The sequence below is a fragment of the Gouania willdenowi genome, chromosome 14 (genome assembly GCF_900634775.1).
Source record: "Gouania willdenowi chromosome 14, fGouWil2.1, whole genome shotgun sequence".
Taxonomy (NCBI): Eukaryota; Metazoa; Chordata; class Actinopteri; order Blenniiformes; family Gobiesocidae; genus Gouania; species Gouania willdenowi.
In genome coordinates, this window is record NC_041057.1 from 28,101,053 (window position 1) to 28,389,410 (window position 288,358).

General features: G+C 37.4%; 9 protein-coding genes across 18 annotated transcripts in view; 4 read left to right on the plus strand and 5 right to left on the minus strand.

Annotated features, from left to right (window-relative positions):
• Nucleotides 1-6,029: 6,029 nt before the first annotated feature.
• Nucleotides 6,030-15,192, plus strand: ftr83 (finTRIM family, member 83). Its single transcript, XM_028467121.1, has 7 exons — nucleotides 6,030-6,722; nucleotides 7,606-7,701; nucleotides 7,866-8,099; nucleotides 9,155-9,314; nucleotides 9,394-9,450; nucleotides 10,572-10,643; nucleotides 14,156-15,192. The coding sequence occupies exons 1-7, from the start codon at nucleotides 6,123-6,125 to the stop codon at nucleotides 14,680-14,682; spliced, it is 1,746 nt and encodes a 581-aa protein (XP_028322922.1). The 5' UTR covers nucleotides 6,030-6,122; the 3' UTR covers nucleotides 14,683-15,192.
• Nucleotides 15,193-24,835: 9,643 nt separating this feature from the next.
• Nucleotides 24,836-27,744, minus strand: LOC114476159 (uncharacterized). Its single transcript, XM_028467477.1, has 2 exons — nucleotides 27,589-27,744; nucleotides 24,836-25,613 (listed from the first exon to the last, which is right to left on the minus strand). The coding sequence occupies exons 1-2, from the start codon at nucleotides 27,615-27,617 to the stop codon at nucleotides 24,914-24,916; spliced, it is 729 nt and encodes a 242-aa protein (XP_028323278.1). The 5' UTR covers nucleotides 27,618-27,744; the 3' UTR covers nucleotides 24,836-24,913.
• A 3,196-nt stretch (nucleotides 27,745-30,940) lies between these two features.
• LOC114475868 (olfactory receptor 11H2-like) lies at nucleotides 30,941-31,777 on the minus strand. Its single transcript, XM_028467028.1, has one exon. The coding sequence runs from the start codon at nucleotides 31,775-31,777 to the stop codon at nucleotides 30,941-30,943; it is 837 nt and encodes a 278-aa protein (XP_028322829.1).
• Nucleotides 31,778-35,991: 4,214 nt separating this feature from the next.
• On the plus strand, nucleotides 35,992-53,577 carry ruvbl2 (RuvB-like AAA ATPase 2). The gene is made up of 14 exons (XM_028466728.1): nucleotides 35,992-36,087; nucleotides 36,954-37,008; nucleotides 37,319-37,374; nucleotides 39,044-39,185; nucleotides 39,267-39,396; nucleotides 40,052-40,118; nucleotides 40,222-40,328; nucleotides 40,422-40,515; nucleotides 44,510-44,728; nucleotides 44,803-44,921; nucleotides 45,774-45,893; nucleotides 52,111-52,240; nucleotides 52,321-52,435; nucleotides 53,438-53,577. Exons 2-14 carry the CDS (start codon nucleotides 36,954-36,956, stop codon nucleotides 53,464-53,466), a joined length of 1,383 nt encoding a protein of 460 aa, XP_028322529.1. The 5' UTR covers nucleotides 35,992-36,087; the 3' UTR covers nucleotides 53,467-53,577.
• A 22,532-nt stretch (nucleotides 53,578-76,109) lies between these two features.
• On the minus strand, nucleotides 76,110-199,877 carry spns2 (SPNS lysolipid transporter 2, sphingosine-1-phosphate). 2 transcript variants are annotated; one of them, XM_028467431.1, is made up of 13 exons: nucleotides 199,435-199,877; nucleotides 161,268-161,333; nucleotides 130,550-130,686; nucleotides 124,414-124,565; nucleotides 119,208-119,274; nucleotides 112,908-113,050; nucleotides 111,237-111,389; nucleotides 109,909-110,098; nucleotides 105,198-105,263; nucleotides 104,421-104,519; nucleotides 93,217-93,380; nucleotides 87,763-87,809; nucleotides 76,110-77,200 (listed from the first exon to the last, which is right to left on the minus strand). In XM_028467431.1, the coding sequence occupies exons 1-12, from the start codon at nucleotides 199,664-199,666 to the stop codon at nucleotides 87,767-87,769; spliced, it is 1,512 nt and encodes a 503-aa protein (XP_028323232.1). In that variant the 5' UTR covers nucleotides 199,667-199,877; the 3' UTR covers nucleotides 76,110-77,200; nucleotides 87,763-87,766. The 2 variants fall into 2 exon arrangements, with proteins under 2 accessions (XP_028323232.1, XP_028323233.1); XM_028467432.1 differs by lacking the exon at nucleotides 87,763-87,809.
• Nucleotides 199,878-222,031: 22,154 nt separating this feature from the next.
• On the minus strand, nucleotides 222,032-239,673 carry spns3 (SPNS lysolipid transporter 3, sphingosine-1-phosphate (putative)). 7 transcript variants are annotated; one of them, XM_028466717.1, is made up of 14 exons: nucleotides 239,576-239,673; nucleotides 235,737-235,795; nucleotides 234,450-234,695; nucleotides 234,268-234,333; nucleotides 232,839-232,975; nucleotides 230,773-230,924; nucleotides 229,851-229,917; nucleotides 228,089-228,231; nucleotides 227,228-227,380; nucleotides 226,942-227,131; nucleotides 224,395-224,460; nucleotides 223,942-224,040; nucleotides 223,702-223,873; nucleotides 222,032-222,309 (listed from the first exon to the last, which is right to left on the minus strand). In XM_028466717.1, the coding sequence occupies exons 3-14, from the start codon at nucleotides 234,673-234,675 to the stop codon at nucleotides 222,221-222,223; spliced, it is 1,560 nt and encodes a 519-aa protein (XP_028322518.1). In that variant the 5' UTR covers nucleotides 234,676-234,695; nucleotides 235,737-235,795; nucleotides 239,576-239,673; the 3' UTR covers nucleotides 222,032-222,220. The 7 variants fall into 7 exon arrangements, with proteins under 7 accessions (XP_028322518.1, XP_028322517.1, XP_028322516.1 ...); XM_028466716.1 differs by having other exon boundaries at nucleotides 235,737-235,798; nucleotides 239,576-239,648; XM_028466715.1 differs by having other exon boundaries at nucleotides 239,257-239,604.
• Nucleotides 238,605-247,139, plus strand: ube2g1a (ubiquitin-conjugating enzyme E2G 1a (UBC7 homolog, yeast)). Of its 2 annotated transcripts, none has more exons than XM_028466719.1 (6): nucleotides 238,605-238,821; nucleotides 242,887-242,989; nucleotides 243,098-243,195; nucleotides 244,110-244,288; nucleotides 244,434-244,550; nucleotides 245,940-247,139. In XM_028466719.1, the coding sequence occupies exons 1-5, from the start codon at nucleotides 238,776-238,778 to the stop codon at nucleotides 244,518-244,520; spliced, it is 513 nt and encodes a 170-aa protein (XP_028322520.1). In that variant the 5' UTR covers nucleotides 238,605-238,775; the 3' UTR covers nucleotides 244,521-244,550; nucleotides 245,940-247,139. The 2 variants fall into 2 exon arrangements, with proteins under 2 accessions (XP_028322520.1, XP_028322521.1); XM_028466720.1 differs by lacking the exon at nucleotides 238,605-238,821 and adding an exon at nucleotides 242,062-242,186.
• A 2,268-nt stretch (nucleotides 247,140-249,407) lies between these two features.
• On the plus strand, nucleotides 249,408-283,727 carry ankfy1 (ankyrin repeat and FYVE domain containing 1). The gene is made up of 25 exons (XM_028466812.1): nucleotides 249,408-249,460; nucleotides 255,446-255,662; nucleotides 257,983-258,101; nucleotides 258,362-258,497; nucleotides 258,618-258,741; nucleotides 259,607-259,756; nucleotides 261,644-261,809; nucleotides 264,007-264,211; nucleotides 266,149-266,217; nucleotides 266,301-266,503; nucleotides 266,583-266,680; nucleotides 268,361-268,562; nucleotides 268,632-268,730; nucleotides 269,624-269,777; nucleotides 269,860-270,028; nucleotides 271,024-271,142; nucleotides 271,287-271,443; nucleotides 271,528-271,728; nucleotides 273,525-273,701; nucleotides 273,802-273,949; nucleotides 274,240-274,330; nucleotides 277,510-277,634; nucleotides 277,729-277,875; nucleotides 278,661-278,751; nucleotides 282,507-283,727. The coding sequence occupies exons 1-25, from the start codon at nucleotides 249,451-249,453 to the stop codon at nucleotides 282,637-282,639; spliced, it is 3,510 nt and encodes a 1,169-aa protein (XP_028322613.1). The 5' UTR covers nucleotides 249,408-249,450; the 3' UTR covers nucleotides 282,640-283,727.
• Nucleotides 283,728-284,631: 904 nt separating this feature from the next.
• Nucleotides 284,632-288,358, minus strand: part of cyb5d2 (cytochrome b5 domain containing 2) — a 10,171-nt gene continuing 6,444 nt past the window's right edge. For both annotated transcript variants that reach the window (XM_028467017.1, XM_028467016.1), the window contains 2 exons: nucleotides 286,847-287,033; nucleotides 284,632-285,004 (listed from right to left, as the gene is read on the minus strand). In XM_028467017.1, the coding sequence (XP_028322818.1) occupies nucleotides 284,830-285,004; nucleotides 286,847-287,033 (362 nt within the window). In that variant the 3' untranslated portion in view covers nucleotides 284,632-284,829. The remainder of the gene's footprint in view (nucleotides 285,005-286,846; nucleotides 287,034-288,358) is intronic.

A 288,358-nucleotide genomic window follows, 5' to 3' on the forward strand; every position in this document is an offset into this window, starting at 1 on the left:
AAAATCAAAGTAACTTGACACTTAAATGTCACATTTGTTGGATTAAGAGTTTGGTGGAGGTTAAAAATCAGAAAGTCATGCTGATGAATGGTAAATTCCTGATTCTCAGACACTCCTGCTGAGAGGCGTGCCGCTTACATGAAAGCCTCAAACTTGCGACATGTTTGTTTGATCTAGTTTCCTGTCCGTCCTCTGTGTTCGTTATGAAACACATGAGTGGGTACGTGCTGGCAATAACAGAGTGGGTTATGTTGGTAGTATGAGGAGGATTTCTTTGAGCTAAAAGAAGGAAAACAAAGTCCATCACTTCATCTCTTGACTGTGAAAATAGAGGGAAAATTTGTGAGTGAGGATGCAAAAGTATCACCTTCCTTGTAGAGCTCACAATATTGTATAAAGTGTTCGCTGAAACAATAAATAAAATTGAAATATAAATTAACAAATTGATAAACGTGCATTTTCTGCTTCATCGAATATTTGTGATTTTATTTTGAAATTACAAAAGTTATTCCAAATGAAATAACAGGCTTCATAGAGCTCAGATTATTGTATAAAGTGTTAAATAAAATAAAAATGACAAAAGTACATGTTCTATTTCATCAAAAATCTTGATGTGTGCCTTTGGGGTGCCTCCGTCCCCGCGGTGGGGATCGCCGGTTGCTCGCGGGCCGGTGGGTGGCGCTGCTCCGTGGCTGGCGCTGCCCGGGGGGCGGCGGGCCCTGGGCTGCTGGCCTTGGGCTGTCCGGGGCTGTGCGGTCCTGCTGGGCTGTGGCCGGGTCCTGGGCGGGGGTGGGGGGTGCGTCCCGGGGGGCTTGGCCCGGGGACTTGCCCTTGGGGGGTCCTGGTCCCGGGGGGTGCTCCTGGGGCCCGGGGTGATTGGCTGGCTGGCCGGGCCGGTCCTGGCGGGGGTCTTTCGGGGCGGGTGCCGCGTGCCGCGCCCTTGCATACCTAATGGTACGGCCCCTGCTTGGGCAGTGCCCCGTGAGGCAGGGTGCTGGGGATGCACAAGGCGGTCTGGCTTGGCCCTTGGAGGGGGCCCTGGCTTTTAAAAAAAAAAAAATAAATAAATAAAAAAAAACTAAAGCCCGTGGCGCGGGCGACATCAACAATAGGTGATTTGGGGCGCCATGGGGGGCTAGGTTGGGGTGCCTGGGGGCCGACGGGGAGACTCCCGGCGGCCCCCTGGTGCCTTATGCGGCTTGGGGTGTGGTCGTCCTCCCTGGGCGGGCTGCTCCTGGTGCTGCGTTCATTCCGGGTCCCTCTGGCCTGGGGTCGGGTCCCTGCTGGCTCTGGGCCCGGCGGCGGGTGCCCGCCGGCTGCCCGTTCGGCGTGGCTCTGGTCGTCTGCTGGGCGTGGGCTTTGGCTCCGCTGGGGTCTCGGGCGGGGAGCTCTCTGGGCCCTCCCCTCGGGGGGTTGGGCGCGGGGGTGTGGGGGGGGTGGGGGGGGATGGGGTGGGGGGTCTGGGGGTTGGGGGTTGGATTGGTGGCGTGGTGCGCTGGGTCCTTGGCTCCTTGGGGCTTTCTCGGGTGTGTATGGGGGGGGCGATGGTTGCCTCTCGGTTTGGGATCTTGGGGGCGTTCGGGGGGCTGCTTGGCCGTGTGGTGTGGTCGCCGGGGGCCCCCGGGTTGCCCGCTCTTGCTGCTGGCCTGGCTGCTTCCGGGGCCCGGGGGCGGCTCGTGGGTTTTGCAGTGGCGGTTCTTGGAAATACATTTGTCATGGATGCACTGGCCTTGGGCTGTGGGATAACACTCATACTGGGCTCAACCACAGACACGTTGTTCCCAAATACCTGTTCTATGGAATTTCCACTCACTTCTTCCTCTGCTCACAGCCACCACCATTATTCCTAAGCCGCACACTGGTCACCAAACTGGCTTGATAACTCAACAATAAGCACAATATACACAACCACAATTTCACATCACATCACTTGAAATCTATCGACTACTCCCCACCCATTCCATTTCCTATCTTGTATTCCTCTTCCCTGTTAACTTCCCCACCCCTCTCCAACCCCTCACCTTGGTGTAACACTGCCCTCTCTTTTTTTACATCCTCCCTTTAATAAAGTATTTCTTACCCTTCCCTAGGGAGGGCTGGTGATGGTCACAATTATGCAATGAAATAAATAAATTTATTTAATTGCAATAACAAAATATGCATTGCTGTTAAAAGATTGCACTTCTTGTAGTGTTAACCTTTGACAGAATGTGCAGACAAGAGAAAAAAAAAAAAAAAAAAAAAGAAATTACAAAAGTTATTCCAAATGAAATAACAGGCTTCATAGAGCTCAGATTATTGTATAAAGTGTTAAATAAAATAAAAATGACAAAAGTACATGTTCTATTTCATCAAAAATCTATTATTTTATTTTCAAATTACAAAAGTTATTCCAAATGAAAGAAATAACCATGTCACTACAACTACTCTTATGTAATTACCCTTTCTTGTTTATATTTTAAATATTTGTGCCTAAAATATCTCAACCTAAAGATAAACTCTTGGCTTTATTTTCAAGCCAGGCAATGTGTTTGGCCAAATAGTGTAGATTTGAAAAGAAGACCCAAACCTTCAAAATAAGATGACTGTTTGTTATTTGTAGCTATAGTTTTCCTTATCATATATCAATTCATTTGCATTTCCTCTATGTTCTCTTGTTTCGTTCCAGAAGTAAAAACAAAACAAAAAAGAAAAATGTATGATTTATTAGAGTTTCAAAACTGACCAAAGAGAGAAAATATGTGAAGGATCAGGAAACAAACGTTAACCTAGGCTGATAATATACAATTTAATAATATATGACGTCTTTAAAGGACACATGAGTTTTTGGCGGCGCGGTGGCCGCTGCCTAGTTTTGTGCATCCCCCAAATTTTACACACAAAATGACACAAAAATACACAAAACAACCACAAAGATACATACAATGGCTCCAATCCTTTATTTATCCCTCATCCTTTATATTTATCATCATTATTATTATTATTATTATTATTATTATTATTATTATTGTTGCTGGGTTGTTCTTTGTTTTTTGTTGTTGTTTGTTTTGTGCACCAACCACCAAGACAAATTCCTTGTACTGTCCTTAAAACTGTACATGGCCATTAAAAACATTTCTGATTCTGATTCTGAAAACATAGAATATTAGAAAAGAAATGCATAAACAACTGCAATAAAAGGCACAAAATGACTTAAAAACAAGACAATATTAAAGGACAATATTGTAACACAGGACAAAGAAAATGCACAGAAATGACTACAATACACATAACGACAACAAAAACAGACAAAACAACAAAAAAATACTGGGAAAATCTACAAAAAGACAACAAAACCACACAATTCTTCTTTCCTGTATTAATGCTCAGAATCTGTGAAAATGATAAAGCACACTTTTAATTTGAAAAGCCTTCATTGATAAACATTGTAACCAGTTGATTTGATCAGATTATTGATCAGATTATTGCAGGGTGAAGATCGGACACATTTTTCTGTCAGAGCCACAGTTAAAATCGCTATTTTTCCCCTCATATTAACGCCAGATTATCGTTTGTTTGTGTGGAAAACCTGGTTTTATTAACTTCTTACATTCCTGCATTCAGAAATGATCAGCACGCATTAGTTGTCATCATCATCATCATCATCTGTCATAAGTGTTTCACTCGTTATTTACTCTTGTATTGGATGAAACTGTGGCTTTACATTGTACACAGTGTTAAAATAGTTTAATCAGTCTGACTCAGAGTTTCATTGTACCGAGCTGTAGCAGCTGACGTGCGTAACGCGGCACGCAAACAGCTGATCAGATTCGCAACGCACCCCCTTTCCAGGACAAGAAGTGGATGGCGCAGATAAAATATAAATAAATGTAACACATTTTGTCCCGTTTAGAACTGGTAAATGTGAACATTAGAAATGCTGATGGTCAATCCTTTGTTGTGCTTGTGTGACTCCCCCCACCCCCATGACAGCATCAGTTTGGATAGAGTCTCTTCTGCAATTTTATGGAGAAGTATCCAGCTGCAGCCCAGGAGTGGAAGCCCTTGACGTGACACAAGCCTCTGGCTAGACAAAAGTGACGTAGAATACCAGTAACCCTATCCACTGTTCTGGCAATTTGGAACTTTGCAATACTTACCTTTCTTTTTTACTAACCTAACCCTAGCCCTAACCACTACCGCCTCCACTTCCTGGCTAAATTTGAGTTTGTCGCATTGAAAAATAGCTTCCGCTGTCACGTCAGGGGCACTTCCGTCCAGCTAGAGGCTTGTGTCACGTCAGGGGCTTCCGCTCCGGGACTGCAACTGGATACTATTGGTATTATGAGTCTGTGTGGCTTCAATTGTAACTAAGTCCATATTTCTAGTGCAATATAATGTTTCACCTTCTTGGGGTGCTGCTCTTATTCCAGGTTCAGAAGTGCGTAAGAGGAAAAGAACCTAAGCAGACGGTAGAATACGCGTAAGACCAGATTTGAATGACCACATTGCAGGGCCGCTCCACCCCGAGTGTGCATAACCGGGATGGAGGTGCGGAGTGACTGATTTAAGTACAGGTGGAGAATAGCACGCAGCCAAACACAGAGCTGCTGCACAGCTTTTTTTGACTTATGCGCATGGGAGAAAAGACCCCGATATGAATGGCATTATTGTGGATCAGACAAACACATTTTTGTGGCTCCCGCTGTGATAACAGTTGGCCATCTCTGCATTAAAGGGTTGTTCACAGGATACAAAAAATATATTTCTTATCTTCGTGTCACTATCAAGTCACAACGCTCAGATTTTCACTCAGTTTATTTATGTGAAAGTTCTGCTTCGTTTTGCGTATCGTTATCACTCCATTGTTGACACTGGCAGACTACAGCGACGATGATGATTGGCCAGTCAATGGAATCTTTAACCCAGGCTTTATCAGTCCTCTTGTTATCTGGACTATCAAGTGTAGTGGCATTCCTATCTCCATTTCTGTTGTCCTGAAACTCAATTTTGACTGTGGGGAGGGGGGGTGGTGGGGGGTTGTTTTCACTTTAAGATGAAATATCCAGAGGACTCACAAGAGGAAACCGTATAGTTGCTTTGAGAATTCAACAATAAACCTTTTCTCACTTGGTCTAGGTTGTCGTTGATTTTCTGCACTAGAAGAAAAGTCTTTGTGTTTTTATGAAACACAGCAGGGTTCCTGTCAGAGCAAATCACCAGTAATAAAACGCAAAGTAAACTGGGCTGATGATTAACTGGGTTCAGGTGTAGTGAAGGCCAAAAGATTAAAACGACCAAACAACTGAGTTCAACCAAAAGCAGCAAGTGTTTTAGACTCATGCCTCCAATAGAACTGTCCAAAAAACTTTCCTCTTTCTTCCTCATTGGTTCATCAATGATCCCTCGTTGATATTTGTTGATTCTTTGTTGGTTCCTCATTAATTCCTCATTGTTTCCTTATTGATTCCTCATTGGGTCCTCAATGATTCCTTATTGATTCCTCATTGGTCTTGGTCATGGCCATGGTTCCTCATTGTGTGACCAAACAGAATGTATCACCAGTGATGCCATCAGTTGTTTGATCAACTCTCCAAAAGGAAAAAAATATCAAAATCTCTGTCAGACTCGCTGCCTGCAATGTCAGCTATGATACCTCAAGTTTACACCTCTTGACCTTTGACCACACGCACGAGATCTGGACGAGAGCAAGATTTCTGAGCGTGAAAATGCTTATTAAAAAAAATGAGAGAAATTACTAGGTTTCATTCGTCACCACATACAGTTGCAGCAACTCTTAGATCAATGTGTTGTGTTTAAGTTTTAACACTATAACATATCTAGATTTAACATAAGTTTAATTAGGTATAACATCAGAAATGTCAATCATGTTTTGATAATCACACACATGCATGCATTTCATTCATTCCCTTCCTCTTCTGTAACAGTGCTCACTGTGTTCTTTTATCATACCCCACCCTTGTTTTACTGGTTTCGGCTTAACCAGTTCAGCCTCCCTCTCTGTTTACTCTATATAATCTGCACCCGTAGCACCTGTAGGATCACTTTGCCACTGTGCAGACACAAGCCAGTAGCTGCCCTTGACTGAACACAACAGGAGCAGAGTGAGGTATATAGTGACCATGTCTGACCAGGAAGACTGCTACCTGTGTAAGGAGTACATCAGGGAGCCTGTGTCCATCCCATGTGGCCACAGCTTCTGCTCTGTTTGCCTGAAGACATACTGGGATCATGCTGACCACACGGGTTCTTACATCTGCCCTGAGTGCAGGGTCACCTATTCCAAGAGACCCACTCCAAGACGCATGGGGGGTGCCCGGCAGTCCAGCTCTCGGCATTCCACCTCCAGCATGCAACGCAACAATGAACCCTTTCCACCTCCGCCGCCATCGCCCGACTACAACGAGACCTACGCAGGACCCCAGGATGTAGGCTGTGACATCTGTGTCGGGAAGAAGCAAAGAGCAGTGAAGAGTTGCCTGATGTGCTTGGCTTCGTACTGCGACAAACATCTCAAGCCCCACTACGAGTCTGCCACATTTAAAAGGCACAAGCTGGTGGATGAGATCGGACACCTGGACAGGGAGATCTGCCCTCAGCATCAGAAGGGACTGGAGCTGTTCTGTCGCACGGACCAGATGTGCATCTGTGTGCTATGCACAGTGAAGGAGCACAAAGGCCACGACATGGTGTCGGCTGAGCAGGAGAGAGCTGACGAACAGGTAAGAGACGCAACTGGAAACACGCTATGTTTCATATCTGTGGCTCCAGTACTTCCAAGCCATGATAAAATGAAATAAAATTACTTTCCTCATAAAAATAAAAGATTACAATGATAATTTTTAAAGATTTACACTTAATGGCATTGGCAGAGTAAGTCTCTTACACTTTTGGATTGTAGTCCTCCAATCAGAACCATGAACAGTGCTCTATCACAAACAATCCATGCATGAAAACTAATGTGATTTGTATTTCTAAATACACCAAATCCAACATCTGAAGACTTTAAACATGTTTGTCAAAACTGGATTTAAAAAGCAATGTTTTTTTATTACTACAGTGGAACCATTTCTATCTATTGCTGTATTTGGAGTGATTATGAGGGCTGCCAATTTAGGTGAAAAAAGGCTAATATGATAGCTTTTTGCACCCTTCTTGCTCGACGACTGCCACCCACGTATGTAGGCTGGGTCAAAGAGATCATGTACTTTATTAATTAGAGAAGATTAGACTCTACAAAGGGATCAATACAATTTTGTTATGAAGTCTGGCAACCTTTTTTGACTTATTTGGAAAATATGAATTCAGATGACATTTGTTGATGTGATATAATTGTACTTCTATTAATGTATTGTATTGATAATCATGGTGGGGGGGTTGGTGTGTGTGTGTCTTGTGAACTATAATTCTTAAGTTATTTGGCTCTCTGTAATAGGGTGGGATGGGGAGGGGAAAAAGAAAATGTATGTTTTGAATGATGAATTGATCTCTGTTATTTGACAATAAAGAAAGACCTTGATTATTTGAGAAAAAAAGAAAAGAAAAGAAAAGCAATGGTTTTTAAGTTTGAGTTGCTTATTTAAAGATCTATTGTTGATGTCATAGCAACGGCTGGGCGCCACCCAAGCTGAGATCCAGGAAAGGATTCATGACCGCTTCAAGCAGATGGAGGAGCTAAAGCAGGCTGTGGAGTCCCTCAGGGTATGTTTCACACACACCATGACTAACCCTGAACATGAATGCAAAGGTTGCATCAGTGGCAGCATTCCTCTCTGTGGGAGTGACACCATTCTTTATGGTGCAGGTAAAACCGGTGTGACTCTGATAGATGATTAATGATCTACCCTCCGTCTCCACCCGTGCAGAGCTCAGCTCAGAGAGCCATGCAGGAATGTGAGAAGACGTTCACTGACATGATGAGATCCATCGAGAGGCTGCAGCAGGAGATGGCCAAGCTGATTTCCTCCAATAAGAGAGCGGCGCTGAACAACGCAGAGAGCCACCTGGAGCGTCTGAGCCACGAGATCGCCGACCTGAAAAGGAGAGACAACGAGATCACTCAGCTGTCCAGAACCGAGGACCACATTCACTTCATCCAGGTGGGAGACACAGAGCATCACCGTACTGACATCATCAGTGGCCACGGTTACATGAGAGCTTCAAGAAATAGACATTAGACAACATACAGTAAATACACAAAGTGACTCCAAAAACACACAAAACCGCAACAAAACAAAACTAATTACAAAATTACAAAATGAGAACAAAAATGCAGAAAACGAATGCACAAAAAATCCTCAAAAAATCACAAAAATACACAAATTGGCTCATAACACACCAAACAACAACCAAAAAAAATGAAGTGAGAGGAATACTCTAAATGACTTCAAAAACACACAAAGCGACAGTAAAAACACTCAAGACAACACCAGAAAGCGCAAAATGAGAAAAAAAATACACAAAACGACTAAAAACACATGAAATTACAACACAAACTCATTGTTCTTGCCTATATTAATGCTCAGGTCCCTCATTATTTTAAATGTTGACATGAATCGTGGCCCCACTGTGATAAAAGTTACCCACCTCTGTTGTAAACACTTAACTCGGAATGAAAATGGTACGAGTTAGACTTAAATCCGAATTAGGCTGCTGGTTTATTCTGACTTTAATTCCAAAGTAAATAATTCCTTGATTCCGCTTTAAGTTATTTCCGGTCGTTCTGCACATGCTCGTGATTCATAATCCAAGATGGCCGCCCAGACTTGTGCCGAGACTATTTATTTAATCAGAGCCTCAGGAGACATGGGTATAATGAAAAGAGTGGAAATAAAAGTGAAAACCGTTCTTATTATGTGGTCTTCTATGTTGTAGCCGAAAAGAAAAGGTTTGTTGTGTGCTTGCTCCCGATAGGTGTGATACATCACGTTCTTCTCCTGTCCAATCAGAACCTTTCCCACCCCCAGACCTAAATGAAGTCAAATAAACCTGTTTTCCATGTAAACCCCAATTCATAATTACTATGTCCATGTAAACACAAAGCAGAACACTTTAATTCAGAATAATTAATTCCGAATTAAAAAACCTCATGTAACCGTGACCGGTGTGTGTTTGTGTGACTGAGCTGATCAAAGCTTGTGTTCCTCCTCCACAGAGCTACCACACGCTGATAGCTCAAACCGAGGCTGAGGAGCTGCCTTCAGTGAGCGTGAACCCATACTACTCCTTTGACCCAGTGACCAAGGCCGTCTCTGAGCTCAAACAGCACATGAATGAATTCAGCAACGAAGAACTGGTGAAAGTGGCCAAAACAGGTGATGCTCCACCTTCATTAAAAGCCTTACTCAACCAAATGCTGCATCGATTATAAAACTTGACTTTTCTCTTTCACAGTGAACAAAATGACCTTCTGTGAGCTGGAGGACTCAATGAAGAAAAAATCAATGAAAGGTGAATTATTCAAGAGAATGAATGTAACAAATGCTAATGTTAGCGACTAAAGACGCCACAGGGACGTCTCAGCCATTCAGCAACTCATAGTGAAAGTTTGCATTATTCATCCAAACATCCTGAATAATGTTCCTGTTTAAGGTCAGAGTGCGCTGAAGCTTATTTTAGAAGAATCATTACATGGTAAACCCAAGACAGGTCATCAATCCATCACAGAAAGACACAAACACATTCTGAGGGCCACATTATCAACATTCATGTCAGCATTTAAAATAATGACCAATTAGTGGAGCAATAGAACAGGAAAGAACAAAGTTCTATTCTAGTGGTCGTTTTGTCTATTTTCCCATCATTTATTTTGTCTATTTTTGTTGCCGTTTTGTATGTTTTTTCTGTTATTTTGTGTATATTTGTTGTCATTTTGTGTGTTTCTTGAGTCGTTTTGTTTGTATTGGTTGTCCTTTTGTGTGCTTTGAGTCATTTTGGTCATTTTTATAGTAATTTTTTGTGTTTTTGGAGTCATTTTAGTATTTGTGTTGTTGTTTAGTATGTTTTCTGTTACTTTTTGTGTATTTGTGGCCATTTTGTTTTTTTCTTGACTTTGTATTGGTTGTCATTTTGTGTGTTTTGAGTCATTTTGGGATTTTTTTGTAGCCATTTTTGTTTTTTGTTGCTGTTTTGCATGGTTTCTGTTATTTTTTGCACCAGTATATCTGTTGAGATTTTGTGCATTTTTTTTTTTTATTAATTTGGTGTATATTTGTGGCCATTTTGTGTGTTTCTTGAGTCGTTTTGTTTGCATTAGTTGTCATTTTGTGTGTTTTGAATCATTTTTGGTGTTTTTGCCATTTTATGCATTTTTGTTGTCGTTTTGTATACCAATCTGTATATTTTTCTGTCATTTTTTTGTGTGTTTTTGGATTGATTTTTCTGCATTCACTTTGACTGATGGCCACATGTGGCCCCCGGGCTGCCAGTTGTCTGTGTCTGTAGTACATTATCTCACTCAGACAGACACAATTATTTAGTTTACATGGTGGAGTTTATTGACGTCTACATCTGTGGAATGAAAGCATCTATCGACTATCGCTAACACTGTGTAAACATTTTGTTTTCTTCAGCTGAGGAAGCTGCTCCCATGTATAAGACCCCCCCAGTGCAGGAACCCAGGTACAGGGACGACTTCCTGAGATGTGAGTGAACCAAACTCTTCTTATTGCTCTCTTTGCATAATCCAGAGTTTAGAGGTGTCTGTGTTTGCTGATCAGCTTCTCTGACAGACCCTGTGGCTGACCAAACAGATTTTAGCAGTTACTGTACGTCCTGCAGTGTTGACAGAGCACGACTGACTCATGTTGTGCATCATTGGGGTTTTCACTTGAAGTGCACTTCTCATTGATCCCTCTCTTTTCTTCTGAGTGCTTGGAAAAGCTGATGATAACCTGCTCCTCACTTGTCAGAACAAAACAATCTAGACTTTGCAGTAACATGCATTTTTAACACCATGAGTCTGCGCTTTTTTTTCTCTCATTCTAATAAAAAACTTAAGATAAGTCTGGCAGGAAGTGAAGATTTTAAAGCTTATAGCAAAGTTCCTCTTTCCTCTTCTATGGGGTGGCAAATGTAAAAACTTGGTCACTGTTTCATAGCCGACATATATATATATATATATATATATATAAATGTTAAATCTAAATCTAAATATTAAATCTAAATCTTTAAATGTTAAACATAAATCCAAATGTCAAATCTACATGTTAAACCTAAATCCAAATGTAAAAATCTAAATCTAAATGCTTGGAAACTATACAAAGTGTGCAGGTCAGCACCTATTGATCACGCAGCCCTGCCCACACTCAACACACCCCACCCACCAAGATCTTCTATATCTTTGACATACAGCATGCCAGTACCCTCAGCGAATCTACGTCTATTAAACTGTGTGAGGGCAGTTGTACACACCAGTTATTACCGCTCTTTAGAGTTCGTCAATTTGGAGTGATCCCGCCATGTCTCGCTCTTCCCTTTTCCTCACTCACTGAGTTGCAGTCAGTGGTGTGGGCGGGTCCTCATGATTGACAGGTGCTGACCTACCCACTTTGCATAGTTTTGAAATATATAGCTTTACACTTGGTGACCAATTTAACATTTACATTTAGACTTTAGATTTAACATTTAGACTTGGTGGTGGATTTCACTGCTAATCTGATTTAGATTTAACATTTAGATTTAGAATTAACATTTAGATTTAGATTTGACTTTTAGATTTAGATTTCACATTTAAACTTTAACATTTAAGTTTAACACTTACTTAGATTTAACATTTAGATTTATATTTAACTTTTAGATTTAGATTTAAAATTTAGAACTAACATTTAGATTTAGGTTTAATTTTTGGATTTAGATTAAACAATTAGATTTAGATTGAACATTTACATTTAGATTTGTGTACACATTTTTAACAATGATGTAGAACATGCTGTTTTACATGAATTTCTGTCTCAAATAAAAGAAAAATTAGCTAAATGTTCAAAATATGTCAGCTATGAAAAAGTGATTTTTTACATTCAGCATCACATACTCTTCTTTTGCTTTGGTCTTCTTCTAAAACCATTTATTGATTATTGGCTGGCAGGCTGATAAGTGAAGGTGTTTGGGTATAAAACAGTCAGAAAAAAGCAGAAAATGACTCCAAATCAACATAGCATTTAGATTACAGCGTTCACTAATTGTGCGTCTCACTTTGCAGCTGCACATTAAGTTTTTGTCTCACTTCTGTTTGTGGCCTAACTCACAAACAGTGTTAATACCTCTGGCGTTCCAGATGAGAGGCCGAGCAGATCTAGGCGAGTTTACCGGGTTGCCCACCAACTGTGACCTGCAGAGGTGAAGGTGCACAGCAGGCAGGTGACATTTAAACCCTGTGGTGTGTGTGCAGCCAGAGGGTCTCCTTCATGTTATGGCAGAAGTTAGCTAAACATCTAACAGGCCTGCATGTGGTGGTGGATTTCACTGCTAATCTGGGATCTGGGAGCAGCTGGTGGAGGGTCAGTGGTGACGGACCTTTTCTAATCAACCCAATCTAATGCAGATGTTTTCTGATGTTTAATGACATGGTGAATGTGAGGAACTAACAGGAACTTTTTTTTTAGCATGAGTTTGAAAGATAACTCTGAGCGCTGAGTTGTACAATTACACGTTACACATTAACTTTGTCTTCAGGAGTTTTTGGGCGTGGCAGAAACTATAGCCTAAATATGTCACTAAACTACCCTTAGCACGTAGACTTTCCCTCCTTTAAAAGCTTAAATATGTGTTATTTATCTACTGTCTTGTATTTTACGTTGAAGCTTTTTACCTGTAATAATAAAAAAGCGTTTTAGGACCACGTTGAGGATTTAAATTTTTAGATTTCAAGAATGTTGTCATAATAGTATGAAAATATTTTTTTGTAATATTACAAGAATACATTTGTAATATTAAGAAAATCTGTTTTTTTTTCTTAAAATGATGATTTTATACTCATAAAATTATGACCGTATTCTTAAAATAGCATGACACTATTGTATATGACTTTATTCTGGTAGTTACATGTTTATTTTTGTAATATTTCAAATTTATTCTTGTAATATTATGACATTATACTGGTAATATTACAAGTGTATTTTAGTAACATTACAAATGTTTTCCACATAAGAATATAATTTTGTCCATTGTAGTATTATTACTTTTTTGTGATGGTCATTATGAGTTTATTCTGGGAATGTTACAACTTTAATTTAGTAATATTATGAGTTTATTCTTGCAATATTATACATTTATTCTGGTAATATCACAAGTTTTGTTTTTTTGTTATAATATTACAAGTTTTTTCTCATAAAAGTACAACATTTTCATTCTAGTATGACTTTTTTTGTGACAGTAGGACTTAATTTTCATAATATTATGAGGCCCGAGAAGCCATCATAGTAACATACTACCAAGGTCACATTATCAGTGATCCAATACCTATACCTTATTAAATATTAAATAAACATGTAATATTACCAGAATAATGTCATATCACAAAAAAAACAAAAACTTGTGATATTACAAGAATACATTTGTTAATTACAAAATAAACTCATAATATAACCAGAATAAAGTCTTAGTTTTGTAGTATGACTTTTTCATTGTAGTACTATGACTTTTTTTGTGTGACAGTAAAACTTTATTCTCATAACTCTCAAACTCATAATATTATGAAAACAAACTTGTACTATTACCAAAATAAAGTGACATGATTACAAGAATAAAAACTTGTATATTTAAAAGAATAAGAATGTGTAACATTACAAGAATAAAAACTTGTAATATTACAAGAATAAACAAGTAATTGTACTAAAATAAAGTCATAATATTACACGAAAAGTTTTTTTTCTTCTTAAAACGATAAATTTATTCTCATAAAATTATGATTTGTACATTCCAAGTTTTTTTTCCTCATAAAAGTACAACTTTTTCATTGTATTGTCCTGACTTTTTTTGTGACAGTAGGACTTTATTTTCCATAATATTATGATTTTTTATTTTTTTTAATCATAAATGTTGCCTTCATTCTGGTATTCAGCTTTATTCTCCTCTCAATGTGGCCCTAGAACGCCATCATAGTAACATCCTACCCAGGTCACATTATCAGTAATACCCATGTGTTATTGTGTTGCAGATGCATGCCAGCTGACCATGGACCAAAGCACAGCCTACAGACAGATACATCTGTCCAGAGGGAACAGGAAAGCATCTCTGAAGAGAGACCCCCAGGCCTACAGTGACAGCAGTGGCAGGTTTGACTCCCTCCCTCAGGTCCTGTGTAAGGAGCCCCTCTCTGGAAGGGCCTTCTACTGGGAGGTAGACTGGAGCGGGGAGGGGGCCTCCATGGGAATCACCTACAAGGGCATCAAGAGAACGGGCTACGGGGACAACTGCCGCATCGGCTACAACCGTAAGTCTTGGAGCCTGTTCTGCTCTGACTCCAGCTACTCAGCACGACACAACAAGGACCAGATCGAGATCAGCGCCCCCTACTCCTCCCGCATCGGGGTCTTCCTGGATCACTCGGGGGGGACCCTCTCATTCTACACCATAGGGGACACCATGGATCTCATCCACCGCTTCAAGGCCTCCTTCAGTGAGCCTGTGTACGCAGGGTTCTGGGTCTGGTATGACTCAGCTGTCACCATCATCCAGCTGTGATTCAGTGATTCATCAGTAGAGAAATCACATGCTTACACACTGTCTGACAGGGTTGGGGTCAATTACCTTTTTTAGTTACAATTACTTTTTTATGTTCAATTATAATTCAATTCTGATTACTGTGATCAGCATTTTTTCCAATTACAATTAGATTCCAATAGTTTTTTACCCTCAGAAAGTCAAGTACAATTACATTTTCAATTATCCACGTTCAATTACAACAATTCCGATTACAGTGATGAGCATTTTTTCCCAATTACAATTAACTTACAGTAGTTTTTTATCCTCAGAAAGTCAATTACAATTACGTTCTTTATTACTGCAGTTCATTTACAATTACATTTTCAATTATCCATGTTCATTTATAACAGGTCCGATTACAGTGATCAGCATTTTTTCCCAATTTAATTAAATTACAGTAGTTTTTTTATTTTCAGAAAGTCAATTACAATTATGTTCTTAATTACTGAAGTTCAATTACAATTACATTTCCAATTATCCAAGTTCAATTACAACAATTCCGATTACAGTGATCAACATTTTTTCCAATTCCAAGTAAATTACAATAATTTTTTTTATCCTCAGATAGTCAATTACAATTACCTTTCCAATGATCCAAGTTCAATTACAACAATTCCGATTACAGTGATCAACATTTTTTCCAATTACAATTAAATTACAAATATGTTTTATCCTCCGAAAGTCAATTACAATTAAGTTTTCAATTATCCATTTTCAATTCCAATTTAATTCCAATTACAGTGATCAGCATTTTTTCCAATGATATATTTATAATTAAAACATATTCTAATAGTTGTTAACTACATATGTGTCGTATACTGTACATACAACTTTAACATGGTTACCTAGTTTTGCGTTAAATTATTATTGACATTTTTTACAGGATTTTCATGGCAATTACAATTACAAAGTCAATTATCTGAACTCAATTACAATTGAATTTCGATGATGGCAGCAACATATTTTTTATTACAATTATAATTACACCATATTTGTAATGAATTGTTAACTATGCGATTACAATAATAATTGAACCAACCCTGTTGTCTGATAGCATGTACAGTACAACAATAGGCCACAATCAGTTGTGTTGTGTGTTTTTGTGTGTCTTGATAAGGGGAACTTTTCTCAATCAATTGATTGATTGATTGATTTATGTCTTTATTTTAAGCATGTAATAATAACAGAACACAAATAAAAAAAGATGAATTATAACAGCAGAAATAGACAATTGATTCCATCCACAAACACTTAAACCTTTCAATTTACATGTGCTTATTTAATCCTTCCCCTTTATTCACTAACTATTTTGTCTTCTTGAAATACAACTAACAATACAATCAATTACCAATATACTATGTATAGTATATAAATAATGTATATGTTCACAAGTAGTTAATCAATATTACTCAAAACAAAGCAAAACCCGTGCTGATTAATAAAGCTCCTCATCACTTTGTTAAATCATTACTTTATACCTGTTTTTAAAGTGAATTATGTTTGCACTTATTTACTCCAAAGATTGATAAACAAAAGCTTTTCAATGTTGTTCGCACACTTAATATTTTTACATTTAACTTTCCCTTTAAATAATAACTCCCCTCTTTTTCTAAGATTTTCTCGCAGTTGTTTATTTTCTTGCTTTGTATAAAATTTGTGCAGTTTTTAATTCTTCAAGGTCACAGAATTCTAAAGTTTTAGGAATTATGAATTTATAATTATTTTGATGGCTGTTTTCTGAAGAAGGTACTAGTGTCTGTCAATAAAAACAATATTCTGCAAATCAGCAATGAGCCAATAATTTGACTTGTAAAACCCTAAAAGCTGTGTATATTTTATATGATGACGGTTTATGTGTGTGTGTTGTGATGATGTCATTCTTGTTTCAATAAACATTTGATGGAGTCCAAAGTTGTGCAGCTTTTGTCACAGCAGGGGCCACAGTTTGTATGATTGTTTGATTCAAGGGCCACATTATCAACATTCATGTCATCATTTAGAATAAATACCAAACTGATCATTGATACGAGAAAACGTTTTGTGTATTTTTGTTTTGTGTTGTGATTTTTTGTTTTTGGTGTCACTTTTTGTGTTTTTTTATTGTAATTTTTGTTGTCATTTTGCGTATTCTATCCAAATGTTGTGTTTTTTGTGTGTTTTGGAGTAATGTTTGTTGTCATTTTGTATAGATTACCCTCATTTTTTTCTTGTTTCGTACTGTTTCCTCTTATTTTGTGTGTATTTTATGTCATTTTGTGTTGTAATTTTGTGTTTTTGGAGTAATTTTAGTGTCTTTGTTGTTTTGTGTATTTTTGTTGTCATTTTCCATATATTGTAATACCCTCATTTTGTTTGTTTTTGGAGTCATTCTGTGTATGTTTTTTGTGTTTTTGTTGTCCGATATTTTGTTGTTTTGTGTATTTTTTATTGCCATTTTGCATATTTTACCCTATGTTTGTTTTGTTATGTTTTTTGTTGTCACTTTGCATATATTACCTTCATTTTGTGTGTTTTTATGTTATTTTGTGTTGCCATTTTTTGTTTTTGGTATTTTTGTTGTCCCATCTTGTTGTGTGTTTTTTTATTGTAATTTTTGTCATCATTTTGCATATTCTATCCAAATGTTGTGTTTTTTGTGTGTTTTGGAGTAATGTTTGTTGTCATTTTGCATAAATTACCCTCATTTTTTGGGTTTTTGGAGTCTTTCTGTGTATTTTTTTCTTATTTCGTACAGTTTCTTCTTATTTTGTGTGTATTTTATGCCATTTTGTGTTGTAATTTTGTGTTTTTGGAGTAATGTTAGTGTCTTTGTTGTTTTGTGTATTTTTGTTGTCATTTTCCATAAATGGTAATACCCTCATTTTGATTGTTTTTGGAGTCATTCTGTGTATTTTTTTCTTATTTTGTACAGTTTCCTCTTATTTTGTGTGTATTTTATGTTGGTTTGTGTTTTTGGAGTCATTTTAGTGTCTTTGTTGTTTTGTGTATTTTTGTTGTAATTTTCCATAAATGGTAATACCCTAATTTTTATTGTTTTTGGAGACATTCTGTGTATTTTTCTAACAATTTTTGTGTTTTTGTTGTCCAATATTTTGCTGTTTTGTGTATTTTTTATTGCCATTTTGCATATGTAATCCTATTTTTATGTAATGTTTATTTTGTTATGTTTTTTGTTGTCACTTTGCATATATTACCTTCATTTTGTGTGTTTTTATTTTGTTTTGTTTTTCTGTCACTTTTCAAGTTGTTTAAAGTGTGTGCCTCTATTATGTAGTCTGCAGGGCTTTAAATTAACTTTTTAGATCACCAGCCAGCATGTCTAGTAGATTCTTAAAGTTACCAGCCAACCAGATTTGCCACCAACCAGATTTTTTTCCCAGCGAAAATAAACTTAAATAAAGATTTAAGCATTCCTGTTTTTTTTTTGTTTTTTTTAAAAAAAAAAAAAAAAAAAATTGTAATTTAGTTGATTGCAAAAATACAATAAAATGGTTAAAAAAAATAAATAATTAAATCATATGTATATATTTTTACTAAAAATATGTACATTTAATTTAAAAACAATGTTGTAACAATGCCTAAAAGGTGCAATATGGAACTGTGGGTGTGTCAGAGAAGTAAACCTTTTATAAAGTATATTCGCAAAACATAATAAAACGCAACTCCGATGAACGCGAACGTAAGCACGTAGCCAATTGTTGTATGAAACGTCACAACATAGTGTTCATGGGAAATGTGCCAGCGGTGTCCGACAGCGAAGGAGACGTAAACGGTGTGATCGGAGGCAGGAGCGGGGCTAGCACCCAAGCTAAAAGCTAAGCTCAGAGAACGCCGCCTCCTTCCATCCTGTGTTCTCCCTGGAGAACAAACTGAACTACCTGAAGCTGGATTTAAATGCAAGGAGATGAGGCAGTGTTTGCATATACATCAATAACAACTGGTGCAACAACAGTGAGCTAGTCTCATGTCACTGCTCTCCTGATGTAGAACTACTGACTATAAAATACAGACATTGTTTTTCCATGATCTGTTGTAACTTTTGGCAGTCTATAAAACTCCATATGTTTTTCATGGTCTGAAAGGTTAATACAGCCAAAAACACGTTCACCATTTCCTCTCAAATTCGGGATGAGCTTGTTTGTGTGCTGTTTGGAAACCGGCTGCTTACCTCCAAAATGGCGACTTCCGGATTGATGATGCGGTTGATGACCCTCTATACTTTACCATTATGTTAGAAATCAAGCAGCTGAGTAAGATTCAAGTTGCAGATTTTTCGAAAACAAGCGCTACAGTGGACATTTATTTAATTAGAGATGTGATTTGAGTTAATCCTGTGTGTAAACACAGCTCCATCCTTATTGTACAATGAAAAGGTTTAGAATTCTGGTCTCTACTGTGAATTAATTCCAGAAAACACAAGTGGTGGTCATTCATTCCCTGCTCTGTTCTCCTGCTGTGGTCAAGGAAAGTTTTATTAATATTATTTTTGTTTGTTTTTTGTTAAGCCAAAGCCGAAAGGGTGAACTTTGAAGTAACATAGAGCAGAGAATATGACAAAAACTCTTCCAAGCCGTGTTTGGCTTGGAAATAAAGGATTTTGTGCTGTATTTCTGATTTTTTTAAATTTATTTATTTTTTTATCTCTTGACACTAAAACAAACCGTTCCCGACTGTTACAGTTGCTCGTAGGAACAGAATGTGCACATCAAAAACAAATACAATGTGTTGCTTGATAAGCATGAGTGCATGGTTACTGTGGGGCGTTGTTGCTTCATGCAGTGTATTATTTATTTTTAAATCCAAATGGTTATGTTGGATCTCAGCAGCCTCTGGTGGAGAAATTAATTGTGGCGTTGAACCAACTTAAGAAACTTAATGTCGGAGTTCCAAAACCAACAACAAGATTTACAATGTGTTCTTTTTGCTCGTCTTTCTGTGAATGAGATGGGTCTCTTTTCTAATGGCTAACCCCATAGTTAAAGGATCATCTTTTAATTTGAAAAAAACTGTCCGAAAACTTTATGCCACTGTGAAATATTGAACACACAATGTTATAATATAACACAGTTTAATGTATAGTTTGTTTTAAATCCAACTTTTTTTTTATGTGCTTATGACGATAAGATGAGTATTCTTTAATTAGGAAAGGAAGATCACATTCCTACTCTTTATTGAAAATACTTTGATCCATATTATTTTACCCATTCTTTTTTAATAATTTCCATATGACGCAGTGATTGTCAATTTTATTTTTGGATCGTGACCCCATTTTGATATCAAGAATTTCTGGCGACCCCAAAGACATTTGTTTTTCTAGAATTAGTTCTTGATCAAGTTTTTATACCGTATTTCAAATACAGAGTAGACAGGATTAGTGATAGTAGTTTTTTTTAAACTGTATTTTAGTTGAACTAGATTTCAATTGACAAAGTGAAAGTATGGAATACAGTTGTTCAACACATTTAAAAAACAATTAAAAAATGTATTTTCATTTTTCAGAAATTTCAGGTGACCCCACACGGGTCCCAACCCCAAGGTTGAAAAACACCGATACAAAGTCAGCAAAATTTCCAACTTGTTCAATCATGAAAGACATGAAAAAGGGAAATGGATGAAAAAAAAATCCTTCACAGACTCACATCTTGTTGTAAAGTAAACCCATATATGCTAATATGCTAATACAAGCACTGCTATTTGGTTCAATGTGTAACAAAACACCAAAGTCTTAATTTATTCATCTTTAAATATTTTTTTAGACCTTTATCATACAGATTATTATTAGACATACAGGCTTATGTCTAATAATAATCTGCTTAAGTGTGCTATAATACACATTTAGTCATTAAGTACAGCTTTGCAGAACAGCACAATGTTGATAGGTAGTCATGGTTACTCAGGCCAAGTTGAAAGCTGCATAGTGACTGCACAAAGGGCTTTTAGAAATGACTTATGTGGGTTAATATAAAAAAAATAAAAAAATAAAACAAAACAAACATAAATATTGACCAGCAGGTGTCCTCAGTTAGCAACGTTTGTGACCAAGGTGAATTTCTTGTATTATTGTAAATAATGTAAAATAACAAATAGAACTAAACATAAACGTGTACCTTTTTCAGCACGTTCAGGATCTAATTTAATGTGTACACACGAAGATGCCCTTTAAATTAACATGCAAGTGTGGGGATTTGAAAAAAATCCTGAGATTAAATCAGTTGTCATGTTTCATTTACAAGTAGTGCAAATTTAGTAAACGCCCAAAACTTGGCATGTAGAGTCTTCAGTTGGACTTGATCTAAAGTTGATAAAATAATTTTGTTGGCTCAAAATATGCGTGAATATTTACTGAGTAAATTTTTCTAGCTAGCTATAAAAATGCATAACTGTTGCATATCTCGGTCAAAATAAATGCTAACAACACCAAGTCTGAGATCCTTTGTTGGCATGTGACTATAAGGGTATAAGCAATATTTTAATCAATTACGCCACTAGAGGGCGCTGCAATAATGGAATATATGTATTTCTTAAATGGCAATACCAATTTTTTACCAAATTTGGTGGGTATGATCTTGGCTGCCTCCTGAGGCCATATCTCAAATTTATTTGCGACTGGTCAAAGTGGGCATGGCTTATTACATCATAACATATAAACAAACAATCCCTTATTTCAGCTTAAGTAATATGTTGAGGGCTGTGAAATTTACAGGGTAAAGGAGCACACAGATCACCCATACCAAAAAGTGCACCACTAGGTGGCGCTAAAATGTTTGCAAACGCATTTTGCTTTGTCACTTTCACACTTTAAATCACATCTTCCGAGTCAAGCCGCTCGCCACGAGCCCGTCAACCTTTGTGACGTACTTCCACGGTATCCACGAAACCTGTGGGCCGAGTCGTGCGGGAAGGATTGGCCCCCTTTCATAACTGCTTGCAGTTCTAGTTTTAATTGTAATTGGAAAAAATGCCCATCAACGTAATCATAATTGTGTTGTAATTGAACATGGATAATTGAATGCGTAATTGTAATTTTAAAATGTAATTGACTCCAACCCTGATTCAAGCTAAAGTTTACTTGCACTAGATTTACAACCTTTTAAAATGAGTGCAGTAACAAAAGTGGTGAAGGGGTATAGAAGATTTATTGAAAAGATAAAACTAACCTGAAAAAAAAAACCAGCAAGACACACTGTATTTATTACACAATATTTATTAACAGCAATTCTAATTAGAAAATCAACTTTTTACACAAGAATGAGAATGAAGGAGATGGAAATAAAGTTTTCTCAGAGATTTCATCATCAGAGTCATCCCTCTGTTTAGTTCCCTCTGTGCAGATGTTGAGCAAAAGATGGAAAGGAGGTCTTGTATCTCGGGGATGAAAGCTATGTAGATTTGTATGGGGGTACCAAGTGTAAAAATGTAGTATAAAAGTTGTAGCTAACACATTTTCATTATTTATCTCACTTTTCTCATATTTAGCACGTGTTCCTACATTTAACAACATTTAACCACTTAGAGGTAAAAAAAAAGCATTAAATCTAAATATTTAAATCTAAATGGTATATGTTATATCTAAATGTTAACTCTATATCTAAATTAAATTCAACTTTATTTATATAGCGCAAAATACAACAAAGTCATCTCAAAGCGCCGAACAAAATACAAAGTCCATAGTAAAAAAGAAGAAAGAACCCAACAAGATCCACATGAACAAGCATTTAGCGACAGTGGGAAGAAAAAACTCCCTTTTTTTATAGGAAGAAATCTCCAGCGGAACCAGGTTCAGAGGTGGCAGCCATCCGCTTCGACTGGTTGGGGTTAGTGAACAGAAGGAGAAACAGAATAGGATAGAAGGATAGTCCATCCGAGTGTTCCAGACTAGTTGAGCCGCAAAATCTTATATCTAAATGTTAAATCTAAATCTAAATCTAAATATTAAATCTAAATCTAAATGTTAAATCTAAATCTAAATCTAAATGTTAAATCTAAATCTAAATGTTAAATCTAAATCTAAATGTTAAATCTAAATCTAAATATTAAATCTAACTAACTGGGCAGTAGTATTTTAACAGCCAATCTTCAGCACGCCGTCCAGCATTTCCCACATGAATGACTATTTACAAAGCACACACCGTCTCCTTCACCTTACTCTACTTTGCCCCACCAAAGCGCCTCCTCCTGCCACAGCTCTTCCTACAGGCTCCACCCGTTACTACATTCCTCTGCTCACACCTTTCCCATTCAGTCCATAATCACAGCCAGGCGCCCTAAACCCTACAAAAATGACACTAAACGCATAAAACGGCCCAATCCCATCCTCCGTCCACTCCCTCGTTCCGCACAGCCACCCTCAACGCTGAAAATACTGAAACTGGCTCTCCTTAACACTCGTTCACTGAACAATAAAGCACTCATCCTACATGAATTCATAACTGACAATAACCTGGACTTCCTCTGCATCACTGAAACCTGGCATAAACCTCTGGACTATTTCTCACTAAACAAAGCCACTCCCCCTGGTTACACTTACATTGAACAGCCCCGTCTCACTGGCCGGGGCGGTGGCGTAGCCTCAGTCCATAAAAAAGCCCTCAACATCAGCACCATATCCACAACATCCTTTCAGTCATTCTGAATCCCTTGCTCTACTGGACTGCCACAACTTCACTCAGCAAGTCAACTTCCCCTTACACACCCATGGCCACACCCTAGATTTAGTCTGCTCCACCGGTCTCACCATCCAGCAACTTTCCAGTACTTACCTCTGTATCTCCGATCATCTGGCTATCACCATGGACCTCCACCTCCCCCTCCCCACCCTCCACCCCAACGACAAGCAAACCATTTGTTTTAGAAACCTGAAATCCATCTCTCCTCATGATTTTTCCACTTCTCTTCTTAACCTTCTGTCTGCCTCCCCCCCGCTCTCTGACGACCCCAAGGACCTTGTTTCGACCAACTTGCCCCCTCCAAAACCAAATTAGTCTCATTTACACACACCGCCCCCTGGTACACCCCCGACCTCAGAAAACTAAAAACCCACAAATGCCAACTTGAACGTCTCCACATAAAAACGGTTTAATCTCCAAGCCTACTCTGATCACCTTCAACTATACAAAACTGCCCTCAACACTGCCCGCTCTAACTACTACTCTAACCTTAACCTAAATGTTTCACACATAGGGTAATTGACCCCCCCTTGGAACCTCAACCAATACACAAGCAGAGACACACACAGCAGCTCCCACCCGCCTCTTCACCGATGCCTGCCTGGGTGATCTGTATGGCTGGTTCTCTCCCGGCGGTGGAGATCGGGTGCATATCACCCAGGCAGGCATTGGTGAAAGGGCATGTGGGAGCGGCTGTGTGTCTCTCTGCTTGTGTAATGGTTGAGGTTACAAGGGGTGGGGTCAATTAGCATAAGTGTGAAATATTTAGGTTCAACATTTAGATTTAGATTTAATATTTAGATATAAGATTAAGCATTTAGATATGATATATAACATTTAGATTTAGATTTAAACATTTCGATTTAACATAGGGGTGGGCGATATGGGAAAAATATCATATCACGATTTTTTCTTTGTGAAATCACGATCACGATTTTATCACAATTTTTTTCACTCAAATCATTTAGACTATTTTAAAGTTATTTTAATAAAACCTTCTTAAAATCATCGCCCTAAATGAAAAAAAGGAATAAAAGATAATTTAGGACAAGGTTATTACAAAACAAGTTATTTTAGTCCCAGTCTTTTTACTTTGTTTAACTAAAGTGGTGTAGCATTAGCATTAGCAACACTTGCTACATAACAAGGCAGCATATCAGTCTAGTGATTTATATTTGTTATTGAAGTAACACAATCATATTAATAAAATCCTACTTTAAGCAGTGTTTGAACGCCTCATTTCACACAGTTTAGACAATCATATTCTTTACAAGATAAAATGTTACTGCTTTGGTTACATTAGGCCTGTGTGATATGGACCAATATTCATCTCTATTTTTTTTTTTCAATATGGCAATAGGTGATATAAATTCCATTATTGTTATTTTTTTTCAATAGCTTTACAAGAAAAACAATAATGGGTCATTTTTACACTTGGCACCTCATAGATTTGGGTGGGCAGTAGATAAGCAGTATTGTAGAAAAGGGGTGGGGGGTGCCACCAGGTGACCACAGCCAGCCCCTCCTCCTCATCATCATCATGCTTAAGGCCAGCTGATTGGTGTAATGTTTTTTTTATGTCCAGAGACGGTTGCTGTACTGCTTTTTGTCACTGAGAATGTCCTTATTGGCATCGTTGCCCCAGAGATGGTCCTTGTTGGTATTTTTGACTCCTTTAGAAAGTTCTGGAGGGTGGAGCGGATGCTTGACAAGAATAATTGGTTTCCCTCATCAGAGAAATGAACTCCGTCTGAAATAAACAGTGATCGTTTGTAGAATCGCAGGAGAGGATGTTCAACAACGTCTCCTTTGAAACAGACTGACGTCCTCTTGACAAAATGATTGATGGTTTTTCTGTCCCTGATGATCTGGGACAGCTTCCCGTACCTCCAGGATCTGCGTTCGTTAATGGAGGAGAAGATGATCTTCATTGCAGGGAATTTAATGTGCAATTTGGTCAAGTCCTCTTTAATAGTGTAGGCCAGACTATTTGCACTGTTTATGCCCAGGTTGTTTCCTCCGGCGTGAACCAGGAGGATGTCAGGGGGTCCCTGGGTGGAAAGCTGACCATAAAAACAAGGCAGAACTCCTTCCCACCTCATCCCTCCTTTTCCAAACCAGTGCACGTTGGCATCCAGTCCCAAATTGGCACCAAAAAACTTTAGTGCAGCCTCCTCGCCCCGCCGGATGTAACTGGAGCCGATTATCCACACCTCCTTGATGAGTTTGTCCTTCCTCTGTGAACTGTAACATAGACATGGAATCAGGTTAGGATTCATGAAAATAAATACAAAAAAAGTACTCATCATTGTCGTTTAGCCTGTCCATGTTTTATCATCATATTAGCTGGAAGTGTGTAGTTCCAGTTACAAGTTAAGCCTCACTTCAGATTGAAGATTCTAATTAAAAGTTTTTCTATACAATGGCTACAGGTCATTACTCCCTACAGTGTAAACCAGTGGTTCTCAAACTTTTTTGACTCAAGTACCCCTTTTCTCTTATTTCTGAATCCAAGTACTCCCTTTTATCTGACTACAACATTTTACTCAGAAGTCTGTGAAAAAACAACTATAAAGCACAATGATGGAAATAATGAGTGATAACACACATTTGAAAGAATCTCATTTTGTAAATAAATAGAATGAAACAGTATTTAGTGCCTCCTGAATAGATTTATTTCTATAGATTTTACCATTTACGATCATCTCCCTCATCACGTGGGACCAAGACTGACCCTTGTATTTTCAGTTCATGTTCTAATGATTAGAACATGAACTGAAAATAATAATAATAATTAATATTAATAACTAATCAATATCATTTCTAACATCATTTTGTGTGTTTTTAGTGTCATTTTGTTGTTGTTTGTCTGTTCTTTTTCATTAATCACTATATTTTTCTCTTATTTTGTGTGTCTTTCAGTGTTGGGAACGTTACTTTAAAATAGTAATATTGCATCGTAATTATAACTATTAATATTAGTTATCGTTTCTCACTACTTGATCCAAAAAGTAACTGAGTTAGTAACTTAATTACTCTATAATAAAAGTAACTCATTAACAAGGAAAGTAAGTATTTGCGATACTTAAAAAAAAAAAAAAAAAAAGCTTTGTGTCATTGTGAGGTGCTTCATTAAATTCTAGTTACTTACAACGGATGTGGACAAAGTCTTCACTCCTGGATATAAAGTACACTTCACATGCACGTTCTTGCCTTTGACCACAATTTAATTAAAGTAGTTTTTTTTTGTTTTTTTTTTTTATTTTTTTTATTTTGCAAACAAAAGTATACAGACAGTTTAATTAAAGTAGTGTTTGTATCGCCACCTTAAAAATGACAACTTTTCATCGGAATGCTCCACGCTCGCCATCTCTGCTTCTTCATCAAATCTGTAGTGGTTGTGTGTGTGCTGCCACATGTGTAAAAACACTGTCTCTGATTGGCTACCATGAAACATGACGCCGCCTTAGCCAATCACAAGCGCTCACCTTGTTTTTAACCCACCCCCTCACTATAGCTGCATATGAAGCCAGGGGAGCTTTCTGATCACAGTTTATTCAATCAATACATGTAACTCACCGCATTTAATGTTCATTAACATTAACGGAGTTGTTTGTAATGGCGTAAAAAGTTAATTAGTTAGATTACCCTGTAACTGAAAAACAAACGCCTCCTCCTAGCGCCGTTATTTTAAACGCCGTTATTTCAAACACTGGTGTATTTGTTGTTGTTTTGTGTGTTAGCTGGTAATAGTAAGTCATTTTCTCTCTTAGTGTGTTTGTTTGTCCTTTGGTATATTTTTCTCATATTTTGTGTGTTATTAATGTCGTTTTGTGAGTTTCCGGTAAAATTTAGTATGATCATTTTTAATTAGAAATAAACCTCATAAAATCCCATATTTTCAAAGCTTTCTATTGTTAATTTTACTCTATCTCTCTCAAGTACTCCCTGTAGTGCCATTGCCTACCCCCTAGGGGTACACGTACCCCCTATTTGAGAAACACTGGTATAAACCATACGTTTTCATTATTTCTCCAACATGTGGAGTCTTTCTGATTGACATAAAACTACAACAAAACATTTGGAAGTGAGGCAGGACCATTTTCTAAATAAATATTTACAAAATTATGAAGGAAATGGTTATAAATATTTGATTTTAGCCCCTCCCAAAAAATAAATATAAATTAAAAAAACGAATTCATAAAAAAAAATGTCTTACCTTTTAAGCTGATGCTGCTGGGCCGTCATTTTTTCATCCAGTTTGTCCAGTTTCTTGTTTCCACTGGTAGAAATGTGGTTTCCCCACAAGATGTCGTCTGATCAACACAGTTTTCGAAAATTTGTCTGAAGAGCTCCACAAAAATGGTGCTGTTACTCACAGAGATGATGAGCAACTGAATATAAAATGGACTGTTAGTAATAGACAGTTAGGCTTTTTCCCAACCTCTCATCTGATTGGTCAACACAGTTTTTTCAGCTCAACAATTGCGTTTAAAGCAAAACAGAACATTTCAGAAAACAAAATGACAAATAATTCATTTTAAACAAACAAAGAACCAAACAAACAACAAAAAACCCCCAAAAATACAGTTATTGCGATTTTACAAAGAAAACATTTTTTTGGAGGGGGAGCAATAAGGAAAAAAAAAAAAAAAAAATCACAATTTCTTTCTTTGTAAAATCGCAATCACTGTTTTTTTTTTTTTTTTCCATTCAGATCATTTAGATTATTTTAAAGTTATTTATCAATAAAACAAACCATTTCACCAACTTAAAATATTGCCCTAAATGGAAAAAATGGATACAAGATAATAAAAAATGATGTAAGCAATTTATCAAACTGGTTCTATGTACAATTTACATCAAACAAAAATGTCGACAAGTTATTTTCAGTGACACAGCCTTTTTACTTAGTTTAACTAAAGAAATGTAGCATTAGCAACACTTGCTACATAACAAGGCAGCATATCAGTCTAGTGATTTTTTTATTCATTTTTTTTTCTTTTTGAGGTAACACTCATGTTAATAAAATCCTGCTTTAAGCCATGTTTTTGACCCCTCATTTCCCACAGTTTGGACAAATACATGCTTTACAAGATAAAACATTACTGCTTTGCTTACATTAGGTCTGGGTGACATAAACCAATATTCATATCTCTATATTTTTCCTCAAAATGGTGATAGGCGATATAAACTTATTTTCATTTTATTTTTCAATATAGTTTTACAAGAGAAACAATAATGGGTGAAAGTCAGTGGATAAAAATGTCACAAAGAGCCTTTTATTAATCACTAGCAGCACAATATCAACATTTTGTGTCACTTTTGACTTTTTCCTTCATTAAGGCTGAAATGTGTGATTTAATATTGTCGTGTTGCTAAACCACATTCAGAACATTGTCTCTTTAAGAAGTGTGTAAACAGTCCCAGAACCCATAAACAAGCCAGAACAAATGTAGTATATACAATGGAGTGAATGAGTGTGTGTCAGGGTCATTATACTTTTTGAAATGTAATTTGTTTTTATTTGATTTGTTTTTCAGATTTTTTATTTTTTTTAATTAGTTTGTTTAACTAATTGAATAAAAATGGAGTGACAAAAGAAGCGGAAAATGAACGTACATCATTTAAGACCTCGTTTACAAAATATGGACTTTTTCAAGATTTGGAAATTATCAAATTTAGTTTGTTCTTAGCTCCTGGTGAGAGTTTTGAGAGTGTTGGACCCCCTCCTTAAGGGGGGATTTGTGTCAGGTTCAGTTTGGTTTTAGTTGTTTTTAGCTCTTGTGGTCCTCTTAGTTTTTCTGTGAGTCTTGGTTTATTCTGTTTAGTTTCAATTCTTGTTCTTGTTGAATGTTTTGTTAACATTTCGTAACATTCGTCTTTGTGTTAACAGGTATTCCTGCTCGTGTCTCCACCTCCCAGTGATGCCAGTGTGTTTGGGTTTTGAGTGATTAGCTTCCTCATGTTTTGCACTCAGGTGTGGTCTGTTCCCAATCAAGCCTTCCCCACTATCTGACCGCTTGTACACAGAATGATTGTTGGTTTATTGTCAAGAGAATCAGTGAACATAAAAGCTCCATCAGATGTGCCAATCCTAACTACTTGTATCCAGTGGCCAGTAATTTAATGCTGCTTCACACCTTATCTCTTCTGTCATTTACAGGGAATTCAGCATGTACAGTTGTCAAGAGGATGAGACACTGACAAAAATAACTATTTTGGATTCACACGCTAGACTCTCAACACCCAAAGAGCTTAAATATAGATTTTGATATGATTTAATATAATATGGATTCTTGTAGGTGAGCCATGGTTTTAGACACTGCATATTGATCGTCTGCCTGATGTGTATGCAGTGTCCTCATCCTTTCATGCCAAGTATTTGTTCTCACACTTTATATATTTGTGTATATAATTAGTTTTCTCACTACAAACTCCTCATTCTCCTTCTGAACTACATCTCCCACATGATCAATAGTGGTGTAGCAAACATGTGACTGATTGTCTTTATTAGATAAGCCTGTTCATTGTACCCATGCTTTTTGTTACCCAGATGAAGAACCTCTGACCGAAAGCTTGGCTATTACATTTTTACATGTATATTACAAACACCTTTTGGCAAATACAACCAAAGGGAAAAAAAAGAACAAATATTGTCAGTAAGGAATAATGACACACAGCAGCTTAAGGACACAGCAGGTTATTTTAATTAACTTTACTTTGCAACATTCAAGACAAATGACAGAAATGGTGCGATACACCCGAAGCGTCATTTACAAATCTTTCATATTACAATAAACTGTGTGTGTGTGTGTGTTTGTAGGCCTCATGTGCAGTGTGTGCACCCCACACATCCAACTATTCACCACAGTTAGGTATGGGGTGCCGAATGTAAAGACTCGATCACTTTTTCATAGCCAACATATTTTGAACATTTAGCTAACTTTCCTCACATTTAGCAATTTTTTTCTTTCATTTGAGACAGAAATTCATGAAAAACAGCATGTTCTATATCATTGTTAAAAAAGTGTACTGATGGAAAACTAATCCAAATGTAAATAATAAATCTGAATGTAAACATTAAATCCTAATGTTAAATCTGAATCTAAAACCCACACTTCACACACCACACCACTGACTGAGCCTCAGTCAGTGGTGGGGTGGTGACCGATTTAACATTTATATTTAACATTTGGATTGATTTTTCATGTTTACACATTTTTACCAATGATATAGAACTTGCAGTTTTACATGAATTTGTCTCAAATGAAAGCAAAATTGAAAAATTTGAGGAAAGTGAGCTAAATGTGTGTGTGTCTAACCTGTGGTCCTATGCATAGGGATGTCTATATCACGTACTGTATATAGTAAATTATCAGTGAAATTGATTTATTTGTACATGTGATGAACACTAACAAGAAAAAGATAGGAAAAAAGTGTTGTATAAATATATTTGTTCAATAGAAATGTAACTATTTCACCTTTGTTATGTACGACCAAACAACTTCTTAAGGCGTTGAAATATTTCTCTCATTTTGAAACCATAAATAATTGGATTAAAGAGAGGATTATATAAAACAACCTGTAAAGTCATGATTAAGTGCACAATTTTGGGAGTTGACGTCGAATCGAACGAAAACGACATCATATTTACCTAAAACAGTAAAACACAATAAAACCAGCAGATGAGGGAAACACGTCTCTGCAGATTTTTGTCTCACATCGTTACTGCTTTTGTAGACAATGAAAAGTATTCTAGCATATGTGAATAAAACAAAAAACACAGGGCAAATACCCAATATAAACATGCAAGACACCAAACCAAATACTGATATCACTTTTGAGTTCACACAGTGTAGCTTAAAGATAGAGTTGGTACAGAAAAATCCTTTTATAACACAATGACAGACTTTCTGCTTGGCACTCAACACAGTGGACACTGACATTTGAGAAGCAGGCACAAACCAGGCAAAAACTAGTACAACAACCACAGTCCTGTTAGTCATGATGTTTGGATATACCAGAGTCTTACATATGGACACATACCTGTCAAAGGCCATGGCTGCCAATAGTAATAAGTCTACAATACCTAAACAGTAACATAGGAAGTACTGAAGAAGGCAGACTGAATAGGATACAGTTTGTTTCTCAGATAGAAAATCAATCAGAAGTTTTGGGTAAATGTTTATACTGACTAAAAGTGAGTTTACTGAGAAAGCTGCAATGAAAATGTACATAAGCTGATGAAGGTTTTGATGTTCCCAGATAATATACACGATAATAGCATTACTGTAAATTGATAAAATGCACAGCGTCAACACAAGGATAAAATAAAGATATCTATAGTTTTCCATGCCTTCAAAGCCCCCAAGTGTTATATACGTCTCATTGAATTCCTCACCCATCTCACAATTGTGACGAATCACAGATTTGTCTCTTGACCTGTAACAAGAACAAATGATTAGGTTTAAAGTGCAACACCTGACATACCAGTCCTCCAAATGACCTCAGGTTCTCATCATCTATGTCGGTCAGACAGAGGGATTAAGTTGGAGCAAAGTTGTTATATAGGATTTCCTTTCTCTCCAAGGATCTCATTAACCTCAGTAACAACTTACAAGGTTAAAGAAAGGCAGAGCTTCATTTGGGCCAAATCTTGCAGCAGATTTTGACCAGCACTTATTTCATTGTAGGTTTTTTGATAACATTTTGAAGTATTTCTAGTGCAGTGCCTATAGGAAGTATGTATTGCTATAGAAAAGTGGGAGGTTAAGTAGATTTTTCATGAATGGCCAAATTAGGTTTCGTTTGAAGGTGGGACGTCAGGGACATTGAGGTTTGTTGTGAAATGTGTAGAGTGATAACTATTGTGTTTTCATATGTGACATCGTTATTAACTGAGATTCTAGCATCTACCACGGGGGAAGGAATGACGTACGTCACCATGAAAAATCAGCCAATCACAAGCTCCACAAATATACACTGCTTTCAAAAAGTGTTAAAGGATGTAAAGTCTGTAATAAATGTGTCTAATAAGTCATTAGTGAATACCAGAAACCACATGAGTGAGGATGAAAAATTAAAATAAAATATGTTATGAAAATAAAATGTACATGTCTAACTTAAAGACAAGCCTTTGGAAATTAACAGTAAATATGCAATGTGTTGACTTGTATATGAACTGTAAGTATATTAAATAAACACGTGCTTAATATATCCATTTATGTTTCAAGATAGGCTGTTTTATCATTTAATTTAGGAATTAGGGCTGGGCCATATATCGAGATTTAAGATGTATCGAGTTTTCTGTTATATATAAAAGTTTATTTTGAATCAAAATACTAGTTTTAAGAGTCACTGCTTTTACTTCTCAGAACAGAGTCCTAACTCAGAGCTTCCCCATAACAAGCCATATTACAGATTACATATCACTCACACATGCTGTCCCTTACAGGGGAAAAAACCAAAAGTGGCACATATTGTGCAGCTGTTTGTTAGTAAATGAGCCTGTTTAGCATTTTGGATCAGCAAATTTAACCCAGAATTATCTTTCTTCTCAGACTTCATTCGAAATAAAATTATCTAGATTTATATCATATATCACCATTTTGAGAAAAAATATTGAGATAAAAGTTTTGGTCCATATTGCCCAGCCCTAGTAGGAATGTTCACAGCATTTTAATGTTAATAAAGATCAACCTACCAGATTCTAATCAGATAATTGTATTTAGTAAGTGGTTGACAAGTGGCTATTTTAGATTTCTTCTACACCTCTCTTAAAATATAAGGAATACTGGAGCTTGCTAATGACTACATTGCCTGGGATGTAGATGAAATTCTCTGGCCAGATCCTTCTAGACGAAGAGACGATGTATAGTTTTTTTTTTGTTTGTTTTTTTTTTTTGGTCACATTTTGTTTCAGTATTATGAACCTCCATGTCAACATTTTGGGCGTGTTGAGAAATAAATGAGTTTCTTCAGTCTGCAACCTTGGTCTTGTGTAGTGTTTAGTGAATTTACATTATATTTGTACTTTGTTGATAGTAGCCTACTCCAATCATAGGGAAGTAGAAGTGCTAAAAGTGTTTTAGGTTTATCACAGCAGAGTGTAACTCGTGCAAACAGAGTACAGTAATGTGAAACGTGTGTTTCATATGGTAACAAAGTGGTTTTTAAAAAGAAGTGTAAAGTTTTTACAAGAGTGTTTAATAATGCAAAGGATCTGTAGTGTTTTGCTAATTGTGTGTGTGGTTTTGCTAATTGTGTGTAGTGTTTTGAAAACACGGGCCCTGTTTTGAAAATTGTGCTTAAGCAATCCAAAAAAACTGTAAGCAAACGAGTGTTTGCACACCTGATGACTGTGTTGAATCAATTGATTGGACGATGTGGTCATTTGAAAGTCAGTGCTTTGGTATTGCATGGAAGTGACTTCATGAAAGAATTTTGTGTGTAATGTATGTTAAGTGTGTTTAGTGTTATGCAAATCACTGTGTGTAGAGTTGTGCAACAAGTGAGAGGTTGATAGTGTGCAAATATGGGCTGATGCTTTGCTTCTTGAGTGTAAGGTTTTGCTAATAGTGTACTACTATTAATTTTAGTGTGGAAGCAATTCAAAAAAACTGTAAACAAACAATCTTCTGATAGGGCAATCTGTTAAAGCTGTAATAATGTAATGAAAAATGAAACATAAAACTGTCACAGATAATAAATGGCAAATGTGGGTGGGCAGGATATCGGCTATGGCACAAAACATAAAAACTCTGTGAAAGAGAATCAGCTCTCACATTAAAATAAGTTAACTACTGAAATGCTTCAAAAAGCCTTAAAAATGACTAAATGTTCAGATAATTCACTTTGCAATTGTAATTGGCGCATAAAAACTGTCATTTACAATTTATCTAAACGCAAAACTGGGGAAGCATTTTACAGTTCTGTGGCTTACACATTTGTAGTTAAAATGATTAAAACATGTTTCATATCATAACCGGTCCTCTTCAGGATCATTTTACTATTAAAAAAAGAAAAGAAAAAGAAAGTCTAGGGCTATATACTGACACAAAAATTCTCAGACGCCCACACCAGAAATATTAATGCTAATATTTTCATGAATAACAAAGCCTAACAAGGTAACCAAGATTTGAGACAGAAAATTAGATAAAAGATAATATTTTTTACTGTATTCTACAGCTGACTTAAGACATGGGCCAAAACCGACCTGGTATCATAACCGATTGTTACAGAAAACTAAAGTTTTATGTGGTTATTAATCATAGACTCAGTAATTGTGATTAATTGTAATTTAGCTTTAGTAATTCGGAACATAAATGTAATTGAAATTCAGCGGAAAATATGTTTCCAATCAGGGGGCCAAGCCTGCGGGGCCAGGGAACCGCGTATGTAAGCATACGCGGTTCCTAGGACCAGCGGTGCTTGGAACCCTATTGTAATCGTTCCGATTATTATTATAGTTACCTTTTATTTTTCCTTGGGTAAAAGTGGTGCTGTAGAATAAACCATGCAAGGTAGGGCGGTGCCCTTTGGTGGTTGGGTCCAAAACCCCCAGGGGACCTTGGACGCAAAAATTCACATATGTCCGCCAACAGGTGGCGCTATAACAAAGGTCAACGCGTTTTGGTCAATAACTCCCACACCGTTTGTTGCAAATTTAAAACCTTCATATCCACAGATTCCTTGAATTGCACTGAATCACCTGGGCTAGGCCACGCCCATTTCCGCCTAAACTTTTCTCGGAGCAAAATCGCAAAAACTGGAAAACGTACTTTTTCAAACTCCTCCTTGGGGTTTTGTCCAATCAGCGTGACACTTGGCACATAGAGTCTTCAGTTGGACTGGATCTAAACTTGAGGAAATAATTTTGTTTTCGGCAAAATAAGCGCAAATTATTAACAAGTACATTTTTCTAGCTAGCTATGAAAATGCGGACTGGCGCATATCTCGGTCAAATTAAAAGCTAACAACAACAAATCTGAGATCCTTCGTTGGCATGTGACTGTGAGGGTTTGCGCCAAATTTGAATAATATAGGCCACTAGGGGGCGCTACAAATAACGAATATTTCTATCTCTTAAATATTTACCAAATTTGGAGGGTAAGATCTTGGGTCCCTCCTGAGGCGATATCTCAAAGGTATTCGTGATTGGTCAAAGTGGGCATGGCTTATTACATCATAACACATAAATAAACAAACATTTATTTCTGCTGAATTATTATGTTGAGGGCAGTGAAATTTACAGGGTAGATTTTGAAGACCACACAGACCACCCATACCAAAAATTGCGCAAAATTATTATTATTATCTTATTTTGTTATTGTTTTCTTGTTATATTATTTTATTTAGTTTTGCACATATTAGTCTAACTACTGTTTATATTTATGTTTATATTTTTTCTAGTTGACTGTTATTATTTAATGTTTACATTGTTCAAGAGAGCACAGTTCACCAAGTCAAATTCCTCGTGGGTATAACATACATTACATGGCCAATAAAGTGAAAAAAACGTGTTCACCTTTTCCTAACTCATTTCCTAACACTTTTCCTTAACCCCGTGACGTCACCCCCGGGGTACTGGAACAGTGGATAGGAAAGCAGATAGGAGGGACCTCACATCACTAGTTTCCACTCGGACATTTTTACTCGGTGCACACATTGGAAGAAGCGCCGCATTTCTCACGTTTTGTTGAGTGTGGCTGCTCAGGTGAGTGCACGCCGTTTAAAGGACATGTTACACATCACCTACCACACAATGTTACCGTGTGTGTGTGTTTTAGTACAATAACGTAATATGTATGAATGTAAAAGTAGACTCGAGTCGCTGAAGTCACAGCGCTATGAATGAAGCTAGCGGATGCGCTAACATAACATTAGCCACATGTTATGAGAAAAAAAACTATAGCTATGATTACATTTTAATTACTTTGATAGACTTCAGTGCACATTTATTAAGTGATACTGACGGATGTTATGTTTTTTTTTGTGTGTTAAACCTTTTGTGTTTCTATAGTGACAATGTTAAAGCCGTTACTATGACGACCGTTTGGACAAAACGCCGTACCGAATGTTAAAAGTTTTGCCTCGTTAAGCTCGTAGATGAGCAGTGCTAAAGTCAAGTATAAAAGCAGAGCAAAAATTAAATTCGACTCCCAATAAACAACTGAAAATATTTATCATTATGGAAAGCTACAAAAATACAGAAATATCAGAAAAATTGTTATTTAATATTGTCGCCATTAAAAAAAAAAAAAACATTAACTTAGTAATGGTTGGGTTTGGAATTGTAACACATTACATATTTTAAAATGTACTTAACTACAAGTGCAATTTCTGATTTAGAAATATACTTAAAAAAGTACAAGTACTACCATAAAAACAACTCAATTTCAGTAGCGTGAGTACTTGTACTTTGTTACTTAGACCTCTGCCTACTACATTGCTGTAGCTAATGATTACAATGGTTTCCAGTTTGTTACACTAGTATTTTATTTCATTACAAAAGTGTATGTATACATAATGCTTTGTGACTGGAATGTGATACTTTTGTGAAAATGCTCTTCCTTTTTACAGATGGCGAATACAAAGGTTCCTGAGGTCCGCGACATCACGCGTATCGAGAGAATTGGTAAGAAAAAGACTGTTAAAAGGATTTTAACAATAGCTGAAAAACAAGTTAAATATGTTTGATAAATAAAACATGACACTTCGAACAATGCACAACACATACAAAAGACTTTCATCCTTAAGTTTTTTTTTGCTATTTATATATTTATCGATGTGTGTTTGAATCCTGATAAAGCTGCAACCATCTGTCAGCACTTAATGAATTACGCAGCTCGTTCACCGCTTTAAATGTTTTTCATGTGCAATGCATATATCACTCTTTATGAATGTCACTAATCCAAATGCGGATTGTTTTTCCATGTTGTGTTCAGGGGCTCATTCTCACATTCGAGGCCTTGGGTTGGACGATGCTTTGGAGGCTAGACAGGTAAAGACAAGCCATTAATTCATAATCTGAATTTTCAACATGTGATGATCGTTGGTAGGGCCTCCGATTTTCAGTGATCACAGAAAACAGACAGGGAAAAAAAAGAATTCAGTTCCTGAAATGGAAATAGCAATATTGTTTATTTATTTATTTTTAAAATTATTTTTCAAGCAAAATGAAGGTGAACAGCAATATAACACTGAATATAGCTTAGTTCTGAAGTAGAAATAGCTGTGTGACACAGACTAAACCCTTATCAACATGTATTGGGACGATATTGTACATATCCACCATATATTTAATCCTAAAACAGAAGTCTAATGTGTAGCAAACAACTGGACACAAAAGTACATTAACCGTGTTAAGCATATTTGGCAAGATTTCGGGAGGTTTAACAGCCTGTAAAGACATCTGATTAGAACAGAAACAAAACGGGAATGTGTAAACTCACAATTTCTACAATGGCAAGGACAGGGTTCTCACCAGGAGTGTTTCATGCGAGCAACAAGCATTGTAGGGGGGTCCGGGGGCATCTCCCCCTGGAAAATTTTGGAATTTATAACCCTCTGAAACACTATTTCCTGCATTTTGAGGGCAAAATTTGTGAGTTAAAGCTAATAGTTTTCCATTTAAAAAAAAAAATGTTTTATCATTGTTCCTGCCTGACTTTCAAGTCAAGAGTTCTTTTTTGAATTGATAAAGTGTCAAGATGAATGAACTTGGAGAGTTACTCATACTTGGTATAGGTCCTCCACTAATAAATACTCACACTGTAGAGAGAAGAAATAAGATTTTTTTCAAAAGACGGATTCCAAGACTCGCTTTAGCTTTAAAACTCCTGCACTCGGCCCTACTACTTTACGGCCAATGGGCGCCATTCGAGTCACGTATACATGGGTGTGGATTACACCCTCTCCTTGACACATTGCCCAGACGGGCATCTTGGCATAAACTGAGATGTTATACATTGTTTTCTCTGAGCTGTTCCTGCTCCAAGAGCAAAGACTAAAAAATAAATAAATTGGGTATTATGCAGGCCCCACCCCAACTCATTTAATTTTTCTATTTTATTTTGTTGATTGTTGATTTTTAGATTACTGTTTACATTGGATGGTGATAATGTGTTACAAAGCGCAGGCTGTACACAGGCAACATCAGGGCAGCTAAGTATCTCCAGGGGTCCTCAGGTAAAGACGGGAGCATCCGAGCAAATTTCCTGTATTAAATAGACGGTGCTGCTGATGTATGTATTTCTCTGTTATGCATATTAAAGAGAGTTAAAACAACCCATGAAGGCCTTGAAGTATTTTTTGTGTGCAACAATTATTACAACGGTACCAATTAAAAAAGGAAAAAACAGAAAATCACAGCGTCTGGGACCCCGAACGGTCAGCTGGAGTACTTTTTCTGTCATTTGGTCGCTCTTGAATGGTTTTCTAGTCATGGATTGTTTGTGTTTACGGCTCTTTTTCTCTAACATTGTGGTGGATAATTAAACTTTAAATTCAGTTTTGTATAAGCTGAAATGAATGAAAAGTCATTTGAACACTGATAAAGGTCTTAAATGATGTGCTTCTACTTTTTGTGGTATTGTGGTTAATTTGTTGGAATTAATTTCCACTACACTTTGCATGAGATGAAGAGTTGAGGTCTTGTGGCTCCTCTGCAGGTGTCTCAGGGGATGGTCGGTCAGTTGGCCCCCCGTCGGGCAGCAGGCGTCATCCTGGAGATGATCAAAGACGGACACATTGCTGGCAGGGCCGTCCTGATCGCGGGCCAGCCCGGCACAGGAAAGACTGCCATCGCAATGGGTGAGCACTTTATCTCCTGTTCCATTTGAAAATGTGATTTGCTTTAAAGATGAATGTTAAATTGTTTGTTTAAACACATAGGGGTCGCCCAGTCGCTCGGCCCCGACACACCCTTCACAGCACTGGCTGGTAGTGAGATCTTTTCTTTGGAAATGAGCAAGACAGAGGCTCTCAGTCAGTCTTTTAGGAAAGCCATGGGAGTCAGGATCAAGTAAGTGAGCATGTGTTATTCCACCTGCTACGGTTACTTTAATTCATTCATCCAAATATTCAAATGTTTGCCTCACAACACGAGAACAATCCAACTCGCCCGTTTAGAGCGCGCTTTTTACAAATATGAAATGACAAGGCAGGGAGGAAACAACTTTGACCCTCTGAATGAGGCTAAAGGAATGTATATCACTGTAGCAAAACCATTATAAAGTTAATTTTTCATAATACTGCCCCTTTAACAATTATTAAAATATGTTTCATCAAGTTTTTCCACTACCTGTCAGTTCTTTTAAGGATCATTTTACCATTTTTTTTTTAAAAAAATCGAGAATACTGACTGAAAAATTGCTCAGAAACCCACACCAAAAAAGTAATACCAATATTTTTATTGATTAAGAAGCCTAACAAAGAGATGAGAAACAAATTAGATAATAGATAACATTTTTTAGTGTATTTTACAGCTGATTAAAGACCGACCCGTTATCATAAAATATGCTAACAGGAAGCTAACACAAGAGGAAGAGGAAGTTTTATGGAGGAAAATAATAATTGTAATTGGAAAAAAAATGCCAAACATCATAATCAAAATTGAGTTGTAATTGAACATGGATGTAATTGAAAATTGACCTCCCAACCCTGCCTGGTGTTTGCAGAGAAGAGACAGAGATCATTGAAGGAGAGGTGGTGGAGATCCAGATTGATAGACCAGCAACTGGAACGGTACTCTGCTTACACATGCATCTGAGACATGCACTCACATTGTGCACATAAAGAATAATTTCACTAATATGAATTTACTGACATTTCTGAATGCTATATCCAGGGCACCAAGGTGGGCAAACTGACTCTGAAGACTACTGAGATGGAGACGATCTACGACCTGGGCAACAAGATGATTGAAAGCCTGAGTAAAGAAAAAGTCCAAGCTGGGTACGCTCACTTCTTCTTTGTTTATGTTTATTTCACTGTAGTAACCATCAGACCTGGTGAACAGACATGAGTGATTGTAACTGTTCTTCTCAGAGATGTCATCACCATTGATAAAGCCACTGGGAAGATCAGCAAACTGGGACGTTCTTTCACCAGAGCCAGAGACTACGATGCTATGGGAGCTCAGGTACAATGTCACATCATTGTTTTACACGCAATACACACACTTACAGTATGATGGTTATCATTGGTGGCTTTTAACACTCACAGTAGAAATTCAAAGTTCTTACTCATTGGTTCTCATTGGTAAGTGTGAGGATGGATTCATTATTTTTATTTAGTTCATTTTCTTTTTCATTGTCTCTTTTATTTAAGATCATCTTTATACATCAGAGTGCACACACTTTTTTGGTTCACAAGCTACTTCTACAGCAGACAGCTCTTCATGATCGACTGTGCTTGGGGGGTGGGATTATAATTTAGGTATTTTTAGGTATTTTCTGGTCCCCAAAGGAGGGGGTCCCGGCATTCACCCTATCCTGGATTTACGGGCTTTGAACAGATTTCTCAGGAAATATAAGTTCAGGATGCTTACGCACGCCTCCCTTTTACGCCTGTTGCGTCAGGGTGATTTGTTCACATCTGAAGGATGCATATTTCCACATTCTGATATATTCTCCTCACAGGAAGTACCTGAGATTTGCTTTCAGGGGGATATCATATGAATACCGTGTGCTCCCTTTCGGCCTCTCACTGAGCCCGAGGGTGTTTGTACGTTGCACGGAGGCTGCGATAGCCCCGCTGATGAGGCGGGGCATCCGCTTGGCCACCTATTTGGACGATTGGCTACTTTTAGCACAATCTGAATCAGAGGCCACAGCGCATACGCACATTCTGTTATGTCACTTATCTGACTTTGTGATAAACGAGTAAAAGAGCATGTTGTCCCAGACACAGGAAACTGTCTTCCTGAGACTCCGTCTGTGCTTGGTGCATTATTTTGGATCCCAACTCGGCCTTTGTGCCGATGGTTGTGGACTCTTTATCTCCCTTTGACCTGTTAGCCTTCCTGCCTCGCAGGATGGGCAGCAGTCTAATTTATCGTGTTCAGTTCATGCATTGCGCACATACTTGGACATGTAGGGGCCCCAGGAGAAGTGATCAGCTGTTTGTCTCCTGGGCTAATTCCCACATGGGGAAGCCTGTTGCTAAGCATCACCTGTCACAGGTGTTGCTTATGGGGCGATGGGGGCCGTTGCTTTGGTACGTCCTGGGCCTTGTTCAGGGGAGTGTCTGTTAAGAACATTTGTGCATCGAGTTGGTCCTCGCCCCTCACGTTTGTCGCGGTTTATATGCTAGACTATTTGCTGTCCTGATGTAAAACAGACTCTGCCTTGCGGGTTGGTTTTTTCGCTCGATAAGCATGTCTGCACTACGGGAGCTGCTATATCCCATAGTGAGACATCTCACGAAATATTATGAAATAGAACTTTAGGTTATGTATATAACCCCGGTTCTATGAGTAATGTGAGTGAGATGTCTCACCAGACAACCCTTCTTACTCGAACGAGTGAGAAGAGATGCTTATTTTGAATGAGGAACTGTACAATCCGCCCTCCCTCTTTTAGAGGGTGGGAGTGTCCCTGGCGGATGGAAAGTTCTTTCCAGCCAATCAGGGCTTGGTGGATTGAGAAAAGTGCTTCTGAGGGCTACAGGGAGTGTTTATCCCATAGTGAGACATTTTACTCATATTACTCGTTGAACCGGGGTTATACACATAACCTAAAGATTACTGCGCGCTATTCTCCCCCTGTACTTAAGTCAGTCACTGCGCGCCTTCATCTCAGTTAAGCACTCTGGGTGTAGCCTCCCTGAAATGTGGGCATTCTCATTGTGTGTATTCTCCCGTCTACTTAAGTTCTTTTCTGCTTATGCGCTTCTGAACCTGGAATAAGTGCAGCGCCCCGAGAAAGTGAAACATTATATTGCACTAGAAGTTTGGACTTAGTTACGTTTCTGTATTTGGACTAATCTGTTTTTTTCTCCAAAATGTTATTTTTATGTATTCAAATTGAAAGGAGTTAAGTGCAGTACATTAACTTGGCAAGAGCCAGATTGATGTGTAGCCCTCCCTCTAACTTCAGTTCTCTACATGGATCTGGGTCTGTGTCTGGCGAATCCTTTCGGAACCAGGGAGGGACATGAACAGAATGCTTGAAGCTGATTGGGCGAACCGCCTGTCCACCATGGTTTGTTTTAGCCAGTCACACGGTAACAAATTATGATGTCGTCATCGGCATGCACCAAAGAGATAAAACAACAAGGCTCCACTGGTGAAAATTATTGTTTGGGATGTTCCTCTCCCCACAACTGCGCATGGCCAGTTTTGATTTGGCGCTTCTTCATTTGTCACACCCGGATATCCCGCCCTAAACCATTACACTGCCCCATGATTGGTTCGAACCGGTTCGGTTTGGATTCGAAAGACAAAGGTGAGAACAGCACAAGATGAATTCTGTTTTTTTTTTTTATCGAGATTTGAATCGCATTGTTGGTTCAGTGTATCCTTACACCCCTACAATATAGAATATAAAAATGGGACCAGGAGTCATACAGAATCTGCTAAAATCTATAAGTTGGTTTTTCTGTTTTCCATATTTCTAGGTTTATTTCAAACTAATCCTGCAATGTTGATGGTGTAGGGTCTGTCCATTTTCTGGTTATACAATTTTTGCTGGTTGTCAATATACACAGATAAAGTTTGTTGAGTTTGAGGGGCATTACCCAAAATATGTGGAAATGATTGTCCGTCCACCATCACATACTGATGTCCTGCTGTGTTTTTTAGGGCGTTTTGAAATATGTAATTATATTTTTCCAGCTACAGTAAGTTTTCTTCAGTCTGTGGAACTGATTAATGACAATGTAGCTGATAGAAATATTGATTATAAGTCTGATTCAACTTTTGACATTTTTTAATGTTGTCAAATTGATATATAAAGTGGTATTTTATTGTAATATTTAGCCAAAATTTGACATACAAACAACTAGTTGATAGTTTGTTAAAAATATACGAAGCTTATTAGATTTTCATAAAATACAAAAGTACTCACTGTCAACGTTACTTTAGTATTAAATACTTGCTTTTAAAAATACTTGATCCACACTAGGGCTGCGCACTTAATCGAATTTTAATCGTGATCCCGATTGTAACTCTGATATGACCAAATGATTATAAATTATTGCTATTTTAACATACATTATTTTCATTTATCGTATTAAGAAACACACATTGTTCCATCTATCAAACATCATACATTTTAAGTGAATAACAAAGACAAAAGTCATCAAACAAGTTATTAGTTATTACAACAAACATTTGTGCTGCATCAGTTTTTTGGCTCTAAGCCTTTGTGAACATACTGTATCCTTCTTCCTTCTTTCTGCATCATTTTTCTCTTCCTGAGCATTTTGGAATTATCTTTAATGAGTCAGATGTGGAAACACTGCAGTCCAGTGGCGGGACGCCATCGCTTCACAGTTTAAAAATTGACATGCATTGTGGGAGATGTAGTTTATGGTCAAATTTTTTTTCTTTAAAGAAGCGTGGACTCTTATTTTTAAGACAATTGTACTCTTTGATCTCTTTTGGGCCATGTTAAAGGACATTGCGGGCCTTGAGTTTCACACATGCCATAGAATAGATAGTTTATTATCAACATTACTAGATGTTATTAGTTCATGCTTTCAGATCTATGTTGAGAATAAGTTGTGAGAACGCAGCATGTGGCTGATTGCATTTTATTTTTAAAAAATTGCTGATTTATGATTCTTTGTAGAAAATGACTTCAACCTTTGACAGGAATGTACTCGAGTGAAAAGTACAGTGTTCGTCTTCAAAATGTACTCAAGTAAACATGTTTTAATTAAAATTATTACACAACTAGAAGCACATAAAAATTACACTCACATTAGGTATTTAAGTAACGTTATCAACAATTATAAATGTTTTTAACTCACCTTCTCTGAAGACACACATATTAAATATCCTTAACCTAGAAGGAAGAAAGGTTTTGGGGTTGAGTAGAAGAATTTGGGGAAGCAGAAAAGTGTTTTCTTTAACGAACCTACAGGGAGCACGGTGTGATTGATAGATTTCTGGTTTCTTTTGCTTTGCACAGACGCAGTTTGTGCAGTGTCCTGAGGGGGAGCTCCAGAAGAGAAAGGAGGTGGTGCACACGGTTTCCCTGCATGAGATTGACGTGATCAACAGCCGCACGCAGGGCTTCCTGGCTCTGTTCTCTGGAGACACCGGAGAGATCAAGCCTGAAGTACGAGAACAGATCAACGCCAAAGTGTGTGAGTGGAGAGAGGAAGGCAAAGCAGAGATCATCCCTGGGGTGCGTATCTACAGGCTTTACTAACCACTGCATTAAACTAATTAAATATATGAATTGACTGTTTGTGGGTGCAGGTGTTGTTTATTGATGAGGTCCACATGCTGGACATGGAGTGTTTCTCCTTTCTGAACCGAGCACTGGAGAGCGACCTGGCCCCGGTCCTCATCATGGCCACCAACAGAGGGATCACCAGGTGAGGAATGGAAGACTAAAACAAGTTTCTGTTAAGGCTGTGAAATTAATTAAAATTCAATTACAATTTAAATTATTACACTCAAAGATTACAAAAATAACCTAATCGAAAAAACAAACAATAAAAAACTTTTCCCCCCAATTGTACATGTTTTTTGCTATTCAAAAATGCAAAAAGAAAGCAGTAAGCAATATTTCACAATTTAGGATAAATACAAAGAATAAAGCTTGTCATACACGAGAAAAAACAACTTTGAGTTGTGTACGAGCATTCCTGAAGCCACATCACGTAAACAGGCTGGTGTTCCTGGCTAAAAATCTATAAAGCATTGGAGTTCAAATGTCCCCCCCACCCTTCTGTTCCTAACTAATACACTTCTAATGCAGTATTGCATTTGTTTACAAAAGTGAACATACTTTTTCAAATTTAAGGGCTCAAAGTGTTCATATCTTACAGTGTTTAATACTACAGTGAACATACTTGAATTCATAATTTGCAGTTCCCTTGAAATAATTTTTTATGCTACAGTTCTGTGGCAATTTATAGAACTCCGTAGCAGTTCAGTAAGTTTCACTACATTTGTTTACAAATGGAACATACTTGAATAATATTTTAATTAATACTTTGCACCTTTTTCTTTATTGCATTCAAATAATATATATTTTTGTATTTTTGTTTTTGTGCAAAAGTGAACATAGTTAATTTTAGTGTTTAAAGAATGTATATTACATTGTTGTGTACAAAAAAACAATCATTTGAATAATTGTGATTTCAATCTTTATTTTTTCTATAATCGAGCAGCCCTACTTACTATCCAACACGACATTTGATTCTTTATTCCTCCTTCTGCAGAATCCGTGGCACTAACTATCAGAGCCCCCACGGCATCCCCATCGACCTGCTGGATCGCCTCCTCATCATCGTCACCTCCCCGTACACTGAGAAAGAAACCAGACAGATCCTGAAGATCCGGTTAGTGCCGACACGTCCGCATTTCCACAGCATTCTGCATGTGACCTTGGATTACCACTGCATGCATATCTGCTGTCCAACAATCCCCACCATCTCAAATTTTGCTGTGTATTTGTTACCTGTAATTGCGCAATATATATGTGATTCAACTAGGGATAAATGCAACATTTACATGTGAAATACGATTTTAAAAGTGCTCTGATTACGCCAAACGTTCTATCAGCAGAAAAGTCTGGTCCCCCCCCCAAGTCCAAATATGTGCTTGGCTTTCAGGTAGAGTACAAATTGGGCCCGATAAAGCAACATGCACAATTTTTGGGCAAGTCTTCATTTTGTTGAAATGTTATATCAGTGGACAGGTTTTATTCCCCTATGTCTGAATATGCACTCGGTTTTCAGATAATGTTCGAAATGGGTCCGCTGCAGGCCCCGGTACATTGGTGTTCTATTTCATAATATTTCGTGAGATGTCTCATTATGGGATGCAACCTCTGTCTCCGTTCCTCAGAAGCATTTATTTCAATCTGCCAATCCTGATTGGCCGGTGAAGCGCGTCCATCCGCTAGGGGAAGACCCACCTCCTATAAAAAGAGGACGCGGACAGGTGCGAACCATTCAAACACCTCTTCTCTTCTCAGCTATCTCGCATTTTTTTTTGCCAGCTTAACTGTCCACAGGCGGATTCTCTTTATTCCAGTCACCAGACGCAGGCAGAACTAACACCTGCTCTGGACCACAACTGGTCAAGAAGCGGATAAAATACAGATCTTACCTTGCTTTGCTTGGTTGGTGCTGTCCTTCGCTGCCGAAAGGTAGTGAAGCTCCGACTGACGGCTCCTTCCAACGCTATTGATCCGGCACACGTTGGTCCCCGGTGGCTCTTTTACTCTGGTGTTAGCACCACTGCACACACCTTGCTGCAAACCCAGTGCGTTGACCTCAGCACACTTCGCTGTTGTCTTGGTCCCACTGCCCTCGGTGCCTACAGGCCCGTGCGCACGTCGTTTCCCCCCTCTGGGATCTCACGAAAGTGTGCAGCCCAGCTCCAGATACTACGGTATTTGAGCTTTGGATGAAAGCGACAGCCAACGCTGTCCTCGATGTCTCCGACGCTCCAGCACACGTTGGCCTGCATCCCTGCTAGCACCTGTGCTAGCTGCCTCGTGGTAGCGTAAGCTAGCTACCTGCTCTCCTAACTGCATCTCGCGGTGATTGAAACTAGGGCCTCTCTCACCAAGGAAGCGGGATGCTCTGGGGCTCGCTTTTGTCCATGTGGGGGTAAAAGCTCCACTAAGGACAGGCACAAACTCTGCCCCAATTGCCTGGGTCTGGAACATGCCCGCACGGCGATCGAAACTCCGGGCCCGTGTAAGCACTGCGCCGTGTTTAATACACGAAGCCGCAACAGGAGACTGGCATGCCGCCCCCCCCCCCCCCCCCCCCCCCCGCGCACGGTGTCCATGTGGAGGCAGATGAAGTAGATACTCAGTCTAGCTGGGGTTCCCAGCTCGACCTGGCGTCTCCTTCCCCGCATCACGAGGATGTCCTCGTGATTGACCGTTAAGAGTTTGATGTAGACTCCTCTGACCCTCTCTGATCGGGTGGACAAGGAGGACGGATCTTTCATCACCCCGGCTCGGAGTGGGCTTCATGTCGCCTCTGTAGCCTCAAAGGAGGAATTGGAGGGCTTCATGCCCATTTCCTATCCTCCCAGCCTGGACACAGTGGAAGTGTGTAAACGCGCTATGGTTCGGCTGGCCATTCCGTGGCCCGTCGTAGTAGGAAGAAACTCCCCCTTTCGAAGGGCGCTGCAAGACAAATCCTTCCCGTTTTTCCTGAGCTGCTCGTGGAAGTAGCTTGTCCCTGGAAGGACCGTCCGTTCACCGGGAAAACCCCAGTATCGGGTGCCTCATCCCTTGACTGTGAGGCGATGGAGAGCCTCGACTGCTTCGTATGCCGCCGGTGGAGCCTCTCATTGTGGCTCACCTGCTCCCGCAACAGCCCGCTGTGTCCCCTTGGAGACCCGTGTTACCATCCAGAGCGGACTGTCTCCAGTCGGACCTTTCCGCTATGACGAATGCGGTCGCTGCCCTTTCAGTCAGGGTGCTGAATGTCCTCTCTCTCCTCACTGCCTATCAGGCTGAACTCTATCAGGATTTTCTCAGGACCCTTCGATGATGGAGGAAATATCCACGGTTGCTGATGTGTCTCCGCACCCAACGCTGCTCCGTGCAGGCTATGGGAAAGGTGATGAGCAACATGGTTGTTCAGCAGCGAGCCCATTGGCTCGACCGCGCTAAATTGTCTGACGCAGAAAAGACAGACATCCTGGATGCCCCCGTTGTTCCCCAGGGGATTTTCGGCTCTACTTTGTCCTCCATCCAGCGGCACTGCAAGGAGAAAGAGAGACGATGAGGCTCTCTGTCTCTGTCTCCCCAGGAAACCTCCGTGACAAAGGGCTTTTCCCCAGACTCCTCTCCAGGGTCCGCAATTTAAGGCAGTGGGACCTTCCGTTCCCCGGCCAGCCCCACCACGGCCTCTACGCAGCCCGCCTACTTGGTCCGGTATTCTTGCAGCTCCGGCGGCTGCTGCTGCTCCAGCACAGCCTGCTCAGCGCGCGCAGACGAGGAGAAAGAAAAGACTGCCTGACAGCTTTCTTTTTCTCTGATGACGAAACTGACGTTCCCTCATTTTCCAGCTTCGTGCTTTCACCCGTGCATTCTCGGGCTGTTCACACCCCGTCATCCCTTTTGCCAAGGCTCGGCCCTCTGCTGTTTGGGAGAGAGACTGGTTCCGCAGGTCGCTCGGCTGTTACCCCCTCCTGCATGTCCACAAGCACACATGTTCAAAACAGAGTGATGTTCATCGCTCGCTCCCCTAGGCCAAAGGCCAAGGCTGCATCATGTGATAGCAATGTCTGCCACTATAAGCAGGGTGATGACGGGTCCCGTTATTCCCACTCGCAGGGAGGCTCCGGCACCCTGCTGGTCGGGAATGACTGTTTCCCCGTCGTCACCCTGTCCCCTGGTGCGAGCGGTGTGTGCTCGCTCCGGGGGGTGTTGCCCTGTTCTACCGGCAGGGGGCGCTTTTGCTGTGCAGGAGGCTCCTCTGTTGTTGGTTGGACGGTTGGTGACGTACGGCCTACTGCCGCGATGGGGCTCCACTGTTGTGCGGTTAGGCTTCCTCGGTCTACGTGGGCGGGCGGCCTCCGACAAGAGGTGCCATCACGACATTTTTTGGGCTCACCGGTCTTTTACGGTCTGTATTTCCACGTTCCAGTTTATTCCCCTCACAGAAAGTACCTATGGTGTGTTACGAGTACAGCGTTCTGCTGTTCTGCCTCTCTTTGAGCTCGAGGGTGTTTGTGCGTGGCACTGATGCTGCGATCGCTTCGCTAAGGAGGCGGGGCATTCATCTGGCTACGTACGGTTGGCTGCTTTTAGCACACTCAGAGGCGGAGGCCAGGGCGCACACGCGCCTTCTGCTGGATCACCTGTCAAATCTGGGATTTGTGGTGTATGCGGAAAAGAGCGTGTTGTCCCGTACACAGGAAATAATTTTTCTGGATTTGTCCCTGCGCTCAGTACTGTTCACTGCACGTCTTTCACTGGAGCCGGTGAAGACGTTCGGGCGTGTCTCGGGTTGTTTCGGGCGGGCACGTCTGTTTGGTTCACAACTGTGTCTTCATTTACTCGGGTTGATGGCTTTGACCTAGTGCTTATGGGCATCGTTACGTCCAGGAAGGTGGTCTCCACGGAGGCCAGCTTAACAGTCTGGGGTGGAACCCACGACGGCGGGGCTGTGAGAGATCGCTGGAATGCGGTTCTCCAGCGCGCTCACATAAATTACTTGGAGCTCAGCGGTGTTCCTCTTGCTGATCTATTTCCTTCCGTCTCTCAGGGGACATCATGTCCTGGTCAGGATGGACAATACCACGGCGGTGACATACATCAACCGTCAGGGCAGGTTGAAGCACTCTCGTTGATTGCTGTCATTGGCACGCAGACTGATCCTGTGGAATGTTGGGTGTCTGCTCTCGTTGAGAGCGACGCACGTTCCTGTTATCCAGGTGCGTGCCGCGTTACATGGGATGGATGCAGCACCCAGAGGTGGTGCGGCAGCTGTGGGCCCGTTACGATCGGGCCGAGGTGGACCTGTTCACAGGTGAAGAGAACGCGCAGTGCGCAATGTTCTTCTCCCTGCGCAGCACGGAGGCTCCCCTTGGTGTAGACGCACTAGCGCAAGTTTGGCCGCGCGTGCTTATTTACGCATTCCCCCCGCTGGCTCTGATTCTCTCCTCTTTGTCCAGGGTGAGGGAATGCGGACACACTGATCCTGGTGGCTCCAATGTTGCCGGCCATGCATTGGCTGGCGGAGATTTACTGGCTGCTCTGTGCACGTCCCTGGCAGCTCCTGCTGTGCAGGGACCTGTTGTCACAGAAGAGGGACACAGGTTTTCACCCGCGTCCAGACCACCTGGCGCTGTGGGCTTGGCCCCTGAGTGGCTCAATCTGTCAGCCGTGGGATTGTCACGGAGTGTGATTTCCACCATACAGAGTGTCCAAGCTCCCTCCACTAGGTCTCTTTATGACTCTAGGTGGAGGCTGTTTGAGGGGTGGTGCCTCCAGAGGAACCACATCCCTTTTCAGTGCTCGGTGGGAGTGATTTTGTCATTTCTACAAGAACAAAAACAAAGCCTTTTCCACTGTGAAGGTATATTTGGCCTCTCACGTTTGTCCGTTTTTACATGCGTGGCACGGGCGGTTTTACTGTCCTGATGTATTCAGACTTCTGCTCGGGTGCTGGTACCGCTCGATAAGCATGTCTGCACTACAGGAGTTTTCATATCTCACAGTGAGACATCTCATGAAATATTATGAAATAGAACATTGGGTTATGTATATAACCTCGGTTCTATGAGTAATGAGTGAGATGTCTCACCAGACTACCCTTCTTGCTTGAACGAGGAGAAGAGGTGCTTATTTTGAATAGTGTCCACGTCCTCCTTTTATAGGAGGTGGGTCTCCCCCTAGTGAACGGACGCGCTTCACCGGCCAATCAGGATTGCCAGATTGAAATAAATGCTTCTGAGGAATGCAGACAAAGGTTGCATCCCACAGTGAGACATCTCACTCATATTACTTATAGAACCGGGGTTATATACATAACTCAAAGTTTTCAGCTTGTCAGGGGTAACCTCCGTCAATGGATTGAATAACGATCTGCCTTGAGTGTTTTACTTCCTGTCCCGCACAGGCTTATTTTTGTTAAATAGCTGCAGCTCAGCTCTGGCATCCGGCAACAATAGGTCTGTGTATTTGCTGCAGATTACTCAGCATGACACAGCAGTTACTGAGCTGTGCTACAGTAGATTTTAGGGATTTAACGATTCACTCAACTCCCGATACGATTCGATTCACGATACTGGGTTCACGATACGATTTTCTCACGATTTATTTTGCAAAATGGGAATGTTGACAAATGACTGAAAAATATTCCTTTATTTTTTGGGGGAAAATACTATACTATTTTTCATTGTCAAAAGAATCCCTTGATAAACTATGCAAAATGATGCAATTTAACTAAAAATAAATCTTGAATGAAATACATAAAGGAATAATACAAATGAAGAAGAAACCTATTAATTTAAATTCTGGTTCTATAGTAAACAATTCAAAACTGCATAATAGTTCTTTTTCTTTTTAAAAGTGCAACTGAAAATGTATTTTGTGCCTTAACAATTGGACTTTAAAAAAAAAAAAAACAGTCATTTTACTGTATTTACGTCAGATATTTGTTTAGACCAGCAGAGGGCGCTCGTAACCCAGTGGTCGGTTGGCATGCAGTTATTCCACCAGTGAAGAAGAGATACTATGCACTAGCAGACAGAGCTAATAGAAAAACGTGACTTACAGATATTCACGTAATATTACAGATATTCTTTAGGTGCTAAAGGGGTAAAGAATCATTTATGAGAATGTTTAACAGTAAATGGCGGCCAGAAAGAAAATAGTAGCAGATTCTGCCCGTCAGGTCCGCTTCTGGAAGGATTAATATATTGCGCCCTCTGCTGTTTAAAAAAAGTACTGCGATTCAATTTTCAGAGCATCGATGTGAACCATGGTACCTATGAATCGATTTTTAACTGCCTTACGATTAATCGTTACATCCCTAGTAGATTTCGATAGTGTGAACCTGTTGCGTGCTTGTATCTTAGATGTCAGGAGGAGGACGTGGAGCTGAGCGAGGAAGCTCACACGGTCCTCACTCGTATCGGGATGGAGACGTCGCTGCGCTACGCCATCCAGCTGATCAGCACCGCAGGACTGGTGTGTCGGAAACGCAAGGTATCCCCACTGTTCCCTGCACACTTTTAGAATCCTAAGTAGGGATGATCAGTAACCTTGTGTGCGTGTGGCGTTCTCAGGGGACCGAGGTGCAGGTGGAGGACATTAAGAGGGTTTACTCACTGTTCCTGGACGAGGCCCGGTCCTCTCAGTACATGAAGGAATATCAGGATTCCTTCCTCTTCAATGAAACACGTAAGTCAGCTGATCACCTGAACCTGTCATAGATCTCTGAACATTCCTCTCCTCGGGGTTAGTTACAGTAGTTCACAGTAGAAAAGAGGAACATCATAAACATATACAGGGATACTGACATTTTTACAAATTGTTCCATAATTATTTCATAGGTACACTGTAAATTTTTAGTTTGATCGAATTAATACATTTTGAGATGTGGACAATTTAGTGAGGGGGTTACGTTTTGATTTTTGGGCGTTCTTATTTTTCTTCCGTTTTCAGCTTCCAACATCTCAGGAACTACATCACATAGGAAACTGAAATTTGGTATAGTAATACAGCTCCACCTACTCTCTCAGAATATACAGAAATATCTGCTATACATCCTATCTGGTGGACGTGCCAGACTCTCAAAATTGGAATTAAGTTTGTTTGGGTTTGGAGCTCCAACATGTTTGGACCTTCAGTAAACAGCTTTGCATATGCCTCAACTCCCTGTAAGTTTAAAATACTTTTTTCATTTTAATTTGGCCCATAACTGCATGTGGCAATGTAAGAAAAAATTTAATCTGTTTAAATTTATAGTATAAAAGTGACTCTTTCTTGGGATATAATACAATGTTTCTTATTGCCACGACTTAATTTTTATTTTTCACCATTTGTGAATATTGAAAATCCTTTCCATGAGGCCATCATAGCTTGTCTCTGTGTCTTATAATTATTTATTGTTTATTAGTTTTTTACTAGTAAAAAAAACCATGATATTTGTTATGAACACACATCTTGTGTTCTACATTTTCTCTCTTTCCCTCAATAAATTGGCCAAAAAGTATTAATCCGATCAAACTAATAATGTACAGTGTACCTATTGAATAATCACAGGAAAATTCATACAAATTTTCGATTTTTTTGTAGACCAAAGTGCGTGGATCATTGTTAAAGTGACCCTTACATTTATTGATCTAATGATTTCCATTACAAAGTGATCACTGGGGAATGAAAATGTTTGGTTTGTTTCAGAATCTACTTCCATGGACACCTCCCAGTGAAGATTTCTGTTTTTATGTGGTTGTCGTTGCGCCCCGACATTGCCTGATCAGTTGAAACCACGTGTGAATTCAGCCTTCAGTTCTTTTTGAGGAACTTGTTACTGTTTCATAAAAACATCTCTCATGAATTGTACTTTGAATGAATAATTTTTTTTGCTTACTTAAAATTTGTTTAATTTGGTATTAATTCCCTTCCTTTGTCCATTTATTTTTATTTGTTTTGTTGACTTTTACATGTTTTATTTTTCAGAATAAAAAATAAAGTGGCTTCCACAAGTTTACTTTTTCTAGCTTTTTTCTTTCTACGTGTTACACTGATTCTTAGCAGGTTTCACTCCTTCAGCATTTGATTTATAATATAAAAAAAACTAAAATACGACTAATATTATGTATTCTTTAATAAGTGAAAAAAGTTTTGAGATATTGTGGTTTCCGTGTCTACCACATGATGGTGCTGTAAGATATCTATACACCGCGTGCGTGTGTGTGTTCTCTCATTGTTACACAGCTTGTATTATTGTGTGTGGAACCACAGGAAGCAGCTGATGTGAAACATAGTTGGAATTTTTATTAGATTTGTTAAAGTTGTCTTTCAGGCCCCTCCAATTTATTTTTTAAGGTTGAAATGTCTGTAACCCATTGGTTAATAATAAATGGGTCAGTTTTTCTCTATTTTCTGGGTGAGTAATATCTTTTAATCAAGCCTTTTCTAACGTTCCACTTTACAAATTATGTAAAAAGTGTGTTTGATTCAATTTCAGGCCCATATCGTATCAGATTATTGTTGGTGTCGGCCAACACACAAGGCGATGATATCGGTATCGTATCGGAAGTGAGAAAATTGCATTTTTAAGCTCGACCTCATTCATGCTCCAGATTTTTTGCTCATATTTTCCGCAAAATTTGTCAGTTCTGCTGCAGTTTGATCTCTGTCTGTCTTATTTGTATTTATACAGTGGAAGTATATAATAGTGTTTAAGATCGTTTTTTTAATTAAATGTATATAATAAGAATTTAATAATAAAATGCTTTAATCAGTACATGTATTAATGAATTACTAGATATTTCAGGTGACCCCAAATGGGATCATGACCCCATGGTTGAAAAACAGCACTGTGCCATAGAGCAATGTTTCTCAACATTTTGCTCAGAATACAATTAACAAATTTAAAAAAAAAGGAATGTATGACATTTAAAAGAATTTAAATTTGTAAAAAAAAAAAAAAAAAAAAGGAATGAAATGGTGTTTGAATAGATTTAAATATTTCTACAGTTTTTATCGTTTCTGGTGGGAGATGACCAGAAATTACACTAACCCTTGAATTTTCAGATCATGTACATGATTATAATTTTTAACCAAAAATATACATTTTTAAATTCCCATGTTTTTAATTGTGTTATTTGTGATTTTCCTCTGTCTCTCTCTCTCGCAATGGCACTACCTCCTGTAGTACCATTGCGTACCCCTAGGGGTACCCATAGGGGAGTGGTGGCCTAGTGGTTAAGGACGCTGGGCTTGTAATCGGAGGGTTGCCGGTTCAAGCCTCACCGGGGCCGTCACTGTGGGATGTTGAGCAAGTCCCTTAACCCCGAACTGCTCCCCAGGCGCCGCAAAATGGCTGCCGACTGCTCCTCAGGGATGGGTTAAGTGCAGAAGACAAATTCCAATAATGTACTAACATTACATGGCCAATTAAAGGCGAAAGCCCGATTTAATACCTTTATTTGAGAAACTGCCATTGAGCACAAGTGTCAAACTCGAGGCCCGAGGGCCAAATCCGGCCATTAGACCATCCAACGTGGCTCACAACAGAAAGCAAAGGAGAAAAAAAGAGAAATAAATATGATCTTAGCACTTCCAAGTACATAAAATCAATGAAACTCCACAGTATTTGCAGGCCTCAAAGGCCTTGAATCTATAAACCCTGGACTGTTCATCCTTTTATGAACCTCATCTACTGCTCTGCACTCAGTTGATACATTATGGCATCAAAGTAGATCTTTTTCATTTACTGCTTGTAGATAAAAGACAAATGTATTCATTTATTTTACGCTTTGTGTGGTGAGATTTGATTCAGTCAAGCACCAAATTACCAGCGCTAAGGAATTTAATCATCTATTTCACACACACGTTTTAGTTTAGATTCAATTATAAATCCATTATCGTTGCATCTTGATGCACATTTTTACACCATTCTTTTGCTTCTCACTGTGACCAATGTTGAATTGAAAACATAGCATTAGCATTTGGGTACAGGAGACCAATGTACCTTTTTTATCTTTTATTATAAGCAGAGGATATCTATAGTGCTGTGATCAGTTAGAACTGCATGATGAAATATTAAAGTAGCAGCATCCTTGCTTGTAACAACTCAATACAATAAACAAACAGGATACAAAGAGGGACAGTTTATTATATACGATAAACTAAATCAGCAGCTCCACCATGTAAATGATTGATTATTGGAAATGTATGCTTTGAATAGGGTCAGGGTTTGTATCATAATGACGCTGCAGTGATTATTTCTCCCACACCTACATATTGGAACGACTGTCTTATATTGTGATGAATATTTCATGTTTTCTCATAGTAGGAGGGGTTACTCTGCTCTTACATCACATCAATCCTCAGCCCCACTAGACCCCCACAAAATTTGATGGATTTTCTGCTTTGTGTGTGCGCACGCATGTGTGTGTGTGTGTGTGTGGACATGCTTACATGACTGTTTTAACACACATTGTGATGGGCGAGTTGTAAAACTGTTCAAACGAGTTAAAAGGCTGATTTTACTATCCCCACAAAACATATATTAAGCAAGAGAAAACGTGTTTTTGATCAATATTTCTACTCAGAATACATTTTTTTATACGTAGTCATAGGTTCTCAACCTTGGGGTCAGAACCCCATTTGGGGTTGTGAGGTACTGAGCGGGGGTCGCCAGATGCCTTCAAGAAACTAAGAATATATTTTTTTTTTTTTACAATTTGAGCCCATTTTTGCTTATTTTGACCCTTTTTCTGCAACTACACCAAACTTGCCATATTTTAACCTATTTTTAATCACTTTATTGACATAATTGTACTCCTTCTAATACAATTTTGCTGCATTATTCCCTTTTCTGCATATTTTTTATCCACTTTCAAGACAATTTCAGCACTTATAAACTTTTTCCACCTCATGTCACACATGACCCATTATTGTCACTTTTAACCTCTTTCACCATATTGCATGCTTCTTTTAACCACATTCATGATTTGCCATGTGCATTATTTGGCAGTTGAAACTAATTGTTCCTACTAATTATTCCAATATTGACACTTTGAACCCCTTTTCTGTTTGTTTTTGGCCACTGTCATTTTCAACTTTTAACTAATTTCTGAGGTTTTTAAAATCCAATTTCACCACCTTTTTCACCATTTTTGGTCACTTTTTAAGCATTTTTTTCAGATTAAAACAAGGATTTACATATTTAAGATGACTATATCCAACAGCACAAATAATAATAAAGTAAGTAAATTGATGTGGTTATCCCAGATTTATAGAACAATGGACCATCATTTTGCTGACTTTATGGATGGACCCCAGAAAGCTCTCCCCTGTATTACCCCTTGTAGAGTATTGTGATAAAATCGAATGACGACTAAAGCATGTCGTCCCAGCACTAATATATATAATACATATGCATTGCACGAAAGGACATTTCTTTGTCGGTTGAAGTTTATTTGTGATCTGTCATGTTCTCTGTCACTGTGTCCTAGCAGAGTTTTTAGACCTGTTTTCTGCTCTGCATCACCACACCAGTGCCCACAGGCTACAAAGCTGCACTGCATGCTAATATGTTGTGGCATTTAGCCTGCTGCTCACATTTGGGAGCCATTTTTCCCTCTAGTCTACATTCTCTCATTCTGAAACTCTCCCCATCACTACATCATAAGGCCTCCTCCTCTCTGATAAACAGAATATTCTTCGATAAGATGCATGCATCAGTCGTCTGAGTGTAACAGCCTTTTGGTCCTCTGTATGTCCTGTACATACTGTAGTATTTACAATAAAGTTGACTTTGACTTAAAATGTATTTACATATATAGATTAGAGATGAGCAACTACAGCAGGGCCAGAAATATGTGACCATGTGGCCACATGATCAACATTCATGTCAGGATTTAGAATAATGAGCAATCTGACCAATAACACACCAAGGGATTGTATGTTTCAGTTGTTGTTTTTCTCCTGTATTCATTGTAGTCATTTTGTGTATTTTTGTTGTCATTTGTGTATTTAATTTTGTATGTATAAATTCAATAAAAATGAAAGGTCAAATAAACACTGGATTAAAACGAACTGACTGCGCCCCTCAAAGTAAAAAAAAAATTAAAAAAATGACCTAAGAACACAAAATTCCAGAAAATAACACAAATGAACAGCAAAAATGTACAAAATAACAATAGAAATATATAAAGTGACTCCAAAAATGCAATATGACAATAATACACATTACCAAAGGTAAATACACAAAATAGCAGAAGAATATACAAAATCATTCACAAAACAAACAAGATGACAAAAAATTACACAAAACAACTGCATAAATACACAAAAAGATAAAAAAAAAAAAAAAGAGACAATAAAATTACACACAATTACTCCAAAAACACAATACAACAACAAAAATGCTCACAAAACAAACAAGATCAAACAAAAATACGCAAAATAACTCTGAAAACACAAAACATGACAGAAAAATATTCAAAATGACACAAAAATACTTCAAAAATCATTATAGGCAACAAAAATAGACAAAATTATTCACTGTATATTTTTATTGTCATTTTAATATTTTCTCTAATTCTGTTTTTTGTGTGTTATGAGTTATTTTGTATATATGTGTTATCATGTAATGTTTGTGTATTATTCAGTCATTTTTTTTGTTTGTTTTTTGCAGACCAAACACAATAAGACTTGGCCCTCTGTTTGCCAGTTGCCTGTGTCTGATATAGATGATTATAAATGAGGTGTGAGAGAAAGGATGGATTTACAAGCTATCGACAGAGTCAGAGGTCATGAGATTATCGTGACATTCAATAAGCTTTCAGGGTTCAATGGCGTTAACTAAACATAGAACGGTTCCGTCACTCATGAATCTCATTGACTTGAGGATCAATTTTATCGATCAGAGGAATTGTCACCTTATTATAAAATTTGTAGGAAAATTATAACAATCCATTTTATTTCCCTTTTTAATATAAAATAATAATTCTTATTATTCTGTCTTACTCTAACTTGTCTAACTTGTTTTTAACCAATTTAGACAGTAACGTATCAATTATTATTATTATTCCACCTTTTCATTTTCCTTTTTCCCATCCTCTTCATCACACAGTAATGGCTGATGGGTATTTAATGTTTGTCACCAGCCAATCAGGAGCCAGCAGAGGGAAACGCTCTCCTTTGATGTTTGTCAACATCACTTACCTAGTTACAGTTACATAGCGACAGTTACTTTGTTACAGTTATTTAATTACATTCGCTACAGTTACTTAGTTACAGTTACATAGTTACTAATGGATGACGTCAGATACTTCTATCTTTTTTTTTTTCCAGCAGCCAAATATTGGCGTGTTTCAGCTATTCGTCTTCACTCGCATTTCCTTGCAGAATATCCTAGTTATTTACTTGTAAGTATGTTGATCTGATTTGATCACTGTTTTGTCTTGTTAATGAATGACGTGGTTACTTTTTTTGCTGGCCCTTTGTATCCACAGAGTATAAGTCATAAGATAGATGGGATCAGCCACAGCTGGGAGCCTCCAAGACAATGAAGCAGAATAAAGAATGTTGCCTTTTTTTAACCATAAAAATATGAAAAATCCATGTTTACACACGTCATCTCTGCCAGATGTTATATGATTATTTACCTTGCATCGGTCGTGTACGTTTTCTTTGAATTGTTTGGATTGTGGTATTTACTATTTATGAATGGCTAAGGCGAGAGTCTTTTCTGAAGCCTCTGAGAAGAGGAAAGACTTGATCCTCTGCTCACTGCCATATGTGAAGAGCGGAGCACGTGACTGACTGAGGTCAGTGGGAGTGCACCATGCAGTGCATCCTTTCACATGTTAAAGAGTGCATTTACTGTTTAAAGCTGCAGGTACTGTGGTGTGAAAAAGTGTTTGCCCCCTTCCTGATTTCTTAGGGCTAGGGTTAGGTATCCCTTTTTTGCATGTTGTCCACACTTACATGTTTCAGATCATCAAACAAATTTAAACAATAGTTAAATATAGCAGTTTTTAAATGAATGGTTTTATTAATGAGGAAACATGAGTGTGGTTGATCACACCTGAGTTCAATTTTTGTAGCCACACCCAGACCTGATTACTGCAAACCTGTTCTCAATCTAGAAATCACTTAAATAAGACCTACCTGACAAAGTGAAGTAGACCTATCCTCAAAAGCTATAGACATCATGCTGAGATCCAAAGACATTCAGGAACAAATGATAAAAAAGTAATATTAATCTGTCAGTCTGGAAAAGGTTATGAAGCCATTTCTAAAGCTTTGGGACTCCAGCGAACCACAGTGAGCCATTATCCACAAATGGCCAAAACACAGAACAGTGGTGAACTTTCCCAGGAGTGGCCGGCCGACCAAAACTATCCCAAGAGCGCAGCGACAACTCATCCAAGAGGTGACAAAAGACCCCACAACAACATCTAAAGAACTGCAGGCATCACTTGCCTCAGTTAAGGTCAGTGTTCATGACTCCACCATAAGAAAGAGACTGGGCAAAAATGGCTTGTATGGCAGCGTTCCATGACCAAAACCACTACTAAGCAAAAATAACATTAAGGCTCATCTCGTTTTGGCCAGAAAACATCTTGATGATCCCCAAGAATTTTAGGAAAATATTCTGTGGACTGACTAAGGTCTACTCTGTGTCCCTTTACATCTAACACCGCATTTCAGAAAAAGAACATCACACCAACAGTAAAATATGGTGGTGGCAGTGTGATGGTCTGGGGCTGTTGTGCTGCTTCAGGACCTGGAAGCCTCCCTATGATAAATGGAAGCATAAATTCTGCTGTCTACCAAAAAATACTGAAGGACAATGTCTGGCCATCTGTTCATGACCTCAAGCTGAAGCTGACTTGGGTTCTACAGCAGGACAATGATCCAAAACACACCAACAAGTCCACCTTTGAATGGCTGAAGAAAAACAGAATGAAGACTTTGGAGTGGCCTAGTCAAAGTCCTGACCTCAATCCTACTGAGATGCTGTGGCATGACCTTAAAAAGGTGGTTCATGCTAGAAAACCCTCCAATGTGGCTGGATTATAACAAATCTGCAAAGATAAGTGGGCCAAAATTCCTCCACAGCGTTGTAAAAGACTCATTGCAAGTTTTCGCAAACTCTTGATTGCAGTAGTTGCTGCTAAGGGTGGCCCAGCCAGTTATTAGGTTTAGGAGGCAAACACTTTTTCACACAGGGCCATGTAGCTTTGGATTTTTTTCTTCCTCATTAATAAAACCCTTCATTTAAAAACTTTAGGTTATGTATATAACCCGGTTCTATGAGTAATATGAGTGAGATGTCTCACTATGGGTTGCAACCTTTCTCTGCATTCCTCAGAAGCATCATTTCAATCTGCCAATCTTGATTGGCCGGTGAAGCGCATCCCTGGATAACAGGTCGGCGCCTACGTTCATGATCTCCGGGATGTGCATCACTCTCAGCGAGAGGAGACGCCCAACACTCCACAGGATCAGTTTGCGTGCCTGTGACAGCAACCGACGTGAGCAGGGGTTTCCTGGGGAGACAGAGGCGGAGAGCCTCACCGTCTCTCTTTTTTTCCTTTATAGAAGATAAAGCGGAGCCGAAAATCCCCTGGGGAACAACAGGGGCATCCAGGATGTTGCTTTTTTTCTGCGTCAGAAAGTTTGGCAAGGTCGAGCTAGCGGGCTTGCTCCTTAACAACCATATTGCTCATCACCCTTCCTTTCCCACTTCTCGACCTGTTGTGGTCTAGAGCAGGCGCTAGTTCTGTCAGCGTCCATCGACTGGAAAGGAAATCCACCTGTGGACAGTTAAAATGGCAAAAAACTCAAGATAGCTGAGAGGAGAAGAGGTGTTTGAATGGTGCGCGTCGTCCGTGTCCTCCCTTTATAGGAGGTGAGTGGCCTTCACCGCCCAATCAGGATTGGCAGATTGAAATAATGCTTCTGAAGAATGCAGACAGAGGTTGTATCCCATAGTGAGACATCTCACAAAATATTATGAAATAGAACTGCATTTTGTGTTTACTTCTTATCTTTGACTAATTTGTTTGATGATCTAAAACGTTTACATGTGGAAAACATGCAAAAAAGTAAGAAATCAGGAAGGGGGCAAACACTTTTTCACACCACTGTACATGGTTAGATTTATGGGACATTAATTTGAACTCTTATCCAGTTTGCAAAGTAAAATACATGTGATCACATTAGCATAAAGACATGTAAATTAGGATTACTTATCGTTCGTCCATGTTTTCCCAGAGTGCACAGATTGTGTTTTTCTCCCACTCTTCAAATCCATATATACAAGGTTAGTTACCAGTCTCTGTTTTAAGCTTGTTAGAGCTGGCTATTGTTGATGTGCTTGGTATATCCCAGTTTCTGCACACGTGAAACGAATAAAACCCCCTGGGCGGTGACTCCCCAAATAAAAGATGGGTAACTTTTATCGCACTGGGGGCCACAAAAATGTGATTGTATTTGATCCAGTAACATCATTTATGTCATCATTTAGAATAATGACCAATCTGAGCATTAATACAGTGAAGAGCAAAGGGTTTGTGTTTGTTTTTTTACTGTAATTTATGTATTTTTGCTGTTTTGTGTATTTTGCTGTCAACGTATTGTTTCTCATGTCATTTCATGTATTTTTGTTATTTTGTGTATTGTTGTGGTAATTTTTTATATTTTCTGTCATTTTTGTATGCTTTTGTTGTATTTTTGCTGTGTGTATTTTGTTTACACAAAATTACAGAAAAAGGGATAAAAGAACAGCAAAAATATACAAAATAACAATATGAATATACAAAATTACTCTAAAAACACAATTTGACAACAAAAATACAAATAATTACTCACAAAACACACACGCACACAAACAACAGAAAAATACACAAAAAAACAACAAAAATATACAAAATCACTGTAATAACACACATTACCAGAGGGAAATACAGAAAATAAAGGAAAAATATTAAAAAACAAACAAACAAACATTCTAAACATTATTAGGAAAACAAATAGATGACAGAAAAATATATGAAACAACTGCATAAATACACAAAAATGCAAAAAAAATATACAAGGCAACAAAAATACACACAATTACTCCAAAAACACAATACGAGAACAATAATGCACAAAATTACTCTCAAAACCAACAAGATGACAGAAAAATACACAGAAACAACAGCAACAATACACACAATTACTTCTAAAACACACCTTACCACAAAAAAGAATCTATACAAAACAACAAAAATGCAAAAAATTACTTGCGAAACAAACAAGATGAAAGAAAAATACACAAAAAATTACAGAAAAACACACAAAACTGCAAAAAAAATCACAAAAGGCATCAAAAATAAACATAGTGAGAGAAAAGAGACAGTGACTTGAAATATACACCATCCCTTTCTTTTTTCCCGTATAAATGCTAAGATTGATCATCATTTTAAAAGCTGACATGAATGTCAATAATGTCACAAGTATGTGTCCTCGACTCACTGTGATAAAATCTGCTATAGATGTTGTGGATGTCTACGATGGATGCACCTGTCTCTAATCCAAACCAGAAACATATTCACCATGTTCCATCTGTCTTCCATTCATGCAGTAATGTTGCTATTCAACAACCCCGTAGTCACAAATCATTCACAAAGCTGCTCTGTCATGGCCTTGTTTCACGTGTGTCACACATGAATTAATGCAGCTGTTGCCGTGCACACACACACGAGCACAAGCAGAACAAAATAGCCTTTGGATGTTTTTTCTGAATCGCTTCATAGTGCAGTGAAAACCTTATTTCTAAAAATAGAACGACACTGGCTAAAAATAGCAACAACATCATTCACTCCAGGCCAAGTTAAGCATAAGCTCATGTTTAATTCAGGAAACTCTGCTATTCATAACTCTCACTGTAAAGTGGCTGCACTGCATAACAAGCAGCACATTGCCTTAACACGGTTCCCCTGTCAATTTACATTAGATCCTTGTTAGCGCGCATGCTAATCTAATCTGATTAATCCCTCATCGCTTGGAGGACCTCACAGGCAGTGAAACGAAGACACCGCTGAAGGCTTTGATGGGAAACGAGGAGCGATCAGTGGAATGGGCTGAAGGGTGAATACGTGGCTACAGCCACTGCAGTGCAGACCCCTCCATTACTAGACCCTTCATTGACACAGCTCAGCCCACCATGAAGTTCATCTCATTCCTTCCACATGGACACACTGCAGAGAGGAAGAGGGCATCTCATGCGTCTCCTGAAGCATGTGTCAGCTTCTTTAATGATGTAGTAACACATGCAGATCCTTACATTAATGCACACTGTGACAGCTGAAGGTTAGTTGGCTCTGCTCTGCAGGCCTAAACACACTTCACACATTAAACGCTCAGAGAAGTGAAGCTGAAGAACAACTGAACTGTGGAGAGTCCAGATCTATCACTAAGAACAGAGAAACTACTCCTTTATTAATATGCTAAGGTTTTTTTTATTCACAGAACTGTTTTTAAGGAAATTTACTTTGATCTCCTGACATGTTTCAACTGTCAGCAGCCAGTCTGCTTCAGAGGCCTCTGCTGATCGCTTTGATGTTTCATTGACCTCTGCGTAATAATTCCAGCAAGTTCTTTTTGAATAATATGTTGAGGTTTCTTTTATTTAGACAAGTTATTTTTCAGGAAATGTACTTCGATCTCCTGACATGTTTTGACTGTCAACTGCCAGTCTTCTTCAGAGGCGTCTGCTGATCGCTTTGATGTTTAATTGACATCTGCGTAATAATTCCAGCAAGTTATTTTTGAATAAAATGTTGAGGTTTCATTTATTCAGACAACTGTTTTTCAGGAAATGTACTTTGATTTCTTGTCATCTGCCAGTCATGTTTCATTTTTATTTAGTTTCACAGAAAATCTGCATGTTCCTATTTCACTAACAACTTTAAATTATTGTGATACACATAACGTACAATTTAACCATTATGTAATGCTTTTTTTCGAAGATCCACTTTGCGTTTTATTTTAAAAACAGATCTTGTTATTACAACCTATATACCAAATCTGCAACACCTAAAAACAGTGTTTTAGGCAAAATAAACATTTAGGGGTTGTACTACGAAGCTAGATTAGTATATCTGGGATATCTTTCCATTAGAAATGGACATGCTTTTTCTTGTATCTCCTGCACATGTCCTAGTTATATGTCTCTTTGTTTCTATTTTTGGTCCATCAAATCAAATGCCTTGTGCATCCCACACCATTCTTCAGCTAAAATGCCAGATGTTTATTTACCAAGTCCTCCTATTTGATTGACGTACATTAAATATGATAGAAAACTCGTGCCACATGTCTAATTTTATGTACTCCCCAAAGTAAATGAACAAAATATAACTACATACTGTATATATTATGCATTTAAATACTTGAAATTACTCAAAAAACAAAGCTATTACAGAAACATAACAACATAATGTACACAAAAAACACAAAATGAAAACAAAAATGCACAATTACTGCAAAAAACATACAATATACAGGAAGAAAACGCAAACGGACAACAGAAATGCAAATAACATTCATGACAACAAAAACTCAAAAAAACTCTTTGTTGTTTCCTGTAATAATGCTCACATTGGTCTTTTTTCTAAATGCTGATATGTTAATAACGTGGCCCCCAATCAGGTACAATCACATTTTTGTGGTTCCTGTGATAAAAGTTTCCAGTTTTTGATATCAAATATGTGGCTCTTTTTATGTTAGGGATATTTGCTACTTCCTGTACACCTACAGCTTTATTAAGGAGGCCAATGCAGGTATACTGTGATAGTGCTTGATTTTATCTGATTATATTACCTAAATCTGCAATAGTGGAGTTTTTGTGTATGTTGGAGTCTTGATGATGCTGATGGTCTGTGTTTATGGGTTAGTCGATATCCATCCCCTCCCTGTGGTCATAAGCCTGAGTCCTGAATGGGAGATCAATGATTGACTTTCCTCTGCAGGACGTCATTAAAGTGCAAACTCAAATATTATAATGCAATAAATATCTAAACTTGAATACACACTGCTTTTTTTTTTATGGGAAGCTTCTTCATTATGAAAAATCCCCTCTAAGCCAGACACTCAGGCATGAAAAACATGAAATCATTTCACCTGTTACAGTGTTTAAATGCTTAATAGTTTCAGATTTTCCCACAAATAGACAACACAGCTACAGCTCGGTAGAAGGAGTCCTGAAAAATGGCAGTTGTGTGTGAGAATTGTGTCTCCTTGAATATTTTCCTCTTTTACTTTGTCAAAAATAACTGTTGGTGTAGTGTGAGGCAGGTTGGAGAAGTCAGTAGGAGCCCAGAGAGAGGTGAGACATTCACAGAGGAGGTGTGATACAGCTCAGCAGAAAGACTATTTATTCTCTGTTAGATGTACTAGTAGGAAAGAGAGGCCATTTAGAAGCTGCACAGAATATATGCTTTTTATTGCATAATATTTAATGCATATAATCAAACACATGCATGTGGAGGTCGACATATTTGACAAAATGACGTAAGGCAAGGAACATGTATTTGTAGAGTAATTTCAATGCCATTCAATGTGCTTTACATGGTTCAAAAGCACAACAGAGAATATGAATAAAAAAAGAAACATTCAAACATTAAACAGGGTTTAAAATACACAATAAAATACAATAATTAATAATAATACAAGAAAATATTTTTTCTTATAAAGATACTTTTATTCTCATAAAAATATGACTTTATTCTTACAATATTATGACATTGTCCTTATAGTATTATGACATTATTTTTATAATATTATGACTTTATTCTTATAATCTTACATGCTTGTGGAGGTCGACATACTGATTGACAAACTGACAGTTTAAGGCAATTGTATTTGTAATAGTGCATTTCATTGTGCTTTACATGATTCAAAAGTGCAACAGAAATTATTACACTGTTTAAAAATAATTAAACAGAACATTTATGTTTATGGTTTAGAATACACAATAAAATGTTAATATAATAATAATACAAGAAAAACAATCTTTTCTTAAAAAATTATTTTATTTTCATAAAATTATGACTTTATTCTTAATAATAATAATAATGCACACTTATGGAGGTCGTAAATTTCTTTGTATCGCGCTTTTCAAGGCAATCCAATGTGTTTTAAATGATTAAAACAGAAAATATTACACTGTTTTAAAAAAACTGAACACATTAGAACATTAAACACCAACAACAAAATGATTAAAAATCTTCCTCTCAGTCATAGGCACTAGAAAAAAATCCACTAGATTTAAAAATGTAGTAATTATTCAAGGAAGCACTCTATTCAAGTAACTCTAACTGGTTTGATGGGGTTAAAGGCATCCATGGTTGCCATGGTATCATAGATATAGCTGAGATATAGAACTAATAATGATGACGAGGTGACAACATGTGGATGCTGATTGGCTGAAATCTCCAAAAATGGCAAGGCTCGCATAAAGAGGGATATTATGTGTTTTTTAGACTAAAGATTGATCTAAATGATTATTAACAATGTTTTATTATTCAGCTCTAGAGCGATCATCTAAAGCAGGGGTGTCAACTAACTTTGATCTGAAGTGGGCTGCAGAGTTTAGCTGGAAAAGGAGCAATTTCATTATTCATGTGCTCTAGTTTGCATTTTCACGTATAAATTATATGTAAAGAATATAAAGCATTGACAATATCAAAGCAATAAGTGACAGGTATCAGTCCCTGCAGGATCTTCACTCAAAACTCTTTGATTTTGTGACCATTTTTTTTTTATTATTAATTTGGGAAAACATTTTGGGAACATTTTAAGAATAATGCATGATTTGGGCTGAGATATCTAAAACTATATTAGTTGGTAATTTTAACAATGATTCACATTTTCTCTGTCATCTTTTCTTTCTCCTGCGGGCTAAATTGGATGATTTAAAGGACCGGATTTGACACGTGTGATCTAAAATATATATATATATATATATATATTAATGGGATGGGTTGGTATCCTATGCCTTGTCTTTTTTTTTATTTATTTTTTTACCAAACCTAAACACTCAGCTTTTTTATTCGTCACAGTTTGAATACAATGCAACATAATAATAATAACAACAGTGGACAGACATTAACAGAAATGTATACTTCAGAGGCATCCCAGTGAAAACCCCAAAAACCCTCAAGAGGCTTGAAGAAGAGTGTTCTCGATATAACAATTAAACTTCAAGTAACGAGAAAAATGAATAAAATAAAGTAAAGACAAATAAAGGAACCTCAAGACAACAAAAAATTGAAATGGAGCAGAAAACACAGGAAAAAGAAAAACAACATTAACATCAAAAGACAAGCATTTTGATAACTAGATTAGTTCATATAAATAATTGATTGTTTCAGATCAAATCACTGTCATATTTTTAGAATATACAGTAATTCATGATATCCAGTGTTACATAAAAGATTGCCTGATGTTGTTTAATTAAACGTGTATCACCTTATATTTGCAGGCAGCTGTTTACCAACCTTAATGTACTCCCATCTCTTTTTTTATGATTCTGCCCTCTGTGAGTTTAGGAGGCAAAGTGCAGATGGAAATTTCAGTGCATGTTAGAATGGTTCCATTTTTCCTGTCGACGCCCCAGTGTTTCCTGCCTGCTGCGTGACTACATGTGTTGATGTCGAGGTTTGGGGTGCACTGGGACCGTGGACTGGGACAAAAGTCTAGCCCTGGCATTTTGTGTCCAGTCCAGCCCACTACATTATCAGTGGACACCATGGATAAGCCGTTATTAAGTCAGTGATGCTCAACATGATGGCTCCTTATGTCTTAATACTAATTATTATTCTCCACAAAAACTTTAAAAGGGGGAAACTTTTTTTTTTTTACCTATTTTTACTTATTTCCTTGGTAATTTTGCAACTTCCTTTGTCCAAATTTTGCCCCTTTTCATAATTTAATTACCTTTTGTCAATAAATGTCCTTTTTTTTTTTGGTCCATTTTTGCAATTTTTGTCCTTTCTTTATTTTTTTTGCCTCTCTTCATCCAAAAAGCTACCTTTTACCCAATAAATACCACTCTTTTCCTTTTTTCCTACATTTTGCCTCTTTCTGTTCCACATTTTTGCCATTTTTTAGTATTGTTTGGCACATTTTACCCTTTTTCACTATTTTTTGCCACATTTTGCCCATTAAAGCTACTCTTTGCCATTACATACTACGCGGTTCCTCTTTAGTTGCCCATTTTTTTGGCCACTCGACAGCATTTTGGCCCATTTAAGTCACTTTTTACTCTTTTTTTGCCACTTTTGGACCATTTTGCGCAACCTTTTACCATGTCGTCGCCTCCACCGGCCCACTGCGGGTCGACGGCCCACTGGGAAGCCACTCCACCTCTGCCACTCACTGATTCTTCTCTCTGACTCCTGTTGTAGTCTTGCTTTGTCCAGCTGAGGATCTCTGACTTCTGTTTAATTAAAGGCCACAGACACCATCAGAAGCCTCTCTTTTGTCACAAACGCAGCTTATACTTACTACTCTTGATGTTTGTGCAGCCTTTTCATCTGCAAGTCCATTATGGCTTTTTACTGCCACGTTGACCAGCAGCTCTTTCTAATCAGCTGCAGCACAAAGGAGTCCTTAAGGTGAGGACTTCCTCACTTCCTGTGAAGGTAAATATTGTGTACATGGAGCCTGTGTCTGTGATGTGTCACTGCATCCATCAGCCTGCACTCAGGGGGACTGCCAGGATACTTTACACACAGAGCCTCACAGAAGCATGCCTGACTGCACCTGAACAATACAGAAGCTCATTCATGGATCAAGCTAGCCGTCTAAAAAACCAAGCCCTTGTAAAGACGAGGAGAGGAGGAACTAATCCTCAATAGCGGTGCTTAGTGCAAAGATGACAAAGTTTAACTGGCTTTGACCCGACTCATTCCTGTGTTTCTTTACTGTAATAGAACTGGACATGGCAGCACTTTCCAATAAAGTCCCAGCATGTGAAGGCACTGACCCTTTAAATCAGGGCCTGTAATCATTTTACAAAACAACCTTTCATGTACACATTAGAGAGTAAAGCAGATCACAGGTCTCAGGTGCTTCAAGGCACACCTAAAATCAGCCTCCAGTTCATCTTACAGTAAGACCGGACCAGCCAATGCAAATGAGATTAAAACATGCTGGGTCGTCCAATTGTTAGTGTCGAAAAGTATGAATTTCACGTTTACAGGTGATTGTGTCTGTAGGCACAGGTGTAAAGAGTACTGATACAGTATCCTCCCTGAAAGTGTACAAGTAAGTCATACATAAAATACTCAAATACAAGTAAAAAGTAGCTCAGTTAAATAGTAGTCAAAGGTACTACGGTAGTTACTTTCTCCCACCACGTTTATTGTTCGTAATAAATCGTACATACAGTAAATATCTCATGTATAGACTTATAAAGGAAGAGACCAAATCATGCACAATTGGAACTTCATAAATTTTTCCCAACTTGTCTGCACATGCTGTCGAAGGTTAATACTATATGTGACAGCAATGCATGTTTTGTTATTGCAATTAAAAAAAAAAAAAAAAAATATTGCATAATTGTGACCATCACCAGCCCTTCCTAAGGAAGGGTAAGAAACACTTTATTAAAGGGAGGATATATAAAAAGAAAGGGCAGTGTTACACCTTGGGTTAACTAGTGCGCTAGTCCACTCTACTACTAGTGAAGTAAAAAGTGTCACTAGTACTACTAATATAAGCCTTATATGCTAATATGGCCGATTCAGGCTAGTAAGGGTTTTTGGTGCACTAGTGCACCATCTTCTTGTAGATACTATACTGTATTTACTAGTAACATATTCTAAGCCTACAAGTTACAAGTCCGTCCTGGGTATGACGTTAAACTGCAACCGCAGGCTGCAGAGAGGTAGAACCTGACCTCATCAAGGGCCCTGGCTAAGGAAAACGTCCCTACTGACAGATCTGGTTCTCCTGCATGCTTGCATGGTACCTACGGTGGTTTCTGTTTCTAGTCGAGCCAACACACCGGACAAGAGAGAGAAGCTCTGATTCCAAACCACCTGCTGTCTGGTAGGTCATTCCTTTTCCGGATCAGGCTAGGAGAAGAGAACTCCGACCCAAAATTCACCTGCTGCCTTGTACGCTGCTATGCTATAGGTGAAACATACACCAAAGAAAAAGCATGTGACAGAACCTGCACCTATATCCAGTGTTGGTCAAATTACTTGGAAATAGTAATTAGTTAGGGCTCTATTCTCCCATCTGGACTTAAGCGCTTTTTTGCGCGCCTGCAGTTACGCACTCCTCTGCTGCGTGTATTCTCACGCCCACCGCGTGTAAGGTAGACCAAAAGCACGTCTGTGTGAATAAAGGCAGGCTGAAGGAAAGGAGCCGCTGTCATTTTTTTGGGCTGTCTAGAAATCACGGAACATGGAGTTTTCCCAATGCTTGTAAATGACATTGAAATCCGTGAAAATGATAAAGTTCACTTTTAATTTGAAACGCCTTCGTTGATAAACAATGTAACAGGTTGATTTGATCAGATCATTGATCAGATTATTGCCATGTGACTGAGTCACAGTTAAAATCTCTCTCCTTGATCATCATCGTCATCGTAATCATCATCGCTGTAAAGCGTGACTGAGTTAGATGCTGAAGATATGAGGAAATAACTCGGCCGCAGAGCGTCCTGCTTTAATACAGAGGGATGTTTGCAGTAAAACAGAACTATTGGCTTCCATAATACACAGTTTTAAATATAAATAGTTAAAAGCGACCTGAGATGTGCCTCATTTAAATATGTGTGGGAACAATTTCTGGTCCATCTTCATCTGCATATGACAACTTGTTTCACTCTGTAGTGGATCAAACTGTGACTTTACGTTGGACATAGTATGAAAATAGTTGAATCACTGTGACCAACGTGGACAGAAGTCTGCGTCTGTCAGAGTTTTAATTAATCGCGCAGCAGCAGCTGAGTGATCACAGCTGCTGCTGCACGCCGCACGAATCCGTGTGGCTTCAAATATAACCAAGTCCATATTTGTAGTACAATATAATGTTTCACCTTATGGGGGCACTGCACTTATTCCAGAGTGTAACTGGGATGAAGGCGCGCAGTGACTGACTTAAGTACAGGTGGAGAATAGCACACAGCCAGAAGCGGCGCTGCTTCACGGCTTTTTGGACTTACGCACATGGGAGAATAGAGCCCTAAGTGAATAGTGATTACTCCACAAAAGAAATTTTTTTTTCCCCCGTTTAATAGCACATTGAACATAATCCATATGTTCTTAGTCGTGTCGTTTCTGATGAAAACCCAGCCACTTTCTTGGGTTTAGGTTGTGGTTTCTATACATTTTATGTTGTTACCCACATGGCACATTTGGCACATAAATGTAGCTATACTAAATTTTGAATTGAATTCATTGGTGTTATTTTATTTTTTTAAATTGCACATTTTGACAAACGTTTTATTTTATACAGATGCCTTTGTCGAAAATAAATTGAGTTCCAATTGTGCAAGATTTGGTCTTTTCCTTTTTAAGTTTCTACATGAGATGTTTACTGTACGCAAGGGAACCATTATTACCAAAAATTAACGTTGGAGGTGAATGTTTTACTTTGAATACTATTTAATTGAGCTACTTTTACTTGAGTATCTTATGTCTGACTTACTTGTACTTGAGTACAATTTCAATCAAGTAACAGTACTTCTACTTGACTAGATATATCAGAACTCTTTACACCTCTGAGTACTACTGACACTTTAATTCTACCAGTGATACTTTTTCCTACTCACGCAGTAGTAAACCAAATCCGAGTAGATCTTAACAGTGGTTGATATTAAATGTGTGGTTCGATGGCTTTCCATAGTAAACAACACATGGCAGTGAATATTAATGAATGATAAATGTTGGTGCAGCAGTTATCTTAGCTCTCAGGTGAAGAACTGAAGTGCTCAGGCTTAGTTATTCTGGCAATCCTGCTTATGGAGGGGCTTTTTCCCCCGTGTGTGTGTGTGTGTGTGTGTGCAGAGAAGCAGTTTTCCATAGGGATCATTCCCTTCATGGTGAACAGAGAGGATGCAGGGAAACCGAGCCAACACAGCGGGTGTGAAGAGATTAAATAGTTTTATTTGTTTTACACAGATTTACATTTGTCAATCACCCCGCCCCCTCATCTGGGAGCATCACAGTTCAGTTACAGAATAACAGCTTTTTTTTTTCAATTTCAACTCTGACGCTTCTCTTCTGTTGACCTGCTCTAGAAAATAAAAATAACCTCTTGTTTTCTGCTCAACATCAGAAATAGGTTTATTTATACACGATTCTTGTATGACAAGAAGTAGCACATCATTCTGAGAAACATCACTTCAGTGATTAAGAACATGGATTTACTAAATGAAACAGACTAAAAGATTGGTGCTAAATCAACTCTGTTTTGGCAAAAGTGAAAGGTGATTCTGACCCGTCTGACCAGAGCCCACTTCCTTCCAACACCATGTCGGCACAGGAGCTCTGTGACGTTGATGCAAAGGCTATGGTTCAAACGAATCCCTGAACATTTAAATGTGCAAAATGGTTTGATCAGTTGTTCTCATACAGGAAAACATGAAAAAAAAAAAAAGGAACGACACATACAAGAGCTACAAAACCTGTACTCCTGCATCCTGACAATGACATTAATGGGCGGCCTTAAAACATCACATTGCATTTGTTGTTGTGTGTGCACATATAGATGAGGTGTGTGTGTGCGATGTCACAGTAAACAGGACGAGTCTTTTAAAAGGTGGGGGGGGGGGGGGAGGTTTGTTTCAATTTGTTACAAAAAACATTTAGAAAGTCACACAAACATCTTATTTACTCAAAGTTTAAACTTCCCTTTATAGTATTCTTCATTATAAAAAAAACCAAATAAATACATTGCATCCAAGCCATCATTTACAATATATTAAAGTTGCTGCGTGATATAGCTTAATATTTATATATATTTATGTATAGATCTCAAAGGTGTTCTCTAAAAACTCTTTTGGTAACATTAGGAAAAAGAAGAAGAAGAAGAAGAAGAAGCTGATTTCATTAAGAGGATGAAGGTGTGTAAACATGTCGGGTCGGGCAGGATCCCATTCAGAGAGTTGGAGGGAAGCTAAAGCTAATGACTTGGCAAGCAGAACACAGCCTACACACACACACACACACACACAGAGCCAGTGAGTCAGGCTCACACATCACATCACCTCCACATTGCTTTCTATTCTTCTGCAGAGCTCAGTCCATCCTCCTCTTCATCTCATCCTCCTCTTCCTCCTCCTGGGTTTGCTTATAACTGGGAGAAAAATCCTGATTTTCAAACAGTGTCTTCATGGTTTGACAGACCTGCAGTTGTTATTGTTGTTGTTCATAAACATCTGAATATAAGGCTCTAATAGCTATTTTCATGAATTTATTGAATTAACATAATCTCAATATATATTAGGGGGGTACGAAAAAATTGATTCGGCAATAGATCGCGATTTATTATTGCGGTCGTGAGTACAACATTATAAATATATTGAAAAACTTTATTCAGATGTATTTAAATATTTAAATACCTTGCACTGTATATATTCCATCTGTAGTCCTTGGGAGGACTACAGATGGAAATGAGCTTTTAAGCTAGTCTGGTACAAACATCTCTGTTTTTATAACTTAATGTATTCATCTTATTAAAGGAATTAATGGCATTTCCCAGTCTACTTTGAATAGAAGGTGCTGTTTATCTTCTAAAAAGAAGGTATTCCAGCTTTCTAACATGAATTCCTCACTCGTCCATTATCCGTGATAATGACTCTCCATCGGTCTGACCTGAGCATAAAGCATTTCCTGCTCCCGTCTAAGGTTTTTGATTCTCTTTCACTAAATAAACAGATGAGTGTGTGTTTCTTCTGCAGGTGGAATGAGATATGTTCAATGGAGGAGGAGGAGGAGGAGGAGGGAGGGCGAGCTCTTTTCACAATGTCGGTGATTGTAACCAGTGACTGAAATCTATCATTAAAGAGATTCCTTTCTGCGTGAGGCTGGAAATCCAACCCTAGCCATCAGCTGCCCTTTAAAGGGAGAGCCAGCGGATAAAGGCAGAGTGGAGACAGGAGGACGGCGGCGGCTTCCTCTAAAAGATTCTTTTTTTCATTTTTTATTTTTTTTTTAAAGTGCCACTCCTTTAAAGTCTGAAGAGCAGCAAATCATATACTTTTGGGAAAAAAAAATCATGTCTGCAATAACTTATGAAAAGAAATAATCCAGTGTTTGCTTTAAAATGCCTGGATTGCATCAACACTCTGGCAGCAACCTCCAGTTTTAAATCACACATACACAGAAACACACACAACTCACAAGGATCCTCGTGAAGATCAATAATGTGCAGAAATCTCTCATCTCTGTCATCTTCTCTTATGTACTGTCGACACTGATTTAAGTGCTAAAAGCTAAACGTATGAACCCACGCCGGGTCAAAGGAAACATCTGTGTGGATGTGAAAGCTCTAAACGTTAAGGCGGACTCACTGACCTTTAGACAGTAGCACCTTTTTGGCTCTCGTGTGTTTGTCTACATGCACAGCACAGCTTTAGTGTGTAGAGCGCAGTCATTCTGTTGGAGTTCAATGGTTATGCCTTAAAGCTGCTGGAGTTAAATGTCACGTAGGTCACAGGTTTTGTGCATTTTTGCAGTCGTTTTGTATATTTTGTTGTCATTTCTATACTTTTCTGTAATTTTTGTGACTTTTTTTTTGTACTTTTGCTGTTATGTGTATTTCTTTGTCATGTGGCCCCCAGTGCACCAGTTTGCAGAGGGGAAAGTAACCGTTTACTAAGTACTCACGTTACTGTAACTGAGTTGCTTTTTTGAGTATATTTCTAAATCAGTAATTTTACTTGTACTTAAGCACGTTTTTTAGTAATTCATTACATTTCTATACCCGACCGTTACTGAGTAAATTATTATTTTGGATTCTAAAATGATCAATGGACAGTGTGAAACTATAAAAAAATGCATCACATCATGGCCGAACAACCAAATTAAACGTAATGCACGGCGGCAAAACAGCATTGAATGACGGTTATTTATTTAGTTTAACAAATTTATTGATACTTTTGTTTTGAATTGAATTCATTGGTGTAATTTTATTTAAAAATGAATTTTACATTTTGACAAACCTTTTATTTTATACAGATGTCTTTGAGGAAAATAAATGAAGGTCCAATTGTGCAAGATATGGTCTCTTCCTTTTTAAGTTTGTACATGAGATATTTACTGTATGTAAGGGAACCATGACAAGATTGATTATCAACAATAAACATGGAACAAGTAATTAGTATCTTTTACTTTGAGTACGATTTAATTGGGCTACTTTTTACTTGAACTTGAGTATTTTATGTATGATTTACTTGTACTTGAGTACAATTTCAATCAAGTAACAGTACTTTGAGTAGGACATATCAATACTCTACACCTCTGCCGGTTTGGCCTGCTAACTGGTTCACTAAGATCTGTACTTTGCTGGTAAGTTTAATTACTGGTGCACTGGTTACTATATTACCACTGTTTAAATGTCTATGCAGCTCAGACTAAAACAAACAAGAGTTAAATGAATTACTGTCCCCCTTGTGTAGCAAAAACCACAAAAAAATTGCAGTAAGAATGAAGGAAAAACACGTATTTGCATCTACCAGACTCCACATCCCACAATGCAACGTGCAAAACTTTTCTGAAAATGTCTAAACAAAGTGTTTACGGTGGAGATTCCAATTTCAACCTTTTACATATTTTATGGGGAGGAAACGACCTGCTACACTAGTGATTTATCTGATGAACTTTCATCTCCAGCAGCTTTAATAGTTGACATTATGAGCAGATCTAGTTCTGCAGCTCATTTCTATGATGATGAGTCATTTTACAGCCTGTCTGTGTAGAGGTGCAATGAAACGAGACACTGATGAAACAGCTGGAATATCTTCTACAGCTAAAGTGTGCTGTGCACGTAAACACATGAAGTCATGAGGGTTTGTTGGTGGTCAGTGCAAAAAATCTAAAGGAATGTAATGATGCTCTGGCACTTGGTGCAGACTGACAGCCAACAAGAGGCGGACAGACATGTAGGAGACACGCTGCGGGACGGACGGACAGACAGACAGACAGACAGACAGACAGGACAGGTGGTGGTCATTCAGTAGTATATGGCATCAGGAGGTGAAAGGGTCATGTCACCAGCCCTGCTGATCCTTCAAACACAGAGTAGTAGAGGAGCAGGCGTGGAGGTGTATAGAGGCTGAGCAGCAGGAGCCAGAGAAGGACGAGCTTAGCGGTGACCACCAGCTAGCTGGAAGAGCTTTTTAAGAAGGCGCCGTTGCTTTTTGTTCACCGTCATCTCCTCCTTGTTGGTTTAGCCGTCAGATTTACTTCACACCTGTAACAGACGATAAGGAAGGTCCTGTTAGCAGGTGAACCTCTGCTCAGCACAGTCACATGTAATTAATGTGGAGGTTGGAAGCTCTCAGGCCATCTGCTCAGACCAGGGTTGGGGTTCATTCTAATTGTAATTGCGTAGTTAAGTGTTTCTCAAATGAAAGTTATTAGTACGGTTGCCATACGGACCACCTCCAGTGCTATTGGTACGGTTACCGAAGTACACGTACGTAGCATCTTAGGGTTAGGGTTAGGTTATAACCCAATATCGCAACAATTTTTAGGGTTAGGGTAAGGTTTAGTCTTAGTCACGTGACCTAAACTGGCCAATTAGGGGCGCTGCGTATGGATAAAATGTCAATATATTGATACGGCAACCGCACGGATAGCCACTACCTTCTCAAATGGGGGTACGCATGTACCCCTAGGGGTACGCAATGGCCCTTCAGGGGGTACTTGAGAGAGAGAGAGTGGAAAGTGAACAAATAAAGTGTCAGTCTTGGTCCCACCCCAGGCATGAGATGGCCAAACATGATAAAATCTATAGAAATAAATCTATTCAGTGTTTTTTCAATCTTGGGGTCAGGACCCCATGTGGGACTGCCTGAAATTTCAGAATAAATAAAACAGACTTTGAAGTTTTTTTAAATTATTATTCTTAACACACAATTGTATTTCTATACTTTCAGTTTGTGAAATTAAAATCAAGTTCAACTAAGATGCAGTAAAAAAAAAAAAAAATCTGAGCTCCAACATGATCAAAAACTAATTCTAGTTGTGAATTACTGCACTAAATACTGATTCTTTCCACTTATTTACAAAATGAGATTCTTTAAAACGCGTGTTATCACTTGTTTATTCCATCATTATGATCTATGGTTGTTTTTAAATCGTTTACTAAGTGGGACAAAGGGGGGGACTTGGAGTCAGAAATAAGAGAAAAGAGGTACTAGAGCCAAAAAAGTTTGAGAACCACTAGCATAATTGATAAATAATTACAACTATGGTGTAATTCCAATTGTAATTGTAATTTAAAAAAATCTGTTGCTGTCGTGATTGTAATTAAATTGTATTTGAGTTTAGATAATTGACTTTGTAATTGTAATTGCCATGAAAATTCTATAAAACATGTCAATTAGAATTTAATTCAAAACTTGGGAACCATGTTACAGTTCTATGTACAGTTCTCCACATATGTAGTTAACGATTATTAAAACTTGTTTCATATCAACCTTTCCCGCATTTTAATGTTAAAAAATGTAAATCTAGGGCTTTAGGCTCACACCAAAAATATTAAAACCTATATTTTCATTGATTAAGAAGCCTAACAAGGTAAATTAGGACCGTAAGAGATGCTAAAAGAAGATAAATTAACTTTTATTAGGTTATTTATCTCAGGCTCAGTAATTGTGATTAATTGTAATTGAACTTTAATAATTAGGAAAGTCATTGTAATTGACTTCCTCAGGATAAAAACATTCTAACAATTTAATTGTGATTGGAAAAAATGCTGGTCACTGTAATCGTAATTGAACATGGGTAATTGAAAAAATAATTGTAACTGAAAAATGTAATTGAACCCAACCCTAGCTCATATTGAACACCATCAGGACCACCCTGTGACCCCAATACCATATTTTACACAGCGTAGCCACACATTTCCCTTTTATTTTAAGCAAATCCCTTTAAACCTGGTAAAAACCCTGCAGCTCTGCTTCCAGATGGAGCTTTACAGCAGAAACACCTCAGACAACAAAACCACACAGTAACCATGGAGACGGCTTAGAAATGACAAAACAGAAAACACACTATATTCACTTAGAGTCAAATGTAACATTAGCAACAAAACATACATCAAGTAATACGTCTTATTAATAAATTCTATGCATTCAGAGGACTGGAACTCTTATCATTTTTACATTAATATATTTGGTATATGTTTACTCTAAAGCAAAGAATAGAACTAAGGGTTAAATATGTTTAATTGTTGTTTTATAAGAATTTATTTAAATACAAGAAGAAAAAAACAACAACAATGTGTTTAAATTAATTCTTATAGAATAAAAAGAGCCACAATTAATAAAAATATTATATGAATTATTAGTGAGGACGTTATATATTCTTGTAATAATTCCAGCAAGTTAATTTTGTCTTCTTTTAGAAAAATATCTTAATGTTTTCTTTTATTCAGACAACTTTATTTGGGAAATTTATTTTGATCTCCTGATATGTTTTGATTGTCAACTGCCAGTCTTCCTCAGAGGTGTCTGCAAAGCCCGCCATAATGTGTCCTTATGAGTTCTTTCTGGGTGTGGCCAACTTGACAGTTCTGTCTTTTTCAATGTACTTATTATAATTTTTAAAAATACTTTATTTTAATTTTGGTGTTTTATATTTTAATGTACTTATTATTAATAATAATCAAAATATTTATTATTATTATTATTATAGAACATATTTAATGGTTATTTATGAATTAGCATAGTTTAAATTTAAATGTAAACTATTGGAACAGTTAGTCATTGTAATACAGTTTACTGTTTTAATAATACTGGCTCTGAGAAGATATACTGACTCCGAGGGGCTCAGCTTATGCATCTTCTTTGGGAAATTCAGTTTTATAATTATATTTAAATATCTTATTCTCATCTTTTATCCATCAGAGAATTTGATTTTTGTTGGATTTATTTTGATTTGTTTTTTTGGAAGTTAAACTCTACACTTGGGCCTTTGTGTTGTGATACAATGCAATAATGCTAACAATACGCTACTATTCTGCTTTTTAAAATAATTAATATGTATATAATTATGTTTATGAAGTACATATTTCATTAAAGTTAAACATCCTTTTTATTTGGCCGGTTTAAATCCTGGTTTAAAACATGTATGACATTTTCCAACAGATGAAATAAATCAACAGATGCAGTAATATTCATCGTGACTTTGTGAAATCCCCTCCAGCTGGAGAAACACACACGAGCAGAGCTTACGTGTGAGAGAATGTGGCGCCGTGGGGGAAAGCGTCACAGATTAGATCATTAATAGTCTGTGGAGCCACACGTTGGATCTGTGTAGAACTGGATCACAGTGGAATGTCAGAGGCTGTCTGTTGTTTATTACGCTCTGTCAGTACGTTGCCCTCAGTGCAGAGCTGCTGCTAATGTGACTGTCATAGCATTAGTGCAGCACACACACACACATACTACACACTGTGGGCTACATCCTAATTAATATGTTCCAGAGCTAAAATCACCTCTTTCAAAGAGGTTAAATGGTCCTTAAAGACTGATTATTTCAGATCAGTTGTAGAAAGACTTTTAAAGCTTTGTGAGGTATGGGTGGTGCGCTATGGGGGACAACATGTTTTTACATAATTACAAATAAATAAGTAATAATAAAAAAAAGAAGCTGAATTAAATAAATAAATAAATATATGCTTGAATAAATAAATAATTGCAAAAAAAAATACAAAAATGAATTAAAAAAACAAAATACTTCTTTTAATGTTTTTTTTAAACATGTATTTATTTATTTATTTACAATATTATTTACTTATTTATTTTGAGCAATTTAATACAAACAGAAAAAAACTTTCGCTGTATTTGTAAATTAATTTACCCACTTGTAGCCTAAATGGCTAATACAGTATACATAATATGTATATATGTATGTATATGTAATATAAATACTGTAGATAAACATAAATACACTGCTCGAAAGGGATGAAGTAGCACTTATTATTTCATTTAGTTTTTAAATCTTATGTTCCAGACATTTTCAACATTACAGACCTAACGAAAAATAAAGAATACTAAAAAATGTATATCTTATCGCTTTTCTTCAGGTCTATACTTTGGGAACATAGATTGTTTGTACATTGATTTAAATATACAAAAACCTTTGCATTGCTTGTGTTCATATTATATATATATATATATATATATATATATATATATATATATATGCATACATTTCCCACTTTTTTATATTAATTTTATATCACAAATTTCTGGCAATCCCAAAGAATCTTCTCTAAAATTAGTTTTTGATCATGTGTGTTATAGTGCGTCACAAAATCAGAGTAGCCAGGATTTGTGCACAAAGTGACACAATGTGCCAGCTCAGATATCTTCATACTGTATTTTTTTTCTTTTTCTTATTTTGTGTATACTGGATTTTATTTGAACTAGATTTCTATTTAAGAAACTGAAAACATAGAATACAGTTGTTTAAGACTGTGTTGCGTTTTAATTAGAAAAATAAATACATGATTAAAACAGTTAAATCATATATATTTAATCAGTAATTAACATATTCCAGGTGACCACATTTAAATTTCAGGCGACCCCACATGGGGTCACGGTCCTGAGTTTGAAAAACACTGCCATAGTGAGCAGATTAAATTTCAATTACATTTCTGCACATTTTGTCCACTTTTAAAACATTTTCAGCTTATAAACCAGTTTCACCACTTTCCCACCTAATGTTGCATATGTTGACCCATTATTGTCACTTTTGACCTTTTTTCACCATATTTCATGCTTATTTTTGCCAATTTAACCACATTTACAATTTGTCATGCCCATTATTTGCCAGTTTAAAATAATTGTTCCAATATTATCACTTTTTTCCACTTTTTCTGTCCGTTTTTTGCCCTCTAATTTCCAACTTTTAACCATTTTTTGCAGTTTTCAAAATCCTATTTCACCACCTTTTCCACCCTTTTTTGGTCACTTTTAACCAAGATTTATGCACAAAATGACACGACGTGCCAGCTCAGATATTTTCATACTGTATTTTTCTTGTTTTCTTTATACTGCATTTTATTTGAACGTGTTTTCTTCTTTGAGAAACTGAACTTATAGAATACAGTTGTTTAAGATTGTGTTGTGTTTTAATTTAAAAAATGGTTTTTTAAATAATTTAAAGAAAAATATTTAATCAGTAATTAACACATTTCAGGCGACCACGTTTGAATTTCAGGCAATCCCAAGGTTGAAAAACACTTCTCTAGTGAGCGTGCTCACAGTTCTACTGTGTGTGTGTGTGTGTGTGTGTGTGTGTGTGTGTGTGTGGTCTGCGTTGGCCCACCCTGACCCAACACTCTGAATCTACTCAGCACTGTTGACTGAGACCTCATAGATAGGAATATGGAAAAGGATAGTGTATAGGTATATGTCCATGCGAGCAGCCGCAGCTGAGTAAACACACGTACCACGGTTTGGGAACCATTGACTACATCACAGTTTTGCCTGGTGATATAAACTTCCCTCCCTGACGAAGTCACACTGCCGTTAACTGAATAAATCAGTCTGGATAGCCATCTTTTTAGGATGTGCTGGTGATGTGGGAGGAGTAAAAAGCGACCAATAGGAGCCGCTAGTTAATTGGATCCCAGAGTAGCTGATCACCTCTTGGGGATTACTTGATGAATATTGTGCGATGTATAACAGCTTTAATGATTACAGCTTCTCTTCATCCTCATTATTTCAGTGTCGCCGTCTTCTCTCTCGTTCTATACATGCCATTAATAACCCACTGTCAATGCGTTTGGATGCAATTATCATCATCTCACTACAGATCCACGAACAAGGTGGTCTATGCCAGGGGGTCACCAGGGGGTCGCCAGATGCTTTTAACAAACAAAGAATATTTTCTGAACAATTTGAGCCCATTTTTGCTTATTTTTTACCCTTTTTTGCAACTACACCAAACTTGCCATAATTCTACATTTTAATAATAATAATAATAATTAATAATGGCTTGGATTTATATGGTCCTTTTTTCAAGGAGACTCAAAGCACATACAGAAACCATTATTCATTCACACACTCCGGTGGTGGTAAGCTGCAATGCAGCCACAGCTGCATTGGGGCATACTGACAGAAACATGACAGCCATTTCACGCCTACTGCCCCTCTGACCACCACCAACATTCATCTACAATTCATACCATTTATACAAGGCAATGTGGGTAAAGCGCCTCGCCTAAGGACACAACAACGAGCAGGGTTTGAACCCCTCACCCAGTGGTAGAGTGGTTATGGATGACCCACTCTACCACTGGGTTGGGGTTTCAAACCCTGCTCTAGCCGAGTCATCGTCGTTGTGTCCTGAGGCAAGGCTCTTTACATTTGACCACTGAGCCACGGTCGTCCATTTTGATACATTTCTCCCATTTTGCCACTTTCAAATTTCAGTGCCTTTTTTTCCACTTTCAAAACATTTTCGTAACTTTTAAACCCTTTTCATCACTTTTCCCAATTAATGATGCACATGTTGACCCATTATTGTCACTTTAAACCTCTTTTCACCATATTTCATGCTTATTTTTGTTAATTTAACCACATTCACAATTTCTCACCCATTATTTCCCAGTTTTGCGATTTTCTTGTTTTGTGTGTTTTTATAATAACTGTGGGGGCCACAAAAATGAGGGCACACATTATTATATCAACATTCATGCCACTATTTAGAATAATGACCAATCAGGGCATTAATACAATAGAAAAAAGGGTTTTGTTCATTTTTGTTGTCGTTTCAAGTGTTTTTGGAGTCACGTTTTATGTTATTCTTGGTGTCATGTTATTTGTCACATTTTTTATTTAAAACACTTTTAATCATTTTAAGGTAATAAAGTGTACCAAAGGCAAAATAATCACCAATAATATTCTTTTTTAAGATTTCAGTTGGTTTCTTGAACATAATAATAGAGACTGTAATCTAGTATGAACTGTTTCATATCAAATGAACGTTTTCAATCACAAGTTTTTGCGGGATCTACTTTGGGGGGCCACACAAAATTAGACAGAGAGCCACATGTGGCTCCTGGGCCACCAGTTAACCATCACTCAAATCTTTTCTTACAACAACCCAATAAATTGCTCAAAACTGCACCCTGAACTCTAAAGCTAGGCTGACACGAATGATCAGGTGGATCATTTCCCTTTAATCATCTACATCGGGGATGTCAAACTCATTTTAGTTTTGAACAGTTTGATCTCAAGTGGGCCACACGTTTAATGCAGGAAAACGAGTAATTTCAACGTTATTGTGCCCTAGTTTGTACTTCTACGTATACATAAAATACAAAATATGTAAGAAACCCACAATATCCAATTAATAAGTGATAAAAATCAGTTCCAACATGTTCTTTACTTTAAATCTCTTTGATTTTCTTTCCAGTTTTTATTTAATTAAAGGCACACCGTGGACTATTTGACCTAAAGAGTCGTTATTTTAAATGATTCCTCAGGTCAATATACAGCGCTTGACAGTATCAATGCTCCGAGCGAGGCTTCCCTCTTGAAATAACGACCGTGTTTGGAGGAGACGGACCGTCTTTCTCCAGGTCATGTTACGGCAGTCATGTGACTACAGGCTCAAATAAATATAGTTCCCACGTGACGTCACAACATACGGGCATTTCCCGACCCGGCACAATTGCTGTGGGCAGCTGAAACGTGTTTAGCCTCTGTTTACAGCTAAAAGAGCACAATATGGTCGTTTTGTGTTAGGTTAATGGTGCTCTAATCGTCGTGATAGTTCAGATGAATGTGGATTCTTTAGTAAGGGAGGTCGGCAAGTCAGATCTGTAACTTTGGGAGGATTGGCTCTCAGGGCTGGGCTCACGCCGCAGCTATACAGTCTGAGGAGATGGAGGGGATGGCTGCCGGGCCGACGACGCGGGCCGAGCACTGGGTCTGCGGCGGCGGCGGCTGCTTCTCCAGCCCATAGACTGTAGCTGCGGCGTGAGCCCAGCCCTGAGAGCCAGTCCTTACCCTGAAGTATAGGTCAACTACTGTCTGCATACACAATCAAAAGACGAAGTGAGGCTGGCCCGACTGATGTTTGTTGATTTTTGCGACAGTGCTGCGGTGCTTGTGGCCACTAGGGGCGCTTGCATGAAATGTACCGGTCTAGCGCCCCTAGTGGCCAAAAGTTACACAGTGCGCCTTTAAGGGAAATGTTATGTAGTAATTTTGAGGAAAATTAAAAGATATTGTAAGAATTTCTTGTTTTTTCAACAGTAAAACTAAAAGAGTAATGTTAAAAATGACTGCTATCATGCAATAGAGGCACCGGGATGATCCAAAGGGCTGGATTTGGCCCCCGGACCTTCAGTTTGACACATATGATCTACGTTCTTTCTCTGCTCACTTTGCTTCTGTTTTGCAGCCTTTACGTTTTATGTCCAATCATTGTGAGACGTGAGAGATTTGGTGATCTGTGAGTTTTATTGATCCGTCAGACTGAGGGGAGGGACTGGTGCCTCTTTCTGATTGGATTACAGTCCAAAATGTTTGGTTAAAATCAATCATTAATCGTCCAACTTCAGGATGAATTCACAGGAGCATTTGTCTGTGACCTGGTGTGGCTGTAATCACTGCTCTCTATAATTAGCTCAGTTTGACAGCAGCAGGGCCAAGAGTCTTTGGCTGCTGATGAAACCCTCGGCCCCGGGGCCACAAACCGCCACGGAAACCTGAGACGTGCGGCAGCGATAGGGGCGCCTTTAATGTCACTTGTCATTAGCTGTGCATGCTAATGTCACCCTGCCAATGGTAATGACACTGCAGCATTTAAGTCAAGGACAATGAGGGTTATTATTTTCAATATTAACAACTGTACAAGTCTTATCTTGCCACTGGTATGTTTTTCATAGAGCACTTAAAAAAACGATTTCCAGCTATCAAAGCAGCCATTGTTTGCTTTGATTCATTAGGTAACTGTGTAAATTACTTTACTGGAAATTTCAACATCAATCACAGATTCCTCTGGATTGTTTGACAGTCATAAGATACATATTCACAGAATCTCTTCTTATATATTTCCATGGAGTCGATCTTTTCTCTCAAATACTGCAGGGAGTTGCAAATCTGGCAAAAGATTCATCCAGGATTTTCATCCTGTCAAAAACCTCCCCACTTTGCATTTTGGTGTAACTGTATCAGGCTGAATTTAGATAAAAATATTACACCCGACCTACGCAATCAGTCTTGTCTTTCCGCACAGATCAGGAGTAAAAATGATCGGAATTTTTTCCAAGGAAACAGCAACTGACCATAATAGAAGGAAGCGATGCTTCCTGAAAGACTGCGATGTTGTGATACGGGGCCGTGGTGGTGGAACAAAGCTGGAAATATGTGTATTAACGGTCAACACTGAAGCTTAGATAAGGCTACAAAGCAAAGAGTAAAACCTTGACCTTATGTCTGAACATGATAACCTTTATTAATAAGTCACACAAAGATCCTTGTCCCTCTAATCAGTCAGAGAGGCACGGTCCAGCCTTGTTATTCTTTCTTTGCGTATACATACAGTAGCTCCCTATTGTTCTGTTGAGCAATCAGCTGTATATACTGTGCATTTCTAATGGCTGAGTTTATGATTAATGAACACTGTAAGTGTGTTTGCACTTCAGATAAGACGCTAAAGAGAGTCGGGAAAATATCTACAATTTCAAGAATGTCAAGTCACTCCCTAATAACTACAGTATGTGTTTAGAGAATAATCTACTGCCTCCCATGTGTTTTTACCTCTTTTTCAATAAATAACTCAGGGGTCAAAGTGCTTTTCAACCCTTTGGAAATGTAGTTTCATGTTCTTCACCCTCTAATGCAGGGGTGTCAAACTCTTTTTAGTTCAGGGGGCAAATATCTTAAGTGGGATATTTTAGACATAAAGTATATAAGAGACCGACAATATCCAAGCATTAAGTGACCTTAAACACAAATTCACTTATATTTCCTTGATATTATGAGCAATTGTTATATCACTTTTAGTAGAGTAATTTGAAGGAATTTACAGGATTTAGAAAAAAATGTAGTTTTTTCATCAATTTGAGATTAAAAAAATAAATAAATAAATAACTGTAATCATGTGATAGCATGGGGACATTTGTAGATTTATATCTGTATATATTTGGAAGGGCTGAGACATCTACACCTAAATTATTTTGTAATTTACACAATAATCCACATTTTTCTGTCATTTTTACTTTCTCCTGCAGGCTGTATTAGATGCTCTAAAGCACATGTGTCAAACTAAAGGGCCAGGGGCCAAATCCGGCCCTTTGGAGCATCCAATTTGGCCCGCAGGAGAAAGTAAAAATGACACAGAAAACATGAATCATTGTTTAAATGAAACGTAACAATATTTGCAGATGCTGACAGTTTCCTGGTGCTTATATCATGATGGCACTCATTTTTATCATTTAAAAACTCAAGATTCTTACAAAATCTTTTCATTTTCTTCAACTTATTACACAACATTTTCCTTAATTGAATAGAAACTGGTCACAAATCTAGGAAATTTAAAATGAAGATCCTGTTGGGACTGATATCTATCACTTATTGCTTGGATATTGACGGTTTTTTACATATTTTGTATTTTATGGATATGTACAAGTGCAAACTGGGGCACAAAAATGTTGAAATTACTTGTTTTCTTGCATAAAATCTGTGGCCCACTACAGATCAAACTGCTCCGTATTTGGCCACTGTTTAAAAATGTTAATGAAGGGGCAGTCTCTTTAACTGTAAGAGAGGAAAGGTGAATTACCTGGTCATACCCGCACGGTGGAGGTTGGTCGTGTCAGCTGGTTCAACCTGGACACAGAAACATGTGCTCGTCATCAGTCATGTGTCCACATATTATCGTCTTTTTGTATTTGTCTCCCTCAGCCAACCATGACTCTCACTTAGTCTGTCTTAGCCAGGGTTGGAGTCAATTACAGTATATTATGATCATGTAACTGGTAATTCATTACAATTATAACATAATTATAATTGTAATCGTAACTGAAAAAATATGTTGCTGTTGTAATCATAATTGAATTGTAATTGAGTTTGGCTAATTTACTGTAATTGTAATTGGCATAAAAATTATATAAAAACTGTCACAAAACTGATGTTATAGTTCTATGGATTACACATACAATTATTAAAATATGTTTAATATCAAGTATGCCATTTAAAAAAACAAAGGGAGGGGTTTACTGACATACAGTTATTTGTACTTTTGTATATTTGTATTATTTTTTTATTTGTTCTACTGTAATGTGTGCCCCTGTATTTATTCCTTGTTTAATTAACAGTCTTTAACTTAACTATGTATGTTTTCTTTTTTCTATTTCTTTCTTTGTTTAGTGTTTATTCTTTTCATTTGTAATATTGCTCGAGCGTCTGTGACATACAGTAAGTCATTTCATCCTGGGATAAATAAAGTGCTTCTGATTCTGATTCTAACATGGAAACAAAAATATATGATAGAAATATAGATAATATCTTTTATAAAAAATGCTAACACAAAGCTAACACAAGAGGAAGGTCACGTTTTATGGAGTTATTTATTCAAGGCTCAGTAATTGTGATGAATTGTAATTGAACTGTAGTAATTGAAAACATAATTGTAATTTACTTCCCGGGAAAAAGAAGAATTGTCATTTTAATTGTAATTGGAAAAAATGTTGAATCACGTAATGGTAATTGAGTTGTAATTAATTTTTTATTTTTTTTTAATTATCAGCACCCTCACATATCAATCCCGCACCCCCTTAGCACCGGGAGAGAAGAAATCCTGGCACCGTGTTTGGATGAAACACTTGTGTTTCCACACAGAGCCTGCCGGGGGCCTACCACTAAGATGATTAAACGACTGATAAGGCCCCGCGGCCACCAGGGGGGCCCCACACGATGGCTGTCCATCCCACTTTTTTAACCTGTTGTTTACATCAAACTGCTACTTCTTAACGCCCCCATCCTTCAAAAAACACTGTCAACGTCACTATGATGTTGAATCAGCATTTATGAAGACTTTGCTTCTCAAAAAACAGGAAAAACAAACATATAGTCATGAGGAAGAAGAAGAAAAAAATAAAGAAATGGTTGGAGAGAATAAGCTGCAATGTTCTAAACAATATTTTATTTAATTTTTCATTCAGATGTTTAGACTTTGACCCTGTTTCCACACATCACTGCGTGACTCCCGCTATTAATGGCATCTCTGCAGCCCAAAAATAAAAGCCGACAAGCTAGAAATAATAAAGCACTCATAAAGGCTGGGAATAGACAGGCACACTCCACTGAGTTACACATTCAGCTTTTTATAAATAGCGCTGCGTTTCTGAGGACACGCGCAGAGGGAGCGTGAAACACTGGAAAGTCAGGCGGAATTTTTAAATCTGGGCTTTTAAAGCATGAATGGAATCTATAAATATCACAGCCATAGAACAAGTCGGTTGTACTAAGTTGTCGTCTCCTGGTGCCGTTTGCAGATTGTTACATAAGAGCTGCTGACTTTTTTATTCATGGGGATGTTTAGCAGAAATGTGCACAGCCCCAGAGAGCCATTAGCACAGCATGTGGGCTACGAGTCAGTGTATGATTAACCAGTTCATCGGGCAGACGTGGAAGCACCAGGTTTTACATTGAAGGACAAGATGAGACAGATTGATAGATTATATCTTACCAGAAGGTTAATTACACGACTAATCCACCCATTATCTAACTGGAAAACTTTAAGAAATGTAACTCAGATATAAATACATTCTATAAAAAGAAGCTTTAGGTCCTGCAGCTGCAGTAATTAATGTTTTCTAAGGAAATATTAACCCTTACACTTACATTTCATTAACCCTCCTATTATCCTTGGGGTCAATTTGACCCCATTCAATGTTTATCATTTAATTATAATAATAGTTGACTTTGCTTATTCTTTGCTTCATATTTCATGACTTTTCCTAATTTTATGGGTACAATTGATTAGGCATAAAATTATAATGACGATATTTTTTCAATATGCTGAATGCATTTGTGCTCCTCTGCAGTCATTTTAGCTGTGGAAAATGTGTCTGTCTGTGTGTGTGACCAATGTAGAAACTATTGATGCATATTTACAAGGCCAGGAACAAATAAGAAAACACGATTAGAGGTACAAATGCCTCTAAGTGCTTGTATCATTACTTTCCACTAAAAGAAAATACCAAAAAATCAAATAAATTGATAATAAATCCACTAATTTCTAATATAGCCTCTTCCTAGACCAGAGGAGGGCAAGTTTTATCACAGCAAGGGCCACAAAAATGTAACTGTCTGATCCAAAAGGCCAAATTATCAACATTCATGTCAGCATTTAGAATAATGAGCATTAATACGGGAAAAAAAAACAGTTTTTAGTTTAGTTTTGTGTATTTTTCAGTTATTTTTGTGCATATTTGTTGGTGTGCTTTTAGAGACATTCTGTGTATTTTTGTTGTTGTTTTGTGTGTTATGACTCATTAATGTGTATTTTTGCTGCATTTTGTATATTTTTTTGTTATTTCTATGTACATCTGAAGTCGTTTTGTGTGTTTTTAGAGTAAATTTGCTTCTTTTCGGAGTCATTTTGTGTATATTGTTGTTATGTGTGTTATGAGTCATTCATGTGTATTTTTGCTGTTGTTTTGTATATTTTTTTGTATATTTGTAGTTGTTTTGTGTGTTTTTAGGGTAAATTTGTTTTCTTTTTGGAGTCATTATGTGTATATTGTTGTTTTGTGTGTTATGAGTCATTTATATGTATTTTTGGTCTCACTTTGTATATTTTCCATTTATTTTTGTGTATATTTGTAGTCGTCTTGTGTGTTTTTAGATTAAATTCATTTCTTTTTGGAGTCATTTTGTGTATTTTTGCCATTGTTTTTATTATTTTTCCATCATGTGTGTTCCTGATGTAATTTTGTGCTTTTGCTTTAGTGGCTGCACAAAACTAGGGCAACTGGCAGGCCCATGTTTGTCTTAAGACCGTAGAAAATTGACTGTTGGTGTTACTTTAAAATGACGTGTGTAAATCAAACCTGGGAGCTAGAGCTGGTTTTGGTGCAAACACAGACGTGACTTTCCAGTGACTGAGTGAAAGTCATGGGCTTGCGGTTAGATAGAGTTTGAGTGAACCTGTGCCATCTGCTCGCACTGTAGTGTGCACTGACGTGGTTACGTGCTTTGAACCACAGGCTTACTGTATATCTGTCACTGGCACCACACTTCCTTTGCTCTATTGTTTTCATATTTGGGATCAGGTCCAAACACAAGGAATGTGTTCATTTGCAAAACCACTGCGTCTGTAACCTAGAACACAATTACGTGTTTCAAGACATAAAACTGCCACCAAGTTCCTATAATTTGCATTTTTCTTCGATTATAAAATGTTTCGAGTGGTTGCCAGATGCCTTAAAAATAAATAAATAAATAAATTTAAAAAAATATATATATATATAATATATTTTCTGAACAGTTTGAGCCTATTTTTACCCTTTTTCTGCAACTACACCAAACTTGCCATATTTTAACCTATTTTCATCACTTTTTCTTGCCACATTTTTGCTCCTTTTAATGAATTTTTGCTACATTACTCCCATTTCTGCCACTTCTCTATTAAATTTCAATGTCGTTTCTGCACATTTTTGCCACTTTCAAGACATTACCGGCACTTAAGAACCCTTTCCACCACTTTCCCACCTTATGTCACATTTGTTGACCCATTATTGTCACGTTTGACCTCGTATACCATATTTCAGGCTTATTTTTGACCATATTCACAATTTGTCATGCCCTATATTTACTAGTTTAAACTAATCGTTCTTACTTTTTAAATCACATTACCTCAACCTCCCTCCCCCCACTTCTGCCACTTTTAAGCAAATATTGACACTTTGAACCCTTTTTTACCACTTTCTCTATTTGCAGAAAATTTATTATTTTATTTTTGGTCACTTTTAACCCATTTTATTTCTGATTAAAACAAGGATATACATCTTTAAGATGACTGTACACTATGGCTGACTTTATGGATGGGCCCCAAAAAGCTCTCCCCTTTATTCCCCTTATAGAGTATTGTGATAAAATGCAATGGGGACTAAAGCATGACTGTTCTTCAATGTTCATGTCTGTGTTCAACCACCTTCAGGTACAGTGGGGCTGTCCGGTCTCTGACAACTTTATTTTGGGCTGAAAAGGTTGAGAACCACTGTGGTAAACAAACAGAAACGTACACACAGGCCCCAACAGACAGACGTCTGACATCAACTGCTATCCTGTCTAAAACAGTCCCTCATCTTCAGCAGGAAGGAAGTCATTTTTGAGAACGCTGGCACCAGGGGAGCAAGCTGACATGATAAAAAGTAGGAAACAAGAAGTCATGTCTCACCCTGGCAGAGAAGACAAATGTATTTTATCCTTTTAAGGGCATAAACTGCTCCTGTTTGTCCTGATTTCTCATCACTGGTGTTTAAAAACGTGGTTAAAAGGAGGGCGGGAACCTTCACAAAATGACGGTCACGAAGAATGTGTTCACCGTAGAGAGAGGTGGTCAACTGATTATCACAGCGGGGAAGCAAAAATGCCACAGTATATACATTCATGTCAGCATTTAGAATCATGACCGATCTAAGCATTAATACAGGAAAGAACAAAGAGTTTTTAGAGAAACTTTGTGTGTTTTTTCTTTCATTCTGTGTATGTTTGTTGTTGTTTTGCTTGTTTTAAGTCATTTTGTGCATTTTTGTTGTCCTTTTTCTGTATTTTTCCTGTAAAATGTATGACTTTTGGAGTCATATTGTGTATTTGTGTTATCATTTTCCTTTTTCTGCAGTCAATTTTGTGTATTTGTGTTGTTTTTTTTATTTGTAGTAGTGTGGGTTTGCGGAGTAATTGTTTGTGTTTTTCTTGTCTTTTAGTGTACTTTTGTTGCCATTTTCTGTAAATTTGAATGTTTTTTTTTTTATCATTTTGTGTATTTTTGTTGTTGTTTTGTGTTATTTGGAGTCATTTTGTGTGATACTGTTGTTGTTTTGTTCATTTATGTAGTTATTCTCTTATATTTCTCTATAATGTATTATTTTGGTATATTGTCATGTGTTATTGTTTTGTGTTTTATGTGTGTTAACTTTGTCTGCCGTAGAGGTTGCATTCTTAATGAATGACTAAATATTAAATGACATTAATGAGGAGTGGTTTGAATAATGCACGAGTCACTTACTGTTCTTCGGCCTTGTCCCTGTCATCCAGGAAAAACAGTGCAGTGGCCAGGAAAAACATACCCCCCAGGACGATGATGAAGGGACACAGCATGAGGGCGTAGCCCAAGCTGAGGAACCTCCACAGGGCTGACGTAGTGTAGCTCTGCTGCAGGGCGTCAGAGATCTAGACGAGACAAAGGAAACACCAGATTTCAAATAATAGTACGACAAAAGCTAAAGAGCAGTGTTTGCCAAACTTTTCACCGTCCTGTACCCGTTTGGACATTTAACCTGAAACCATGGACCCTCTCCTCCTGCGACATGTACAAGACATGTAAAGATTCAAAATTACACTTCTCTCTGCCTCACACATTTAGAAACACAAAAACACGACAATGTAGAATATATAAATTATAAAGACGGGACAACAAGTGTTCACAATATTTACAGAGTGCAGATATAAATATAAGAAAATACATATATATACAGTAAATTTAACTATGATATTTTATTATTATTACATTAATACTGTTGAGGAGTAATATATAATGAAAGAAAATTAAATAATCTGTAAAAACACAATCTATTTTTTGTTAAAAGAAATCTAGCAAACATTTGTTGATTGAACACACAGCAGTAATAACATATTCATCACCCGGAAACGGTGAAATACAACTAGCTACAACTTTAATGAGAAGGGTGAGGTTGAGAGGATGAACATAACTCTGTAATGTTTAATTTGAGAAATCGTTCTCCACGTTTTCATGTTTTTTTATGTTTTTATCATTGATCTCCATGAGCTGATGCCGTAGTAACCAGCTAATGGAATAAACAATAAAATACAAATACAGAACAGTCACATCAACTACAATATTTCAAACTGAAATACAATGAATAATATACCTGACAAGAAATTTTAAAACACACATGTAATAAACTATAAAAATAGATACAATTCATTTTCTAAAAACAAAACAGAACCACTCAACATACAGCCATTCTAAAATTTGATTTAGGTTTCTTTTTAATTTTCTGTTTACCTCCAATATGACAAAGATAATGCAGACTATTCCAGATAGTTAATGGGTGTGGCACTTTCAGCTGACCATTACTAGACCCTCTAGTGCCATAGTCATGGACAGTGTTTTGAAAAACTATTTGTTTGAATAAGAAGTCAGGTGTTTTGTTGATTAACACTAATTTAATCATTACAGCTGTGTTTAAGGCTAACCGATCACCTCCCATCAGCCATGAGAGAGAATCATGAATATACTCAGAATTTAAAAGGCTTATTGAAGGAGTATGACCTCTTTCATTTTGGCCCCATAGCTGAGGAAGTGTACAGTCCTCTCAGTGCAGCGTCCGGCTCTACAGACCAGGGGGAGTGACGTGGGGGACAAACTCATTGAAAAGTTCAACATTTTCAACTTTGAGGGACTCAGATCGCACGAGTCGCGTCGCTTGAAGGGAGGTCGCTTGACGTTGCGTCATTTACATTGATTTTGAATGTAATCTTGTCATCTTTACAGAGGCCAATGGCCACAGTTACATGATGTTTTTTAATTATGAATTAGTCATTCCAAATTTTACATGGAAATAGTAATCGCCGAACTGAGTTTTACATGGAAAACCGGTTTATTCAGCTTTAGGTAATTCCACTTTAGGAAAAACACACAACAAACCTTTTATTGTCGGCTGTAACACAGACGACCACACATGACAACTGTTTTCACCTTTATTTTGATTGTAGTTTTGAAACAGCAGCTCAACAATAACACACTTTGGTCCACGGAGCAGAAGAGATATGAACTTATCACCAGTAAATAAAGCCCAGTAAAACTCCAGTAAACAATAACCAGGAATAAATAGTTGCTCCCTGGTAAAGATAGTAGCGCTAACAACCAGCATAATGATAAACTTGGTGATGTTACAGCCTGTGCAGCAGTATGGGGACGCATTTACTCCTTCTCCAGGTTTTAGTATCACCCGCTCCGTTTGCTGATCTCCATGTGTTATTAATTAATGTTATCCATGCGTCCGTGTTCATTTCCGCACGTTTATGCCTCCGTCCATCCCTTTTTCAATAGATCCCTGTCTTTTAAGGCTCTTATTATTATTATGTAGGCTCTAGTCAGGGCGGCCATGTTGGATTATGTCGTCACCAAACGCGCCATCGCCGCAAGTAAGAGGAATTATTTAATTCGAAATTAAACACGTAATAATCCAGCCACCTAATTCGGAATTAATGTAATTCAGAATTAAATTAGCATTGGGAATTAAGTGTTTACAAGGTCAGGTTAAAAAGGAATTAACTTTTATTCTGCTTTAAAGAGGAATTAACTTTTATTCTGCTTTAAAGAGGAATTAAAGCTCCATGTAAACGTGGCCAATGTGTAATTTGTAGCAATGCATGGAGGCTCCTGACTGCTGCTCTATTTATATTTTAGTTTGCAATGTTTGTACTTAATTTCTATTCAAGTACCCCCTAAGGAAATGTGTGTACCCCTGGGGGTACCTGTACCCTACTTTGGGAACCTAGGTTTTATATAGACAACATGCGGACGGATTCACCACACGATGCTACACTTCACATTTCTGTGTTTCATCATGGCAGCATAAAGACAGTATGTGAGGCGTTGTGTTGTCAGCCTGTCTGTGTGGCTCTGAGGTAAACAACAGGTGGACAGCAGCATGTACCACTGCATCGTCAGTCATGATGGCAGGGTGGGGGGGCTTTTAGCAGATTGTACGGAGGTATGCACAAAGAGACGAGGCCTGACATCTGTGCGTGTGGGTCTGAGCGCTGCTGGCTCACTGGCTGAAGCGTGCACATTTCATGTCGGCGTCAGCACTAATGGAGAGTCTTCAGGGAGGGATGGAGAACTGCTGACAGGACAATGCTGCAGGGAAGCGTTGTGTGTTTTTCAGGATGTGAACATATGCAATGCAGGTTCACTCCTAACGCTGGGCCAGAGGTGGGAAAGATAACACAACTACATCATGTGTCTTTATTTATGGACCTGGTCACTGTAGAGCAGAGGTGTCAAACTTATTTTAGTTCAGGGGCCAAATACGAAACAGTTTATCGTAGATTTTAGGTGGAAAATGAGTTTTAAGTCACTATTGTGCTCTAGTGTGCACTTTCACATTTAAATAAATGATAAACAAATCCAAGCAATAAGTGACAAATATCAGTCCCTGCAGGAACTTCACTTTCAGTTTATTTTTTTGATTTTGTGGCCAATTTTTATTTTTAGTTTTTATGAAATAATTTCAAGGAAATTGCAGGATTTTGGAAAAAAAAGGTTTCTTTTTTAGATGAAAAATGACTGCTATCATATGATATAAGCGTGGGGAAAATGTGAGCCCTGCTAATATTGTAGAGTTTTGTTTAATTTGTGTAATATTTTGGAGATATCTTGCTGAGATATCTACTGTACAACTGAATGCTGCGGGTCAAATTGAATGCTCCAAAACAGTGGTTCTCAAACTTTTTTGGCCCAAGTACCCCCTTTCTCTTATTTGTTAATCCAAGCACCCCGTTTGTCAGACTACCACATTTTGGTCAGAATTCTAGAAAAAAGCAACTATAGAACATAATGATGGAATGAACGAGTGATGATAAAAAAAAAACATTTTAAAGAAACTTATTGTAAATAAATAGAATGAAAAAGGTTTTATTATTATTATTATTATTATTTTTAGTGCCTCCTGAATGAATATACTGTATTTCTATAGTTTTTATCATTTCTGGTCATCTCCCACCTGGTGTGGGACCAAGACTGACCTATGAATTTTCAATTCATGTTCTAATCAAGATCATTTTCATCATCATTATTATGATTATCTTTTTTTTTTTTTTTTTTAACAAAACATAAACATTACAAAACCCCATATTTGTAATGTTTTTGTTTGTTAATTTTCCATTTTCTCTCTCTCATGCACCCCCTGTATTTCTGATTTAACTGACTTGGTGACAGTCCAATATGTAAATTATGTCAACATTTCACATCTGATAAGATTAACGATCTTTTACAACCGCTATCTATGTTTTGTTTTTGCAACAAATAAAAAAAAAATTGCATTTATTATATTGCTTTTTAACTAAAAATAAACATTACAAAATCTTATTTTTAACGTTTCTGTTTGTTAATTTTCCACTATCTCTCTCTCTCTCTCAAGTACCCCCTGTAGTACCATTGCATGCCCATAGGGGTACACGTACCCCTATTTGAGAAACACTGCTCTAAAGGGCTGGATTTGGCCCCCGGGCCTTGAGTTTGACATGTGCTGTAGAGGCTAGAAATAGTTAGAAACGCTAACAATAGCCTCGCTAAAAGTAAATGAACTGCTGCATGACTATTATTTATCTAGAGGGCGTTTCTTGGAAGATGGCTGTTAATCCCACCACCACATGTTCCCCTGCAACCCCCCCCAGCCTGAGGCAAACTAAGGTCCATGCAGCAGAGAAGAGCATTTAAGTCTTTCTCAGGAGATTCTTAAGTGAGGCTGCCTCAGCTTCTGTGCTGCAGGAGGGGAATCCTCCCTCACGCTAAAGAGAATGCAAGACACACTGATGCTGTTGTTTTTCCCTGAAACTGGTCCATAGTGGGACATTGATTCCCTCACTGGTAATAGTTTCAGGGCTCAGTTTGGTAAGAATGCAGAAGGAATATTGTTGCTCTTCTTCATGATTGATAAAGGCCACAGTTACCGTCAGGTGTGTCCAGATATGGAGATAATTAAAACCCTATAAGCATAGGTGGAGTTTGAGATTGTTGCATTGTGGGGGGGACAGAATTAATGGAGCATAAGGCAGGATTTGTGAAAAAATAAACATTAAATGCTAATGGTTGATGAAGCGCTCACAACCAAAGAGAATGACCTCACACTCTTTTCTCCTTATTGCTTTGAACAGATTGTGTGATACACTTTATACTGCAGTTCTGGGTACAAATTTCCCGCGCAGTTCTGCAGATGTGCACGTTTTCGACGGCTCGGAGAGGCGGCCCACTGCCGGACATAAAGAAGACTGAGAAGAAGACGGCTTTGAGACTGAAAGAAGACAAGCACAGTGGACTAAACTACTGTTTGGTTCCACAGATGTACGCAGAGGCATGTGCACAGGTCTTGAAATAAACAAACATGAATGGCAAGTAAATAAATAACCGTGTCACAGTTGGAGTGCAAATCGGGCTCATGGCTGCAGCTACACTAACGACCGTGGTGCAACTATGGAATCTGATTTCTAGATCTGCCCTATGCTTCTATAAATATATAGACTGTCTTGAGATCCACGTCAACCACAATGTGTGTAACACAATAATTCAAAAATAATTAGTAGCATAATTAATAATGTTGACGACAAACATTTGCGCCAACACGTTTAATGTTGTAAACTCATGATAAAATCAGGCCGACGGCAGCTTTCTGCTTCATTTTTGCTGCAGTACCATACATGAACTGCTGGGTGCAGTGTTGCTTCACCATTTACATTGTGAAGAAGAACTGTGCAACAGAAGAAGAACCAACCTAAAGTCTCAAAAGTGTGGGATCATTTCACTGAAAACATATACTACACACCTGAGGTAGAACTAACGTCTGTGACATGAAACTAATAGTAATATGTTAGCAGCAGCAGAAAACTATTTCATATATATCTATATCTATATCTATATATATATATATCTATATCTATATCTATATATATATATATATATATATATATATATATATATATATATCTTTAAATGAATTTGGAAAAAGAGTATTAAAAATTTTTGACCATGGTGGGGGCAATGCTCCCTCTGCCCCCAGCAAATTCAATGACCCCATTTCGATATTTCGATTTTTTTTTTTCCTAGAATTTGTTTTTGATCACATATTTTTACACTGCATTTTATTTGAACTTGATTTGAGAAAGTTAAAATATAGATTACAGTTTTTTAAAATTGTGTTTTAATTAAAAAAATAAATAAATAAATAAATGTATATATATATATATATATATATATACACATATATATATAATTTAATTTCAATTCAACTTTATTTATATAGCACTAATTACAACAATAGTTATCTGGTACCCCTCAAAGAATGTATATAAGAATTTAAAATATTCATTAGTAGATAAGAATATATTGATTTAATAATATGAATTTAATCATTTACTTTTTTTCAAATAGTTTTTTAATCAGTAATATTTTTTTAATCAATTACTAGACATTTCAGGCGAGTCCATTTAAATTCCACATTGGGTCACGACCCCAAGTTTGAAAAAACAATGCTATAAGGACTGTGGCACACCCAAGTGAAGGTTGAACGGTCAGATAGGTCGTACACGTCATCTTTAACGTCTGTTTGGTGCTAAAAAACCTGACGCTTTCTCCTGTGGCTGCTGAGCAATAATCACACGTCCAGTTTTCCTGAGTTGACCCGTCGTTATATTTCACTTTCAGTCAGTTTGGAAGAGTCATCAAAGGCTCTCCTGCCTCACAGTAACGTATCCTCACAATGAGTCTGTCGCACTGGCGTGTTAAACCTCCGCCCAGGAGCAAAGGCACACAGCAGTGACGCACATAGAGCTTCTCCACTCACAGATTCTGTGGATGAGTGACAAACCGCCGGACATTCCCTGTGTGGGTCAGCAGAGCCGTGTCACAGGAGCAGGTCTGGAGGATTCTGGGTGACAGGATCTGTTTGTGCAGCGTGTCTGTGTTCTGCATCCTTTAGATATTCATAACACCATCAATGCAATAGTATTATTGAGTAGGGTAACCATATTTTGATTTCCAAAAAAGAGGACACTTGGGCCAACCTCGACATACTTGAAAAGTACACAACGTTTTCTTGAATCTACCTTGTAACGGCAAAATACAACTTATTATTCTCCATAAGGTTTAAAAATACATTTCTCTCTTTATAACAAAGACTTAAAAAACAAACTGAAATCAGTGATGCCTGAAGTCAATCACATTTATTATGATTCTAACAATCTGTCCAGGAAAAATCTCACATAAGCCTTCTTAAAATCTGTCAGTCATCAAAAGAATGAGAAAGATCTCCTCCTAGAAACTAAAAGTATAACAAAACAAAAAAAACTCAAGGCTTACAGAACAATAAATAATAATCATTAAATATATCAAGTGAAGGTGATGTGAGCACAGAAGTGTAAATGGAAATTATTACCTCAACAAAGTTGGTATCATTTTCGCTGGTGTTTTTGTTTGTTTGTTTGTAGCAGGATTACGTCAAAACAACTTAAAGAGTAACTAAACCCCCATGTTTTTGCTCAGCTGCCACTATGAGGGAAATTCATAAAGTGCCTTGATTATGGGCGGGACTCCTGGAGCAGTTGAGACACGCCCAGTCTATACTATAAAATCTCCAAAGAGCAATTTATGCTATGCTAACTAGCTACTCAATAACTTACTATTTCTCTCTATTCACAATTCTCTCAATCCAACCTACTCACCACAGATTGCAGAGTCCTCAGGTGCTTTTGTAAAAGGGGCGGAGCTAACAGTGCTTGTCTGAAACGTAAGATGGTCCCAAAACGTCACATGATCTCGTTCTCAGGTTTCAACCCATAGAGGTTAGTCACTCTTACATTTTATAAAAAAATATGCCAAATTAAAAATACTTTGACTGAAATGTTGACAGTTAGACCAGAATCAATCAATCAACTCTACTTAATCAATTACATTAGTAAAAGTGGTTTTGGGGTTAAGTTACTCTTTTACTTTAATTCATTATTTTAGTTAATAAAACTCCAGAAGACAAAGTCTTGGCGGTCACCCCCTCCAGCTCCAATCACAGGATTTAGAGAAAGGAGGGGTGAGCAGAGCCCACAAAGGAGCCTCCTCATTGGCTGCCACGATATATAGTGAAGTTTGCGTAAACTTGATTTCAGTCTTAGACTAACTTTGGATGCGTTTTCCTGTTTTCCTTCTAGACAGGTCATCTAATGTTCCATTTTCCTATACTTTGTGTGCATCCTTTAGCGTGGCGGCGTGTTTTGCCGGTAGTGCACGTTCAGCTCTCGTGCGCGATTTCGTGCACTTCTGTGAGAGGAGGAGACTGGCAGGGATTATCAGAGTGGGGGGCGGGATTTACGGTTCAAATTCAGTGATGCACCTCTGTCATGGTTCAAAAATCAGGTAGTGCAGCTTTAATATACAGCCAACATTGTAAATACACCAGATTTAGCTAAATGCTAATTTCCAACCGCAGTCCCATGGGAACCCATATCTTGGGTCGTTATTGACCGACCTTTATGAAATTTCACTCAGTTATGTCGAGTTGAGTTTCATACGGATCCAGACCCATATTGCGCATCTCATTGTAATCTTTTGAAAAATGACATCATTTTGGACCTACTGTATGGGGATATAAATTTCTTCCAAGTGTTTAGAGTGTCAATGATCATGGTGCCATGATCAGGATCACTTATTTAGGAAAGATGCTGCTTGGTGGTGGTTTGCACTCTCTACGTTGTTTTGTTCAAAATAAAATAAATGTAACTTTAAAACCTTTATTCTTTTTTTGTACCAGTACCGGTCCACAGCATGCATCAGCAGAAATTCTCCATGAGTATGTTACTGATCTACCTCTCTTTCTAGGTCAGTAGGATGTTTGTATAGCGTATAATGATGTTTTGATCGGCTGTAAACAATGTAAACCTTTCAACCTCAGTCTAATCATTCAACGTTTTTTCAATGCCACTACTGCGCTGCCTTTTGTGGAGCTGTCTGTGTTCTCAGGTGACATAAACGTCTTCTTTTGTCTGCCTTTGACAAAAGTTTCCATTCGGGATGAATGCAGCTGTGTTTAATGCCAAGCTGTCAGGTCTAACAGAGAACCTCCAGGATTAGTTTGATCTACAAATCAAAGACTTCCAGCGCTTCTGTTAATATAATCTAAACCAGGAGCCAACGGTGGAACAACAAACACAACACAGAGTGTCTCCTGGCACATTATGCTGTACATACTTTAGTTTTAACAGTTAGAGACGAGTTTGTGAGGTTAATAATGAACTCTGAAACTTTCCTCTTACAACAGAACTAGTTGACAGGCGGAGGTGAATCCTGTTTAACGCTCCACTGCATCTACTTTCATCACGGCCTCCTGCTTGTTATTCTTTGGGTGTTTGCTTGTGGTTTAAAGGTTTTCAGGGGTGAGACGTTGACCCTGAGAGACCTTGACAGTAAGAACTGGTATGCTTAAAGCCAACCCCCCTCTCTCATCTCCAAGCCAATTAATTACAGTAACTCTGGGCTCCACTGGGAAGCCTGAGGTTTACAAAATATGCTGCTGACAGCCTGAAGAGAAGTGATGAAATCACAACAGTTTACCAGTTCTCCTGAGATGAGTGCAGCGTGCTTTGCAAGAGAGAGCTTGACCATGATCTAAATTCATTGTGGGTGTGTATATATAGGGCGACCGTGGCTCAGGTGGTAGTGGGTCGTCTTCTGATCGAGAGTTTGGGGGTTCGATCCCAGTACCTGACTATGTGTCAAAGTGTCCTTGGGCAAGACACTGAACCCTAAGTTGCTCCCAGTGGTTGACTAGCGCCTTGCATGGCAGTCCTGTCCCACTGGTGTGTGAATGTGAGAGTCATTGGGTGAATGAGCTGATATGTAAAGCGCTTTGAGACTGCTTCAGTGTGGTGATAAAGCGCTATATAAATCAAGTCCATTTTTAGTCCATTTATAAAAGCTGGATTTACAACTTGGGCTACATCTGTAAACTGCTGGAGACAATGATTATTTTATCATGTACAGTAAATCAATAATGTAGGCCTCATAGATCAATAAATCCAAGATCATTTGCTCAAAAAATGATGTAAAAGGTTGAACTTAGTGCTCGAAAGTTTGTTTAGATCACCACATTAAACAAGCTCTTATTGACTTGTTGGAAAAAAATTGGTGTATTGCATTGTGGGATGTGGAGTTCTCAACCTTGGGGTTACGACCCCATCTGGGGTCACGATACACTGTAAGGGGGTCGCCAGATGCCTTAAAGAAACGAAGAATATATTTTTGAACAATTTGACCCCATTTTTCTACAGCTATGCCAAATTTGCCATATTTCAACCTATTTTATCACTTTTTCTTGCCATTTTTTTTTTTACTCCTTTGAATGAATTTTTGCAACATTACTCCCATTTCTGCCACATTTTTCCCACTTTCAAGACATTTTCAGCATTATAAACTCTTTCTACCACTTTTCCCACCTAATGTTGCATATGTTGAGCCATTATTTTAACCTCTTTTTGCCATAATTCATGCTTATTTTAGCCAACTTAAACACATTTATAATTTGTCATTTCCCATATTTGCCAGTTTTAAACTACCTGTACTTGTCCCTACTTTTTAAATTACATTACCGTAACCCAATTTCATCCACTTTTAAGCCAATATTGACACTTTGAACTCTATTGACCACTTTTTCTGTCCATTTTTGACCACTCTAATTTGCAACTTTTTTTAAAACTCACGTCCCTTTTAGCCCATTTTATTTCTGATTAAAACAAGGATTTACATCTTTTAGATGATTATATAACATGGTGTAAATAATAATAACCTTCCTTGATAACAGTGGACATTATTCAGATAAATATTCTTTATTCTCCTTTATGTCCCTGGTCTCTGGCACCTTTATTTTGGGGGTCGAGGGCTGAAAAGATTGAGAACAGCTGCCGTAGACGATGCATAAAAGCGTTTTTCCTTCGTTCTTGCTGTGATTTCTTTTGTTTTTCCTCCAAACAAGGAGGACAGCGATTGGCTTGACACCATTTTTTGTTCGAGATTGCTCCCAGTATTCCTCCTGATATCATCTCACTCCACTTTCCGTGTAAGCCCCAAAATAAACATCCACCTTTGCTTTGCTGAAACTTTCAGTGAAGACCCTAGAAATGTGTTGGGAAGTCACTTTGGCAGAGTTTTTGAGACAAACACAAGAAATCACCATAATAATGAATAAAAAACACTTCCATGAATCAGTCTACAGGACTCAACATCCCACAATGCAATGTGCGAAACTTTTCTCAAAATGTCAATAAGAGAGCGTTTACAGAGGAGATCAAAACAAGCTTTTCAGAGCAAATTCAAATTTGTACATCTTTTTTTTCTTGCAGTGACCAATAAGGCCTTAATCTAATTAATAAAGGATCATTTGCAACTGCAAACAAAATATGTGTGTGACTTAAATTGAGTCTTACCAGGCCGATCAGGTAGGGACTCCCTGCATCACCGAGCAGATGAGAAGTGAAGCTTTGAAAAGCGACGGCTGTCGCTCTGCGTGTTGGAATAACAACAAACTGCAAAAAGAAGAAAAAAGATGAGGAAAATTACATGAAAAAGTAACAGGAAGGCAGATTCACCCAAAGAAGTCCCAGCATCACTTTAAATAATTGTCTTTGCATTTTCTAAAATCACATATAAAGAAATTCCCTTTAGTTTTTCCATAACATCACATTTATCTGTTATCTTTATATCCATCCTAAAGATCCTAAAGAAAAACAAGAGTCATTTTTACAGTTTAACTTTATTTTCTATTCACTGTTCACATCACAAATCACAAGTGGAAAGAACATATAATTGATAACCAACATCTAAATATCTGTTTCTCATCCTGTTGGTCACATCTTGGACTTATTGATGGTCTGATTTTGGTCAAAATGTCACATGTTTTTATAGCATTCCTAAATAAAGGCTATGTAAACCTCCCTGTCAGAGTATTTCCTCCCACTGGAGTCCTCACTGGACTTACTGTGTGCACTTTAGGAAAAGAAAAACGTTGAAAAAAAGAGTGACTTTGTTTGTCTGAGGGTATATGAAGCAGTTCCATTCAAGGCAACAATTATCAGCCCCTCCCAAACCATAGCCTACGAGGGCCACTCACACACTTCACAACTTGTTTGCCTTCTATTCGCCGTATAGTTTGTTGCTGGACTTTCCAGTCAACCAAAAGATAAATACAGGTTCTGCATACTCACCATTAAAATGTCAGCAGTTATGGCCCAGTTCAGGAAAAGCAGCGTCTCTCCAATAAAGATGCAAACCTAAGTAGAAAAAGAAGAGAGTTAAGGTTCTGCAATAATTATGTTCTGACCATTTCCACTTACGGAAGCATATTGCATTCACTTTTTGAATAATAGATTTTTGATTCGTTATTGAGCAATTTTTTTCTGTTTTTCAGACAACATTTTTTTCTTCCATTTCAAGAGTATTTTTTAGTTTTTCTGAGTATTTATTTTTTATTTTTTTCCGTGTAATTCTTTCTATTTTTGTGCAAATGTTTTTTCTTAATTTTTGAGATACTTGGAAATCCTGCGAAAACATCTCCCAGTGTCTGAAACCAAGTTGAAAGTAAATTTTTGGCAAATTAAACAAGCCGGCCGTGTTTGCTCTCAATAAAGAAAGAAATGCATCTGTTGTTTTAAATGCCTTCTAAGCTCAGAAAAAATATCCCAAAAAACAGAGAAAAAAAAGACTTTGCATGAAAAACAGAGAAAAAAAATTGTCAGAGAAAAAGAAAAAAAAAATTGTCAGAAAAAAAAAAAATATCCAAAAAACATGAAAAAATAGCCTGAAAAACATATGAAAAAATATTTTTTTTTGTTTTTTTTCTCAGGTGAATGCTATATCCTTATGTATCCATATGTAAGGGTATAGCCCAAAATAAAGATGAACCCGATTCTGTGATCATGTGTGTGGAAAAAGAAGCAATGCCTTAGTTAAAGCAGTGGAAAAACATGTGATTATGCTGTGTTTCAATTATGTGTGGATATGCATGCTGTCATTTAGTCTCTCCGAGTTGGAAAAGCAAGATTTTTTCTTCCCGCATTGAGCGAGGGAATCGTCTCAACACGTGTTGCGTTCAGTGCCAGTTGCTCCGTCTCAACACAGCGTTACAGGAGAAGATGAAGATGAGAAAGCTTTAGACGGAGCATCGCAGCACGTGATCAGTGTGAGTGTGGCCTTGTAGCAGCTGGCCGTGCTCACTTGGCCAGATTTATAAAAACCACCCCGATGGGATGTGTAACCCAATTGTCTGGTTTGGTCTAAGTGTTTTCTACTGGGGGAAAACCCTCTGCCTGTTGGCCACACATACTGACAGAGGTGAAATTAATTGATTACAAGTACTCACGTTACTTACTGCTTGTACTTTTTCGAGTATATTTCTAAATCACTTATTTTACTTGTACTGTAGTATGTTTTAGAAGAAGTAAAGTCATTTGTTACATTTCTACACCCAACCATTACTGAGTGAGTTATTTTATTTATTATTTGTGATTATTTCTGTTTCATGGTACATGGCACATTGAACATAATCAATATGTTCTTCTTGGTCGTGCCTTTACTGATCAACACCCAGCCACTTTCTAGGGTTTATTTTTTTATGAAGTTGTTGCCCACATGGCACTGTTTTAGAGTTTAGAAACGTAATAGTAAACCGTGACTCAGTGGTAGAGTGTGTCGTCCAATAACCGAAGGGTTGGGGGATCGAATCCCGCTCTACCCAAGTCTTTGTCGTTGTGTCTTTGGGCAAGTCACTCTACCCACATTGCCTCGTATGAACGAGTATGAATTGTGTGGAATAAACCAGCCACTGAATTCAGATTTATGTTTAATTCGGAATTAAGAGTTTACAAGGTCAGGTTAAAGAGGATTGAACTTTTATTCTAAATTGAAGGGGAATTAAAGCGCTCATGTAAACGTGGCCAACGACAGCCTTCATGACACCTTATTAACGCTAATGGCAGATAATGACATAGTAATGTCAGCCTTGTGTAATAAAGTGTTACTCAGTATTTTGTGCACAGTATGACTTACTTGTACTTGAGTGCAATTTCTATCAAGTAACAGTGCTTCTACTTGCGTAGGATATATCAGTACTCTTTACACCTCTGCATACTGAGAGCTCCAGGAGAAGGACAGACAGGTCTGTGCTGTCCACACCATGTAATAGACATGTGGCCCTTTGGAGGAAAGCAGCACATGCAGCCTTCGCCCCGTGTTGATACAACAGCAGCTGCCATGGGTCAATCAGACGAGACAGAGCAGCACCGACCACTGTAACCCCCCCGTCAGGCTTCATAACACCATACATCTGTCAGCTCCTCACCATGAAACTCAAGTTGATGGTTTACATGTGCTGCTGTGCTAATCATATGATACTGTACAGTGAAGCGGTTGGAGGAGAAACAAAGACGCGTTTGAAGTGATATTAACTGTTTAAAAGGCTCTCAGAAATGAGACGTTTTAATGGTGGACGCAGCCTCAACGCCAGCTGTCTTTGATCCCTCTGTGAGTCGTTTGCTGAATCCCCCGAAGCAACCAGAAGTGTTCGAGCTCCTTCTGTTCTTTTTAAACGTATGTTATTTCAAAAACACTGAACAGGAAACAGGAGTTGGAGTTATGTGTGTGTGTGTGGCACTACAGAGATGTGTTGTCTGTCTCACTTTAGAAAGTTTTAATACTCTTTATTAGCAATGTAAAGACGTGAAGGTGGGTAAAAGATAATTGGCCAGACACACATTTTATCATTGATTTACTCAAACGTACAACACAGGCTTATTTAAAGCTGCTAGAGACAATAATTCTTGATCAGACAAGGACAGTGTAGGCCCCATTGATCAATAAATTGAAGATCATTTGCCCAAAAACAAGATCTAAAAGGTTGAAATTATGGCTTGAACGTTTGTTCTGTTTCTTTGAAGAATTTCATGATTTGGTTTTAATTTAAGCCTGACATTAATTGTCACTTTGTATTTTTGAATTCTATTTGCTGGGTGGCACTTTTTGCACTTTAATTAGGAAAAAAATGTCAAATTTACTTGATTATCTTATATTTTATATTCACTTGAGTTGAAAAAGTAAAAAGTCAGAGTTAGTCAAATAAAAGCATGGTTTTTAACCTGCAATTTTTGTGTCTTTTTTTTTCCCCTTTCCAAAAATATCTTCCCGTATTGTTATCGTGAGCTCAGTATTATATATATCGGCCCACCTCTAATCCATAAACGCGATCACAAGATGAGCACAGACTTTGAATCTACTTCCTGTAACACTCCAGCATATGTCACCGTATCCAGTAATACGGGTGTAAGAAAAAATCAATTTGGCAATATATGGCGATATTTCACAGCACACATTATCATATCTATCCAAAAAATGTCCAAATTGTTTTTTTATCAAGATTTTTTTTACCGGAAAAACCATTTAATTGCGCTAACATATGCATAGCACGTAAACGACCAGTCACTAGGTGTCAGTGAACCACATCAGACCTTGTTAAACTACATCACTCCTCAATGCATTTTAGCTGGAAGTTGATTTTACTTCATTTTCATAAAACATACTGGGCACTTTTACAGATGTGTGTGGTTACTTTTTTAAAAAACTGAAAAACTTAACAGAATCAGAATCTATTGTTAGAAAAGTGAAACCTTTTGGAAAAATACAATTTACTTGTTCTCGCAAGTTTAAAATAAATTGTATTTCATAGTATTTTGTACTTGTAAAGGTGAAATTTGTAATTATTGATATTGTGATATATAAGAATGTATAACGTATTGTTTAGTATCTGAATATATAGGAATATATCATATTGGGACACGCAAATAGTGAATCGTAGTCTATCGTCAGATTCTTGGCAATGTACACTAGGGCTGCACAATTAATCAAATTTTAATCGTGATCATGATTTTATTTGCCACGATTAAAATAACATGATTGTCAGCAATATTTACATTTAAAAAAGCGGCTCTGCATTCTGTGTAATAGTGTATTTATTTATTAATTTTTTTGAAATAAAATTTTTATTACAATTTCATTTTAAAGCTTAATTTTGCACTGTAAACTATATTGTTTGTTTAAAAGTTGTGCAATAAAAACATAGATTTTTCCCTAATATGATCAATAATCGTGATTCTAATCGTGATTACAATATTGATCAAACTAATCGTGATTATCATTTTGGCCATAATCGTGCGGCTCTAATACACACCCCTATATAATGTCAAACTTAATGACTTTGGACTATATTTGGCCTCTCAAAGTATTCAATCTGACCAGATTTTGCACATTTTTTCACTTAAATGTATAAGTAGAGAACTCAAGATGAAGTATTTTATGCTTTAAACATATTGACATTTGTGTCCCTTGGGCTACAATGAGTTTGACCCCACTGACACACGCTATGACACACCATGTTTTTAATCTTCACTTATGAGCATTGTATTAGCAGCCAGCTTTGTTAAGTCAGTTCCTATTTCTTTGTCACTGATGGGTGTTTGGAAAGTCCACACAGCTCTACTTTATTGTTTCAGAACCTGGGATTGTTAAGGAGCAGCCTTTCCTGTTGCTGCAGATAAACTCTTTATCTCAACGACCTGAGCTCATATCAATCTATGCTGTAATTAAAGCTGCTCATCATACGTGTTCTATCTGCCTCTGGGCCCAAACGTGACTGGCACTAAGTCAGGTGTTCTCTTACTACTTCACCCCCCAGAGGGATTCTTAAAGTAGGATAGTGGGGATAAATTACAAGCTTTCTACTCACACCCAAAGGCTAAGTCGCAATAATTTATGTAACTTTTTTAAATGGGTTTAATGCAGACTGAAAGTTCCCCTCCTTCAGGGTTTAACCAGACTTCCTTTGCTGCAGACACAACATATACAAGTGACAGAGAAAATGAGCCTCACGTAAGCACCGACGATGCTCTTCTTCGCCACCACGAATATGAGGCAGATGAAGATGGCAGACCCCAGCATGCTGACGGCACACACCAGAGGGTCGGCTCGTTCTGTTTTCTGGCGGCACAGGCGTGTGGTGGCAGCGCCGATGACCACGCCCAGAAGCCCCGTCACGCAGGTGATCGCACCGAAGATAAGACTGCAGGAACAGAACAAACACTTGGATTATATCTAGAACAGTCCCGTACCCCATCAGACATTTAACCTGAAGCCATGTATTCACTTAAAAAAACATAATAATGTAATGTCAAATACAGTGGAGCCCTACAGTGAAATTTATCTCTGAATTTTACCTATTCTGTTGAGGAATAATACATAATAAACAAGAATTATCTGTAAGCACAGAACATCTTATTCAGAATTATCACCTGATTTATTAATTTATTTAGCCTATTGGAATCTTCAGTGAGAAACAATCTCTTTTACTTTGGATAAACAAATCTACAAACATTTGTTGACTGAACATATATCAGTAATATAACATATTCATCACTCTGATTAAAATAACTTGCTACAACTTTAACGCAAAGTCTAAGATGAAAATCCACTTTCACACAAGTGTATGTGGTGGCATAGGGCCTCTTTTTAAATTGACATTATTTTTCTGTCACCGCTAGACGGTAGTCTTAAGGTGCGTTCACACCGATCGTGACTTCAGCGACGCTGGCGACTCGATTACGTTCAAATTCAATGTAAATGACGCGACATCAAGCGACCTTCCTTCAAGCGACGTGACTCGTGCGAATCCAGTGACTTTGTCGCACGTCCCGAGTCGCTGGAAGTCACTCAAAGTTGAAAAAATGTAACTTTTCAAGCAACTTCAAGCAACAACTCCAACGGTCGTCACTGTCTGTAGAGCAGAGGCTGCAGTCCTCCCTCTCGCTACAGAGAGAAGGTTGCACAGAGAGGGCTGTACACTTCCTCAACTTACTGGGGCAAACTGAAAGTGGAATGAGTGAACTCATCCTTTAGTAACTCCGTAAGTTGAGCATTTAAACCATAAGTACAAGTGGTGCTGTCGATGATAAGTGCTGTAAACGTACGGCCGCAGAAGAAGAGTAGAGCCCTCTCTGTTATGCCTCCGTCTCCTCAGAAACACACTCATCGTCACTGGAGCAATGAAGCTATGAAACGACCAAAAAGAGCGACCATGTTCAGGCGACTCATCACGGGCGATTTAAGCGACTGTAGTCGCTGAAGTTGTGTTCAGTGTGTTCAGGAAATCATGCTTTTAATCCTCAAAAAGCATGATTTACTGTAAATATGGAACACCTCACCTGTCCGTGCTGCTGCAAATCTCCTTCGTGCACGCCTCCGCTGTCTTCTGCACTATCTGAGCTCTGACCAGGTACAGAGGAATCCACATGCCGAATGCGCCCGTGGCAAAAGACACTGCTGCCGAGGCCAGAGAGGAGAACACGTAGCTCCGACTATAGAAACACAAGGACACACAGAAAACCCAGCAGGTGATTATCTGAGAACAACCCAAACAAGCCGCTGTTATCGCTCTTTAATGGCAAACATCTCACTCGCTCACTTCAATCTTCAAAAGCCCATCTGACAACAATTGCAGAACAAAGAGATTTTGTGATACACACAGAGGCTTTTGTGCTAATCTAAAGCATCTTAAGTTTGAATTGGTATGTAAACAGAAAAGACGTCTGACAGGGTAACGTAGGAGACAAAAATAACAGGATTTTGGTTTGCAGAGGTGGTGAATGTGTTGGACTGTGTAAAAGGATGTGGTGGCTCACCTAAAATTGTTCCAATAAATCCAGATGGCTAAATATAGAGAGTCAAACCCTTTTTTTTTTTTTTTTTAAATAAGTGTAGCTTGCAGGTACTTTTTTTCAACAAGGTCCTTCAGTGTCATGGATGCAACAGTGCAGCACTGTGTGGGAGAGTTTGTGTGAGAGAGTTTGCAACAAGGAGACGGGGTCATTACTTGTCATTTCAACAACTTTACAAGACATGCCACGTGCTTCGGTCTCAAAAAATTATGACATTTTTACTATTTGTTTTTGTAATAATTCAATAGGCACAATGTCAATTTTTAGTTTGATCGAATGAAAACTTTTTGAGATATGGCCAATTTAGTGAGGGTGGTATGTGACGATTTTCTTATTTTTCTTCTATTTTCAGCTTCCAATATCTCAGGAACTACATCACATAGGACAGTGAACTTTAGTACAGTAATACAGCTCCACCTATGCTCTCAGAATATACAGAAATATCTGCTATACATCCTATCTGGTGGACATGCCAGCCCCTCAAAATTGGAAAAAAGATTGTCAGGGTTTGGGGTCTGTCATGTTTAGGCCTTCAGTAAATAACTTAGCATATACCTCAGCTCCCTGTAATTTGATCAGCTTAAAGCTAGGAAACATAGACTGTTCACATCACTAATGATTAGTCACACATATGCATTGGTTCTTAAGTGACACGCTCTTGAGTTCCGACAAAATACTTTTTTTTTTACTGTTTTCGTTGGCCCATAACTGCATGTGGGGATGTAAGAAAAAATCTGATCTATGTTTTAATTTATAGTATAAAGATGACTCTTTCATGAGACAATTTTTCTTTATGGAACTTTATTTTGGACCCCAACTTTGGGGTTATTTCACTACTCGCTGATATTGAAAATCCTTTAAATGTGGTCATAGTAGCTTGCCTCTGTGTCTCATAATCATTTAGACTTTTATATCTCACAAAGTATTCAGATCAAACTGAAAATGTACAGTGTGTCTACTGAATAATCATGAAACAATTGGTAAAACGTTCCGAATTTTTGGAGACCGAAATGCGTGGACCATTTGTGAAATGACATGGAATGACCAAAGATGTTTCCGTCAATTTCTTTCAACTGCATTATAAAAAAAACTAGTTTTTGTTGTTTTTTTCAGAGAGTAATCATGTAGTTCATCAAACAAAAAAAACAGTGGCCGTACTTCTTGGCGAGAGCCTTCATGTCACAGAGCCAGGACGTCCTGGTCCTGATGCGTCCTCCCATCTGGTCGGCACTGCCTCTCTTTGGATCAGGCACAAAGAGCAGGATCAGCGTCCCAGCAGTCATTCCTAATAGTGGGGACACCTGCAAACAGACAGAAATCAAACTGGTACTTTAGGACGTCCGTTAGAGATCATAGAATGAGGGAATAAATGAGTGGAGGAGGAGGATGTAGAGGAAGGGAAGGCAAACACTGCAGTCATGTGTTTACTGCGTTTGGCCTATGCTTACTCTGCTGTGGTCGGCTGTTTATAAGTTGCTATGTCTGTTTGTAAAAAAAGTGCTTTAGGCTCGGAGAGCTCCAGCTGTAGCTCAGGAGACGGTTACTCACCCCTGTGTCCTTGGATAATATGACACTTCACCAGCATTACCTCAAATACATTTGACTCTCTAATTAAATCAGTGTTGCTTCTCCACAACCGTGTTTCTCTGAACAAAGAATGTTTTCTATTAAAATAAAACCGAATAGACACAGGGACAAATCCCTGGACAAAATGAGCAAGAGATGATTTCCTAAGGAAGGCAATAAACACAGTTTATACTGTACGTCAGGGGAAGATGTATTCCCCTCAAATTATTGCTCATAAAAATGCAATCATGAGTATTGGAATATTGTTTAATGCAAGTTTGTGAGGTGGTTTGAATGTGTGTGTGTGAGCTCGAGTCCTTTGAGAATAATACTGTACGTTCTGCAGCGACTAATGCGTGGCTTCTCATTATGGTTTTTTAAATAACGAGAAAACAACAATAAAAGGTGAGGTTATTTTTAAATAACCACATCTTTTATTGTTGTTTTCTCGATTCAGTAAAACTAAATAAGTTATTTAGCTTTACTGATTTGAAAACCCAAACTGAACTACAGAAAAAAATCAAAACCAGATAAGCTGTGTTTTTCTGTTCTATAATTAAAATAAGAAAATGGCAAATTCTTGTTTTGTTTGTGCGATATTTGTATATTTACTGTGTTTAATGTGTTTTCAAGTTCAGCTAAGGCAAAAATCTCCTTTGGAGATATTTACCTTAGTATCATTTTGGCTGTGTTTTAAAAAATTCATACTAACGTACTCATATCAAGTCTGAGGTCAAAATTAGTTTTTGGTGCGTTCACATTGGATAGTATGAAAAGACTGAGTATGCGAGAAATACCTGGACGTATGCTATGTGGGAACATTTTTTAAGTATGCATGGTGGGTACACTAGTCATACTCAACCATCCCATGATGCATTGTGAGCGGAATGTAAAATTATCCTGGAACCAGCTTTAAGTTAAAAATCAAACATCCCCTTTTCAAAATAAAAGCATCCCTTCTTGTCTTTCATTAATTTTTAATGCTTTTGTAAATAAGGCTCTTGTTTTGAAGTTATCTGGATGTTTTGTCAGTAGTTCAATGGAGGGTCTGCGAAAATCTCAGAAGTTTCGGCATGAAATGTGTTTCCGTGAGTTTTATGGATCAAATGAGCAGATGTTGATATTCTACTTGACATTTTTTTCCTCTTTATAAAAGAGTTGAGCTAAAAATGTGAAGGGGGTGTGACATGGCAGGAAGACTCAGCCTTGTGCATTAGGTCTTCTCAATCCATCGTAGTTTCGCCACAACAAAAGTTAACGTTCATTTGTGTTTTCAATGCATGCTATCAGCTCCCTGCCCTTCACTGACGTCCCCTAACAAACTCCATCGCTGGTTACACTTTGCTATGATGCTCTTCCAACTAGTGATCGACCGATGCGCACTGCTGCGTTTGCCGATCTACCCGTGTTGCTGGAGACAGAGGCTGCAGAGCCCCTCTCCCCACTAGCAGAGCGTGAAGCAAGCCTTTCCACCCCAACAGCAAGTTTGAAACTTTCAAAGCATCTTTTAACTGTTTAACTTGGGGTTGTTCCGTGGTTCCGTGTTGTGTCGCAGTTGTATTTAACGAGCAGCTGGCTGGAGGTTTGGCGTGTGTGTATGTGTGTGTTTCACTTTCTCTCTCTGCTTGTCACTCAGTGCTCAAACTTTGAGAAGCAGTTTACTACTTGTTTGAATATTTATTCCTGTTAATTTTGATGCAATTTAGAACAGAAACTTGAACAGTTTGTTGCTTAATGCCTATGTGACCTCACGTTATTTTCCTCTGCTAATTTATGTTCTGGGGATGTGTTGGAATTGACTATAATTCATGGTTTCTTTTTGTGTTTAATACTATAATTATATATCTTTATACTCAATAATCCTGTTAATAAAATATATCTTCAATCAGGCCAACATTTGTCAAAGCTATTTTCAGGACAAGGACGAACAGTTCTCATTCATAATATTTCATGAAATGTCTCACGCTATTTTTTACTTGTTCTTGTTCTACATCACCTGTTTTTATTTATTAAATATTTTTTACTTGGTGTCGTTCTACCTCACCTTTGTTAATTTCAATAAATGCTCCTTTTTTTAAAAAAAATTGAGACTTGTACCATTTGTTATCAACATTGTGTAATTTTTATAATGTAAATTGAGAAAGCAAAAGTAATATCGGCTCAAAATATCGGCTCAAGAAAATCGCCGGTCTGTATTGGTCATCGGCTAAAGCTGATGGAAAACAATCCGTATCGGTCGATCCCTACTTCCTAATTTTGTTGTTGGACTCAGTTTAAAAGGAAACCAAATGCATCCAAGCCAAGCTATGCAGGGCTAAGCTAAGTGAGTGTGCGTGGAGAACCTTCAGACAAAGCACACTGAAGCCCCGCCCCCTCAGCAAGCCCAGTGCAGTGGCTGAAATTCCCTGGATCTCATCACTGAGGGACCACTGCCCTCTTCTAAGACTCCTGTCTCTTCTGTTTCTTCTTCTGACCTTTCAGGAAGGTGCTGGAACTCGTCTGATAAACAAACGGAAAGACTGCAGCGTGTTTTTTTCCCCATAGCAGGATACTGTAGCACAGGGCGCCATTTAATGTTTTGCTATTTGCTTCCTGTTACATACCACACAGTAGATTAATTAGCTTCAGGATTGTTTTATGAGAATGTCTCTTTTGGACTTATAGCTTTTGTATTTCTGATTTAAAGCTCCACCAAGGTGAGAAAGTTAGACTTCCCGCTATGCAAACCATCACATAAACTCATCAGTTCTCTCAGCTTCACACTGAGAGAACTATTAATGTCTTTTTTTCAAAGGTCAGCGTGTTCATCAGAGGAGTGTTTGAGGGGCTTTAACAGCTGACCCTGAGGCTTTTAATTGGCTTTCTCCATTACTGCTGGTATGCCTTTCCTTTTCAAACCTTTTGTCTGGAGTTGTCAATGAAGTCAGTGTAAAATATGTTGCACGGCAACAGTGATTCATGCTCCTGATGCTACACCTGTGTCTCCTTTTAAGGACAGACAGGAAGTTACAGCAAAAAACTGTAGCGTAAAGTCCCCAAAGTTCCCACAGCGACTTTAAATGAACCCTTCGAGCCTTTGCACGACCACATACAGCAGAATGAATGCCTTGCAAATAGGCACTGTTTATTAAGGGTGTAACGATTCATCCATTAGATCGTGAATCGATTTATATTCCTACATTGATCTGGGCTCGGAAGCTGGCGTTCCGGATGACATAAATCGATATAAAATCATTTTAAGAGGTAATCAAATACTTGTATTGATACAAGGAAATAAAGCATTGGATTTAAACATGGCAGACTTTATATGGATGTGTTTTAAAAGACTCTCACACAAAACGGAGAAGAAAGAAATTGATCAACAGTAAAATCCTGTTAATTTACACTAAAGTGTTCGTTGGACTTTTCAAATAAAATGTGACATGACAGTAGAATGTTGTTTACTTGTTTGTTTATGTCCATAATAAATGTATAGACAATTCCCTTACTATGAAACCTCACCTGCACAGGCATTTATTTCAGTCACTGATTAAATTATTATTTTTTTAACTAAAAATTTACTGAATCCTTTCAGATTGAGTCGTTCTAAATTAACCGATATCATCCATGAAGGATATTCGGCAACACAGAATCGTTGCTAAAAAGAATCGTTAAATCCCTACTATTCATACAATATGAAGACTTGACTCTTGCAACTGTATTTTTTGCATTGTTCTTCCTTTGAAAACATATTTGGAGGCACAGTTGTTCTATGTGCAAAGCCATTGGATGCCAACAGGCACGACAGGCTCATCTGTTTGCTTCAGGGCCAATAGGACACTTTTTAAAAGGATTCCATTCACACGACTGCAGTGAGTACGTCTATTAATAAAGCAGATAATATTTTCTAAAATCATTAACATCTTTCACACAACATATGCTAAAACACTTTATAATCCTGAAAAACAAGCATTTTAAAGTGTTGAGAGTCAGAATAGATGAAGCAATGAAGCTAAAGAACACAATCTGTATAAAGCAGCGGGAAAAAAAAACAAAACATTATTTTCGTCACACCGAATAATTAAAACTCAGCTACATTATTGCACATCAACGGTGTCACGGTACATTATTTATTTGATACAGTATTTTTTAAAGTATATAAAAAAAATAGCAAAACCAAAATGAAATAAAATAGGTTACTTTCTAGAAATATTAATCAATGAAAAGGCTTTTTTTGTGATGAAATGGGCAGTTAATGACTTACAAACATTTATTCAATCATCTGCCATCACATGAAATTCATTATTTCTGCAGCTCCCTGTGAACATTCTATTATCATTTAATATCACAACAATAACATCATGTCTGTATGACAGCGTATTAGGGCCACATTAAAAGAAAATAAAAATCTTGGCACGATGAGATTAAAGTTGTAATATTTCGAGATTGAAGTCGTAATATTATTAGATTAAAGTTGTAATATTGAGATGATATTTCTCTTTAGGTTTCACACATGGCTTTTGTTGCATTCACTTCAACAGGGAATTATGAGCGCTGAGTTTTTTTTAAGATATGGCTTTATTCTCATAAAATTATGACTTTAGTCTCCAAATAATACAACTTTAATCTTATGAAATTATGATTTTATTCGGATACAACATTATTCTCGAAATATTGCAACTTTAATATTGAAATATTACTACTTTATTCTAATAATAATACGACTTAAATCTCAAAATATTACAACTTTAATCTAATAATATTATTACTTTATTCTCAAAATATTACAACTTTAATGTAATAATATTACAACTTTATTCTCAAAATATTACAACTTTAATGTAATAATATTACAACTTTAATATTGAAATATTACTACTTTATTCTAATAATATTACAACCAATCTCAAAATATTACGACTTTAATCTAATAATATTATTACTTTATTTTCAAAATATTACGACTAACGTAATAATATTACAACTAGTGTAATAATATTACGACTTTAATCTAATAAATGTTTTACTTTATTCTCAAAATATTACAACTAACGTAATAATATTACGACTAATGTAATAATATTACGACTTTAATCTAATAAATGTTTAACTTTATTCTCAAAATATTACGACTTTAATGTAATAAAATTACAACTTCATTCTCTAAATAATATGACTTTAATCTCTTATATTTTAATCATGTTTAGCTAATCTTGCAGCCATAAGCTGTAATGTTAGTTAGTGTTAGGGCTGGGCAATATATTGAGATTCAAGGTATATGGAGTTTTTTATTTTGGCGATATAGAAAATTAAAAAAAAAACTTGTTTTCGGAGTCGCTGCTTTTCCTACTTCTCAGAACAGCATGAAAAGCACAGCTTGGTTAATTGTTAATTGTGTCCTAACCCAGACCTTCCACTAAACAAGCCACACTACAGAACTCACTACAAAAATATCAAGATTTATATCGTTTATCACCATTTTAAGAAAAAAATATTGAAATATGAGTTTTGGTACATTTCGCCCAGCCCTAGTGCTGAGTTTAATCATGCTTCCTACCAAAAAACACTGAATCTTGAATATTTTCCACCTGTCATGTTTCTTTATAAATGCTCTCTATTGTCCAATTGTTTTTTGTAAAACCTAATATACAACTTTAAAAGTGAACTTTTTAGACACATACAGTATTTCTTTATGTTGTGTTAGTGCTGTAGCCTGGATCTAAAACACCAGTGGAGTTTTAAAACCAGGAGTTGTTCCTCTGTCACATCCACACACTGTCACATCCATGGTTATTCCTCAGAGGCACCCGCTCACCCCCCCCCCACTACATGCTGCCCATCCAGTCCCTGCAGGAGCCTCTCTGCATCTGTGTTTGTGCTTTGATGGATGCTGCCCGTGGTGATAAATCTTACCCTCAGAGCCCAGTGCCAGTCTCCTGCAGCCACCTTGGCACTCGCGCCCAGAATGTATCCCAGTCCACTGCAGAGACACAAAAACAGAACATTAGCAACACAGAACATCCTCTGTTTGTTTTATCTTCTACATGCATATACGGCAGGGGTGTCAAACTCATCTTAGTTCAGGGGCCAAATATAAAATAGTTTGATCTTAAGTGGGCCGCAGATTTCAGACGGTATGTAAAGTACCGACAATATCCAAGCAATAATAATAAATCAATTTTGTGACTCATTTTTATTTAATTTTGGGAAATCATGAGAAGAAAATTGAGTGCTTTAAACAATTTCAGATTTAAAATGACTGCAGTCGTGATGAAAACATGGGAAAATTGCAATCCTCCAAATATTGTGGCGTTTCAGTGAATTAGTGTATTTAGAAGGGCTGCGATATATGTACAACTGAATTATTTGGTAATTTACATGGAAAAAAAGTCATGCTTTTTCTTTTTTTTTTTTTACTTTTTCCTGCGTGCAGAATTTAATAGTCTGAAGGGCCGGATTTGGCCCCCGGGCCTTGAGTTTGACAAATGTTATATATGGTATATATTAAAGCTGACATGGACTAATCTGAAATAGGACTAATAGGACTAATCAAACTGAAATAGATGAGTTATCTGTGTTATTCCTGTCCCATTAACACAAACAGCTGTGGAAACTATGAGATCAGATAAGATGGTCAGTGTGATGAAATCAGTCTTTAAAGATGCTATCAGCCTTTAAACAGCTGATAAAGCTGATTTAAGACTCCAAACATTGCAGAGTTCTGTTCATCTTCTTCACCCTCTCATTAACGTTGTAGCGAGTTCTATTTCAGTTTCAGGGTGATGAATATGTTGTATTACTGCAATAAGTTCAATCAACAAATGTTTGCTAGATTTCTTTTTCCAATATAAAATTGATTGTTTCTCACTGAAAATTAGGGATGTTCCGATACAACTTTTTCACTTCCGATACGATACCGATATTGCAACCTTGCGTACTGACCAATGCGATATCAACACGAATCATACATACTTACATTACTTATTTTGTAGTGTCTAATGTTAGAAAAGGCTTGATCATTTAAAAAGAAAAAACCCATTTATTATAAACCAATGGATTACATATAATTAACCTTTTAGAAAAAAAATATTCTATGATTGAATAAAATAAAAAATAAAATGGAAGATATTGAAAAAATAAGAGATTTTAGATGCAGTCCGATAAAATTCAATATTCGTTTTCTGGCTGATATCGGACCGATATTCGATCGGGACACTCCTACTGAAAATGCCGGTAGGCTAATTATTTACATAAATTAAGTTATCATTCTGAATAAGATGGTTTCTTGTGGTTACAGATTATTATTCATTTTTTTAAATTATATATTATTCCTCAAAAGGATAGGTAAAATTCAGAGATAATTTTCACTGTAGGGCTACATTGTATATGACATTACATTATTATGTTTTTTTAAGTGTGCAGGAGTAGAGGATCAATGGCTTCAGGTCTGAAGAGGTACAGGACTGGGATGAGTTTGGGAACCACTGGTGTAGACGGATGCATGGAAGTGTTTTTACTTCATTCTGACTGTGATTTCTTCCAAAAACTCTAATAAAGCAGAGTTCCTACAGCTTCAAGACTTTTTTTATTGCCATTTGAAATTAAATTTAAGACCAACTTCACAGAAAACACAATTGAGGGAAAAGATGCCACATCATTTACATAGGGTTAGGGTCCATCTTTTCCAGTGTCTAGTGCAGACGTACAACTGGCGGCCAACAAAGTAATCACACAAAGTGACACAATACACAATAAAATACACAAAAAAACAAACTAAAATAATCAAAATCACTCCAAAAACAAGCCAGATGACGACAAAAATAGCCAGAAATCTATGAAACAACAAAAATACAAAAATCTTGGTTGGACAGGCAATTTTTGTTAATTTTACATTTCCCCATGTTGTTGAAAATTGCTACAAGAATGACACGTATCTGCACAAGTCCCACTGCAACCACGTCACTGTTTTATAGTTGGTTCCACATTACGGTAAATTATACATTTTAAAAAAAACTGATTTATTTTAAAATGTGAGACTAATTACAATCATACAATCATACTTATGTGTTAAAATGTAAAACTTTTGAAACATTAATTTAAGACATTTTAATGACATTTAAGGCTTTATTTTTAGATTAATGAATTGAATGCCTTTTAAGACTTTTTACAGATCCGTGGGAACCCTGTAAAGTGACTTCCCAACACATTTCTAATGGTTTCACAGACTGAAAGTTGCTATATTTAATGCTAATTGTGGGGTTTACAGAGAAAGATCTGAATCCGTCCAAAATTGAATGACCCTGGAACAAAAAGTGGACTCTAATGAATGACTTTCCTTCTTGTCTGGCTAGGAAACACTCTATGATGCAACTTTAGGTTTATAGCTCTGACACAGGTTGCACCTTTGTCAATCCTTTTATTTCATTTGTTTTGTTCAGTTTAGGGCACGGTGTTTTCTTTAAACTCTCACAGAGATCTGCAGAACCAAACACCAGTTTTGCTTTTTCCTAAAGCAGCACAGAAGTTCCTTCCTCTGACCTGCCAAACGTCTTCAATGGAATTACTCATTTAAACTCCCGCAGACTTCCTGATTTCTCAAATTTCTTTAAACCCGTTGGTCTGCATGTTGGAGCCTCTGAGTTACAAGATGCTTTTTCCAAATGACAATCAGAGACAACCTGAGCAGAGGAAGCTATTGAGCTGTTATAACCCGAGGAACCGACAGCAGCTCCTTATCACTGCTAAACAACCCAAAACACGCCCGACTGGTTTTACACACAAACACACACAGATGACACAGAGGGAGAAACAGTCTGTGGCCGTGCTTCCATTCTCCAAAAATAACAGAGCAGTGTAAACACGCTGCACCAGCGAGTGATATTTCCACTGAGTGACTAACAGCTAATCTTATCTGTGTCCACACGGAGAGTTTGAAGAAAGTTCAACACCAACAATATCAGTCAAGTGCTAAAACGTCCCTCAGATCAGACGTTAACACTCTCACGGGGTCAAGTTTAAGATTTACAGAAAATCACAGGAGGGGGCGAATCCGTTTCCTCTCAATCAGCTCCAACTCCCGTGGAGATTTTCAGGAAACTGTCACAATAACCTGAGCGAAGCCAAACAAAAGCTACACTGAGTAGGATGTGTGACTGTGTATTATAGATACCCCCCACCACTACCACACACAAACACACACACACACATGCACACGCACACGCACACACACACACCCTTTCAGCCTCTATTGTCTATGTTTCTGTACAGTTTAAGGTGACACAAACATTAGTTTAGTTATGGTGGCGCAGTGACTGCTCTTGGAAGCAATGGGTCGTGGGTTTGCGTCCTGCTTCAGTCTTTCTTTATGACATATTTTTTGGACGTTGAGATGACGCTGGTGATAATATTACATTAAAAATCAATATAAATGATACGATATGAAGCGACAGTCACTGTCTTTATATCCAGTGTAACGGGAGGGCTCTCTATGCAGCCATCCTATGCTGCTGCCACATCTCCTCAGACACATTTTATTCATATTAATTGCCGTCACTGAAGCGATAAAGTGATGAAGCGACCAAAAAGCGCAACTAATCACAGGTGATTTAAGCCAGGGGTTCTCATCTGGTCTCACCATGGACCCACATTTTTCAACGGTTAATAAATCACAACCCACTTTTTTTTTTTTAAGCATTCAACCAATTATATTTAGTTTTTCAAAAATAGCTGTTGAAAACATACACATTTATATATAATATTCTTTAAAACATAAATCTATATATTTTTCCTTGCAACATGCATTTTACAGCATCCTTGTCAAAAGAAAAGGTTCTTTTAAAATAAAAGACAAGTCCAACATGAGACATTAAGCATTTGTTAACTTTTGTGTTTCTGTGTTTCTGTTTCCGACCCACCCAGTACAGGTCTGCGACCCACTTTTGGGTCCCGACCCACCAGTTGAGAATCACTGATTTAAGCCACTATAGTCACTAAAGGTGCGTTCAGTGTGAACACACCTTTAGAACGAGCTCATATTCCTCAAACGCCGGCTTATTTCATCCATCGGGGTGAATAAATCACTCTCTTCCAGGTGGTTGCCATGGTAGTTCGTGTAACCTTCGATCCATTGATGATGGCTTTTTATTGCGCGCGTGCACGTATGTAACCCAAGGTTTACATACTCAGGGTTGATTGACACACTTCATACCAGCTGTAATGGAATCAGATACTCAGAGTTTCCATCGCTGGATATGCTGACCCAGAGTTTATGGATAAACTCAGTTTGTTAACCCTCCTTTATGGAATACCCCTCTGGACTTCTTAAACCCAGATATCATAAGTGGGGGAAGGGTCTGGTTTCACCCACCTTAAGTATTATTCTTTTTCAAATTAAAACAACTGTGTTCTAAACTTTCCCTTTTTCAAATATAAATCCATTTCAAATAAAATGCAGAATAAAAATATCTGAGCTGGTGCATCTTCACACTTTGTGCACTAATCTCTGTAAATGTAACAATGTTTAACCAACATGATCAAAAACTAGAGAAAAAAAGTCTCTGGGATTTGCCTGAAATGTGTGTTATCAAAATGGGGACACAACCCCTGGTGTAAACGGTCTGCCATTAAATCCTGAATCACAACTCAATTACATAACAAACCTCTCCTATAGTTTTTACATAAAAACTCAAGTGACAGCTTATATAATTACAGAAATGTAACATAAAGGAAACGTTAACAATAGCAGAGGCACCGCCCACCACCACCAGTACCTTAGAGTGTACAAGAAGGAAAACAGCTCAGCAGGCTGCAGCTCAGACACATGCTGTTCACCTCTCTATATGACGATAAACCCCACTTGACTCCTGTGCATTCATCTTTTATTACCCTGCTTTGTCTGTGTTCTCCCTGTGGTCGTTCTGTTATGATAGAATGAACCTAATAGGCTGGAGAATCAGGCCTCATATTACCTCTCACACCCACACCCTCACCACACATTTCCAATACAGCCACCTATAGTCAGTTAAAGGCTAATAATCTGAATCCTGATGTAGCTTTTATGGAAAACATGATGTCTGTGTGTTAGTGATGTTTTAGCATCCAGGGTTTGTGCGTCTCCTACCTGCCCAGAGGGATGGCCAGGTAGAAGACAGAGAGCATCATGGTGCGGCTGTTATTGGTGAAAAGGTCTCCGATGATGGTGGGGGAGATGGAGGAGTAGCTGGACTCGCCGATGCCCACCAGTCCTCTGGAGAGCACGAAGAGCCAGTAGTACTGCAGGAGAGCAAAGAACACAGAGCGTTAATTATAAAGGACTTTGAATAATGAAGTAGAAAGGCCATCAATTCATCCATCCATCCATCCATCCAAACAACATTATACATCAGTGATCCTGATCATGGTACCATGATCATTCACACTTTAAAGTCTTGGAAGAAATTTCCATCTCCATTAATAATGATTAAGTAAGTCAGAATGTATGGGAACTAGTGGTGGGACTGGAATTGAAAAAAAAAATGAATTAATCTTTGTAATTAATTAATCTTGATTAATCAAAGTTAATCACCTCACAATTTGACACGAGAAGCAACATTTTCCAAATTAAATGGATTTTGGTATAAGACTGAATCAATGAAAACAATAAATGAGCTTAAACAATAAAATTATGTTTATTTCCATCACTGAGTGCCAACATAATGTGCAATATGAATAAAGATTATTATGATTAAATTGTTCTCAAAGCACAAACTTAAATTTAACTAAGCAACATTCAACTATCTAAAACAAAAGTTTTTTGTGTATTAAAATAAAAAACAAACAGTTGGCATGAAATTAAATGAACAACTGATGAAGATGATGAATTTAGTTTGAAAGAGTTTTTCTACATAGCAGGTGATAAGTTGGGTCAGATGATGCTATCTGTAGTAGCGCTTCTAGCCCCGCCCACATCCTCTACCACCGAGAGTGGTCGACTGGTCACTACAATCATTTATCCACTGACTTTGTTCATTTGTCACTCATGGATTTATTCATTTTAGCTCTGAACCCTGTCATCTTGTCCAGTGTGGATTAGAGACACTGTCTGCTCTGACTATAGGAACGTTGTCCATGCTAGCTGCTACATGTTTAGCACTGAGGTGGTAGCGGAGGCTAGTAGAGTTCCAGTGATCAGCAAAATCTTTCTTGCACAATTTGCACACAACTGAGCTTTTGTTTTCCATCTGGTGTTTTAATAAAAAATGAAAACCCATGAAACGCAGCAACGACTTCTCCTCGGGATCTCCCATTTCTTGTGTCGTAGTCTGTGCATCAGTATTATGGCCATACTGGGAACTTGAGCAATGAGAAAGGTTCCGCGCTGTTTGGAGTGAGAAAAAAAAAAGCAATGAACTGATACACTTTTTTTAGTGCATTATTTTTCTGTAATTATTAAACGCAATTATCGCGTGAAAGTCCCCACCCTAATGGGAATCCAAATTTTTTCCGATAAATTGCGATAAAATGCTCAATCCGAATCTGATCAGGATGAAAGTAATTAAGGTACCAACCTGACATAACTGAGTCAAATACAAACAGATTTTTTTAGTTTCCCCAATGATGAGGGACATGGAATTAATGATTTTTCTCAAATGATCCAGAATCAGTATTTTGATCTGAATCCCCTCCAACATTTACTGGAATCTTCCATGGCTTAAGGTCTACCTTTAGTTGAATCTGTTAAGTACTTTCAACGTAATCCTGCTAAACATTTAAATTCCACGTAGAAAGCTGATAAAAGCCATGTTATCCCCTCTTAGAGATCTATGCTAGACTCTACTTTCTAGATCAGAATCACTGACAGGTGTCATTGAACGTATGATGATCAACTGCCTGAGAAATCATCACATCTGACTCACATTCTTGGAAAGTAATACAAACTTGAAGGATTGAATAGGAATGCAAATAGAGCTGGAGGTACCTGTGTAGGCAGCTGGATTGTTAACTGTTTCCATGGTAACCACTACTCACTGCTAGGTCTGTAGCTGCAGAGAAATGTGGCTTCCTCACATTTGCTCACACTGCTGAGTGACACAAATTAAAACATTTGTCCAGTGAATTGTGTTTGACCTGATGGAGGTTGAGCATTAGCGGTGAAAATGTCTTTCCTTTGTAAAGCACAGATGGCTGGATTTAGCGCTGCTGAATATTCACATATGCAAGCATTTTTTCATGACCCCCTAAACGGTGTGTTGAGGAGAACGTGAGTGCGGAGGCTGCAGGAGGCGGAGCCGAGCTCTCAGACATCATCACTGCAGGCTCTGCACCATGTCAGCAGGTCATACATGCAAACATCAAACGTCCTCCGCAGGCTGAGACACTCTCATGGGATGCATCCCAACTCAATCTGCCCTTGTATTGACCCAGAATAATTTTAACACATGCTAGCATTTCCACCATCATGCTGTTGGTTCTGCTTCTCATTTTCTTATGGGATTTGAATCGAAGATTTCATCCCATATTATTTTTACGCTTGGAAATTGTTTGTCATCTCTACGAAGAGAGTTGTCAAATACATTTTTTCATGTCATTTCAACACATTTTCAGGACATCCCATGCACAACGGTCTAAAAAACTCAGTTATGACAGGTTGGTTCTTCAATTATCTCATCAAGTTTCTATGATCAGGGTCACTGTTCCAGATAACTGACAATATCTGACCAAAGGGACATTTGGCGTTTGGATGAGGTTTGCTCTCTGAGTGATCTTGTTTCTAATCACATATTATCATTCATTCTGCTCAGATCGTAGCCCAACCCTCCCGCCATGGCCTGATTTCTTAACGTTGCATCATTGGGTCGTCTCTGGCCTTCAAGTCACCTTCAACCTCTTCCCTGCACGTCTCCACCTTTCCAAACTCCTCTGCTTCACCTGTGCTCTGCAGCTAAACACCTTTTTTTGTTTCCACTTCTCGATTCGGAGGATTATTATATCCCCTGGTGGTTTTCTCTGCCATCTGCAGACCCATTAAAGTGCATTTATCAAAATGACTAAAACACTAAAACCTCTATTACCTCAATGGCTTTGAGTCATTGCTGTCTCTCTATAAAGATGACTAATATCAGAAAATGACTGTTGGAACATAGTTCTATGCATTGCTGCCAGGCTTTACTGCAACATTGTTTATTGTTTGTTGTCTCACATCTTCTAAAATGTATATAATAGTAGTAGCAAATAAAATGATGCTGTTCTCCAAAAAAAGTCCTCATTTTCTTCTGAAACCATGTTTCTCAACCTTTTCAGCCTGCGAACCCCAAAAATAAAGGTTCCAGAGACCGGGGACCCCCACTGACCGTCTATAAGGAGGAATAAAGGGGAGAGATTTTTGGGGTCCATCCATAAAGTCAGCAAAATTATGGTCCATTGTTCTATGAATCTATGACAACCACATTTATTTATTTATACGAATAATATCCACTGCTATACAGGAAGTTTATTATTATTTGGGCTATAGTATATTGTCATCTTAAAGATGTAAATCATTGTTGTAATCAGAAATAAAGTGGGTTAAAAGTGACAAAAAATGGTGGAAAAGGTGTTGAAAGGGGATTTTAAAAACCACAAAAATTGATTAAAAGTTTCAAATTAGAGTGGCCAAAAACAGACAGAAAAGGTGGTAAAAAAAAAAGTCAATCTTGTAAAAAATAGAATAAATGGGGAGAAGGGGAATTGGGGTAATATAATTTAAAATGTAGGAACAATTAGTTTAAACTGGCAAATAAATGGGATGGCAAATTGTGAATATGGTAAAACTGGCAAAAATGAGCATGAAATATGTTGAAAAGAGGTTAAAAGTGACAATAATGGGTCAACATATGCGACAAAAGGTGGGAAAATTGGTGAAAAGAGTTTAAAAGTGCAAAGAATGTGCGGAGAAGCCATTGACATTGGATGGAGAAGTGGCAGAAATGGGAGTAATGTAGCAAAAATGCATTAAAAGGAGCAAAAATCTGGCAAGAGAAAGTGATGCAAATAGGTTAAGATATAGCAAGTTTGGTGTAGTTGCAGAAAAAGGATAAAAACAAGCCAAAATTTGCTCAAATTGATTAATAGATATTGTTAGTTTCTTGAAGGCATCTGATGACCCCCTCCCAGTGTCTCGTCCCAAATGGAGTCCTGACCCAAAGGTTGAGAACCCCTGTTCTTAGAAACAGAGAAAATGTCTCTTTAAACACTGTTCAACTCATTATCAGGTCTTGGGAGTCAAAGCAGAGACTTGATCTTATGTAAGATCTGAATTCTAATCAGGGACAAATATGTGTAAAATGCTGCTGAGAATGTCTTCACTGTGTAATGATAGAACTGGGTTGTAAATGTTCATTAACATTTCATTAAACGTCATGTCTTTTATCCCTGGCAGTGACAGCGCTGTAGTGCTCTTACATAAGAGACTGCTGCAGCTTGATTGACACTATCAGGCACATGTCTCCAGGGTGGGGTCAAAGGTTAACGCAGAGGACCGCGGGTGTGGGGGATTATTCTGCGTCTCCTCATCAGCACTCAGTCGTCTTTAAGGCGTTTCCAGAGGCAGCGAGGCTTGTAATGTCAGCCTGATCATTTTCCTCATTTAGACACATGGCTGTAACGTTGTCTCATTCTGCATGAGTCTACGCTGTAGTCACACATTAGCATCTCTGTGATGTCACTATCCTTCAGAAGGACTCAGGGACACTACTCTGCACTCATGACCAACACAGCCAGCAGTTTGTACGTATCTCCACATAAATATTCTGACTGTATGCACTGAACACTTCCAGGCACCACATAAGGCTTTAAGTAGCAAATATAATCCCTCTGTCAAGCAGACTGTTTTATCTCCTAGACCAGAGAAGGGCAAATTTGATCACAGCGTGGGCCACAAAAATGAGAATGTCTGATCCGTGGGCCACATTATCAACATTTAGAACAAACTCATTTTGGTTCAGTGGCCAAATACTGACCAATTTCATCAGAAGTGAACTGCAGATTTTAGCTAGAAAATTAGAAATTTGATCATTCATGTGCCCTAGTTGGAATTTTCACACATGTTATATTTAAAGTATAAAGCATCAACAATATCTGAACATTAAGTGACATAAATCAGTCCCTGCAGGAGCTTCACTCAAAATTATTTCATTTTGGGGAACATTTTGTCAAGTAATGTAGGATTTGAAAAAACATTTGTGTTATTTCAACATTTTGCTTTGAAGGACCGGATTTGGCCCCCGGGCCTTGAGTTTGAGACTTGTGATTTAGAATACTGACCAATCTAAGCATTAATACAGGAGGCAACAAAGGGTTTTGTGTGTTTTTGTTGTAGTTTAGTGTATTTTTGGAGTAATTTTGTCTATTTTTGGTGCTGTTTTGTGTAATTTATTGTCATTTTATGTATTTATGTTTGTATTTTGTGTCATTTATTGTCATTTTTTGTATCTATGTTCTCAATTTGTGTTTTTTTGTTCTCATGTTTTCACCAGTCTTTATTGATTTGCCTTGTTTGACTGTTAGCAGGATTACGTCAAAAGTACTAAAACATACTGTATTAACCAAAGTTCGACCATAGATTTGTGTATCTGGAAAAGGCGAGATTTGGTGCCTGGTGGAGGATTGTGCGCTCTGAGTGATCTTGTTTTTGAATAATTTTGTGGTCGTAAATGTTTTCCTGTCAGTTTTGTACATTTTTTTGTGTGTGTGTGTTTTTGTTGACATATTGTTTATTTCTGTTGTCATTTTGTGTATGGTGAGTCATTTTTTGGTTTTTGTCGTTTTGTAAATTCTTCCCATATATTCTGTGTTTTCTATTTGTCTGTATAATTTAATTTATCTTTGCTGTCAGTATGTGTATTTTTCTGTAGAATTGTGTGTTCAATATACGGAAAAGATGAGAGTTGGTTTTGTATACTGTATCTTTCTATTATTTTTTTGTATTTTTTTTGTCATCTTGTGTGTTTTGAGAGAAATTTTGATTATTTTAATTGTCTTTTGCTGAGAGAGAGAGAGAGAGAGAGAGAGAGAGAGAGAGAGAGTGAAGTATTTCTACAAAGGCAAAGTGTCCAACGTAATGAGCTTGTCATTGCATTTCACTGCCTTTACTATCGAGCATATCTTATTCATAATTGGCTCGTCAGTAGGGAGACTGCTGTGTGTGTGTGTGTGTGTGTGTGTGTGTGTGTGTGTGTGTGTGTGTGTGTGTGTGTGTGTGTGTGTGTGTGTGTGTGTGTGTGAGACAGTCAGTGCCGTACCTCTTTACCGATGAAGGAACTCAACAAAGTAACAATGGACCAGAAGAAAATGCCACAGCTCAGGATGACCTTTCTGTTGAAGCGGTCGCCTAGGTAACCAAAGATGGGAGCCGCCACCATGAAGCTGCAGATGAAGACTGTGGGAAACAACAAAAAAAAGCACAACATGCTTATTTGGGTTTTTATGACTTTATGACACATTGTTGTCAGCGTGCATGGAATTTTGTGAATGTGGCGTCTCTGGTTCACTAAAGTAGAGACATGTAAATTATAACAGCAGTTAGATAGACATAATGTAGCTGCTGCAAATCAACTTTTACTATTCAGTCCTTCATTGTCATTCAACTCGGAGAGGAAATGGAACAAAATAAAACATTAAAGCACAATGGCAGTGGTTTAAAGGTCAATCAATGTGACAAGAAATAAGAAAACTCAACACTTTGCACATGAACATATTCAACGTCACAGCAAATTTACACGTGCTTCAAATTAGGGCTGGGCTACATGGACCAAAACTTCTATCTCAATATTTTTTCTCAAATCTTGATATTTTCAACGCAATAAAGTCTTACTAGAAAGACAATTCTGGGTTAAATTTGCTGTTAAAAAATGTCACACATTATTAACAAACAGATGTGGCACTTTAATGTTTTTTTTCCCGTAAGGGACAGCACGTGCGTGTGAGTTCTGTAGTGTGGCTAGTTTGGGAGAACGTCTGGGTTATGATGCACTCAGAAATCCTACAAACTGTGCTATCATGCTGTTCTGAGAAGTAGAGAATGCAGCAACCCCTGAAACGAGTACTTTAATACAAAATAACATATATACGTATATATATAAAGAAATTATGGAAAAGTGCACTGTTTGACTGTACTCGCTGATTAATATTTAATACTATGATGTGATTTGTACCATGTGATTGTATACATGAACACAATTAAATGTATACTGTATATATATATATATATATATATATATAGAGGCAATATTGTCATTTTCTATATCGCCAAAAGATAAAACTCGATACATCTTGAATCTCCATATATTGCCCAGCCCTATTTCAAATCCTGTTTTTCTAAGAGCTGCCTGAGTAACTCGGCAACATCTTGGATGCTTCTAGTCAATATTTACAATCAAAGTCACCTCAAATAGTTGTGAATTATTAATGCTTTCAAACAGAGTTTCCTCTTTTTTTTTAAACTCAGGATAACAGCGATCTGGGTGGTTTGACACATCATCTACATAAACATCTACAGACAGGGAAGAGAGGAGGGGTGGTGGTGGGGGGGTTACATAAGATATAGACATCACAGCAGCACAGATGTTAGAGACAAGCAGCAGGACAAGGGACAATAATCCGATTAGAGCACCATGTGATATGATGATGGAACATATATCCTTTAAAAAGGCTCTTAAAATCAGTGTAATAGTTTTAAATAACACAACTTTAAGTTAGTTAATTTGATTGTTTCTCAGTGACAGGCTGTAGTTTACTAAAGCTATACATTATAGGTGTTTTGTAGTATTTTGCTTCTTTTCCTTTAGTGAAAAAACTCAATTTTACATCTTTTTCCTCTTCATTCTGACTATTTTATTCACTGAAACATCCATTTGGAGCATTTATACCCCAAAGTCCAGCTGCTGTGTAACAGTGACTCCATTAAAAACAGTTGTTGCAGTAAATTCTATCCACACTTCATTCCCGACCATGAAACACTTTCTACAATGGCTCTTTTATTTTCAGATTATTCTTGCCAACTTCCTGGAGACGCATTAGATGACAATGCAAATAAAAATGTAAAATGAAAAACCATTTCACTGAGGCGTGGCAGCACAAAAGAGAGCCACACATAGTGCACAGGTGACAGGGAAGAGGGAAGGCCTATTCAAGCAGAAGTACTGTTACTTGATTGAAAATGTACTCAAGTATAATCAAGTCATACATAAAATACTCAAGTGCAAGTAAAAAGTAGCTCAATTAAATACTACTCAAAGTAAAAGTTATTAGTTACTTTCGTTTATTTTTGGTAATAAATCTTTCCACGGTTCCCTTGCATACAGTAAACATCTCATGTATAAACTTAAAAAGGAAGAGAGCAAACTTGCATAACTGGAACTTAATTTATTTTCCACAAAGGCATCTGTATAAAATTGAAAAAAATTTTTAAATGTACAATTTTTAAATAAAATAACAGTAATTAATTTTCAGTCTATAAGTATAGCAAAATGTATGAACTCTTAAACTGAGAAAATAACCAGCATTCAATGCTGTGATGGCGCAGTGCTTTAGGTCGGCTATGATGTAATGCAGTCGTCACCAACCTTTCTGAAACTGATCTTCTTCATAGGTACTGTATGGGCCGAAGGGATACCAGTTTGAAAAGCACTTCCTAAATACCACATTTTCCCGATTTCACTTTAATTAGAGGGTAAGACAATAAGGAAGTAAGTTAAAAAGGTAGGAAATGTTTCAGTTTTAATATGCAAAACTTTGTTTCTTCTAATTTATGCAATTGTTTCATTTTCTACATGTCATAGAGAAACACCATGTTCCTATTTTACTAGCTACTAACAAACAACTTTTAACTACTTGTAAAACATGTAACATTTGCAAAATACACCTTGCCTTTTTAAAGATATATCCTATACAGTTTGTATTATAGGGATGTAACGATTTATCGTAAGTCAGTTAAAAATCGATTCATAGGTATCACGGTTCACATCGATACTTTGAAAATTGAATCGCAGTACTTTTATTAAATAGCAGAGGGCGCTATCCAGAAGTGTTGGCGGCGGGCGGAATCTGCTACTACTTTCTTTCTGGCCGCCTTCTACTCTTAAACATGTTCATAAATGATTCCTTACCCCTTTAGCACCTAAAGATTATCTGTAATATTACGTGAATATATGTAAAAATCACATTTTTCTATTAGCTCTGTCTGCTAGCATAACATCTCTTCTTCACTGCTAGATTAGCTGCATGCCAACCGACCACTGGGTTACCAGTGCCCTCTGCTGGTCCAAACAAATATCTTACCTAAATACAGTGCAATGACTGTTTTTTTTTTTTTTTTAAGTCCAATTGTTAAGGCACAAAATACATTTTCAGTTGCACTTTTAAAAAGAAAAATAACTATTACGTCATTTTGCATTGTTTACTATAGAACCAGAATTTAAATGAATAGGCTTCTTCTTCATTTTTATTATTCCTTTATTTATTTCATTCAAGATTTATTTTTAGTTACATTGCATTGTTTTGAATAGTTTATCAAGGGATTCTTTTGACAATGAAAAATAAAAGGAAAACAGTACAGTATTTTCTATAATATTTTTTAGTCATCATTTGTCTGCATTCCCATTTTGTAAAATAAATCATGAGAGAATCGTATCGTGAACCCAGTATCGTGAATTGAATTGTATCAGGAGTTGAGTTACATCCCTATCGTATTATATATAATGTACCACTAACCAAACACCAAATCTGCAACACTAAAAACATTTGCCACAATGTTTCAGTGAAAATAAACATTTAAAGATGGTTAATTTAATACTAAAACTTTTGTCACGTGCAGCAGTATTTAACTCGAGTAGAGTAGAGTAGAGTAGATCAGAATAGAGTAGAGTAGAGTTTAATTTCCTGACATGTTTCAACTGTCAACTGCCAGTCTTCTTCAAAGGCGTCTGCTGATGGCTTTGATGTTTCCTTGACTTCCGCGTAATAATTGTGGCAAGTTCTTTTTATCTTCTTTTTGGATAATGTGTTAAGATTTCTTTTATTCAGACAAACGTTTGTTTCCTGACTGTTGACTTCTAAACGCAAGACTGTTTTCGTTCTTCATTCTTACGGAGCTTGTGCATGGAAGCGCTTAGAAGTCAACAGTCGCTAAAAACAAACAAATAGTTCCACACTGTTGGACAGTGTTAACATCAGGTTGAAATCCTGGATCATGTAAACACAAAAAGCAGCAATAAGGAGGGTGTGCAGTGTGGAGATAAGAAGAGGGAGAGGTCCACCATCATAGAACATGCATGGGAGCCAGGAATCCTCCTTCCTGTGTCATCACATGATAACCTAACAGGACTACTGTCTTTTTCCTTATAATATCATCACCACAGAGTCAGATCTTATCCATGTGCTCAGGATGTTTTAATCTACTTCATTCCTGAGGTCTCACCTTTAATATTCTTATTTATGATCCTAGTTTCAGCACATGCAGAGAACTAGAAGCAGAAAAGACAAAGGGCTAATGCTCGCTGCTTGTTAGGGTTTTGTAAACTGGGATTTAACAAATATATAAACTTTTCTTTTAGAGGAGGAAACACCATCATTGAGCAACATTTCCCATAAACCAGCTTTGAACTCCCGTGATAATAATGATTGATCGTTACACTTGGGTTCAGCATGTTTTAGAGAAATGATAAGAGGCACTGGATGTTTATTTGGTGCACCAACAGGTACAGTCGTTCAGCAGATTCTGTGAGTTTCCGCGTCCTCCCATCGCATTCTTTCTAGTGAGCGTTGGCACTAACAAGCCAGCGCTGCTTTTAACTCTGGCTCTTCCCTTCCCACTCAATAGCTGCTAAGTGTTTGATATCCAGCTTTGTTTGGGCTAACAGTCAAACAAATCACCGTCTTTGTTGAACATGTTGATAATTTGTTGTAGTACAAAATAAAAGACACAATACACAACATTAAAATGACTCACCATTGGCTTCATTCATTCACACAAACCCAATGTTTCAATGTGAATGAATGACTTTGAAGAGTTTAAACAACAATTGTTCAGTGATTATTCAATAGGCACACTGTACATTTTAATTTGATTGGATTAATACTTAGTGAGGGGGTGTGTGTGTTGATTTTTGTTTCCTTATTTTTCTTCCATGTTCAGCTTCCAATATTTCAGGACCTACATCACATAGGAAACTGAAATTTGGTATAATAACACAGCTCCACCGACTCTCTCAGAATATATAAAAAGATCTGCTATACATCATATCTGGTGGATATGCCAGCTCCTCAAAATTGGAAAAAAGTGTGTGAGGTTTGGGTCTGGAACATGTTTAGGCCTTCATTAAACATCTTAACATACACCTCAGCTCCCTGTAATGTTATCAGCATAGAGCTATATACATAGACTGTTCAAATCACTAATGATTAGTCACATATATGCATTGGTAAATGGGTGACACGCTCTGGATATCTGAAAAAATACTTTTTTTTACTACTTGCATTGGCCAATAACTGCATGTAGGAATTAGAAGAAATAATCTAATCTCTGTTTTAATTTATAGTGTAAATGTTACTTTTTCTTGGGATATAAAACAATTTCTCTTTATGCAACGTCTTCATTTTTATTTTGGACCCCAACTTATTTGGTTATTTCACCACATGTGGATATTGAAAATCCTTTACATGAGGCCATTGTAGCTTACCTCTGTCTTACAATCATTTGTTGTTTAATAGTTTTTCACTAGTAACATAAGCAACAAAAAGTGTATCAATTGAATTATAAGGGAATTATGGGTAAAAATATTTGAATTTTTTGAGACCAAAGTGTGTGGAATGTCCTGAAAATTAGTTGAAATGACATGGAATGACCCATGTCAAACTCAAGGCCCAGGGGCCAAGTTCGGCCCGCCAGAGCATCGAGTCCGGGCCGCAGGAAGATTTTGGTAAAAACTAAAAATTACAGCAAAAACAGAACTTTTTTGTAAATAATTACCATATAAAATGTAGATAAAATATGATGGGGGTTGCAGTACTACATTATTTACATTTTATTATTTAATCAATTATTATTATTATTAATAGTCAATTCTTTTTTTTTTTTAAACCTGGAAAATTCTTGCAAATCGTCGTACAAAATTCTAGCAAATTACAAGAAAATTTGCTGCAAAGTCAAGGATTTTTCAACAATTGCATAACATTCAGGATTTTGTTCGAATTTGTGCTTGTTCTTTTTTTCTTCAAAAACATGTGTTGTTCTGGTCTGGCCTACTTGAGGTCAAACTAGGTCATATGTGGCCCTTAAACTAAGATGAGTTTGACACCCCTGATTTGAGATTTTAATCTAGTTATTACTCTAACAACTCAAATAATGGAAAGCTTTTATTCTTGGCATGAAAACCACAAGATCTACAAGTTTACTTTTCAGACACAGGCTCATAACTCATTGTTTCTGTTCAAACAAGAATTCATTTTAAAGGTAAAAGTGCATTTAGTTCCTCTGTAAGATAAGACGGATTAATGCAGATTCTTATATTCCGAAGCTGATAAAAGCAGCAAAACAAAGTGTGACAGCTTCACAATGCCAACAATCTGTGTGGGAAGTGACTGAAAGTGGCTGAAAAACAACCAAGCAATGATCTATGGTATCAGCTCTGCCTGACATCCTGCCTTCTATCTTTAGGTGAAAATAACCTGTGCTGCAAACACAAGATTCCTTTGTTTTACAGGAATTTTCTTTTGCTGCCTTTAGGCTTTTTGAGTATCAGTGAAATCTAAACTCTGGAGCCGTTAATTAACAGCGAGGGCATCTTACCGCGCTGAAAACTACCATAAGCCTTTCTTTGAACATTTTAAGGTCATTTTTTATGTAACCCGATTAAATATTCACAGCACTCCTATTATTATTCTGAAGCCTTTGTTTGGTGGACAAACAAACTATTTATTATCTCACAGACTCTCCGACGTGGACAGAAAAGCCAAAAAGGAATAGAGGGAACGTTAAACGCTGCCTGAGGTAAGGAGTGCCAAACCTGTTCAGATGTTCTTTCAATTCCAAATCGGATGCTGCGCATATTTCTCACGGTCTAAGTGCAACCAAATTACCGCAGTCTGTGGACATTCCAGTCCGAGACAAAGAACCAAAGGAGACACAATAACAGGGATGCTGGAAACACTGAGGTCGCGTGTTTAGGTGTTACTTTACCGTGATGTCAGAGTGATTCATGTCTGACTGTTAAGGATAGGACAGTGAGAAAAGCTGTCACCACTAATGGAGACTTCATTATCTTAGCTCTGCAAAACATGACACGTCTGAATTTATACATTTATACATGTGTTATTTAGAAGCTTGCATGTTTTACATGTTGTTTAGAGGCCTTCTGCTGAATTATAACGCAACCATCAGATCAAGGACACATTCACATCTCTCAGCCAAAGTCAATCCGACAAAATAGTCCCTTGAAATCCGAATGTATCTAAATTAATAGAATCATCAATGCAAACTTTAAAGGATAGGAGTTTCTATTCTTTTTGCCTATCCCTACAATCAATTTAGAAAAGAAATCAGAAATTTCTAAAGTATAAGGGTCAGTTTATGTTTTGGTGATTGGATCTTCCTTTCAGAAATGGATATTTAAAGACAATTGTGATCGGTTATTTTAATTTCCTTTTAAAATTCAAGAATTAAGATTGAAATTAAACGCCTTTTTCTTCATAAGGGTCAAGCAGGAATAAGCAAAACCTTAAAAATTGGTGGGTTTTCAGTTTCTGTTTCTAAAAACAAAGAAATTAAACACAAAACACCCTTTTTGAAGCTGCTGTTTTCAAAATAAGAGTGTGTTTCGTAAGAGGACATGATTGCAGAAAAAATTAACCATAACCCTTACGCTTTCATGCGGAGGTTTTTCAGACGTTTCGATATTGAAATGTGTCGCAAAAGCTCAATGGAAACACTTATTCCGCAATTACACGTCATTACACGTCATACCTGGTCACATGACGTGAGGTACCTGGTCACATGACACTTCTGTTCGAGAAAACATGGTGCGGTACATGTAAACAGAGGAGGAGAATGAGACATTTTACTGCCACATTAGACGTGAAACAACAAAGGAATGCAGAGTGTTATTAGGAGATTATGAGCGTCCGTCTTCCTGCAGCAAAGTCTCGCGGGATGAGATTTCACGGGAGTGACGAGGCTCCAAAACACCCTTCAATGGAAACACGTTCAAAGCGCAATTATACTTTGTCGACATTTAGAAATATCGCTTTTATTTTGTGAAAATCTGTAATGGAAACATAGCTTGTCAGACGCGCTCTTACTTGTTGTCTATAGCGTAACTCACATTGTTCTTCAGGAGGATTATTCTGTGGCATATCATCTCTTAACTTGTGTTAAATGGATGCAACTAGATCATTGTTCCTGTCTCCTTAAAGGATTAATCCAACAAAGCTTGTTAGGAGAGACACTGGAGAGGGTTTTTAAATGGATTCTGTACAGAGATAAAAGAGCTTTCTTTGCTTTAAAGGGATGAAGAAAGAGAGTGAAAGGGATTGACTATATTCATCAGAGATTCTTTTGTATTTGTAAAAGTAGGATCTTAATGTTTTGTCTTGCTTCTTTCCTCTCATTGATGATCCGTATGCATTGGTTCTTGGGTGACAGCATTCTATGCTGGTTTTTATTGATCACAACACACACAAACGGACACCAGCAGGTAAACAATCAGCTGTAGAAACTAGTGTTGTACTCAAGACCATATGGTCCAAGACCAAGACGAGACCAAGACTTTTCAGAGTCAAGACCAAGGCCGAGACGAGCCATAAAGAGCTTTCTCATCTCTTTAGAAAAAACTCATAAGGACTCGTCAAAGCGATCAGCAGACACCTCTGAGGAAGACTGGCAGTTGTCAAAACACGTCATGATCAAAGTAAATTTTCTGAAAAAACATTGTATAATACATGAAATTTACTTTTCTTTTTAAATACATTTGACAGACAAAAACAAAGGGTCCAAAACTCTTTCAAAGCTCAAGAAAAACTCACATCTTGACAAATTTGTTAAAATAAATTCTTGGAGGAAAAAAAAACTTGAATGAAAATCTATGGATGAGTCGAGATGTATTTTAAATATCTGAAAATAAGATGTGTGTTTGTCAGATGAATAAGGCATATAAAGTTATGTGTCAGTCCATCATATTTTTATCTAGAAATCCCTCTGAACACTTTGGATACTGGAAAAGACGTCTTTTTGTTTCTGTGTGAGTTCTGTTTAGTTTCAATTCTTGTTTCTTGTTTTGTGTCCTTGTGTTCTCAGGTATTCCTGCTCATGTCTCCTCCCATGTCAGTGTGTTTGGGTTGAGTGATTAGCTGTCATCTTTTGCACCCAGGTGTAGCGCGTTCCCAATCAGGCCTCCCTCACTATTTAGCTGAGCGTTTGCACACAGAATGCTTGCTGTCACCCCCTCATGTGTGGTGTCCATTTTGTCTTCATTTTCCCAGTACCTCTTTTGGATTTGGGTTTTTTTGTTAGATTAAATAAATCTGGGCTGTGTTGTAAATGTCATACTAATGTACTACTCATACTAAGTTTGATGTTAAAATTAGTATGTAGTGAGTTTACATTAGATAGTATTAAAAGATTGAGTATGTGAGAAATACCCAGATGTATACTATATGGGGACATTTTTTAAGTATGCACTAGCCATACTCAGCCGTCCCATGATGAAATGCCTTCAAGCTAAAAATCAAACGTGCCCTTTTCAAAACAAAAGCATTAGTTTTTAACCCTCTTGTAAATAGGGCTCTTGTTTTGAAGTCAACCGGAAGTTTTGCCAGTAGCACAATGGAGGGTCTCTGAAAATCTCTGAATTGACTAAATAAAATGTGTATATGTGAGTTTTATGAATCAAATGAGCACATGTTGATATTCTACTTGGTGACTTTCTCACTTCAAATGTTTTCAGAACTTTCAAAGATGGAGAATCAACAGAGATATTTAGCCTCAGTTTTTCTCGTTGTAGGTTCCAAATGCATCTTGGGAAAGTTGGAAGTATACTTCAGTGGGAAAGCTCACCATCCTAATCATACTAATAGTATATATTTGACAGTATATACTCATTGAGTGTCTGATTTCGAACACTGGGTTGAGTGATGAGCTGCCTCATGTTCTCCACTCAGGTGTGGCTTGTTCCCATTCAAACCAATCAATATTACCTCCTCGTGTGCTGCAGTATTTTTGTCTCCTGCTCTCAGTTTTCCTTGTGCCTCTTTTGGTTTTCCAGAACTGGTTTTTTTGTTCGATGAAATAAGCATGGGCTGGTTTTATGAACACTACGTCTGCTTGCTTGCGTGACAGAAACAGATCCAAGTGCTTCTCCTTATTATAACATTAATTACTGTTCGGAATGAGACTGAGACGAGGCCAAATAAGAATGTGATTACTAATGACTGGTATTGAGCACTACAACACTAGTAGAAACTAAAGAAGCTTATCCAAAGGACAGGCCTTGTCATGTTTGCAGATGAAGACATTTTTGATTTGACATCAATGAACGACGTATGGGTCATTCCATGTTGTTTTACAAATGGCTCATGCACTTTGGATGAATACATTTTGACAATGGCCAATTTAGTGAGGGGGGGGGTATGTGATGATTTTTGCGCATCCTTATTTTTCTTCCATTTTCAGCTTCCAATATCTTAGCAGCTACATCAATATAGGAAACTGATATTTGGTATAGTAATGCAACTCCACCTACTCACTCAGAATATGTGTGAAATGCACTACAAATATATCTCTGTACATAGATCCACATCACTAATGATTGGTCACATATATGCATTGGTTCTTGGGTGACAGTCTCTCCAAATCTGAAAGTACTTTTTTCATTGGTCCATAACTTCATTTGGGAATCTCTGTTTAAATTCATAGAACATAAATGTTACTCTATTGGGATACATATCGTTTTTCTTCTTTATTTTGGACCCCAACTTTGGGTTATTCCACCACAGGCCATTGTAGCTTGCCTCTGTGTCTCATAATCATTCATTTTTCGCACATACCCCCCCTCCTCACTAAATTGTCCATATCTCAAAGTATTCATCCAATCAAACAAAAAATGTACAGTGTGCCTATTGCTATCACTGAACAATTGGTAAAAATTTCAAATTTGTTGAAATGACTAGTTCATGTATCGGTGCAACCAAAACATCTAAAGATGTCTCTATGGCTGACGTCTTGTTGCAAAGGATCAATGAACCCAGGCGTTCTGTTTGAATCCTGGACAGGAACAGATGACTATTGATCTGTATTTTCTGAAGCTTTAAATAACTTAATAGCACCCAGTGAGGAAACTCAGCATTATTAGTAGGTGACACTGCTGGAAGTCATCCTGGTGCCATGGTGCCTCACCTAACTAATGACAAATACCAGTACTTAATATAATAATGTGAGAGACACACTTCTAACGACATCTAAAGTTACCGGCTGCAGCGTTGAATGGCAGCCATGCTGGGATTGCGGTAGAAATACAATAGGTAACCACACCCATGCATGCCAGGAATGTCTGAGAATATGTCAGAAACTAACTCTGTTATCTTAAGGCTTTTTCTCTACAGCTGTGACTAATCAGGTTCTGTTCTCAACACAGGAATTATTTAGTGTTTAAAATGTGTCTTTTGGTGCAACAGTCTTTGATTAAGATGATTAGTATTTGATTGTCTCCAGGGAGCTGAATCAAGTCATTAGTGAAGAGGAGACTTGCTATTCTAAAGTGTGTTGAACTAATAACGCACGGTGTTGTTTTTTCTCCTTTGTTTCGTGAAAATGTTCCAATGAGAAACTTGAGCGTGACGAGCTTGATGTGACAGAATATTAAACAAAGTAGTAGCTTGTCTAATCTAGTGCTAATCTAGTGATACAGACATACAGCAGGGGTGTAAAACTCAGTGTTGCTCAGGGGACAAATAATAGTTTGATGTCATGTTGGCTGCAGATTTTAGGTTGGAAAAAACAATTTCACCAATATTGTCCCATAGTTTGCATTTCCACATATAACTGATATAAGGCAACTTTAATATCCAAGCAATCAATGACAGATATCAGTATTTTCTCTTCAAAATTATATAATTCTGACCAGTTTTTGTGTAATTTGGAGCAGTTTTGTGGAATTGTTTGTAAGAATTTTAATAATTTTTAAAAGACTAAAATGTTTTTTATACAATGGTGATTAGATTGCGATGAAATAATCTTGGTAGTCCTGTGATTAAGGCATGGGGAAATAGCGAGCACCTGCAAATACTGTAGAGTTTCTTTGACTATGTGAATTTGAAACGATACGTACAAACATCTGAATTGATTAGCAATGAATCATGCTTTCTGTTATTTTTACTTCCTGATGTAGAGCACACGAATAACCTTTGCATCGAAAATTAATTCTAGTGTGAACTATTTCAACCTGATTATATTCATAATTTAATTCTAATGTTTGTCTAACTATGAGAACTGCTCTAAAGTCTATATCAGAGATGGGCAACTTTTAATACATTTGGAGCTACAATAATGTGATTGTGAAATGTGTTAGGGGTACATTATCTACATTCAAGTTAACTTTAAAAATAATGAGCAATCTGAGCATTAATAGCTAAGAGCTTTGTCTATGAATGTGGATGTTTTTCTGTCATTTTCTGTATTTTTATTATAGTTTTGTATATTTTTCTGTTATTGTTGGTGTTTTTGTTCGTAATTTTGTATGATTTTTGTCATTTTGTGAATTTTTTATGTAATTTTGTATGTTAATTTGAGCAATTTTTGTCTATTTCGGTTATAACTGTTGTTTATATATTGTTTATTTTGGTAGTCGTTTTGTGTAATTTTGTATGTTTTTGGAGTAATGTGTATTTATGTTATAGCTTTTTACATTGTTTTGTCATTTTTGTGTTTTTCAGTCATTTTGTGTGTTTTGGGAGGTTTTTTTGTGTATTTTTATCATTTTACACAAGTGTTGTCTGCATTTATGGATGTTTTTCTCTCATTCTGTTATTTTTAATAATTTTGGTCATCAATTTGTGTATTCTAATGTAATTTTGTATGTTTTTGTGTATATCGGTGATAGCTTTGTATATTGTTCTATCATTTTAGTAGTCATTTTGTATATCTTTCTGCAATTTTTGTTTATTTTGGTACTCACTTTGTGTATTTTTATGTAATTTTAAAGTAATTTTTATGTATTTTGGTTACAGCTTTGTAGATTGTACAAAGCTTTTTATATTAATATTTTGTGTTTTTGTAGTTGTTTTGAGACTTTTTAATGTAATTATGCTGTTCTGTGTGTTGACAGAAATGTGAGGAATACAGAAATGTTGTGGGAAGCACAAAATTAGATTGATGGCCACTGTCTGTTTTATACGCTCCACACGATGTGAAGTAAAGTGAAAACAATCATTGAAATAAATGCAAACTTATGTTCCACGTATGTTTTCCTGGAGTGTTTTCTCCCACAGTCTGTCACTGCCTAATTGTGTCACCCAGAGTAATGCAGAGCCATTGTTGCGTTTTGTGTCAGGTGTGTTCTACAATGTTCCTTCCTCTAATGATTAATAGAGCTGCCTCTGGAGGGTGTGACACATTACTCTGCTTTAAGTTTGGAATTTAAAAACGCGTCTCTCCCTCCTGGATTCCTTCTTTTGTGCGGAGCCCCAAACATTTCCTCATTCCTTACATTTATCTATAAAAGCAAGGAAGTTCTGCGTGCGTGTTTGTGGAGCAAATTTCCCCCCGACGCGGTGTCTGTTCGATCTGAAACTTTTTTTGACTGCTTACACATACGCAAGGTGTGTGCATCCATTATTTTGTACTTATTTGGTGATTACGTTCCAAAACTTTTATTTTCATTTTATTTTGAAATTACCGCGGAATCAATGCTGGTTACACCGGACGGAGGGTTAGATCGGAGAGCCGCGCTCACACTGATAGACTAGCAAAGCTCTCAAGTCTCAAGCATTGGGCGTAAGACACACATTTTAACCTGATGTGAGTCACTGAGTGCGTGCAAGCGCGAGGCTGATGCACACGGAGGAGAGATGGACAGGTAGCGAGTCTCTCTCACACACACACAGGTGCATTTGCGCGGCTGATGCGCGTGCGTGTGTGTGAGAGTGTGGTACAACCACAAAGAGGAAAGGTTTTAACAGCACCTTAACACCTATAATAAACAGCACTAACCATAGTATCACACACACACACACACCATGTTTCCTCTGGAAGTGTGAGCCACACACATGATTTATAGATGATGTTAATCTCAGTCTGCTCACTGCACTAACAAATGTTCAACGCTAAACAAATCATTTTATTTGTACGTATGTGTCTTTTATCGGATTCTACCTAAACCGCCGCATTGGTGCAAATTTTATTTATCAGTTTATCATGCGCATGTCCCATAGAATTAAATCTGGAAATTTTTTTACTTTGCACCCACAAATACACCCCTTATAACACCAAAGAGTATGTACGCCTCTTTGTAGATCCAACCTTCAAACACATACTCATTTGGCTCCCACTTTATGAATACATACTGCCAAATAAATAAAAATACAATAATAATAATTCATACTTCCTACAGGCACTGTACTAGTAACCACTAATCTTCTAAAGAAGCTCTCTTAGTTCAGTTTTCACCCATGTTGGATTTACATTGCTCTGGTCGGGTGTGCGCTGCTGGGAACGTCCACTCTCGTAGGTAGCGCCATTTTCTGTCTCGTAAACGCCTTTCCTCCTCTCCCTCTGAGCTCTGCTGAGCATATATGATCTCTCATCCAAAGGTGCTGCTACCTCCTACATGTCACCTATTATTTTGCTATCTGGCTCACAGGCTGAGGGTATTTTGTATACCGGTGTTTTCTAGTAATCCCTGTGAAAAAACGCAAATGACGAGTTATCTCGTCAATGGCACTGAGTGAGTTAATATTTATACACAGCAGAAATGTGCTGAAACAAGCGCATTTGTTGAGATCGCACAATTTTTTCCCACAAGATTTGACATCCAGTTGTTCGTTATATTTGCTAAAGTTTGATATTTGGTAGGGCTGGGCGATGTGCTCCAAAACTCATATCTTGATATTTTTTCTCAAAATGGCGATATACGATATACATTTATATCATTTTAATTCAAATGAACTCTTAGTAGAAAGACAATTCAATGTTAAAATTGCTGATACAAAATGCAACAGTAGCTAGGTTTCCATTACAGATTTTCACAAAATAAAAGCGATATTTGTAAATGTCAACAAAGTACAATTGCGCTTGAACGTGGTTCCATTGAAGGTTGTTTTGGAGTCTTGTAACTCTCATGAAATCTCATCCCACGAGACTTTGCTGCAGAATGCTCCAAACCTCCTTATAAAACTCTGTATTCCTTTGCTGTTTCACGTCTAATATCGCAGTAATATTAAAGTATGATGCTAAGAAATGTCTCAGTTTCCTTCTGTTTACACGTACCGCGCCATGTTTTTTCAGAGAGAAGTGGTCGTGTGACCAGGTACGTCACGTCCTGTGACGTGTATTTGTAGAAAGTGTTTCCATAGCACTTTTAAAATATCGAAATTCCTCCTCATAAAAGTGTACATTTATTTTTTTATCCATATTTGAGTGTTTCTTCCAAACTCAGGTGTTTCCATTACCAATTTTTATTGCGTTTAGATTTTGTGCATTTCCAAAGGTAATGAAAACACAGCTACAGACACATTTATTAACAAACAGCTGCACAATATGTGGCAGTTTTGGCACGTGTGAGTGAGTTCTGTAGTGTGGATGGTTTAGTGGTACATCTGGGTTAGAACGCACTCAGCAGTCCATCTAAGTGCACTTTTCATGCTAAAACAGGTATTTTGATACAAAATAAGCTATAAAAATATATAAGGATTTAGGCTATATTGTAATTTTCTATATCGCCAAAATAAACTTATCTTGAATCTCAGATTTTGTGTGAGAATTCCCATTTCCGTGTTTTGTGTCAGGTGTGTGCTACAGTGATGAATGGAGCTGCCTCTGGATGGTGGGACACATTGCTCTGCTTTATGTTTGGAATCTCGATACACATTTCTTCCTCCTGGATTCCCCCTTTTGTGCAGAGCCCCAAACATTTCTGCATTCCTCGCATTTCTGATCACCACTAATTCTTCTAAAGAAGCTCCCTCGGTTCAGATTTCACCCATGTTGGATTTCCAGCGCGTTGGCTGCCTGCAGTTTGATAAATGCCACATGCAGGCTAAGAAAAAGTGGCGCAGTGCGGATGCGGTCAAACAGCATGGCAAATTCCTGCAGAAGCTAAATCAAGTGCTGCTTACTGTGATGGCAACTTGAATCTTTTTCAGGTTTGATTCTCTGAGAGCTGATACTACCTGCCTACAGCTGGAGACCATTACGCCATGTTACAATAACAGCATGAGCCAATCAAAATGCATGAAAGCGTTGTCTTTTATAGCACATTGCAGCACATGGTGCAACTGGAAGAGATGCTTGGAAATGAGAAAACCATTAAGAGATGAGAAAAGGCTTTTTTTCTTAAGAAAATCATGGATTTCCACCAATGAACACTGTGTTCCAGCTTCATTCTGTCATTAGACGCAATGGCTGCAGTTTTTTGCATTTCCTCCAGTAACAAAAGCAGCAGCCGACTTAATAACAAGCTGTGGTTAAATGACAGGATGATTGTGTTTTTACATGGCATTCTTCATATTGGGAGTAATGGATCAGAAAAGCAGGGCTAGGACACACAGGCACACTTTATGATGGGCACTCTGTTCCCAGCCAATTAAATTAAACAACATTAGCAAACAGAATACCCTTATTTGACCTTGGACAATTAAGGTGAGGTTGGTTAGATTTATGGATCAGATGATTAATGCTCTCACTGAAACAATCATTGACCTCTTCAAATGGTTCTGGATTTCAGGAGAAAAACCTGAGTACGGAAGGAAAACGGTGAAAGTGGATCCTTTTGTATTCACCTAAATGCTGCGTTATCGATTCATTGGCTTTGTTTACATGAGAGCTTTAATTCAGAATAAAAGTTAAATCCTCTTTAAAGCTCCCATGTCATGTTATTTTTCACCTAACTCCATTTGTTCTAAGAACCCCAAAAACACATTATTTGAGGTTAATTTTCCAGTTTTAGCCTCTGAAAAGTCACTTTCTGAGCAACTCTACACAAACAGGCTGATTTGCGTCATGCATATTCATGAGTGGGCGTATCTATACACGGGGCACTGACTTCCTCCTCCCCGCACAGTGACGCAGGGTCAGAGGACGGCCCGCCCTCCTCCCACCCACTCCGTAGCCGAGCTCATGCTGCTTTATAAACACAAAACAGAGTGTGGGGGCGGGGCGTTCGCCGGTACATACTGAGACTGTAGAATCAGAATCAGAATCAACTTTATTGACCAAGTCATGTATTGAATACACACAAGGAATTTGTCTTGGTGAACTGTGCTCTCTCTGATAGTGTAAACATTAAATAATAACAATCAACTAGAATAAACATGTCAATCACGGCAGAGAGCTTCCTGGAGGCGTGGCTTCTCCAACTCAGTGCTGCGTCAAATTTGTCATCAAAGTGGTAACGCATCATTAAATTGTAGCGAGGTGTTTGTGCTCACCCTGCACCAGACCAACAGAGCTTCACTAATGATGCACGGATCATCATAAAGTTCTCTGTTTACTCAACACCCTGTAGATGGAGTTAGAGCAGCCATTGCATTAACTGCTGGCTTTGATTGATTGATCGTCTACCTCGTTTCTCCGCTATACTCTAGGCTACGTTCACACTGCAGGCAAATGTGACCCAAATCCAATCTTTTTGTTTATATGTGACCTGTATCCGATCTGGTAAAGACAGTCTGAACAACACAATTCCTATTTCTTTCAGATCCGACCCTGGTCATTTTCATATGTGGTTATAAATCCAATATTTATCCAATTCTTTGCAATGCAACTGCAGTCTGGACTTTCCATCCGACTACATCCGAAACATCATAATTCTGAATAATATAATTCATATCTCCGCATCACTGTTGACTCCAACGCTGCATCCAAACAGGTCACTGTAAAGATGGAGCATGCTGACTTCTTTTGGAACGAACATTTCTCAGTGCGACACACAGTCCTACACCAGACGCCTCCATAAACACCGTACAAGCATCTTCCGTTCATACTCCACACTGATTGAAGACGCATTTAATATGTAATATGAATAACCACACACAAAAAAAATTGAGTTTAGCCTATCTCCCTTCTCCTCTTCAGCTAACGAAAGTGAAACGTGAAAAATGAAAGTGTTATCGTCAAGCTGCTGTTTCAAAACTACAATCAAAATAAAAGTGAATTATTATATGATCTTCTATGTTGTAGCAGAAAAGAAAATGTTTGTTGTGTGTTTTTTTTCCCCAATAGACATCAACACGTCACGTTCACTCCTGGCCAATCAGAACACTTCCCAATCCACATACCTAAAGCGGAAGTGAATAAAGGTACATAAATGTGTTCTGGAACTACTATTTCCATGTAAACACGAAGCAGAACCCTATAATTCTGAATTATTCAATTTCAAATAATGAATTCTGAATTAAAAAACATCACGTGACCGTGGCCACTGACCTCTTCATATGATCTCAGATTGTAGGAGAAACCCTACAATCAGTGGAAGTGGATCCTAAAACCATGTTTGTGTTCACTCAAATGCTGTGTTATTGATTTAATATACGGCAGTGAAAATAGAAGAATATTGACTGCCAATCATCACCGAACAGCTGCCCTCCTCTTACACACACACACACACACACACACACACACACACACACACACACACAGTGCATGCTTTGTGATGTCGTAGCATCAGGTCATTGTTCTATTCTGGTCTCTGCTGAGCACCATCGCAATGCAATTACTGAGCTTTAGGGAATCAATAGCAGAGGAGAGTAAACCATGATACCAAGCATGACCAAAGGAAAGGAAGTCACAGGTGGTCTGTCTATCCTCTCCTTTCCTTTCCTCTCCCTCTGCTCTACCTAACAACATAGTGACAACAGCTGCCAGACTAATAGAAGCTACGAAAGGATACAGTGAGATATAGAAATATGAGCTATGACATTGATAGACAAACATTTAGATCAGGGGTGTTAAACTTAATTTAGTTCAGGAGCTGAATACTGAGCAGCTTGATCTCAAGAGGGCCACGGATTTTATGCGGAAAAACAAGTAATTTCAACATTATTTTGCCCTAGTTTACACTCCTACGTGTACATAAATTCAAGCGCGTCTCACCCACGAGAGATGTGGGGAATGCAACACCCGCACTTTCATAATAACAAAAATTAATCTCCCTCACTTTTTAAAGAAGGAGTCATTGTTGAAAACGTATTGGTCCAGTTAAATTGATTGAATGGTGATCAAGCCAATCACAGCCTGCCATGTAATGAAGCCACCGTTCCGTGTAAGTATAGTGGCAAAAAATGAGTAACAGCTGGCAAAAGAAAGATGGTTCAAAAGTTGCAAAAATGTGGCAAGAAAAGTGACTAAATGGGCCCAAAGCAGTCAAGAGTGGCAAAATAAAATGACACAAAAGAGGAATCGGGTTGTATGTAATGGCAAAAGGTAACTTAAATGAGCAAAATGTGGTAAACAATAGTAAAAAAGGACGAAAATGTGGCAAAGAGGCAAAATGTTGGAAAAAAGGAAACAAGTGTTGTTTATTTGACAAAAGGTATCTTATTAGGATGAAAAGTGGCCAAAAATGGTTAAAAAATCCTCAAAAATTGGATACGTTTCAAAAAGAACTTGCAGAAATGGGACAAAAGAAGATGCAAAATGGCCAAAGAAAAAGCTAGAAGGGGGTTAAAAAGTTTCCCCATTTTAAGGTTTTCTGGTGGAATAATAATTCAAATTAAGACACATGTTGAGCATTACTAACTTAATAACAGCTTTATCGTGGCTTTGGAAAATGTATTCAATAAACTAAATTGGGAGTCGGCCGCTGCCCTACCCTCACTTTTAAATAAAATACAAAATATGTAAGAAAATGACAATATCCAAGCAATAAGTGACAAATATCAGTCCCAAAAGGATCTTCACTTTACATTTTGCGACCAATTTCTATACATATATATATATTCTATATATTTATATACATATATATATATTCTATATATTTATATACATATATATATATTCTATATATTTATATACATATATATATATTCTATATATTTATATACACATATATATATTCTATATATTTATATACACATATATATATTTCTATCAATATTATTCAATAATTTGAGGAAAACGTAAGGATTTTGTAGTTTAACATTAAAAATGGCTGCAATCATGCGATATAAGCACCAGGAAAACTGTGAGCCTCTGCAAATATTGTTGAATTCTGTTCACACATGTTTTCTGTCATTTTTACTTTCTCCTGCGGGCTGAATTTGGCCCCCTGGCCATGAGTTTGACACATCTGATTAAGACATTGATCATTTCTAAACGACTCTAACACTAACTCCAATAGCAGAAGTCTAGAGTGAGCTGTTGTTGTTTAGCCTGAGCGCTCAGTGCAGCCATTCGTGCACCACCACAGCACATGTGGCCTCATTCTTTGCAGCTCGCGTACTGACACCATGTTAAGACTGGGCCGATGTCAGTTGGTGCAAGTGTTGGTGTCACGTTTCAGAAAAAGGTGGGCAGGGAATAGACGGCCTGTTTTAGTAGCTGCCTCCTTATTAAACCACCACCACCCTGTCCCACTGACCCCAATAACTCCAAACTCAAACCCCTGCAGATTCAAAACAATGTCAGCTGCTTCTGTATGAAATTAACCGTCAAAATAAGACATACTTTCTGATTTTGTAAAAGGACATGTTTTAGATTTGTAGTCCTGGTTAACAAAGGTCTAAAGTAACACCATAGGTGAACATATAACCTTCGATAGCTCTTTCCCATTAACCTGCCGTGCCCTCCAGACCTGGTCCTGTTCACAGCTGCGTGTGAGTGTCAGTAATATAAAGGGCCACACACACACAGTATTCCCACTGACAGAGCTGAGCCATCGCAGACTGGAAACAGCAGAAACACACATACTACTACCTCATGTCTATTTAGTAATAAGCCACTTCTGAAAAGAGAAAGTTTGAGCAAGAACAGAAATAATTGGTGCAGCAATGAACAGTGTTGTCCATATGCTGTTAGTCAGTGTGAAAACTATTCAGAATAATGTACATAACGCTAATGCACCGTAGAATAAGGGTGTATGAAAAAAATCGACTTGGTGATAAATGTCGTATCATGTGTATTAACAAAAAAAACCATTTAATGGTGCAAACGTATGCATAGCATGTAAACGCCCGGTCACAAGGTGACCCACATCAGACCTTGTTAAAATACCTCACTCATCAGTGCAATTTAGCTGGAAGTTGAATGCACTTTAATTTATTAAAACATACTGGGTACAAGAACTTAAAGCTGATATACAGAGTTTCTGGGAAAAGTCTCGATGTCCCGCCCTAAACAGCCTCACTTCTCCCCCTGCCTCTGCAGTCTACCAGAAGCCACGCCTCTACTTTTCTGCACGCGCATTGTGGAACATAACAAGATCGCATCGGGTCGCATTGATATAGGTCTATGAGTCCTATATCAAGTATGAGTCAAAATCATATTTACCTGTTTGCACAGAAACAAGGCCACGAGTCAAAACAGCACAGTTCACTTTGATTGACAGTCTCAAAAACAGGAAGTTGAAGCCTATTGGCTGGGCGATCACGGCAATCGTTTCCATTTGTATAGGGGTCTATAGGACGAAGGAGGGACTTATATACATTAATGTATATAAATGACCACCAGCAGTAGACCATAGTAAAAGACTAGTTTGGTATTTTTATGAATTTCAAAAGAATCATAAATAAACATAGATTTCTCAGAAACTCCAGATATCAGCTTTAACAGAATCAGAATCTGTTGTAGAAGCAAAAGTTTAACTTTTTTGAAAAATGTAATTAGTTTTTGATACTTGTACTTGAATTACAGTTAGTTAACATTTACTTGTGCTCACAAGTTGAAAAGAGAAATAAATTCTATTTCATACCATTTTGATTTGTAAAGGTGGAATTTTTATTTATTGATATCGGGATACATCGCAATGTATATCGTATCATGACATGTAAATCCTATCGTCAGATTCATGGCAATGCACCCCCCCACCATAGAATATGTTCCAAATTGATTTTTAAGACACAAATAATGAAATGCTAAAAGTAACTAAGGTGGGAGTAAAGGTTCATGTGTATGGATAGCAGACCCTTGACTTTCTTTTTTTAATTTTTTTCAATTCCGTGTTATCTCTGCATCGGTTTACACATTTCATTTCATCACCATTACAAGATAGAAAACTTCACGAAATCCTGCCAAACAGACTTAAAGGGGGGGAAATACGTAAAATCAACTTTTTCAAGATTTCTATCATGTTACTATGTTGTTCCCTCATTAAAAACATGCCTGGAGTGTTGCCTTGGTTCATTCATGTATGTTTGAGTCATCTTTAAAAACTATGACGGCATCCATTTTAGGTGTAGTTATGCCTGAGTCCTCCTGGGAACGCCCCCACCTCCTAGAAACACCTCTGTCACCGCCCACTGCTCCACAGCAGAAGGCCTCTCCCCCGTGTCTCAAGCAAGCAGCGGCACAGTGATAATGATTTATGCGACTTCATAGCAACATGTAGCTACAAAATGCAACCTAACTGTCCTTAGCCAAACATCCAGCACCAAAATTGAACTACTTAAGTTGTTTTTAGCATAAAATAAATTATTAATCAAATGTTTAGCTGTTGCCCTTAATGAAAAAAAAAAAAGATCGTGCATTTTGTGTTATATTTATGATTTCGTTGCAACATAGTTTCATTATATATTGCTGAATTGCAAAATGTAGCTTCAAAATTACGTATATTTATTTATTTATGACAAGAAGGTTGAATGTTACCAAACAGACACGTCAGGTTTGTCTTCAAAGTCATTTTCCGGGTCAGACTCAGGATCAAACTCGTACAGATGCACAATATCCTGTGTGATCATTGTTCACAAAGTGATAAAGTGTAGCTCCTTTCCAACAGTCAAATTAAAATGCACCAAAGATTGATATTAGTTTCAATGTGTGTGGAGGAGATGCAGTACTGTTGTAATGACGCCACAGACAGCGTGTCGGAATGGGTAGGAGCTTCTTAAAGAGACAGAGGCCTATTTCAAGGCGTTTGATACAGCCATGTAGCAAATTTATTCAAGGCAGTTATTTTAATTTACTGTATTTACAGACCAACATAAGGTTGCTTCATCATTGTAGTGTGCTATAGAATGGTACTATGTGATTGAAAAAAAGCACAATACCCCCCCCCCCTTAATACAACTATTGTCTTTAATCTCCTATTTATACACAGCAAAAATGCCCCAAAACAAGCGCATTTGTTGAGATCTCACAATATTTTCCTCAAACTTTGACGTCCAGCCAATTGTAACATTTACAAGTTTGATATTTGACCACCTATTTTATGGCAAAAAATATTCTGGAAATGGGATTATGCCCCAAAACATGTTGGTAAGGTCTGTATCATATGGCTATTTCCATTTTAGAAAGTGAAGTCTGTCATATCACATCATTTTACTTCAGATTTTGCGCAAGAATTGACAAATCTGTGTCTCTGACTACACGTTTACAAAGACAAATTTGCTTTTTAATACTAACATTTTCCCAAAACATGCAAATGAGGTTATTTTCAGGGTGATTTTGCAATTTCTGCTTGATTATTTCTCAGAAATCTATACATTTTGCCATTTCCGTTTCAGGAAGTGAAATCCATATTTCGCAATCATGTAAAATCAGAGACCTTATGTTATATAAATGTGTAAACTAAACCAGGAGAAGATTATTATGTGGACAAAACCTCCAACCCAACAACACCACAGTTATCAAACACATCCTCTTAGGTGCGACAGTCCTGTAACATAAAGCCTCACACCTAATTCTACATACAATCTGATGTTTCTGAATTCACTTCACACATCGAGTAATGAACAAAAACTGAATTGTTGTGGGAGTAGAACCTGGCCTTGCACAAAATGTGACTCCCAGGATCCCAGAATGTTGGGTTTTTGTCATCCGCTTTCAGTGTTTGAAGACATTCCATCAACAGAGAGAAACAACTGCTGAAAATGTCCTTCAAAGTGCACCATGGAATTTATTGCATGCTGTAACATTGCTTTTGAATTTTTAATCACAGTAAAAAACACAGTATCTGTTCAACTGTAAAGAAGCTGTATACTACTCTACATACTTTCCCTGCAGAATCTATAATCACTTTTATGATAATACGCTTTTATAACAGTTTTTTGCAGTAAATATAAAATCTAAACGTGATGCACAGCAGGAATTCATTCAGTTCTCCAAATCCAGTATAACATCTGTAAGTGGAGAGAATTTTTCATTCTTGTAGTTCTGATCAAGAGCCAAGGAAAAGAGTCTGTAGTATTTCCCCAAAGTGCACGTGCTCATGCACTATATTCACTATTCTGCTAGTATTCAAGCTTAGATCTGACAGCATGTGTTCAGGTTGCTTTATACGTGTGAGGGTGAGAGAAAACACCTCGACGGCTGCAAAACACCAATGAAGGTATAGGAGACACTAAAACAGGGGTTCTCAACCTTGGTGTCAGGACCCCATTTCGGGTCGCGAGTCATTGGGAGGGGCTTGCCAGATGCCTTAAAGAAACTAAGAATGTTTTTCTGCAACTACACCAAACTTGCCATATTTTAACCTAATTTCATCACTTTTTCTTGCCATATTTTTTCTCCTTTTAATGTATTTTTACTACATTACTCTCATTTCTGCAACTTCATCAAGTTTTAATGCCTTTCCTGTTAATTCTTTTAACTTTCAAGACATTTTCAGCATTTATAAACCCTTTCCACCACTTTTCCACCTAATGTTGCATAAGTTGCCACTTTTAACCTCTTCTCACCATAATACAAGCTTAATAATTCCAGCAAGTAAATTTTGTCTTCTTTTTGAATAACATGTTAAGATTTAATTTATTCAGACATTTTTTTTCAGGAAATTGACTTTGATTTCCTAACATATTTCTCCTGTCAACTGTCAGTCTTCTTCAAAGGCGTCTGATGATCGCTTTGATCCTATATGATTCCCTTGGCTTTTGTCTTTTTTTTTTAATAATATGATAAGGTTTATGTTGTTTGAATAACATACAATATATATTTCCCTATTTTTGCCAATTTAATCACATTCACAATTTCTCATGCCCATAATTTGCCAGTTTAAACTAATTGTTCCTACTTTTTAAATTACATTACCCCAACCCCCCCCATTTCTGCCACTTATAAGCCAATATTGACACTTTGAACCCTTTTTTTATTACTTTTTGTGTCTGTTTTTGGCCACTCTAATTTAGAACTTTTGACCAAATTCAGTGTTTTTCAAAATCCCATTACACCTCCTTTTCCACTATTTTATTTCTGATTAAAACAAGCTTTTACATCTTTAAAATGACTATATACTATGGCGCAAATGATAATAAACTTTCTGGATAACAGTGGATATTATTCAGATAAATAAATAAAGGTGTTTATCACAGATTCATAGAACAATTGACCATCATTTTGCTGACTTTATGGATGGACCCCAAAAATCTCTCCTGTTCATAGATGGTCCTGTCTCCACATGACTGTTCTTCAATGTTCATGTCTGTGTTCAACCACCTTCAGCTACTGTGGGGGTCCCTGCTCTCTGGGACCTTTATTTTGGGGGTCGTGGGCTGAAGAGGTTGAGAACCACTGGCCTAAAGGACAAGAATTGTTCTTGTTGTTTAATATATTGTCCTTTAAACTCCATCTGTTCCCACTGACACATCCTTAGAGCCGTTTGTTGAGAATTCCTCAGTCCGATGCTAGAAAGAGGTCGTGAGGGGATCAGGGGCCGAGTGGAGTCTTAGAGCGACCCAGGGTAAAGCAAACACACAGCAGCTCTGCTTTTAGCCTCTGGGACCTGCAGACGGTGCAGAGGGCAAATCAGCTGTGCATGCAAGTCAGCCAGCACATAGTGTGTGTGTGTGTGTGTGTGTTTGAGTTTGTGCCAGCATGGCTAACTTAAATAATGAGACGACGCAAACAGAATTACCAGTAGAGCACCCTTCACAGTTTCCTGCTCCTTGTTAGGAGCTGGTGCTCATGTTAGAGGTTGTTGGTGCTAACACCACCTGGAAGGGTCAGCGAGGTTTTATAGACGCAGGCACCCTGACGACTTAAAAATAACAAGAGTGGCCTCTTCTCACCTTCAGGCTTTGATCACACACGTCTGAACAAAGAGTCCACTATTGAGAATCATGTGAAGGAGTGAGATCTGGTTTATAAATCTCTAAACTAGGGTGACTGTCAAAGAGCAACCGTAGCAGTGGAGGCAATCAATGAGGCAATCAGGCTCCAGAGTTTTGATGCATCAGGTTTTTGTCTTTTTATTTTCCATTGGCACCACAAGCACAGTGCATTTCAATCTCCACTCAACTCACTACTGACCAGAATGGAGGTCCCTATATACAGGTGCATCCTTAATTAGCCTGTACCAAGCATGGGGTGACATTTGATTTACATATTAAAAGTACAACATAAATATTTACACAAATAATTCTTAACAGACACCATCATAAACAATAACCCTCTATTAATATAATTACCCTTATTCAGATCCCCTAAATCATTAAACTAATTATTTACATTGATTTCTAAACATCAAGCTCCCCTGTTCCTTAGTCCCTCTTGGTCTCTCCCACCTGGAACTATAAAAAGGTGTCCACAGCCCCCGGGGAATTCTTTCACCAGGACACCAAGGGAAAGAGGAAGAGACCATGCACAGGTAAGCATTGCTGTATATTGCATTTCAATCACACCCAGAATAAGAGAACATATTTAATGGTTTTATTTATCATGTCACTGCTAAGTTATTTATCAATTATCTTAAAATGTATTTTCTGTTTTTATCACTAGATGAATGCTGAAACCCTGTGGCCTGAACCATGTGCTTCATCACCTGTCCTCATGATGTCAATTTAAGTAAATTCATTAAATCAATACCACAGAATGTGTCTTCTTAATTTCATTAAGCACTGCCAGTCTGTTCACACAATTTACCATGTATACATTATAACAGTCCATGTGTAACGTCACCTCGTCGTTACAGTGACCAAACGTCCGAATTAACCCGCGTTTAACGTCTTGTCTGGACCATCCTGCTGGATTTTAAAAAGACAGTAACCCTGCTAATATTGGCTCTATTGGAGAAATTCCCCCAGTTTCTGAAAGCTAATGAGTTGCTCTTTACAGTCAGTATCATTTTAGTCACACGCAGGGCATTGTCTCGATGGGCCGTCGACCTTAGATGGGCCGGTCCAGTGGAGGCAAACATGGTAACAAGTGGCCAAAAATGGTCCAAAAGTGATAAAAACGTGGCAAGTAAAAAGAAACTAGGTGGTATGTAATGGCAAAGAGTAGCTTAAATGGGCAAAATGTGGCAAACTATTGAGAAAAAGGGCAAAATGTGGTAAACTATAGAGAAAAATGGCAAAAAAATGAGGAACAAAAAAGGCAAAACGTAGGGAAAAAGGAAACAATGTTTACTGGACTTATTTAGATGAAAAGTGGTCCAAAAAATTAAAGAAAAAAATTGCATTAAAAGTGTCAAAAAGAACTTGCAAAAATGGAATATATATATATATATATATATATATATAGGGAAATGTATTGGCAAAAGGTAGCTGAAATCTGAAAAAAGTGTCAAAAGATGCCAAAATGGGCCAAAGGAAGTTGCAGAATGACCAAAGGAAATGGGTAAAAAGGAGTTAAAAAGTGTCCTACTTTTAAGGTTTTCTGTGGGAAAAATAATTCAAATTAAGACATAAAGAGCCACATGTGGAGCATTGTTGACTTAATAACAGCTTCTACATGGTGTTGCTGATAATATAATGGGCTGGTCTGGACACAAAATGCCAGAACTGAATTTTTGACAGAATCGTTAAAGATGCCGCTTTGTTTTGACGAGACACGCAGAGAAAGAAGAACGATTAAAGTCCAAGATGGATCGAAAAAGTACCAAACACTAGTGGATTTCATGAAAAAAGTTTAGCAAGAAGATCCTCCTAGATGATAAAACCTCGATGGAGGTTCAGAGGTTTGAAAACAAAGGAACCACTGGGAGAAACTTAGAATGTAGGCAGTTAAGAGTAACATAAATGCAATTTCTGGATGAATGCATTGAGTTCTGCTTTTCTGTAGCTACAGTCTTTACAAGTTTACATTCATTTGTATGCTTTTTAAAACAAGTTATTGAAGTAGTAGTTACAAAGTAGATTCAAGAAAACGTCCTCATACTTCTGTCCTATTTTTTGGAAATCAAAATATGATCACCCTATCTAAAATGTTCTCATGAAAAGTTTAAAAATTAAATGAAGGACCTCATTGAGTGAAAATGACTAACACTGATTGTATTTTCTTAGATAAATGTGTCCTGAGCTAACCACAGAGCGTAGCCAAAGTTAGCCCAAAACACCAAGTGATGTGGATGAAAACACAGCCTGTATTCTTCCTCTGGTTCCACTGAAAACCTCCTGCTTGTCCTCAAAGGCACTTCTTTGTGTCCAACTCTGCGAGTGTTTGCATGAGTCTGACGGCACATGGTGACAAGTCGGGGTCCTGTCCTCCAGAGAGACGCCCGCGCTACGGCATGGGCCTTACAAGGTGAAGTGAATGGGGTTCCTGAGTGCAGCAGGAAACCCTGCCCTGAGTCCTCAGGCTCACACTCTGCATACTGGGCTCTCTAGAGAACGACCCACTGTGTTTTCTTTCCTATGGACCTGCTACTGCTGCTACTACTACTGCTACTGCAGGAGGAAACGTGCACTAGATTGTATTGTCCATTAACCAACTCCTCAATACTATCGGTGACAAACTTTAAAAAAGGATATTTTCTAATATGGTCCCACCGTATAGAAAATAGTAACTAACATTGCTGTTATTTGGAGATACGCCTCTTTTATTCCCCCACCAACTTTGAATCTCTTGTGCTCTGGTCATCAACCACTAAATCTGATTTAAGTAGACATCAAGTTGCCCACCTTAGGGGTGGGAACCTCTGGGTACCTCACAATACGATACGCGATACAAAACTCACGATAACGTTTATCTCACGATATGACGATACCGGGATTATCAATATATTGGTCAGAAATCAATCTACGATAATCTATGACATAAGAAAAAAAAAAAAGTTAAGTGAAAAAATACAATTTTTATTTCATATTTCTGAAAGACAATAAATTGAAAAAGCGTCCTATGAACAGTGACACTATTTTAGTGCAACATTTCTGTAAATAAGTGTCAACAAACCAATGTAAAACAGGGTCTTTCTTACCAGTGACACCAGTATAGTGCAATATTCCAGTAAACAATATAATGGTTCCTTTAACAAACAGTGACAACATTTCTGTGAAGACGTACCTGCACATTTTAGTGAAAAAGCAGAAAAGGTTTAAAAAATTTTTTTTTAAAAAAAATCGATACTTAGCACAAGCATATTGATAATCGATCGTGCGGAAAAATATCGCGATATATCGCCGTATCGAGTTATCGCCACACTCCTACTGCACCTTATCATGGCTGCTCATTGAAACTAAAATGCATTATAATTTACTAATATTTATAAAGAAGATTATTTTAACTGATTAACCGAGATTATTTCAAGAAAAGATCAAATACTCCCATCATATCCACTCATACTATACTCAACTTGCTTCAAACTCCAATTTAGTCACCAGTCGTCCTAATCCCAACTATCTACAAATGTCTGTGTTTTTTAGAGCTTTTCAAATATGGAACAAATTGCCCAGGGACCTGAAAGACGTGTCAACTTTATATATATATATTTAAAAATGCTTTAAAATGCTTTAAAATTATGTTTTAAAAATTATGTTTTTACCAATCTTAATGTATCCATTAAATTGTTGAATCAAGTTATATTCCAACTACATCGATCAGTGACATTAATCAATCCAAAATGGGTAATCAATTGATTGGTTGCACTTAATTTGTTGATATTAATATTGTATTATTTTTAAGTTAAAGTAAACCTAATATGTATTTTTTTTTTAAAAAAACCTATTGAGTATTGAAAATGAGAGCAGAAAAGTTAACATCCTGAAGTGTTGGTTGGACTTTATTCAAATAAAATGTGAGTGAATTTGACATTAAATGTTGTTTACTTGTTTGTTTCTGTCCATCACTAAAGTATAGATAATTCCCTTACAAGAAACATCAGGAATCCATAAAACCTCACCTGTACTGTCCAGTATTCAAGTATTTGTTTCACTCACTGGTTACATTGTCATTTTAGATAAAAAGTTACTGAATCGATTTCAAGTCACTGAATCAAATCGTTCTAAATGAACTAATATCGTCCTTGAATCCAATCGGCAACAGCAAATCATGATTCCAATCGAATCGTTGCTAAAACGAATCGTTACACCCCGAATGTCTAGAGTTAAGTAAATAAAAGCAGCTTATCGTATCGTATCGTAAAGTCAAAGTATCGTCCCTCCTCTATATCTCGGGAAGCATTGCTTACGGTTTATGGGTAAATTAGATTTTTGCTCTATTATTTCAGCTCAATGAGTTTCCATCATCTCACTGTAGCACACCTGTGTGAAAAACAAGGCTGAACTCCCTCAGGTCACACACTAACTTCACTCCATCGTGTGTGACAACAGAAACAATGGTCATGTACAAAGGCAGAGATTAGAACGTATGCGTCCTCTTCACAATAATTACAATCATTACACTGAGAATAGACTGACTGGCAAACATCTCATCATGTATTTACAGAGACGTACCTGTTTGCAGCAAACCAATCCCACTGTCTGATACACCATAGTGTCGCTGAATGTCCTGTACAACACCTGTAGAGCAGAAAGGTGAGAAAATGTAAATGTTCACAATGTAGGATTGGCATCATTCAGTTAAAATTACAGAGCAGCAGTGGGAGTTTCCCAAAATGTTACAGTTTGTAAAGTTTATCATACAGTGATGAACTTTAGCCAATGACTAATTCAACAATATCTACAGAAGAGATGAACAACCTTTAGCATTTGATCAAAGAGCTACATTATCAACAGTCATGTCAATATTCATAGAACAAAGAACAATCTGAGCAAAGAACAATTAGCTTGTGTGTTTCTGTTGTCGTTTTGTGTATTTACCAAGTGATTGTGTGTAATGTTTTCATCTTTTTGTGTAGGTTTGTTGTAGTTTTGTGTAATTCATTGCAATTTTTTTATATTTAAGTTCTACTTTTATGTATTTATGTTGTTGTTTTGTATATTTTTTGTTATTTTGGAGCCATCTTCTGTGTTTTTTATTATTCTTGTCTTTTGTGTGTTTTTGTTGTTGTTTTGTATATTTTTTGCACTTATTTTGTTGTCATCTTGTGTGTTTTTTAAATTATTTTTCTTGTCTTTTGTGTATTTTTCTTTACACATTTGGTATTTTTCTGTAATATTTTATGTTTTCATCGAGTAATTTTGTGTGTTTTTGCTTTTACTTTAAAGATGTTGTGCCCAGTTGCCTGTATCTGATCTACAGTTTATGTTCAAAGGTTCCTGCTACAAAAAACACAAAATAAACTCAACTCCTCTTAGATAGGAATTTTCTTACAGTTATTGATGACTTATTGATGATGATTACAGGATACATTAATTCATTCAAACAGATGATTTCTAACTGAATCTATTAGTCAGTGTCACCATCTTCTCTAATGCCTCCTCAGATGAATCACTGATGAATCACTGAAGGTTGGTATGATTCATGTCTGCATTTAGAATAATGAACAATCTGAGCATTAACGCAGGAAAAATCAAAGGGTTTTGTGCATTTTTCTTGTCGTTTTTGAGTCATTGTGTGTATTTTTCTTGTTTTTCATATAATTTCTCATTTTGTGTTTGTTGTTTTTTGCGTCATGTTTTATTGTCATTTTTGCATATATCTTTGTGTGTATGTTTGTTGTTTTGCATGTTTTTCTGAGTCATTTTGTGATTTTTTTGGATTATTTATTGTAATTTTTGCATATATCTTTATATATTGGTGTATTTCTGTTGTTGTTTTGCACCTTATTTCTCATTTTCTGTACGATTTACGAGTCATTTTGTGGATTTTTGTAGAATTTCTTGTCATTTTTGCATATATCTTTGTGTGTATGTTTGTTGTTGTTTTGCGTGTTATCCGAGTCATTTTGTGGTTTTTTGTATAATTTGTCATTTTTGCATATATCTTTGTATATTTGTGTATTTTTGTTGTTGTTTTGCACTTTATTTCTCATTATGTGTATGTTTGCAGTTGTTTTTTTTGTGATTTCCGAGTCATTTTGTCGATTTTTGGATAATTTATTATAATTTTTACATATATCTTTATATCTTTGTGTATTTCTGTTTTTTTCCACCTTATTTCTCATTTTGCATGTTTCTTGTGGTTTTGCGTGTTTTTGGAGTCATTTCATGTATTTTCGTTGCCATTTTGTCCAATATATTATAGTTTTTCATATATCTTTATTTATTTGTGTATTTCTGTTGTTGTTTTGTAAATTTTTAGCTGTTTTTTTGCATATTTTTGGGGTGGGATTAAAAAAAAAAAAACGGCTGTGCTTGCAGTTTTCCACCATCAGCTCCTCTCCAGCTCACACATACAAGCCTGAATCCTCACTGTACAAGTGTTTCCTCACCAGATGTCTGCACATCTGTCTGTCTGCTGAATGTTCTTGATCTGGTGACTGTCATCAGTCGAGCAGACGCACAGCAGCGCCATAAACTTCACACCACCAAGACAAACCACTAAGGCTTTGAACTCCTTATAAACCTATAACTGCAAAGCAAAGAGATGCAATGCTACAACCAAAGAAACTCTCGTATTCTTTACATCCCTAAAGCTTTGGCAAAAGTGAATATTAAATTGTTTACAGTCTTTCTTTAGACACTAACTGTACATACGTAGTTTAACTCTTTAATGTACAGCTGGCACGCACAAGAATTCTCATAAATTTTTATAGCAAATCGTGAACATCAGAGATTTGCAGTAAAGAAAAAAAGATCAAATGTGATGAATTAGAGATGAATACAACCCTGTGTGGTCGCCAGTTTGACGCTTCAGTGAAAAAAGAAGCAGCATGGACCACCAGCTTGAAAGCTGGAGTATTTTCAGAGCAGAAAAAAGCAAGAGTTTGAAACCTGTGCATTTAAAATGTGTTTTACTGACTCGTTGTGAAGCTGGAAACTGAGTCCAGGAGCAGCAGGAATCACATTTTAAGAGATCTGTGAGTTCTGCTTCTCTAGGTTTACTTTTTGGCTGCAAACTATCAATCAGTCAGGTACAGTAATTATTGAAAGTAGGCGTGGGAACCTCGTGATATGATACGCGATACAAAGCTCATGATAATGATACTGTGATTATTGATATATTGGTCAGAAATCAATCTACAATAATCTGACATAACAAGAAAAACAAAGATTAAGTGAAAAAATACAATTTTTATTTTATATCTGAAAGACAATAAATTGAAAAAGTGTCCTATGAACAGTGACACTATTTTAGTGCAACATTTCTGTAAATAAGTGTCAACATACCAATGTAAATGAATAAATATCTCCAATAGTGCTTTCTGTAAACAAAAAATAGGGTCTTTCTTACCAGTGACATCATTATAGTGAAATATTCCAGTAAACAATATATTGGTTCCTTCAACAACAGTGACAAAATGTATGTGAAGACGTACCTGCACATTTTAGTGAAAAAGCAGAAAAGGTTTTGAAAATTATAAAATAATTCTTAAATTAAAAAATAAAATAAAAAAAAAAATATATATATATATATATATATATATAAATTAAAAAATTGATACTGCGAGCATATCCATAATCTATTGCGCAAAAAATATTGCGATATATCGCCGTAATCGAGATATCATCACACTCCTTGAAAGGGTTTATGAAACCCAGTTTTAGGGTATTTTGATTGACCAAAAGCTCCGCCCGGTGTCAAGGAGTATAGGAATTATTAATAAAACAAAGTATTCAGCACCGAAAAAAGCTTTACATACACTTTACTGATCAATGATCCTGCTATGCCCATTATTGCATTGAAGTCTGGGGTAATACATTAAATTAGAGCTGGGCGATATATATCGAGAATCAAGATATATCGACTTTTCTATTTTGGTCGCATGTTAAATTACAATATCGCCTATATTGATATATGTATTTTATACTGGTTTTGCTACAGCCTGAAAAGCACAGTTAGATGGATTTGTGAGTGCGTCCAAACCCAGACCTTCCCCTAAACATCCACACGACAGAACTCACTCACACATGCTGTCCGTTGTTGCTCTGTAACATGTGCAATGACAAATAACGTTGATTCTGTATTACGCAGCTGTTTGTTAATTAATTACCAAAATTGTTTTTCTCGTCAGACTTTATTTCAATTGAGTTTTGGTCCACATTGCCCAGCCCTAGTAGAACTCTGTATGATTTTAATTTTATTCTTTTTCATTGTTATTTTTATTTCTTATTTTGGTTTTATGCATTCCTGTTTTTTGTTTTTTGTTTTTTTAAGAAAAAGAAAAAAGCGAGCATTGAGGTCTTGTTATGACTGTTTTACGACCAAGATGTACAGATGTGAAATGTAAGCACATGTGTCGACTGACTCGTGAAGCTGGGAACTGAGTCCAGGAGCAGCAGGAGTCACATTTTAAGTGATCTGTGTGTTCTGCTTCTCTAGGTTTAGAAATCAGGGCTTTAATGAGCTGCTTCACAGCTCAGCAATCCTCCACAATTGGATAAATGACCAGTGGAGAGTGTTGAGCTGCAGGTCTTAGGTCAGTGTATGTTTTGGTCAATGAATTTTCCGTTCAGAAAAGGAAATTGAAAAACAAAATATGAGCGGTTATTTGATTTCCATTTTCCAAATTCAAGGCATATTTCTTCATCTTCTTCATCAGGATCAAGAAGGGATAAAGAAACATTTAAAAATCGGTTGATTTTCAATTTTTGTTTCTAAAACCAAAAAAACAGAAATACCAAAACACCGGTGTCATGTACTCAATGCGCATCGTACTGAGATTGTATATGCCCATGCGCACTTCCGGAAAATGAATTTTTGCTAAAAAAAAAAAAAACAGAATTCATTTTTGTTTTCAAAGTGAACAGACATGTTTTATTTATTTATTGGATTATGTTAGGGTTAGGGTTATAATCTCAGCACGGAGGTAAACTCAGACCATGACACCGGAAGTTTGAGGATGCTGCTGTTTTTCTGGTGCCAAACTATATGAATATCTCTATATTTTGCCTGCTGTTTAAAAAATCTTTGTAACCGTACTCCAAAGTCATTTTTGAAATGGCAAAACAAGGTTTGTCATCTGCAGAAATCGCTACAAATATATTGCACATATTACATATATTTTATTTAACTAATTAAACCATTTTCTGTGCAAAATCTTGTCACGTCTGGCTGAAAAACAATATTGTTGCGGCAATTTCTGCAAATGACAAGCCTTGTTTTGCCATAATTCTATTATTTTGGCGCCAGATAAACAGCAGCGTCCTCATATATGTGCTCTTATCTTCAAAAGAACAACTTCCGGTCACACCATAATGAAAAAAGAACCTGTTTTCGTGGTATTCTGGTATTTCTGTTGTTTGGTTTTAAAATCAAAAAATAAACACATTTTTAAATGTTTCTTTATCCCCTCTTGACCACTATAAAATAAAAATATGCCTTGAATTTCAAATTTAGTTTTTAAATTTGAAAAGGAAAATTCAAATAACCACTGTTTTTTATTGTTTTTTCTGAACGGAAAATTCAATGACCAAAACATACACTGACCCTCTTAGGTATGAGAAAAGTTGAGTGTCAGATGCAATAATTGACACCGTCTATGGGTGTTAATGGTCGGAGCGGCTCGTTGCAGCTTCCAATGTGACGACAGGTGCAGGTTGAAGCATACGTGGGATTCCTGTGAGCTGAGTCAAAGCACCTGCTCCCATTCTCACACATTCCTGTCAAAGTGCTGCACCAACAACTCTTTAACTCCTTCCTCTTTCATAATCAGCCCCATACCAAGTGTCCACGTGTAGTTTCACTGATACCAAGTCCTCCCCTCATCCATGAGCACAGTTCATGTGCTTTGATCTGTGCTAATAATAACAACATGATGGGAGTACTGAGACTTCCAGTATAAAGCATGGAAACCAGTTTAAATACTGGTCTTTATTTGACAGACACTTTGTCAGACATGCAGAGACATGTTCAGGATGTTTCCTATGAATGACTTGAATTTAGGATTGAACTGGTAATAAAATAAAAAATAAAAACCAGAGCTGTGGTTGTTTATATAAGAAACATTTATACGGAACTTTTAGGAAGGTGTGTAAATGTGTGCCTTTCTGAAATATCCATATTCACACAACCAAGGCGTACATGCATAATTACCAATTAGTCCATACAGAAACCATTAACCGTCTACATAAGGGGTTCTCAACCTTCAGGTCAGGACCCCATTTGCAGTCGCGAGACACTGGGAAGGGGTTGCCAGATGCCTCGAAGAAACTAACAATAGTTATTTGAACAATTTGAGCCCATCTGTGCTTATTTTTACCCTTTTTCAGCAACTACACCAAACTTGCCATATTTTAAATGGTTTCATCACTTTTTCTTGCCATATTTTTGCTCCTTTTAAAGCATTTTTGCTGCATTGCTCCCATTTCTGCCACTTCTCCATCACATTTCAATGTCTTTTCTGCACATTTTTTCCACTTTCAAGACATATTCAGCACTTATCAATCTTTCCACCACTTTTCCAACCCAATGTTGCATATGTTGACCCATTTTTAACCTCTTTTCACTATATTTAATGCTTATTTTTGCCAATTTAACCACATTCACAATTTGCCATGCCCATTATTTGCCAGTTTAAACTAATTGTTCCTATTAATTATTTTAATATTGACACTTTGAACCCTTTTTCCCACTTTTGTCTGGACATTTTTCGCAACTGTAATTTACTTTATACTTTAGATTTTTGGGGATTTTGAGAAATTGGTTAAAAGTTAAATAAAAATCCCATGTTTTGGTAAAATTCTAACAAAATTATTAATAATTATAGTTTAAAAAATAAATAAATCATATTTTAAATATTTAATAATTTAAATTAATTTAAATTAGCTCATATTTCTCAGAACCTCCAAATGTATAAATATATTGACACTCCCCAATTTATACAGATACTCTAAATTGTTGGTTTGCCAGAAATGTTCGTATTTTTTAAATTTAATTATTAAAAAAACTACAATTTCACCCATATAACCCAATCATTACAAATAAAAAATCTGTTTCCATATGTAGGCTGTATATAATGTTTTTTTCCATTATTACTATTTCATTTTTTATTATTTTTGATATATATTTTAACTCATGCAGAAGCATTTGGCACTGTCATGGCCATCGTTGCACCTTGTCATTCAGTTTGCCTAACAGTAACATCCTCTTTGTCTGGTCTTGCTTCTTGTTTTTGCATGTGTATTATTGCTGTTTTTTTTTTTTTTTAATATGGCGTACTTTGCCTTAATAATTATCCGTTGGGGATTAGTAAAGTTTTATTTTTCTGATTCTGATTAAGATTTTTGGAACAAAATGGTCAATAAAGTCCAGGACTTCAGAAGTCAGAGATCCTGGAGTTATGTTAATGTTTTTTATCAAAGTAAAATGAGTGTGACACCCTTGAGTTAAAGCATAAGCACATTGTGTGGTGGTGTGTGTGTGTGTGTGTGTGTGTGTGTGTGTGTGTCCGAGTCAACCCAGACAAGCTTCTGTGGCTCGATGTGCAGCCCCCCGGCCCCCTTTTCCATCCACCTTGTCAAAAAGCCACAAACGACGGTACGACTGTAGCCGTACAGTCATTAAGCCACAAAGGGGAGGGGGATTCCTGCACCAGATGGTGGTGAAACACTCCTGGACGCAGTCTGCATTAGTCTGAGCCACGCCCGTCTACGGTACCACGCACTCAGGCAATTAATAAAAAGTCTGGTTTACAACATGTTGTTTAGAATAGAGGAAACACAGCTGAGCATGTTAGATAAACTGAAGGTAGGGCTGCTGTTTGATTAGCTCGTGTTGTGACAACTCTGACAAAACCAACGTATCACAACCACATGAGCTGATAAGACATTGTAAAGCTTAAACTAACAGAGTATAACATTTAAGAGCAAAGAGCTTTGTAATGAAGTGTGCTTATCTGATTACAGAGCATCTTCATATCTATGTCTGCGTGTGTGTTTAGGAGCGTATCATCATCTCATCTCTGTTTATATTCACCTCTTTAAATCCTGGCAATCAAACTCTGTCCTTTTTTTATTCTTTCCCTTCAAGCTTCACTGGTTCCTCATGGAGCTTCAAACCTCACACTATTTAGAGGAAAAAAAAACCTTTAAAATGTTGTCCTTAAAAACACATTCAAGGGTGAAAGTGATGCTGAGGTACATCCTTAACGCCGGCTGGCAGCAGCCAATTTAGTTGCCATGGCAACGCTGCACGGGTGCTCAAAACGATAAAGGTCAAGAGAGCACAAAGGAGCTCAGTTTTCTAAAGAGCAAAACTACTTTTTTTTTTTTTGTTTCTGGAAAAAAATGTGCATCACAGCTTATTATTTGACATTGAGCGTCAGCATTAGAGCTGACCCCGCCCCGCTATGGTGCAGGTGTGTCAAACTCATTTTAGTTCATGGGCCAAATATGCACCAGTTTGAGCTTAAGTGGGCCACTGATTTTAAGTGGGAAAAACCACAAAATCAATAATAATCTGCCCTGGTTTGCACTTCCATGTATAAACAATATACTGTATAAATGATAAAGTATGTGAGTATATCAGCGCCTGCAGGATTTTCACCTAAATTTCCCTGATTTCCGGAATTTGAGGAAATTTTGTGGTCAAAAATGAATATATATTTAATGTCTCTCATGTTGGACTTGTCTTTTATTTTGAAAGAAACTTTTCTTTTGACAGGCTTTCTGTGAAATACATGGAAAAATATTTAGATTTATGTTTTAAAAAAGATTTCATTTGTGTATTTTCAACAGCTGTTTTTGAAAAACGAAATTTGGTTGGTTGAATTCTAAAAAAAAATGTGGGTCCCAGGGTGAGACCAGATGAGAACCCCTGCTCCTAAGAGCCAGATTTGGCCCCCGGGCCTTAAGTTTGACACACGTGCACTATGGTGTTTCTCATATAAACCTGTAACCATGCAAGGCTGCACAGAACACTGCGGTGACCGCAGTCTCTGACATTTGAGTAGAATGATCAAACACCATTGAAGTGTAATTATTAACACTAACAGGTTTGTTGGTGGAAAGGCTCCAAGCACGTCAGCGCGCGATGCCAAGTAAGACACTCTGCAGGAATGTGGATTTTCCTGACAGCACACGGCAACACCAAGTATTTCCATCATTATTTAAGCTGACAGCATAGCAACGCACTGCCTTCCTCATAGAGCATGAACTTGGTTTCACTTTTATCAAATTACAAAAAAACAAGAGCAATGAGAGCGCAAACCTCTGCCAAACGCCAAATATCCTGTTTAGCTGGATCAATGATCAATGATCCTGATCATGGTATGGTTCATGATCATTCACATTTTAAAGGCTCTGAAGAAATGTCCATCCTCATTAATAACCATACAGAAGGTCCAAATGTATGGGAACCAACCCCAATTACATTTTTAAAGTTGCGATGCAATGTGCAATCTGGATCAGACCTGGATGAAACCCAGTGGATTAATAGAGGAACCAGCTCAACATGAGTGAAATTTAATAAAGACTGATCATTTATGAACGGTGATATCGTTTTTTTTTTTTTTTTAATATTTTGCAATGATGAAAGACAGGGATTTTTTGATTTCTCAAATTGATCCAGAATCAGTATATTGATCCTCAAAATGTAATAGAATCTTCCATGGTGCAAGACACACTTGTCAAACTCAAGACATGATGGCCATCATTTTTAATGTTAAACTGGTAAAAAAAAAAACCTAAAAATTCTTACAAAGTCCTTTAATTTTCCTCAAATTATAACATGACATTTCCCTAAATTAAATAGATGCTCGTCACACAATGGCACATAATGTAGAAATGACTCATTTTCCCACATGAAATCTCTAAAACATCAGAAAACTCTCCAATATCACAAGATAAAGTATCGACATTTGTTTCTAGTCTTTATTGATAAAAAAAAAAAAAAGTCGCTAAGAGCTCCACAGTTGTGCACGTTCACGAGGATACCAGTAGGGGACGATAGGATTTGAAACAGGGAGGAGAGGGTGAACGTGCTTGTTTCTATACAAGTCTCACGATTCTACATACTGCAGCTTTAATAATTGTACAATAGGCCCAAATGTATGGGAACCAACCCCCATTTTTCAAAAAGTTGCAATGAAATGCGCAGTCTGGATCCAACCCGGGTGAAACTCGTGGAGTAATTGAGAAACATAATCAAGTCAAATTTCATAAAGATTGGTCATATTTTTTTAATTTTGCCACTGATGAGAGATTGGGATTTTTCAATTTTTCAAACTGATCCAGAATTTGTATATTGATCTATATATAAATGGAGTCTTCCATGGTCTAAGGTCGATTCTTTGGTTAAAATTTTGTCAAAGTCAATGAAGTACTTTTGATATAATCCTGCAAATAAACCCATTATTACATCTTTGTCAAAGGTAAAAACTTAAATAATTTGGTTTGAAACCCCTTTGACTACTGTGCAGTTTTGAGCGACTCTGGAGTCACATTTATGTCTCACTTGACATCCGTCATTAATTTATTGTCAGGCTGAACTGAAGCCGTGTTTAGCAGTTGTTGCCAAGTACACAGAGTGGACGGAGTGTTGGGAGCCGACACTTATTCCACCCTCTCATAAAGTCTGCCTTTATGAGCACTTTTTTAGCTCTTAGCTTGAGGAGAAATGATTCCTACTGGTGCACGCTAACTCTCCACAAATGGTGCATTCAGAGCGATGAATGGTGAATGATCATTCTTCAATATAAATAGAACGCTCCTCCCCCAGCCTTTGGTTTTTCACGTTGTCTGGCCACTGCAGACTGATAACTTTAAGATCAACAGAAGCAGCTCCACAAAGCATCTTTTTATCATCACCCTCATTATATGAAAGATCGGCAACGCTAACAGCACAATGTTTTCAAAAATAAATGTTTTTCTGATGCAATGGTTTTTATATTGTTCATGTTACTAGTGAAAAACTAATAAACAAATGATTATAAGACAAGCTACAGAGACCTCTGGTAAAGGGTTGTCAATATTTGTGAGTGGTAAAGTAACCTAAAGTTGGGGTGCAAAATAAATTGTTTTATATCCCAATAAAGAGTAACTTTTATATTATAAACTAAAACAAAGATCAGATTTTTTCCTACATTTCCACATGCAGTTATGGGCCAAAGAAAACAGTAAAAATGTTATTTTTTTACTATTGTGTTTTTACTATTGTACTATGTCACCCAAGAACCAATGCATATATGACTAATCATTAGTGATGTGACCAGTCCAGCCCCAAACTCTGAAAATATTGAGGTGCTGGCATGTCCACCAGATATGATCTTTTTATATATTCTGAGAGTAGGTGTAGCTGTATTACTATACCAAAATTCAGTTTTCCATGTGATGTAGTTCCAGAGATATTGGAAGCAGAAAATGGAAGAAAAATAAGGACACGCAAAAATCCACAAATACCACCCACCCACCCACCCACCCCGCTAAATTGTCCATATCTCAAAAAGTATTCATCTGATCAAACTACAAAATGACAGCGTGCCAATTAAATAATCACAGGAATATTTCAGATTTTTTTAGACCAAAGTGCATGAGCCATTTGTAAAACAACATGGAATGACCCATACATCATTCAGTGATGTCTTCATCTGCAGACATGACAAGGCCTGTCCTTTGGATAAGCTTCTTTAGTTTCTACTAGTGTTGTAGTGCTCAATACCAGTCATTAGTAATCACATTCTTATTTGGTCTCGTCTCAGTCTCATTCCGAACAGGAACAATCTGCTATTCTTCAACTTTATTAATGTGATAATAAGAAGAAGCACTTGGAACCGTTCCTGTCACGCCAGGTGGATGTGGTGGTGGAGAAAGAGATGGAGGCGGCAGGCAGGGTTAGCGTTCATAAAACCAGTCCATGTTTGTTTAATCGAACAAAAAATCCATATCCGAAAAAACAAAGGAGGAAGAAGGAAAACTGAGAGCAGGGGACAGAAATACTGCAGCACATGAGGAGGTAATATTGATTGGTTTGAATGGGAACAAGCCACACCTGAGTGGAGAACATGAGGCAGCTCATCACTCAATCCCAAACATACTGGCTGTGTTAAAAATGTCACAATCCGTACTATACACTACACACTCAATGAGTATATACTGTCTAGTATATACTATAAGTATTTTAAGAGCGTGTCACCCAAGAACCAATGCATATATGTGACTGATCAGTGATGTGAACAGTCTATGTTCATAGCTCTAAGATGATCTAATTACAGGGAGCTGAGGTATATGCTAAGTTGTCCAAACATGTTCCAGACCCAAACTCTTTTTTCCAATTTTAAGGAAGTGGCATGTCCACCAAATAGGATGTATAGCAGATATTTTTTGTATATTCTAATAGAGTAGGTGGAGCTGTATTATTTTACCAAATTTCAGTTTCCTATGTGATGTAATTCCTGAGATATTGAAAAATGAAAATGGAAGAAAAATAAGGATGCATGAAAATAGCACTTACCCCCCTCAATAAATTGGCCATATCTCAAAAAGTATTAATGGGATCAGATTAAAAAGTAGTGTGCCTATTGAATAATCACAGAATGATTGGTAAACATTCCTGATATTTTTAACACCAAAGTGCATGGAATGTCTTGAACGTTTGTTGAAATGACATGGAATGACAATCAATTCATTCAGCATGTTGTTTTTGGGATGTCTGCCTTCGTTCGGTGACTCAAACCATCAGTATTGTTCCACCGAGACTCCCACACGTTCCCAAACGCACCGTTACAGAACAAAAACACCTGCACGCACACACCCATCAGACCTGTAGCCAAACATGCACAACGCAAAGCTCCCTCATCCTGTCAAGGTTACATTTAGTACCACACGCCAAGGAGAGATTTGTGCGTCTCCCTCCAGCCAACATGTCTATTTCTGCACAGGGAATCTAGGTTAAGATGAGTAAATTAAGATCTGAGAGATAAAAAAAAAATGATGATGAGAGTTAAAGATGGAGGAGAAGGGTCACGAGGAACAAGAACGAGCGTCTGGCTCCTGCTAAAGCATTTATTTCCATTGTTTCATGTTCTCACTATGTATGTATGTGTGTATCCCCCTTTTTTTCTGCTTTGGCTCTGTGTGAGTTTGAGTGAGAGGCAGCCAATGTAGGAAACTCATTCATTCTAGCCAAAGCGTGACAGGCAGGGTGTACCGCTTTGCTGATGCAGCCAAATCCTTCTCGTTCACTCCGGAGAAAAGGGGGGCTTCCCTTTTCATTGGTCACCCTAACAGTATAAATAGTCTGGAAGAAAAGACAGTGGGGGGTTGGTGGCATTGAGAGGAATAAGAGAATCCTCTCTGCTTGTTCTCGGGGCCAGCTTTAAGATGGTAGTGTGATAGAAAGAATAACAGCGAGGAGAACGAGAGCTTCTGAGCGCCTCAGACAACGACGACACAGGAGAAAGCTGACCACAAATATGCCCGACTGTGGCCGGCGGGCTCCTGACCGACTGCTCTCCTCCCTCACCATGTGGCTGCGTGTTGGGCGGGGGGGGGGGGGGGGGAGCACTTTTTTCCATTCCACTTCCTTTTTGCTTTGCCACACGTAAAGGAAACACGCTGCAGATGTGTGGGAAACAGTGAGCAGGGCCTCATGTTAAGAGACGGCTTCAGAAGATGTGGATTCCCCAATAAAATCAACAAAGCACGAGGAGCTGGTTGGTAGAAGCTGGGAAACTGAAACCATTCCTCCCAATTGGTCGCAGGACAAACCCACAACTTCACCCAAACCCCAACCACTTGTATTTAGTTTTTTCTTTGAGACTTTCTGCTGAGAAATAACAAGAACAAAAAACCAAACATTACACATGCTACTAAAGAGGTTCAAAGTGACAATAATGGGTCAACATACTGTATGTGGCATTAGGTGGCAAATGTGGTAGAAAGGGTTTATCTTGAAAGTGGGGAAAATTTGATGGAAAAGTGGCAGGGATGCGATAAAAGTAGCAAAAATATGGCAAAAAAACGTTTTTTCTTTGAGACTTTCTGCTGAGAAGTAACAAAAACAAAAGACGTAACATTACACATGCTAAAAAATAGGTCAAAAGTGACAATAATTTGACATTAGGTGGGAAATGTGGTGGAAAGGGTTTATTTTGAAAGTGGGGGGAAAATGTGCACAAAGGCATTGAAATTTAATTGCGAGTAATGTAGCAAAAATGCATTAAAAGTAGCACAAATTTGGCAAGAAAAAGTGATTAAAATAGGTAAAACATATGAAAACTTAGTGTAGTTCCAGAAAAAAGGCTAAAAATAAGCAAAAATTGGCTCAAATTGTTGAAAAATATTTCTATTTTGTGGATTCCCCAATAAAATCAACAAATGACGAAGAGCTGGTTGGTAGAAGCTGGGAAACTGAAACCATTCCTCCCAATTGGTCGCAGGACAAACCCACAACTTCACCCAAACCCCAACCACTTGTATTTAGTTTTTTCTTTGAGACTTTCTGCTGAGAAATAACAAGAACAAAGGCTAAAAACAACATTACACATGCATGCTACATGTGTAATGTTTCATCAATAGTTAGAGTGGAGTGGAGAAATGTTTCTATTAGAGTTACACATTATTTCTAGACTAGAACATAGTCCCTGCAGGGGATTTACTTACATTTCCCTGATTTTAGAAATTTGGGGAAATTCCGTGGAATAATTTGAGGAAAATTGCCAAATTTTGGAAAAATTGAGAATTCTTTCAACAATTTTATTATGTAATGTTTAAGTTAACAGAATGTTTTAATTTGTATGTATTTTCACTGTATGCTGATATTTTATGCTGTAAAGCACGTTGTTATTTATATTGAAAAGTGTTGTAAAAATAGTTATTATTATTATTATTATTATTATTATTATTGTTATTGTTATTGTTATTGTTATTATTATTATTATTATCAATTTGGTATTAAAAATGACTGCCGTAATGAGAAAACTTAGCTCTGCAAATATTCAGATTGACTTATTGTATGTATGAAATATCTACAATTGAATTAGTTGGTAATTTACTAAATGTTTCATGTATTTTCTATCATTTTTACTTTCTCAAGCGAGCCAAATTTTATGCTCTAAAGGCCTGATTTGGCCCCTGAGCCTTAAGTTTGACACGTGGTTTAAACAAATGAAATATGCAAATAATGTGTTTTCCATTCAATGAAGTTTACAAATGGGCTCATGAAGCTGCTTGTCATGTTTATGTTCTATGGAGAGCGAGTTGCTACTAAATAAAGCTGAGTTAGTGAAGAAACGCACCTTGGATCATTTAGGTTGTAACGGGTTCAGGGTTAAATAGAAATCACCTTCATTTGGGTTCAGACCCTATAGTGTCGGGCTCGGGCCATGTCGGGTCTTATTTTTTAGGCTAGATTAAAGCTCTAATGTTGAGCGTCCAATTTTCTGTTTTAAAATTTCTCATTTCTGTCATTTCTGCATCAGCTCACACATTTGTGTTTCATTACCGTTTCATCGGCTTTACATAATAGATGTAAATACATTACGGGCTATTAAACATCCTGAACTCGTGCCAAACAAGCTTTATATAATTATTGGAGTTAAACATTGTAATTAATTTCATATTCATACACAGCAGAAATGTGCTGAAACAAGCACGAGATTCTACAGGAGTTGACATTGTGTCGTTTGCTAAACCTGCTGAAGCTAAACATTAGACCACACGTATCATGTCAATGTGCAATATTCTAATAAAACACGTCAGTAAGGGTTTAGTCCATGTCATATTCCAGAAGGTGAAATCCATCACATCACATTACTGTACGTCCGGGAGAAATAACATTTCCGTCTTTCTGACCAACCGTGTACAACGACAAATTGTTTGTAAATGCGTGATATTTTTCCCAAAACATGCATGTGAGGCAATTATTCAGTGTTATATTGCAATTTCTACCTGTTTTTTGATTTTAAAAAATAGTATAAAAGTAGTAACGATAATGGCATTTCCATTTCAGGTAGTAAATTTGGTATTTTCCATTCGTTTTCCCACAATCACATAAAATTGGTATTATCTTCTTAGTAATAACTTTGTTTTTGTGCCTTTCCTCCAAAACTACAGGTTGGCAATGCTCACTGTGAGAGTAGATTATAAATCATTCCCTTCAAAGGTCGCCAAAGTCGCCAAATATTTGATCATACGAATAGATTGTGACATACATTATCTATTTTTGCTATTCAAACATGGTTGCATTATCATGCTCCATCATCTCAAATCAAATAGTACCTAAAATTAGAATTTGGCCTTCGTTTTTTCACCTTACAGTACAATGAGCGTCCATGATGTAACCATACACTCATTGTTAATATCAAAACCTAATAATATATGTTTTGTATATATTGTAAAACTTGGCATTAGAAAGGACTTGGTGTGACGTGTTTCCCAAGCTATTGCGAATCATTCATTTAATCTAATGTCCCACTAAAACGGAACCCTGTGTGAGAATAAAATTGGAGTCCTTTCAAATTAAAAGCCTGCAGGCTTGCTCGTGTACCACTTTAAATAATCAGGCATTTTTTCTTCACTAATCAAAATCTTCTATTCAGCAGAATGTTTGCGCTGCATTAGGCCCAGCCAGTACACACTAAATATGTAATGACGATGGAGAAGATGCACGGTGACGCATGGAGGGAGCAGACTAAACCTATAGCTCATCAATAATACAGTTGCTTGTTCATATCTCATAATGCTCCTGATGGCTTTGGAAGGAGGACCAAGGTATTTGAGCTGAGATGAATCTCCACGAGCTGGTTGGAGTCACTCAGAGAATACTGAACAGTTGTTCAACTCCACCTTGTTTATGAACCCGGTGTAGGGCTGGGCGATATATCGAGATTCAAGATATATTGAGTTTTCCATTTTGGCGATATGGAAAATTACAATATTGCCTATATCAGTGGTCGCCAACTCATCGATCGCGATCAAGTGGTAGATCTTTGAAGCATTTCCTGTAGATCGCTTCTCCTGTGTATGAAAGTGTGTGATTGCTGGGACACCTCGTCCACACAGTTGCTCAGGTCAGAGAGGACACAGCCACAGCATGACAACAGTGATGAACTGTTCACTGATTTAAAGGATAAACCATGTGATGAGATGGTATTTTCCTCATGAGCGCCGAAACATTTGCGGGGTGTGACAGAGAATATTATTGCACGTCAGGAACCCCTAGCAGCTGAACCACAACGGTGTAAAAAACAATAGCTGCCCGTTTAGATGCCTGAACAAAAGCACCAGAACACAAATGAAACATAGGACATTTATAATAATCGCAAAAAAATCACACAAATACATTCTGGCTGATTAATGTTCACTTTTTGTCTCTGTTTCTGTCGAATCAGAATACAACGGTGTAAAAAAACAATAGCTGCCCATTAGATGCCTAAACACAAATGAAACATAGGAAATGTATAATAATTGCAAAAAAAATTAAATAAGAAATAACACAAATACATTATGGCTGTCAATCGAGTCCTTGTATTTTTTCAGCGTAACAGACACATTAAATTGACCAATGGGATCAAATATTATGCTAGCTACAGATAGCATTTTGGGTTCATTATTTTTTAATGTTGGACCAAAGCATTTCATGTAATTTAAATAAAGCTTGAATAAAAAGCATGAAAGTGGAAGTAAAATCATTTTTTCTTTATTTTTCACTTCATTGGGTAGATCTTGCTGTCACCAAGGTGGAGGTCAGGGATCATGGGCTTGAAAAGGTTGGAGACATTTTGCCACGGACAATAAATCGCGACCCACTTTTTTTTTTTAGAATTCGACCAACAAAATTTAGTTTTTTCAAAAATAGCTGTTGAAAACACATTTATAATATTTTTTCCAACATAAATCTACATATTTTCCTCTGTAACATGCATTTCACCAGCATGATTATTAAAATAAAATGAGAGATGAGAGACATGGAAAGACATTAAGCATTTATTTAATTTTGACCAGCTGTCCGCGACCCACCCAGTACAGGTCCGCGACCCACATTTGGGTCCCGACCCACCAGTTGAGAATCACTGTCCCATTGGATGTCATTGGGTAAATGAAAGTACTGAATCAATGCCTAAATATTCTCTCTCCTGTCAGCGTCAGACGTGTTCACAGAATGATCCTCTTTTTCTTGGACAGGTCGTTTTCCAAGAAACTGATCAGGAGGCGGGGCTTTCATACTCACCCACATTCTAACCAGAACTAAACTACTAGCTGTTCTGCTAAGTTACCATGGTGATTTAGCCCCATAACAAGTTAACCAGCTTTGTAGGACAGCACACACTGATAAAATCCCATAAGTTAGCGCGATAAAAGGATATCCAGCTTCATAGTACAGGCCCCTAATGATCATGTGATCCTGTGATTTTAATGTGTTGTATTGAACAGATTATTATGACTGCATTTAAATCTGAAAAGGCTCTGGTACAAAGACGGGTTTAGCTGATGGTGTATTATTTTAACTGGTGGTCATATTACAAGGGGACATTTTGAAACCAAGGCCCTGTGTCAACAATCACCTATACATGATGACTGCAGCCACTGTGTCATGATGTAAACACTCGCTGGTGCTATTTTAAGTCACGCCTGTGCATCAAAAGTCTTAACTTACTATGTTGTGATGTGCAACGTTTGGGATTTTGTTTAGTAGGAGGCGTATATTGTTGTGTGTGATGCAGTTTTGTTGGATTAGAGACGTTATGCAGTGTTGTGATGGTGGTTAATGAAGCAGGATGAGGATCCACTGAGACAGCAGTTAAAAAACACTGCCGTGTAATTGGCTGTGCTTGTTTGTTTATGGTTTGTTTGATGAAGTCCATAAAAACACACACAAAGCACCTTTTAGTTACAGTGAAATAAAACAGCCTGAAATACACATTTATTGCAGCAACGATGCCGTTTCATATCAAATGTTATATTCAACTCTTTTTTTATATCGAAATCAAATTATTATTCTTTCTACATTTTCTGCTAAGATTCAAATCTAATTAACTTTTTAGAAAATGTAATATTTCAATGGAAATGTATTAATTTTGGGGGGAAATGTAATATTTCATTGCAACAACAGGTTTTCCTCACAAAGTATGAATATGTTTTCTTGAGACAAGAGTTAAAATGTCAAACTCATGTTGGTTCAGGGGCCAAATACGGACCAGTTTGACTTTAAGTGGGCCACAGATTTTTGGATGGAAAAAAAAGCAAATTCAACATCAATGTGCGCTGGTTTGCACTTCCACGTATAAATGATGTATAATGCAAATGATAAAGTATGTGAGTATACCAGTCCCTTCACTTCAATTTCACTGATTTTGGGAGTTTGGAGAAATTTCGTGGAATAATTTGAGGAAAATTTGCCAGATTTTTGGAAAGATTTTGAGTTTTTTTCAACAATTTGAAATTAAAAACTGACTGCCATCATGTGATACAGTATAAGAACTGGAAAACAGCTCTGCAAATATTGTGGATTTTATTAAATTTTGTTTTTTTATTTGGAGGGACTGAGATAGCAACAAATGAATGAATTGGTAATTTAATAAATGTTTCTGAATTTGATGCTTTAAAGCGGGGGTGTCAAACTCATACAGAATACAGACCAGTTGGATCATAACACGTTTTAACAATTATTGTTTGCACTTCCAGTTATAAATTAGACATAAAGTATGGAAGTCATCAATAATATCTAAGCAATAAGTAACAGATACTTAAATGTCCTTGATTTCATTTGTTTTTGACCAATTTTGATTTAATTTGGGAAGTTTTTATGGAATAATTTGAGAAAAAAAGTTCTTTCAACAACAATTTACAACTGAAATATTTGGTTATTTACACAATAAATGATGTTTTCTCTCTGTTCATTTTCACTTTCTCCTGCGGGCCGAATCAGATTCTCTAAAGGGCCGGATATGGCCCCCAAGCCTTGATTTTGACACATGTTAAACAAATGAAATATGCAAATAATGTATTTTCCATTAAATTACGTTTACAAAGTGCCATTTAGGGCCTTTCATGACTTTTGTTAGTCATGTATTAAATTGCGTTGAATGTGTGTGTTTTCGTTTACATTTTTCATCGGCTCCAAACTGTCATTTAAAGTATAATGTAAAATTCCCTCCAATGTGTCAGAGAGGTTGCAGATTAGAATTGATTTGGTATCAGGGTTTCTGGACTGGATTATGCAAAGGATGAGCGTGACTGGAGGAGTAGCGTAACCAGCTCACTGCTGTCTCTGCTTATTTTTAGGCACATTTGTAGCACTGGAACCATGAATGAGTTTTCAGTAACTAAACGCATCCATCACAAACTGAGCCGCTTTCACAGCAACTAAGTGACGTATCCATCACCCCAATGCTGCACTGTGATATTTCTGCTTGTAAGTAGCAACAGCTAATGCTACACTGACTTTTCATACAGTGTAAAGATTGATTTATATACAGTATTTTGGTTCAGTGGTTCACTGATTGCATTGGGAGGCTGAGAGTCACAGCTTAATTCCTGATGGTTTTCAGTGGTTTGAGCCCATATGAAGATACTATATAAGTAGTATACAGAAAATACATGCATTAACATTTGTGCAGGTGTGAAAACAATGAAAGATGTATTAATGTGAGTTGTTTTGGTTGAGAAAGCCTTGTGTCTGCAGCCAGGGGGCCACATGCAGCCAGGGGGCCACATGCAGCCAGGGGGCCACGTGCAGCCAGGGGGCCACATGCAGCCAGGGGGCCACGTGCAGCCAGACGGCCACGTGCAGCCAGGGGGCCACGTGCAGCCAGGGGGCCAGATGCAGTCTTCAGTTTCATTTTGTGCAACCCCCAAAGTAGATACACATCATTACAGAAAAACACAGCAAAAAAAATCACACCAAATATTCACAAAATAAATTATACAAAATGACAGAAAAACACACAAAAAGATATAAAACAAAAAAAAACATGAAAGGGCAAGAAAATACACAGAATTACTCCAAAATAAGGGTGTAAGAAAAATGAAAAAAAACTTTTTATTTGCACTAATCTATACATAGCACGTAAACACCCGGTCACTAAGTGTCCATGAACCACATCAGACCTTGTTGAACTCCTCAATACATTTTAACTGGAAGATAATTGCACTTTATTTTCATAAAACATACTGGACACTTTAGAGATGTATGTGGTTACTTATTTTTTAAAGAATTTAAGAACTTAACACAATCAGAATCTTTTTTGTAAAAAGTGATTTGACAGTTTGATAAACATACCACTTGTTTACGATATTGGTACTTGAATTACAGTTAGTTACCTTTTACATGTTCTTGCAAGTTTAAAAAAAAAAAAAATGAAACTAATTGTATTTCCTACTATTTTCTACTTGTAATGGTGAAATTATTGAAACAGTGATACAGTATATCAGGATGTATGTCGTATTGTTTAGTATCGGGATGTATCGTATCAAGACATGCAAATTGTGAATCATATTGTATCATCATATTCATGGCAATACAAACACCTACTCCAAAACCACACAAAACCACTGAAAAATTCACAAAAATATATAAAACGGCCAAAAGAATACACAACAATGATGCCAAGAAAACACAAAATAAGCGGAAAATAACAAAATGACTCTAAACACGCACAAAACGACAGCAAAAATACAGTGTTCTGATGCTTAGATTATTTCATTTCTCTAAATAATGACATGAATGTTGATATTGTGGCCCTCTGATCTTTATATATACCTACAGAATTATTTAACAGCTTTTGTCCAAACCTTCTTAAACAGTCTGTAACAGATTCTAAAACTGAACAAAAACGATGCAAACGCAGAACCAGCTCCGCTCAAACAGTTACAGAACTACAGAGTCATAAAAAAAAGCCATCAGCCATTAGATCAGTGAGGTGAGACCAAACGTTCTGCCTTCTCGCTGCACAGCATTAACTCATCCAACCGCTGCTCGTCATTTTCTCATTGTCTCAATAACAAGCAACGCTGATGTCTGCATTTAAGCCACGCACTGCAAACTGGGAATTTACATCCAAGGTTGCACTAATTAGGAAAAAAGCTAAAATGATGGTGTGGAACTGCAATATATGATGCCAATGTAGATCATGTGAAGAATGTTGATGTTACAAATCAACAGAGAAACACACACACACACACACACAACAATATTAAAAACCCTCATTCAATCTGGTCTGTGATGATGTGACGGATCCCCACAAATCCGGTGGACACATCCATGACTGTTATCCTAGAGCTTCCCTGGGGGATAGAACACATTACATAATCCCTCCACCAGCCCTGGCTGTTACTCCCACATGCAAATTAGGTGGATTAATGTTTTTTCATCAATATATGAAGCCTGTCACATATGGGGGTGGGGGTGGGGAGGGGGGGGGGGGTGCAGGATTCACACACTGCAAATATTATTCCAGGCTGAGAGCAAACACTGCTGCAATCTGCAGGTCAGTTTTCACAACCTCTGAGTGTTGGTAACACACCAAACGGGTCGATATTACCATACTGTCCTTTCCAGAACGTGTTAATGTATCCCAGAGAAAAAAAAATCCACTTCTAAGAGATTCCACACTGATGATATTGATCAAATGATCAATATTGGGAGAGATACAGTGTATTTTTGCAAGGACACAAATAGAGTGCATGGTTTAACTTCCACCGTTAGCTCATAACTTCAGCACACACTTCATTTATTTGCTTTGTGTGCTTGGATTTATTTCTTCCATCAGCTTTTGTTATTGTTTTTCATGGTTTGTGTCTAAATGGACGTGAATGTCTGAGCTGTGTCAAGGTCATGCTTCTAAAAATACATGCTCATATGTTCTTTGTACTTTTAAATTGAAATTAAATCTTTAATTTTCTAGAAGCTCATACTATATATGCCCTGTCCTAGTGGTTCTCAACCTTTTCCGCCTGCGACACCCCAAAATAAAGGTTGTCAGAGGGGTCCATCCATAAAGTCAGCAAAATGATGGTCCATTGTTCTATGAATCTGTGATAAACACATTTATTGATTTATCTGCATAATATCCACTGTTATACAGGAAGTTCATTATTATCATTTATTGTAAATCCTTGTTTTATTCAGAAATAAAATGGTTTAAAAGTGACTAGAAAAGGTGGAAAAGGTGAAATGGGATTTTAAAAACCACAGAAATTGGTTAAAAGTTGCAATAGAGTGGCCAAAAATGGACAAAAAGTGTTAAAAAAGGCTTCAAAGTGTTAATATTGCCATGGCAGAAGTGGGGGGTCAGGGGAGTTTGGGGTAATGTCATTTAAAAAGAGGAACAATTAGTATAAACTGGAAAATAATGGACATGACAAATCGTGAATGTGGATAAATTGGCAAAAAATAAGCACAAATATTGGTGAAAAAGAGGTTAAACGTGACAATAATGGGTCAACATTTGCTACATTAGGTGAGAAAGGGTTAATATGTGTCAAAATGTCTTGGAAGTGGGAAAAATGTGCAGAAAAAACACTAAAATTTGATGGAGAAGTGGCAGAACTTGAGAAATGGGAGTAATGGAATGAAAAATAGGTTAAAATGTTAAAAGTTTGGTGTAGTAAAATGGTAAAAATAAGTAAAAATACGGCTTTCATTGTTAAAAAATATTCTTAGTTTTTTGAGAAGGCATCTGGGGACCTCCTCCCAGTGTCTCGCAACCACAAATGGGGTCCTGGCCCCAAGGTTGAGAACACCTGCCCTACTGCACTATTTAAGCAGCGATAAGCAGAACTGAACATAAAAACAATAAAAACATCTGTTCTCTTTCCTTCCTACAAGCTCTCCATCTGCTTGAGAACAACTGACAGCATTTTCAGTGCAAACACCTCGATCTCCTTAGATAATGACACAGGAAGGGAGGGGCACAAGACAAACTTAGAAACATGGAGAATAAAGAATCCTCTTCCTCTTTGTCTGATCATTTCTGAAACCAATTTCCAGGCTCCAAACGTTCCCAACTGCAGCTCTTTGTCCTTAAATCAACAAAGTGTGACGATGACGTTCACATGGTAAAGATCAATAGGGGACTTTGAAAAGGTTCACTCATCAAGCTCCTGGAAGTCAAAGATAAGCTCAGTTGGGATTTATTTCAAAGATGGGAAAATGAATGTTGGGACATGTTTTTAATAAAGCCTGAACTACTTGGAAACTATTCTTATTCCCGTGGCTGCTACTTCCTGGTTTCTAGTAAAACTAGTCCTGCTTCGTTAGGGACTTCTATTATCTATTATCACAGAAAATGGACGGATAATTTTGTATTCACTTTATGAAACAGAAAATCCAACATGAACCAGGTTATTTATTGAATATCAAGCTCAAATGACACAAAAACTCCTCACGTGCATGTTTTAGGACAATGACACACATTTAAACGCTGTTTTTACCCAGAAATCAGCTGGCAGAATGTCTGGCAGGGATAGCAAACATACGAATATATCAATATTTGCCTAAAATTTCCATAATTCTGCTGAAAATCAAATGGAAATTATTATTTGACACCTTCAGTTACATGTTTTACAACAATTTCACGCATTTTCAATGTTATTTTTCTCGTAGAAAACGTGGTTAAGTGAAGCCAACGGATATAATCTTGCATGAGATTTCCCTCCTGGCTTCAACAAGTCATCTGAAGCACATAAATGACAAATTAATAACAGTATTTGACTCGATTAACCACATTTGGTATGTTTGCTACAACTTCAGGAAGTTTAATTGTGAATGAAGTCATCTGAATAAGGAAATACAATGAAATGGAATTGAAATGGTAATGGAAATGGTAAAATAATGCGGAAATGGTTAAACTCGCAAACTAAATTGACGAATATTTCAAACAGAAAATGACAGGCTCTGAATGAAAACACAGACGTCTCAACTGTTTTATTCCTGAGCATACGGAACATAAACTTCCACTTCACGCGGCTAAACTCTCGACCACAGACTAAAACTGTCAAATAGCTGTGTTTTCCCTAACAGTTTTTTCGCAAAATAAAAGCTATATTTCTAAATGATGACAAAGTATAATGCTAAGAAATGTCTCAGTCTATGTTTTCTACAGGGAAAAGTGGTCACGTGACCAGTACATCACATCCTTTGATGGCGTAAAAAGTGTTTCCATTGAGCTTTTGCGATACATTTAAATATTGAAACGTCTAAAAAAAAAACCTCCTCATTAAAGCTTAAAAACTTTTTTGCAATATGTGTGTTTTTTTTTTTTTTTGAAATTCAATCATTTCCATTGCTAGTTTTGATTAAAACTATTTAGATTTTGCACATTGCCAAAGGTAATGGAAACACATTAATGTTATTGATTATTCACTCACTACCTTATCTCACAAAGGAGAGTCATGCCCTTTACTAAATACGATCAATACTTTTTAGGAAAAATTAAGTCCTGACGTTATGTCAAAGTTTATAAAGTAAGAATGTTGATAAAAATATGAACAAATAACAGAAAAAAGAAGTTTCTTTGAGCAAGCTGAGGCTAAATGTGAGATTCTCTGTCATTTACTTTCACACAGTTATTTACATTTACCAAATTAAAACCATTTTGCTTGACAGAATATAATAAGATGAATGGATTGAGTCTAAAGTGAGCTAAGATTCTTCAGCTGGTATTCACTAACACACTCCCTCCACACCTGTTACTTTCACCTGAGTTGCATCATTTCCTCACGTCTTCATCCCCATATTCTAAAAATGTCCAGATTAAATGACACACGTGAATGCAAAGCACGAAATGGTCCCGTATCATCATAACCAGCGATGACAGATGTGAGGTTGGGCGCCGTCCAAATAACAGCTGTAATGCAGCAGGAGGTGGAAACTATCATCAACTCGGAGTGAACTGTCAGTGGAGAGCGTTAAACTGTGTTGTTCAGAGCCGCTGGAGGTCACATGATCATGATGCCAAAGTCTGAAGAAGCCACATGAAAAGTCCAAAAACTGTCCGAGGGAGAAGTCCCGTCTACTTCCAGTGGTTACTATTCCAGACTTCAGCTAAATGTGAGCACAGAAGCCTGATAAGCCTGTGGGAGGCATGTTGCTGACTTTAAACAATTGTTTACATGACTTTACATAAATATAATAATCTCAAGGAAAATACAGACTCATTTTATGAAATCTGTGTTAAGGTTTGACAACAAATCTTGGTTTACTTGGAGTCATAGTCTTTTGAGTAAAATGTAACTTAGTTTAGTCATCAGGAATATTTCATTATAGGTCTAGTTTTAGTCGACTAAATCTGTTACAGGTATATAATATGAAGCATGACCCCCCCAATTTCCCAATATCATCCGACCAGCAGCAAAAAGGGGTGTTTTGGTTTGTAAGCGGGTACACCTCGTTCAAAGGCAGAAACACCCCCTTCTCTAATTCACTTCCGATTTTGATCTGTATTTCAAAAAAAGATATTGTAATAGGGTTAGGGTCATATTTTTCATGACCTATACCAGGGGTCTGCAACCTGCGGCTCTGGAGCCTCATGTGGTCTCTTTGACTCTTTTTGCAATGGCTCCCTATAGCTTTAAAAAAAAAACATTAAATTAAAGAGTTATTTTCTTACAGAAACTTAATGATTAATGACAAATACAATCATGATATAACAATTTGTTAACCTAAAAATAATCACGTTGTGCAATGATGACTCAGCACATTCTACTTCACCTCCTGCAACATCTACAGATCATCAACTTTCCTACACCTGTGGCTAACCTAAGTTTAAATCCCTGGTAAAATAAACTAAACCAACAAAAACACTTATTCTGGAAGAAAATAGAGGTTTTAATTGTGTGGAAACAGATTCATTAACCACCAATGTATCAGTTAAATATGCATGTTTTATGTGTGGGCAAGAAATAAGCAATTAGCATGTGTTGACCACATGATCAGGATCATGTGTTATCAAACTTCAAATTACTTTTTGTAGCCTTTTAAACACATTAACTAAAGCGAGTGTGTAAGATGTTGAACATGCAAGATACTGTGTTGTTGTTATTTCTTGACGTTAATTTATTTAATTTCATTTAAAATTATTTTTAAGGTGCCATTACATGATCAATATAATTAAATCAAAATAAATCAAACATTCTATATAATTTTAACGGTTATAGAATTGAATACACTGGATTGTCTTTATGAGAAGGTATTTTTCCAGCTCCAGGGAGGACTTAGTCCAGGTGAATGAGGCAAAATGGCTCCTTTGAGAGTAAAGGTTGCAGAGCCCTGTGCTATACGCTGAAGCAGTAATTAAGCCTAAAGTCAAGTAGTGGAAAATGAAGTTTTTTCAAACCCTTTCTGATTGGTTGATGAAAAGGTACCGGTTTTGTAGCCCATCCAAACGCCCCACAACTGGCCTGACCCTCCTCCAATTTACAACGGACGCCAAACTCTGCGTAGAGCAACGGAGCTGATATATATTTCCGTGTAATAGTTCCAGAAAGTTCATTTTGTCTTCTTTTTTCAATATATGTTAAGGTTCAATTTATTCAGACAAGTTTTTGTAGGAAATGTTTCCAACTGTCAACTGCCAGTCATCCTCAAACACGCACTACAACAGTGTCAGTCCCCCGACACAGGCCATCGTCATAAGGAAACAACAGCTCAAAAACAAGGACAACAAACCGAAGAAAGGAAAGCGAAACCACACAAAAAGCAGAAAACACTCACAAAGACGTGATAACGACATCAATCCAGTGCATAACAAAACCAATACAACTAGAGATGTTCGATATGATACCAATATTGCAGCCTTGTGTATCGGCCGATACCGATATTGATCCGATATCAGCATGAATCATTCATACTTTTTTTTTTTTTTTTTTAAATAGAACAATAGTCAGCAACAGTAGGTATGAGAAAAACTGACTTATTTATTATTAACCAATTGGTTACATACATTTGAATCTTCAGCATAATATCTACAGTATTCTACAATTGAATAAAATAAAAAAAAAAAAAAAAAAATGGAAAAAAATAAATAAATAAAATAAATGAATACATTTTAAAAATCGGAAAATCCAGAAACTTGAATCCAATATCTGATATTCGTTTTCAGGCTAATATCGGACCGATATCTGATATCGATATCAGATCGAGACACCCCTACATACAACAAGCAATGAACACGGCCATAAAACCACACACCAAACTCAGACAACTGCTACAGTTCACCCCAAAGACAAAAAATGCAACGTAATATATGAAATTCCACGCATGTCATGCCCACACATACATAGGAGAACAAGCCTGCAATATTAGACCACTGAAGAACAGAATATCACATCTGGTTTATTTTCAAAATAAAATACTCCGTGTACAAGGTGGATCGTATTTCCATCCATTTTCGGACCTGCCTGTGGGGGGGTCTGCTGGTGCCTTACTCCAGCTTTCTTCAGGCACAAGGCGGAGCTACACACTGGACCGGGCATCAGTGGCTCATATTTCACAAATAAATATTGAACTTATCCATGGTTGAATCATAATAATCTCCACAAAAGCGAAGGATCTACAGGGCAGAACAGAGTGTATTTCCTTCTTCTCCTCTCAAAGGACACAATGAAGTGTTTGTATGGCTTTATGGTTCTCTGTGTATTCACTACAACTCACTAGATCACGTGATTACGTGTGGATGAGCGAGATCTCCTTGGTGGGGATTGACGGGCATCATATTACGCTGCAGTTGTGCAGCGGAGACGCTACGGATTAGTTACGCATCCAGTGGAAATCCGGTGTAAGAGTTCATGTATTTTTAAACGCCTTCAATTACTAGTAATCAAACTGATATGTGATGTTATTAAGGCTTGTTCCCTCTTCATTGAATAAATCTTCCCAATATGATTTAATTTCAGTTTTTATTCGTCGACAAAAATATAAAAAAATAGTCAACAAAATTGCAAGTAACACTGACTGAAACGTAAATGCTATTATTTATTTTTGATTATTTAAAGAATCAAGCACAAATTTGCAATATGACACTGAATAGTGCATGCATTGGTAATTTACATTTGTCTCTGTAAACTTGTAATTAGAGAGATAAAAATGTCAATTCTGCCATAACGTTATGCAATATCACAGATCTTCTGAAATGAGAATAGCTATAAAGACACTGACTAAACTCTTACCAACATGTTTTAGGACAAAATCACACATTTACAACACATTTTTCACCGAAAAACGGGTGATCTCTAGACGTCAAAAATGAAATTAATGGCAGTAGTTACCTCCATTAACCCTATTAAGAATGTTTGGCACAATTTAAGGAGGTTTAATATCCTGTAATGACATCTGATTAAGAGAATGTTGATGTTGTGAAACAGAACAGAAATGTGTAAACTGAAACGGAATTTGGGGAAATTTGAGACAATAATCAGGGGCTCGTTGGAATGATAACAAATCTTTTTGAAAATGTTGATCTAAACAATCTTATGTATTTCAATTGATTTCTATGTTTTTAAAGCCTGTGCTGTTGTATTGAACACTGATTATTACACTATTAAACAGAGGTGCCCACAGCATCTCATACATACACAATGCCTCTATAGAAATGATGGACAGCAGCTTTGATATTTTCTCAAACAGAATATTTAGTCCCACTGAAAGACGGCTTCTTGCATTCTGCCAAAACAAAGTATCTTTAGATGTGAAGGAAAAGGTAGAATAAAGACCAAGCAAGTATATTTGAGAGCTTTGCTTTGCTTTGAGTGGAAAATGCTAATGTGGAGGATCGCCTCGAGCCTTTTGTGGACAGTGATGATGAGAAGACACAAAAAAAGTTGCACAAAGCTAACTGGAATTAATCTGCCTGGCATGTCAGACTGGATAGATGGCTCCATCTTTTATTTCTACCGTGAACAAAGAGCTTACCTTAAGAGGATTATTGCTAAAGAGTCATCTGTGTCTAAATGCAAAATGCCAAAAGTTCACATGTGAGGGTCCTGCACTCGTCCAATGGGACGCGGCCTTTTTCGGAGGCATTTTGGAGATGACAGCTTGACTGCAGCGACCCGTCTTGGGGCACCTGGCACACATATTAATCTGGACTCCCCGACATTATTGCTCAGAGCAGATTAGGCTCCAGTCTGCACCACAAATGGTCCCTTTGGTCACACACTGGGGAAAGACAGGGGTTCGAATGTAGCTCAAGGAAATGCACATCAGGGCTTACCTAGCAGGGAAATAACTTTAAGTGCAGCATGTCCTCATATTCTCTAAATGAATAAAACACACACACACACACACACACACACTAATCCCCTCTTTCTGATAAGCTGTGGAGGAGCTTGGACTGTCTGCTGCGGGACTGCCATGGCCCCAACTCTGGGATTTAAGGTTTCAAAGCTTCCTCAAATTAATTAAACCGAGACACCTCTAAATCTCAAAGCTAATGATGTGCACCGACTCCTAAAAGAAATGCAATATAAGTGACAAAGGTTAGAGAGCGGTGACCCAGTACGAGTATGAACTAATAATATATCCTCCCACTGATCGTCCTCTACATTCACAATAGTGTGCAGTAGTTGTATTCTGTATCATAGACGATTAAAAAGAACTGGCACTGCACTCTGACACAGAGGTTCTCAACCTTTTCAGCCTGTGACCCCCAAAATATAGGTCCCAGAGACTGGGGACCCCCACTCTACCTGAAGGTGGTTGAACACAGACATGAACGTTGAAGAACAGTCACGTAGTGACAGGGCCATCTAAAAGATGAAGAAGCTTTTTGTGGCCCATCCATAAAGTCAGTAAAATTATGGTAAATTGTTCTATGAATCTTATTTACTTATCTGAATAATATCCACTGTTATCCAAGACATTTGTGTCATTGTATATAGTCATCTTAAATTAATGTAAATCCTTGTTTTGATCTGAATAAAATGGGTTAAAAATGAGCAAAAATGGTTGAAAAGTTGGTAAAAACCAAAGAAATTGATTAAAAGTTGCAAATTAGAGTGGTTAAAAAAACAGACTTAAAGTGGGTTCAAAGTGCCAAGATTGGCTTAAAAGTGGCAGAAATAGGGGAGGGGAGGTTGGGGTAATGCAATTTAAAAAAGTAGTAATAGGAGTTTAAACTGGCAAATAATGGGCATGATAAATTGTTCATGTGGTAAAATTGACAAAAATAAGCATGAAACTATGGTGATAATAGGTTAAAAGTGACAATAATGGGTCAACATATGCAACATTAGGTGGTGGAAAGGGTTTATAAAGGCTGAAAATTTCTTGAAAGTGGAAAAAATGGGCAGAAAAGGTATTGAAATTTGATGAAGTGACAGAAATGGGCATAATGTAGCAAAATACAATAAAAGGTGCAAAAATATGGCACGAAAAGTGATGAAAATAAGTTAATATATGGCAAGTTTGTGGTAGTTGCAGGAAAAAGGGTAAAAATAAGCAAAATGTCTCAAATTGTTCAAAATGATCTTAGTTTCTGCATCTGGCGACTCCGTCCCAGTGAATCCACCAGTCTGGGCTAAAGGCTGTCACTCACACACAGTAATAAGGTCTGTTCTACACTTAGGTTGGTCCCTTTAAGTGTTCTGATTAGAACCAGACACTGAGTGTTTGCCAGTTCCACCAACATGAGACAGCAACATTTCCACTTGATGATCCAACACAAAGAGATATACAGTGGTAAATGTATCTGAAACGTCTTTTCTGGAATAGCCCAATTCAAACCTCACATATAATGCAGGAACCAGGGTTGGGGTCAATTAATTTTTCAATTACATTACATCTCAATTATTCATGTTCAATTATAACTCATTTACGATTACAGTAGCAAGCATTTTTTTCCAATTAAAACTAAAATTACAACGATCATTTCCCGTGAAAGTCAACTACAATTACATTCTCACTTACTAAAGTTCACTTACAATTCAATTACGATTACAGTGACCTGTATTTTTGCAAATTACAATTAAATTATAGTTATTTTTTATCTTCAGAAAGTCAATTAAATTCCGTTTCTCAATTACAATCAATCACAATACTGAGCCTGAAATAAATCAAACTTAACTTCCGCTAGCATCTCTGGTGATAACGGGTCCTAAATCAGCTGGTAAAATACACTAAAAACAAATATATATCACATCATTTCTTCCTATCTCTTGGTTATCTTGTTTAGGTTTCAGAATCAATGAAATATAGGTTTAAGTATTTTTTTTGTTGGTGTCTGAGCCTTTTTTGTGTCAATACAGCCTAGATTTAAAGTTTTTGAAATAGTAAGATGTGGGAAAGCTTGATATGAAACATATTTGTGTGTGTGTGGGTGTGTGCGTGTGCGTGCGTGTGTGTGGCTTCACCTCTGACACGAGGCGTTCACAGAAAGCTCCAAGTCTTTGACGTTGCTGCTCGCTGTGCTTTTCCCATCATTGTTGTGCGTTAGAATAGCAGTGGTGTGTAGAATGGTGACCCTGTGTGTGTGTGACAATGGTTTAGTGATCCGCACACACTACAGTAATGGCTGTCGGTACAAAGACCTTTTGACGCCGGGGAAAGGGTGGCAGTGGTGGTGAAGGGGATGGGCGGGGAGGACAGCATCACTCTGGATCAATGCTCACTCTGCTTGACCTGTCTCTGGAGCAGCAGCAACAGCCCCTCCCTCAATGACCACCGCCCCCACTTCTTCATTCATCCTGTCTTTAAATCATGGGGGCTTTTTTCAAATGGGTGTGTATCAGTAGGGCTGTACCTTTGACATCTACACCCAGAGGTATGAAGCAATCGGCTAGGCCTTGGAAATCTATCGAGAGTCAAGATACATTGAGACAAACTACTTTATAACCTATAACGATGTATCTTTTTTTTTTTTTGCTTATTTTTATTAAAAAACTCGTTTCAGTGGTAACTGCAATCGCTACTTCTCAAAAACAGCATGAAAAGCATAGTTCGATAAACAAGCCACACTACAGAACTCACTCACACATGCTGTCGTCTGCCAACAATGCACACAATGTGCCGCTGTTTGTTAATAATGTGCCTGTGTGGCCATTTTGCATCAGCAAATATCACCCAGAATGTTCATTCTGCCTGATTCTTTATTAAGTACAATATATCTAGATTCATATCGTATATCGCCATTTTGAGAAAAAATATTGAGATAAGAATTTTGGTCCAAATCGCCCAGCCACTACAGCCTGGCAATAAGCCACACCCACTTCCTTACTTTTTGAAAGAAAGTGGGTGTGGCAATGCCGCCGTTTCTGTTGACTTCATCATTTCAAAAGAACCGAGCCATCAGGCTATTGGCAAAGAATGGTGGTTGTGATGTTTTGGTGGCACCGTTGCGACCCGCCCCTCAATAAAAAACTCTGCAATTTGTTTTGATTAGGTCGGATTGAGAGAATATGAATTGAGAGCTATAGGATAATTCCATGTGATTTCAACAAATGGCCCATGAACGCAATTTTGGGGGTTTGGCATGTCCACCATATAGGATGTACAGCAGATGTTTCTGTATATTCTGAGAAAGTAGGTGGAGCTATTGCTATGAAAAAATTCAGTTTCCTATGTGCTGTAGTTCCTGAGATATTGGAAGCTGAAAATGGAAGAAAAATAAAGACATACCTCCCTCAGTGAATTGGGCATATCACAAAAAGTATTCATTCAATCATAATAAAGATGTCCAAAGTTCGTGGCATGTCCTAAAAATGTGTTGAAATGACATGGAATGACTCAATAGTGAGTATTGAGTAGCTAGTTAGCGTAGCATCAGAGAGTTATAGTATAGACTGGGAGTGTCTTCACTGCTCAAGGAGCCCCGCCTATAATCAAGGCTTTTTTTTTTACTTTTTTTTGTGGCACATCAGTCTAAACCTCTGGGTTCAGTTGGTTTAATCCTCAAGTCTGTACATTTTGTAAAAACAGCCTCACTTTGCCATAGCATACCAAAACTCACAGCTGCAACAGCTTCATCCCTCCCTCCCTGTCTGAAAACACACTCGGAGCAAACACACACTGTGTGCTACCAACAGAAGCACTGCCTTCACCTCTTAATTACTAGTGCAGGGTAGCTCGCACCATCACACTGGAGAGAAACACTCGACAACTGAGGAAGAAGAGGAAGAAAGGAGGGAAAATGGATGGCTGTGTGTGTGTGTGTGTGTGTGTGCGTGCGTGCGTGTGTGCGCGCGCGTGCATGCGTGCGTGCGTGCGTCGAATGCACATGGTTGGCCGGTTGTGGGGCGCAGACTGCCCGTGCCCATGCATAATGCAGGAGTGTCCAGTGATGTTCATGTGTTCCCCCACTGCACCACCAGCAGCACACAGGCCTGTCCCAAACACTGCATTCACATCTATCCAATATTAATCATTCTTCATCTCTGCTCATCATTCTTCTTCCTTTTCTGGTCGGTTACAACAAATTACGGTAATACTACAAGATTCTGCAACGTCTGCAGTAGGGCTGGGCGATATATCAAGTTTTCTATTTTGCCGATATGGAAAATGACAATATCGCCTATATCAATATACATATTTTTGGCTTATTTTGTATCAAAATACTTGTTTTAGGGGTCGCTCCTCTCACTACTTCTCAGAACAGCATGAAAAGCTCAGTTAAATGGATTTCTGAGTGCGTCCTAACCCAGACCTTCCCCTAAACAAGCCACACTACAGAACTCACTCACACGTGCTGTCCTTTAGAGGAGACAAAGGATGAAAGTGAAGAAAGTATTGTGCAGCTATTTGTTGATAAATGTGCCTGTGTGACATTTTGCATCAGTAAATTTAGCCCTGAATTGTCTTTCTGGTCAGACTTCAATAAGTGAAAAATATGGATTTATATCGTTTATCGCCATTTCGAGATATGAGTTTTGGTTCATATCGCCCAGCCCTAGTCAGCAGATGATCGGATCACAATACGTCAGGAAAAAAAAGAGGGATGACAGATGAATTAGAGCATGAGTGTCAAACTCATTTTAGTTCAGGGGCCAAATACGGAGCAGTTTGTCTTAAGTGGGCCCCAGATTTTAGGTGGGAAAATCTCTAGTTTGCACTTCCACGTATAAATGAATGATAAAAATATTTACGGCACCAATATTATCAAAGCAACAAGTGACAGATATCAGTCCCTGAAGGATCTTCACTTTGACTTTTTTAGATTTTGTGACCAACGTTTTAAATTTAGGGACATTTTGTGGAATCATTTGAAGAAAATTGCAGGTTTTGGGAAAAATTGAGGGGTTTTTTTTCACAATTTGTGATGAAAAATGACTGCCATCATGTGATATAAGCATGGAGAAAAATGTGAGCCCTGCTAATATTGTGGAGTTTCATTGAATTTGTGTATTATTTTGGAGATATCTACAACTGAATTAGTTGTTAACAATTTGTGGTTTCTCTGACTTTTTTGCTTTCTGCTGCGGGCCAAATTGGATGCTCTGAAGGGCCGGATTTGGCCCCCGGGCCTTGAGTTTGACACACATGAATTAGATAGATACAAATCAGGTAAGCTTGTAAGTAAAGATGGGCGTTATTATCGGCCGATATTAGCTGTAAGACTTAATATCGGTCCACATCTGTATCGTTTTTCCACAGATATTGAAAAACAAATATGTGCTGTTGTTTAAGACAACATAATAAAAAGGAATAACTGTTCCTATTTTGCACAGATGATGTGTATTTGTGGAATACATCCAGTGGGACAGCACAATAAAAGTTATTACAATGGAGATAATATATTATGTGAGCTAAACTTAGGTGTGGGGGTAGTGGTTCTATTTACTGTATAAATCTACAATATATGATATTGACAATATCATATTATCAGATATCAGAAAAAAGCTAATTTTAAACATATCTACTTGTAAGTATGTGTGATTTTTTTCGAAAAATCGATTTGGCGGTAAATCGTGATATTTCACCACACAATTATTGTACCGATCCAAAAAAAATTCCAAATCAAAATACAGTTAGTTAACATTTACTTGTTCTTGCAAGTTTAAAACAAATTAAATAGATTGTATTTCATACCATTTTGTAAATATAGATATCTCAATGTATGTCATATTGTTTAGTATCGGCTTATATCAGGAAATATGATATTGTGACATGCCAAATTGTATGTCACATTCACACACATATTACCATGGAGATAATATATTATGTGAGCTAAAATTAAGTGTGGCGGAGAGTGGTTCTATGTATGTATCGTATAAATTTAGTTATGGACAATATTGAATATCAGATAAAGCTAATATCAAACATCCCTGCTTGTAAGTACGTGTGATTTCCTGTTTTTGTGTGTAAAAACCCAGGAGTTGAAATGACTACTAAGGAGGTGTTCTGACTCAATCATGTAACGATAATGGGGACGTGCTTTTTCAAAGCTATCAGCTCTGACTTTAGTGGCGCTTGAAGACACTAAGATTAGATAAGCCAGCGCAATTCAGCACATTCTGATCACTCAGAGACGCCTCGGGCTTTCTGTGTTGACACACTGGCCCTGAAAGCCTTCACAATGATGATCTGAAGGCATGTGGAAAAACCAAAGTGAACACTTGCTTCTGCCCTGGAGCTCCTCTGCTAATGTCTTCAAGATAATTAAATAGGACGACTGAGAGATCATTGTCACCCAGCGTGTCAGAAGAGTTTAACCAGGATTGGCTTTATTTTTCTTCTTTTGCATAGAATAACTTGACATTAGAGCAGGGGTGTCAAACTCATCTTAGTTCAGGGGCCAAATCAAAGATTTTAGGAGGAAAGTTGCAATTTCAACAATCATTTCCCCAACTTTGTACTTTGACGTATAAATGATACATAAAGTATGAAAGGCTCTGATAATATTCAAGCATAAGTGACAGATATCAGCCACTGCAGGAATTTCACTTCTAAATTTCATTGATTTTGTAACATTTTTTTGCCTATAAAAAAGTGGGACGTTTAACATTAGTACTGTAATATAGGAATATAGGATAGCATACATCTGCAGCTTGCTGAGAGAGAGAGAGAGAGAGAGGTATGATTTTTGATTATTATTATTATTATTACTCACCTTAGTACTGACATGCTCACTGAGGAAACCTGCTGGTCAATATTTACGGGGTGTTTTTTTTTTTTAGGATATTAGACCCACTTTAGTCATTTTTAAAAGCCCTTTGTGCAGTCACTCCTGTAGATTCTACGCAGGTTCCAACTTACCCTGAGTTACCTGACTACATGTCAACATTGAGCTGTTCTGCAAAGCCGCATTTAAAACACAATTTTATGAAATAATTCATTAACGGTATCAGTGCAGTCGAAGCAAACCGACGTTGCCACACATTTGAACCCAAGCAGCGGCCATGTTGAAAGTCTCAGGTCAATCTAAGCCTGATTTGCCAGGGATATTTACACACACAGACAGATTATTTGCTTTATGGAAGGATGACGTCAGGAAAATTGAGATTTAAAATGACTGCAGTCATGTGACACAAGCATGGGGAAAATTGTGATCCTCCAAACATTGTGGAAAATCATTGAATTAGTGTATTTGGAAGAGCTGAGAGATCTACAACTGAATCCTTTAGTCATTTACACAATAGCCCATGTTTTTTCTGTCTTCCTTCTCTTCTCCTACTGCAGCAGAATTTTTAACTCTTTCACAGCCAAATTCCATTATTCAGATTAGATAAAGGAGGATGAAGAGAAAATGTCCAATCCAAACAGGTTTCATACCAACACACAGAAATTAGATATATTATTGCTTAACAACTATATTCTGAATATACCATAAAACTAACTCATTAGTAATACTTCCAGACGCTTATGTTGAATCAAAAATTCAACATTTATTAACCAAATATATCAATATGACATCCAAGTTTTATTTTTATGCAGAAAGTGTCTAAGCCACAGATGTTTACCGGTAGATCAGGTGGTTTGTGGACTGAAATCCTTCCCAGTAACAAACTAGTGAGTCTTTTCTCCATTCCTACACGAGCTGCTCTGACAGTGTGACACACAGAGCGAAGATGGAGCTGATACATGAATTCACCTCCAGGAAGAAGGAAAAAGAAGCAGTTTGTGGGGGTGATAGTGGGGGTTAAATGTGTTTGATTGAATCATGTGTGAGGGTGTCAAACTCATTTTAGTTCAGGGGCAAATATGGAGCAGTTTGATCTCAAGTGAGCCACAAATGTGGGGAAAACAAGTAATTACAACATTATTGTTCCCTAGTTTGCACTTTTATACATAAAATACAAAATATGTAAGAAACTGACAATATCTAAGCAATAAGCGATAAATTTCCTAGATTTTGTTACTAATTTCATGTAATTATTTGAGAAAAATAAAGGATTTTGTCCGAATTTTGAGTTTTTCAACAGTTCAACATAAAAATGACTGCAATCGTGTGATTTAAGCAGCGGGGAAAACTGTGAGCAATAGCAAATATTGTTGAGTTTCATTCACACAATGATTCATGTTTTCTCTGTCATTTCTACTTTCTCCTGTGGGCCAAATTGGATGCTCCAAAGGGCCAGATTGAGCCCCGGGCCTTGAGTTTGACACTATATAGTGCAATGCGCCCATTGTTCCCATAAGTGAAGCTGATTCTTCTCAATGAAGAAAGAAATGCACTCAGGTGTTTCTATAAGAAACTCTATCAGAAATCAATCAATCAATAAATGAAATAAAAACAGAAGTCATGTCTCCTACCTGCTACAGTGTATCTATCCATGTAATTCAGGACGTTTCCAAAGCTGAGGATCCCGGCGGCAGCAGCTGGTGAGCGGCATCTGAGCAGCGCAGCGCGGACCTTGTGCCCGGGCTTACAGGGGTGGAGGTCCGGGTTGGACTTCAGACCCGGACTCATGCTGCCCGACAGGGTCCGAACCTCCTCCGAACTGCTGCAGCCCTCGATCTCACATCCATCGCTCTCCACGCACATTGTGGGAGTCGAAAGCTCCAGCGCACGGTCAGTAAACGGAGGTGATGAGAACCGAGCTCAGCTCAGCTCAGGGAGAACCAGAGAGACTCAGAGACCAGGACCAGGACCAGGACCAGGACCAGGAGGAGGTGTGGAGGAGACCTGCAGGAGGAGACGATCATATCGGGATCATATTATTCTGGCAGCGCAGTGACAGACTGACTGAGTTCTATAGTCTCTCTCTCTCTCTCTCTCTCTCTCTCTCTCTCAATGACCGGCTGAGCGGGTGGTGTAGGGGCGTGCCCTACACTACAAGCCCCGCCCTCTTTGGCCCTGCAGCGACTGCAGACTCACCTGATACTAATTGATTAATTAATTTATTAATTCATTAATTCACTCATTAATTCATTTATTAGTTTTTTTACTGGTGTTTTTACTGTTAGTGGGTACCAGGGCTATGGAGTATAGTGTATGGACACAGATTGATTGATTAATTGATTTATAGATTAATTAATTGAGTTATTAATGTATTTGTTTATGTATTAATTAACTAATTAATTATTAGTTTGCTTGTTTGTTTGTTTGCTGGTGTTTTTACTGTTAGTGGGTACCAGGGCTATGAAGTATAGTGTATGGACACAGATTGATTGATTAATTGATTTATTTATTCAATTATTCATTTATTAGTAAGTTTGTTTACTAGTGTCTTTACTGTTAACAGTTAGTGCGTACCAGGGCTATTTGTTTTAAAGAAGTTCCCTGATCTCATAGCCTTTATCTGATAGTGTTTGATATGATATACACAATCTCAATTGAAACATACATACATATATTTTTGAATAAAAAGTTGAGTTGATCAATAAAAAATCAATAAAAGTAATCCCTGTATATATCTGTTTAATTTAATACATCCTTTTGTATTCTAATATTGCCCGTAGGAAGTATGTCTTGCTATAGAAAAGTGGGAGGTTAAGTAGCTTTTTTCATGGATGGTTTAAATGGGAGCTTTAATTCCTCCTTAATTCAGAATAAAACTTAAATCCTCCTTAAACTGACCTTGACTCAATTCCTAATGCAAATTTAATTCTGAATTACACACATACACACACATTTTTTATTATGATTATTACTCACCTTAGTTACAAACGTTGCTCACTGAGGACACCTGTTGGTCTTCTTTTTTTTTTTTTTAGAATATTAGACCCACTTTAGTTGTTTTTAAAAGCCCTTCGAGCAGTCACTCCTGTAGTTTATATGCGGCTTTCAACTTATCCTGAACTGCCATGACTACCTGTCAACATTGAGCTGTTCTGCAGGGTGTGGGGGTGGGGCGTCCAAACAAATCCGGCGTTGCACACCATTGAACCAAGCAGCAGCCATGTTGAAACTCTCAGGTCAGTCTGATCCTGATGCGCTGAGATATTTGAGACACAGACACACAGACAGAGGTTCCTTGCTTTATAGATAGATAGATAGACAGATAAATAGATAGACAGATAGATAGATAGACAGATAGATAGATAGATAGATAGATAGGTGGATAGATAGATAGATAGATAGATAGATAGATAGATAGATAGATAGATAGATAGATAGATAGATAGATAGATGGATAGATATGTATAGGGTATATACAGTTATATATACATACAGTTATATATATATATAAACTGATGGTCCTCAGTCTAATTTTGAGCGGCCTACAATGTAATTGCAGAAAATGACTATAGCTCACGTTACTCACAGAAAAATGAATAAAATTACATTAAAAACACACAAAATTACTCCCTAAAACATACATGATTAAGATGACTCCAAAGTCCAAACACATACAAAATTACAAATACAGAAACAATAAAAATACACAAAATTACTCCAAAATTGCACAACAGAAATTACAGGAAAATACACAAAACAACAACAAAAACCAACAAACCCCTATAAGAACAATGAGGCCTATATATATATATATATATATATATATATATATATATAAATAAAACAATAGCTGTGATAAATATCAATGGATGTACTTAATGCTTGATAAATTAATAGATTCAACACAACAGGAACTGAGGAAATGTTAATGAAGATTAGATATGATAAGTAGTCCTAGTTAAGGTTTATTGTAATTTTGTAATGTGACATCACTTTTTGGATATTTGAGGAATCCAGAATGATTCACAGAGAAACTGGTGCCGTAGGCTTCATTTTCGGGATCAAAGTGCAGTGAGGAAATTTGAACACTAAGGTGTGAAACAGGGCAGAAGAACATGAGATGTTGTGGATTTAGGAGAACGTTGGAGTTCAAGTAAATGAGTGAAAGGTGGGCGTGGCGAGGGGGGGCTTTCCTGACATCTGAAAGCCTGAGGGGTCACTGGCCAATGAGCTGCATGAGTGACACAAATCTTATCAGAGCTTCATTTTTTCTAGTTTTGGGAAAGAAAGCTGGAATTTGAACATTGTTCACCCCAAACATCAGCCCCTTGTTTCCCTCACAGGTTAAATAAAGGAGAACCTGCAAAATCCACACAGAAAGATTTCACGCCTGTGAATCAAACCGAGGTTGTCTTTGCAGAGAAGCAATAAAAAATTATTTCTTTGAAGATGTCTCACAATTGTCTGTGGAATCTTTGATTCTCAACCTTGGGGTCATGTGACACTGGGAGGGGGTCACCAGATGCCTTCAAGAAACTAAGAATATTTTCTGAACAATTTGAACCCATTTTTGCTTATTTTTACACTTTTTCTGCAACTACACCAAACCAAACCTACACCCTATTTTACCCTATTTTCATTTATATTCCTTTTAATGCTACATTACTCCCATTTCTACCACTTCCCCATCAAATTTTAATGTTTTTTCTGCACATTATTTCCACGGTGAAAACATTTTCAGCACTTATAAACCCTTTCCACCACTTTTCCACCAAATGTCACATAATTATGTTGACTCATTATTGTCACTTTTAGCCTCTTTTCACCATCTTTCATGCTTATTTTTGCCACGTTAACCACATTCATGATATGTCATGCCCATTATTTGCCAGTTTAAACTAATTGTTCTTACTTACACGTACACACACACATACACACTGTTTTTGGCCACTTTAATTTGCAACTTTTAACCAATTTCTGTGGTTTTTAAAATCCCATTTCACCACCTTTTCCACCATTTTTGATCACTTTTAATAAACAATTTTATTTCTGATTAAAACAAGGATTTATGTCTTTAAGATGACTATATACCATAACACAAATAATACTACACTTCCTTGATAACAGTGGATCTTATTCAGATGAATACATCACAGATTCATAGAACAATGGACCATCATTTTGCTGACTTTATGGATGGACCCCAAAAAGCTTCTTCATCTTATAGATGGTCCTGTCTCCACATGACTGTTCTTCAATGTTCACGTCTGTGTTCAGGTATAATTGGGGTCCCCGTCTATGGAACCTTTATTTTGGGGGTCACGGACTGAAAAGGTTGAAAACCACTGCCTTGAAGTGTTTGAAACAGAATGAATGAAATGACAGTAGGGTCAGAACAGCCGGTGGGTCTCACTGGTGCAGTCCCAGTAAACAGTCGCTCCTGTTTCCGTCTGTGGGTGGGTTCCCCTCAGTAGCCCCAGTGCTCCCTTCTTCTTTCTTTCCCATGTTTGATATGCAGCTCGTGTCTGTAGGATCCTGTGTGTATTTTCTGTGGTTGGTTCCACGGTGCAGCTACAGCTACAGCATCAGCCACTGCCCCGGCCTTCCTTCCTGCCTCGTCTCCAGTGCAGGATGGGAGATAACCTGCTAATCGTCCAGCCCAGAGCCTGCAGGGCGATAGGGCCGCCATGTCCGTCTGACTCGTGGCTATCAGCTGTGCGTCTATATCAGCTGTTCTCCTGGTAAACACGTCCCCACCCCTTTTGGCTAGTGATAAACCTACCAAGAACTTGCCATAGTTTCATCACTTCTGAGAACAAACAATTAGTCCAAATTAAGCAAATTGTTCTTCATTTTGTGTGACAATTTTCAACAGCTCTTAAAAAGGAAGGTTTTTTAAACATGCTTGTTGTACTGTGTTACATTTACAAATACAGAGTATAGACAGGATTAGTCCACGATGCCCCAGCTCAGATACTTTTTTACTGCATTTTATTTTAACTAGATTTATATTTGAGAAGAATTAAGTGTTTTCCCATCTTTATAGCCCCATGTACCCCTTAGCTCATGTTATACATTATTTATTTGTTTCTGCAAGCTCATCTAATTTCCTATGACTCGTCTAAGGTTAACCTTGAATGTAGACCTTTTTATTCATTTATTTCTGATGTTTTGCTCGTTTTGGAATTTGAACTTCACCTTTTGGTGTATTTTAAAGAGTTGTGCCACAGGTTATTATTGATGGATGACAAAAAAAAAGTATGTGTGAATGTAAAAAGAAAAAAAACTATAGTGTAAAAAAAATAATAAATTGACAAATGTTTCTGTGTACCTCCTCAGAGGTGTTTGAGCACCCATACGGGTACACATACCCCAGTTTGGGAACCAATGGTTTACAATACAGTTGTTGGAGACTGTGTGTGGTGTTTTATTTTGAAAAAGAATAGTAATTCAAAATAAAAATTAAAAAAAATGACTTTTTAAAATTGTATTATTGCTAAACATTTCAGGCGACCCCACATGGGGTCACGGCCCAAAGGTTGAAAAACACTGAGATAGGTTGTCTTTGGAATAGTTGTTCTTTATTTCATAGCTGTTATTTTTGTGATGTTTAACATTTTCTTCATCCAAAAGAAGAAATGATCATAACAACTATTATACTGTATATCCAGAGGTTTTCAATCCACACACAGCAGCTTGTCTTTCTTCTATTGTTGTTTCCATGCAGCAGACGTGTGTGTATAAAGCTAGAGATACACATTCTTCCTTCCTCTGCCAAGAAACTGCATCCTGGTTTTCAGAGAACACTATGTACAGTAAAGAAAGGGATGGTGGCAGCGTTTGACTCAACCACACAACAATACAAGCAGTTGTAGTACATTGAGTTCTCATTTTTGTGTAATAACTTCAGCCAAACACCCATACTATACTGTAGCTCAGGTGTTCTCAACACTGGGGTCAGGACCCCATTTGGGGTCGTGAAATACTGGGATGCTTTCAAGAAACTAAGACTTTCTTTTTATTTCTTTTACAATTTGAGCCAATTTTTGCTTATTTTTATTATACACCAAACTTGCCATATTTTAACCAATTTTCATCACCGTTCCTTGGCATATTTTTACTCACTTTAATGCATTTTTACTATATTTTTCCCATCTCCATCAAATTTCAGTGCCTTTTCTGCACATTTTTTCCACTTTCAAGACATTTTCCAACCACTTTTCCCACCCAATGTCACACATGTTGACCCATTATTGTCACTTTGAACTTCCTTTCACCATAAGTCATGCTTATTTTTTTCCAATTTAATCAACTTCATGATTTGCATTGTCCATTTTTTTGTCAGTTTAAACAAATCGTTCCTACTTTTTAAATTACCGGTACATTAACCCAACCCCATCCCCCATTTCTGCCACTTTTAAGCCAATATTGAAACTTTGAACACATTTTACCACTTCTCCATCAAATTTCAATGCCTTTTCTGCACATTATTTTCACTTTCAAGACACTTTTGGCACTTCTAAACCCTTTCCAACACTTTTCCACCAAATATCACATAATTATGTTGACCCATTATTGTCACTTTTAACCTGTTTTCACCATATTTCATGCTTTTGTCATTTGTCATGCTCATTATTTGCCAGTTTAAACTGCTGTTTTTGGCCACTCTAATTTGCAATTTTTAACCATTTTCTGTGGTTTTTAAAATGCATTCATCACCTTTTCCACCATTTTTGGTCACTTTTAACCCATTTTATTTTCTGATTAAAACAAAGATTTACATCTTTAAGATGACTATATACTCGGGTGGAAATAGTAATAAACTTCCTGTATAACAGTGGATATTATTCAGATGAATAAATAAATGTAGTTATCACAGATTCATAGAACAATGGACCATCATTTTGTTGACTTTATGGATGGACCCCAAAAATCTCTCTCCTTTATTCCCCCCTTATAGATGGCCCTGTCTCCACATGTCTGTTCTTCATTGTTCATGTCTGTGTTCAACCACAGTGGGGGTCCCCGCTCTCTGGAACCTTTATTTTAGGGGTCGTGGGCTGATAAAGGTTGAGAACCACTGTTCTATCTTATATTTCAGAGAAGATTCAATCAAGGACAGACATCATTCTCTTGTGTGCAGATAACACTTGTGGAAAATCCAATACCTCATGATTACAAATAATGCTTGCTACGAAGAATTTGTTTCCCGTTCATTGAAACTCCACAATATTTGCAGGAGCTCACTATATTGTTGTTGTTGTTTTCGCTCCTGTCTTTTAATTCTATGCTCTGTGGTGTACTGTAGCTCTATGCGAGCATCTCTCAAATTTCACTGTACCACCAAGTACCGTGACAATAAAAGACTATTCTATTCTATTCTATTCTATTCCAGTGTGCATATCTTACAAATTGTTTTAAAAAAAAAACTCTCAAAAGTGCTGCACAGACAATCCCACAAAATTTCCCCAAATTAGAGACAAATTTGTCACAAAATCAAGAATATTTGAAGAGGAAATCCTGCAGGGACTGACATCTGTCATTTATTGTATGGATATTATCAGTGCCTTACATATTGCATATATCATGTATATGTGAACATGCAAACTAGTGCACAATAATGTTAAACTAGCCCTTTTTTCCAAAGCCAAGTCTGTGGCCTGCTTTAGATCAAACTGCTTCATATTTGGCCCCTGAGTGAAAATGAGTTCGACACCCTTTGTTTAAAGTTTCAAGAAAATGTAAATTCTAATACATTCTTCCTGTAAACTGCATCAGCTACAATGCTTTTTCCCCCTAAGCCTTTCTTAAAGAGAGCAGAGTTGAAATTGCGGGCTAACTCTACATGACGCTAAATGCATGTGAGTGAACTATTCCAGAGAGAAAGGTTTCCATATATTTCCATGATTACTGGGAAAAATACTTGCTTTCCAAAACAAGACGTGTTTCCTGCACATGCTCGAGTAGATCAGCTGCAACCACAATGGAAGATTCCAAAGTCCTGTTTTTCCTGCTCACTTCCACTTAGATTCCGCTTCCTACTTAAAGTGTGCATTTGCTTCACCAACGCCTGGATCAGTGCACGTGCCTGTTACTAAAATACAAGCGCCAACTGATGAATTGGCATTGATACGACACTTTGTGGTCCCGTGTGGCGTGATGTATAAACGTTGGGACAATAGTTAGTAGGGGTAAATCGATTGGTTAAAGGGGACATATCATGCCTTTAAATCCTTCCTTTTTCACGCATAAATCATACAGTTGTGGTCTATATAAAGTGGAACTGCAATGCTTGGGTCTAAATTCCTCATTATTATAGCTCCACCCCTTTTCTCCCCTTTTCTGATGTGCTTCTGAGAGCAACTCATTTTGGTGAGGTCTCTTTAAATGCAAATGAGACACTTCATACCCCGCCCCCTCTCCAGGTTGCAGAGGTGACGCTCGGTTCAACTCCACCTTGTTCGGCCATTTTTGAAGTTTGATAGAAGAGATACGGTTATGTAGCAGCGCAGAAACTTTTTATTCACACATTATTTACAAAATGTCAACAACAGAAGACTTGTCCATACAGTCTTACATGTTCGAGCCAGAGTCGGACTCGGCGGAGCGAGGCCATATCATCAAGGATCTAAAACGAGCACACAGCGCTAACATATGAAGACGGTGCAACTGCTAATGCTAACAAAACAATGACAGGGACGTCTTATCATCAGACTTTTTAGCGTTATTTACAGCTTACCGAAGTGCTCTGTTCGTCGTCTCCAAAGATAGAAGGAATTGAACCCTCAATCAGACAAAGTCTTTCGGCAAATCCTTCTTTATACTGGCGAAGCAGTCATCCTTGAAACGATGTGGGTACATTTTCATAAAAAATAAAACTCAACCAGGCACTTTGAAAAGGTTCTGATGCTGGGAGACGGTGTAATGAAGCGTGTGAGTTACTACATCCAACAATCGAACATTTTGACTTATCCTCTCGTAACTTCTGCATCCTTGAGCTTGGACTACAAAATAAAAGCGAGAAATAAAAATGGCGGATTGCTCGAAGTGTTGGGCCTGGAGTCGATGTACTAATGTGGCAGTTCCGCTGCAAATACTGTAACGTCATTGTTCTAAAAATGTAATAGAGAATAGAAAAATCGAAACAGATTGAAAAATATGACCAAAACAGAATATAAAGATATCAACGAAGCACCTGAAGAGACTAATTTGAACTTTTCTGTCCTTCTAAACACTCTAAATATACAACAAAATGCATTTAAGGGCTAAAAAGTGATTTTAGCATGATATGTTCCCTTTAAAGCTGATATCTGGAGTTTCTGAGAAACGTCTCGATGTCCCGCCCTCAACAGCCTCACTTCCTCTCACTGCCTCAGCAAAACTACCAGAAGCCACGCCTCTACTTTTCGACACACATCGCAGAACATAACAAGGTCACATGGGGTCACATTGATACAGGTTTATGGGTCAGGTAAGAGCCAAAATCATATTTACATGTTTGCTGTTGTGATGCACGGCCTTGTTTTCGTGCACAGTTCCACATTCACTTTGATTGACAGTCTCAAAAACAGGAAGTTAAAGCCTATTGGCTGGGCGTTTTCATTTGTACAAGGGTCTATAGGACAAAGGAGGGACTTACAGTATATACATTAATGTATATGAATGACCACTGGCAGTAGACCATAGTAAAAGACTATTTAGGTATTTTTATGAATTTCAAAAGAATCATACATAAACATAGATTTTTCAGTAACTGGATATCAGCTTTAAGTAATGATCGAATCAAACCATCGATCAACATTGTCAGGGAAACATGCCACAAATATTTCTTTTCTTTTTGTTGAAACTAAAAAATGTTTCAGCAATAACATTGTCAAAACATGAAAATCACTTGTTTTTTTCTAACTGATTGTGTTAAATGTATATATAATATTGTCTTAAAGGCCCCTGTGGCAGACTTTGTGATATGGGCAAATATCATACTAAAGAATCAATATTATATCATATTGTCATGAAACTGGTGATTGACAGCGTGGTGAACTTTTTAAAAGGTGACTTTATGAGTATTGGAGTTATTCAGACGAATACAAACAAACCAAATACTTAACCCTAATTTTGTCATTGAACAACAAATTGGTTTAACACCAACTGATTTGTAGTGATGGTGAAGGAACAATTAGTTAAAACTGGCAAAAAATGGGTTTGACGAATTGTGAATGTGGTTAAATTAGCAAGAATTAGCATGAGATAAGGTGAAAAGTGACAATAATGATTCAACATATGCAATAGGTGGGAAAAATGTTTATATGTGCCTAAAATGTCTTGAAAGTAGAAAAAATGTGCAGAATTTGCATTGAAATTTGATGAAGTGGCAGAAATGGGAGTAATGTCACAAAAATGCTTTAAAAGGAGCAAAAATATGGCAAGAAAAAAGTGGTGGAAATAGGTTGAAATATGGCAAATTTGGTGTAATTACAGAAAAAGGGGTTAAAAAAAAAAGGGCTCAAATTGTTCCAAAAAAAATATTGTTAGTTTCTTAAGGGTATCCGGAAACCCCCTCCCAGTGTCTCACAACCCCAAGGTTGAGAACCCCAGGACGCATAGTTGAACCCTAACAAATCCACCCTTTTTCTGTTGCACGTCTTGTCTGGAGCTGTTATCTCGGCACATGTGAGGGACTCTGGACATGACAGTGAGTGCACGCCACCCTCCCCAGTGCACGCCACCCTCCCCAGTGCACGCCACCCTCCCCAGTGCTGCCTGCTGGCACCACCTCTTCCATCGCCTTTGTTTTTGGAGCCGGAGCCGTCTTGTTTTAGGTGTGGTGGACTGTCATTCCAACCTTTCCTCGTCGGCTGTGACCTGACGACCTGTTGGACAGTCTGTTAGTGAGTGTAGCCTGCAGGAGACCACATTCCCCCGCCCCTGCCTCTCTGATTCACACTCCCTCTCCATGGGAGGAGGAAGAGAGCGTCTGGCTGGAGAGCAGCTGAGGATTTGAATAGATTTGAAGATATGTCTCTGCTTGGTACTCTGATCTGTGGGGTATGCTGCAGAGAGGTGGCAGCAACTAAAATTAGGGTTCAGGGGAGCACAGACGCCATCTTTTATCTGCTCTGATATCTGTAGAAAACCCTTTGATGCATCTTCAGCATGTGGAATAATACCTGGAACAGTTCAATTTAAATAGTGTACAATCATCAGGCAATTTAAAAGAAAATTATTAAGAAAATATCTTTATGTTGTATGACAATTTTGAAAGTCTACAATGTGTTTTTGTGTGTGTATTACAATTACGATTTCAATTACCCATGTTTATTTACAATTAAATTACAATTATTTTTTATCCTCAGAAAGTCAATTACAATTAATCACAATTACTGAGCCTGAAAAAAATAACCTATTAAAACTTACCTACTGTGTTAGCTTTCTGATAGCATCTCTTATGATACACTAAAAACAAATATCTATCATCCAATTCCTTTCCTATTTATTGGATACCTTGTTAGGCTTCATAATCAATGAAAATATAGGTTTTAAAATGTGGGAAAGCTTGATATTTAAAATTACAATTACAATTATAATTGCGCCATAATTGTAATTAATTATCAATTCCGTGATTACAATTATAATTGACTCCAACCCTGGTGTGTATTATAATCAAAATCCTGTAAAGATGAGACAAAATAAATGTATTTACAGCAGCAATAGTTAGAAACAGGATGCTGAAAATATGATTTATTGTTAACTGTAATGTAGGAAAATTGGGGGATGGACCTAATACGTTTATTTATACTTCCACCCACTCGCTTTCAAACACAAAAAGTATATGTATATGCAGTAATATACTGTATGTAATTATTGTTTGGGTGTTTTTTCTTCTTTTCTGAAGAGAAGTCTGCATCAAATATTTAGTTTATTATAATATTGTTTCTTGTATTATTAGTGAGGATGCAGGAGGCCTCCTCACTATTGTTATCAATTTTTCTTCTTCCGTTGGTCGTAAACTCCTCTTACACAGTTTGTATGATTTTGACAATTAAGATATCAAAACATTCAGAAAGTTCACGAGATTTATGCTTGTACTTTTAATATTTGTAACTTTTTGAGTAATTACATTTTTTTTAAACTGAATTGACTTTTGAGCTCGGATTCTATTTTTAGAGTGGACAATTGACCTGCTCCAGTTTTTACTTTCGAAACTTTGCAAATCGTCATAACTTTTTCAACCTTTTTCAATATTCTTCTGCTTTTTTTTTTTAAATTTTTTTTACTTGATTTACATTGGTTCAGATCTTTCAACTATTTTAACAATTTTCATCATATCTTCTGCTAGGCTAATACTATCCTAGTGCTAATGCTGGGTAAATGCTAAGCTATTGCTAGGTTAATGCTTAGTAAATGCGATTGCTGGGCTATTGCTAGGCTAATACTAGCTAATGCTAATCTGTTAATATGCTATATTAATGTTAATGCTAGGTTAATGCTATATTAATGCAAATGTTAAGCATATGCTAATTTAATGCTAATGATAGGTTAATGCTAGCTAATGTTAATGCTAATGTTAAAACTAGCTAATGCTAATGTTAATACTAGCTACTGCTAATGCTAGGTTAATGCTAGGCTAATACTAGTTAATGCTAATGCTAGGCTAATGCTATGCTATATTAATGTTAATGCTAGGTTAAAGCTATATTAATGCTAATGTTAAGCATATGCTAATTTAATGTTAATTCTAGGTCAATGTTAATGCTAATGTTAATACTAACTAATGCTAATGCTAGGCTAATGCTAGCCAAATGCTAATGCTAGGCAGGTCTCTCAGATCTATGGACACAGGTCAAATAGTGGAGCCCAGAGCTCACAGTAAACATGGTGATGCTGCTTTTAGTTGTTATGCTGCAAAGAAGTGGAACAAACTGCAGCAGAGCTGAAGTCAGCATCCAATGTGAACATTTTTAAATCAAAGTTAAAGGCACTTTTTTTCTCTACTGCATATGATTGAGAGAGAGATTTTTGGTCATGTTGTTGATGTAATGATGATTTTACTGATGATTTTAATTGATTTGATGATTTTAAATGTTCGTATTGATTTTAAGCTGTTGAATGTTTTATCATGTAAAGCACATTGAGTTGCCTTATGTATGAATTGCACTATACAAATAAATTTACCTTGCCTTGCCTTACCCAGGCTAATGCAGTGTTCAATGATGCAGGCCAGGACCTGCATCCTCACTTGCATTTTCTTCAGGAAATGCAAATATTGTATTTGTTTGAAACCCTTTGATGATCTCTTTAGTCTGTTTCAGCTCAAATACATTCCCTGTAACATCTATGTTTGACTTGTGGTGAATGACAAGCAACCAGACCACATTTCTTGCCTTTTGTGCACATATTTATAGGCAGATCGGCCCTTTGTAATTAGCCTGTAGCTATAGCTAGCTCTGTGAATCAGCTCCATCCAGTGCAGTGGGCAGCAAACCTCTAAATGGGGAATGTTAAACACATAGGACCACAGAGCTCATGTGCCATTATTGGGCAACCTCAGAGTTGGCAGTGTGTGTAACTGCCGTCTACAGTTGGACTGTTTTTCCCTTACAAAGAAGAACTGTTTACAAGACACAAGATGCAAAGAAGAAACTGAGCTACGCTGCATTGACACAATATGTTGGCTCCATATTGTACACTACAAACTCATTGAGTATACACTGTATACTATATACTACAAATATGATTAGGATGAAGAGCGTTCCCACTGAAGTATACTTCCAAGTTTCCCAAGATGCATTTGGATCCTCCAACGATAAAAACCTGAATCACACTGAGGCTAAATATCTCTGTTGATTCTCCATCTTTGAAAGTTCTGAAAACATTTTAAGAGAGAAAGTGACCAAGTATAATCTCAACATTTTGATTTAATTTGATTCATAAAACTTACAGAAACACATTTTATGTTGACATTTCCAAGATTTTCGGAGGCCCTCCATTGTGCTACTGACTAAACTTCCGGTTACCTTCAAAATAAGAGTGTTAAAAAAACTAATGGAAGACAAGAAGAGATGCTTTTATTTTTCAAAGGGGGTTGTTTAATTTTTAGCTTGAAGCTGGTCCCAGGATGATTTTACATTCTGCGTGCAATGTGTTAGACTCAGAATCAGATGTACTTTATTTATCCTAGCGGGAAATTACTTATGTCACAGATGCTCGAGAATATTACAGATGAAAAGAATAAACACTGAACAAAGAAAGAAAAAGAAAACACACGTAATTAAGTAAAAAACTGTCATGACGCGGTTGAGTATGACTAGTGTACCCACCATGCATACTTCAAAAATGTCCCAATATATATAATACAATATATAATATCTAATGTGACTACATACTCATTTTGATGTTTAACTTAGTATGAGTAGTGCATTAGTTCGACATTTCAAACACAGCATTGAAGTGTATATGCCACCATTTTTCATGTTGATGCTAAATTCAAGAAGCCTCCCTAAATAGTACACCCACAAGCTATTTTACATTATATCATCTGAACATTAAGTTTAGCATTTTGATGCTGCTTTTTGCGCATTGCCAAACTGCTTTTCGGAGAATGACCATATATGGTTTGAGACCGGAGGTGGGATGAATTAGAATTGTAATCGCGTAATTGATAATCAATTACAATTATGACATAATTATATATGTAATCATAATTGAATGGTAATTCAGATCATTTACTTTGTAATTGGCATAAAAATTCTATAAAAACTGTCATTTTACGCTTTAAATAAACACAAAACTTGGAAACCATGTAATAGTTCTATGGTTTACACATAGGCCTACGTAGTTAACAATTATTAAAATACATTTCATATCAAGTTTAGCTGTCAGTTCCCTTAAGGATCTTTTTACAATTAAAAAATAAATAAATAAATTGAAATCGAGACGTATACTGACAATAAAAAGGCTCAGACTCTCCTACCTAAAATATGAATATCAATATTTTCATTGATTAGGAAGTCTAACAAGGAAATTAAAGGAAAGATGTGAGAAACAAATTAAATGATAATATATGAAATAATAATTTTTAATGTATTCTACAGCTGATTTAAGACGTGGGTCAAACTGACCCATTATCATAAGAGATGCTAACTGAAAGCTAACACAAGAGGAAGGTTACGTTTAGGAGGTTATTTATTTCAGGCTCAGTAATTGTGATTAATTGTAATTGAACTTTAGTAATTGAGAATATAATTGTAATTTACTTTCAGGGGGAAAACAATCATTTTAATTTCATATGTAACTGGTAAAATTGCTGGTCACCGTAAACATAATTGAGTTGTAATTGAACATGGATAATTGAAGACGTAACTGTAATTGAAAAATGTAATTGAACCCAAACCTGATATTTATACTTTAAGTCTGACTGATTTGTATTGAATAATAATTCAATAAAGTCTTTCCAACTTCTAAAATCTCCACAGTCATTATTCTGATGTTTGTTGGGTTCTTTCTTACTATGAACTTTATATTTTGTATATAAATAAAGTTGAATTGAATTGAATTATTCAACAAGTTAAAGTTTTCTCATTTAAACACATTGTGGCTCAGCAGAGAATAATCTAGTCCCTCAGTTGTGTCTTACAGGATGAAAGAGTTGTAGTAATTGTGTCCCACAAAGGGACAGGAAGGCTCAAAGCCAAACTAGTGGGTGGAGTGGGATCTTCCTTTGAATGATGTCACGTCACAGCAGCAGCAGCTCGCAGATGATAAGACCAGTGCACGTGTGTGCGTTCTGCTCTTATCGCCGAGCTGTGGCTGTCACAGAAAAGCAGATGGACAAGTATTGGGTTTTTATGGCTGTTTAGTGACTGACATACATGGTGGGATACATGTGTGACATTAAAGGAAATGTTCTCAGCTAATAACCACTGCTTTGTGCCTTTTACAGTCATATTGGTATATATTATTATTATTATTATCTATCCTACTTTATTTTCTACTACTGTAATATGTGTGTTTCTGATCCCTATTTTTAACAGTCTTTTACATAATTATACACTCATTTATTGTTTATTCTTTCTTTTGTCTTTGTTAACGTTTTTATTCTTTTATTTGTGATGTGTTCTGTGGCTGTAACAAAAGCAATTTCCCTGGGATTAATAAAGGAATTTTGATTCTGATAAAGCGCATAAAATTATTGCACAATTATCACACCGACTCTGATATTTGCAGATTAGCTCTGTGTAAATATTAGCTGTGGGACTAGATTAGGAAAATTAATTTATTTAATTACAGACATTGTAATTAATTCATCTCGACTAATCTGAATCAGCGATTCTCAACTTAATGTTTCTCATGTTGGACTTTTTTCTTTTGGCAGGCATGCTGTGAAATGCATGTTGCACAGGAAAATATATAGAGTTTTAAAAAAGATTATATATATATATATATATATATATATATATATATATATATATATATATATATATATATATATATATATATTTACATATACATATATATATATATATATATATATTTACATATACATATATATATATATATATATATATATATATATATATATATATATATATATATATATATATATACATATACATATATATACATATACATATATGTGTTTGTGTTTTCAACAGCTATTTTTGAAAAAGTTAATCTGGTTGGTTGAATTCTGGAAAAAAAAAAAATAAATAAATAAAGTGGGTCAGGATTTAATGACCGTGGTAAAGTATGGGTCCCAGGGTGACACCAGTTGAGATGCCCTGATCTAAATGAATCGCATAACAATATTTGTCACGAGAAGCAACGTTTTGGTTTATGACTGAATCAGTGAAAACAATAAATGAGCTCAAACAACAAAAATGTGTTTATCATTTCCATCACTGAGTGCAAACATAATGTGCATATGAATGAAGAATATGATTGCATTGTTCACAAAGCACAGACTTAAATATAACTAAGCTAACTTCATGGTTTTCAGGATTTTTTGTAAACTTTTTAAAACAAATGTGTTTTTGAGTATTAAAATAAAAATATTCCATAGAAGAGGAAACTGAACAGTGCAAAACAGTTGGCATGAAATAAACTGAACAACTGATGAAGATGATGAATTTAGTTTGAAATAGTTTTTCTACATAGTAGGTGATAAGTTGGGTCAGACGATGCTATCTGTAGCAGCGCTTCTAGCCCCGCCCACATCCTCTACCACAGAGAGTGGTCGACTGTCCACTACAATCATTTATCCACTGACTTTGTTCATGTGTCACTCATGGATTTATTCATTTTGGTTATGAACCCTGTCATCTTGTCCAGTGTGGAGACCCTGTCTGCTCATAGCATGTAGCAGCTAGCACTGTCCGAGTGTCTCTGCTAGCTGTCCATGCTAGCTGCTACATGTTTAGCATTGAGGTGGTTGCGAAGGCTGCAAAGCCCCAGTTCTCAGCAAACCATTTCTTGCACAATTTGCACATGGCTTTTGTTTTCCATCTGGTGTTATTCGGGAAGTCAAGCTTACGTCACAGATGACGTTAGCAATAGTAAATAAACGAGAGGCATCTTAAAAAGGGGGGAAACTACTCGTCAGCTTCCTGTTTGTCTGATGATAAAACCGGCTTTATTTAAACTAGTACAGTACAGTTTATTGAACGGTAGATTAGTAGCGCGGTGCCTGACGCAGCGAGAGGTGTGTGTGTGTGTGTGTATGTGTGTGTGTGTGTCGCTACCTGTCCATCTATCCTCTGTGGGCGCAGTCTCACACACACACACACGCGCGTCAGCCGCACGCGTGCACCCACTCCTCCCACCAGTTTGAAATGTGTATTTAACATCCAATGAGTGAGACTTGAGAGCTTTGCTAGTATATCCCTCTCCGGTCTAACTCTCCGTCCGGTGTATCCCGCGTTGATTCTGAGATGATTTCAAAATAAAATGAAAAAAAAACATTTTGAAACGTAATCATCAAATAAGTCCAAAATAACGGATGCACACCATGGGGCCATGCGCAAGCTGGTCAGAAAGTTTCAGGTTGAACAGACACCGCGACAGGGAGATATTTGCTCCACACACAGATAGACAGATGATCCTTGATTTATTAGAGAGATAATGGAGGGATTTATATCTCTGTATTGTTATAGAATGGCATGCAATTATGAAGACACACTACCAGAAGAGGCCAGAGGATTATATAAGGCCAAGGTAACAGTGCTAGGGATATCTGAGTGCCTATACAAAGTCCCAGCCTTTAAAATATTTATGCTAACTTTGCCTGATGAAGACCAATTTATGAAATATCATGCCTTTAATCACTGTACTTTTTTTGTTTTTACCGTTTTGTGATTTTTCTCTTTTGCAATTATAAATATATTTATATCTAAATTATTTTTGCCATTGGACGAACAGCCAAACACACAGCAGCTCTTCGGCATAGTGAAACATCCTCTGTTACAACAGGTGTTTCCCCCCAAACAAATATGGCGACTGGCATTGCTAGGCAGAAACGTCACTACTTACCCAGAAACCTGACATTCCAAATTGAGAAATAAAATGAAGGCCCACGAAACACAGGAACGTTTTCTGCTCAGTTCTTGAATGGTATTGCATCAGTGTTATGGAACTCTGGGTTCTGCGCTGTTTGGAGTGCAATTTTTAAAAAATGCGATTAACTGCATTATTTTTTTTTTCTGCGTTATTTTTCTGTAATTAATGAATCTATTGCGATTAACGCGTTAAAGTCCCAGTACTAGTAAATATTATTCATCAGTGTTATGGATAAACCAAGGGGGAATTTATCAGTCCATTTAATTTATTTACAGGAAGCCTTAATGGTCCGATGACAACATTGTGACTGTTTTGCCCACTGAAACCAACTACCACCATCCTTGAGTAAACACTGACTGTATCCGCTCCTCATTGATCCACCCCTCACCATTTATTAGCCATTGTGACAGTTTCCTGTACAGCCCGGGCCGACAGGGGAAACGGAGAGGTATGCAGATAAAGTGCTCAGAAACATGCTGCACAATAGCCATTGTGTTTTAATCACAGGTCCGAGTCTTACCTCCAGACTGTTTTCCACATACCTTTTGGTGTGCGTGTGTGTGCCATGATTGTTATTCTACACATACTGTATCAGGCCGCACGCTCCGTCCCACTCCCACAGCGTCATCAGAAATCCCTGAACTCGTGGAAAGAAAGTGTAAAAGCTGCAAAACAAAAGGAAATACCAGGGAATTCTTCTACGGTCGAGCAAAATAACCTGATGTTCTTAAACAGTTTACGGTCATTCGTGGGAATTTCAACACAATGATCTCAGACTGAGGATTGGGGCGCACCCTATTAGCTCATAACCTGAGACAGGGCTACTGACCTTTGACCTTTCCCCTATAACAACAAGGACAAGCAGGCACTTGCAGCTGCTGCAGCTGTCGGAGGACTCTAAGGTCTGATTGGTACGGTGCTGTCACACATAAGTACGTATATAAGTGCTCATGTCTGGCCTGTGCTCATCTTTGACAGGAGCACGGGGAGAAATACTGAACTCAGGAGAGGTCACACACTAGTACGTCCACTTTGGGCTTCAGGGAGGATTAAAGACATGGGGATGGTTGAACATGGTTACAAAGTAGATGAAACAATGGCACCATCAACGACAGGCAGAAGTTCTCCATATGAGATCATCTAGTGGCAGTGTTGGAGTCCATTATATTTGTAATCTCGTGACTGATAATAATTACAATTATGATGTAATTATAATTGAGGAACATATGTTGCTGCTGTGAGCGTAATTGAATTGTACGTTCAGATAATTGACTTTGTAATTGCAATTGGCAAGAACAATTTAATGAAACGCAAACCTGTCGAACCATGTTATAGTTCTATGGCCTACACATACATAGTTAACAATTATTTAGTGTGTGTGTGTGTGTGTGTGTGTGTGTGTGTGTGTGTGTGTGTGTGTGTGTGTGTGTGTGTGTGTGTGTGTGTGTGTGTGTGTGTGTGTGTGTGTGTGTGTGTGACCACAGAATATGTTTGGATGAAGACAGACAAAAGAAGGTCTCAAAAGAAAATGTGTCAATAGTAAAACATCCAAAGCTGCATAACTTCATCTTACAGGATGAAATAGCAAATTTATTATTTTTAACAACATACATAATTATCTAAAAAATGAAAAATATGTATAGCAGAGATGGGCAACTTTTAATCACAGTGGGGGCCACAAAAATGTCATCATTTATACTAATGACCAATCTGAGCATTAATACAGGAAATACTAAATTATGTTTTTTGTTTTGTTTTGTGTCTTTTTGTGTGTTTCACTCCCATTTTCAGTATTTTTCTTGTCATTTTGTATATTTCTCTCTTATTTTGTACACTTTGTTGCAATTTTGTGTGATTTCGTTGTCATTTTATATGTTACTCTAATTGGTGTATTGTTGTTGTCATTTTGTCTCTCATTTGTATGTTTTCCCTGTCATTTTGTGTGTTTTTGGAATAATATTGTGTATTTTTCTGTGTTTAATTTGAGGGCCGCACATAATTAGGCCAAGGGCCGCATGTGGCCCCCGGGCCGCCAGTTGCCCATGTGTAGGTATCATGTTTGCTGATGTTTTTTTGTGGCAAAGCTGCCTTTGTTTGCCTTACAGAGAATATAAGCAGTCAGAGTTGTCTTTCAATTATTGCAGTAATGCTAATTACTGACGTACATTATCATCACAGTGACCTTATTTACCCACACATGGAGATATAACAGACCATTAGATTAAACTGTAACATAAAGGCAGGTATCAGAACATCTGTCCAATCCACATGACCTCTGAACAAAGCTGCAATAAAACCAGGAAATTTTACTTTTTTTTTTTTACAGTAATGCAAACCTGCCCTCTAGTGGTCAATGTAAGAATATAGAGAATTTAGACACAAAAATGGATTATTAGAGGTATTCCAAGCCATTGTTAAAGTGAACATGTGAATGGTACAGTAGGAACCTTTAGATCACGTGTTAAACTCAAGGCCAAGAGGTCAAATCCGGTCCATTAAAACATCCAAATTGGCCCATTTTTGGAAAGTAAAAAAAGCTGAGAAACCAGTGGAAATGACCAAATAATTTAGTTGTAGATATCTCAGTAGGGTTGCAAAGGGGCGTAAAATATCTGGCAAATTTCCAAGGGAAGTGAAGCTCGGGAATTTTGGTAACAGGCAAGCAAATAGTTCTGATGGAAAACCATTTTAGATTAAAAATTATTTGTATTATTTTTGTAAATATCTGTGTCATATTTGTAAATAATTTGTATATTATTAGTAGTAGTAGTAGTATCTGTCCTACTTTATTTTCTACTACTGTAATGTGTGTGTATCTGATCCCTATTTTCAACAGTCTTACTTAATTATACACTTATTTATTGTTTATTCTTTCTTACGTCTTTGTTAAACTTTTATTCTTTTGTTTGAGATTTTTTTTTCTCTGGGAATAAAAAAGGAATTATGATTCTGAAAAAGTTTATTCTGTTGAATAAATCGCTCCATAAAAACAGACAGGCATTAATTTAAAGCGGTTCCAGAGGGAAGTATGTAATTTACAGTAGTTATGTTTTTATAATGCCTAAGTGAATTTGATGCTTATTTTATTAATAATATTGTAGTATCTTGACTGTTAGATACACCATTACATGATAATAATGTTGATGTTGTTCAAGTTATGTATTTTAAAGTCCAGAACTTTATCTGTCTGTAAATGTATTTTCTGTAATTGTATATTTTGTATTTTTCTACGGATCCCAGGGAGAATAGCAGCAGCTTTGGCTGTGGCTAATGGAGCTCCTCATAAATAAACATAATAAACAGAGTCATTTCAACACATTTTTAGGACATCCCACGCCTACGGTCTGAAAAAATCAGAAATGTTGACCAATTATTCTGTGATTATTCAATAGGTGCACTGTACATTTTCTTTTTGATTGGATTAATACTTTTTGAGATATGGCCAATTTAGCGAGGGGGGTATGTGTTGATTATTTGTGCATTCTAATTTCAAAGTTTGTCCTGATTGTGGGCAAGGTTTCATTATCAAGGGATTATTTATGTATTCAACAAATAAACAAAGTGCCTGACACAAAAACTCGGCCAACAATTTTCTGACAATATTGGAGGCAAATATCCCTGGGGTCACATTGACCCTAAGGGTAAAATGTGTTCGTAATATTTGAGGCTAATAATCGGGCACAGACCTTAGGGTCTGGACCCGATTTGGGGCCACAAGACACTGAGGGCGTTTTCAGATTCCTTAAAGAAACTAAGATTTTTTTATAATTTGAGCTCATTTTTGCTTATTTTTACCCTTTTTCTGCACGACACCAAACTTGCCTTTTTTAACCTACTTTCATCACTTTTTCTTGTCATAGTTTTGCTCATTTTAATGCATTTTTGCTACTTTACTCCCATTTCTGCCACTTCATCAAATTTCAATGACTTTTTAGCTTTTTTTTCCCACTTTCAATACATTTTTGGCACTTATAATATATAATATATAATGTTGCATATGTTGACCCATTATTGTCACTTTTAACCTCTTTATGAAGGTAGATATGTTGCAAAATGGGAGAGCTTATAGAATGTGATATGAGAGTTTATAAAATGTGATATGAGAGCTTATAGAATGTGATATGAGAGCTTATAAAATGTGATATGAGAGCTTATAGAATGTGATGAGCTTGTGTATAAAAAATCCCCACACATGAAATGAATTTCATGTCACAAATGATGGAAAAAATATGAACCTGTAAATTTAAAAATGAAACCGTCTGTTAAAAAACAGATTTGTACCTGTTTTAAAATGTTTTAATTATTATTTTTGTTTAAATTATAACACACCACATACAATCTTAAACAACTGCATTCTTTCACTTTCTGAAATATAAACCTAGTTCAAATAAAATGGCATATGAAAATATCTTTGTTCACTAATCCTGGCAACAACAAACATTATCAAAAGCTAATTCTAGAACGAAAAAAAAAAAGTCTCTTGAGACGCCAAAATATGTGTGATAATAAAATGGTGTCACGACCCAAAAAAGTTGTGAACCACTGGTGTAATGTCATACAATGTAACCTTACAGTGACATTTGTCTCTGACTTTTATCTTTCCTGTTTAGGAACAATATACTGTATAATAATACAAAAACAGAATAATAATCTGTAACCGTGGGTCGTTGGCTAATGTGTAATTTGTGGTAATGCATGGAGGCTCCCGACAGTTGGTCGATTTCTACTCGTTTTCAATTTGTATTTTTTATTCATGTACACACAGGTGGGTGAACACTTAACCCATGACTAAAATGTCCAATGCTTAGCTTATCTATTCATTTATGGATCTGATCATGTATGAGAAACTAAAACTAAAGTTGTTCCTCATGTGGGGACGTTTAACTCCTTCTCAGCATCTGCAGTAGTGTCCAAATGGTTTTTCATTGTTCCCAGTTCTACTGTAGCAGTAGCTCCTGGAGGACACACACACACACACACACACACATTAGTCAGATGAAATAGCTCTGCCATGTTGCATCAAATTCAAAAGGAATTTATTTGAAAACGTGATCTGGCACAGGGGTTTTCAACCTTAGGGTCTGGACCCGATTTGGGGCCACAAGACACTGGGAGGTCGTTGTCAGATTCCTTAAAGAAACTAAGATTTTTTAACAATTTGAGCTCATTTTTGCTTATTTTTACCCTTTTTCTGCACGACACCAAACTTGCCATACTTTAACCTACTTTCATCACTTTTTCTTGTCATAGTTTTGCTCATTTCAATGCATTTTTGGCACTTATAATATATGATATATAATGTTGCATATGTTGACCCATTATTGTCACTTTTAACCTCTTTATGAAGGTAGATATGTTGCAAAATGAGAGCGCTTATAGAATGTGTTATGAGAGTTTATAAAATGTGATATGAGAGCTAATAGAATGTGATGAGCTTGTGTATAAAAAATCCCCACACATGAAATGAATTTCATGTCACAAATGATGGAAAAAATATGAACCTGTAAATTTAAAAATGAAACCGAAAGAAAATCTTCACAACTGCATGATCTGAATGTGAAGTCACAAAAAAATATTCACAAATGTGTATACAGGTATTTACACAAATAAAATGACATGTAATCCAACATTTACTCACATGTTTTTTAAATTACTTGTGCCAATTATCGTTTACAATCGCAACTCTGCGATTACAACTTCTCCAATCTGCCGCTACAGATCGACAAACTACTTTTTTCATGTGAATCTGCACTACTTAACTTTTGCAAAACATTTTGTGAGATGTCTGTTAAAAAACAGATTTGTATCTGTTTTAAAATGTTTTAATTATTATTTTTGTTTAAATTATAACACACCACATACAATCTTAAACAACTGCATTCTTTCACTTTCTGAAATATAAACCTCGTTCAAATACAATGGCATATAAAAATATCTTTGTTCACTAAACCTGGCAACAACAAACATTATCAAAAGCTAATTCTAGAACGAAAAAAAAAAAGTCTCTTGAGACGCCAAAATATGTGTGATATTAGAATGGTGTCACGACCCAAAAAAGTTGTGAACCACTGGTGTAATGTCATACAATGTAACCCTACAGTGACATTTGTCTCTGACTTTTATCTTTCCTGTTTAGGAACAATATATAATAATACAAAAGGTAATGTGTAATTTGTGGTAATGCATGGAGGCTCCCGACAGTTAGTCGATTTCTACTCTAGTTTCCAATTTGTATTTTTTATTCATGTACCCCATGACAATTTGCATACCCCAAAGGGGTACCCGTACCACACTTCAGAAACCTGGGGTCTAGGACAATAAACTTGAGGCTAAATGAATTTCCAGACCTGTTAGCAGCTGCTGAACAGCGTTCCTGTCTTCTGCTACATAGAAAGAAGCAAAGAGGAAAAAGACTCCACCGAGGATTCCCACAAAGGGGAGCAGCAGCAGGCTGTACTGCAGACTGTGGAAGCTCCAATCAGAGCTCTCAGGTCTAGATGCATGTATGGCATCAGAGATCTACCAATGGAAGAGCAACAACATCATTAGTGCTCACACACAGGTGAAGGTGTGGTGGTGGGTCTCACCACTCCTAGCAGGAAGGGACTCCCAGCGTCACCCAGTAGGTGACCCACAATGATCTGAAGGGCTTCAGCCGTGGCTCGTCTGGTTGGCATGACAACATACTGAGAGCAAAGACGCACACAAAGTACCATAATGACTTTCAGTTTTTCAGTGGAAGTTTACAGTATATTGACGTGCATTTGACCAGACATGGGCGGCCCTCCGTCTAATTTTGTGCAGCCCCCAAAATAAATGCACAAAATGACAAAAAATGACAACAAAAAACAGTAAAAAATACACAAAATCATTCAAAAAAATTACAAAATTACATAAAATGCACAAAAGAAAAAAGTTATTTAAAAAAAAATTCAAAACATTTCCTGAAAAACTCATTTACATGTATACACAAAATTCTATACACACGCTGTATATATGTATACAGTGTTAGAAGTTGCCCATTTGTGCATTAGACTCACCAGTAGCATATCAGCCAGTACAGCCCAGTTAAGAGAGAGCAGCAGTTCCCCAATAAAGATGAACACCTGACAGAAGACAGAAGATCCAGTAGGAAAAATGATCAGTTGGATCCCATACGGATAAAAATCTTTAATGAATTAGTTTATAAAGTTTAGCATGAAACATGACTTCTCTGTGAGATAAATGACAGCTGTAACTCGCAACTCCCACCATCCGAATATGTCAACACACTGACTAGAATCTGCTGTTTCAACTTCAAGGGACAACATCAACACAACAGCACCATCTGCTGTTGGGCCAGCAGTACTAACTCTACATTGGCTAATCAAATCTTCACTCCAGTGTGTTGCATGTCATATAAATTTGATTGTTTTCTGTAGAGTTTGCAAGCCAAAATATATCGCCAGCGTAATATTGTAATTGGACCCAGCGGAATTTCGACCCTGTCTGCTTATATGGACCTCCTCCCTTTCTATTTTAAAATGTAAAGTACAAAATGAAGCAGAAAGCGGTCACTGGCCTGATTTTATCTTTAATTTATAACACTAGTACAGTGCCCGTCGGAAATATGTATTCATGTGGGAGCATAAGGTGTATATTTGCGGGTGCAAAATGTGGGTTTAATTGGTTTAATTCTATGGAACATGTGCATGACTTCATCACTTTAATATTTTTCTGTATGGCGTATTTTTCTATAACGTATGTTTTTTGGAGTCATGTGTATTTGTGTATCTTTCTGTTGTCTTTTTGTGCATAAATGTTTGCTGTTTTTTTTTTATTGTAACATTTTTTGTAATGTATGTTTTTTTGGAGTCATGTGTATTTTTGTATAATTATTGTTTTTGTTGCTATTGTAGTGTGATTCAGGAGTAATTTTGTTTATTTTTTGTATAAATATTTAGTTTTGTGTATTTTGAGCCATTTTCATATTTTTGTTGTAGCTTTCTGTAAATGTATGTTTTTTTGAAGTCAAGAACAGTGCCCGTCGGAAGTATGTATTCATATAGTGGGAGCTTAAGAAGAGTTGTCAATTATGGGCATAATAATAACAACATACTCTATAGCATTATAGAGGGGTATATTTGCAGGTGCAAAATAAAATAGCGTGTGCAATTTCCCTGGTTTAATTCTATGAGACATGTGCATGATAAGTGTGTTGTTTTTTTAACTCATTTTTATATTTTTTTCATTTGGTGTTTTTTTCTGTAATGTACAGTGCCCGTCGGAAGTATGCATTCATGTTGGATTAAAAGTATTTAGTTTAGTGTATTTTGAGTCATTTTGATGTTTTTGTTGTCGTTTGGTGTATTTTTCTGTGTTGTCTTTTGTGTAATTTTTGTATTTGTGTGTGTGAGAGAGACTCTCTACCTTGGACACAAATCTCCTCCGTTGGTTCTCTCACACACGCGCGCTGCTGAGAAATGTGCAGCTTTCAACACAGCAGCCATTGCCGTCAATAACTTCCGGGTGAGGTCTGTCCGGTCTAAATAGCGAACGGTCAAACTAACATGAAAATAAACGTTTCGAAATGTCATCACCAAATAAAGAACAGGAAAAAAGTATTTTTTCTCAAAAGAGAAAAGAGAATTCCACGGGAGCTCGTGCACGCACCGGAAGTGAGCTATGCTGTGAAATAGATATAGATGGCCCGCTAGCGCCCCCTCACACCCTGAGGTCAAAAGTTGAATAGGTTTCATTTCGGGGCCGTCCAGAAGTGAAATAAAATTAAAATAAACATTTTGAAATGACCAAATTACTCTAAAATAACAGATACACACACTCGGGGTATTTGAAACCCGTCGACCAAGTTTCAGGTCCAACTCGCACCACGTCGGGGAGATATTTGCTCCACACACACACACACACACACACAGACGTCCCTTGCTTTTTAAGTTAGATTAAAGGGATAGACCAATATGGGTTTTTTAGGGCCGATATGATACCGATTTTTTTACCATCAGCCTTAGCCAATGACCGATACACACTGCCAATTTTCTTGAGCCAATATTTGGAGCTGATACTACTTTTGCTCCCTCAATTTCCATCATAAAAATTACACAATGATGATAACAAATGGTACTAGTCTCAATTTTGAAAGAAGGAACATTTATTGAAATTAACAAAGGTGAGGTAGAACGACAACGAGTAAAAAATGTTTAACAAATATTAAAAACAGGTGATGTAGAACAAAAACAAGTAAAAAAATATTTCTGCTCTCTGTAAATAATGCGGATCAGTGAACGCAGCAGCCAGCATCGGCCGACACCGATACACGTAAAAAACGCAAAAACTGGCCATTAACATCAGCCGGCCGATGTATCGGTCTATCCCTAGAATTGATGCAAAACATTTTGTAGTCAACATTATCAATTAGTAACCTAACTGATAATTAGTAATCATTATTGTATATGTTACACACATTGTGGTTGGCGGGAATCTCGAGATTGACTATATACCCCCCGCCCCCAGATAGAATCTCAAACTCTCCCTAAGGTACTGGTGTAATAAAAATGTTTTCACTTCATAACAGAAATGATGTCACTCACATATGTTGCAGGAATGCTTGCCGAGGCAACAAAGATGGTGATGAACAGACAGGGCACTGACCCAATCATTCCCACTACGCAGATGAAGGGGTCTGCGTTTGGCATCTTGTCTCTGAAGTGCCTGGACAGAGCACTGCCAGTAACTCCTCCTATGATACCCGTTGCCACGGTTACAACACCAAAGATTAAACTGCACAGGCAGAGGGAAAGAGTGTGTGGTGAGTGACTGAAAAGGACTTGAGTGAGTCTATTGTTTGAGGTGGTGCAGGTCAAAGGTCACGGTCACCTGTCAGTGGGGTCACATGGCTCGTTGGTGCACGGAGGGCGGATTCCCTGAGTGACGTGAGCTCTGGACAGGAAGGTCGGCATCCAGAAGGCCAGAGCTCCAGTCAGGAAGGCCAGAGCGGTGACTCCTAACGTCGACCACACGTAACTTTTACTAAAACCAAAGAACACAAAGAAGGAGAGAAAACAATATATATATATATATTGTTATATACTGTATATATAACAATATATATATATACTGTATATATAAATATGCAGAATTTATTTAGTGACAGATCCTCTACTGCCTTTTCCTATGATTCCATCATTTGTTGTGTCATAAACAAGCCACTGCAAACTTTGGAAACCATTAAACCAGAGCGACCCCTACAGTCCTACAGTCCAATGAACAAACACAAAGGTTTGTTTATCTGTTCAATGGATCCCCATAAAGATTCTAGTACGTGTAAGAACAGAAAAAATATATAGACAGTTAAAAATATACATGGACATTACATAAAAAGGTACATCAAGACACCTTTTCATTTCACCAACAAATAAATAAAAAATACATGATATATACATTGAGATCAATAAAATTGTGATTTTAAAGTGAATGATATGTATAATATAATATTATTGAATATTATATTATATATATTATTCAAAAAGAAGACAAAAAGAATCTTGCTGGAGTTATTACGCGGAAGTCATGGAAACGTCAAAGCGATTGCCTCTGACAAAGACTGACAGTTGTCAGTCGAAACATGTCATGAGATCAAAGTGGATTTCCTGAGGAACAGTCGTCTGAATAAATGAAACCTTAACATATCACAGTACCAGATGTTTTGCAGATGTAATGTCAGGTTTGGGTTCCTACATTTTCAAAATGTACTTGATGTCTTTCAGGTAAGAGCTCCGCTTTCCGACTCCTTCCCCTTGGGTTTCTGTTGCTTCTCTGGGTGGGTGTGGACATAAGAAGACCAGCAGGGCCAGTCCAACCAAACCCAGGATGGGAGTAATCTGAAATCAACCAACCAATCAATCAATATATCAATCAATCCACAGCATAGCCTACTAAAATTGTGAGCTATACCTGTTGGATAAGTGTGCGTATTCATAGTACTGAATATTTCAAATACAGACTTGAAACATATTTTTAAATATTGGCAGATTTAGAAAATATTGAGATCTTGAGTACATTATATGTTCAGAATACAAATATATTTAAATGCAAATGCATTTCATATCCGTATACATCTAAAATAATTCAATAACTAGATTGCTCACACAATCGTCCGCTAAACGCCAAATTTCCTCCTTTCCAGATATTGTCAGTTATTGGATCAATGACATCATAGTACCATGATAAAACAAACTTTAAAGGCTTGGAAAAAATTATATCCCATTAATAACAAAACACTAGGTCCTAATGTATAAGTACTCCCATCATTTTTTTTAAATTGCAATAAAATCTGCAAATAGACAATCAACTTTATTGGTTTATTTGTTATCTCATAATCACAATTATAGTTGTTTAATTCGGGATGTCCCGATACAACTTTTTAATTTTCGATATACCGCTATTGCAGCCTTGCGTATCAGCCGATACCAATATCTATCTGATATCAGCATGAATCACATTTTTTTTTTTCTTTAATAAAAAAATAATAATGACTTATTTTGTAGTGTGGAATGTTAGAAAAGTCTTGATTAAGTGATGTTACTCAAACAGAGAACAATAGTCAGCAACAGTAGAATGTATGAGAAAAAATATTAATAACCAAATGGTTACATACATTTTAACCTTCAACATAATATCTACAGTATTCTACAATTGAATAAAATAAAAAAAAATTAATTGTAAAAGAATAAAAATATTGATAAATCCCAAAATTTGAATCCGATATTGTCACGTCCTCCACCTCTAGCGCCACTTAGGGGCAATGTTTCCCTGTTTACTTTTCTTTTTTTCAGTGGTGCTGTGAGTGAGTGGCCTGATTGCTGATGAGTTCCAGCTGCAGGATGCAATCAGCAGCCGCATATAGGTGGCACCCTGAACATCAGTCAGTGCCAGATCGTAAGCAACTCAGAGCTCAACTCAGCGATCTTCCACTCGATCAGCTCCTGCTTCCGCCTTGTCCCGTCTCGCCTCTGCCTGTTCCTGCTCATCTGTTTGTCTGCCTCCGTCTGTTTTGGGTCGTGGGGACTCCCCCCAATTCCAGCCTGGATCCTCTGTTCCCCAGAATCCCTAACCATCCTGTCCATGTCAGCACTAGACTCTGCCTTCGCTCTGTTGCCTGCCCTCCTCATCCTCGGCCCCGCCTCCCTGAAGACTCAGTTAGCCTCGCACTTTCTAGTGGACCCCAGGTTAGTTTCAGTCCTTTGCTTAGTCCATCTCTACAGACTCATTATTGCTAAACCCTTTCAGTTAATCCCTCTCTCCGCTCTTCCACCAGGTCTTGCCAGCTCCCTCAGTTATTTCATAAAACAGTTCAATTCAGTTCTGCCTCCGTGTGTTTGTCATCAGCACCTGAGCTTTTACCCGCCCTGTAACAGATATTCGTTTTCAGGCTAATATCTATATCGGATCGGGACACCCCTAGTTGAAATAAAAATGGTTTTAGTGAGAGCGTTGTTACCCTGAGAGCCCATCGCCAGTCACGTGTGAGCGCAGCAGTCCCAGCACCAGTTATGTATCCCAGTCCGCTGAAATCACATGAAGAAGACATTGATACAGTGGCATTTATATGATTACGTTTCCAAGGAGCTACATGATCCAGGGTTGTGGTCAATTACATTTTACCAATTACATTTTCAATTATCCATGTTCAATTAAAACTAAACTACAATAATGGTGGCTGGCATTTTTTCCAATTACAATTAAAACTACAATTATCATTTTCCCCCTAAAAGTCAATTACAATTACATTGTGAATTACTGAAGCTCTATGTCAATTAATCACAATTAGCTAACCTGAAATAAATAAGCCCATAAAACATAACCTCTTGTGTTAGCTTCCTGTTAGCATCTCTTATGATAACGAGTCAGTTTGAACCATGTCTTTAATCAGCTGAAAATGACACTAAAACATACTGTATTATCTATCATCTAATTTGTTTTTCATCTCTTGGTTACCATGTTAGGCTCATATATCAATAAAAATATTGGTATTAATATTTTTGGTGTGGGCATTTGAGTCTTTTTTTTTGTCAAAAATGGTAAAGTGACAGGTAGTGGAAAAACTTAATCCCAACCATATTTTAATAATTACGTATGTGTAAGACACAGAACTGTTACATGGTTCCACAGGTTTGAGTTTTAATTAAATTGTAATTGACAGTTTTTATAGAATTTCCATGACAGTTTCAACTACAGTCAATTATCTGAACCCAATTACAATTTAATTACGATTAAAATAGCAATATGTTTTTTCAATTACAATTATAAATGCTCAATTGTATCTAATTACTAATTACGCAATTATATATGATCATGTCAGGGTCAATTATATTTGTAAAGTAAATCAAAGTGAAATAAAAAGCATGGGGTAATATTCCAACCTTCCAACGGGAATGCAGATGTAGAAAATGCAGATGATGAGACTTCGTTTACTCCCAGTAAAGAGGTCAGCTATGATGGTGGGGGCCAGAGTGGAGTAACTGGCTTCTCCCACTCCGACCAGCGATCGCAACAGCACGAGGAGCCAGAAGTGCTAAACAGGAGGCAACACAGAGTCAGCTCTGATTGGTCCACAACACAACCGTCAACACTGGGCCCTTTAAAATCATATGAGGCCTGTACTACGAAGCTGGATTTCCTCTTATCTCGCTAACTTCTGAGATTTAATTGGTGTGTGCTGTACTACGACGCTGAAAGAAAGAAAAAACAAAATTTCATTTGTTGAATTTTTTAAAAATTTGGTCGTGATTCAATGACCATGGCAAAATGTAGGCCCCAGGGTGAGACCAGTTGAGAACCCCTGCTCACAGCATCAGCAGGAACATACTACAGTGAAACAATGCGCTCGCATCCCTGTGTGCATGTGATAAATTGAGGGCAGTGGCTAACCTTACGGTTGCCGTATCAATATACCGACATTCTATCCGTACACAGCGCCATACCTGTCAAGTATCCCGTTTTGGCCAGGAAACTCCCGTTTTTTACCCCTCTTTCCCGCCATCTTCCCGTATTAGTATTTTGCCGTAAATATCCCGTATTTTAATGTAATAATAATTAAATGATGCCTTACTAAACTGAACACCGTCACTAGCCTCCTGAGAACTACCACCTGAAATGGCCTGAGTGGCAGTTCTCGCGAGATTAGTGGTGATAGCGACAACAAACCCGGAAACAACTCAGAAAAGAGATGATGAATGAATGAAGTGCCGGCGAAAAAAAAAAAAAGAACTGAGATTTTAGCGTCTCCCACAGCAGAAGGAACACATAAGTAAGTCAACATGAAAAAACAGCCAATCACAAGCTCCACAAATATACACTGCTTTAAAAAAAGTGTTAAAGAATGTAAAGTCTGCAACAAATGTGTCTAATAAGTCATTAGTGAGAGTGAGTGAACATGAGAAATTCAGAAAATATACCATGAAAATAAAATGTTAATGTCTAACTTAAAGACAAGCAACGTGAAATTAACAGTAAATATGCAACGTGTTGACTTGTATATAAACTGTAAGTATATTAAATAAACACATGTGCTTCATATACACATTTATGTTTTTATTTAGGCTGTTTTATAATTTAGAAATTAGGGCTGGGCGATATATCGAGATTGAAGATGTATTGAGTTTTCTATTTTGGCGATATAGAAAACTAGAATATTTCATATATGAAACAAAATATTAGTTTTAGGAGTCATTGATTTTACTTCTCAGAACAACATGTAAAGCTCAGTTAGATGAATTAATGAGTGCACATATTGATCAACTGTTTACCCTAGAATTGTCTTTCTGGTCAGACTTTATTTGATAAAATTATCTAGATTTATATCATATATCACCATTTTGAGAAAATATATTAAGATATGAGTTTTGGTTCATATCACCAGCCCTAGTAGGAATGTTCACAGCATTTCAATGTTAAAGATCAACCTACCAGATTGTAATCAACCTAGTTGCTTGAACAGGAAAACAACACCAGCACAGAGTAAATACAGGATAACCTTTTTATTGCCTACCTGGTATGGGTGACAAATGAATAAACTCTTTTCTGAAATCTAAGTTTTGGCTTTCAAATACTAACACGTAACCATACGTGTTTCTGTGATCAGGATTCAGGGCAGCAGCTGTCTGCTCTGCTTTATGCACATTTCCTCAGAAACAGTGACATAATGACATTTATATAACAATATATATTTTAAAAGTGTTAGTTAGTTTTACTTGACTTCCAAGGAGATAAATACAGTTAATTCCTAAATCTATAGCAAAAAGAAAGTCTTTAAATGTATGTTGATGCCTCTGTCACACCAACATTTCCTTATAAGTCCTTGGATGAGATTGTAATTGAGTAAACAGAGCAGAGGAAGGAAACTGCAGCAACAACAGGAAGTTACATCTTAAAGCTTTTGTGGGTTTTATTTTAATCTCTTGAGTGTGAGTGTGTGTTTCTAACTTACCGACGGACCAACGAAAGAGCTGCCAGCTGCACACGCGAACCAAACGATCAAACCACCGATGATGATGTGTTTTCTGTTGTAACGATCGCCAAAGTAACCAAAGACAGGTGCCAGCAGAGACAAGCTAACGATGAACACTGGAAATACATTCATTAAATCATTTCCTCTGCAAGACAGGTTGAGATACAACAAAGCAATTATTTAAGGTTCACATTTTTAGTTAATGATTTGAAGTACTTTCTAAATGAAGTATCCATAACTTTTGTATGCACAAAAAATCAGTAATAATAACAATAATACATGCTATGGAAAAAAGTATTAGGCCCCGTTTGTGTTTCAATGTTCACTCCACTAAAAGTCAATGTTCATGCTGGAGCATACTAAGACATTTTGGACAATGTTATGTTTCCATCTTTGTGGTAGTTTGGACTGGCCCACACTGATCCCTAATCTCAGTCCTTCTCATCAAACATCAGTGCCTGACCTTATACATACTCTACAACAGACAACTGTCGGCCCAAACGCACAAGACGAAAATAAAAATGTACAAAATGACAACGAAATGACCAAAAAACATGCAAAACGAGAACAGAAATACACAAAATGAGAGAAAAATACACAAGATAACAACAGAAATACAAAAATGACAGAAAAACATAAAACAAGAACACAAAATGAGGACAGAAATCCCCAAAATGACAGAAAAATATGCAAAATGACAAGACAAATACACAAAATAACAAGACAAATACACAAAATAACAGAAAAATGTACAAAAGTCAGAAGACAAACACACAAAACAAGAGAAAAATATACAAAACAACAGGAATACAAAATGACAGAAAAATATACAAAGCAACAACAAACTAAACAAAACGACATGCTGAAATTCCCAAAATGGCAGAAAAATATACAAAACAAGAAAAATACCAAATGACAGAGAAATATAATAAATAGAAAACACACAAAACGACTAAAAAAACATACAAGGAAAAAAACAAAAATACACCAAATGATTCCAAAAACACAGAAACGCTTTGTTCTTTCCCATAATAAAGCTGAGATTGGTCATCATTCTAAATTCCTATTATTCTTATTTTTGGCAAATAATGTATTTAAGATACTTGTATTTTATTGGATGAAAAGCTGTCAAAACTATGTGTGATTTTTTGCTGTCACAACAAATTATTGATTTTATACAAGGAAACTAAACCATAAAAATGATTCCAGTAAAAATAGAAAACTATTTAAATGAGCATAAATAACATGGAAATGACATCAGATAATTATAGACCTGTACTTTGAAGTATTTTGACTTTTTTGCGTGCTATTGTCGCATCAAACTGAAATGTGTGTCATTGTTTATTGTTGTGTTAAATGTGTTAAACTTCTTTCATTGAGACTTTTTGTATGAATAAATGACAAATACTTGTTTGTAGGAGTCCAGCTGTGCTGTCACTTAGAGCAAAGACTGTCTGAATGATGGAAAGGACTCCTGGATGAGTAAAGACAAATAAACAGTTAGAACAGTTAACAGTCATAATTTATAGAAAAAGCTTCAACAAAAAAAAAAACACAAAAAAAAAAACCAATAAAAATAAGGAATCTGACCTGCCACTGTGTATCGTTCCATGTAGTTGAGCAGGTTGATGTAGCAGAGCACAGCTACAGCTATGTAGGCACGTTTAGGAGGAATACTTGGTGTATCTGCTGCATTAGGAGTGAGAGAGGCCAGACTGTGTGATGGGTACATGTCATCTAGAGCAGAGACGGAGGCCATGCTGCACCGAGGGGAAGAAACAGTGGGAGATGGAGACTCTGAGCCCTTTGGCTCCATCTCAGCACCTGCTTCTTCACCTGAAGGTACAAAGTGATGTCACAGCTTGAACTTGTTTTAACTTTATGCACCTGGGGGGATTCCAGAAAGCGGGTTATGTTCAAACTCTGAGTATGTTCGGGTTCAAATGAGGTTAACTCAGTCTCTGAGTATTCCATTCCTGAAAGCGAGGTAAGTTTTATTATGAGTATGTCACCATGGTAACATTCTCAGTAAACTGAACCTGCTCGCTAGAAGGTTTTGTCTAAAAGTGCGTTCACACCGAACGTGACTAAAGCAACTGAAGTGACTAGATTACATTCAAAATCAATGTAAATGATGCAACTTCAAGCGACCCTACTTGTGTGATTCCAGTGACTAAGTCCTGCGCAACCTAGTTTCAAGCGACTTCAAGCGACAACTCCCTTTTTATGTTGTACTTAAGTACAGTAACAAAGTATTTGTACTTTGTTACTTGTCATCTCTGATTATCTGTGAACTGAACCTGATTGCTGGCAGGTTTTGTGGCTCCACCTTGTTTGTTGATTCCAAATCTGATCGATGTTGAGGCTTAAATAATTAGAGTTGCTCTACGCCCTAGGTTCCCAAAGAGGGGTACGGGTACCCACTGGATACTAAAAGTTTCCCATCGCAGGGTATGTTAACTCAGAGTTTATGGATAGGCTCAGAGTTTGTTGAACCTCCTTTCTGAAATACCCCCCTGGGTAGATTAGTTAGTCTTCATGACCACTTCTCTACCTAAATACATTGATGCACTGCTACGATTTGAGCAGGTGTGTCTCGACTGTATCATCAAACATGTCTTTTACAGCATTTTTTACAAAAGTGCTGCCATAAGATGAAAATGAAGTTAAAACATGAACAGACATTTTCACTTTCACTAGTGTCTCACACACAGGTCAGTGAGTCCCAACAGTGTGTGCATTTTGCATGACGTTTCTTACCTAACAACATAGAGCCACACGGTTTAACGGCTAAGGCCATTCCACAATGTTCTGTTACAATACACACATGCTGTTTATGCTTAGGAGCTAAAAAAAGTGTGTGAAAAAGCGACTCACGGGTTTGTCGATGGCAAAGTTTCTATTCACACTTCTGGGCTCGTTCCATCGTTGCAGATCTGCTAGAGTTGGGAAACGACATCGCTCTCAGTGAAGCAAACACAGAAGCGTTGCAACATGACTAAGGAAATATTAAGTTAGCGAAGTGACCGGCCTTTTTGTGTTGGTCATATGCTTTCACAATACAACACAACATCCTTACATTAACTTTGCTCCCTTCCATCTGGACACACGCGTGTTTAAAATACAGCAATGGGCCATGTCTATTTACAAACCTAGAAAAGTGTTGCATTACTTTTTTATTCAATATAATACATAAAAAAAATATTAGCTATTGTTATTATCCTGTAGATATGTACAAATACCTGAATGTTCATTAAAGAGACCACATTTTAGCCACTAATTCAGAAAAAGATTAATCTGTCAAATAACGTGTGTAAATTCGGGTAAGTCATGTTTCCCATGATGGTTATCATTACACCGTCTGTCATTTTATTTTACAACATCACACAAAAAGCACAGAGGCAGGTAGGAGTACATGTGCTCATAGCAGCCAAACCACTTCCCTTTTAGCATTTTGTCAGATAAGAAAAAAAATAAAAGACTTCAAAAAGCAAACTTAATACCACACTGTCAATGGGAACGATATGGACACAAGTGAATTCAAATTTAAGAGGCTATTTCTCCTGTTTTCCTTTCTTTTTACTAAATTATTACTTATTTACATGTAACAGGAAGGAGGTAATGATTTGATTTCAATCGATATCTCATTTTCAGTTTTGATTATTGGTTTCATTCACAGAGCAGATTGATCATTAATTCACAGTGAAAGACTTGATTTTAGACAAATGGAAGCAGGCAACTGTGACCGCGTTAATGACACTCACACTGACTGACCATATATAACAGTGATCAGCTAATCCTTCTGAGCATTTGAATTGCATAATAAAACATTATCTATTGATATTTTCACTTAAGAGTTTTGTGACTCTCAACTGGTCCAGGAGCAATAAGTTTAGCGTCAGCACAATGATTTAGGATGTGAAGAAAGTGAAGCAGAATTAATCTTTCAAAGCCAATAAAACCAACATTATTATCTTTGAGCTGATATCACCTTCAATGTTAATACTAATCAATGAAAACCTTTAAAAGAATAAATAATTAGGAGCTATACCTTTTTATTTTTATTTATTTATTTTTTTTGCTTTGAATACTCTAATAATGATCCAGCAATCATGATGCTCACTATCTAAAAACAATGAGTAAATTAATACAGCAATGATCCAGTCTACACAATACGGAAGAGGATTAAGGCCAATTTCGATGGAGTATAGAACTTTGGGCAAGTTGATGTTTAGAGAGTAAAGTAATATATAAAGTCGAGATTAAAGTACGATGTGCAAACTGCCAATAAACTCGAAGAAGAAGAAGAAGAAGAAGAAGAAGAAGAAGAAGAAGAAGAAGAAGAAGAAGAAGAAATTCTACAAAATTTGTTTCAATTACGAATGCTTGAAATATGCTTGAGAATGTTCATGGACATAATATTTTCATTTAAATGTTCACCTGCACTACTCATCAATGCACTACTGCACTATTATCTTATTATTATTATTATTGTATTTTTTATTTCATTTCATTATTATTATTATTATTATTATTATTATTATTATTATTATTACTATTATTATCTTGTTATTTTATTTAGTTTGCACATATTAGTCTAACTACTCTTTATATTTATGTTTATATACTTCTTTTTTATTTATTTTTTCTAGTTGATTGTTATTATTAGTCTAACTACTCTTTATATTTATGTTATACTTCTTTTTTTTATTTATTTTTATTTATTCTAGTTGATTGTTATTATTTAATGTTTACACTATCAGAGAGAGCACAGGTCACCAAGAAAAATTCCTCGTATGTATTCAATACATGACTTGGTCAATAAAGTTGATTCTGATTCTGATTCTGAAATAGAAGTAAAGTTCTGCTGTGTACCAGCTTATGTTGTATAGCTAAGGAAGCAACAAGAACAATTTAAGTAATGAATTTACCTTTAAGAAAAGAGCAAATAAAAGCAATAAAAAAAAGGAAATTATGAAGAAATGGCTAATTAGATGGGATAATGATTATAATGGTTGGACATATTATAATATACAGAAATCAATCAATGCACAGGCAGTGAAGTGGAAGAAAAGAATGGAGGCGGTTGCGCTAACTAGATTGTGGTTTGATTATACAGTTATAAATAAAGGCAGTGGCTATCAGTACGGTTGCCGTATAAATATACCGACACTTTATCCGTACGCAGCACCCCTATTTGGCCAGTTTAGGTCACGTGACTAAGACTAAACCTTTTCCTGAACCTAACCTTAACCCTAACCCCAAAAATTGTTGAGGAATTGGGTTATCCCTAACCCTAACCCTCAACCTAACCCTAGACGCGACGTACTTGTACTTCGGTAATCTTACCAATAGTACCGGAGGTTGTCCGTACGGCAAACGTACACATAGTCACTTTCTTAAATAAAACACTGGTGTTAATAGGTAAACATCAATCAGATGTATGTGAAGAACGCAAAGTTACTGAAAATGTCAAACATATAATACTATTTTGTAAGAAGTATAAGAAAGAGAGACTAAAGCTAATGGAAAAGATCAGAAAGCGAGAAAAGAAATGGAAAATGGAGGATATACTAGGCATACACACGGAGCACGGATACAGAACTATTTATATCATAGAATATAAAGATACATTTTTTTCTTTAAAGCACTAGTGAAATAAAGTAGATTTCGAGCTCATGATAGCCTACTCCGATACAATAGGTGGCGATATGCTCCAGTCAAGTTATGGTTGCAACCCTCCAGAAAACAAAAAAAGGAAGAAGAAACAACGGGCAGGGCGACGAAGAAGAAGAAGAAGAATGTCGAGAGTTGCGAGGGGAAAATAGAGGGACGGGGTTAGATACTAACTAATAACCTAACATTGTTACCTCAAAATATCCAATCTGAATAGAGCTGCGTTGTATTTGCACCGCTATGACAGAACCTCAGTCGGCACTGTTACTCAGGAGACAGCTTGCAGGTAATGAATCCCCGGCGGACACGAAGCTAACGGCTAGCTAACGGCTGATATCAAAGTGGTTTTTTGAACATTTAAACATAATTTATGGTTTACGGACACGTCCACCGTCTGTGAACTAGAGAGCACATCATCTCCATGTCGTGCGTGTATCTTGACTTTGTGGAATAATCGCAGGCGAGCCTCTGTCAGAAGTTCTAAATGCCCTTGTTTTGTACTAAGTGGTGACCATCTTATCTTGTGACACACTTCCGAATATTTCGATGTAGCAGCCGCAAAAAGGCTTTACAATTGCTAATCAGGGATCCTGAAATTATAGTTTGTCTGTTTAATTCAATGTTTATACCTGACCGCTACAAAATAACAATCTCGGAGTTTAAAGACGTTTAAATAGCTAACTCTTAATTTGCTACTTGAAAATCCAACTATTTCACTTACTTGATGTTAATAGACAATTCTGAACGGTTTGATAGACAGATTAACGTAGTTGAGAAGACAAAAACGCACTGAAGACAGTCGAACATTCCCTGTAGCAATTACTGCAGTTAGAATTCTATCAACAGATAAACTGGTCACCAGTTGAACCGTGACACGCGCCGGGCTAACTGAAACCTGGTGTTAGCCCGTGCGTGTTACTTAGCTTGTAACGTTCAGTTGTTCTCAGTTAGTGACACCTTAACTCGTTAAACGCTGCGTTCAACCACAAAGTCGGGGTCAATCCTCACATCAGTATTTAATCACAGTTCTCCTGTCTTACGTTCTGACTATAACTGTCACCACCACTTTAGCCGAGGATGCTAGTTGTTGGCTAATGTTAGCGACTGTCAAAAGCTAACGAGGTTCAACACATTCTGTGGTCAAATTTTTGTTTTCACACTAGTACATTCGACACTTTTATTATCAGCAACTTCCCAGCACTATTAATGTCCTGGTTTTAAAAAGTACAGCAATCTGACATAACCCTGCATGCTGCACGATACTTGGGTCGATATACCGTATATTGTGATTCTGATTTATTGTGATTATTGTAACAGTTGTTGCATTTTTTGTTTATTTGTTTTCCTTATCAAAAACAAAGAATCATTAAAACATTTTACAAGTCATATATTTAAAAAAAGAAAAGAAAAAAAGCACATTAAAAGTCATTGAGTCGACACTATAAGGGTTTCCCGATCCATTATTGATGTCAGATATTGGTCTGATATCAGTCTTAAAAAAAAGAGTATCAGATTATATCAGGCCTTAATCATATTTTATATTTACAAAATAATGTAAATTGGTTTGATTGGGTTAATTGAGGTTATTTTTAAGGAGGCACCGACAAAAAGATTATGCAAATTATAAATACCATTGCATTTATGGCTCTGAATGTATACTAACCCCACTAAAATTAAATCATTGCAATTGATTAAATCAATATCAATGCTCAAAGAATAAATCTATTTATAAAAAATTAAAATGTTATATAACTTATTAATCCATCCATCCATTTTCACACCCACTTATTCCCTTTTTATTCAGGGTCGCGGGGGTCTGCCGGTGCCAATCTCCGGCTCTCATTGGGCGCTGAGCGGGGATACACCCTGGACAGGGCGTAACTTATTAATGCACAATAGAAAATGTAATTAAATAAAAAAATGTTTAACTTGACCCTATTCATACGTGAAATAATATTGTACAGGCCTATAACAGACTGAGCTGCTGGAAGAGAGTCAAATTAAATATGTTCTCTGCTTTTATTGCGGTGTGCATCATTTCTTTTGCGCGCTGCTTTAATCCGATCCAATAATGCAGACCAAATAGTGTCGTGATGAAGGTCAGAGGATCTCTGTGAAACATGCGCTGACAGACTTAAACCAGATTAATGCTGCCGTGTGGTCCGTGTTAACCGAGGGCTACATATAACTACATTGATGTGACACAGAAACAGTAAATAAAACTTACTGCTCTGTCTTAAACTGCTCATAAAGCACTTTATTGCTCAGATGTATTAAATTACAGCTGCTCCGCGAGTCCGCAAATAAGTTGGCCCGTTTCCAGACAAGCACGTCACAGCATCCTGTTTTGGTCTGATTGTTTTGGTGAGAAAAGAGCACCAAAAATGCACTTTTGCGCCATTTTCGGTGGCTGAAATTTTGGTGCATCACTACCGTATATTGTGATTTGATAGTATCAATTGTTGCATTTTTTATTCTTTTTTTCCTTATCAAAAACAATGTTGAATCATACATTTCTAAAAACAATGTAAGTCATATTATCAAAAAAAAACAAAACAATCCACATCAGTGACATCACAGGTCAGTGAGTTGAACTGCACATTATTGTGCACTACTGTAAGGGTTTTCTGATCCAATATTGATTTCAGATATCAGTCCAATATTATAAAGAAAAGGAGTTTCAGATTATAACAGCCCTCTAAAATCTCCAATATAATATATATATATATATATATATATATATATATTGTTTTAATGGGTTAATTGAGGGTTTTTTTTAGGGATGCACTGAAATTAAAATGAATACCCGAAAACGAAAACCACAAATGAGCAAGCCAAGGCTCATAAACGAAATAAATTATTTCATAAATTATTTAATTATTAGGCTACTAAAGTCACTAAAACAAGGCAAATTCCATGAATTCATATTAAATCTTCAAATATTACATTTAAAAATATATGTATTTATGAATTAATTATTTAGCACTGACACTCCAACAATGCACAATATAAGATCACTGAGGGAGAGGCAAGGTTACACATGGCTGCTTCATGCCCACAGTTAACAGAAAGACTACATTTCCCACAATGTCAACAGACTTGTTACGCCTCTACTTCCCATTTAACTTGGTAGTTTAAACGAAGGACACACATCAACACACCGAGGCGGCCATATGCGGTGCCAACATATTTAGATAAAAAATTAGGAAAACGTTCTAAAAATTCCATTTAATATGTTTTTATATTTTAATATATGTTGTTTACAGTGTTGGGCGGTGACGCGTTACCGCCCCAACGTCACTTTTAACAGTAACTAGTACTGTAACGCAATATATATTTAAAGAAATAACGCCGTTACTGTTACAATATGTCCGCTAGTTTTCTAGCTGCAGTGTAATTCCCGTTTACAGTGGCGCTACATATTTTTGCGGGATGCCGTGCCATACACGGTAAAACAGGAAAAGAAGAAGCATTGTCAGCGTGTTTCTGTTTACATCACGTGCGCCAATCATGGCGAGTCAATGCAGGAGCAGGACGAGCTTCTCGGAGTGGGAATACGCGCATTATTTTTGTCTCCAAAAGATGCGTCAGTGAAGCTAAGCTAACGCTGCGACTGGATTTTAATGGACTGTGACTGTAATCCAGGAACAGGTCAGCCAAAGTATTGCACGGTATGTTGTTGTAAATATGCAGCCTGTTGCTGCTGCTGAGTCACTGCTAACAGCAGCTCATTAGCCTGATATGTTTAGCATTTATTTTTACAAGCATTTTCAACAGCAGAATGTGCACCTGGAATATGCACAGTTTACTTTACATTACTGTGCTAAGGCTGAAAAATTACTGTTTTAGTTTTGGAGCAGCTGTTTTGTGCTTTATATGCACATCATTTCTGGTTGTTTTATAGGAGTTGATCAACAGTGGATTATTATATCATTACAGCACTGATATGAAGCTGTACGGACACAAATGACCCAAAATAAATAATACATTCTTCAATTCTAACTCAAAAGTTACTTTTTCCAGTAACGCATTACTTTTTGGTGTAAGTAATCAAAATAGTAACTGAGTTACTTTGTTAATGAAGTAACTAGTAGCGGTCAATAGTTCCTTTTTTTTCAGTAACTAGCGCAACGCTGGTTGTTTATTGGTAATACATTAAACACATTTTTGTTATAAACATTTCCACTACAATTACGCTTTAAATTTAGAAGTGAGAATAGAGAGCTTAGCTTTGACTGCAGGTTTGTGTCGTTTCTTTTGCAGTTTTAGAAAAGACGCACGTGTCCACTTTCCTCTGTATAATGTGTTATGTCACTGTTATATGAGCTGTGATCTTTTTTTCTTCTTGTAGAGCTAAACAAAAACCCAGTGGAGGGCTTCTCAGCAGGTCTCATTGAGGATAATGATCTGTACAGATGGGAAGTTCTTATCATCGGGCCTCCAGACACTCTGTAGTAAGTGTGACCCACAGTCAGAGTCATGGTTCACAGTTTGTGACCATTATTGATTGTCATGTTGTTATCATATAGTACAAAAAATATCTACCTGTTCTGTTTTCACAGTGAAGGTGGTGTGTTTAAAGCTCATCTGACATTTCCCAAAGACTACCCTCTCAGGCCTCCTAAAATGAAGTTTATCACAGATATCTGGCACCCTAACGGTAGGTACAAACACAGCCTTTGTTATAATTAACAGCTGTAACAACTCTGCAAAGAAAATGTATTTATAAAGCAAAGTAAAGTGAGCGAATCAATTCAGGTTCATTGTACACCCAAATCATTATTTTTTTTTTTAGTTTTTTTTAGAAACTAAAGCTGGATCATTTCACTGAACAACTTTCCCAAAGCTTGAGCTGATCTTTGTATTGCTTCAATTTGAATTATACTGGAAATCCTGCAGCTCTCATTTTCACAGAAAGGGCGTTGGAGTCAGTGTTCTTAACTCATATTAACACATGGGAGACATTCAGATTAGTACACAGCTTTCACTGAATTATGGCAACATGAGACGTCATGAACTGCATTCACCAAAGAAAATGTTGTAGGATGCCTAAGCTGTACCCCTCAGTCAGTATAACCCCTCAGAGTCAGAATTACCCCTCAGAGTCAGTATAACCCCTCAGAGTCGGAATTACCCCTCGGAGTCGGAATTACCCCTCGGAGTCGGAATTACCCCTCGGAGTCTGTATCACACCTCGGAGTCAATATAAGTTATGTTTGTTGAGTTTTTGAAGTTTTTCTTGTAAAGTGATCTGGATTTGTTTAGTCTCTGAGTTTGACTTAAAAAATAAATAAACGTAAGATGACTTAATTGAATTCACAGTTGTTATTTGCATGTTTTTTTCAAGAGTTTTCTAACAACTAAAGGGTGTTTTGGTTTTCTTATGGGACTGAAACCAATGTTGAATGTCTGCCAGAAAAACAAACTAACATTTGACCAGATGTTTGTCACTGTCAAAAGCAGATTATCTAAAGAATAGAATGTTGGTGATTGATTGCGGCTTCAATATTTATTATACAGCATTTTCTGATGCTTTATTTTAATGTAATCCATGTGAACTTCTTTGTTTTGTAGTGGACAAGAACGGAGACGTATGTATTTCTATTTTACACGAGCCGGGAGAGGACAAGTATGGCTACGAGAAGCCAGAGGAGCGCTGGCTGCCCATCCACACAGTGGAAACCATCATGATTAGTGTTATTTCTATGCTGGCAGACCCCAACGGGGACTCACCAGCCAATGTCGACGCTGCAGTAAGTGGATCATAGTTTTGTTTTTCAGACCACGTTTTAAAAATCCTCAATGACTAAGATTTTAAGATAAAATTGTTTTATGTACTGTAATGAAGAGGAGAATGGACGATAAAGTGTTTAATAATGAGTCGCTCCTGTCTTACAGAAAGAGTGGAGGGAGGACAGACACGGTGCATTCAAGAGGAAAGTCGCCCGCTGTGTACGAAAAAGCCAAGAGACGGCGTTTGAGTGATATTCAGTGATTCAGCTTCATGTTTTCAGGGCAAGTATAAGACACTCAGCTCTTTACAAACGGAACCTCAGGTTTTTATTGATATGTATCACAAAAACATTCAAATACAGGATAAACTGCTCAACTGGTTTGCTTTGCTAAAACGGTCAAAATTACAGTTAAACTATGTTTTTGAACAGTAATTCTGCCCAATTTAGGAAATTAAAATTGTAACCTCTGTCTCTGCTTTGAACTTTTTTTCTTCATTTGCTAACATTATTTGTTTTGTATAATATAATGTAAAATATTATCACTTTGGAAAGGCGTGTCAACTTGTTTTAATTCAAGGGCCACACAGGCCAGTTTGATATCAAGTGGGCCTTATTTTAGGTGGAAAAGCAAGTTAAGTGTAAATACCCTGTAAAATAATGGAAGTTACACACAATATCATATCTTTAAATTTCCTTGAGTTTTTGATACTTTTTTATTCAATTTGAAGGAACATTGCTGGAAACATTTTAATAAAATTGCAGGCTTTCGGAAAAGATAGATTTATTTTTCAACAATTTGCTATCATGCTATTAAATGACTGTCTTTATCAATCAATTTTTATTTATATAGTGTAAATTACAACAAAGGTCATCTCATAGCGCTATCAAAATATAAAATTCATAATAAGGAAAAAACAACAAAATCCACATGAACAAGCATTTAGCGACAGTGGGAAGAAACAACTTCCATTTAACAGGTATTATTATGTGATAAAAGCTTGGGAAAAATGTGTGTCTGGGTAAATATGAATATGGATATTCATTGAATTTATGTATTTGGAAGGGTTGAGATATCTACATATAAATTACTTGGTATTTTTACACAATGATTCATGTTTTCTGAGATTCTGACTTTATCCTGCGGGCTGAATTTGATGCCCTAAGGAGCCAGATTTGGCCCCCGGGCCTTGAGTTTGTCACATACGACCTCAGACGTTATCTCTGCCAAGTATGTAATATTTTCACTGGCGTTAATTCATTTTTCAGCCTGTTATTGGATTGTATTAATGTTTGTCAAAACACACAGACAGATTTGATGTGATCAATGTGTAAGACCACTTAAGCACATAAGTTCTGATTGGATTTTGTCACATCAAAGCAATCAATAGATGCTTTGATGCTTTCCTTATGAAAAAACTTGTAAGGACACATCAAAGCAATCAGGTGCTTATGAAAAAACTCAGACACCCAATCAGTAGATGCTTTCCTTATGAAGTAACTCATTAGGACACATCAAAGCAATCATAGATGCCTCTGAGGAAGACTGACAGTTGGCAGTCGAAACATGTCAAGAGATCAAAGTAAATTTCCTTAACATGATATTTATGTATGTTATTTATTATGATATAATGTCCTAATCGTATTCTGTCATTTGCTGTGTTTTTGTCAGGTTTCCAATTAAAAATCTGAATGGCACAGTTTCCTGTACTCTTCCACCACGTCCACCTCATCCTCCTTTGACTTTGTGTTTAAAAGAGTGGTGCAGTACATAGCGATATGAAAGAGAGAGAGACTACCAAGGCTGACAGAAAATTGCCCAGCAAGTGCCAACTCAAATTGATGACAGAACCCGGATGTTACGGCACAAGATTTTCACCTCTACGAACTGCTTCAACCTTCAGGAAGTTTTTGTAAAGACATGTATATATGACAGACTAAAACTGGATAATATATATGTGCTCCCCACCCCCCACCCCTTGCTGCCCTTCAAGACTCTTACACCGAGTGAATACTTAGTACTGCTTTGGATGAGTTCCTTCCTTTATGTCCGTTTTATTTCTTTAATTTCTTTCCTGGATATGTTCTTCTTAATATAGTTTTCACCAGAGATTTTAAGTAGGAAAAGGAGTGTGACCTCTAACGAACTCGATCATCAGCAGGAGAACTTAAAAATGGCTTAAAATGTATTGCCATATTCTCTGTTCTCATCACAAATAATGTAGGTTTTTTACCCCCTAACACAGTTGACTTTAGAGAGTTCCAGTTCCTGCATGCAGAATATAGTTTGATCTTCCTTCAAAAAGTGCCTCCTTATAAAAAAAAAAAAAACTCCCTCTGCTTTAAGTCAGTTAAAATGTTGGCGGACAAAAAAGGCAAGAGAAATGCACACGTTTCTGTAGCCTGTACATGTACACAGGTGTGCTGTGTAGCAATAAGTCCCTAAAATCAAAGTCTACATGTTTTCCTTTTAATATCTTGATGGAAAAGGAGGCCGTCCTCTCTGATATACTCTGCTTTATTTGCTCCTCTTCTGTGTTTTGCATGAGTTCTTTTACTTCCCTCGGGTTGCTTGGTTCTGGTCTTTTAGTTGTGAGCGTTTTGAGTGATAATGTTTCACAGTTTGATTCACCGATTGATGTTTCTCCTACAGTTCATAAGCTCACATTTGCTCTGCTCACTGAACTCTTACAGTTTTGCCTGATGTACAGAGACAAGAAGAATACTGATGTATATTTTCATGTATGAAATGTGTCACCTGTAGTGAGTTATTCTAAAACATGACCCTTTTTTTCCCAATAATTACTTGTGCATTCAATTGGAGGATGAGTGGATTATAACAAAAATGTGTTATTAAATATTTTAACATTTAGGTTTTGAAATATCTACTTCATCTCTACGTCATGATCTCTATTGGCGCATTTCTTTATGAAAGCTGTTTGACATTTTGGTTAGCCATCTTTCAAAGGGATCCTCAAATTTGGCCAAATTTTTTTGAAATGTACTTATTAGAACGTCTTTGCTCAACAAAACACATTATGCACTATATTCATTTAATTGCCTTTTAAAAAATGGGACTACTTTACCATTTTAGAGCGTGTGTTCCTCCATCTTGAAATCACGTGGTTGATGATGTCACATGGCCCCACTGCCTGTAAACATCCCATTGTTTTCTATTGGAGTGAAGCGTTCAGCCTGATTTTTAGATCATTTAACAGTTTTTTTTAGATAATTTTATATTTTTTTTAGATCATTTAGTAGCGTTTTCAGTCAATATTACAACCTGTGCTGCATTTGGTTAGTCCTTCAACAGTCCGTGATTACTCTAACTTCAGCCACCAGAGCATCAGCTGCACACTGTTTAGGGCAGGGGTTCTCAACCTTGGGGTCAGGACCCAATTTGAGGTCGTGAGACACTGGGAGCCAGATGCCTTCAAGAAACTTTTAAGAGTATTTAAAAACAATTTGAGCACTTTTTTTTTTTGCTTATTTTTACCCTTTTTCTTTTGTAATCACTTTTTTTGCCATATTTTTGCTCTTTTTAATGTATTTTTGCTGCATTACTCACATTTCTGCTACCTCATCCACTTTTAATGCCTTTTTTTGCAAATGTTTTCCACTTTAAAGCCATTTTCAGCACTTATAAACCCTCTCTACTAATTTTTCCACCTGTCACATATGTTGATCCATTATTGTCACTTTTAACCTTTTTCACCATATTTCATGCTTATTTTTGCCAATTTAACTGCATCCAAAATTTGTTATGCTCATTATTTTCCAGTTTAATTGTTCTTTTTAAAAATACACCCGGTCTTTGGCACCTTTATATTGTGGATTGTGGGTAGAAAAGTTTGACAACCACTGGTTTAAGGGAGGCTAAAGGTCCGTAAGGAGAGCTCCTTTTCTCTGCATCATTGTCTACTACCAAATTACAGAGTTGGAACTGTCGCCTCTTTAGTCACAACTGTTTTTATCCTCTTTCGGTAAACAAGAAAGGTTTACATCAACATCTTGAACTTTTCCGGATTTTTTAGAGGAACAAAAAGCAGTGCAAGTCATTTTGACTGACAGACAACAATGGGATGTTTACAGGCTGTGGGGCCATGTGACATCATCAATCACTTGATTTCAAGATGGCGGAACACAGAATCAAAAACTGTAAAGAAGACTTATTTTTAAAAGGCAAATAAATGAATTTGGTGCATAATAATGTGTTTTGTTATGCATATATCTTCTAATAAGGACATTTCTAAGATTTCAGGCCAAATGTGTAAAAACAGTGGAGGATCTCTTTAAAAGAGTAATTATAGAAGTTGGATGGGAGGCTTGCCAAATGTATGTTTTGGATGGATCATATCGTATGCAGCAATATTTTGTGTACAATTTGATATTTGATATGTCAATCTATCCATATTTTCTCTATAATCCCAGTCACACTCAGAATCACTCCCACAAGCAATTTTGGAGACCCCAGTTAACTCAGTTTTTTCTTTCTTTCTTTGAGTTGTTGAAGGTAGCTGGATTATACCCTGAAACTCCACACATGGCACTGGGGCCAAAGTGCTACCCACTACACCAGTGGTTCCCAACCTTTTTTGGCTTGTGACCCCATTTGTTATCACCCATTTTTTTTTTTTGCATTATCAAAACAACTGTTACTATGGCAAGTAAAGATATATATACATTGGCGATAACAGTTGGAAGACAACAGACAGCTGAATATTTTTTTTTAAAAAATGAATGGTTGAAAGGGAGATTACCTAATTTAAATGAATGGGAATATTTTTTAACAAAAAAAATATAAAATATTTACAAAAGTTGAATTTTTGCCTCCTGCATCTTCAGTAATTGTGTTATAATTGTAGTTAATTACCAATTACGCGATTGCAATTATAATTGACCCCAACCCTGCTTTCAGATGTAAACGTTTTAATTCTGGTGTCACAGCGGCCTTAGTAAACTTCCCCCAACATCTAAAAACATAACATATAAGCTTCTTAAGCCTTTTGGTTTGTGTGGCCCCAGTGTGACTACTTGTACAGGTGATTTAAGTTGTGTAGTTTCCCCGTTCACTGAGTTGTCGTATTTCTGTGAGGCCGTGAACGCAGCACCTCCGCATGCTACTCTCGCGGCTCGTCATATCGCGAGAGCTTCCATCAGGCCCGGAGCCGTGGCTCAGCAACATGGCGGAAGGTAAAGGGGGAAAGCTTTGGGGCTATTTGACACTCTCGCTTCATTTCTCTCTGTGTGTGTGTGTGTACTAGGCTGGTGGGCTGAGTTTACTAATGACCTCATTGTTGAGTTAACTATGTTATAGAAAGACTGAAGTTGGCGGACAGCACAGTATGTTACATTTAGCTATGTTAATGTAGCTAGCTGGTGTTTTAAAGCTAACACTGCCGAGCCAGGGGAGGAATTCAGCTGGGATGGACTGTGGGAACCTTTTAGAGCCACTTAATGGATGATGTGCGTCTTAAATGATCGATCTCATCTTCCACACCCTGTACATAACGCTGGTATTGACTGTTAATGGTGATCAAACTGAGCTTCTGATCAGTCTGCATGTCTTGATCAAACTGTGTGACCTAGTGATCATGATTAGTTGGGATTCGCCGCTCCCACATAGTAGTAAGTATATGACAGGTGTCATCTGCACCACCTTTTACTGAAGCTTGCAGATATTTAGGATGTGAATCCAGGCAGAAAAAGTCCAGATAAGTGTCTCAGAGCTATGTTTATAGGAAGACACTCAAAGGAAATGATAGTGTGTTTTTGGTTGCTTTACTTTTATCATCACTGACAAGATCAGACACATCCCTGTGTGGGAAACCGCCCTTGTGCTCTGTGCCACTGTTTATCAAATACTTTTTCTGTTGCAGATCTCTTAATTTCACCATAGAAAACCAGCAAGTAGATATGTCATTCTCTGTTTTGGGAAAGTGTTTTTCATATATATATAATTTATTTTACCATTTTAAAGTGATGATGCAATGTAAGCCTACAGTAAATGTCAGTGAGTGTAACCAGTATAAATAAAGCTGCTTCTCTCCTTAGAGAAGCAGGTCATGTGGTTTTTTTTTTTTTTTTTTTTTTTTTAACGTTCCTCATGACCATCAGCTCTGCCCCGTGCACTTTTTACAAGGGAGGACATAGTTTAGTGCTGCCTCAGCATTATTTCTTCACTAAAACTTTACAGGCTAAAAGGAAGGAAGTGGGCCTCTCAGTTCAACTCTGCACAAGCTCAGCTGAATCATGAAGTATGGAGATCACTCTGTAGAGCAGGGGTCACCAACACGCTGCCCGCGGGCATCAGGTAGCCCGCATGGACCATGTGAGGTGCCCACAAGAGTCACCAATGGGCTCTGTCTAAAATCTGATTTACTTTCCAGCATTCAAACTCACAAATATGAATACATATGAAAGATGTAGTTAGTGCTCAGTCGAGTTACAGTGGTGTGAAAAGGTGTTTGCCCCCTTCCTGATTTCTTACTTTTTTCTTTTTTTTTTGCACATTTTCCACATTTAAATGTTTCAGATCATCAAACAAATTTAAACAATAGTCAAAGATAACACAAGTCAACACAAAATGCAGTTTTTAAATGAAGGTATTTATTAATGAGTAAGAAAAAAATCCAAAGCAACATGACCCTGTGTGAAAAAGTGTTTGCCCCCCAGCTCCTGTTAAAACATGAGTGTGGTTGATCACACCTGAGTTCAATTTTTGTAGCCACACCCAGTCCTGATTACTGCAAACCTGTTCTCAATCTAGAAATCATTTAAATAAGACCTACCTGACAAAGTGAAGTAGACCTATCCTCAAAAGCTATAGACATCATGCTGAGATCCAAAGACATTCAGGAACAAATGATAAAAAAGTAATATTAATCTGTCAGTTTGAAAAAGGTTATGAAGTCATTTCTAAAGCTTTGGGACTCCAGCGAACCACAGTGAGCCATTATCCACAAATGGCCAAAACACAGAACAGTGGCGAACTTTCCCAGGAGTGGCCGGCCGACCAAAACTACCCCAAGAGCGCAGCGACAACTCATCCAAGAGGTGACAAAAGACCCCACAACAACATCTAAAGAACTGCAGGCATCACTTGCCTCAGTTAAGGTCAGTGTTCATGACTCCACCATAAGAAAGAGACTGGGCAAAAATGGCTTGTATGGCAGCGTTCCATGACCAAAACCACTACTAAGCAAAAATAACATTGAGGCTCATCTCGCTTTGGCCAGAAAACATCTTGATGATCCCCAAGAATTTTAGAAAAATATTCAGTGGACTGATGAGACAAAAGTTGAACTTTTTGTAAGGTCTACTCTGTGTCCCATTACATCTAACACCGCATTTCAGAAAAAGAACATCACACCAACAGTAAAATATGGTGGTGGCAGTGTGATGGTCTGGGGCTGTTGTGCTGCTTCAGGACCTGGAAGCCTCCCTATGATAAATGGAAGCATAAATTCTGCTGTCTACCAAAAAATACTGAAGGACAATGTCTGGCCATCTGTTCATGACCTCAAACTGAAGCTGACTTGGGTTCTACAGTAGGACAATGATCCAAAACACACCAACAAGTCCACCTTTGAATGGCTGAAGAAAAACAGAATGAAGACTTTGGAGTGGCCTAGTCAAAGTCCTGACCTCAATCCTACTGAGATGCTGTGGCATGACCTTAAAAAGGTGGTTCATGCTAGAAAACCCTCCAATGTGGCTGGATTATAACAAATCTGCAAAAATGAACTATCTTTAAATGTTCTTTTTCAATGAAACATGTGTATGGTCAGTATGGCATTTTATATTTAATAATATATATATATATACATACATACATAAGCGCAAGGTGGATTTTCTATCAAATAAAGAAAATAGAACAATTGCACAAATTGAAAGTTTGAAACCTTATCTTACCCTCTAAAGTCAAACCATGAAAATGTACAGGGTCCCCACGGTCATGAAATTCCTGAAAAAGTTTTGGAATTTGAAAAACAGATTTTTCCAGTAATGAAGTCAAATAATTTAGCCCGTGGCTATTCGTCAAGTATCAAGTGACTCCCCCTTTTTCAGTACGGAGCGCCCCCTCAATGGCCATTTTAGGTGATGTAATAGGTGCACCACGTGACTTAAAGTACCATCAGTTTTATTTTAGCTCATTTATTTTTAGCCAACCTGCTGCTAACCCTTTTATTTTAGCACTAAACCAAAGAATACCTTAAAATGTTTTTTTTGTTTTGTATATGTATTTTTAAAGGTGGAATTTGCCGTGTTAAATATAATAAAATGAAAAAATATTTATGACAAAAGCGGGATTCGAACTCACGGCAGCGGAAGGGAGAATTCTTGAGTCAGGTGCTTAGATGTTTTCTGTAAAATGTACGTTTCCCTGTCAATAACAACGTTATCATGATCCAGTGATAATGATATATCGCGGGAAATTTTGTCCACGATATATTACGATATCTGTCACTGAAAAAATTAAAAATGTATTGACTGCACTGAATCCATTTCACAGGAATTACAAAACATTGTCAATCAGATTCACATGAATGTCAGGAGAGTAAAACATGTAAACTGCACAGTAGCTCTTCTAACACACACACACACACACACACACACACACACACACAGTGTACATTTGTAAATAACCACTCCTCACTTATTGTCTCATTGTACTGTGTATATACTGCATTATCTCTGTATCATGTGTATATAGTATATATATATACAGTATATATTGTTTTCATCATGTCTTGTATGTTGCAATATAAATAAGTGAATCAATATTTGGTGCCAGTGAATTGATAACGTACAGCAAGACAAAACGTTGCGATATATCGTATTGATATTTTGGCACCCCCCCAAATCATTAGTGTTCCTTTGAATCAAGGTGTTACAGACTTCTTAACACTAGACACTCTCATCAAAGGTGGCCAGCTACAGGGTGATCAAGCCTGAGCTTCCGTCCCATAACTGTTTCCCGCGTGATTTTGACTTTTTTTCGTGGGCCTATTTGGATGCTCTAAAGCACGTGTCAAACTTATGGCCCACGGGCCAAATCTGGCCTTTTGGAGGATTCAGTTAAGCTCACAGGAGAAAGTAGAAATGACAGAAAAAACAATAAAACTCAGTAATTGTAGGGGCTCAGTTTAATTGCAGTCATTTTTAGTGTTAAACTGTTGGAAAAACCTCAAAATTCTTACATTAAAATTACATAAAAAATCCTTACATTTTCCTCAAGTTATTGCGTATTTCCCTTTATTAAATAGAAATTGGTCAGAAAATCTGGGAAGTTTAGAGTGATCCTGTTGGGACTGATGTCAGAAACTGACAATATCCAAGCAATAAGTGACAAACATTTAGTATTTTATGTATATTTAGAAGTGTAAACTAGGGTACAATAATGTCAAAATTACTTGTTTTTCTGCATAAAATCAGCGGCCCACTTTCGATCAAACTATTCCGTATTATATTTTTAATTTAAATTAGGTTAATTTCAATTAAATTGATCAAAATTAAATCCGTAAAATCCTTCAAATCATTTGGACTAATTTAAAGTTATTTACCACCGCCCTAAATGGAAAAAAGGAATAAAAGATCATTTAGGACAAGGTAATTATCTTTTTTTTTTTTTTTTTTTTTTTTCCAAACTGGTTGCTAGTACAATTTACATCAAACAAAAAGGCTGACAAGTTATTTTAGTCACACAGTCTTCTTGCTTTGTTTAACTAAAGTAGTATAGCATTAGCAACACTTGCTACATAACAAAGCAGCATATCAGTCTAGTGATTTCTATTTGTTATTAAGGTAACACATTCATATTAATAAAATCCTACTTTAAGCAGTGTTTGAACCCCTCATTTCACACAATTTAGACAATCATATCCTTTACAAGATAAAACGTTACTGCTTTGGTTACATTGGGCCTGGGTGATATGGACCAATATTCATATCTATATTTTTCCTCAAAATGGCAATAGGTGATATAAACCATTTATTATTTTTTATTTTATTTTTTTAAATAGTTTTACAAGAAAAACAATAATTGGTCAAAGTCAGTGGAGAAAAATGCCACAAAGACCCTTTTATTAATCACTAGCAGCACAATATCAACATTTTGTATCACTTTTTACTTTTTCCTTCATTAAGGCTGAAATGTGATTAAATTATGTAGTGTTGCTTTTTTCAGGGCAACTCTGAGTTGCTGAAAGTCGCTTTTAAAGTAAATCACATTCAGGACACTGTCTCTTTAAGAATGTGGAAACAGCTCCGTTAGCTACAGCAGCAGCAGATCTCTGCTACAGCGCAGCGACAGAGTGTTAGTTATAGAAGAGAAACACATGCAGTGTTTTCTCAAACATATTTCAGTGCTTCAACACTCAGAACTGATGCAGTTTAACAGACAGACAGACATCTGCACTGAGCCTCTGACAGACAGACGCTAACACGGAGGAAGCAGCACAGCTAAGTCTGTGTGTCCGTGCACTGGGGGGACGAGGGGAGAGGGAGCGGAGCGTCCTTCTTCCCTGTTTAAGCGCTTAATAATCTGTAATGTCTGTAATGCTGACTAGCAAATGGTGTGATTTGGCAGAGAAAAAAAACCATTGAATGTTCTGTGTATGGATGACAGACTTGTGACACAGACACGGCACCGCAAGGGTTAAAATGTGAACAACAGATGGTTCTACGATCTCCGTGATTTGGGAGATCGTCATCATGTTGTAATCCTTAACATCTAATATCGTCAGATCACACACCCTTAATATGACATATAAATAATTAAAAAGCAGTCAGAATAATCTGTCAGTACAACTTGTATATACCTTTAATTGTATCTAACTCATTATTTTAATTATTTTTTTTGACATAATTTTTTGCTTAATTGTGGCTTTATTTTTTATTTTTTCCTCACAGGAGTTAAAAACTAGTATTTTCTGAAAAAATGTACTAATATTTCTAAAAAAAAAACAAAGGAATTAAAAAAATGTATGCGGAAAACACGGAATTTAGAGAAAATTGAAACGGAATTTGTATAAAAAAAAAAAAAAAAGGATTTTACAGTGATATCAGTGTTTATCAGGAATTCCAAAAGTAATTCTAAACTTTAAATTGTTGTTGACTTGAGTCATCGTGAGTCTGGCTTCATTACTTGTGTGTGTGTGTGTTGCTTTGTGACAGAGGAGGTGGCCAAGCTGCAGAAGCACCTGGCCCTGCTGAGGCAGGAGTACGTGAAGATGCAGCAGAAGCTGGCCGACACAGAGCGGCGCTGTGCCGTGCTGGCTGCTCAGGCCGCTCAGGCCCCGAGTCAGGGAGCGTCCAGCCCTGCAGCTGGAGACTCCTTCATCAGCCGTCTGCTAGACATCGTCTCTGACCTCTACCAGCAGCAGCAGTACAGGTAGGGTGTTACTGTTCAGTGTATTCACCCAAGGGAGGGACCAAAAAAATATATATAAACCACATGCGTTACGATAATTTATATGCTGCCCAGAGATGCACGATAATGGGTTTTTGCCCGATATGCTGAGATTTAGCATGTTTCAGGAAATTTACTTTGATCTCTTGACATGTTTCAACTGTCAACTGCCAGTATTCATCAGAGGCATCTGCTGATGGCAGTGTAACAATTTCAACATGTTCGTTTTGCCTTTTTAAATATGTGAAAGTGTTGTCTGAATGACTGGAACGGTGTAACATATTATGCAATGGCCATACCTGCCTGTCATGGCCCAATCCCGTTACATCTCTGAAGCTACGCAGGTCTGGGCCTGGTTGGTAGTTGGATGGGAGACCACTGAGAATTCCAGGTGCTCCAGTGGTATGTCATTGTGTCCTTGGGCAAGGCACTTCACCCACATTGCCTAGTATGAATTTAGTGTGTGAGTGAGTGTTGGTGGTGGTCGGAGGGACCGATTGCGTACTATGGCAGTCTTGTTTCTGTCAGTCTGCCCCAGGGTAGCTGTAGCTACAATAGTAGCTTACCACCACTAAATGTGTAGTGAAAGAATAATGCCTTCATTCTGTAAAGTATGAAGTATAAAGCGCTATATAAAATCCATCATTATTATTTATATATGAAATGGTAACACATACGTAATTTAAAAAGAAGACAAAATTAACTTGCTGGAATTATTATGCGGAAGTCAAGGACACATCAAAGCGATCGCGCCTCTGAAGAAGACTGGCAGTTGACATAATATGTTAAAGTTTCATTTATTCAGAAAACTTTTTTTAGGACATTTACTTTGATCTCCTGACATGTTTTGACTGTCTTCCTCAGAGGCATCTACTAATTGCTTTGATGTGTCAGTCGAAACATGTCAGGAGATCAAAGTACATTTCCTGAGGAAAAAGTTGTATAAATAAATGAAACCGTAACATACATATATATTTAACAAGAAGACAAAATGAACTTGCTGGACTTACTAAGCTGTGATTTGTTGGCAAACGCAGACATTAGACTAAACTGAAAATGATGTAACTTCAGTAGAATCAGAATCATTTATTAATGGCCACAGAACAGAGTTGGTGGAATTTGTTTTCAGTACAGCACAACATGCTCACGTCTCCTGTGTCAGTTACATACATACAGATAGTCATTACTACTCAGTAATTACTCCTTGTGCAAAATAAGAAAAACTACTTCCACTTACATTGTGTAAAAAAAAGTCATATTTCTTCATGACAATTATCTTAAAACAAAACCATGAAGATACTCTCAGCTAGGGCTGCAACAAACGATTGTTTTAGTAATCGTTTAATCTAACTTTTTATAATCGATTAATCGGTTTAACGGGGAACATTTTTTAGAGCAATAACAACAAACATTAAATCCAAATCAAAAACTGTTACCAGGACTTGTTTTATAACATTTCTAAACTTCGCAATAAGGTACATAACTGAACATTAGTTTAAAACAGTACAAAAAGTGTATAACATGTTCTCAGTTAAAATGTCCCAGAGCTGATAAGATATAAAATCATAAATAATAAAACAGTTTTAAATGGCTTTGCTTTATCAAACATCTGTAATAACATAAAAACACACAAATAAATGCTATATATAAAAAAAGGTTTTAATAAGTGTATAAAAAAGGAGGTATTTTTGTTGCATAAAGGGACCTGAGATTTAAGAGCAATAACAAATGAACATTAATTCCAAATGTTTTATACATCTCTAAACTTAAGATGTGTAAAATATGTAATGGTAATTACACAACACAATGACACACAGACTCGTCCCACACGTTATCACTTACAGGTGAAGGATCTCCTGCCTGCCAAGCCTCCTGCAGAGCACTTTGGGGCAGCTGGAAACACCTTTCACACTTAAATCATGACAAAGTTTGAAATATTGCGATATATCACCGAATCATTCTTTTTTTAAGCAGTGTTTCTAATTTAGCATTTTTATTTTCATAATTGCATCTTATTTTTTTTTTTAAGTATTGCTTTATCTACTTTTGGTAATATTTACTTTCTGACCATTTAAGATTATACTGCCCAAATAAAATCCCAAACCTTTCCTGTCTGTAAGAACGTATTGAGTTTTAAAATGAACAAAACCTTTGAGTTATACAGTACATTACCATTCTCTCTGTTGCTACCTGTAAATGACCTTGTTTGAGCTGATTGATAATGTATCAAAGGTTTGTAGTATAAGCCTTATATCTATAATATTCAGCGTTCTAAATGAATTTGCTTTGTTTTGTTTTACAGTGACCTGAAAGTGAAAGTTGCTGGTGAGCAGCTCAGTGCCCATAAGTTTGTTTTAGCTGCACGGAGTGATGTCTGGAGTCTGACCAACCTGGCCTCCACCTCGGAACTGGACCTATCTGGTGAGCGAGCCTCAGTGTAAAAGAAATAACCTCAACAGACGCTGATGGATTTATTTATTATCATAAATGTTAAATATTAAAAACATATTTCCAAAGTTTTGTTTTTAGCTGCATGGAGAGCAGATTAAAAACAATAACAGTTTTTAATATCTTTGTGTTTAGTTTGATTTACATCTCAATGTCATTCCTGAATTTCCCCCATGGCGATCAATAAAGTTCATCCATCTAAATGTTGAATATTATCCTCAATTGATTCTCAGATTGTAAACCTGAGGTTGCCATGGCGATGCTGCGCTGGGTTTACACTGATGAGTTGGAGCTCAGTGAGGTCGACGCCTTTCTTCTTGAGTTGATGAAGCTGGCAAACCGTTTCCAGCTCCAGCTGCTCAGAGAGAGGTCAGTACGTGTGATGAGTAATTATGAAACATAATGAAAACATTGACTCTACAACTTCAACCCTCGATGGGAGCATCAGTATTTCTGTGTCTTCAAACCTTCTCCCCTGCACTGGGACAGGTGTGAAAAAGGTGTGATGTCTTCTGTGAATGTGAGGAACTGTATTCGTTTCTACCAAACGGCTGAGGAACTCGATGCCACCACTCTGATGAACTACTGTGGGGAGATTATAGCAAGTCACTGGGTGAGTAGGGCAATTTACCATTTAAAAAATTTCTCTCTTTATTTTTTAATTGGGCCCCAAAATGACATGGGAAAACCTCATGTGCATGTTTTTTTGACGATATCTCACATTTACACGCTGTTTCTCACCTGAAAACAAGTGAATATCTTGAGTGTGTAAAAAAAAAAAAAAAGACACATTTTTGGCTGGAAATGCACTTTTGGACCATTTTCAGCTGGAAATCCAATCACAAACTAAGTTTCTTTTTTGGAAGGTAACCAATCAAAAGTCTTTTGTTACATGGAAGGCGGGGCAAGCCTAATTCCCATATCAGGTTTATGAATTGTAATTGAACCAAAACAGGATGTTGTAAAGACGCAAGCCAACACTGCGCTCAGCACGCGCACTTGTCTGGAAATGGACCAACTTGTCCGCGGACTCACGGAGCATCTGTACTTCAATACATCTGAACACTAAAGTGTTTTCTGAGCAGAGTTTGAGACGGAGCAAGTACTATAAAGACTGTAGAGACTGTAAAAAGAGTGAGTGATGAGTTGTGTAGTTTTTCGGTAGTCTTAAGCGGTATTTTGGGTGGCCGCTTCCACTTGTTTAGCTTGGGATCCGGAGGGGTGCAGAGGGTGCATGGAATCAACGACCCCTGGAAACATTTCTCCAGACAAACGTCCTTCGCCTCACTATGACGGCGTTCATTCACATTTTGTCACTTTCCGTATTTAACAGTGGATTGCATTTTTATTGGTCAATTCTATGCCTTATTCTGTTAAAGTGTTAATTCTAGGGCCCTAATATTTTTGATTGATTAATTGTGTTACTGATTGTGTTGCCTTTCTTTGGTGTTTCCTTTTTTTCTTTGTTTTTTCCTCAGGATGATCTGAGGAAAGAGGATTTCAGCACCATGAGTGCTCAACTGTTGTATAAGATGATCAAATCTAAAACGGAGTATCCCCTCCACAAAGCCATCAAAGTAGAGCGAGAAGACGTTGTCTTTTTGTATCTCATTGAGATGGACTCGCAGGTTTGTTTCCCACACATACGCAGTTGTAGACGCTCACTTTGGTGAGAAGAGGTGGAAATGCGTTACAAGGTCTTCACAAGGACTTTCATTCATGCTAAAAAATGCAGGTGTCATGAGCCATAATCAAGTAAAGAGAAACAAAAACTCCCACCGTATTAAACCACTACAGTAGCCTGATCTCTACATTTCACAGTAACTAATCCCCAACACCACTTTTTTTCTGCTAAAAACAAATGTATTTGGTTATTTATTCTAGTTCGACTCATGACATTTTAGTCAAAGTATTTCAATTTGATCTATTTTGTTGTAAAAATGTCAGTGACTGCATTCTATGAGTCGAAACCCAACCATTACAATCAAATTTTGCTATTGGCTGAGAATGGTGGTTTGATGTTGCTTATGTCACTGTTGGCTCCTCCCCTTCCTATAAAAACTCAAACCGGTCAACTCGAGAATCTGTGGAGAGTATGTTGGATTGAGAGAATTGTGATTAGAGGGATAAAGTGAGCGTTGAGCAGGTAGTTAGCATAGCATAGATTGTTCTATGTCTGGGGTCTGCAACCTTTACTCTATAAGGAACCATTTAACCTCATCTCACCTGGATTAAAGTCCTCCTGGAGCCAAAAAAATACCTTCTCAATGAAGACAATACAGTGTATTAAATTCTATACAGTTAAAATTATATAGAATGTTTTATTTACTTTAATTAGATTTTTATTGATCATGTAAATGGCAACTTAAAAACAGTTTAAAACAAAATAAATTGACATCAATAAATAAAACAGTATCTTGCATCTTCAAATTCTTAATTTATATGAACACAATGTTATATAAAGAAGATTTTTTTTTTAGTTAATGTATTTGAAAGGCTACAAAAAATAACTTGAATTTGATAGCACATGATGCAGGAGGTGAAGTAGGAAGGTGCTGAGTCATTGCACAACATGATTTATCTTAGGTTAACAAATTGTTATATCTTGATTTTGTCATTAATGGCTTCTGTAAAATATAACTTTATTTCAATAGTTTTTTTTTTAAAGCTATAAGGAGCCATTGCATAAGAGTCAAAGAGCCACATTATGCAAACAAAGATTACTTTGCACTTTGTAGCCTTTCCACTGTTGTACCTTATTTGTCTTTTTATAGAATGTATCTTTATTGTCATTGCAACAGGTACGAGTCTTAAAAGTGCCATTCAGTCTCAACACAATTATACAAATACAATAAATAAGTAATAAAAATCAGTTAAAACCCATCACACGTATACGTACTTTCATTATTTCACTGTTCCCCCAACATATTGCACTTTAGGTGTGTGTTTTGATGTTGAATTTGGTAACCCATGTGGGATAAAAACTGTTTTTAATATGTATTAAATATATACTTTTAACCTTTTCTTAAAGAATTATTTAGACTGTAGTTTGTATATTAAGACATTTTATTACATTTTTATTGTATTTTTATGTGTGGTAACACCAGTCCAAGCTGCTACAAATTTAGTTATGACTGTTCAATGACAATAGAAAACTATTTATCTATATCTTTATAGATTTTATACTGTGGAATGGGCGTGTCTTAATATTAACGGCTCCAGGAGCCACACCCCAAAATTAGGCTTTTTTTATTTATAATTTATTTTCATCCTAGACACACCTCAGGGTTTAGTTACTCTAAGGTAAAAGCTTCTCACACCAGAGATTGATTAGTTTGAGCTTTTATGAACAAAATGTTATGTTTGAAGTATATTTCAATTATTTTTCTCACCTGTTTGAATATTTTGCACATTGCTATTTTACTAATATTAAAATGTTATTGATTGTGTTGTAATAAATGTAAATATTTTTGTGTGATTATCCTCTTTTTTTTTTTTTTTTTTTTTTTTTTTAGTTGCCGGGTAAACTAAATGAAGTGGACAATAATGGAGATCTGGCTCTAGACCTGGCACTCTCCCGTAAACTGGAAAGTATCGCCACCACGTTGGTGAACAACAAGGCTGACGTGGACATGGTGGATCAGAGTGGGTGGAGCCTCCTGCATAAGGCCATTCAAAGAGGTCAGGGGCTGCACAATTTCTCTGGTTTATGGTTGTGGAAGGAAACGCTCATTATACAATATGTTTTTTAGTGGTGGGACTCGACAAAAATAAAAAATAAAAATCTAATTAATTATAAACTTTCTTAAACAAATGTATTTTTGTATTAAAATAAAAAACAGCACTTAGTCCAGAACATTCCAGAGAAGTGTAAACTGAACATTGCAAAATAATTAGAATATCTGTGGATATCATGAAATAAACAGAGCAACTGATGAAGGTGATGAATTTAGTTTGAAATAGTCTTTCTACATAACAGTTGATAAGTTGGGTCAGATCTGTAGCAGCGCTTTTAGCCCCGCCCACATCCTCTACCACTGAGAATGGTTGACTGTCCACTCCACTGACTTTGTTCATTTTGGTTCTGAACCCTGTCATCTTTGGAGACAGTGTGGTTCTGCTTCCACTAGGACCATTGTCCATGCTAGCTGCTACATGTTTAGCATTAAGGTGCTAACAGAGCCGAGAAGAGCTCCAGGGATTGGCAAATTTTTGCTTGCACAATTTGCGTACAACTTACAAAAAACTTAAATTAACGCCCACGAAGCACAGCAATGACTTCTCCTCTGGGTCTCCGGTCCCTTGCGTTGTGGTCTGTGCATCAGTATTCTGGGTATACCGGGAACTCGTGAAATAAGAAATGTTCTGTGCTGTTTTGAGTGCAAAAAAAGTGATTAACTGCGTTATTTCTTTGTTATATTTCTGTAATTTATTAATCGCGATTAAAGCAAAACAAATTAACCTTTTCATCTTAATAAATCCTTCTCATAGTCCCTGTGGGGGTAATAAAAGTGTTTATGGGGTGATTGGCATCTTTGCCCAGAAAACAGCACTTGCAACTTCCCTGCCTTTGACCTGGTGGCAAGACGTACTGCTTTACGGCAGCCCAATACAAACTAATGGTGCGTTCACCTGCACTCACTTCAAATGCCCTGTGATGAGTCGCTTGAACACAGTGGTGCTTTTTTTTTATTTTATTATTAAATTAAACACTGGTGCTTTTTGGTCACTTCATCGCTCCAGTGACGTCATTCCCAGGGAACGCGTGTGCGCGCGCAGCAGGGTGACAGGGGAGACAACTGGCTGATCACTTCCCTTATCATAAACAGCGCTTTTTATGAATGACCAACTTACTGAGTTACTAAAGGATGTGTTTACTCAAAATGTAGGCTCATTCAAGATTAAGTGTTTTAATTTCGCCCCAGTACTTTTAGGATGCCTCCCGCTGCCCATCTCACTGAAGCAGAGGGAGGAGCTACTGCAGAGTGTTTACGACAGTGACATAACCAAAAGAGACCTTTAGGGGGAGCACTAAGCAAAAGTTAATTAGTTCTGCTTTAAGTCCCAGCTCTAATTAGAGTTGGGCAATATTATGATTTTTTTTTTTCTTTGTAAAATTACTGTCTTGATTTTATACGATTTCCTTTCATTCCTATTATTTAGACTTTTGTAAAGTTATTTACCAATTAAATAAAACAAACCAATTCACCTACTTAAAATCATCGCCCTAGATGGGAAAAAGGGATAAAAGATCATTTAGGTCAAGTTAATTTTCAAACATTTTAAAAATGTAAGTACAATGAACATCAAAAAAAAAAGGCAGACATGCAAAACTTCAAGTTCTTTTAGTCACAGTCTTTTTACTTTGTTTAACTAAAGTGGTTTAGCATTAGCATCACTTGCTACATAACAAGGCAGCGTATCAGTCTAGTGATTTCCATTTGTTTTTGAGGGAACACTCATGTTAATAAAATCCTTCAAGGAGTCTTTCGAACCCCTCATTTTCCACAGTTTGGACAATAATATGTTTTACAAGATAAAACGTTACTGCTTTGGCTACATTAGGTCTGGGTGATATGGACCAAGTCCATTTATTTACATTTTTTTTCAATATATTTTTACAAGAAAAACAATAATGGGTCAAAGTCAGTAGATAAAAATGTGACAAAGACCCTTTTATTAATCACTAGTAGCACGATATCAACATTTTGTGCCACTTTTGACTTTTTCCTTCATTAAGGCTGAAATGAGTGATTAAGTTATGTAATGTTGCTAAACCTTTCAGGACGTTGTCCCTTTAAGAAGTGTGTAAACAGCCCTGTGAGCTTCGCAACAGCAGAGCCCTTAGCCCTAATATTTTTCTCATTCTTGTCCCTAGGTGATGAATTTGCTTCAGTTTTTCTGATTCGTCACTCGGCTCAGGTGAACGCCGCCACAGTCGGTGCCGTGGAGACGCCTCTGCACCTCGTCTGCTCTTTCAGCCCCAAAAAACACTCGTCGGACGTTATGAGCGGAATGGCACGGATAGCCGAGGCTCTGCTGAAGACCGGAGCCAACCCCAACATGCAGAACAGCAAGGGCAGGTACGTCACCTGACACTGGGTTTCCACTGGATGCATAACTACTCTCTAACGTCTCCACTGCGAAACTGCTGCGTAATCTGCCGTGTCTCAATCCCCACCGCCTCCGTCTGTGTCTGTGTAAATAATGCAGCAAGGACTCAAGAGATCTCGCTAAATCCTGCGTAATCATACGATATAGTGAGTTATAGTGAACACAAAAAGAACCACAAAGCTGATTGTGTCCTTGTAGAGGAACAGAAGGAAATCCACTCCAATCTTCCTCTTTTGTGGAGGTCATTGTGCTCCAATCATGGATAAGGTCAATATTTATGTTAAATATGATCCACTGCCGCCCTGTCTGGGGTGTAGCTCCACCTAGTGCATGAAAAAAGCTGGAAATAGGCACCAGCAGACCCCCATCACCCTGAAAAGGAACTAGAGTAGGGCCCTATACAATCTATTTTATTTTTTTACAAATTCTGTCATTTCTACATATATATTTTTTATTTCAGTTTTTTTAGAACTATTTATCAATATTTTCAGAAAAAGTGTTTTTAATTCTTGTGAGGCAACAAAATAAATGATAATAAACTCAAAAATAAAAAATGTAATTTAAAATAAGCTACTATTAAAAAATAGATATAAATTGTAGTGACATGGATTATTCTATTTATTTATTTTAATTATATATAAGTCATATAAAGTGGATATAGGGCTGTACAAGGCAGTCGGAAAATGGATGGAAATACAATCCATCTTCAACAGTATTTTATTTTGAAAAGAAAATAATCCAATAATTCTGACCTCCGGCCAAAATAGGTCTGCATCTCTGTTGGAGGGCTGTGGACTGACAGTTGTTACTCAGCAGTGACGGACCATATATGCACGCGGTGGAAATGGACACATTGGCTCCATTTACGTGGGAGCTTTAATTCCCTTTTAATTCAGAATATAAGTTAAATCATCTTTAAACTGACATTGTAAACACTTAATTCCAAATGCAAATGTAATTCCAAAATTAAACTTAAATCCAAATTAAGTGGCTGGTTTATTGTGATTTTAATTCTGATTAAATATTTCCTCAATCTTGTAAACTCTTAATTCTGGTCGTCCTGTCGCGATGACGTGCTGGTGACAACATAATCCAAGATGGCCACCCGGACTTGAGCCGAGACTATTTATTTATTTATTAAGAGTCTTAGAAGACATGGATGTAATGAAAAGAGTGGATGGACGGATGCATAAACATGCGGACATTCACACGCGCACACAAACTTATTACACACGCATGGACATCTGCACACGGAACAGGCTTCATTTGGCAATGAAGCACCAGAGCTTCACTAATGATGTGCAGATTATTTCTCACTCAACGTCCTGTATAGTGGAGGTAGAACAGCTGTTGCACTAACCACTGGCTTTGATTGAGCCAAGTATCATCATCTGCCTCCCTTCTTCGTTACTCTATCTCCTCCTCGGCTGATGAAAGTGAAACGAGCTGCTGCTTAAATATTACAATAACACTGAAAACAGTTCTTATCACGTGGTCTTCTGTTGTAGCTGAAAAGAAAAGGTTTATATGTTTTTTTCCGATAGACGTGTAACGTCACATTCGCCCCCTGTCCAATCAGAACCCTTCCCAACCCACAGATCTAAAGCGGAATTGAATAAAGCAGAATAAATGTGTTTTCTATGTAAACCTCAATTCGGAATTGCTATTTCCATGTAAACACGAAGCAGAACATTTTAAAACCGAATAATTTAATTCGGAATAATTAATTCCGAATGAAAAACATGACCATGACCAATGACTTTAATGGAAGCGTATCAGCTCTGTTGCTGTTACGCTGCAGATATGCATCCAGTGTAAATTGGGGGTGACCGTCTGCGAGGAGTAATGAAGGAAAGCTCCTGTAGAACATGTGATTGTTCTAAAAACTGTCTTTTGTTGCTTTTAGAACTCCGTTACATGAAGCGGTGTCTTCAGGGAACGAGCCGGTATTTAAGCAGCTGCTGCAGTGCAAACAGTGAGTCCTGCTGCTCATCATAGTGAATATACTGTGTCACTGAGAGTGTATGCAGAGTAATCCTACATGTAACCTGTCGTCAGGCTTGATCTGGAGCTCAAAGACCATGAAGGCAGCACTGCTCTCTGGCTGGCTCTGCAGTACATCACCGTGTCTTCAGACCCGTCAGTTAACCCTTTCGAGGACGACGCCCCGGTGATGAACGGCACGTCGTTTGATGAGAACAGTTTTGCAGCACAGCTCATCCAGAGGGGCAGCAACCCTGATGCTCCCGACTCGTCCACAGGTGCCACGCCTTTCCAACAATCTCCGTAATGTCTGTAGGCCTGTAGCTTTATATACATCTTTCATCTTATTTGTTGTAGGAAACTGTCTCATGCAGAGAGCGGCTCGTGCAGGCAACGAGGCAGCTGCTCTTTTCTTAGCCACTCACGGTGCAAAGGTCAACCATGTCAACAAATGGGTGCGTATTAGCATTTTTAAAACATGCATGCATACAAAGCAACATACTAATAGTAGCATCTTTATCCTACCAGGTTGAGCCCTCCCCCCCACAATGCATTACATTAGTTTATTAGTTGTTTTACATATCTAGGGATGGGTACCTTTCACATTTCAACCGATACTGGGTACCTGTGAATACTAGGCACTAGTCAATGGTACCAATTTTCTGTACTTTTGTGTGGTAACAAATGGTAATAATAAAATCTTAAAATGTTTTACCATAATTATTTCTCATGTTAGTAATCGATTTATCGAATTAGTAGCTAAAGACTTTTTATTTTGCAAATTCAAGGTTTTTTTTTCCCACCACAGTTTTTTCTGACTCTTTTTTTTGGGTTACTGTAGCCAGATTTGTCCAAATTGCAGTGAAGAACACAAGTTGGAGGAATGCAGTGAAAGCATGCTGCCCAAATGTAGGAACTGTGGAGGGGAGCACTGAGTTATGGACAGAAAATATGAAATAAGGAAGAAAGCAGAGGAAGTGAAGAAAGTAAAGAGGTTTAATGACTTCAGCTATGCTGAAGCAGTGAAAAGAGTAGAGAACGAAAAAGAAGAAAGATAATGGGAAACAAAACAAACAGTGCAGTAGCAGAGAGAGGAGAGGGAAAAACTAACAATGGTGACCAATCAGAGAAAAGAGGATATCAGTGGAACGTTACTTTGGATAAGTTAGTCCTATTTATTGCATATGTGATCAATTGAACTGACCAGACCAAACAGAAGACTAAATATGACGGAGCTGTCATGGTAGGAAGTTAAAAACATGTTGAAGAGTGACAGCAAAGCTAAATCCTGAAGCTTGAAAATAGTTGAATGACTGAACCTCATTTACTCTTTATTTTGGGATTGTTTTATGCATTTTAACTCTTAAGGAAGATCAAAGCAATAAAGTGGCACTTTTGACAATATATCTGATGTTTGCAGTCATTTTTAAGTGCATCGAAAAAAACAATCGAAAGTCAAATCGGAACTCAAATTTTTCTTTAAAAAATTGGAAATTTTGTCATTGGCAAAGTCACCCAGCCCTACAAACCAACAACTGTTTGCATTGTGGCAACATATGTTTTACACATTTTTTCATCACGAAAACCCTGACCTACAACTATCTACCTTTAATGCACAAATTAAAAAGCAGCTCTATGTGACAGGCCTCTATATTGTGAGTATTTCATTTGCATTTGTGCACATTGCTGAAAACCTGTGTGCGAATGGCAGAAATGAACTTATTTACTGTATAGCTCGGCCTGATTCCTGAGTCTACGGCTCTGAAAGCTGAGTCAGCATCTCTCAGTTAACCTTTTTCAGCCAAAAGAACCAAGTTTTCGTTCGCTGTTGTGCATTGTTGTGTTCAGGTCCTGCGTGGAAAACTGCTTACTCTTCCACACCCTCACTGTCACAAGGATGCGTTTAGGTATCGAAATATGATAGTTTGATTTTACGTGAATCAGTACCAGGTAGTACCGAAGGAATTCAGTTGGTACCTAAAAAGGTACAGATTTTGGTACCCATTCCTAATGTTTTTAGATACTATTGCTGTCTAACAGAGTATATAAAAATTATATTTGCAGAATGTCTGACATGTCTTTAGTTGGGTTGCTGTAATGTGGAGTTGTTTTTGAATCGTGTGTCCCCGTCCCAGGGGGAGAGTGCGCTCCACACAGCGTGTCGTAGTGGCCTTGCTGGTCTAACAGCTGAGCTGCTCCTACAAGGAGCCAACCCCAACCTGCAGACCCAGAAAACTCTGCCAGATGACTCTCTGGATGTAGCCCTGCAGACCCCTCTCCATATGGCCATCGCTCACAACCATCCAGATGTTGTGTCTGTTATTCTGGAGCAAAAAGGTGCTGACTACATAGCTTTTCAAAATACATTACAGTAAACCAATGACATCATTTGTATTTTTTCTGCAGCCAATGCACTTCATGCTACAAACAACTTCCAGATCATTCCAGACTTCAGTCTTAAAGATTCCATGGACCAGACAGTCCTGGGATTGGCCCTCTGGACAGGTACCCAGCTACGCACCTCAAACATCACTGTGTGTATGTCATTGTAGATGATTGTCTTGTCTAATACAATGGTTCCCAAACAGGGGTACGTGTACCCATAGGGGTACAGGAGCACATTGCAGGGGGTACTTGGAAAGATTTAACAATTAATTTAAAAATAATCAGGAAATGTTCCTAGTTTGTTTTAGGCAATTGTTTTGTTGACAAATTCACCACAAACTAACAGTACTATTGCTCAGTAAAATAGTATATTTCTTGTAATTTATTGAAAAATAATTATTTTATGCTGTAGATTTGTCCTATTTGTCACACTTCTGACAATAAATAGCTGTATTTTACAAAGGAGACTTCATTTACTTACTATTGAAATAATCACATAAAAGTTGTAGTTTAACTAAATTCCATTTTAAATTCTTTCTTTTATTCTTTGTCTCAAATTTTATGACAGAAGCAACATCAAAACAATAAAAGCAATACATTGAACACAAATGTTCTGATCACTGTCTCTAAATGCTTGTTCATGTGGATCTTGTTGGTTTTTTCTTTCTTACTATAGACTATATTTTGTTAAGCGCTTTGAGATGACTTTGTTGTTAATTGCACTATATAAACAAAGTTGAATTTAATTTAACTATACAGTGAAAAACAAACAAGAAATAGTTTTAACAATTTTTACGTAATTTGTCCTTTGCTCTCATTGTTTTTAATTTGTATATTAATTCTTAGGGAAACAATGTTTGAGACACATTCAGAGTTTAGGAGAGCCCACTGTTCCACAAAATGTCTATGAAATTATGGAGAGAGTACTGATGATATGAAGTGGGGGTACACATGATTTGATAAAAATACGAATGGGGTACACGTGGCAAAATGTTCTTCCTGGTTTCCATCAGGTATGCACACCATAGCAGCTCAGCTGCTGGGCTCAGGGGCTTCTATCAATGATACCATGTCTACTGGACAAACGCTGCTTCACATGGCCATCCAAAGACAAGACAGCAAGAGCGCCCTCTTCCTTCTAGAGCATCAAGCAGACATCAACGTTAGGTAACGACAACCTTTAGCTGTTTGATGAAGTCATGTGACCAATACGACCAATAGTTAAGTTGGTTTTTTTCCTTCTCCTCAGGACCCAGGAGGCACAGACGGCTCTACAACTGGCCATCAGTAACCAGCTGCCACTGGTGGTGGATGCCATCTGCACTAGAGGAGCTGATATGTCTGTGATGGATGACAAAGGGGACCCCCCCCTGTGGCTGGCTCTGGAGAATGGCCTCGAAGATATCGCATCAACCCTGGTAATACAAACGCTCGTACAAACCTTCCACTCTTGGTCCCCTGGTAAAGACTTTTGTCCTTAAAGGCCCACCGTGGACTTTTTGACCTTAAGAGTTGACCCATATGAGTTATTTTAAATGGTTCCTCAGGACAATATACAGCGCTTGACAGTATCAATGCTCCGAGCGGGGCTTCCCTCTTGAAATAACAACTAAGTAAGTTTGGAGGTGACGGACCGTCTCTGGGCAGGTCATGTGACCTGGAGAATGCCTGGAGAACGTTTTCACTTTACGGCAGTCACATGACCACAGGCTTGGATATATGTAGTTCCCACGTGACGTCACAACATACGGGCAGCTGAAATGTGTTTAGCCTCTGTTTACAGCCAAAAGAGCATAATACGGTAGTTTGTGTTGGGTTAATGGTGCACTAATCACCTCAATATTTCAGTTAAACGTGGATTCTTTAGTGAGGGAAGTCGGCAAGTCAGATCCGTAACTTTGGGATAAGGATTGGCTCTAAGGGCTGGGTTCCTGGCTGGTCCTGGCGACTCGGTGCGCACAGGGTTGCCCATCCCTTGTCCGCCGCGCCGACCCTCGGCGAAGGGGGATGGGCGAGGCCAGGGAGTAGGGGGGAAGCGCCACCGGCGGCTGCTCCTCCAGCCACAGCGTGAGCCCAGCCCCACTTCACACCCCAGCCCTTAGAGCCAATCCTTATCCTGAAGTTACAGGTCAACTACTGTCTGCATGCACAATCAAAAGATCAGGGATGCTGGCCCGACTGTTTGTTGATTTTTGCGCCAGTGCTGCAGCGCTTGTGGCCACTAGGGGCTTTTGCGTGAAAGTTACCGGTCTAGCGCCCCTAGTGGCCAAAAGTTACAGTGTGCCTTTAATAATCAGAATGAAATTCACTGCATGATTGGAACAGACTAAGGGGAATTTTAATTAAACCATTGTTGCTGTTAACTGTAATTCATCATGTACTTCTCCTCCCCCCCCCCCACCCCTCTCCACAGGTGCGTCATGGTTGTGATGCCACTTGTTGGACCCAGGGTCCCACTGGCTGCCTGCAGACCCTCCTTCACAGAGCTGTGGATGAGAACAATGAAGTCTCAGCCTGTTTTCTTATCCGCAGGTTCGTAGTTAATCAATACAATTATTTTATAATAAAGAAATCATCTTAAAAGGATCCACTAGCGATAGCTTGCCAACATTAACTATGACTTAATCCCAGGTTTTAGCTGCTTTGTGTGGCTCATTTTCTGTCTTTTGTTTGCAGTGGATGTGATGTGAACAGCCCCAGAAAGCCTGGCCCCAATGGGGAGGGGGATGAAGAAGCACGAGATGGACAAACACCCCTCCACCTGGCGAGCAGCTGGGGACTGGAGGAGGTGGTGCAGTGCCTTTTAGAGTTTGGAGCTAATGTTAACGCACAGGTCAGGTGGTGTTGGAACACTTTGACTTTGGGGAGTGTGTGGTGTTTGTTTAACAATGTGTGTTGTTGTGTTTTTGTTTGCTAGGATGCAGAGGGCAGAGCTCCCATTCACGCTGCCATTAGCAACCAGCACAACGTCATCATTCAGCTCCTCATCTCTCATCCAGACATTCGCCTCAACCTCCGCGACCGCCAAGGCATGACGCCCTTTGCCTGTGCCATGACGCACAAGAACAATATAGCAGCTGAAGCCATCCTGAAGAGAGAGCCTGGTGCAGCTGAACAGGTAACGCAGCCTAGTGCTTTAAGCTTTTGCCAGGCCGTAAGGAGGTCAGGTTTGGGATTAATTTCAATCATTAGACCACGGGCTACAGCCGGGTTCGAACGCAGCTCGGTAAATAAATGGTCAGGTGATGGGTTTCAATTAGCACTAGCAAGATGGACCTACCGTCCAGGGTTCTCACCCGCACAGTTGAGCATAGGGGCCCCAATGCTGTGATTTTGATCCCCTACACTGTGATGTTGTGACTTGGCGTTTCTGTTTTGTTTTTTTTGTCATAATTGTTGCACACTTGGACACAAAAGACCTCCAGGCGTTCATGGGTTGTTTGAGCTCTTTTTAATCTGCATAACTCAGAAACACATGAAGCAAATATATAGGCTGGTGAACTCTGTGAATCTGCAACAGTTTTGCATTTTAATTACCAAGCGGACCAAACTTTCTAAACCAGCGATTCTCAACTGGTGGGTCGGGACCAAATGTGGGTCGTGAACCTGTACTGGGTGGGTTGCTGACAGCTGGTTTAAAAAAAAAAAAAAAGAAAACCTTAATGTCTCATTTTAGACTTGTATTTTATTTTGAAAGAAACTTTTTTTTTTTGACAGGCATGCTGTAAAATGCATGTTGCAGCGGAAAACATAGATTTATGTTTAAAAAAAGATTGTGTTTTCAACATCTCTTTTTGAAAAACTAAATTTAGTTGGTTGAATTATTAAAAAAAAAGTGGGTCGTGATTTAATGACCTTGGCAAAAAATGGGTCCCAGGGTGAGACCAGTAGAGAACCCCTGATCTAAACATTTCTTATTGAACAGAATACTTCCACTTCCAAGAAAGACAAAAACAACACTTCTGTCAGAAAAATGAATTTTCCAAAGGAAATCTTAAAACAAACCATCAGAAACGTAATTAATAATAAACATTTCCACGCTCATTGTGATTATGGGTTATTTTGAATTGTTTCGTGTATGCGTGTGTGTCGCCTGCAGGACGTAAGAGCGCTGAGTGTGCGTGCATGCTCGTTGCCGTGACGATAGTTTGCGTGATTGCTGTGTGCTTCTGCCCAGTCACTGACGGAGCTATGCCATCACTTTCTGTATTTAGTCCTGGTTTGCTTTGTCACATTGTAGAGGTCTATCGATATGGGATTTTCAAAAGCCGATACAGATACCGAATTTTTTTTTTTTAAATTTTTTTATTTCAGCCGATGGCCGATATACTTTTTTAAAAAGCACATTGATTATGTAAGACAGTTGAAACACTCATATGATATAAATGTAAATATTAGAAATTAGATTAAATACACCAATAGATCTTTAAACATACCCGTACACAACCAAGTAAAAAAAAATCCTTATCCTATTCTGGATAGAATAAGGATATTTGATCAGGCACTATTATATTATATCCTTAACCTATTATATCAGCTTTTTATTTGTAAGCCTATTGGCTTCTACCTCTCCCATGCACATGCTATTATTATTATTTTTCTTTTGGTTGTATATTCATACATACGAATGGATGTTTTTATGTTCTTCCTTTTTCCTTTAAAGTGCTAAATAAAAAAAATAAATGAATAAATCGGCAATAAATCGGCCGAGATTGAAAAAAGTCGCAACGGATCATTCTACTTGCGTGCGCATGGGTGTGAATATCGTCAAGTTGAAACTGGTTTGTGCTAAAGACATCGGCTTCATTGTGGTCAGAGCCGTGTTCTGTCTGGAGCCTGACCCAATAAAGCTCTAATGCAGCCATCATTACATCACGTGTGCGTCTTAAATCCCTCATGTTTCACACCACACAGGTGGACAACAAAGGGAGGAACTTTCTCCATGTGGCCGTTCAGAACTCAGACATCGAAAGTGTCTTGTTCCTCATCAGCGTCCAAGCAAACTTCAACTCCAGGGTTCAGGACGCAGCCAAACTCACCCCTCTGCACTTAGCTGTTCAGGCTGGATCTGAGATCATTGTCCGCAACTTGGTAAAGTCCAGGAAACACACACACACACACACACACACACACCATGCATTCTGCATTATGTGTGAGGTGTTGGTGAGTTAACATTACTTCCTTTTTGCAGCTGCTTGCTGGAGCCAAAGTGAACGAGATGACTAAACACAGACAGACAGCGCTACATTTGGCTGCTCAGCAGGACATGGCAACCATTTGCTCCGTGTTGCTGGAAAACGGAGTTGATTTTGCTGCTGAGGATGAAAACGGCAACAATGGTCCTCTTTCCGTTTATTTATGATGTTGAATTCATGTAATGAGCAAATGTTGGTACTGGAGGAAGTTAACAGAAGTTACGTCATTGTTGGTTTTTCTTTCACAATCAATACAGAAATGTCTGTTAGAAGTAGAATTAGAGAATTTATCTTCAATATTGATTTCTATTTATTTAGACATTGATCAATGGTTTGGTTAATACCATTTCTGTTTTGATTTCCTTCAGGATTAATGAAGTATTATCTTATGTTGACATTCCCAAACTGAGTGTGTAACTACTTTAAATTTACAGCGCTGCATCTGGCTGTCATGCAGGGTCGCCTTAATAATGTCAGAGCCCTCCTCACAGAGTCCACCATCGACGCAGAGGCCTTCAATCTCAGGTAAAATCATACATCTCAGTTATTTTCCAAAGCCCAAAAATGTATTTGTTGTATATGAAAAAAGAAGAATGTATTTAACATAAGTGTTGACTTCTTTGTTTTTTACAATTTTGGTTATTGTAAACGCATAAAATATTAACCTATTCTATTAACTTATTTCTTCTGTATACACACATTTCAAACTTTTTTTTTTTTGTTACACAGAGTATATTTGGGATTGTGTCACTTTATTTAAACACCACTGCGTAGCTGATAGTCCTTTAAAATGAGCAGAATCTCTGCATCAGGATTAGTCTTGTTTCTTCATTACTACATCCAAGCTGTTGTTTAGTTATTGGTCCCTGCAGGTTTTAATACAAGGATTACCAATAATCTTTATAGTCCAAATGATATGCTTAGTATTGATTTCAAAATAAGTGTCGGTATTATCTAAGGGTGTAAGAATAAAATCAATCTGTTGATAAATTGCTATATTTCACCACGTGATTATCGTATCAATCCAAAAAATGTCCATATTGATTATTTTAATTGTGTTTTTAACAAAGCAAACCATTTAATTGCGCTAACATATGCATAGCATGTAAACACCTGGTCACTAGGTGTCAGTGAACGCACCATCAGACTTTGTTAAACTACCTCACACATCAATGCATTGTAGCTGGAAGTTGATTGTACACATAGTGGGCGCTTTTATAAATGTACTGTATGTGGGTACTTTTTTTAGAACTTAACAGAATCTGTTTTAGCAAAAGTTAAACTTTTAAAAAATGTAATTTGAAAGCTTGATAAACGTACCACTTTTTTTTATGTTAATACTTGAATTACATTTACTTGAAATGAATAAAATGGTATTTCATACCATTTTGTGCTTGTAAAGGTAAAATGTAATTATTGATATCGCGATGTATATCATATTGTTTAGTATCGGAATATGTTGCACCGTGACATGCAAATTGTATCGTCAGATTCACACCCTCCTAGAAATAACATATTCGATTTAAGCACGTCAGACTTTATATGGACGTGTTTTTTAAAAGTGTTGCAGTCCTCAGTAGATCAACTGGTTTTAGATCAAAGATCACTGTGTATTCTTTACTGTTCACTGGTACGGCCATATCTCACATACTGTGCAGAAGTTTGGGGAAATAATTACAAAACAAATTCACAATCAGTAGTTAAACTTCAAAAGTGAGCAATACGCTATATACATAACGTCAGATATTGAAATCATACAAACGCGTTGTTCCATGAGTCAAAGTTACTCAAATTTGCAGATTTAGTTGTTTTTCTAACTCATCAAGTTGTGTTTAAGGCCAAGAATAAATTACCTGAAAACATTCAAAAGCTCTTTATTGAGAGGGAAGGCGTTTATACAAACTGAGAAATAAAGTTAATTTTAGGTCTGTGTGTGTGTGTGTGTGTGTGGAACAGTTTACCAATGGAAATTAAAGAGTGTACAAAATGTAAAGAAAATGTCTTTACGTTGTATGACAATTTTGAAAGTGTATAATATGCTTCCACCCACTCCCTTTTTGAACACAAAGTATGTGTATGCAGTAATATATGTTAGAGGTGTCCCGATCCGATATTGATATCGGTCAGATATCAGCCAGAAAATGAAATCTAAAATCTCCGATATAACCGCTCTGATTAGTTTCTGTTGTTTGTGTCTCCGCCCTCAGTTGTTCCCACCATATACTGACAGTAAAAAATAACTGGTGAACTTGAATTGTTGACTATTGTTCTCTGTTTGGGTAACATCACTTGATCAATTTTTTTCTAACATTCCACACTACAAAATAAGTCATAAAAGTATGTATAGTGCGTGCTGATATCGGATTGATATGGGCCAATACTCAAGGCTGCAATATCGGTATCGTATTGGACGTGAGAAAGTTGTATCTGGACATCCCTAATATATGTAATGGTTTTGTTTTTCTTTGTTTTTTTTTCTCTGGAGGGAAGCCATCAGCATCAAATGTTGTTTATTGTAATATTGTTTTTTGTATTATTGTATTTGTTTCAAATAAAACAAAACATCATAAAACAGGGGCAGTATTATGAAAAATTCACTTTATAATGGTTTTGCTACAGTGATAAACATTGTTTTAGCATCATTCAGAGGGCCAATGTTTCCTCCCTCCATTGTTATTGCACATTTTGTAAAAAAAAAAAAAAAAAGTCAGCTCCAAACTGGCAAGTTGGATAGAAATCTGTTATCCCCGCCACAAAGTGTGGAAGGGGGATATACTGTAGGTTTGAGTTCCATCCATCTGTCTGAGTTAAAGGGGACAGCTTTTCTCAGAAACTGTTTAAGATAGGATATCCAAATGTGGTGTGTGGCTTCAGGGTATCAACACCTTGATAGAGTTTGAAAATGAGAAGCACGCAATTATTTCTTCCGGTGTTATTGCCCTTGTGTCGATTTTTTTTTTACTCCAACTTATTTATTTGACAGGGACAAACAATGCCGTCAGACATAGTTACAGCAAAAAGATTCAACTATATGAGTGTATTAGCTAATGCTAATTCTCAACTCCTGTCCCTGGTTGAGTTTTTCACTAGATACAAAATGTATAAAAACACAATCTTAAACGCATATTAAGTTATTTACAACAGTGATCCAGCATTTATACATCACACATTCAGCTCACACAGATACACTAACTCATCACACCGCACTCGCACTATTAAAAACATAACTTGAACCTGGACGTGAACAATTTAAACTCTGCGATACCCATGTGAGATGGGTAGGCAGTGTGTTCCACAGTTTGGCCTGTTTGATGGAAAAAGCAGACTGATCAAACGTGGCATCTTTAAAGGGGACAACTTTTCTTAGAAAATGGTTTAGTTAGTAATTTTAGATAATATCTTATGTATACATATAAGTTAGATTAAGGACATTTAGGAAAAGGTTGTGAGTTATGACAACCAATTTGACGGGGGATGTTAATGACTGTCTTCTTGTTGATATTGCGATACATTGTGATGTATATCGTATCGGGATATATTGTGAATTGTATCGTCAGATTCATGGCAATGCACAGCCCTAGTATTATCACAGAGCTGTAGTTGTCAACGAAAATGTTGCTTTCGTTAAAAAAAATAAAGATAAACACTTGATTTTTTTTTTTTTTTTTTTAAATGTTAAACATGGTGATGTGGTGGTTTTTCAGGGGTCAGTCACCCATGCATGTGCTTGGTCATTATGGGAAGGAGAACGCTGCTGCCATCTTTGAGTTGTTCTTGGAGTGTATGCCTGAATATCCTCTGGACAAAGCAGATAACGAAGGGAACACAGGTACGGGATGTATTTGGCTTTATTTAATGTGTGTGTGTGTATTATGTATGCGTCAGAGGTCTGATGAGAGAAATGTAACTTGTGTTTACTGCAGTTTTGCTCCTGGCCTACATGAAAGGAAATGCAAACTTGTGCCGTGCCATCGTGAGGGCCGGGGCTCGACTGGGAGTCAATAATAACCAGAACGTGAACATTTTCAACTACCAAGTAGCAACCAAACAGTTGCTCTTCCGCCTTCTAGGTATGTGGTCACACTCTGTTACCTGTCTCACTCTGTTTCTTGCTATGAAACACGTGTGTCGGCATTGAAAGCAGCAGCAGAGACTCTGACTAGGGGCGACCATGGCTCAGGTGGTAGAGGGGCCGTCCTCTGATTGAGAGGTTGGGGATTTGATCCCGGTCTATGCCAGTCCATGTGTTGAAATGTCCTTGGGCAAGACACTGAACCCCTAGTTGCTCCCAGTGGTTGACTAGCGCCTTGTATGGCAGCTCTGTCCCACTGGTGTGTGAATGAGTTGATATGTAAAGCACTTTGTGACCTCTGTCTGTGAAAGGTGCTATAAAAATAAACATTACTTACTGAATACAAAGTCATATTTCGATCTGAAGGATCATCAATAACCTCTTATCAGATTCTGTAAAAAGCGGACTAGAGCAGTAAGAATTTAAAAAAAAAATGGTTTAATCATGATTTCACTTCTAAAACAAATAAAGTAAGCATTCTTTTAACAAAGACTAATCAAACTTAAAGCTGCTGAAGACTATTTTTAACTTTTATCTGATAAAGACAGTGTGTAGGCCTCATAGATCAATAAATTAAAGATCATTTCTCAAAAAAAGGCTTAAATTAACACTCATGTTTGATTTGATCTCTTTTATTAACATTATAGGCATGTGGAGTCCTGTAGACGGATGCATACAAGTTATTTATTTAAGTTGGCAAAGAAAACATGTAATATTAAAGAATATGTATGTATATAGTTTTTTTTTTTTTTAATCAGTACTCTGGACACCCGTGTTTCTCAGATATGTTGTCCAAAGAGCCCCCCTGGTGTGATGGGTCCAACTGCTACGAATGTGCTGCCAAGTTTGGCGTCACAACACGGAAACATCACTGGTGAGTAGCAGGGTTGGTCTTTCTCTGCTTAAAGAAGCACTGAGGCTGTGACTGAATAGTCACTCCTATCTCCTTTTCGATCCACTTTTCCTTAACACCCAGAAGTGTGTAAGTGGCGGCCATGATAAGGAGCGTTCAAATCCTCTAAAAGCTAAGGAAAGGAGGCTCAATGCTTCCTTTATTACTTCCTTTAGCCTAGGAAATATTGATGGATCCTTTATCAAAGGAGACCACATAATGCTGACCCACAATTCCTTGCGGCGACAACTCATCAGAGTGTTCACAGAAACTCACAATGACATAAAACAGACACTTTGTTGTTGAAGAAAAATTAATCAGACATTTTTAGCCACATTATGTTTTATTCAACAGATTTCATTCACCAAGGAATGCTTTGTGCGGTTGTACATGTGTATGTCTACAATGTTATGTAGGATATATCTTGCATAAATGTAACAATTTCATAAAATCATACATATTTTGGATTAATGTTGATTAGTGAATGGAAGATGAGTGTGAGCAACCATTCTCAATGTGACGTTCTTTTAGTTTCACTTTTGTGCCTCGTAGCCTGGTAATCTCTTTTCATTTGATTTACATTCAAACCTTGTGATATGACATATCAGTGGTTAGAGGAACAGGGAAAAGTGTTATAAATGCGATTTTAGTCCATTTTCAGAAATTTGTGGACGTCACTAACCTTCACTGCCGTCTGATTATTACAGGGTCCCCACGGTCATGAAATTCCAGGAAAGGTTATGGAATTTGAAAAATTGATTTTCCAGTCTTGAAAATCATGGAGTAATTTAACTATTTTGGAAAAGTGTTGGAAATATTGTCTAAACCGCAAAGATGCTAAGCGTTATCGCAAAGTGGAAATACTGCATACTGGCAGCTAGGGATGTAACGATTAATCGTAAGGCAGTTAAAAATCGATTCATAGGTATCACGGTTCATATCGATTTTCTAAAAATTGAATCGCAGTACTTTTTTAAACAGCAGAGGGCGCTATGTATTTATCCTTCTCTTGTCTAAATGCTGAGGCGGCGGGCGAAATCTGCTACTACTATCTTTCTGGCCGCCTTCTATTCTTAAACATGTTCATAAATGATTCCTTACCCCTTTAGCACTGAAAAATATCTGTAATATTATGTGAATATCTGTAAAAGTCATGTTTTTCTATTAGCTCTGTCTGCTAGCATAGCATCTCTTCTTCACTGCACAGAATAACTGCATACCAACCGAACACTGGGTTACCAGCGTCCTCTGCTGGTCCAAACAAATATCTGACGTAAATACAGTGCAGACTGGTTTTTTTTTTTTTTAAAGTCCAATTGTTAAGGCACAAAATACATTTTCAGTTGCACTTTTAAAAAGAAAAAGAACTATTATGTAGTTTTGCATTGTTTACTAGAGGACCAGAATTTAAATTAATAGGCTTCTTCTTCATTTGTATTATTCCTTTATTTATTTCATTCAATATTTATTTTTAGTTAAATTGCATTGTTTTGAATAGTTTACCAAGGGATTCTTTTGACAATGAAAAATAAAAGGAAAATAATACAGTATTTTCTTGTTTTTTTCCCCAAAAAAATAAAGGAATATTTTTCATCATTTGTCTACAGTCCCATTTTGTAAAATAAATTGTGAGAGAATCGTATCGTGAACCCAGTATCGGGAGTTGAGTGAATCGTTACATCCCTACTGGCAGCATCATTGAGCAGGAGTCACAAGATCTCACAAATTCACATGAATTCACTCTCCAGGTTAGTTAGTTACACTAGTACACTAGAAAGGCGCGATCATTTTTGTGCTCTAATAGTCTTGAATAGAGTTGAACAGTTCAATCAATCAATCAGTCAATCTTTTATTTGTATAGCGCCAAATCATAACCAATGGTATCTCAAGGCACTTTACAGTAGAACAGTCTTAAGGACGGACTCTTCATTTTATGGATACACACATATGCATATATACGTATATACACATACATATGTATCCCACACCCAACATGAATTCATCATGGCGGCAAGGAAAACCTTCTGTTAAGCAGCAGGAACCTTGTGTGGATCCCATTCCTATGATGAACAGCCATCCATGTTATGCTGTGTTGGGTGTGTGCAGAGGAAAGGGTGGAGACAGAGTTGTTGAGACTCTGTAACTCCACACTAAGGATCCCACGGACAGTTCAGAACTAAGTCATAGACATTTGGTAAAATAATTTTTTAGAGTTTTGAAAAATCATTGTGGAAAAAGTATGGGAAACATGTTATTACGTTGCGTAGTGGAAAGGGGTCTGATTGTAAAAACACCGTGATGGCCTTTTCCCTAACACCTGCGTTCACACCGAACGCGACTGTAGCGCTGCAGTCGCTTCCATCGGCCCTGATGTGTCACTTGCACATAGTGGTATTTTTTGATCACTCCATCGCTCCAGTGACGCGATCACCGTGCGCGCGTGCGTGTGTGTGCGTGTTGAGCCGGTGACAGGGTAGAGAGAGGGTTGATCACTTCTTTTCCTTCTTGCTCCGCTTTTACGGTTTAAATGATGAACTTACGGAGATATTAAAGGATGAGTTCACTCAGAATGTGTTATGATCAGTAGATACTGTGGTTTTCAATAAGTTAACCGCTTTAATTTTGCCCCAATACATTTAGGAAGTTGTACAGCCCTTGAAGTTGCTTAACTCATTCAGTGCCAGCCATTTTTAAAATTACTACCCACTCAGTGCCAGCCATTTTAGAGCCTTTTGACTAATTTCTGACACTTTGACCAGAAAAAAAGGATTTTGTTTCTAGCTTGTTTTGTCCTTCTGTAATCAGCAGTTGAATAGAGGCACGTTTCACACAAATCGCCAGTTTGTGACAAAAAGCTGAAAAACGCCTTTTTCTGAACAAACCTGTTAGTGACAGCTCAACATTGGTTTCCTTCTATAAAACTACAGAAACAACACTGAGACCAGGCTTTTGATGGCAGCATTATTATTATTTTGCTATCTGGGTCAGAGTTGAATGGATTTCTTACTGTATTCTGGCCTTCCTCCAAGTTTCTCCCCCCGTCATTCTCCACACACATAACTTTCTCCTCATCCCGAACATGCCAAGTCTTGCCCCATTTTTTGATCGTTTTCTCTCACCATCACGACACTCAATAGTCCACTTAGTTCCACACATGCTCTGGTTGAGTGTGCGCTGTGAGCTTCTGGGAACTTCACCATCAACTCTCGTAGCGCCATTTCCTGTCTTGTCCTTTCCTCTCCCTCTGAGCTCTGCCCATCACAGGTGATCTCTCATCCAAAGGTGAGCTACTGCCACCTACATGGCACCAGTTGGTCACTACATCATTGTACAAGGTAGATTTTCACTGGAGAGTTTCATCACACTGTCTCCTAGCAACCCCAGCCGGAAAAACACAATTCACATCTATAGATGTGAATGGCACTCAATGAGTTAAAAAGTTTAGATTTTTCAACTTTGGTTGAGCGCGACCTCGTTGCTGAAATTAACAAGTCGCGTCGCTTGAGGGGAGATAACGTGAGGTTGCGTCATTTATATTGATTATAATGTAATCGAGTTGCTTCAATCACTTCAGTCGCGTTCAGTGTGAACGCACTTTAACACCTTTCCTTAACCCTGTTATGTCATCCATGTGGTTAAGGAAAAGTGGGTAGGAAAGGAGATAGGAGGGACTATTCAGACGTAGCCTAAAACGTGTGCTTTAATGTTTGCTGCTTTGCTTCCTTCCTTCCTTCCAGCCGCCACTGTGGGCGCCTGCTGTGCCACAAATGCTCTATTAAGGAGATTCCCATCATTAAGTTTGACTTAAACAAGCCTGTGAGAGTGTGCGACATCTGCTTTGACGTTCTGACTCTGGGTGGGGTGTCGTAGAGCTGTGGCCTGGAGGTCCTGGTTGAGAAATTCTGTGAGTTATGGACCGTCCCTGTGACATTAATATGATTATTAATATTATTATTACAGTCTATGAAAAACCATCAGCTCTAGGAAAACATCTGGAAGAGTAAGTGTAACTTATGTCTCTTAAATGATGATACTTGGACTCTGATTGGCTGCTTTGTCACAGATGGCCACACCTTAAAGCTGAGTGATGTTTAACTCTCATACCAATCCTGAGGCTTCTATTGAAACACATACAAGTAAAACCGGATAATGACGCCTGCTTAGCAGGTACTCCAACACTGAATTATTCACCTTTTCTTGGTTGGTTTCATTAGTCACTTTCAACTAATCCATATTCTCTACAAACAGAATAAAATGAGAATGTCTCAGTGTTAAACATGATTATTTTTGTTTGTTTGATATTATAAAAGTGGCACAAGTGAACAAAGAGGAAAAGGGAATAAAATTGTCAAAATAACTGCTCATGATTTTTTTTCTACGATGAAAAATGAGACATTCTCATCCACCGCTAAAAACAAAGTGTGTTTTGCCTTTGTGTGTCATTAATTCCATAGCCTTTATGTCAATGTTAAAATCATAAAGTTATCGTAGTTGCCAATTAATTTACATTCCATCATGGTTTGTGTCTGATCAGCTTTTCCCACATCGCTGCCTCATATCAAGTTGTGGTCTGGACGCCTCGCTAACGTTAGCTTCTTGATTCTAAAAGCCTAAACGGGTGCACTTTATCAACATCACATGACATTTCTGATCATGGCGCAGAGAATGTGGCGGGACGGCGTCTTTAAGTATTGTTAAATTGTACAGATAAATGTGTGATATTTTTGACCACTACAATTGTTTTGTACTTAAATGCAGTTTGTGCTTGTCATCGTGACAAAAAAACAAAAAAAAAAAACCCTGAAATCTTGCCTCTGTAATCTTTTATGCACATTGTTTAATCTTTTATGCACATTGTATTGTATCTGTATGCTCAGATATCTAGCCTGTTCCTTCCTGGTGTATTCTTTTAGAGAAGGGAAGAACAACTTTACATAAAGGTCATCAAAAAATCCAAAGCATCTACAATGTTTCTTCCGTCTCTTCATTACTGAGTGATTCACTGCAGCTGAACTTCATAATCTTCATATTAGCCTCAAATATTAGAATGGAACTTTTAATATATACTGTATAATATACAGCAGTGGTTCTCAAACTTTTTTTGGCTCAAGAACCCCTTTGTCCGACTACAATGTTTTGCTTAGAAAACTATTTAAAAACATCTATAAATCATAATGATGGAATGAATGAGTGATAACTCACATTTAAAAGAATGAATAAGTGAGAATAAAACAGTATTTATTGCAGTGGTTATCACCCTTTTTTGGGTCGTGACCCCATTTTCATATCAAGAATTTTTATCTAGAATTAGTTTTTTAACATGTTTGAGCTCAAATAACATTTTAGTTGTGCTAGATTCATATTTCAATATAGAAATACAGTTGTTTAATTTTTTTTTAAAAACAATTTCAAAAATTTATTTATTTTTCAGAAATTTCAGGCGACCCCATTGAAACTCTGGGTGATCCCACATGGGGTCCTGACCCCAAGGTTGAGAAAAATTGATTTAGTGGCTCCGGAATAGGTTTATTTCTATAGTTTTTAATAATTTCCAGTGTTCTCACACCTGGTGTGGAACCAAGACTGACATTTGTTAATTTTCCACCCTCGCTCCCTCTAGTAGTGCCATCGCATACCCCTAGGGGTACACGTACCCCTAGGGGTATGCGGGAAACCTTTTGGGGGCCCCACACTGCTAATTATGGACAGTTAAGGAACGCAAAAGCAAGTACCGTATTCTATTATAAACCAAATGAATTACATTTTAAATGTATTCATAAATGACCATTTTCAATAAGCCAATAATAATTTATTTGCATAAGGGATTCCTTCAAATACACTTAACAAAAATAATAAACCAGGTAATAACTGCAAAAATACAGACAAAAAACAATTAAAGTTAAACATGAGTACAAATATAAATATAAAAACAAAAACACTCATTGTAACAAAATAAATATGAATAGGTGAGGCGTGCTGAGCCGTGTGTGAATGACAGCGCTGCTACCAGCCCTCTGTGTGGAGAAAACAGAGGCATCTTCAGTTTAGCGTGTTCGAGGTCTAGTCCTCTGTCACAGAGCATGACTCAGCATGTGGTGGACAGCCATCATAGGTCTGAAGGTTTGGGTCTAACTTGGCCGAGAAAGAGTCTTTAACGCAGACGCATCGAATGCTGCCGACACCTGGAGAGAAAAGCCTTCGTGGGACTCCAGTCCAGTCTCGTTCTACTCCTCCACTGCAACGAAACAAATGCTTTTCAATCCATTTTTACAAATGTGGCCTAAAATATTTTAAATGTCCTTATTAGAAGATCTATGCCCAAACAAAACACATCGTAATGCACAATATTTGTTTTATTATCTTGTAAAAATGGGACTACAGTTTAAGAGCCTGTGTTCCTCCATCTTGGATTCACATGATTGATGATGGCACACGGCCCCACTGCCTGTAATCATCCACTTGTTTATTATTGGAGTGAAACATTCAGCCTGATTTATAGATCATTTAGCAGCTTTTTCAGTCAAAATTACAACTTGTGCTGCTTTTGGTTGCTCTAAAAAATAAGATGTTAATGTAACCCTCTTTGGTTTAAAGAAAGGATAAAAAATGGGCTCCACTATCTGACCTGTGTCCATAGATCTGAGAGACCTGCTGGGTTCATACTTGACTAACATGTCACTGATGTATTCTGGACCAAACCCATTCACAGATTTATACACCAGCAGCAGAACTTTAAAGTCTATTCTGAGGCTGACTGGGAGCCGGTGTAAAGACTTTAAAAATGGAGTAATGTGCTCTGACCTCTTTGTTCAGGTTCAGACCCGAGCTGCAGCGTTCTGAACCAGCTGTAGATGTTCGATGCTCTTTTGTGGGATTCCTGTCAGAAGACCATTACAATAGTCCAGTCTGCTGGAGATAAAAGCATGGACCAGTTTCTCCTGATCTTTCTGAGTTATTAAACCTTTCACTCTGGTAGTAGGCAATGAAGCAGAGAAGAGGAGCTCTCCTAAGGGACTTTGAGGCTGTGTTCGAAATTGCACACTAACATACTACACACTCAATGAGTATATACTGTCTACTATATACTATTAGTATGATTAGGATGATGAGTGTTCCCACTGAAGTATACTTCCAAGTTTCCCAAGATGCATTTAGAACTTACGACAAAAACCTGAATCACACAGACTAAATATCTTTCTCCACCTTTAAACATTTGAAGTGAGAAAGTGCTCATTTGATTCATAAAACTCACGGAAACACATTTTATGCTGACTTTTCATTGATTTTCAGAGACCCTCCATTGTGCTACTGACAACTTCCTGTTAACTTCAAAACAAGAGCCCGATTTACAAAAGTGTTAAAACTAATGGAAGATCAGAATTAATGCTTTTATTTTGAAAAGGGGATTTGGTCCCAGCACCATTTTACATTCTGCTTGCAATGCATCATGGGGCGGTTGAGTATGACTAGTGTGCCCACTATGCATACTTAAAAAATGTCCCCACATAGTATACATGCAGGTATTTCTCACATACTCAATCTTTTCAAACTATCTAATGTGAACGCATACATACTCATTTTGACGTAAGGCTTGGTATGAGTAGTACATTAATGTGACATTTACAACACAGCCTAAAGGTCCCTCAGGAGAGCTCGCCTTCTCTGCTTCATTGTCTACTGCCAAACCACAGAGTTGGAACTATCTTTACTATATTATCCTTCAGTAAACAACAGAGGTTTAACATCGACATCTTTTAACTTTTCCTGATTATTTAGAGCAAAAAGAAGAAGGAAGTCATTATTTTGACTCAAAAAGCTGCAAAATGATAAAAAAAAACAAAAAACAATGGGATGTTTACAGGCAGTCGGGCCGTGTGACATCATCAATCACATGATTTCAACGATGGAGGAACACAGGCTCTTAACCTGTAAAGTAGTCCCATTTTTAAAAGGAAATTAAATGAATTTGGTGCAAATTAATGTGTTTTGTTAGACATAAATCTTCTAATAAGTGCATTTCAAAGATTTGAGGCTTGAACCATGGTTTGAAAAGTAATCCTGCACTGGTCATAGATACCTCTTAGTGGAGCACCATACTCTTCCTCCCCTGGCACCGCTCCATTCTGAGTTACACGAGGGGTATTTCATCTTTTCTCGCTCAGTCTCGGCCTTGATTTGCTTTCCCTGAGCTAGAGATGCTTCTACTCGCAGCAGTTGTTCTGTTGGACGTCCCGTCTCGCTGTAGAACCGGCCTACCACCACGCCTGGAACGCAAATGTGGTTTTACTGATTCTAAATGCTAATGTCAGCAGTTAGAATTAGTCACAGTGAAATAATATATAATGTACAGGCCATAAATGGACAGATTTGGCATTTTTTTAAATTATGAAACTCAAATAATGAAACTTTTAATAATCATAACACGAGATTAAATTACGAGAGATGAAAAACTGATTCTCTGACCAAAAGTTCGTTATCAACATTGTCAGCATTTAGAAAAATGACCAATCTGAGCATTAATACAGGTAAAAACAAATACTTTGTGTCTGTTTTGTGTGTTTGAGTCATTTTGTTTTTTTGTGTATTTTTATTGGAATTGTACGTATATTTGATGTAATTGTTTGTATTTTCAGTAGTTTTATTCATTTTTATAATTTTGTGTATTTAGTTTTTTTATGTTTTGTATAGTTTGGTTGTTATTTTGTGTAACTCTATGCAGTTTGTTATTTTGAGGTTTTCTATTCTTTTTTGTAATGTTATTGTAATTTTGAGTATACCTAATGTAACTGTGGCTATTTTCTCTCTTTTTGTGTATTTTTATTGTAATTTTGTGTATTTTTGATGTAATTGTGTTAATTGTTTTGTGTAGTTTGATTTTTATTTTGTGTATTTTTCTGTCATTCTGTGTAGTTTGTCATTTTGAGGTTTTCTTTTCTTTTTGTGTTTTTGTTGTAATTTTGAGTTTATTTGATGTAGTTGTGGCTATTTTCTGTAGTTGTTTTTTGTTTGACTAATGTAAGGCTCATGTTAACGTTCAGGTCAGCATTTAGAATAATGACCAATATGAGCATTCATACAGGAGAAAATAAAGGGCTTGTGTTTATTTGAGTCATTTTATTTTTTGTTTTGTGTTTTTTCATTGTAATTTTCTGTCTATTCAATGTCATTTTGTAATGTAGCTTTATTAATTTTTTTAGTCTATTTTTCTGTCATTTGGAATTGTATTTTTTTCTGTAATTGTGGCTATTTACTGTAATTTTGTGAAGTTTTCTTTTGTGTTTTTTCTATTTGTATAATTTTGTTATTTTGTGTGGTGTTGACTGGTTTTTGTGTTATCTTGTATGTTTTTGTTTGGGAATTGTTGGTCTTTTTGGTGTTATTGTGGCTATTTATTGTACTTTGTAATCTTTTCTTTTGTGTATTTTTTGGAATATTTTTCTATGATTTTGTTGTTTTGCGTATTTTTGTTTTTTTTTGGAACTTGTTGACTGTTTTTTACTTTCCTTTTTTGGCCTTTTGTGCTTTCAGAGTTATTTTGTGCATGGTGTTGGGTTTAATATTTCTTCCAACTTCATGGATTTTAATTTTG

Bases quoted from the DNA above. Each gene is read 5' to 3' on its own strand.
- ftr83 (XM_028467121.1), top strand. From the start codon at position 6,123: ATGTCTGACCAGGAAGACTGCTACCTGTGTAAGGAGTACATCAGGGAG. The intron at 7,702-7,865 runs GTATGTTTCACA...CCACCCGTGCAG, and splicing joins AGGCTGTGGAGTCCCTCAGG to AGCTCAGCTCAGAGAGCCAT. The intron at 9,451-10,571 runs GTGAATTATTCA...TGTTTTCTTCAG, and splicing joins GAAGAAAAAATCAATGAAAG to CTGAGGAAGCTGCTCCCATG.
- LOC114476159 (XM_028467477.1), bottom strand. From the start codon at position 27,617: ATGACGGCCCAGCAGCATCAGCTTAAAAG. The intron at 25,614-27,588 runs GTAAGACATTTT...TCTATGTTACAG, and splicing joins CAGCAGCATCAGCTTAAAAG to TTCACAGAGGAAGGACAAAC.
- LOC114475868 (XM_028467028.1), bottom strand. From the start codon at position 31,777: ATGGGTGAGGAATTCAATGAGACGTATATAACACTTGGGGGCTTTGAA.
- ruvbl2 (XM_028466728.1), top strand. From the start codon at position 36,954: ATGGCGAATACAAAGGTTCCTGAGGTCCGCGACATCACGCGTATCGAG. The intron at 37,009-37,318 runs GTAAGAAAAAGA...TGTTGTGTTCAG, and splicing joins CACGCGTATCGAGAGAATTG to GGGCTCATTCTCACATTCGA. The intron at 45,894-52,110 runs GTTAGTGCCGAC...CTTGTATCTTAG, and splicing joins AGACAGATCCTGAAGATCCG to ATGTCAGGAGGAGGACGTGG.
- spns2 (XM_028467432.1), bottom strand. From the start codon at position 199,666: ATGTGCGTGGAGAGCGATGGATGTGAGATCGAGGGCTGCAGCAGTTCG. The intron at 111,390-112,907 runs GTACGGCCACTG...GTGTTTCTATAG, and splicing joins ATGAAGGCTCTCGCCAAGAA to TCGGAGCTACGTGTTCTCCT. The intron at 93,381-104,420 runs GTAAGACTCAAT...TGTCTCGTCTAG, and splicing joins GTCCCTACCTGATCGGCCTG to ATCTCTGACGCCCTGCAGCA.
- spns3 (XM_028466717.1), bottom strand. From the start codon at position 234,675: ATGGAGCCAAAGGGCTCAGAGTCTCCATCTCCCACTGTTTCTTCCCCT. The intron at 234,334-234,449 runs GTCAGATTCCTT...TTACTCATCCAG, and splicing joins GGAACGATACACAGTGGCAG to GAGTCCTTTCCATCATTCAG. The intron at 229,918-230,772 runs GTTGGAATATTA...ATGTGATTTCAG, and splicing joins ATCTGCATTCCCGTTGGAAG to CGGACTGGGATACATAACTG.
- ube2g1a (XM_028466719.1), top strand. From the start codon at position 238,776: ATGACAGAACCTCAGTCGGCACTGTTACTCAGGAGACAGCTTGCAG. The intron at 238,822-242,886 runs GTAATGAATCCC...TTCTTCTTGTAG, and splicing joins ACTCAGGAGACAGCTTGCAG to AGCTAAACAAAAACCCAGTG. The intron at 244,289-244,433 runs GTAAGTGGATCA...CCTGTCTTACAG, and splicing joins CAGCCAATGTCGACGCTGCA to AAAGAGTGGAGGGAGGACAG.
- ankfy1 (XM_028466812.1), top strand. The intron at 258,498-258,617 runs GTCAGTACGTGT...GCACTGGGACAG, and splicing joins CTCCAGCTGCTCAGAGAGAG to GTGTGAAAAAGGTGTGATGT. The intron at 264,212-266,148 runs GTACGTCACCTG...TGTTGCTTTTAG, and splicing joins ATGCAGAACAGCAAGGGCAG to AACTCCGTTACATGAAGCGG.